Source organism: Cherax quadricarinatus, chromosome 58 (assembly GCF_038502225.1).
Source record: "Cherax quadricarinatus isolate ZL_2023a chromosome 58, ASM3850222v1, whole genome shotgun sequence".
Classification (NCBI taxonomy): Eukaryota; Metazoa; Arthropoda; class Malacostraca; order Decapoda; family Parastacidae; genus Cherax; species Cherax quadricarinatus.
In genome coordinates this window covers 26,998,195-27,225,694 of record NC_091349.1, presented here as the reverse complement: position 1 = coordinate 27,225,694, position 227,500 = coordinate 26,998,195, and the positions used below count along the sequence as shown (strand labels likewise).

The window sequence follows — 227,500 nt, the reverse complement described above, 5'->3', positions numbered from 1 at the left end:
TCATTCTACTCTCCGTTTGCTGTACTAGCCTCCAGAAGCAGTATTTTACATTATATTTCATATTATTGTTGGTACTGATCAATATCAACACTGCGACTAGCCGCGAATTATTATTACTGTTATAATTATAATTGCTATAATTACTATTATTAATATTGTTATAAATATTGCTGTGATTATTATCATTATCTGTATTATCTTTACTAATTTTTTATACTTATGATTAGTATTTAATATTCATCTTACAATTAGACATGTTGAGTAATCAGAGATGACGTTACTTGTCATCACCGGCTGACTGCATCAACCAACTTCTTCATGACTGCTGCTTTACTCCCTCAAGGATGCATGCAGTGACACGTCATCTTTAAGTCACTCACCCACTCACTCTCTCCCTCTCTCTCACACATCATTATATATATATATATATATATATATATATATATATATATATATATATATATATATATATATATATATATATACATATGCAAGGAATTCGCAAGAGCAGGCGAAATATACACAAACACTGATCTCTAGCTGAAGGAGATTCTAGTAAGGCTGATGCATGCAGGGGATGAGATGAAATGCTGTAAGCCTTCTCCCTGAAAGCTGGCTGCCTTGGATCAAAGTCCAGCGCAAGCTGGACGCCAAGAGATATATATATATATATATATATATATATATATATATATATATATATATATATATATATATATATATATATATATATATATATATATATATATGCACTCTGAAGGAGGGGTGTTAATGTTGCAGTTTAAAAACTGTAGTGTAAAGCACCCTTCTGGCAAGACAGTGATGGAGTGAATGATGGTGAAAGTTTTTCTTTTTCGGGCCACCCTGCCTTGGTGGGAATCGGCCGGTGTGATAATAAAAAAAAAAATATATATTATATATATATATATATATATATATATATATATATATATATATGGCCGGTGTGTGTGTTGAAAGAAAGATATATATATATGTATATATATATATATATATATATATATATATATACATATATACATATGGAAAAGGCGTATGACAGGGTGGATAGGGGGGCAATGTGGCAGATGTTGCAAGTGTATGGTGTAGGAGGTAGGTTACTGAAAGCAGTGAAGAGTTTTTACGAGGATAGTGAGGCTCAAGTTAGAGTATGTAGGAAAGAGGGAATTTTTTTCCCAGTAAAAGTAGGCCTTAGACAAGGATGTGTGATGTCACCGTGGTTGTTTAATATATTTATAGATGGGGTTGTAAGAGAAGTAAATGCGAGGGTCTTGGCAAGAGGCGTGGAGTTAAAAGATAAAGAATCACACACAAAGTGGGAGTTGTCACAGCTGCTCTTTGCTGATGACACTGTGCTCTTGGGAGATTCTGAAGAGAAGTTGCAGAGATTGGTGGATGAATTTGGTAGGGTGTGCAAAAGAAGAAAATTAAAGGTGAATACAGGAAAGAGTAAGGTTATGAGGATAACAAAAAGATTAGGTGATGAAAGATTGAATATCAGATTGGAGGGAGAGAGTATGGAGGAGGTGAACGTATTCAGATATTTGGGAGTGGACGTGTCAGCGGATGGGTCTATGAAAGATGAGGTGAATCATAGAATTGATGAGGGAAAAAGAGTGAGTGGTGCACTTAGGAGTCTGTGGAGACAAAGAACTTTGTCCTTGGAGGCAAAGAGGGGAATGTATGAGAGTATAGTTTTACCAACGCTCTTATATGGGTGTGAAGCGTGGGTGATGAATGTTGCAGCGAGGAGAAGGCTGGAGGCAGTGGAGATGTCATGTCTGAGGGCAATGTGTGGTGTGAATATAATGCAGAGAATTCGTAGTTTGGAAGTTAGGAGGAGGTGCGGGATTACCAAAACTGTTGTCCAGAGGGCTGAGGAAGGGTTGTTGAGGTGGTTCGGACATGTAGAGAGAATGGAGCGAAACAGAATGACTTCAAGAGTGTATCAGTCTGTAGTGGAAGGAAGGCGGGGTAGGGGTCGGCCTAGGAAGGGTTGGAGGGAGGGGGTAAAGGAGGTTTTGTGTGCGAGGGGCTTGGACTTCCAGCAGGCATGCGTGAGCGTGTTTGATAGGAGTGAATGGAGACAAATGGTTTTTAATACTTGACGTGCTGTTGGAGTGTGAGCAAAGTAACATTTATGAAGGGATTCAGGGAAACCGGCAGGCCGGACTTGAGTCCTGGAGATGGGAAGTACAGTGCCTGCACTCTGAAGGAGGGGTGTTAATGTTGCAGTTTAAAAACTGTAGTGTAAAGCACCCTTCTGGCAAGACAGTGATGGAGTGAATGATGGTGAAAGTTTTTCTTTTTCGGGCCACCCTGCCTTGGTGGGAATCGGCCGGTGTGATAATAAAAAAAAAAATAAAAATATATATACCCCTCTTGGTTTTCTTTTTTCTAACTGGTTTTTCTTATTTTCTATCTCCATGAGGAAGTGAAAGAGAATTCTTCCTCCGTAAGTCATGCTGTCGTAAGAAGCGACTATAATGCCGGGAGCAACAGGCTACTAACTCCTTCTCCTGTATACATTATTAAATTTATAGAGAAACTTTCGTTTTTCGTTCACTACAGTGAACGCGGTCCTCAGCGAACGTATTCGCATGGAAACCCTCCTCTTTTCTGCAATTCTGCAAGATCCTGATGATGTGCTGATTGCAACACGAAATGCCTAGAGCTATCCTTCTACTGCCCGCGTGGTTGTTTTACATTATTATATATATATATATATATATATATATATATATATATATATATATATATATATATATATATATATATATATATGTGTGTGTGTGTGTGTGTGTATGTCGTGCCGAATAGGCAGAACTTGCGATCTTGGCTTAAATAGCAACGCTCATCTTGCCATACAGGACAAGCGAAAATTTGTGTATGCAATAATTTCGCCAAAATCATTCTGAACCTAACGAAAAAAATATGTTTCACTGTGTTTGTTTAGTATTAAATTATTGTAAACAAATCTAAAATATATTTGGTTGAGTTAGGCTAAAATAAATTGTTCTTGTTATAATAAGGTTAGGTAAGTTTTCTAAGATTCTTTTGGAGCAAAATTAAAAAATTTTCCATTAACAATAATGAAAAATATATATCTTTAAACCTATAAGAGAAAATTTTAGAAAGGACTTAATTATAAATGAGTTCTTGCTAACTGACCAGTTTTACATGTTCGGCACGACATATTATATATATATATATATATATATATATATATATATATATATATATATATATATATATTATATATATATATATATATATATATATATATATATATATATATATATATATATATATATATATATATATATATATATATATATATATATATATATATATATATATATATATATATATATATATATATATATATATATATATATATATATATATATATATATATATATATATATATATATATATATATATATATATATATATATATATATATATATATATATATATATATATTATATATATATATATATATATATATATATATATATATATATATATATATATATATATATATATATATATATATATATATATATATATATATATATATATATATATATATGAGTTAAGCACAAATTGCATTAAATCTGCGAAAATCAATCTGAATATAGCGAAAAATTATTTTATCATTTATTTTAAGTATTACTAAATAAAATTAAATTGATCTATTATAAAATTAGTATAATGTAACTAGAAACAATGGCAGTAACCAGGACTCAACCGCAGTGGTTACTCTCTGGAGCTGGTTAAGTATTGTCTTCCCTATCAATATATCAATAAACCACGGGACGGGTGGGGATTAAAAATATGCTGAGTCCTAATACTCACAGGCCAGTGCGTTAACCACTTGATCAGCTAGTTCTAATAAGAGTCATCCTACTAAGTATATTTCTATATTCCATAGGGAGGTTAGCATGAGCCACGACTGTAACCACAAATGCAGGTTTTTACATATGAATCCCACACCAGAGTGGCTGTGTCGAGCTCTGGCCACATGATGACGGCTTTGAGGGGACTCATGCTAGAGCACCATGAATCCCACAGATGAATCCCACGCTGGTGTGGGATTCATCTGTGAAAACCTGCATTTGTGGTCACATAATTGTATCTAACTGTATGAATATAATTAGAGCCAGTTGGTCGAGTGGTTAACGCACCGGCCAACTACCATTTTCAAGACTCACTTATCTTGGGTTCATGTCTCACCAGTTCTGTGATCTGTAATCGTGTTATTACGATTTAGTAAGTCATGTCTAAAATAATTTTTAATTCCTTTTAAAAATGCATTGGGAATACATGTTTTTTTTTCTTTAATTTATTTGTAGCTAAGGTCAGTCACCAGTGTTGAGGGTAGCACACAAGCCAGCTGGTAACTTAGGTTTATAGCAGTGTGAGGGTAACACATAAGCCAGCTGGTAACTTAGGTTCATAGTGTGTGGGTAGCACACAAGCCAGCTGGTAACTTAGGTTCACACCAGTGTGAGGGTAGCGCACAAGCCAGCTGGTAACTTAGGTTAATCGCCGGTATAGTGATGGTGGTTCACTAGCCAGCTGGAAACATTCTCGCTGATGCAGATCAATTAGGGGAAATAATGTTCCGGGACGCAGGTAAAATTGGCAGTATCCCCGGGTAACAACGTGTGATGGAATGCTATTCTCTGAATGCTTCAGCGTCGTCCTCGCGAAATTCTATTAATTTTGAGTCTGCCCAAACACACGCAGCTGAGAGAGATATCCCAGTTACCACCATTATCACAAATGATATTCATATCTCCATCACCGTACCATCCAGGGCTGCAATCAATGAGTGGAGAACTGAACCTAGAACATTACTACAATTAAATAACACTAAATGAGCCACACAGTCGTAGTGCTACATGTAATATTCAGCAATATGATGATAATATTTCACTAAACGATAAATCCTGGATTGGTCACTGAGCACGAGATATACGAGAAGCTCGATCCTTCGTTTTTATACACTAACAAGGGTAGTGATGATTTATTGCAATAAGAAAGATGCGTATAGCAGAAAGTTTACGTTGTAGTTAATTTTAATTCATTCTTTTTACACTACACAATCAACAACAATAATAATAATAATAATAATAATAATAATAACAGAAATAGTAGTAGTAGTAGTAGTAGTAGTAGTAGCAGTGATGGGAAAGGATGTATATACAAAGGTCTATGTACGTACACTGGTGGGATTACTTTAATTACTTATCTAGGTTTAAAGACTTCTCTACTGGTGGTAAACAGGTTACGTGAAGTCTTAATTACCCTCATGTTGTTTATAAACTTGAAACGCCATTAATCATGTAACTAGTAATAGGAGTAGTAGGAGTAATGATAGTAGTAGTAATAGTGATGATAGTAGCAGTAATAGTAGCAGTAGTAGTAATGTTAATAGTTCTAAAATTACACTTAAGAAGGTACAGATGTTATTAGAGACATGAAACTGCAAAGTTGATATTGTTAAAATTATACCAATGTGAAGCACTATGAAATAACAAATAAATATCTTAATTTATCATTTCAAATAACAGAATGAATAATATTTGTAGTAAACTAAGAAATAAAATATGTTGGTACAACCATCACTCTGGAATCTTTGTTAAATGTTTTAAATCACGTGATTTAAAAGATTTATCCTAAAATTATGGAAAAAATATAGTACATGGTAACAATATAGAGTACATGGTAACACTAGACAGTACATGGTAACAATATAGAGTACATGGTAACACTAGAGAGTACATGGTAACACTGAAGAGTGTTTTTGTGGGACCGTAAGAAAATGCGTATTGTTGACGATAAGTGGGAAGACCATATTAAATAATCCAGACCGGAAGTCAATATCTTCACAACCCGCAAAATTACCTGTGGGACGTCGATGAAGGCATGGATGCATGGGGGAGGTGTGAGTATGTGTGGGAGAGAAGTGCTCATGTCGGAGAGGCAAAGGAGTATGGGGAAAGGCGTAGGAAAACTAAAATTACATGGATATGTCGAAGAAAAAAATAATCTTAAGAAACAATGATGAGAAATAAAAAAGAGAGACAGAAATGACGAGAGGTGTAGTGCGAACCAGTGAGCGTCGTCAAGGGCCGAGATTTAGCCGGAGCTGAGGCAATCAGAGGAATCTGAGCAGCATCCATTCCAGGTGGCTGTAGCATCCAGCCGCCTCCCTCACCTTCCACCTGTCGCAGTGGGGCGAAAATATTAAAAAAACTGCCGCTCTGCAAGTACACGTAGAGACCATATCATGTTCCTCTTGTATTTCTTAATACAGTAGTTATTAGGTGTTATTATAGTAGGTTATTACTTATTCCTATATTTTATTGTTCTTTATAATACTGTAGTTGTAATAGTTACTAGCCTCCACGAGCAGTATAGTATTGTAACCACGAACAAGTGGTATTTAGTCAATAACAACACTGCAACTAGCCGGGGGATCGAACCCTTGTCGTTTTAGCACGCCTCATGGTGAGCGAAAATTCCTCGACGCTCTAACCCGTGGGTTAGAGCGTCAGATGCTCGGGTGTTAGCAAGAGGTGTGGGGTTAAAATATAAAGAATCTAACACAAAGTGGGAGTTGTCACAGATGTTCTTTGCTGATGACACTGTGCTTTTGTGAGATTCTGAAGAGAAGTTGCGAAGGTTGGTGGATGAGTTTGGTAGGGTATGTAAAAGAAGAAAATTAGAAGTGACTATAGGAAAGAGTAAGGTGATGAGGATAAAAAAATATGTAACATAAGATTGGATATCAGATAGGAGGGAGAGAGTAGGAAGGAACTGAATGTAGTCAGATATTTAGGAGTGGGTGCGTCAGGAGATGAGTCTATGAAGGATGAGGTGAATCACAGAACTGATGAGGGTAAAAAGGTGAGTGGTGCACTTAGAAGTCTTTGGAGACAAAGGACTTTGTCCTTTGTCTCCAAAGACATGGGTGGTGAATGTTGCAAGAAGAAAGCTGGAGGCAGAGGAGATGTCATGCCTGAGGGCAATGTGTGGTGTGAATATAATGCAGAGAATTCGTAGTTTGGAAATTACAAGGTGTGGGATTACTAAAGCTATTATCCAGAGCACTGTGGAGGGGTTGTTGAGGTGGTTCGGATATGTAGAGAGCATGGAAAAAAATAAAATGACCTCGAGTGTATAAATCTCTAGTGGAGGGAAGGCGGGATAGGGGTCGGCCTAGTAAAGGTTGGAGGGAGGGGTTAAGGGAAGTTTTGTGTGAGAGGGGCTTGGACTTCCAGCAAGCATGCGTGAGCGTGTTAGGAGTAAATGGAGGCAAATGGTTTCTAGGACTTGACGTGCTGTTGGAGTGTGAGCAAGGTAACAATTATGAAGGGATTCAGGGCAACAGGCAGGCCGGACTTGATTCTTGGAGATGGGTCTGCACTCTGAAGGAGGGATGTTAATATTGCAGTTTTATAACTGTAGTGTAAACTCGCCTCTGGCAAGACAATGTTGGAGTGAATATACATGAACATCAGTCATTTCCCACCAAGGCAGGATGACCTGAAAAAGAAAGAAACTTTCATGATTCACTCCATCACTGTCTTGCCAGAGGAGAGCTGATAATACAGTTCAGAACTGCACCACATCTCCACCTGGCCTACGTGGTCAGGCTCACTGTTATTTAGTTTATAAATTAATATTTGCTATCTCAAATGCAAAAATCATTGTAGGCATTTTTAACTCGCTCTTGGTGCAACATGGCAGGTTTTCTACAGGTGGATTATCAAGGTAACGATTGCAAGTATCATTGACACCGTTAACAAGTGAAAGGAGACTAACAATCCACAGGTACAAAAACGAAGTTATTGGCTGAATATGAGTTAGAAATACAAGGGAAAAACTACGAAAATACTGCCAAACAAATGCAAAGGCTCCAATAAAATTCTTTCTACCTGTATAATACCCCAATATCTCAATATCATATGCAACAGGCAAACACCACTGAAGTAAAAGATTAGGAAAAGAATTCAAGGGAAGAATTTTACCATCATTCTTGGTCTCACCAGACTTATTCCAACTTTCACAGCAGCAACTCAGAAACTTACCTAACAAGAACACACTCTCATTTCACGAACATTACTACATCTTTGTGTTAACAGCAACATCCAGTAACGATGCCACAAACACCACTCAGTAGGAATGTTAAGTCAAACAATAACAACTTGGCTGAAACATTTTTAACCTTTTACAAATAGTATTATATACACTTTGTTCAGTGCACACGTGTTTAACAGAATCCAGAGTAACAAAATGGCAGGAAATACCAAAGAACCAGGTCTCAGAGGTAGGAAACAAGTAGTGGTTGAAGCGCTGTTTGTGTAGCTGAAGCCATTACCAAAGGAGTATGGCAACATGGCAAGCTTTGGCATGTTTGGCACCTGGTATGGCAATTTTTTGTAGCTCGTTCATTACCAACTTTCGTTTACTGTTTAAATATATTTGTGGATCTGACTATGCTTTAGTAAGCTTCTATGTCTGCCTGGGAATCTATTTAACTATTTTCCTGTCTGTGTACCTGCCTTTGAGTCTGCCGTGGTAGTTAAATAAGCTCTCTGATATGGCTATCTAATATTAGCTATCCTGATATTAGATAGCAGCATTCACTGAATGGCCAAGATAGTGCCTACGCTGCTGCTGGTAAATACCTGCAGGCTTCATGGATGGTATTGTCATTTGTATGTACTAATCGCTATTTTCTCATCATACGCTAATCTTAATATGCCAACAGAACATGCATTATTTATTTCTTGTGTTTTAATGTTAGTATTCATAACTACGAGTGCCCAGGCTGCTAGACGTCTCTTTCACTTAAAGTATCCTTTAATCCCGGGTCACCACATGGAGTAGACGTGGACCATGGCCCGTCCTGCCAAGACTATCTTAACCTCGACCTTAACCCTCGCAAGAACATGTATTAACGAGAGCACTAGTTTTTTGCTTTTCGTGTTTGCCAAATGTTTAATGATAGTGTGTATGGTCACTACACATTTAAGCTTGTATTGTGACAGTGCGCTGTTTACATAGCTGCAGCCTCTTTCCTGGGAAGAATGATGAACCTTTTTGAAGCATTGTTGTGTCTGGCGGAGTTTATAATACAAAGAGTACGCCTTTTGAATTTACTGATCAAATAGAGAGAAAAGTCAAGTTTGGTGAATACCGGGCACATTTATGTCCATTCTTTTACCATTACTCTACAAATTACTCCCTGTATTAAACAGTTACGAAACGGGTAGGGCTTGAACCCAAGGAGAGTCCTTAAACTCATAGGCCAGTGCGCTAAGCACTCTGAAAGGCACTCTTAGTCTTAATATCGAAGTTTGAGTAGGATTACATTAATTCATCTACATCGGTGGGTCTGCAGTAGTATTTTATGGGATGAGAGAGTAGGAACTCTACGTCTTTCTTCATATGGTTTGTTTCTGATTGATGGTACGAATCTGGTAGCTCTTTGCGCCCTCTCTAATATAACGTCCATAACTGACGACACAAGTGCATTGTAGGGAATCAATACGGTGTCTGGTCTTTTGTATTTGAAGTTTCAAGCTACGAAATCTAGCATGATGTTAGATTTCCTGCTAGCAGTGAGAGAGAGAGAGAGAGAGAGAGAGAGAGAGAGAGAGAGAGAGAGAGAGAGAGAGAGAGAGAGAGAGAGAGAGAGGGGGGGGGGGGGGGGGAAGAGGAGAGATTAATTGTAGTACTAGATTGATTTTGTTCGTGGCAGTAAACCAATGTTTGCCAGCGTATCGTATTGGGGTTGTAATCTGTTTTCAGATCTCCATTAAAGGTGAGCTGTGTGTTGGTTGGTCGCTTTGAACTAATTGTTCTGCCTTAACCAAACCACGACCACCTTTCACAAAACCCAACTTGTTCATTAAGTCTCATATTGGTTACAAAATTGTCTTATTCCCCCACCAAGGTACTGTAACCGATAGAAGTAAACTCGTCCACTATTGCCCATTCACACTGCCTTGCCAGAGGAGCAGATAACCAACATTCAAATGAGATTCCGCTTTGCGACATTTTTTAACCTCCTTCAGAGTGAAAGTATTGCACCTCCCACCTCCAGAACTCAGGTCCTGCTAACCAATTTAATAGTAATAATATAATCCTAGCTGACATCAATGACATACTGTATAGAAAGCCCCTGATTATGCGGAACATTTCGGGCAAATTTGATTAATTTTGTCCTCAGAATGCGACCCACACCAGTCGACTAACACCCAGGTACCTACTTACTGCTAGGTGAACAGGAACAGCAGGTATCTTGAGGAAACACGTCCATGCGCTTCCACCCGTACCGGGTATCACTGAATAATTATTATAGTTATTATTATTATTGTTATTAATACGAACACAAGAAGTCTGTCATCCTCCAGGTCTTGTACTGTGTCGGGTGTGGACGACACTATCTTTATGGAATTAACACACTGGAAAGTGAAGTCATTTTTTTAAGACGCATCAGAATTTGCTTACTAAGTTTGCGGAGTAACTTAGAAGGTAAACACATTTGAGAATCAAAATGCTTCTTTATTTGAATTATTCAAATATTAAGGGGATCAGTCCCTCAATCTAGAGCAGGAGTATGCGGTCAGATCTAACGCACTGAAGCAGTAGTTAGGTGCAGTATGACCTATTTACACTAGTAGGGAACGCTTACCGGTGGTGTCACCTCCAGCAAATACACCTCACTTTAAGGCCCGTATATAAGGCTTGTGTCATGCCTCTGCAGTAGACACACAGACTAATTACCTCAAAACTAACTTTGCTTCCACCACTTCTGTGGTATACTAATGTTCTTATATGTGCGAAAGGTTGAATTTGTTAAGGACTTCCCTATCATGAGCCATTTTACCTACCAGTGGGCCCTGCTTCTTGTGGCATCATCTCCAACCGCCGCATCTCACTTTTGGTTCGATATTTATTGCTGCATCAGTGTGTCACAGAGTGATCAACTCTGTGGAACTGAACATCAACTTCTGTCAAAGCTGAGAGTGAACACCTCAAATCTCATCCACAACGGTTTCCAGTATACAAGTCACTCCTGTATTCGACTGAAGACGCTCGTTGTGCGAGCCAGACGCTTCGGAAACAAAGGTACCATAGTGCTGCACATGTCTTCTTTATCTCCTTGTTGGTACAGGAGTGTCCCGCTTATGCAGCAGGTTAAGTTTGGGGCAACTGCTGTAAAGCGAAAATCGCTTTACAGCATATAAAAGTGCAGTAACATGTTTATAGTAACATGTATTAAGTTAGCAATAGAGCTAGGCATAAAAAAATACATATACAATACACATACATTACTTACCTTAAAATGTTTTCTTTCTTAGCTTAAAGTGAGTGGTGAATATATTTATTTTAGGAAGTCTGAGTAAATGAAGAATTGTATAATTGAAAACCGTTTAATTAGCGAGACGCTTAAAGCGAAGTGCTGTAAAGCGGAGCCTGTTTGTACTGCATACCATCAGTAATGTAATTCCTGCCTGACACAGCAGTACCATGGTATCTCGGAACAGAACAAGTTTTCTGAATGTAATTTACTAAACATCAGTTTAGGATGTCCTTCTAATATTGGGCCACGGTCACCTGTGACGCAATCTCCAGCTTCTACATCTCACTTCTGTTTCAGTATATAAGATCTGTTTGCATGCCCTTGCATTAGGAAGACCTCCTATCAAACCTGAGGGACTGTTCACCTCAAAACTTTTTTTCTGCTGTGTTTAGTTTTACAATCGCCAGTGTTTAACTTGAAGAAGTCTGTGTGGAAGAACCTTCTAGACAACAAGGAAATTCAGTGGTAGACAGAAAGGGGACTCGGTCCCCTTTCTGTCTACCACTACTGCTTCCACTACCAGCATTACCTCTGTCACTACTTTTTCACTTCATTCTGTCTTCCTCTTTCTGTCCCGTCCCTGTCCTCCTCTCTTGTATATCCTGGCTCCCTCACCCTCGTGTGTTACTGTTTCGGTCCAAGTCGGACTGAAACGTCATTATACGTTTCACTCTCCTATGTGCGGGTTATCTGTGTGTTGTTCCAGTCACGGTATTGTGCCTTATTGTTCTTTATTCATCAACTTGTCGGTAATGTATTGTATACCATCAGTAATAAGGTAAACAGAATCACTGATCTCCCAGTAGCCAGGATTAAGCTTGGAAGATTAGCATACACAGAGGCGAGGATCTGAGTATGCAATGCATAGTATACAGTCAGCCTTGATGGCACGTTTATGGAACACTTTGTATTTTGGTGAGTAAAGGAGTCACACTGCCGTGACTGGAACAATTCGCCAAAAACTGGCACTTAAGAGAGGGATATCATGACGACGTCTCAGTGGGTCCTAGATCATTGTCAAGTCACAACTGGGCATAAAGTCAATACGGTGGGTGGCAGGGCAGGAAAGGAGAGGTAATTGTAGTAGAAATAGTGACAGGAGTAGAAGGGGAGGGTTTGCGTAGAATTAGCTGCAGTAATAGTACTAGAAGTAGCAAGGGTAACAATGGTGTTACCACCATAGTAATGAGGTGGTTGCAGTAGTTGTAGTGAGAAACGTAATGTAATATGTAGACGTACTTAAAGAATTTATGGTAATAGTAGTTGTAGTAGTAGCAACAGTATTAGTATTAATAGTAGTAGTTGTAGCTACAGTAAAAGCAATAGTAGGTGTTGTTGTTGTAGTAGTAGTAGTAGCAGCAACAGCAGTGGTAGTAGTAGTAGTAGTGGTGGTAGCAGCAGTAATAGAAGCAGCATTAGTAGTAATAGTGCAGTAGTGGTAATAGCACTGCAGGTGACCCACTGGCCCTCGCTGGGCAGCTCCAGTGATAGAATATTGACAAAGAATTACATTTCATAGCGGTGGAGACTGCAGTATCTCATCACTAACACCTGTCCACAAGGACACACACAACTGCACTTGATCAACTGGTCTAAGTTACATGAATAAGATTATTGTGCAACACTTGGATATTTCTACTGTGGAAACGTTTCCTCAGTAAGTGACTTCGTCAGTCCAATACGAAGAAAAACCTGGGAAAGATGCGAAGGAGTCTGAGGTAACAGTCAGTCCCTCAGCCTGGAAATAGTGTGCTCAGTCCATCAGTCTTCATAAAAGGGCTTCATATACTGAAGACAGGTGAGGCGAAGCAGCTAAAATCTGCATTTCAGGATGGACAAAATTCACTAGTGGAAGTAGTCAAACGATGGAGATTTAGAGGAATTCTCTCTATCAAGATTTCAAAATGTTTCTTTATCAGACAATTATTAAATGTCTTAGAGAAATCGACAAGAGAATTAATGAGACACAGGTTCAGCACTGGGGAATCTTTATTGATCACAAGTGTTGCACAAGTGTTTCAATAATCTGCTTGTCGATTTTCTGAAAATGAAAGTCAGAAGAAAATTCAAGAGGTCGAGAGGAAAGGAGAGGAGGCAAAGGACATGTAAAGTCACGTGTGTACCGAGAAAGGTAAATATGTACAGAAGCAAAGCCATGACTAAGCTTCATGTTAGGAGAGATGTGTATAAAACTGACTCGACGAGACAACGACTGTGTTGAAAATGGTATAAAATACCGACAAACTGATGAGTAAGACACATGAGGAAGATACCCAACTGTTGCACGTGTCTTACTCACTCATCAAGACAGCGTTCTCTGAAGGCAAGAAGGACTGATGGTTTTACCAGAGGACCAGATTGTGGCTCACTGTGATCTCTGAACTGGCAGATAGAACATTGTTGATGTCGGCGAGATGAGCACATATTTATGTGCTTTTTAAATTTGTCTGGTTCGGAGATGCCAGTTTCACCAGGGTATTGGAGAAGATAAGTGGAGAGGGAAGTGGAGAATGAAGTGGAGTAGACACTGAGAGTCTCATAATATCAATTGTACAAGTACAACAGTTGGGTATCTTTATTATGTAGACGTTTCGCCAACCAGTGGCTTTATTAAGCCACTGGTTGGCGAAACGTCTTGAAATACGACGTAGACAAACTTCAATTTCTACCCCAGGTCCTGCCGGGTTTGACGGGGTAAGTAGATCTGTAGTGCTTCACTCTTCCTTCACTATTATACTACCACTACTACTACAACTAATACTACAACTACAACTGCTACTACTACAACTACTACAATTGTTACTACTACAACCACAGCTGCTGCTGCTACCTGTACCCTGAACCTGACTGGTATGGTGCATACAATAAACTAATCATTATTGTTCACGAGATAGATAAGGACTACACAATAAGTTAGCTTTATGGATATGGAGTTCAAATTACAATAACTATTACTGTCCACAGGAAGGACATGAGGAGCACAATAAACTAGCCACTTTTGGCCACAAGATGGTATGAAGTGCACTAGCCACTACCCGCCCGCAGGATAGCTATGAAGTGCACGATAAACTAGCCTCTACCCGCCCGCAGGACGGATATTGCCTGCACAATAAACTATCCGCTTCACTGACAGACTTAAATATTCTCCGGTTTCTTGCACATAAGTTTAAAATTACCATATATTGCGCTGAACTAAAAGTGTTGGTCAAAACTGTGTTTGCTTTATTTTAGTGACGCTGTTGCAGGAACTGTCAACACAAATCATGAGATAATGTTGTCATGTCACTGGCGCTCTGCCAGACAACAATGTACTAAGTAAAATATTATTTTGAGCCTTATAACCATAATAACAATTATGATAAATGAAATAAAGTTCTTAATAAACACTGAACACTGTATCATAGTGTATTACAGTGTATTATAGTGGGCTACAGTGTATCATAGTGTGTTACAGTGTCACACAGTAAGTTCTACACTATCACACTGTTAGTACTACGCTGTATTACACTAAGTGCTCACTGTATCATACAGTGTTACACTGTACCATACTGTTAGTGCTACACTGTACTCACCTACATGTATTAGCAGAGGGTCGATTCAAAGCTCCTGGCCCCGTTTCTTTGCTTGTCGCTGCCTGGTTCACTCCAGGCTTCAAGAGCCTTATCATACCTGTTCTTAAAGCTGTGTATGGATTCTGTCTTTACAATTTCACTCTCCAGTTTGTTCCACTCCCTGTGCATTTTTAGGCTGAATACCTTCTAACATCTCTACGACTCATCTGGGTTTTCAACTTCCAGCTGTTCTTTCGTATTCCTGTTCCCCATCTCTCAAACAATCTGTCCCTATTCACTATGTCAATTCCTTTCAGTATTTTGAACGTTATCATCATATCCCACCATAGTTCTCCTGACCTCCAGTATCATGAAGATGAGTTCCTTTCATTTTCATGAAATGCTGACCAGGTGTGAGTTTCATATTTGTGTTATATACTCCATTATGAGCCTGATGTACAAGGTGCACAGTGTCGTCAATCGTACTTTACTTATATGTCGAGAAAAATATTGTTATATTTGCCAGATGAGCATTTGCTGCAACAGATATCTGGTCGATGTGCACCTCAGGGGATGTGCTCTATATGGTGCTCACCCAGAGATCCTTTTCCTTAAGTGAGATTTCCAGCCTTTGACCCCCTAGCATTGTACTCCACCTTCGATCTTCTTTGCCCCCCTCCCAAACTTACTAACTTTGCACTTGCCGAAGCTAAACTCCAGGAGTCATTTGTCAGACAAGTCCTGCAGCCCGTCTAGATCCATTTGCAGCTCTTCCTGGTCCACCTGTGCCTTTTACTCATCTCATTTTTTTCACGTCATCTGGGAAGAGGGACACCTCTGACTACATCCCCACAGTCATATCATTAACATATTCAAGAAACAGTACTCACACTCTCTAGTACTGTTCCCTGTCGAATCCCACTCGTCACATTCACCCATTTCGACACTTCTTCACAGACCATAACTCCTTGTTTCCTTCCTGGCAGGTAAGCCTCGATCCATTGTAGTACTTTTCCTGTTATTCCAGCCTGCATCTCTAGCTTTTGTACCAGTCCAAGGAGATGCTGTCTATCCGTCCGTCCTTCCCTCTCCTGTCTTACTTTTGTTACCGTGTCGCAAAACTCCAAAAGCTTAGTGACACAGGATCTTCCATCCATGAAGCCGTGCTGGTTGTCATGAATAAGCCCACTCCTTTCTATACATGTCAGTGACAATGGTCTGTAGTTTAATGCTGCCTGTCTGCCCCCGTCTTAAAAACTGGGGCTACATTTGCTGTCTTTCACATCTCCTACAGTTGCCCAGTTTCGCTAGACTTGCTGAAGATTGTTAGCGGCACACACAGTGCCTCTGCTTCCTCTCTCATAACCCACGGAGAGAGATTAGTTAGTTCCACCGCCTTCCAGTTTTCTAGCTTATACAGCAACTTCCTCATCTCCTCCCTAGTTGTGTGTATTGTGCCCAGCTCTCTCTGATGCACTCTATCGCTTCAGTTTATTGTAGCCTTCATGTCTTTTCTGAGAAATCCTCCCTAAATCTCTTGCTGAACCCCCTCATAGATTTCATGGTCATTCCTTCTGATCTCCCTTCCTGTTCAGCCAGATTACTGTTGTATTCCTCCTGATGTTGCTATATAGCAACTTTGGGTTGGGTTTGGCTAACGAAGCGATGTTATTCTCAAACTGCAGTTTAGCCTCTCTTCTGGCTCTTTGGCTCAACTCCCTGTTTTACAGAAATTTTTACCTTCTACAGTTTTTTTTCCATGTTCTAGCACACTTGACTTTGGCCTCTCTACACCTCTGGGCTCACTCTAATCTTCCCATTATTTCTATTGTTCATGAGCGCGGCCAGCAGTAACAGCCTGGGTGATCAGGCCCTGATCCACCACGAGGCCTGGTCATAGACCGGGCCACAGGAGTGATGACCCCCCGAAGCATCCTCCAGACATACTCCAGGTATAAGTACGAACAACTTCGCCTCCCTGCAGTTTCTAGCCAATTACTATATCTCATTCAATGTTTTCCCCTCTGGTTATCTCTCTCACTGTATCACAGACAGGAACTACCTCATACCTGTGTAGTTCTCTATGGCTTCTCACATCCTTCCCGTGATGCTTCTCTCTCCATCGCTAGTACTGAAGGACCTTTCATATGTAATATTCCCTATGTCAGAACCACTCAAGGTGAATATATGGCTTAGCCTTGCTAGTCCTCTTCCCCCTCTCCGGTTGTGTCCCTAAAATGTTCATGCATGAGGTACTGCATTACCACCTCCACCATCTTAGCCCTCCATGTCTTGGTACCTGTGTGGCTCTTGGTTCTCCCAGTCAGTCTTGTCATTAAAGTATCTTGTGACCAATAGCTTTGCCTTCCTCATGATGGCTCTTCTGGCCACCTCAGCTAGTGTGTCCACAGTTGCACTGTTGCTTTCATTATGTTTTTATCTGTGCCTCTTGCGATCACCACCCTGGGGCCCCCGGTGTTCAGTGTGCCTACTATAAAGTCATTTGCTTTCCCCTTCGCTCATTCCTACCATCTCATCAAATCTCCACTGGTTTATCACGAGCAGTGCTACTTCTCCTCCTCTGTTCCCTCAGTCTTTCCTCAAAATCTGATATCCAGCCAGAAAGGATGGAGTGGAATTTTTGCTTTGAAAGGGTTCAGAACCCTGAATGTAGACTGGGATGAATGAGAAGGTTGGGGTGAGGGGAGGATATAGTGTCTGGGAGTTGATGTGAGGGCAGCTGAGGGGAAGGGGCATGTGCTGGGAGGAATGAGGACTGGGTGTGGGGAAGAGAGGGAAGATAGGACTGGAAGAGGACCGTGTGGGTGCGCCTTTTATCCCTCCGGAGGCTGAGCTTCCATGCCCTCTCTCTCCATCCTGCTTCTGGCGTCTTTGTACCCTATCTCGCAGATGCTCCCCTGTTCCTTCCTTGTCCTCTCCCGCTCGACGTGCACCCGGTGGTATTTTTTTCTGTCCCTTAGCCCTGGCTTCCACTGTATGATCCTGTCTCCTGCCATTACTGTTCTAAGGCTCAATTTGACTGGATGTCTTTTTCCTCTTGAGTATTTTCAAAGTCTTTGAAAATTTGTCACCTGGGACACTTCAGCCTTCCCACCACCAGTTAGTCTGATGGTATCTTTAATCTCCTGCTCCTCCAACTGCTGTATTTCATGACAAGTCCTCCCTTCAGTCTCCTGAAGCCCGTGCATAATCAGCCCCCAACCTCCCTCCCCCCCCTCTCTCTCTCTCTCTCTCTCTATGTATCTTCCCACTTCCTTTCTTTCCCTATATTCTTCCCCCAGTGTGTCACACTGACTCGCATTATAAGCGCTGCACTACCTTGTAAATGCTACGCTGTATCACACTGTAAGTACTATACTGTAGCACAAAGTGTGACTAGCGAAGAGGCGGGACCAAGAGCTATGAAGCGACCCCAGCAACCACAAGTAGATGAGTACAAATAGGTGAGTAATGTACTCACCTAACTGTATTCACTTAATTGTGGCTACAGGAATTGAGTCTCAGCTCCTGGCCCTGCCACTCTGCTAGCTGGAATTAGTTTCACTCTCCTGGCTGCGTGAACCCTATCATACCTATTTTTAAAGCTATGTATGGATTCTGTTTCCGACATTTTGCTTTCTATGTCGTTCCACTTTGTGACCATCTAAGGCTAAAGAAGTATTCCTTAAGATCCCTGAAAATCATGTGTGTTCTTAACTTCTGTCTCTGCCAGGTATACCTGAGACCCGCCTCTCGGACTTCCTATCTACCCTGTCAATTCCTCTGAGTATTTTGCACGTTGCAGTCATGTCACTTCTAGCCCTTAAATTATCTAGTGTCGTAAGGTTTAGCTCCTCTAGCTTCTCCTCATAGGTCACTACCCTCAGCTCTGGTAACCTCAGCTCTGGTAACCTCAGCTCTGGTAACCTCAGCCCTGGTAACCTCAGCCCTGGTAACCTCAGCCCTGGTAACCTCAGCCCTGGTAACCTCAGCCCTGGGACTCTGAGCTCTGGGACTCTCAGCTCTGAGACCACTTTCGTTGCAAACGTTTGCACTTTTTTCTTGTTTCTTTACATGCTTAACCTAATGTAAATTCCATACTGGCTACATACTCCAAGATGAATCTGACATATGCTGTTTATAAAGTCGTGAATGATTCCTTGTTGATATTCCTGAAAGCTGCCATTAAACTTGACAATCTCGAAATTACTGCAGCCTGTATTGTGCTGACGTGTGCCTCTGGTGAGGTGCTGGAAACTATGCTCACCCCGAGGTCCTCTTTCAGGGAGGTTTGCAGCTATTATTCGTGAACCAGTACACTGTTTCAGTACGTATTTTCCCTTCTCTTATTTTCATAAAGTTGTATTTGCTGGGGTTAAATTTCAGTAGCAACTTGTCAGACCACCGTGCTGCTTCTTCAGGTCTTTTTGTAGCCTTTTCTGATCTTCTGCTTTTGTCTTATTAGTGTCACGTGATATAAAGACAGGGACACACCAGACTCTATTTCCTCTGCTATGTTGTTCACATTCACATGAAACAGTACTGATTCAAGAACTGACCCTTGTGGAACCTCATTCGTCACACTCACCTATTCCGACACTTTCTCTCTTATAGTAACTCGTTGCTTATTTCCTGGTAATTATTTATTGATTCACTGTAGTGATTTCCCTGTAATTCGTGCCTGTTCTTCTAGTTCTTGTGCCAGTGTTTTGCAGGGTACTGTATCGAATACCTTCTTGTAATCCAAAAATATGTAGTCCACCCATTCCCTCTCTCTCTCTCTCTCTCTCTCTCTCTCTCTCTCTCTCTCTCTCTCTCTCTCTCTCTCTCTCTCTCTCTCTTTCCCTCCTGCCTAACCTTCGTTATCTTAATATAAAACTATAGCAGATCTGGGAGACAAATCTTGGTAGTCCACCACTCTTCTTCTGGTAATCTCTGTAACCTTAGTACCATACATTTTAGTGACACTCACCTGTAATTCGGTACCATCTGCCTGTCCCCTTTTTATTAAATATTGTGAGTACATTCACTGTTTTCCAGACCTTTTGGCAATTTTCCTTCTATCACCTGATGCGCTGAAGATCGCCGCTAGTGCTAGTGTTTGCAATGTGTCCCGTGCTGGTGCATTTTCATTTATGGACCTTCCCGAAACTACAGCCGAGTGTAGAGAACGTGACCATGTGACCTTACCCGTCCATGTTGACACCTGACGTCCCTAAAGCCGCCACTAGCAGGCCACCTTACAACCTTGTCTAGTACAGATTGCAGTCTTAATCTCCTTCAAGGTAGGTAGAGATCAAACTTAGAGAGTGGAATAAGGCTCAGAATCAGGAGTCGGTACCTGGATTAATCATGGTGTCGACCACATGGCACATGCAAGAGGCCTGTGTTTCACTGCACCAAAAACTGAGTACACTGGATAATTACGGCCTGGATAATGAACCTGGCGTCAGGTGTCATCAGAGACATCAGACCGGTCAGTAACCAGTTTGATTAGAATCTAAGTGAGTTGGACTGACTTGTGATTAGTGTCATTCAAAGTAGAACTCCCTAATTAACGACAACGGGACTGTAGTATATTCGAACAACCTATCATTGAGAATCACCTCTACATAACCATCGTCACGTGAACACAAAGTCACGTACTTTCTTCTGGGTCAGACCTGTCTACACCATCCACCTCAGTGTTTCTCTAGGCTTTAAATTTGTGTATTATATATCATCAATTTTTCGTTCTCTTTATTTTACCTCAAATTGATTATATTACTTTTAGTTTTGTTTTCCTCATTAGTAATTTTCATACCCTGAGCCAGGTTCCTGGCCAGGAAGATAAGCCATGAACTCTTCACACATAATTATCGAGTTTTCTCTTTGCATACTTGTTTAACTCACTTTTGTTCTTAAGGGTACATTGCTTCCACTAGTGGGTCCCACTGACGTGCATCCTTGTCTTCAACAGCTTCATCTCACCACTACCTCCACTGGCTTCAGTATAAAAAAAATCTCCATTCATGTGCCTCTGTATTACAATGACAAAGGCTGCAACGTAGGAAAAACATCTTTAGAAAGATATTGAGGAGTTAAACATGGGTTTTAGCCAACTTGTTGGTATTGTATCCTCTGTGACATGACTGCACCCTCTTCCGAGTGTACTTTTTTTACCTCCTCTTCCCATTAAAGGTTCTCTGCACCGAATATTGAACCTTCAGCTCTTGTAAGCAGTATTTTCAGCGTACAGATATGGAACTAATGCCTCCAGAAATGCTCAAGGCTACATTATAATCAATATTCTTCACTTGCACTCCAGCAAAGACAATTGGGTAGATTTTAAACATTCACGAGAGGAAGTCTTCTTCTCTCTCCACAGTTATGTGACACACTGAAAAAAATACACAGTCAATAAGAAAAGAAAACGAAAAAAAAACTATGTTTAAACACCGTACGACCTCCAGCACCCGTGACCAAACTTACCAAACAGAACGAAACAAAAACTTTCAGCGGGAATGAGTTGCACAGCTTTCCAGGGAAAAGTTTTTGGGGAAAAAGTCTCCCCAACGAAGTATTGTGGACGTTTAGTAACGACACGGCTGATGACGTTCCGTCTCCTAACATAAATACCGCAAACGTTAATAGAAACGCCATGAATCGCACTTTTTTTTTTCATATCAACACTGCAGATGTTAAATGAAATTCCGTAAACCACTTTTGGAGATCATTAACACCGTAGATGTTTAACGAAATACAGTAGACTATGTGATTATTTCTATTAACACTGCTCAGCTGCCCAGCTCCACTAAACACCAGCAGCTTCGTTTTAAAGCAAAAAAGACCACCGGTCTTTACCAGTCCATGGTCCCAGACCAAGCAGCCGAGTTAATTAACATTCACTAGAGTCCACCACATGACAAACAACTGCCTTCTGACCTCCATCCATCACCAAAATTATATTGTTAATCGGGGTAACATCAAACATAGGGATCTAACACTGCCGGAGAAGTAATAACGCATGACCCAAAGAGCATCAGTCACAGGGTAACGTCTTTCAAAATATAGCAGAAACACACATACATATATGGCTTACTGTGTTCACTCTATTTTTTGAAACACGTATGAACGCAAGTTCAAATATCATTATAAACCCGAGGTTAGCCACTCAGAATTCAGAACCCAGAACAGTTCAGTTACGCACGATCAAGGTCATTAGTGGCAAGGTTCTCAGAAATAGAAAGATTAAAACCATTCAAATCCCCGGGCCATAAGGTGTTCTCAATTACTATAGATGAATTTAAGGAGAAACTTCGCAAACCATTGTCCAGTCTTTTTAAAATATAACTACTACTTGCATTATGCAGGATAAGTGGAAAGTGGTAACTGTGATACCTGTCTACAAAGCAAGAGACAAGTCGTTAGCTTCGAATTATAGACCAGTTAGCCTAGCTTCTATTGTAGGAAAATTGATGTAATAAAAAATTAAAGAGGCTATTTGACGCCACCTTGAAAAACATAAATCGGTCAATAAATATCAACATGGTTTTACAGAGGGGCGTCCCCGCCTTACGAATTTACTAACTTTTTTTTTCACTAGGGTATTTGAGGAGGTAGATCGTGGTAATGTATTAGATATTGTGTATATGGACTTCAGTAAGGCTTTTGACAGAGATCCACACACAGAATGAGAGGAAAATAAGAGAGAAATGTTTACCTGGATTGAGGCGTGATTGACAGATAAGCAACAGAGTGTGCATAAATGAGGAGAAATCTCAGTGAGGACGGGTCACAAGCGGTGTTCCGCAGGGGTCAGTGTTGGGTCCTTTGTAATTCACAGGAATAGGAACATAAGCAGATTTGTCGATGACTCTAAAATAGGCCGTCAGATTAATTGCGACGAGGACTCTAGAGCGCTACAGGAAGATCTGCATAGGTTGATGCAGTCGTCAGAGTAGTAGCAGATGCAATTTAATGCAGACAAATTTAAGCCTCGGAAAAGAGAATAACTATGGCACTTATAATCAAAATAATGTAGATCTCAATCACTCTGCATGCGAAAAAAGATTCAGAAGTTCAGGTCAGCAGTAATCTAAAAACAAGACAACAGTACATAAGTGTTCGCAATATCAAGGAGAATAAATAACAGAAATTCTCAGGTTATACTTCAGTTTCATATGTAGTAAGTTAAGCTTCATGTTGATTATCCTGCACAGTTCTGGTCACCCCATTACAAAATGGACATAAATGCTTCGGGAAACATAATGAGAAAGATGAAAAAAAAATGATCCCATTTATCAGAGTGAAAGCACTGAAAGTGCACTTTCTGAAAAAGCGTAAAATTAAGAGATGATATGACTGAGATGAATAAATGGAAGACAGGAATAAATAAAGGTAATGTAAAGAACGGGCTAAAAATGTCTAACCAAGATAGGACTCTCAACAATGGGTTTAAGATGGTAAAGTTTAGATTTAGAAAATCTATACTGGAACAAATTATCAAGTAGCGACACTGAGGCAAAACCTATGTGTAATTTATAACAATAGGTTAGACAAGTTCATGAGTGGATGTGGGTGGGTATGAGACGGACTTGAATAGCACGGGCCAGTAGAGCTGCAGCAGTGCTTCTCATTATTCTTAAAACAGAGATGGTCATTAAAAACCAGAGTAACTCTAAACCCAAAACTGGTTACATAGGAATATATGAATGGAGGAACACTACAGAAGACATATTGGCTCATACAATGCAGGTCTTTATCAAAACCACCACTACTCAGATTTCAGAGATGGTTGCCTTGAAAAGTACCAAGAATCTCTCCATGATGCTCAACTATCAATTGATAATATTGCAGACAGAACTGAAGTTAGTTTTCACCCATCAACCAAAATGCATTCCCACACCACCAGTTATTATCCAGCACGTTCCAACACCAAGAGTTATTATCCCACACATTCCCACACCACCAGTTATTATCAAACACATTCCCACACCACCAGTTATTACTCAACACATTCTCACGCCACCAGTTATTATCCTACACATTCCCACATCACCAGTTATTATGCAGCACATTCCAACACCACCAGTTATTATCCTACACATTCCCACACCACCAGTTATTATCCAACACATTCCAACACCAGCAGTTATTATCCTACAGATTCCCACACCACGAGTTATTATCAAACATATTCCCACACCACCAGTTACTTTCCAGCACATTCCCACACCACCAGTTATTATGCAGCACATTCAAACACCACCAGTTATTATCCAGCACATTCCCACACCACCAGTTACTTTCCAGACGTTATTTGGACACCCTTCTCCGTGCTCACAGCTATCGCAACAGACACAACTTCCTACAAGACTGCCTGGCCGAGAAGGTGATCCTTAAGTCTACTCCTGCACAACTCTCCAACTCCAAACGCCCTTTCTCTCCATCTACCCAAGCTTACTTAACTGAATGTGCCGAAAAACTTTCTAACATCGCTAAGGAAACCTTTGAAACTGCAAGGAATATGATGGCCAATCTTCAGATTGACCAACACACTGCTGAGCATATTCTCAGCACAGTCACCACAGTCAACCTCCAACAGAAGATCAAACTCAATCGCAAACTTCAGTACCTCTGCACTAACAGTCGATGGAAGGAAATGGGACGGGAATCCCTAATAAACAACCTATCGTCACGCACCTTAACTGACTACGAGAAACAGGCACTGAGTCTGGGACTCAAATTTACCACCAACATACACAAACCTAACTATGAGCTCAACCTAGTTACCAGGCACCATAGACACAGTGACAGCAACTTCCAGAAGGGTTATATACAGGGCATCCTCACTGCAGCTTTATGTGAAGCTTCTTCTTCTAATCTTCCTACACGATATATCATTGCCCTTAAGGACCTCGCCAACGACCCCAACATTATCGTCACCACCGCCGACAAAGGAGGTGGAGTCGTCATACTCAACACCAGTGACTACAACACCAAAATGTTGGACCTCTTGAATGATCAGTCTACATACGAACCCATCAGCACTCAACAGTGGGAGACACTCACCAAAGATTTTCTATATAAAACCAGACAAATACTCAAACGCACTAGAGAAGGGAAGAAAGTTCTGTACTTGTTACCCAGCAACCCTAAACCAGCACACATGTATGGTTTACCCAAGACCCATAATCATAATATTCCTCTCAGACCAATCACGTCAGGTATAGGCAGTGCTCCACACAAACTAGCCGGAGTTCTTGCCAAACATCTTTCCTGCCTTCTGGGGACCATCAGCCCCGCTCATCTTAAACACTCAGGCGACCTTCTCAACCGCATCTGAAACCTCTCCATCCGTAACAAGAAACTAAGCAGTTTGGACGTGACTTCCCTCTTCACAAAAGTACCTACCACAAAAGCCATCGAGGTTCTACGACGTAAAGTCAATCAGGACCTTAATCTTCCTCTACCTCCCGGAGATTTTGTTGACTTGATTGAACTCTGTGTTAATTTCAACTGTTTTTCTTTCAATAACAGGCTCTACAAACAAACCTACGGCATGGGAATGGGGTCCCCTATCAGTTCCGTCCTAGCCAACTTGTACATGGAATACCTAGAGTCCGAACACTTCGCCAACATCATCCCTTCAAGCGTCACTTGGTTACGTTACTTGGACGACGTCGTCGTAATAACGCCCAAACGTTTTGATGTACGGAATTTACAGGCAAGGCTCAACGCAGTTGAACCGGCGATCCAGTTTACACTAGAAGAAGAGTACAATGACAAGCTACCTTTCCTCGACGTCCTCATTCACAAAGTAGACAACAGCCTAAGATTTCAAGTTTATCGGAAACCTACCAATAAAAACGATCTCACACACTTCTATTCCAGTCAAGATACTAAGACCACAAGAGGCATCATCATCGGGTTTTTACTAAGAGCATAATACCGAATTTGTAGTCCTGAGTTTCTTGACGAGGAATGTACATACATTCACCAAACCTTCACTGAGTTACATTTTCCTTCCTTTTTCATCAAAGATTGCAAGAAAAGAGCTCTTCAGATCATTAATTCTCCACGCACCAACACCACTCCCAACAAAGTTATAATTCTTCCCAACAGCCAAGTTGCACTGAACGTTTCTAAAGTACTTTCACAAGCTAACACCAGAGTCGCCATCGCTTCCAGCACTCGATAAAGGATCTAACCAGAACAAAATCCAAGCACCACGAACCAGTCAACGCAGGGGTTTACACTATACCCTGTTGAGGCTGCGACAAGATTTATGTAGGTGAAACAGCAAGAAACCTCGACACCCGCCTCAATGAACACATTTATGCATGTAGGAACGATAACTTGAACAACGCCTGTGTACAACACCGAAATTCCACCAATCATCTCATGAAGTTCAGGGACGCCCAACTAGTGATCAAAGAAACTAATTTCCGCAGACGCAAGTGCCTTGAATCTTCACTAATCGCTGTTTCTAATACAATTAAACAAAACAAAGGCAGCGTCACCATCTCTGAAGTCTTAGCAAGAATCCTCCTGAAAACAGTAAATCCTGCCATCACACAGTCTCTCCTGTTAATACTACACACGCACATTACAGAGAATGAACATTGAAACAGGCTGCCTCTATACAGCCTCCAATAGAAATATTTGTCTAACCTATTTTTATGTTTCCCAAGTAATAGCCTTTATATCGTTTACTCATGTGTAATTTAATTGTTCTACATATTGTATTACTACTACTACTACTACTACTACTACTACTAGTATTGCACCTCACTCTGAGCCTATATATACCCTCTGTGTCCATGTACTGTTTGTAGCGGCTTGATAAAGCTCCTGGAGAGCGAAACGTTGCCACAATAAAATGTCACATTAGTTGCACTTGTGTCCTTTTACTTTACATACTTTCCAGCACATTCCCACACCACCAGTTATTATTCAGCACATTCCCACACAACCAGTTATTATTCAGCACATTCCCACACCACCAGTTATTATTCAGAACATTCCCACACCAACAGTTATTATTCAGCACATTCCCACACCACCAGTTATTATTCAGCACATTCCCACACCAACAGTTATTATTCAGCACATTCCCACACCACCAGTTATTATTCAGCACATTCCCACACCAACAGTTATTATTCAGCACATTCCCACACCACCAGTTATTATTCAGAACATTCCCACACCACCAGTTATTATTCAGCACATTCCCACACCACCAGTTATTATTCAGAACATTCCCACACCACCAGTTATTATTCAGCACATTCCCACACCACCAGTTATTATTCAACACATTCCCACACCACCAGTTATTATTCAGCACATTCCCACACCACCAGTTATTATTCAACACATTTCCACACCACCAGCACACATTTCCACACCACCAGTTATTATTCAGAACATTCCCACACCACCAGTTATTATTCAACACATTCCCACACCACCAGTTATTATTCAGAACATTCCCACACCACCAGTTATTATTCAGAACATTCCCACACCACCAGTTATTATTCAGAACATTCCCACACCACCAGTTATTCAGAACATTCCCACACCACCAGTTATTATTCAGAACATTCCCACACCACCAGTTATTATTCAGCACATTCCCACACCACCAGTTATTATTCAGAACATTCCCACACCACCAGTTATTATTCAGAACATTCCCACACCACCAGTTATTATTCAGAACATTCCCACACCACCAGTTATTATTCAGAACATTCCCACACCACCAGTTATTATTCAGCACATTCCCACACCACCAGTTATTATTCAGAACATTCCCACACCACCAGTTATTATTCAGCACATTCCCACACCACCAGTTATTATTCAGCACATTCCCACACCACCAGTTATTATTCAGCACATTCCCACACCACCAGTTATTATTCAGAACATTCCCACACCACCAGTTATTATTCAGAACATTCCCACACCACCAGTTATTATTCAGCACATTCCCACACCACCAGTTATTATTCAGAACATTCCCACACCACCAGTTATTATTCAGCACATTCCCACACCACCAGTTATTATTCAGAACATTCCCACATCACCAGTTATTATTCAGCACATTCCCACACCACCAGTTATTATTCAGAACATTCCCACAGCACATTCCCACACCACCAGTTATTATTCAGAACATTCACAGAACATTCCCACACCACCAGTTATTATTCAGAACATTCCCACACCACCAGTTATTATTCAGCACATTCCCACACCACCAGTTATTATTCAGAACATTCCCACACCACCAGTTATTATTCAGCACATTCCCACACCACCAGTTATTATTCAGCACATTCCCACACCACCAGTTATTATTCAGAACATTCCCACACCACCAGTTATTATTCAGAACATTCCCACACCACCAGTTATTATTCAGAACATTCCCACACCACCAGTTATTATTCAGAACATTCCCACACCACCAGTTCAGCACACACCACCAGTTATTATTCAGAACATTCCCACACCACAAGTTATTATTCAGAACATTCCCACACCACCAGTTATTATTCAACACATTCCCACACCACCAGTTATTATTCAGAACATTCCCACACCACCAGTTATTATTCAGAACACACCACCAGTTATTATTCAGCATTCATTCCCACACCACCAGTTATTATTCAGAACATTCCCACACCACCAGTTATTATTCAGTTATTACATTCCCACACCACCAGTTATTATTCAGAACATTCCCACACCACCAGTTATTATTCAGCTCATTCCCACACCACCAGTTATTATTCAGAACATTCCCACACCACCAGTTATTATTCAGAACATTCCCACACCACCAGTTATTATTCAGAACATTCCCACACCACCAGTTATTATTCAGAACATTCCCACACCACCAGTTATTATTCAGCACATTCCCACACCACCAGTTATTATTCAGAACATTCCCACACCACCAGTTATTATTCAGCACATTCCCACACCACCAGTTATTATTCAGCACATTCCCACACCACCAGTTATTATTCAGAACATTCCCACACCACCAGTTATTATTCAGAACATTCCCACACCACCAGTTATTATTCAGCACATTCCCACACCACCAGTTATTATTCAGAACATTCCCACACCACCAGTTATTATTCAGCACATTCCCACACCACCAGTTATTATTCAGAACATTCCCACACCACCAGTTATTATTCAGAACATTCCCACACCACCAGTTATTATTCAGAACATTCCCACACCACCAGTTATTATTCAGAACATTCCCACACCACCAGTTATTATTCAGAACATTCCCACACCACCAGTTATTATTCAGAACATTCCCACACCACCAGTTATTATTCAGCACATTCCCACACCACCAGTTATTATTCAGAACATTCCCACACCACCAGTTATTATTCAGAACATTCCCACACCACCAGTTATTATTCAGCACATTCCCACACCACCAGTTATTATTCAGAACATTCCCACACCACCAGTTATTATTCAGAACATTCCCACACCACCAGTTATTATTCAGAACATTCCCACACCACCAGTTATTATTCAGAACATTCCCACACCACCAGTTATTATTCAGAACACATTCCCACACCACCATTTATTATTCAGCACATTCCCACACCACCAGTTATTATTCAGAACATTCCCACACCACCAGTTATTATTCAGCACATTCCCACACCACCAGTTATTATTCAGAACATTCCCACACCACCAGTTATTATTCAGCACATTACCACACCACCAGTTATTATTCAACACATTCCCACACCACCAGTTATTATTCACCACATTCCCACACCACCAGTTATTATTCAACACATTTCCACACCACCAGTTATTATTCAACACATTTCCACACCACCAGTTATTATTCAGAACATTCCCACACCACCAGTTATTATTCAACACATTCCCACACCACCAGTTATTATTCAGAACATTCCCACACCACCAGTTATTATTCAGAACATTCCCACACCACCAGTTATTATTCAGAACATTCCCACACCACCAGTTATTATTCAGAACATTCCCACACCACCAGTTATTATTCAGAACATTCCCACACCACCAGTTATTATTCAGAACATTCCCACACCACCAGTTATTATTCAGCACATTCCCACACCACCAGTTATTATTCAGCACATTCCCACACCACCAGTTATTATTCAGAACATTCCCACACCACCAGTTATTATTCAGAACATTCCCACACCACCAGTTATTATTCAGAACATTCCCACACCACCAGTTATTATTCAGCACATTCCCACACCACCAGTTATTATTCAGAACATTCCCACACCACCAGTTATTATTCAGAACATTCCCACACCACCAGTTATTATTCAGCACATTCCCACACCACCAGTTATTATTCAGAACATTCCCACACCACCAGTTATTATTCAGCACATTCCCACAAGACCAGTTATTATTCAGAACATTCACACACCACCAGTTATTATTCAGAACATTCCCACACCACCAGTTATTATTCAGCACATTCCCACACCACCAGTTATTATTCAGCACATTCCCACACCACCAGTTATTATTCAGAACATTCCCACACCACCAGTTATTATTCAGCACATTCCCACACCACCAGTTATTATTCAGAACATTCCCACACCACCAGTTATTATTCAGCACATTCCCACACCACCAGTTATTATTCAGCACATTCCCACACCACCAGTTATTATTCAGAACATTCCCACACCACCAGTTATTATTCAGAACATTCCCACACCACCAGTTATTATTCAGCACATTCCCACACCACCAGTTATTATTCAGCACATTCCCACACCACCAGTTATTATTCAGAACATTCCCACACCACCAGTTATTATTCAGCACATTCCCACACCACCAGTTATTATTCAGAACATTCCCACACCACCAGTTATTATTCAGCACATTCCCACACCACCAGTTATTATTCAGCACATTCCCACACCACCAGTTATTATTCAGAACATTCCCACACCACCAGTTATTATTCAGAACATTCCCACACCACCAGTTATTATTCAGAACATTTCCACACCACCAGTTATTATTCAGCACATTCCCACACCACCAGTTATTATTCAGCACATTCCCACACCACCAGTTATTATTCAGAACATTCCCACACCACCAGTTATTATTCAGCACATTCCCACACCACCAGTTATTATTCAGAACATTCCCACACCACCAGTTATTATTCAGCACATTCCCACACCACCAGTTATTATTCAGAACATTCCCACACCACCACTTATTATTCAGCACATTCCCACACCACCAGTTATTATTCAGAACATTCCCACACCACCAGTTATTATTCAGAACATTCCCACACCACCAGTTATTATTCAGAACATTCCCACACCACCAGTTATTATTCAGCACATTCCCACACCACCAGTTATTATTCTGAACATTCCCACACCACCAGTTATTATTCAGAACATTCCCACACCACCAGTTATTATTCAGCACATTCCCACACCACCAGTTATTATTCAGAACATTCCCACACCACCAGTTATTATTCAGCACATTCCCACACCACCAGTTATTATTCAGAACATTCCCACACAACCAGTTATTATTCAGCACATTCCCACACCACCAGTTATTATTCAGAACATTCCCACACCACCAGTTATTATTCAGAACATTCCCACACCACCAGTTATTATTCAGCACATTCCCACACCACCAGTTATTATTCAGCACATTCCCACACCACCAATTATTATTCAGAACATTCCCACACCACCAGTTATTATTCAGCACATTCCCACACCACCAGTTATTATTCAGAACATTCCCACACCACCAGTTATTATTCAGCTGATTCCCACACCACCAGTTATTATTCAGAACATTCCCACACCACCAGTTATTATTCAGAACATTCCCACACCACCAGTTATTATTCAGAACATTCCCACACCACCAGTTATTATTCAGAACATTCCCACACCACCAGTTATTATTCAGAACATTCCCACACCACCAGTTATTATTCAGCACATTCCCACACCACCAGTTATTATTCAGAACATTCCCACACCACCAGTTATTATTCAGCACATTCCCACACAACCAGTTATTATTCAGCACATTCCCACACCACCAGTTATTACTCAGAACATTCCCACACCACCAGTTATTATTCAGAACATTCCCACACCACCAGTTATTATTCAGCACATTCCCACACCACCAGTTATTATTCAGAACATTCCCACACCACCAGTTATTATTCAGCACATTCCCACACCACCAGTTATTATTCAGCACATTCCCACACCACCAGTTATTATTCAGAACATTCCCACACCAATAGTTATTATTCAGAACATTCCCACACCACCAGTTATTATTCAGAACATTCCCACACCACCAGTTATTATTCAGAACATTCCCACACCACCAGTTATTATTCAGAACATTCCCACACCACCAGTTATTATTCAGCACATTCCCACACCACCAGTTATTATTCAGAACATTCCCACACCACCAGTTATTATTCAGAACATTCCCACACCACCAGTTATTGTTCAGCACATTCCCACACCACCAGTTATTATTCAAAACATTCCCACACCACCAGTTATTATTCAGAACATTCCCACACCACCAGTTATTATTCAGCACATTCCCACACCACCAGTTATTATTCAGAACATTCCCACACCACCAGTTATTATTCAGAACATTCCCACACCACCAGTTATTATTCAGCACATTCCCACACCACCAGTTATTATTCAGCACATTCCCACACCACCAGTTATTATTCATAACATTCCCACACCACCAGTTATTATTCAGCACATTCCCACACCACCAGTTATTATTCAGCACATTCCCACACCACCACTTATTATTCAGAACATTCCCACACCACCAGTTATTATTCAGAACATTTCCACACCACCAGTTATTATTCAGCACATTCCCACACCACCAGTTATTATTCAGAACATTCCTACACCACCAGTTATTATTCAGAACATTCCCACACCACCAGTTATTATTCAGAACATTCCCACACCACCAGTTATTATTCAGAACATTCCCACACCACCAGTTATTATTCAGAACATTCCCACACCACCAGTTATTATTCAGAACATTCCCACACCACCAGTTATTATTCAGAACATTCCCACACCACCAGTTATTATTCAGAACATTCCCACACCACCAGTTATTATTCAGCACATTCCCACACCACCAGTTATTATTCAGCACATTCCCACACCACCAGTTATTATTCAGAACATTCCCACACCACCAGTTATTATTCAGAACATTCCCACACCACCAGTTATTATTCAGCACATTCCCACACCACCAGTTATTATTCAGCACATTCCCACACCACCAGTTATTATTCAGAACATTCCCACACCACCAGTTATTATTCAGAACATTCCCACACCACCAGTTATTATTCAGCACATTCCCACACCACCAGTTATTATTCAGAACATTCCCACACCATCAGTTATTATTCAGCACATTCCCACACCACCAGTTATTATTCAGAACATTCACACACCACCAGTTATTATTCAGAACATTCCCACACCACCAGTTATTATTCAGCACATTCCCACACCACCAGTTATTATTCAGCACATTCCCACACCACCAGTTATTATTCAGAACATTCCCACACCACCAGTTATTATTGAGCACATTCCCACACCACCAGTTATTATTCAGAACATTCCCACACCACCAGTTATTATTCAGCACATTCCCACACCACCAGTTATTATTCAGCACATTCCCACACCACCAGTTATTATTCAGAACATTCCCACACCACCAGTTATTATTCAGAACATTCCCACACCACCAGTTATTATTCAGCACATTCCCACACCACCAGTTATTATTCAGCACATTCCCACACCACCAGTTATTATTCAGAACATTCCCACACCACCAGTTATTATTCAGCACATTCCCACACCACCAGTTATTATTCAGAACATTCCCACACCACCAGTTATTATTCAGCACATTCCCACACCACCAGTTATTATTCAGCACATTCCCACACCACCAGTTATTATTCAGAACATTCCCACACCACCAGTTATTATTCAGAACATTCCCACACCACCAGTTATTATTCAGAACATTCCCACACCACCAGTTATTATTCAGCACATTCCCACACCACCAGTTATTATTCAGAACATTCCCACACCACCAGTTATTATTCAGCACATTCCCACACCACCAGTTATTATTCAGAACATTCCCACACCACCAGTTATTATTCAGCACATTCCCACACCACCAGTTATTATTCAGAACATTCCCACACCACCAGTTATTATTCAGAACATTCCCACACCACCAGTTATTATTCAGCACATTCCCACACCACCAGTTATTATTCAGCACATTCCCACACCACCAGTTATTATTCAGAACATTCCCACACCACCAGTTATTATTCAGCTCATTCCCACACCACCAGTTATTATTCAGCACATTCCCACACCACCAGTTATTATTCAGCTCATTCCCACACCACCAGTTATTATTCAGAACATTCCCACACCACCAGTTATTATTCAGAACATTCCCACACCACCAGTTATTATTCAGAACATTCCCACACCACCAGTTATTATTCAGAACATTCCCACACCACCAGTTATTATTCAGAACATTCCCACACCACCAGTTATTATTCAGCACATTCCCACACCACCAGTTATTATTCAGAACATTCCCACACCACCAGTTATTATTCAGCACATTCCCACACAACCAGTTATTATTCAGCACATTCCCACACCACCAGTTATTATTCAGAACATTCCCACACCACCAGTTATTATTCAGAACATTCCCACACCACCAGTTATTATTCTGCACATTCCCACACCACCAGTTATTATTCAGAACATTCCCACACCACCAGTTATTATTCAGAACATTCCCACACCACCAGTTATTATTCAGAACATTCCCACACCACCAGTTATTATTCAGAACATTCCCACACCACCAGTTATTATTCAGAACATTCCCACACCACCAGTTATTATTCAGCACATTCCCACACCACCAGTTATTATTCAGAACATTCCCACACCACCAGTTATTATTCAGAACATTCCCACACCACCAGTTATTATTCAGCACATTCCCACACCACCAGTTATTATTCAAAACATTCCCACACCACCAGTTATTATTCAGAACATTCCCACACCACCAGTTATTATTCAGCACATTCCCACACCACCAGTTATTATTCAGAACATTCCCACACCACCAGTTATTATTCAGAACATTCCCACACCACCAGTTATTATTCAGCACATTCCCACACCACCAGTTATTATTCAGCACACTCCCACACCACCAGTTATTATTCATAACATTCCCACACCACCAGTTATTATTCAGCACATTCCCACACCACCAGTTATTATTCAGAACATTCCCACACCACCAATTATTCAGAACATTCCCACACCACCAGTTATTATTCAGAACATTCCCACACCACCAGTTATTATTCAGAACATTCCCACACCACCAGTTATTATTCAGAACATTCCCACACCACCAGTTATTATTCAGAACATTCCCACACCACCAGTTATTATTCAGAACATTCCCACACCACCAGTTATTATTCAGAACATTCCCACACCACCAGTTATTATTCAGAACATTCCCACACCACCAGTTATTATTCAGAACATTCCCACACCACCAGTTATTATTCAGCACATTCCCACACCACCAGTTATTATTCAGCACATTCCCACACCACCAGTTATTATTCAGCACATTCCCACACCACCAGTTATTATTCAGCACATTCCCACACCACCAGTTATTATTCAGAACATTCCCACACCACCAGTTATTATTCAGCTCATTCCCACACCACCAGTTATTATTCAGAACATTCCCACACCACCAGTTATTATTCAGAACATTCCCACACCACCAGTTATTATTCAGCTCATTCCCACACCACCAGTTATTATTCAGAACATTCCCACACCACCAGTTATTATTCAGCACATTCCCACACAACCAGTTATTATTCAGCACATTCCCACACCACCAGTTATTATTCAGAACATTCCCACACCACCAGTTATTATTCAGAACATTCCCACACCACCAGTTATTATTCAGCACATTCCCACACCACCAGTTATTATTCAGAACATTCCCACACCACCAGTTATTATTCAGCACATTCCCACACCACCAGTTATTATTCAGCACATTCCCACACCACCAGTTATTATTCAGAACATTCCCACACCACCAGTTATTATTCAGAACATTCCCACACCACCAGTTATTATTCAGAACATTCCCACACCACCAGTTATTATTCAGAACATTCCCACACCACCAGTTATTATTCAGAACATTCCCACACCACCAGTTATTATTCAGCACATTCCCACACCACCAGTTATTATTCAGAACATTCCCACACCACCAGTTATTATTCAGAACATTCCCACACCACCAGTTATTATTCAGCACATTCCCACACCACCAGTTATTATTCAAAACATTCCCACACCACCAGTTATTATTCAGAACATTCCCACACCACCAGTTATTATTCAGCACATTCCCACACCACCAGTTATTATTCAGAACATTCCCACACCACCAGTTATTATTCAGAGCATTCCCACACCACCAGTTATTATTCAGCACATTCCCACACCACCAGTTATTATTCAGCACATTCCCACACCACCAGTTATTATTCATAACATTCCCACACCACCAGTTATTATTCAGCACATTCCCACACCACCAGTTATTATTCAGAACATTCCCACACCACCAGTTATTATTCAGAACATTCCCACACCACCAGTTATTATTCAGAACATTCCCACACCACCAGTTATTATTCAGCACATTCCCACACCACCAGTTATTATTCAGAACATTCCCACACCACCAGTTATTATTCAGAACATTCCCACACCACCAGTTATTATTCAGAACATTCCCACACCACCAGTTATTATTCAGAACATTCCCACACCACCAGTTATTATTCAGAACATTCCCACACCACCAGTTATTATTCAGAACATTCCCACACCACCAGTTATTATTCAGAACATTCCCACACCACCAGTTATTATTCAGAACATTCCCACACCACCAGTTATTATTCAGCACATTCCCACACCACCAGTTATTATTCAGAACATTCCCACACCACCAGTTATTATTCAGAACATTCCCACACCACCAGTTATTATTCAGAACATTCCCACACCACCAGTTATTATTCAGCACATTCCCACACCACCAGTTATTATTCAGAACATTCCCACACCACCAGTTATTATTCAGCACATTCCCACACCACCAGTTATTATTCAGAACATTCCCACACCACCAGTTATTATTCAGAACATTCCCACACCACCAGTTATTATTCAGAACATTCCCACACCACTAGTTATTATTCAGAACATTCCCACACCACCAGTTATTATTCAGAACATTCCCACACCACCAGTTATTATTCAGCACATTCCCACACCACCAGTTATTATTCAGCACATTCCCACACCACCAGTTATTATTCAGAACATTCCCACACCACCAGTTATTATTCAGAACATTCCAAAACCACCAGTTAAACCCGCACATATTTTAACCTTTCTTAATTATTTTTGACCATCTCGTCAACGTTCACATCACTTGTGGATTTCATTTTAATCAGGTTATCAGTGTTTTCCTCCGCTTCGTTATCACCTTCATCGTCCACACTGCCTTTTTGCTATATTCTCTTTACGAGAGAGAGGCCTTCATGCCGGTAAAGAACTCTTCATCCAATGAAAAGGAGCAACTTTTTGTTTACTCTAGTCAATGTCACAGGGTAAGTGCTGTTATATCGCAGCTTATTTCAAAGTCGTGTCCTATCCAAAAACATGCTACCACCCCCAGGATGCCACCTACAACAGTCAACTAACACCCTGGTACCTGCGTATTGCTAGGTGAAGAGAAATAGCAGGTGAGATGCTCATTGTTTCTACCCGGGACGGGGATTGAACCACGGACACTTAGTGTGTGAGCTGAGTGCGTTGTCAACTGAGCCATGGAACACCCATTCCTTGAACAGAACATAAGTTGTGTTACCCATACACTGTGATGTATAAGTTGTGTTACCCATACACTGTGATGTATAAGTTGTGTTACCCATACACTGTGATGTATAAGTTGTGTTACCCATACACTGTGATGTATAAGTTGTGTTACCCATACACTGTGATGTATAAGTTGTGTTACCCATACACTGTGATGTATAAGTTGTGTTACCGATACACTGTGATGTATAAGTTGTGTTACCCATACACTGTGATGTATAAGTTGTGTTACCCATACACTGTGATGTATAAGTTGTGTTACCCATACACTGTGATGTATAAGTTGTGTTACCCATACACTGTGATGTATAAGAGGTTTATTGCTGCAAATTGACGATAATAGTAATAAGAGTAATTCAAAAAAATAATAATGGTAAACCAATAATAATAGTAATAATAATGCTTGTAATAAAAATAATAATTATAGCTAAACATATAATAATAATAATAGTAATAATAATAATAATAATAATAATTAATACTTGTGAAGTACTTTAAGAGTTTGCGTGATTTTTTTTCCAATAACTCATCGCTTTTATTTTGCTCGTATCTCGAGAACGACTCATCCAATCGGTTTCAACTCTTTTAGACTTGTGCACGGTACCGAGGACCAAAATCTTGAAACAACATGTTCACGTGCCCTGTGACTATTGTTGAACTCATACCCGTCTCCCTTCAGTGACTCGGACAACTTCCAAGATCATCAGTGGCAGAGCTTCAGACGTTAGTCGAGTTTTTAGTCGACTTCGGTGGAGAGTGAAATTCCAGTGTGTGGGGACAGAGCTGTTAATTTTATATACAAAACAGGGTGAAATTTGCATTCCAGTTAAATAATTATCAGTTTACCCAAAAGGAATACCGTGATTAATTAATGGTCCAAGTCGGACCGAAAAGTTGTCTTTAGTAGTGTGTATATATATATATATATATATATATATATATATATATATATATATATATATATATATATATATATATATATATATATATATATATATATATATGTATTATATATATATATATATAATGAGAAATAATAAGCTATATTAAAAACATATTGGAGCGAGAGATATGGGAGGAAATGTAAAACAAACCCCGTTAAAGACAGAAACACCATGGACACAGTAAGAGAACTCTGAAACGATCCTGAAGATATCAGACACACTGCTGAGACAAGTGTAAAAGTCTTTAAGAACAAACTGGACAAAAATCTCCTTCACCAAGTGTCAGTCCAACCAGGCTCTGACGGATATGTGAGGCAGAGGTGCTCGAACAACAAGCTGGTTGACCAAACAAGCACCAGACGAGCCTAGCCGAGGGCCGGGCGTCGGGAGCGGAAAAACTCTCGAAACTAACCATAGGTATATCAAAGGCATGATATAATAAGATATAATAAGATATAATTAGGGCCCCAGACATAAGGGGAAGATCGCATGGTTACCACCAGTTTAATCAAGGTGAATTACTAAATAACAACCTCGGCGGGCTGTTTCATCAAGCCTTCATAAGGGGGGGATGCCTTGATGGATGTGAGGAGCTCTTGATTCAAGGAATTGGAGCTGCCTTCCCCTTTCCTCGAATCAAACCTGATTACCACTAATTCCCAAAGCGTTGTGTGCTCCCCATACAGGTGAGTGTGGAAGTGATGTGAGTTTCAGGCAAGACACACTTTTGGGGGCACAAGGGTGTTAAAAAGAGAAGAAATAATAATAATAATAATAGTATTATGATTATTTAAATTTTTAAAATTTAAATATAATAATAAAATGGTTTATCCTTTCAATTGTAGACTTTTGTTTGCATATTTATTTAATAATAATATTGTTTCTTCTATTATACTGCGTATTATTTTCAATGTTTATGATTTATAAGTAAGATATGTAAACAATTTTAAATTACAGTCATTGTTTCTTCCTACACTATTCTTGACTACTTTTACTGTTCATGACTACAGAGGTCAATATCTTCACCATTAATGATTACAAAGGTCAACACTTTCATTATTCATGCACCACAAAGGTCAACACTCTCACTGCTCATTACTCGACCTCATTGCGTCCCCGAGATGAGATCGGTGATGCTGTCGGTCCTGGGCAATGCATGACCATATGGCAGTATCACATTGTTCACTTTCCTGTAGTCTGTACACATAATAATAATAATAATAATAATAATAATAATAATAATAATAATAATAATAATAATAATAATAATAATAATAATATCTTATTTCTACAAGTACATACACAAGGTATACAGGCCTAGCTGACATCAATGATATATTACTATATAGAAAGCCTCTATTAATGAAACCATCCACTAGTCTAAGAAGGTCTTCATCCAAAGATTGGACAAGTTTTGAAGAATTCTTTGTATCAAGATCCCATGATGATGCGATGGTTGACAGATGTGATGAATGGTTTTGAAAACCGACAAGTTAGACTACTTAGACTAGTGGATGGTTCCACTATGACCTCGCCTTCTTCTGGTTCGTCTCACCTGACTACAGTATATAAGTCACTGCTACAGCCTTGTGCTATACTTTCTACAAGATCGATGGACTGAACACATCGACTCCAGGCTGAGGGATTGATTACCTCAAACTACTCCTCTCCTCATACCTTCCTCCTTTGTATAGGACTGATGAAGCCAATGTGTGGCGAAACGTTTCTTCAATAAAGATTCCCATATGTTGCATAAGTGTCTCAATTTTTCAACTTGTCGGTTTTCAAAAGCAATCATCACACAAGTTTGACGAGTGTAATTAGTACTAATAAATCATATTTTCGTACGACTTGGTTCCAGTACAGACTCGTACACTACACACAAATACAAATTCCAAAGCTGGTAAACTAGGGATGATTCGTAGAACTGTTAAATACAGGTGACCTCTGGTCAATTTTAAAAAGGAAATTACTGATTTTGACTTACGCGTCATGAAGCGAGAAAACCTCTAACTTGCTATAAACTTGAAAAACAATGGTATATCTAACTTATAAGAAGGATCTGATTGTAATTAGTGTTGATGCCAATTTACCTCGCGCGTTACTGAAATAGTTGTGCATGTGTTCGTGTACAAGATGACTCACGAAATCGTAATGTCAAGATAGCAAACAAACAATACGACGGGTGGTATGGTTAGCTTGCAATCTTGTCATTACGATTTCGTAAGTCATGTTAACGGCTTTGAGGGGACTTGAGCTAGAGTTTGTCACGGTCACGCTAGCTGGAGATTCGTCTGTAAAAACTTGCATTTGTGGTCACAGTGGTGCCTATGCTAACCTTCCTATGGTGTAGAAATATACCTAGTTGGACGAATTTTATTGTGGCTAGCTGGTCCAGTGGCAAAAGCATCGGTCTGGAGATTTGTGACTCTGATCCCGGGTTCTAACCCCACAAGTGGTATGTTTTCTTTTTTCGTGTATAATATCTTCAGCATGTTTCGCCTGCACGGTTTATATCTTTAACGAATGTGAAGCATCTTATGAAAAATATTACACTGTTTAACCTGTGCTGCTGCAAATTTGGAAACTTACTTCCATAGTTAATTCACAAGAAATTTTGGAACTTGTGCAATATCACAAAAATGAATCTTCTGGTCGGCTTTTAACATTTAGTAAGCACTTGTGTGCTTCTCACAAACAAACTTTGCTTTGATTTTGCTTTGTGTATGGTTCAATTTTACTTTTATTAATCATGACTCCTCTGATAGGCTTCAAACCTTAAAAATTGGTATTTCATTATAAGATACTTAATTGAAGAGAAATTTATGCTTCACTCTCTATTATTATTTTTTTTTTTTTTTTTTTTTTTGCATTCATTGAGGTAGAAGTGGCTGGGCTTATAGGATGCAGGGACACTTTCTCGCACTGCGTAGAGACCGAAATACGCCAATTTGCGTAAATAAAACAGCAAAAGTGGATCGGTTTTTACAAGCATTTTAATGCAAAATATACTAATCAACAACTGCATCATTGAGAGGATTTTCATTTCCGCCACAACCCGCCAAGAAATTTCGGAGCCATCGGTCACTTCCGGACAACTGGTTCCCACTCACTGGCCGGAAATTTACTTCAAGATGACCTATATTTATGATCTCGGAATCCATATTTATTTCTCGGCGAGATGACGCGGAGAAATAAGTCCGTATCATCTCACACTTGCCTGCATGTGTGAGATGATACGGACGTGCCTGCATATGTGAGACAACTTAGATACAGAACCACAGTTTTATATATATATCTATATATATATATATATTATATATATATATATATATATATATATATATGCAAAACAACCACTCTGAAAGAATAGAGAAATTCCAAGCGCTTTCGTGACTACTCACATTATCAAGGAACTAGTTCCTTGATAATGTGAGTAGTCACGACAGCGCTTGGAATTTCTCTATTCTTTCAGAGTGGTTGTTATTGCATATATATATATATATATATATATATATATATATATATATATATATATATATATATATATATATTCATACATGACGTGAACCTCTGGATTCAGGCAGTCTAACATAAATGTGTTAGCCATGCTGATTGGAGCTTGCCATAATCCTCTTCAAAATTTGAATTTCTCCCAGATAAATCCATTGTCTGACTTCTTTCTTACTTATCTTCATCAATCAATTTTTATCTTCCTTATACCAAACTTCCACTTGCTCTATGTCAATCATGTTTATGTAGCTGAAGTATAATTCTTCACAATTCATAACATGACTCCACAACTCGTGAAGTGACTTAATATTTCACGATAATGACTCCACAGTTGATGAAATGGCTATGTCTCATGACATGACTTCATGGTCCTCCACAGTTGATGAAATGGCTATGTCTCATGACATGACTTCATGGTCCTTCGTCAGTTCTTTAAGTAAGTCTCCCTTTTTAAATGCTTCCTTAATTCTAAGCATGATTCTATACGATTATAACATGACTCCTCAGAATTATGAAATGACTCAAATATTGCGTTATTAGTTGTGAAGATGTTACCTCCGATTCACTTCTAAGCATTTTACATTCTTCCAGGTTACTTAGACAGATTCACTAAATATCAAAAGAATCAACATAATATTTCGATTTTATTTTAATTCAGTTGACGAGCAAAATACGACCATCGCTGTCAATACCCACTACATGACTTTGTCCATAATCTCATTTTCCTAATCACAGCCCCAAAATATATTAAAATTCGAAATAATGTGCAGAGCAAAATGCGGTTTGGGAACGATTCATCCTGAAAATGGAAGACAAAAAAAATAGAAACCCAAATTCAAAGAATTCGTGAAGAGTGAATTACCACGATTTGGAACCCGGGGAAAGGATTCTTGACGGTAATTTTTCCCACTGGGTGAAAGGGGGTCTTAACACCCGCTGCTTAATACTCTTCAATATGTTTTTGGATGATTCACTTTATCAGGACCGCAAACTCAAGCCCTTATTTTTAATGATGGTTTCTTTCTGCTGTTTGCTATTACTACTACTGCTGTAATTTATACTACGACTACTGCAACTATTGCTACTCAAAATGCACCAGCTATAACAGCTACTGAAGCTACTGTTAATATTAATTCTATAACTACTGTTCCTGCTACTCCTGCTACGAATACTATAACTACCACATTACTGCTGCTAATACTATAATTACCACAATTACTACTGCTGCTAATGCTATAACTACCACAACTACTACTGCTACTAGTAACTACGACAACTACTACTGCTGTTAATAACTATAACTACAGCAATTACTGCTTCTACTACTAGTAAGACTACAGCTACTGTAATAGCTGCAACCACCACTATTTATGCTGTAAATAATGCTGCTGTGAGAAAGACACACATACAAGACATTTACTGAGGCTGTTTCGCTTACCAGAGGCTTCCTCAGAACAAGAAAAATAGTCAATTTTTATAATGGCAGATGACAGGTGAGACTGACTGCCACTAAATAAACTCATTGTCTCTTGTTGTTGGTACTGGACTCAAGTAGTCAATGCTGGACGAACGTATCCTCGGTAAATGTCTTGATAAATACGTGCGTGTCTAACTCTTAGTTTTGTCGATGATAATCACCAAGTCTGACGAGCAAATGCTACTATTAATTCCACACTTACTGCAACCATTGCTACTATTATAACTACAACAATTGCACTTCTAACATTTCAAGTACAAATATTGCTAATGCAAATATTACATCTACTTCAACTATTGCTACTACTAGCTTAACAACGACTACAACTACATTTTTGAGAAAGCATCGTAAATATCCACTTGTGAAGCAACTGTCATATTGCTTTACATTCATGTATATTTTATTTATTTTTTTTTATAAGCTTGGTGTTTTAAATTTACAGTACGAAATATTTTTTATATTACTCTTCCAGTTGTAAAAGAGGGATATAATGTTTTATGCCTTTTATACCATCAAAGAAATGGTGAACACTTCCTCCACAGCAGGATGTCAAAACTTTGAGTTACACTTACTGGTATGATGTCCTTGTTAATACCTGGTTCCTAGTTAATTAACAGACTGGACGGTCCAGTTTTGCTGGTTGCTGAATGAAGCTTGGACAGACGTGAGGATAAAGACACAATGAATTGAGGTGATACTTGGCAAGTTGTGGAACCGACTGCCACTAGCCTCTTACCAACACCACTAAACTTCAAATAAAGTCCCTACCTAACTTGCAGACGATTACCTATTGCACCCTACAGGAGCAACAGGTGGAGAAAATTGGACTTGCATGCTCCCCTGGTCTTTGTTTACGTGGAGACTTGGTGTCTCAGACTTGTGATGTCAGATATTCAGCTTACATAATGATGAGTTTTTTTTTTTTACAGTATTCATATATCATGAAATCATTGTAGCTGACACTCGCTTAGTCCTCGAAATTAAGCCCACTTCTAAGAATATGTATTTCAGCTTAAGTTCAGGAAATCCACTGACTTAAATCCCCCTCCCCTCCCCCAGTACTCTCTCGCACGCCACTGAACTGATGTTTGAGGTGCATGTCATGTTAGAAGCACCAGTGACCACTGATCCAGTTCCCTGGTGCTCACGTCAAGTAAGACACACATTATGATCTGTATAATTTGGTGTGAAACCGGAGACTGATGCCACCAGACCTACAAAAACACACCCTGGCTTAAACTTAGGCGAGATCTGGGGTAATGTTGCAGAATGATTGGCAGAGGAGAGCGTTAATCACTCGAGATATTTCAGAATGTGTCACCATGGCGTTCGTAAAACTAATGGAAGTCACGAGATGTTGTTATAACAAATTGGTCTCATTTTCTCGTATTTTCACTGACACATGGTACGCTACTGGAGCGAAGCTCACTTCTCGAGGTAAGAAAAATAAGTCGTTAACCCTCCTCCTCCTCCTACTTGGCATCGAGGGGAATAACGGTCCGGTAAATATTCTATACAAGGGAAGACGGTTACTACCCTATCTCTAAAATATTCTAACATACTAGGACTCAAATACTCCCCCACATCTTGATCAAGTTCTACCCAGAGAGAAACAATGATAATAAAATCTTGCTCTACACACTGTGTCTTTACCCCAGTATCTGCCTGGCATTATACCTTCATTGTCCGGTGTTGTAACCATCGATACCAGTGTACAGTTTGGGGAATGTATCCGCTTTACTGGTACAACTGTTTAATCATTCCTTTTGTAAAACGATTCTGGCAGAGGGAGAGGGAAGAATGAGACACAGAAACGAGGTGTACTAGAGGGTAGCCTCCATTTCCCTAGCCCTTCGTCTCATATACGTTATAATTCTGACCATTTCCGTGAGAGCTGTATCCATTTCCCTACTCCGGTCCCCTCATTTTCTAATCAGTACCTCCTAGGTGGAAGGAATAGGAATCTGTTTGCTATATCTGTTATTCAGAGAAACAGAATACGACATAAAAACGTAACATGAATGCAATTTTCTTGGATTTGCAAGATAATATCGAAGATGTGAGTGGATATCCAGGATAACGGATATTGCTATCACGTACAAAAACACATACACAAGTTGCTGAAGAAGCTCTCAGCGAGACAGTAGTTGGAGCCATCTAGAACTATACATAGATTGAATTGTCTTAGTAAACACAAGTGCAGCAAGTTGTCTTCTAATTAAAAGTCAATGGTCCAAGTCGGACCGAAACGTCGTCGTAAGCTTCTGTCTTTTATGTGCGGGTTATTTGTGTATCGTTCCAGTCACGGTATTGTGCCTTTTTGTTATTTATTAATTTTGTATTAATGAGCAAGAATGGGAAGTCTGCTCACTGGATATTTCCACAGTAGTGGAGGAGTTGTGTGGGAGACATGAGTGTGGTGGGATATTTCCACAGTAGTGGAGGAGTTGTGTGGGAGACATGAGTGTGGTGGGATATTTCCACAGTAGTGGAGGAGTTGTGTGGGAGACATGAGTGTGGTGGGATATTTCCACAGTAGTGGAGGAGTTGTGTGGGAGACATGAGTGTGGTGGGATATTTCCACAGTAGTGGAGGAGTTGTGAGGGAGACATGAGTGTGGTGGGATATTTCCACAGTAGTGGAGGAGTTGTGTGGGAGACATGAGTGTGGTGGGATATTTCCACAGTAGTGGAGGAGTTGTGTGGGAGACATGAGTGTGGTGGGATATTTCCACAGTAGTGGAGGAGTTGTGTGGGAGACATGAGTGTGGTGGGATATTTCCACAGTAGTGGAGGAGTTGTGAGGGAGACATGAGTGTGGTGGGATATTTCCACAGTAGTGGAGGAGTTGTGTGGGAGACATGAGTGTGTCGGGGAAAATAAATTTTTCTCTATTTTCTCTATTTTTACCCTGCTAACACACATTCAAGAACGTAAGTTAAACTTTTTAACCTTCAACGGGAACTCAAGAAAATATTTGAATTTCACAATATTTTCTCGTTTACATTATTTTTTTTTTATTTTTTGACCAGATGTGTATCGCTTATTAGTGAATTATGGTTAAGGATGTTAGGGATGTAAATGAACAGGATGTCTGAATTGATGTCTTCTGTGATGTTTGTTGGTGAGCGATGGTTGTATGTGCTCTGGATGGTGGTAGTGAGTGGTGCTGGTGAGAGGTGGTGCTTGTATATATGCTTGTTAATGAAGGTGAGTGGTGCTGGTATATATGCTGGTGAATGTTGGTGGTGGCGAGTGGTGGTGCTGGTGAATGGTGGTGGTGAGTGGTGGTGCTGGTGAGTGGTGGTGCTGGTGAGTGGTGGTGCTGGTGAGTGGTGGTGCTGCTGAGTGGTCCTGGTGAGTGGTGTTTGTGGTGAAGGGTGCCGGTGAGTGGTGCGTGTGAGTAGTGGTGCTGGTGAGTAGCGGTGCTGGTGAGTGGTGTTGGTGAGTGGTGATGCTGGTGAGTGGTGGTGCTGGTGAGTGGTGGTGCTGGTGAGTGGTGGTGCTCGTGAGTGGTGGTGCTGGTGAGTGGTAGTGCTAGTGAGTGGTGATGCTGGTGAGTGGTGGTGCTGGTGAGTGGTGGTGCTGGTGAGTGGTGGTGCTAGTGAGTGGTGGTGCCAGTGAGTGGTGGTGCCAGTGAGTGGTGGTGCCAGTGAGTGGTGGTGCTGGTGAGTGATGGCACTGGTGAGTGGTGGCGCTGGTGAGTGGTGGTGCTGGTGAGTGGTGGTGCTGGTGAGTGGTGGTGCTGTTGAGTGGTGGTGCTGGTGAGTGGTGGTGCTGGTGAGTGGTGGTGCTGGTGAGTGGTGGTGCTGGTGAGTGGTAGTGCTAGTGAGTGGTGGTGCTGGTGAGTGGTGGTGCTGGTGAGTGGTGGTGCTGGTGAGTGGTGGTGCTGGTGAGTGGTGGTGCCGGTGAGTGGTGGTGCTGGTGAGTGGTGGTGGTGCCAGTGAGTGGTGGTGCCAGTGAGTGGTGGTGCCAGTGAGTGGTGGTGCCAGTGAGTGGTGGTGCTAGTGAGTGGTGGTGCTAGTGAGTGGTGGTGCCGGTGAGTGGTGGTGCTGGTGAGTGGTGGTACTGGTGAGTGGTAGTGCTAGTGAGTGGTGGTGCTAGTGAGTGGTGGTGCTGGTGAGTGGTGGTGCTAGTGAGTGGTTGTGCTGGTGAGTGGTGCTGGTGAGTGGTGGTGCTGGTGAGTGGTGGTGCTGGTGAGTGGTGGTGCTGGTGAGTGGTGGTGCTGGTGAGTGGCGGTGCTGGTGAGTGGCGGTGCTGGTGAGTGGCGGTGCTGGTGAGTGGCGGTGCTGGTGAGTGGCGGTGCTGGTGAGTGGTGGTGCTGGTGAGTGGTGGTGCTGGTGAGTGGTGGTGCTGGTGAGTGGTGGTGCTGGTGAGTGGTGGTGCTGGTGAGTGGTGGTGCTGGTGAGTGGTGACGATCTTGTTAAACATCTTACCTAAGACCAACCACTGAAAATTTAAGTTATTAACCAAGCACTTCTTGTGTGTCAGGTCCAACACGGGAGGTGTGGGCGGGGATGGACGGCTCTGCCAACCTACCCTGCAACATGACATCTCCTCTGCCGGCTGACCCTGCACTCCTGGTACTCTGGTACAAGAACGGTATCGACAAACCTATTTACAGGTGAGTGAAACTATTATCACCACCGTTTTTTGACTAATATTTTTCCTAAAAAATCCAATATTTTCTTCAATTACAGTTTGGTTAGCAACGCTCGTCTAGCTTAAATAACACAGCATAAAGTAACGTTGACCAAGTTAGGTTAAGTTAGTCTTAGTTATGATACTCCTTATTTTTAAACACACAAATTAGTTTTACATATAACTATCAAATTAATGGAAGTTGACATATTTTTATTACAATGATGCAGTAAAACGCCTTGAAATCTGTACGTTTATCATTTATGGTACAATACTAGGTTTTATGCTAACAAGTAATATGATGTACGCTTTCATATTTCAAGAGTATTCTATGAACTCATACCAAGAATATGTTATGCAGACTCACAAGCGAAGAATGTCTTCTGCACTCTCTCATTCCTTAAATGGGCTGTACATTCTTACGGCAAGAATGTGTAGTTCACTCTTTCGTGCGAGGAATGTGTTGCGCACTGCAAGAATATGTTAGGTACTCTCATATACTAAGATTAGTGTGTAATATTTAGAATGGGTTGCACTCATACAAAGAAACAGTTTAAAAGCATCGAGAAGACAAGATCCAAACAGGCGTCAACGACTCCACTAATGATACGTTCCTTACCAAGGACCAAATCTTACAGCGAAGCAGACTAAACTGATTACAAAGAATTTATTTCACTGTTGTTTCACGGTCGCTGCGGAACCACTATCCCGTGTCTTATCAGGATCTGGGGCCGGCAACATTTCACTACAAAAAAGAGAACATGTTTGCAAATCATAAGCATCACTGCTGTCAAAGTCTACCTGAAGGTATAATTCACTGTTCCGATATTTGCTGTCACTTCAGCCCAGGACCATCGCCACTTGACGTCTATAAGCTCCCACCCGAAACAGAAGATAGGAAAAGTGGCGAGTCAGCCGCTGGCAGGACACCCATGATACCTCTCTGAAGAAATGTTTGGCTTTCTTCGATGCTGATGTTCCAGCTACAATAAAATATATGATAACAGACTTACACGAGAAACAAAGTCGAGAGCAAATTACAAATTCTATCAACCTCTTGTTCTACTTTGGAGAACCATGTGATGAGCAATTCCAGAAGGATTTATGAACGACTGCAATTATCTGCAGGTTTCTTGAGCAAACATTTACATTAATGACCGAAAATGAGTTGGCTCAGGAAGTTATTTTGTAATAATAAGAGTAATAATAATAATCTTTATTTCTACAAGTACAAGGTAAACAGACCTACCCGATATCAATAACATACTACTATACAGAAAGCCGCTTGTTATGCAGAACATTTCGGGCAAGTTAGGTCAGTTTTGTCCCCAGGATGCGACCCACACCAGTCGGCTAGCACCCAGGTATCTATTTCACTGACAGGTGAACATGGACAGCAGGAATCTTCAGGAAACACGTCCTAATGTTTCAAACCCGTACCGGGAATCTTAGGGTGGTGAATATCTTAGCTAAGGAGCTGCGACCCAGGTACAACAGAACAACGGCAGCCTGTCTAGAGACGAGGAGCAACAACAGTGTTTGCTGAAAGTTGAGTCGAAGCATTTCTGAAATTTTACCGACAGAGAACGTTCACTGACTGTGCTACAGTGAGTGGCTGTCAACCATGACACCTGTGACGTAGAACACACAGTATTCATCCATTACCACCTAGATGGAGGGAGATCCAGTAGAGTGAAAACTGCAGTGCGCACGAAACTGATGTATATAACAGTGACAGAAGAAAGACTTAAGAAATTCTTGATCGACCCTAAATATGAAATGTCGAAGCTAAAATATAACTAAAACTTTTTCTAGCAAAGCGTCACAGCTTCAAGGGCCGGGAGCTAGGAAATAATAAACAAAAAAATCTCAAATGCAGTAATGGATATTCATGAACTGTACCACATGAACAACTTTTACCAGAGTTTCACATGACTGATACCTCAATAATCTTTCATACTAAATTAAATTCATCAGCCATAAAATATAAGAATATTATTAACAGCATGATACACACACACACACACACATATATATATATATATATATATATATATATATATATATATATATATATATATATATATATATATATATATATATATATATATGTATATTTTCAACAAGTCGGCCGTCTCCCACCGAGGCAGGGTGACCCAAAAAAGAAAGAAAATCCCCAAAAAGAAAATACTTTCATCATCATTCAACACTTTCACCACACTCGCACATTATCACTGTTTTTGCAGAGGTGCTCAGAATACAACAGTCTAGAAGCATACACATATAAAGACACACAACATATCCCTCCAAACTGCCAATATCCCAAACCCCTCCTTTAAAGTGCAGGCATTGTACTTCCCATTTCCAGGACTCAAGTCCGACAATATGAAAATAACCGGTTTCCCTGAATTCCTTCACTAAATATTACCCTGCTCACACTCCAACAGATCGTCAGGTCCCAAGTACCATTCGTCTCCATTCACTCCTATCTAACACGCTCACGCACGCTTGCTGGAAGTCCAAGCCCCTTGCCCACAAAACCTCCTTTACCCCCTCTCTCCAACCCTTTCGAGGACGAACCCTACCCCGCCTTCCTTCCCCTATAGATTTATATGCTTTCCATGTCATTCTACTTTGATCCATTCTCTCTAAATGACCAAACCACCTCAACAACCCCTCTTCTGCCCTCTGACTAATACTTTTATTAACTCCACACCTTTTCCTAATTTCCACACTCCGAATTTTCTGCATAATATTTACACCACACATTGCCCTTAAACAGGACATCTCCACTGCCTCCAACCGTCTCCTCGCTGCTGCATTTACCACCCAAGCTTCACACCCATATAAGAGTGTTGGTACTACTATACTTTCATACATTCCCTTCTTTGCCTCCATAGATAACGTTTTTTTGACTCCACATATACCTCAACGCACCACTCACCTTTCTTCCCTCATCAATTCTATGATTAACCTCATCCTTCATAAACCCATCCGCCGACACGTCAACTCCCAAGTATCTGAAAACATTCACTTCTTCCATACTCCTCCTCCCCAATTTGATATCCAATTTTTCTTTATCTAAATCATTTGACACCCTCATCACCTTACTCTTTTCTATTTTCACTTTCAACTTTCTACCTTTACACACATTCCCAAACTCATCCACTAACCTTTGCAATTTTTCTTTAGAGTCTCCCATAAGCACAGTATCATCAGCAAAAAGTAACTGTGTCAATTCCCATTTTGAATTTGATTCCCCATAATTTAATCCCACCCCTCTCCCGAACACCCTAGAATTTACTTCCTTTACAACCCCATCTATAAATATATTAAACAACCATCGTGACATTACACATCCCTGTCTAAGACCTACTTTTTCCGGGAAGTAGTCTCCCTCTCTTCTACACACCCTAACCTGAGCCTCACTATCCTCATAAAAACTCTTTACAGCATTTAATAACTTACCACCTATTCCATATACTTGCAACATCTGCCACATTGCTCCTCTATCCACTCTATCATATGCCTTTTCTAAATCCATAAATGCAATAAAAACTTCCCTACTTTTATCTAAATACTGTTCACATATATGCTTCAATGTAAACACTTGATCTACACATCCCCTACCCACTCTGAAACCTCCGTGCTCATCCGCAATCCTACATTCTGTCTTACCTCTAATTCTTTCAGTTATAACCCTACCATACACCTTTCCTGGTATACTCAGTAAACTTATTCCTCTATAATTTTTACAGTCTCTTTTGTCCCCTTTCCCTTTATATAAAGGGACTATTCATGCTCTCCGCCAATCCCTAGGTACCTTCCCCTCTTTCATACATTTATTAAACAAAAGTACCAACCACTCCAACACTATATCCCCCCCTGCTTTTAACATTTCTGTCATGATCCCATCAGTTCCAGCTGTTTACCCCCTTTCATTTTACGTAATGCCTCACGTACCTCCCCCACACTTACATTCTGCTCTTCTTCACTCCTAAAAGATGATATACCTCCCTGACCAGTGCATGAAATTACTGCCTCTGTTTCTTCCTTAACATTTACACACACACACACACACACACACACACACACACACACACACACACACACACACACACACACACACACATATATATATATATATATATATATATACATATATATATATATATATATATATATATATATATATACATATATATATATATATACATATATATATATATATATATAATATATATATATATATACATATATATATATATCTAGGTTGTAGGTTGGTAGACAGCAACCGCCCAGGGAGGTACTACCGTCCTGCCAAGTGAGTGAAAAACGAAAGCCTGTAATTGTTTTACATGATGGTAGGATTGTTAATGTCTTTTGTCTGTTTCATGAACATGCAAGATTTCAGGTATGTCTTGCTACTTCTACTTACACTTAGGTCACACTACACATACATGTACAAGCATATATATGTATATATACACACACCCCTCTGGGTTTTCTTTTATTTTCTTTCTAGTTCTTGTTCTTGTTTATTTCCTCTTATCTCCATGGGGAAGTGGAACAGAATTCTTCCTCCGTATGCCATGTGTGTTGTAAGAGGCGACTAAAATGCCGGGAGCAAGGGGCTAGTAATTCCTTTTCCTGTATATATTACTAAATGTAAAAGGAGATATATATATATGTATATATATATATATATATATATATATATATATATATATATATATATATATATAATTTCGTTCCGAATAGGTAAAATATAAAGCAAACACTAATCCTCCCTTACTCTTCTACTAATATAACCCCAGAGAGACAAGTACCAGCGGATGAGGTTCATATATATATACACTTGGGATATATGTATCCCTGATAACACCTCCGGAACCCCTAAAGGGGTCATGTATCCCCTGAAGAGGTTTCAAGTACCCTCCGAGGACTCATTATTCCTCGTTCATAACCACTGTCATAATGTATCGTAATTTCTGGGGCGCTTAATATGCTGTTTAATCTTCGGGATGAATGTTCCATATTAATGAATAATTTCTAATCATAATCTCACTGCAGTTGCTACACATTTACGTTAGTAATGAACACTATACTGAAGCGTGAAATTTGTAGTCTCCTGGGGGAAATATGCCAACTACAAATTGGTTAGTTAAGTGGGTTTGTCGCCTGTTTACTCAACATAGGACCGTTAAGCATTCCTCGTTTGGAAATGTTTGGATTTTAGACTCCAAGAGTATAAATACTGTTATATACACCCCACAAAGAGTTCATGCAATCTTGCTCTTTGTTCACTCAAGTCAAGAATGATATATTCATCAATATATGAAAGTTTAACACAATGGATGTTTAATTGGGTTGAAAGTATAATCTGTTAAACGAGTTATTATTGCTTAAATATTCTGATTATTATTTCAGTATCTGTATTTAAATGCGACAATTAATATTTATAATTTTAAATTATATTATTTTTATTATTACTTTAATTATTTAAGTCATAGGGTGCGTAGATTGAGGCACATGCATTACTAGTCACGGCATTATGCCGGTGAGCGCCCCGGCATAATGCCGTGACTAGCACTGCATATCTCAACGTGTATACATTGAAAGGTAGTTTATTTTGAAATGCATTTAAATATTCTTGATTACTGAAGTACAAGGGAACTGCCTTAAGACCTTAACAGAATCGTAAAGTCGGAAGCATTTTAACCTAACAAACTAACCTTTTTCATAATAATCGTTTATTGTTGTGATAACACAAGCGTTGCAGCACTGTTACGTCTTACTGACCAGTGCTAGGCAGGTCCTTCTCTGTCATTCTTCTATCAATGCTGTTTTTAAATGCTATGTTGTATCTACTGCAGTTTTGACGTGAGGAGAGGTCCAGCCTCCCACTGGAAGAATCCCAGCCACTTGGGTCAACGAGCTACCTTCCATCCCACCACAGCCAGCCTTACATTACAGAGGGTCGAGGAAGACGATGAGGGAACCTATCGTTGTAGGGTTGACTTCAGAGTCAACCCTACTCTTACCTTCACTACCAATCTCAGTATTATTGGTGAGTCTTGATACCCTACTGGGCTCCATCTGAATAAAATATAATTTCGTTTTGGCCCGCCTCATGGTGAGCGAAAAATCACACATGACACTCTAACCCAATGGACAACGCAATCCTACAGCAACCAAGCACTCAGCAGAGCTAGGTGTTCTACCTTGATCCGAGGACATACGGTGGTGTGGATGCCTTTGAGTTAATTTCTTTCTACTCCCCGTTTGGTGTACCTATACCACTGTATGTCTTCGGATCAAGGTAAAACACCTAGCTCTGCTGGGTGCTTGGTTCTTGTAGGATTGCGTTGTCCATTGGGTTAGAGTGTCATGTGTGATATTCGCTCTCCACGAGGCGGGCCAAAACTACACGGGTTCGAATCCTTGGCTAGTTGCAGTGTTGTTATTGATTCAGTACTACTGTGCGCGCGATTTTGGCTTAAGCAACGCTCTTCTTGCCTAGTAAAGCAAACGAAAATTTGTGCTTGCAATAATTTCGCAAAAATCATTCTGAACCTAACAAAAATAAATATATTTCATTGTGTTTGGTTATTATTAAATTGTAAACTTATTCAAAATATATTTAGTTAGATTAGGCTAAATTTAATTCCGATTGTTATAATAAGGTTAAGTTTCCTAAGGTTCTCTTGGTACCAAATTATTAATTTTTACATCAACATAAATAAAAAAATATATATCTTTAAACGTATAAGAGAAAAATTTTAAAAGGACTTAATTGACAAGTTTTACCTATTACATATATATATATATATATATATATATATATATATATATATATATATATATATATATATATATATATGTATATATATATATATATATAATGTCGTGCCGAATATGTAAAACTGGTCAATTAGCAAGAACTCATTTAAAATTAAGTCCTTTCTAAAATTTTCTTTTATACGTTTAAAGATATATTTTTTCATTAATGTTATGTTAAAAATTTTAATTTTGCTCCAAACGAATCTTAGAAAACTTACCTAACCTTATTATAACAAGAACTATTTATTTTAGCCTAACCCAACTAAATATATTTTAGATTTGTTTACAATAATTTAAGTTCAGAATGATTTTGGCGAAATTATTGCATACACAAATTTTCACTTGTCCTATATGGCAAGATGAGCGTTGCTATTTAAGCCAAGATCGCAAATTCTGCCTATTCGGCACGACATAAATATACATTATATATATATATATATATATATATATATATATATATATATATATATATATATATATATATATATATATATATATATATATATATATATATATATATATATATATATATATATATATATATATATATATATATATATAATGTAACGAATAAACGATGTGTACGCAAAGAAATAATTAATATAAGATTATAACTCACCACTGTTTTAATCGTTCACAGTAATAATAATATTGCAACTACAAGATCATATAGGAACATTAATGTCCTCATAGAATTATATTGAGGGAATTACTGCTAAATTACATTTTTCATAAACACCAGTAATAATTAGTGATAGATAATGGGCACAAAGTCAGCTTAAGAGAGATTAATATAATTATAATTTATATGCAGAGATCCATTGATCGATAAATCTCCGCAAGGTGATTTATCTCTTCAGGGAGATTTATCCGCAAGGAGATTTATGTAGAAAACTTGCCTTGGACAATGGAAATGCAGTTGGAGGGGCAGTGGGACAGTGCCTGGCTCAGTGTCAGTACACTCGTACTGGCACTGAGCCAAGCAGTGTACAGCAGTTTGTACACTCGTACTGACACTGAGCCAAGCAGTGTACAGCAGTTTGTACACTCGTACTGACACTGAGCCAAGCAGTGTACAGCAGTTTGTACACTCGTACTGACACTGAGCCAAGCAGTGTACAGCAGTTTGTACACTCGTACTGACACTGAGCCAAGCAGTGTACAGCAGTTTGTACACTCGTACTGACACTGAGCCAAGCAGTGTACAGCAGTTTGTACACTCGTACTGACACTGAGCCAAGCAGTGTACAGCAGTTTGTACACTCGTACTGACACTGAGCCAAGCAGTGTACAGCAGTTTGTACACTCGTACTGACACTGAGCCAAGCAGTGTACAGCAGTTTGTACACTCGTACTGACACTGAGCCAAGCAGTGTACAGCAGTTTGTACACTCGTACTGACACTGAGCCAAGCAGTGTACAGCAGTTTGTACACTCGTACTGACACTGAGCCAAGCAGTGTACAGCAGTTTGTACACTCGTACTGACACTGAGCCAAGCAGTGTACAGCAGTTTGTACACTCGTACTGACACTGAGCCAAGCAGTGTACAGCAGTTTGTACACTCGTACTGACACTGAGCCAAGCAGTGTACAGCAGTTTGTACACTCGTACTGACACTGAGCCAAGCAGTGTACAGCAGTTTGTACACTCGTACTGACACTGAGCCAAGCAGTGTACAGCAGTTTGTACACTCGTACTGACACTGAGCCAAGCAGTGTACAGCAGTTTGTACACTCGTACTGACACTGAGCCAAGCAGTGTACAGCAGTTTGTACACTCGTACTGACACTGAGCCAAGCAGTGTACAGCAGTTTGTACACTCGTACTGACACTGAGCCAAGCAGTGTACAGCAGTTTGTACACTCGTACTGACACTGAGCCAAGCAGTGTACAGCAGTTTGTACACTCGTACTGACACTGAGCCAAGCAGTGTACAGCAGTTTGTACACTCGTACTGACACTGAGCCAAGCAGTGTACAGCAGTTTGTACACTCGTACTGACACTGAGCCAAGCAGTGTACAGCAGTTTGTACACTCGTACTGACACTGAGCCAAGCAGTGTACAGCAGTTTGTACACTCGTACTGACACTGAGCCAAGCAGTGTACAGCAGTTTGTACACTCGTACTGACACTGAGCCAAGCAGTGTACAGCAGTTTGTACACTCGTACTGACACTGAGCCAAGCAGTGTACAGCAGTTTGTACACTCGTACTGACACTGAGCCAAGCAGTGTACAGCAGTTTGTACACTCGTACTGACACTGAGCCAAGCAGTGTACAGCAGTTTGTACACTCGTACTGACACTGAGCCAAGCAGTGTACAGCAGTTTGTACACTCGTACTGACACTGAGCCAAGCAGTGTACAGCAGTTTGTACACTCGTACTGACACTGAGCCAAGCAGTGTACAGCAGTTTGTACACTCGTACTGACACTGAGCCAAGCAGTGTACAGCAGTTTGTACACTCGTACTGACACTGAGCCAAGCAGTGTACAGCAGTTTGTACACTCGTACTGACACTGAGCCAAGCAGTGTACAGCAGTTTGTACACTCGTACTGACACTGAGCCAAGCAGTGTACAGCAGTTTGTACACTCGTACTGACACTGAGCCAAGCAGTGTACAGCAGTTTGTACACTCGTACTGACACTGAGCCAAGCAGTGTACAGCAGTTTGTACACTCGTACTGACACTGAGCCAAGCAGTGTACAGCAGTTTGTACACTCGTACTGACACTGAGCCAAGCAGTGTACAGCAGTTTGTACACTCGTACTGACACTGAGCCAAGCAGTGTACAGCAGTTTGTACACTCGTACTGACACTGAGCCAAGCAGTGTACAGCAGTTTGTACACTCGTACTGACACTGAGCCAAGCAGTGTACAGCAGTTTGTACACTCGTACTGACACTGAGCCAAGCAGTGTACAGCAGTTTGTACACTCGTACTGACACTGAGCCAAGCAGTGTACAGCAGTTTGTACACTCGTACTGACACTGAGCCAAGCAGTGTACAGCAGTTTGTACACTCGTACTGACACTGAGCCAAGCAGTGTACAGCAGTTTGTACACTCGTACTGACACTGAGCCAAGCAGTGTACAGCAGTTTGTACACTCGTACTGACACTGAGCCAAGCAGTGTACAGCAGTTTGTACACTCGTACTGACACTGAGCCAAGCAGTGTACAGCAGTTTGTACACTCGTACTGACACTGAGCCAAGCAGTGTACAGCAGTTTGTACACTCGTACTGACACTGAGCCAAGCAGTGTACAGCAGTTTGTACACTCGTACTGACACTGAGCCAAGCAGTGTACAGCAGTTTGTACACTCGTACTGACACTGAGCCAAGCAGTGTACAGCAGTTTGTACACTCGTACTGACACTGAGCCAAGCAGTGTACAGCAGTTTGTACACTCGTACTGACACTGAGCCAAGCAGTGTACAGCAGTTTGTACACTCGTACTGACACTGAGCCAAGCAGTGTACAGCAGTTTGTACACTCGTACTGACACTGAGCCAAGCAGTGTACAGCAGTTTGTACACTCGTACTGACACTGAGCCAAGCAGTGTACAGCAGTTTGTACACTCGTACTGACACTGAGCCAAGCAGTGTACAGCAGTTTGTACACTCGTACTGACACTGAGCCAAGCAGTGTACAGCAGTTTGTACACTCGTACTGACACTGAGCCAAGCAGTGTACAGCAGTTTGTACACTCGTACTGACACTGAGCCAAGCAGTGTACAGCAGTTTGTACACTCGTACTGACACTGAGCCAAGCAGTGTACAGCAGTTTGTACACTCGTACTGACACTGAGCCAAGCAGTGTACAGCAGTTTGTACACTCGTACTGACACTGAGCCAAGCAGTGTACAGCAGTTTGTACACTCGTACTGACACTGAGCCAAGCAGTGTACAGCAGTTTGTACACTCGTACTGACACTGAGCCAAGCAGTGTACAGCAGTTTGTACACTCGTACTGACACTGAGCCAAGCAGTGTACAGCAGTTTGTACACTCGTACTGACACTGAGCCAAGCAGTGTACAGCAGTTTGTACACTCGTACTGACACTGAGCCAAGCAGTGTACAGCAGTTTGTACACTCGTACTGACACTGAGCCAAGCAGTGTACAGCAGTTTGTACACTCGTACTGACACTGAGCCAAGCAGTGTACAGCAGTTTGTACACTCGTACTGACACTGAGCCAAGCAGTGTACAGCAGTTTGTACACTCGTACTGACACTGAGCCAAGCAGTGTACAGCAGTTTGTACACTCGTACTGACACTGAGCCAAGCAGTGTACAGCAGTTTGTACACTCGTACTGACACTGAGCCAAGCAGTGTACAGCAGTTTGTACACTCGTACTGACACTGAGCCAAGCAGTGTACAGCAGTTTGTACACTCGTACTGACACTGAGCCAAGCAGTGTACAGCAGTTTGTACACTCGTACTGACACTGAGCCAAGCAGTGTACAGCAGTTTGTACACTCGTACTGACACTGAGCCAAGCAGTGTACAGCAGTTTGTACACTCGTACTGACACTGAGCCAAGCAGTGTACAGCAGTTTGTACACTCGTACTGACACTGAGCCAAGCAGTGTACAGCAGTTTGTACACTCGTACTGACACTGAGCCAAGCAGTGTACAGCAGTTTGTACACTCGTACTGACACTGAGCCAAGCAGTGTACAGCAGTTTGTACACTCGTACTGACACTGAGCCAAGCAGTGTACAGCAGTTTGTACACTCGTACTTACACTGAGCCAAGCAGTGTACAGCAGTTTGTACACTCATACTGACACTGAGCCAAGCAGTGTACAGCAGTTTGTACACTCGTACTGACACTGAGCCAAGCAGTGTACAGCAGTTTGTACACTCGTACTGACACTGAGCCAAGCAGTGTACAGCAGTTTGTACACTCGTACTGACACTGAGCCAAGCAGTGTACGGCCACAAAAAATACACCACTACATTATTTGGAATACGTTAATAAGACAAAATAACACAAGGCAATAATAGCAAATGGGAAAGTTACTGAGTCACCCGCGCAGTGTCCAGTGACCCAGGAAAGGTCACACTGGGGACAGTGGCGTTGCTAGGGATGGTGTCACCCGAAGCGACATCTTTGGTGTCATTCCCATGAAATCCAAGGGCGGGGGGATGGGGGGAGTTAACTCCAGTTACGTCAATACTGCATGACCAATGACTAATATTTAGCCATAAACCAAACAGGAGAATACGTCTCAACTTCATAAATGATAAAATAAATAATCGTAGTAATGTTTAGGAAACACAAACTCAAATACCACTTTGAGTATAGCCAACAAATCCTACATTTATCTTCAACAATGCAAAAAAAAAAAAACTTGAAAAAACAAAGAAAAACATTACAATATCAGAGAAACACTAGTTCCGATTTGACCTTGAGTACAGGTAACATCTCAGTGAATCTGATCTTACATTTGACCTTGAGTACAGGTAACATCTCAGTGAATCTGATCTTACATTTGACCTTGAGTACAGGTAACATCTCAGTGAATCTGATCTTACATTTGACCTTGAGTACAGGTAACATCTCAGTGAATCTGATCTTACATTTGACCTTGAGTACAGGTAACATCTCAGTGGATCTGATCTTACATTTCCTTGCCTTCAATTCTGTAAAATCATCTATCACATCATCAAAATCAATGATTTTCCCTATAAAGACCAATTTATACTCAGTAGTCATATAATAGGCTATATGGAAACAAAGGATTATTCTGTTATGTTGCTGCAGGAACATAACAGAATGGTGTCACCCTGGGCTCCCCCCCCCTCCCCCCTCCCCCCAATTAAGACGCCACTGTCTGGGGAATAGATTGAAGCAATGTAAATAACAACAGGTCATCACTGGCTTATAGCTTGCGTGCAACACTGGAAGTCTCACAAACATTCCAATAAAATAGAGCATAACAAAGTATCCACTTAAAGAATGGGACACTTGTGCAACATTTGAGAATTTACACTGAGGAAACGTTTTGCCAGCCAGTGGCTTCTTCAGTCCAATACAGAGAATAACAGTGGAGGATGAGAAGGAATCTGAGGTAATCAATCTCTCATCCTGAGAAATGTACAGACACCAATCTGGACAAGTAAGATCTGGAGTAAACTCTGAAATCGTATGAAAGTGTCTCATGACAGAGAGACAGAATGTCAAAAAAACGCTAATTCTAAATATATATCTTGGATCATAGTTCCACAGAGGACACGCTGTATGCCTTGGATCACCAACGAGAACATACTCTTCCAGAAAGAAATCTTCATAAGATAAAGGGAGAGTCGTGAAGGTGTTGCATCACTTGTTGCTTCTGTTTTGGCTGCAGGACAAGAGAGAGCCTATCGCAGTTGCAGGAGGTGAGATGATGTAGTGAGGGGCTTGACTTATTACTCAACCTACACTAGAACTGGCTCAAGCAACTCAGCAGTATGACAGCCAGTCATTACCCTGGAATCATAGACAGTGTAGTCTGAGAACATCCTACCTACTTAAAAAGCTAAATACAAAACAGATAATATAATAATGCATGATATTTTCGCTTTAGCTGATAATAAATATAACTATTGCACTATAATAATCCATATATATACAGTTTTAAATAAATGCATAACGTATGCACACTAATGCACTGGCTGAGTTACCATTACTACAGCTTGTGTGTACACATAAGAACCTATCTATTCTTGAACTGTTAAGTCTTGATATCTAACAGGAATGTTTTTGATGCTTTCATCACAATTTTGTTGCATTCGTATCTTCATTCTGTATATTTTCCTTCGCAATATCTTAACTGTTCCTCTAGAGTATTCTCATAACTTATATTCCACGTCATAAAAACGTATTCAGCCACTAGACGAGCAGTGATATATGCAAGTCGTTTATTTAAATATAAAATGTCAGAATTTACTGCTGACAGTAATTTTACATCACTGCAACAGTTGGCAACACTTTTTTACCCTCATTTCTTTATCCATTTATTTAAATTACAGAAATAAATTTCAAGCAAACCTGGCCATAGTAACCTACTTCTTTGCCACATTCGCTCTCTGAATACTCTCCTCATCAGGAATCCAATCTTGAACGGCAAGATACTATACATACATTTGTACACAATCCCCTGTTACCTGGGATCTATTTTCAATATAGCTGTTAATTTAATTTATTTCACAGCGGATATATATTTGATGCAAACAACGCCTTCGAGAACAATTACGTATTTAATGGAGATGCTCCACGTAGCATTGTTAACCCCGCAATATTTTAGAGGTTCTTGAACCACTCTAGCGTTACCTGGATGGTATTCTGGGGATCAACACCTGCGGCCCGGTCCACGACCAGGCCTCCCGGTGGATCAGGGTCCGATCAACTAGGCTGCTACTGCTGGCCACACGTAGTCCAACGTACGAACCACAGCCCGGCTGATCCAGCACTAAGTATCTGTCCAGCTCCCTCTTGAAGGCAGCCAGGGGTCTTTTGGTAATTCCCCTTATGCCTGGTGGGAGGCTCTTGAACAGTCTTGGGCCCCACACACTTATAGTGTCTTCTCTTAGTATACTAATGGTGCCCTTATTTTTCATCGGGCGTACGTTGCATCGCCTGCCAAGTCTTTTGCTTTCATAGGGAGTGATTTCTAAGTGCAGATTAGTGACCAGACCCTCTAGGATTTTCCAGATGTAGATTATGATGTATCTCTCTCGCCTGCGCTCCAGTGAGTACAAGCCATGTGCTTCCAAGCGTTCCCAGTAGTTAAGGTGTTTGATGGAACTGATATGCGCAGTAAAGGTTAGTTCTCTATACAATTTCTAGATCAGCGATTTCACCTGCCTTGAATCAAGCTGTTAGCGTACTTGCAGTATTCCAGCCTAGAGAGAACAAGTGATATAAAAAGGATCATCATTGGCTTGATATCTCTTGTCTTGTAATAATGTTGGTAGAATTACCGACAATATGTAAAGTAAAAGGACACAAGTGCAACTAATGTGACATTTTATTGTGGCAACGTTTCGCTCTCTAGGAGCTTTATCAAGCCGACACAAACAGTATATGGACACAGAGGGTATATAAAGGCTCAGAGTGAGGTGCAATACTAGTGGTAGTAGTAGTAGTAGTAGTGACAAAAGTTGTAGTAGTAGTAGTAGTAGTAGTAATAATACAATATGGTGGAGCAATTAATTCGTACATGAGTAAAAGGATATAAAAGCTATTACTTGGGTAACATAAAAATAGGTTGGATAGAGGCAGCCTGTTTCAGTGTTCTCTCTCTGTAATGTGCTTTGTGTAGTATAACAGGAGAGACTATGTGATGGCAGGGTTTACTGTTTTCAGGTGGATTCTTGCTAAGACTTCAGAGATGGTGAAGCTCCCGTTGTTTTGTTTCGAATACAATTAAACAAAACAACGGCAGCTTCACCATTTCTGAAGTCTTAGCAAGAATCCTCCTGAAAACAGTAAACCCTGCCATCACATAGTCTCTCCTGTTATACTACACTAAGCACATTACAGAGAGTGAACACTGAAACATGCTGCCTCTATCCATCCTATTTTTATGTTACCCAAGTAATAGCTTTTATATCCTTTTACTCATGTACGAATTAATTGCTCTACCATATTGTATTACTACTACTACAACTTTTGTCACTACTACTACTACTACTACTAGTACTACTACCACTAGTATTGGACCTCACTCTGAGCCTTTATGTACCCTCTGTGTCCATGTACTGTTTGTATCGGCTAGACAAAGCTCCTAGAGAGCGAAACGTTGCCACAATAAAATGTCACATAAGTTGCACTTTTGTCCTTTTACTTTAAATCTCTTGTCTTTCATGTTCTCATTATCCATCCAATCATTTTCCTCGCATTACGTTATTGATCTAAGGTCCAACATTCACATTCCTCAGTGACACTCATACTCTCCTTGCTCAACCATACGCCTAGTAAACTCTTCATTCTTGTGCATGGCACTCTGGCAAAAATCTTAGTCACTTCATATTCGGGTAGTCATGCGATAGTCGAATAATCATCGAATTCTGCTGTTTTTGGCACAAATAAAGAGACACTGGTGGATTGTAACGTCCCTAAACGCTCTTGCTTCCACATTTCGTGAAACATATTCACCAAAAGGCCCTTCATCACGTCCCAATGGTGCATATAAAATTTGATGGGTACTCCATCATTCCCTGGTGTCTTTCCCTTTGCCAACTTTGTTATGGCCTCACATACTTCGTCTTCAATGATCGCATCTTTCGTCTTTTTCTTTAGTCATCTGCACTCACTCGTTCCCTAAGATGGGACGACACCTGCTGGACGCTATCCTCTTGAGTGTCATCTCTGCTCGTATTTCGTCTATAACAGTTATGTGTATGCATACTAACTGCGTCTGTGTTGTGGTCGTCATTACGTCTTACACATCCACTCACATCGTCATCTACTTAAATCTTCCGTATCCGTCTCTGAGGTTTCGTAAATTTTTGTTTCTCGCATTAAGCATACCTAATTTTCAACTCTTAACAATTTTTTTTTTCCAAAATTTTGCATCTCATTTATTGTGTTGGTTACTTTACCAGTTTCATGCGTCACTTCTCATTATTGCACACAAACGCTTGTCATTTGTCGTATATGCACAATCCATACCTCATAATATACCCATTACACCGGTGTTATGATTCTCTCATACATCTCGTGCCATTCCCTCGTCAGTTTGTTTATACATCGTAGTTGTTTGAGGTTTCCCAACTGTCACCGGGTGATGCAATAACCGTGCTCACGATTCCTGATTCTCTTCTAACTTGTCCAAGTCTTTTTCTTTACCAAATACGACAACAATTAATTGTCGTTTAGATCTTTCTATGCGAACTTCCTCAAGATTCAAATCAATCGTCAGTTCTAACTTCTCTGATTATTATTATTATTAATACTAATTATTAATATTATTACTCACGAAATCGTCATAACAGGATGGTAAACCAGTCACGGAGCGGATGGGATTAAACCTAAGGCAGGCGAGACCAAAAATTCCTAAAATTATACTTCGTTGGATGACTCTTATTAGAGCCAACTGGCCCAGTGGTTAACGCACTGGCCAGTGAGTTTTAAGACTTACCTGCCATGGGTTTAAACCCCTCCTGTTCTGTATTTTATTATTACATTCATGGGGTGCGCTAAACTCGCAGGGGTCATACAGTGCCTGGGGGAAAGGGAGACATTCGGGTTAGATCCAAGGAAGTAGATATCAAGTAGAATTAATTTGGATGAAGAACCCTTCACCGGCATCAAGGAACTCCTTTAAACCACACCACTTACAACCATTACCACCACACCACTTATAACCATACCACCGCACCACTTACAACCATTACCACCGCACCACTTAAACCATACCACTACCACCACACCACTTACAACCATACCACTACCACCGCACCACTTACAACTATTACCACCGCGCCACTTACAACCATACCACTACCACCGCACCACTTACAACCATACCACTACCACCGCACCACTTACAACCATTACCACCGCACCACTTACAACCATACCACTACCACCGCACCACTTACAACCATACTACTACCACCACACCACTTACAACCATACCACTACCACTGCATCACTTACAACCATTACCACCGCACCACTTACAACCGTACCACTTCCACCATACCACTTACAACCATTACCACCGCACCACTTACAACCATACCACTGCCACCGCACCACTTACAACCTACCACCGCACCGCTTACAACCATACCACTACCACCATACCACTACCACCACACCACTTACAACCATACCACTACCACCGCTCCACTTACAACCATACCACTACCACTGCACCACTTACAACCATACCACTACCACCTCACCACTTACAACCATACCACTACCACCTCACCACTTACAACCATACCACTACCACCGCACCACTTACAACCATACCACTATCACCGCACCACTTACAACAATACCACTACCACCTCACCACTTACAGCCATACCACTTTCCACCACACCACTGGCAACCACACCACTACCACCTCACCACTTACAACCATACCACTACCACCTCACCACTTACAACCATACCACTACCACCGCACCACTTACAACCATACCACTACCACCGCACCACTTACAACCATACCACTACCACCTCACCACTTACAACCATACCACTACCACCGCACCACTTACAACCATACCACTACCACCGCACCACTTACAACCATACCACTACCACCTCACCACTTACAACCATACCACTACCACCGCACCACTTACAACCATACCACTACCACCGCACCACTGGCAACCATTACCACCACACCACTTACAACCATACCACTACCACCACACCAGTGGCAACCACACCACTACCACCGCACCACTTACAACCATACTACGCTTCGCTCATTACATTAGATGCAGTTCCAGCTGTGAGTAGCTTGAAGTCTCTCAGTCTTACTATGCACTGTCTCCATTAAACATAATTCAGCAAGACAACGTGAATAAAAAGGCACTGTGTATCTGAAAAAAAAAATCTCACTCTTGTTGGCCGGAGCATACACACACCCGGAGCATACACACACCCGGAGCATTCACTCACCCGGAGCACACACACACACACGGAGCATACACGCACCCGGAGCATACACACGCCCGGAGCATACAGACACCTGGAGCATACAGACACCCGGAGCATACACGCACCCGGAGCATACACACACCCGGAGCATACACGCACTCGGAGCATACACGTACACGGAGCATACACTCACCCGGAGCATGCACAAGTCCAGAGCATACATACACCCGGAGCATACACTCATCCGGAGCATACATATACCCGGAGCATACACTCACCCGGAGCATACACAAATCCAGAGCATACATACACCTGGAACATACACTCACCCGGAGCATACACGCACCCGGAGCATACACGCACCCGGAGCATACACGCACCCGGAGCATACACATACTCGGAGCATACACCCGGAGTATACACTTACCGGGGGCATACACGCTCCCGGAGCATACACGCACCCAGAGTATACACACACCCGAAGCATACCCGTATCCAGAGAGCACACACACATACCCGGAGCATACACGAACCCGGAGTATACACACACCAGGAGCATACACGCACCCGGAGTATACACGCATCCGGAGCATACACGCACCCGGAGCATACACATACCAGCATACACCCGGAGCATACACGCACCCGGAGCATTCACTCACGCGGAGCATACACACACCCGGAGCATACACGCACCCGGAGCATACACACGCCCGGAGCATACAGACACCTGGAGCATACAGACACCCGGAGCATACACACACCCGGAGCATACACGCACCTGGAGCATACACGCACCTGGAGCATACACGCACCCGGAGCACTCACCCGGAGCATGCACAAGTCCATAGCATACATACACCCGGAGCATTCACTCACCCGGAGCATACATATACCCGGAGCATACACTCACCCGGAGCATACACAAATCCAGAGCATACATATACCCGGAGCATACACTCACCCGGAGCATACATATACCCGGAGCATATACTCATCCGGAGCATACACGCACCCGGAGCATACACATACCCGGAACATATACCCGGAGTATACACTTACCGGGGGCATACACGCTCCCGGAGCATACACGCACCCGGAGTATACACACACCCGAAGCATGCCCGTATCCGGAGCACACACACACACATTCCCGGAGCATACACGTACCCGGAGTATACACGCACCCAGAGTATACACACACCCCGAGCATACACGCACCCGGAGCATACACCCGAAGCATACACACACCCGGAGCATACACGTACCCGGAGCACACACACACCCGGAGCATACACTCACTCGGAGCATACACTCGGAGCATGCACACACGAAGCATTCACACACCCGGAGCATACACACACACACGAAGCATACATGTACCCGGAGCGCACACACACCCGGAGCATGCACTCATTCGGAGCATACACTCACCCGGAGTATACACTCGGAGCATGCACACCCGAAGCATACACACAGCCGAAGCATACACGTACCCGGAGCACACACACCCGGAGCATACACTCACTCGGAGCATACACTCGGAGCATGCACACCCGAAGCATTCACACACCCGGAGTATACACTCGGAGCATGCACACCCGAAGCATACACTCACTCGGAGCATACACTCACCCGGAGCATACACTCGGAGCATGCTCACCCGAAGCATTCACACACCCGGAGCATACACACACCCGAAGCATACACGTACCCGGAGCACACACACACCCGGAGCATACACTCGGAGCATGCACACCCGAAGCATTCACACACCCGGAGCATACACACACCCGAAGCATACACGTACCCGGAGCACACACACACCCGGAGCATACACTCACTCGGAGCATACACTCACCCGGAGCATACACTCGGAGCATGCACACCCGAAGCATTCACACACCCGGAGCATACACACACCCGAAGCATACACGTACCCGGAGCACACACACACCCGGAGCATACACTCACTCGGAGCATACACTCACCCGGAGCATACACTCGGAGCATGCTCACCCGGATCATACACGCCCTTAATGCGGGAGTACTGATGACAAACAGTTTAACTGATTCTTTTCAACATTAATGGCTAATGGGTATTTTCTTTTTAAAGGAAATGCACATCAAGTGCAGAAATAAAACCTAGAGACACTCTATACCAACTTCAGTGCTTTATAAAGCTTCGAAACTTTCACACAGACATCCCAGTAAAGAAGTTTTAGGAGCCTCATAGCTCCCAGGCCAGACATCTAATTAAAAACTATGAAGTTTAACTTACATAGACCATTTTGCGAGGCAATGTTATTATGTGAGTCACACGGAAGTTCCTTATATATGACACTCTAACTTTGTGTCTCAAGAACCTGTAAAATGTTGACTTCGTTTCTGGCACTTCTGCTTAACTTCAGAAAATGATGCGTGAAAATAAATGCATGAAAATTCGCTAACATTAGTTAAAAGTTAATAAAAAAAATTGATGCCTAGTGTGGCTAATAATTTGACTCCAAGTTTTTAGGGTGCTGAATCAATGGTATTTAAAGTAGGTCAAAAAAAAAATCTTCAGCTTATGATGTTAGATAAACGAGTTCTAGTTGTGAGAAACACATCTTGCCCAGTATATTGCATCTCACTTTGCGTCATAGTCTATGATAGTCTATACAGTTTAGGGATATACGTACACATATTTGGATTGAACACTACCAAGCATTTATTGTAGAAATTGATCATATATAATAGACTTAGCAATTGGTCATATATGACAGACTTAACAACTGATCATATATGATAGACTTAACAATTGGTTATATATGATAGGGAAACTGGTCTGCCTTCACCATCTTAGAACGTTACTGTGTAGCTACTGTTTACGTAGTGCGTAAAATCTAGCTTTGGAAGGCCAATCTATGTTTAACTGTACGAGTCTTCAGCTGACCAAGAAGTAGACGAATTTTGTAAAGAGAAAAGGCTCAGTTTTGAGCATTTTACTTAAAAAAATCCGTAGCATTTGCACATTATCAGACTCCGAGAAGATTTTCAATTTATTCGATCTAAAAACCCTCGGCCTCACCTGCTGACACAGCAACGCTGACAGTGTTACTGTGTCAGCAAGACGAGGACTATGTGAATTATAGTGCTGCCTTGTAGTTGTAAGACTAATAAAAACACTATAATGCATACATCATACTGAAAGAATATTACATCTTGTGGCCTCTCTGCCGGAAATATTACCACCACACAAACAATAGTGTTATCGTTACACCTGCAAAAATATTACCACCACGCTGAAAGAAATATTAGCCTCACTGCAGTATATAGTCTCAGGGATTATTGCAGGCTTACTTCTGGAAATATTACTGACGCACAGAACAAAATATTACAGGTACAATGCAAGAAACATTATAGCGCCACAAACTGAAATATTATTAACATATTTCAGGAAATATTAGAGTCCCATGAATAACATTCTCGAAGAATTGAGTATTCAGATTACGCCTATAATAGAAAAAATAATATATATAAACATGCCTTTTAAAATAAAAAACTTAATACAAAACACAGAACATCAGAAATAAGTTCCCACTGTTAATGAGGCATAATTACTAGCTAGCACTTTCTCATATCACCTATCGTGTATCTCTGAATGCGATTGATAACCTACTTTCATAGCTGGTCTTCTGAAAATGATCGGCACGTAAATACATCCCAGGATAACACACTTCCAGAGGTTGTTAATATATTCCAGTATAACACATCTCCAGAGGTTGTTAATATATTCCAGTATAACACATCTCCAGAGGTTGTTAATATATCCCAATATAACACACCTCCAGAGGTTGCTAATATATCCCAGTATAGCACACCTCCAGAGGTTGTTAATATATCCCAGTATAGCACACCTCCAGAGGTTGCTAATATATCCCTGTATAACACGAGGTTCTTAATATATCCCAGTACAACACAATACCAGAGGATGTTAATATATCTCAGTATAACACACTTCCAGAGCTTGTTAATATATCCCAGTATAACACACCTCCAAAAGTTAATATATCCCAATATAACACATTTCCAGAGGTTGTTGATATATCCCAGTATAACACACCTCCAGAGGTTGTTAATATATCCCAGTATAACACAATTCCAGAGAATGTTTATATATTCTAGTATAACACCTCCAGAGGACGTTAATATATCCCAGTATAACACACCTCCAGAGGTTAATATATCCCAATATAACACACTTCCAGAGGATGTTAATATATCCCAAGATAACACACCTCCAGAGGTTAATATATCCCAGGAGAACACATTTCCAGAGGATTTTAATATATCCCAGTATAAAACACTTCCAGAGATTAATATATCCCACTAGGACACGCTTCCAGAGGTTAATTTATCCCAGTATAACACACTTCCAGAGGTTAATTTATCTCAGCATAACACACTTTCAGAGGTTGATAATATATCCCAGTATAACACGCTTCCAAAAATTAATATATTCCAGTAGGACACACTTCCAGAGGTTAATTTATCCCTGTATAACACACTTCCAGAGGTTGTTAATTTATTCCAGTATAACACACTTCCAGAGGCTGTTAATTTATCCCAGTAGAACACACTTCCAGAGGCTGTTAATATATCCCAGTATAGCACACTTCCAGAGGTTAATATATCCCAGTAGAACACACTTCCAGAGGCTGTTAATATATCCCAGTATAGCACGCTTCCAGAGGTTAATATATCCCAGTAGAACACACTTCCAGAGGTCCTAACACACACACTTCTCGTATTCTACTAAGATAACTTGTCACTTCTGTTTTAAACTCTGGTATTAAATATCACTGGAAGCATCACAGCGAGAGAACTTTTAAACTATAAAGCAAAAATAAGTTTTTTTTTTATCTCAGTTGTATGTCTACATACTACGTTTGTTACTTATTTTGAAATTAAGATGTTATAAACCATATGTAAAAGGAATTATTGTTGAAAATATATTTCCAACATATTCAACACACACACTGAGAACAGTGGGGTTTGCAAGAAGAACCTGGCCAGTGAAAGTGACTTTCCAGGCAGAATCGACTCGGAACAGGATCCTGCAGGAGAAAGCAAGACTAAGGGACATGCCAGCATACAAGAAGGTGTATCTCGACCGCGACAGAACACAAGAAGAAAGGCAGAAACTTAGAGATGGCACAAAGGCGAAAGGAGGAAAGAGAGGAGATGGAGGAGACAGACAGGAGATCCCAGACCCAGGAAGAAGATCAAATACAGCCTCCCTCACAACTTCCTATAGAAGCCCCCAACCAGGTCAACACCAGTGCAACCAAACATTCTAAACCAAAACACCCATGCCATATCCAATGCCCCCACCCACTGCATTACAAACTCCACCCCCACAGCAACCACCCATAGTTCCTTACCAGGTCTCCCACTTCCCCAACCCCAATGTACCCCCCCCAGACCACAGTCTTAGAAAAGAAGTTGAAGGTGTGGTATACAAATGCAGATGGAATAACAAATAAGTGTGAGGAGTGGCATGAAAGAATCAAGGAGACATCCCCAGACATAATAGCACTCACAGAAATAAAACTCACCAGAATGATAACAGATGCAATCTTTCCACCTGGATATCAAATCCTCAGGAAAGACAGAGGGAGGAGGAGGAGGAGTTGCACTGCTCATTAAAAACCAGTGGGGTTTTGAGAAAATGGAAGGAATGGATGGCACGGGCGAAAGGGACTACTTAGTAGGAACAATCCAGTCTGAGGGACATAAGGTGATAATTGCAGTAATGTACAACCCACCACAGAACTGCAGGAGGCCAAGAGAAGAATACGATGAGAGCAACAGAGCAATGGTCCATACACTAGCCGAGGTGGCCAGAAGAGCTCACATGGGGGGAGCAAATTTACTAGTTATGGGTGATTTCAATCACAAGGAGATTGACTGGGAAAACCTGGAGCCCCATGGGGGTCCCGAAACATGGAGAGCCAAGATGATGCATGTGGTACTGGAAAACTTCATGCATCAACATGTTAGACACACTACCAGAGAGACAGAGGTGAGGATGATCCAGCAAGACTGGACCTTGTATTCACCCTGAGTAGTTCGGACATCGAGGATATCATGTATGAAAGGCCCCTAGGAGCTAGTGATCATATGGTTCTGTGCTTTGACTACATAGTTGAGCTTCAAGTGGAGAGAGTAGCAGGAATAGGATGGGAAAAACCAAACTACAAAAGGGGGAACTACTCAGGCGTGAGGAACTTCCTGCAAGACATTCAGTGGGAGAGAGAACTGACAGGAAAACCTGTACAAGAAATGGACTATATGACAACAAAATGCAAGGAGGCAGATGAGAGGTTTGTTCCCAAGGGAAACAGGAATAATGGGAAGAACAGAACGAGTTCTTGGTTCACCCAAAGGTGTAGGGAGGCAAAAACTAGGTGTACTAGAGAGTGGAAAAGGTACAGAAGACAGAGAACTCAGGGAAATAAAGAGATTAGCCGAAGAGCCAGAAACGAATATGCACAGATAAGAAGGGAGGCTCTGCGACAATATGAAAATGACATAGCGTCGAAAGTAAAGTCTGACCCGAAGCTGTTGTATAGCCACATCAGGAGGAAAACAACAGTCAAAGACCAGGTAGTCAGACTGAGGAAGGGTGATGGAGAGTTCACAAGAAACAATCGAGAGGTATGCGAGGAGCTCAACATGAGATTTAAAGAAGTATTTACAGTAGAAACCAGTAGGACTCCAGGAAATCAGAACAGGGGGGTACACCAACAACTGCTGGATGAGGTGCACATAACCGAGGAGGAGGTGAAGAAGCTATGTGAACTTGACACCTCAAAGGCGGTGGGACCAGACATCTCTCCGTGGGTCCTTAGAAAGGGAGCAGAGATGCTGTGTGTGCCATTAACAAAGATCTTCAACACATACATTGAAACTGGGCAACTCACTGAGGAATGGAAGATGGCAAATGTAGTCCCAATTTTTAAAAAGGGAGACAGACATGAGGCATTAAACTACAGACCTCTGTCACTAACGTGTATAGTATGCAAAGTCATGGAGAAGATCATCAGGAGGAGAGTGGTGGAGCACCTGGAAAGAAACAAGTGTATAATCGACAACCAGCACTGTTTCAGGGAAGGAAAATCCTCTGTCACAAATCTACTGGAGTTTTATGACAAGGTGACAGAAGTAAGACAAGAGAGAGGGGTGGATCGACTGCATTTTCTTGGACTGCAAGAAGGCCTTCGACACAGTTCCTCACAAGAGGTTACTGCAAAAGCTAGAGGATCAGCCACACATAACAGGAAAGGCACTGCAATGGATCAGAGAATAACTGAGAGGGAGGCAACAACGAGTCATGGTACGTGACGAGGTGTCAGAGTGGGCGAATGTGACAAGCGGGGTTTCACAGGGGTCAGTCCTAGGACCTGTGCTGTTTTTGGTATATGTGAATTACATAACGGAAGGGATAGACTCAGAAGTGTCCTTGTTTGCAGATGATGTGAAGTTAATGAGAAGAATCAAATCGGACGAGGATCAGGCAGGACTACAAAGAGACCTGGACAGGCTACAAGCCTGGTCCAGCACCTGGCTCCTTGAGTTTAACCCTGCCAAATGCAAAGTCATGAAGATTGGGAAAGGGCTAAGAAGACCGCAGACACATTATAGTCTAGATGGCCAAAGACTGCAAACCTCACTCAAGGAAAAAGATCTGGGGGTGAGTATAACACCGAGCACATCTCCTGAGGCGCCCATCAATCAGATAACTGCTGCAGCATACGGGCGTCTGCCAAACCTACGGATAGCGTTCCGATACCTCAGTAAGGAATCGTTCAAGACTCTGTATACCATTTACGTCTGGCCCATACTGGAGTATGCAGCACCAGTTTGGAATCCACACCTGGGCAAACATGTCAAGAAATTAGAGAAAGTGCAAAGGTTTGCAACAAGAATAGTCCCAGAGCTAAGGGGATTGTCCTACGAAGAAAGGTTGAGGGAAATCGGCCTGACGACACTGGAGGACAGGAGGGTCAGGGGAGACATGATAACAACATATAAAATACTGCGCGGAATAGACAAGGTGGACAAAGACGGGATGTTCCAGAGATGGGACACAGAAACAAGAGGTCAAAATTGGAAGTTGAAGACTCAGATGAATCAAAGGGATGTTAGGAAGTATTTCTTCAGTCATAGAGTAGTCAGGCCGTGGAATAGCCTAGAAAGTAGTGGAGGCGGGAACCATACATAGTTTTAAGGCGAGGTTTGATAAAGCTCATGGAGCAGGGAGAGAGAGGACCTCGACCTCTGCAACCTCAAATAGGTGAGTACACACACACACACACACTTGGGGTGAGTATAACACCAGGTACATCTCCTGAAGCGCACATCAACCAAATAACTGCTGCAGCATATGGGCGCCTGGCAAACCTCAGAACAGCATTCCGACATCTTAATAAGGAATCGTTCAGGACCCTGTACACCGTGTACGTTAGGCCCATATTGGAGTATGCGGCACCAGTTTGGAACCCACACCTAGCCAAGCACGTAAAGAAACTAGAGAAAGTGCAAAGGTTTGCAACAAGACTAGTCCCAGAGCTAAGAGGTATGTCCTACGAGGAGAGGTTAAGGGAAATCAACCTGACGACACTGAGGACAGGAGAGATAGGGGGGACATGATAACGACATACAAAATACTGAGAGGAATTGACAAGGTGGACAAAGACAGGATGTTCGAGAGATTGGACACAGTAACAAGGGGACACAGTTGGAAGTTGAAGACACAGATGAATCACAGGGATGTTAGGAAGTATTTCTTCAGCCACAGAGTAGTCAAGTGGAATAGTTTGGGAAGCGATGTAGTGGAGGCAGGATCCATACATAGCTTTAAGGAGAGGTATGATAAAGCTCACGGTTCAGGGAGAGTGACCTAGTAGCGATCAGTGAAGAGGCGGGGGCCAGGAGCTCGGACTCGAACCCCGCAACCTCAACTAGGTGAGTACAACTAGGTGAGTACACAGGAGGTTAAGGGATATCAACCGGACGACACTTGAAGACAGAAGAAAATCTACAAAGTGGACAGAGGCAGGATGTTCCAAAGATGGGACACAGCAACAAGGGAAGTTGAAGACTCACATGAACCACAGGGACGTTGTCAGGAAGTGGAATAATCTGGGAAATGTAGTGGAAGCAGGATCCATGCAAAGCTTTAAGAAGAGGTATGATAAAGTTCATGGAGCAGGAAGAGTGCCCTAGTAGAGGCCAGTGAAGACGTGGGGCCAGGAGCTATGAATCGACCACTGCAACCACAACCAGGCGAGTGCACAAACACACAAGTTCTCACAAGGATAAATGATATCTGTTTTTAATACATCACTGACAAGGACCATCACTGTCAAGGACCATCACTGTCAAGGACCATCACTGTCAAGGGGCCATCACTGTCAAGGGCCATCACTGTCAAGGACCATCACCGCCAAGGACCGTCACTGACAAGCACCACCACTGACAAGCATCATCACTGACAAGGACCATCACTGCCAAGGACCATCACTGTCAAGGACCATCACTGTCAAGGACCATCACTGTCAAGGACCATCACTGCCAAGGACCATCACTGCCAAGGACCATCACTGCCAAGGACCATCACTGCCAAGGACTATCCATGTCAAGGACAGTCACTGCCATGGATGATGGTGTCTATGATGGTGAGAGTGATGGTTTGAGTGACAGTGCTGGTGACAGTGATGTTGACTATGATGGTGAGAGTGATGGTGACAGTGATGGTCGTCAATAAATCAACACATTATAGTGTATTTGTGTATGTTTCCATTCTGTTGTGTATACCATTTTTCCACAGTGTTCAGCTGGCCAGTCCAGTGTGCCAACCACAGTGTTCAGCTGGCCAGTCCAGTGTGCCTACCACAGTGTTCAGCTGGCCAGTCCAGTGTGCCAACCACAGTGTTCAGCTGGCCAGTCCAGTGTGCCTACCACAGTGTTCAGCTGGCCAGTCCAGTGTGCCAACCACAGTGTTCAGCTGGCCAGTCCAGTGTGCCTACCACAGTGTTCAGCTGGCCAGTCCAGTGTGCCAACCACAGTGTTCAGCTGGCCAGTCCAGTGTGCCTACCACAGTGTTCAGCTGGCCAGTCCAGTGTGCCAACCACAGTGTTCAGCTGGCCAGTCCAGTGTGCCAACCACAGTGTTCACCTGGCCAGTCCAGTGTGCCAACCACAGTGTTCACCTGGCCAGTCCAGTGTGCCAACCACAGTGTTCACCTGGCCAGTCCAGTGTGCCAACCACTGTGTTCAGCTGGCCAGTCCAGTGTGCCAACCACAGTGTTCACCTGGCCAGTCCAGTGTGCCTACCACAGTGTTCAGCTGGCCAGTCCAGTGTGCCAACCACAGTGTTCACCTGGCCAGTCCAGTGTGCCTACCACAGTGTTCAGCTGGCCAGTCCAATGTGCCTACCACAGTGTTCAGCTGGCCAGTCCAGTGTGCCTACCACAGTGTTCAGCTGGCCAGTCCAGTGTGCCAACCACAGTGTTCAGCTGGCCAGTCCATTGTGCCAACCACAGTGTTCAGCTGGCCAGTCCAGTGTGCCAACCACAGTGTTCAGCTGGCCAGTCCAGTGTGCCAACCACAGTATTCAGCTGGCCAGTCCAGTGTGCCAACCACAGTGTTCAGCTGGCCAGTCCAGTGTGCCAACCACAGTGTTCAGCTGGCCAGTCCAGTGTGCCAACCACAGTGTTCAGCTGGCCAGTCCAGTGTGCCAACCACAGTGTTCAGCTGGCCAGTCCAGTGTGCCAACCACAGTGTTCAGCTGGCCAGTCCAGTGTGCCAACCACAGTGTTCAGCTGGCCAGTCCAGTGTGCCAACCAGTGTTCATCTGGCCAGTCCAGTGTGCCAACCACAGTGTTCAGCTGGCCAGTCCAGTGTGCCAACCAGTGTTCATCTGGCCAGTCCAGTGTGCCAACCACAGTGTTCAGCTGGCCAGTCCAGTGTGCCAACCAGTGTTCAGCTGGCCAGTCCAGTGTGCCTACCACAGTGTTCAGCTGGCCAGTCCAGTGTGCCAACCAGTGTTCAGCTGGCCAGTCCAGTGTGCCTACCACAGTGTTCAGCTGGCCAGTCCAGTGTGCCTACCACAGTGTTCAGCTGGCCAGTCCAGTGTGCCAACCACAGTGTTCAGCTGGCCAGTCCAGTGTGCCAACCACAGTGTTCAGCTGGCCAGTCCAGTGTGCCTACCACAGTTTTCAGCTGGCCAGTCCAGTGTGCCTACCACAGTGTTCAGCTGGCCAGTCCAGTGTGCCTACCACAGTGTTCAGCTGGCCAGTCCAGTGTGCCTACCACAGTGTTCAGCTGGCCAGTCCAGTGTGCCTACCACAGTGTTCAGCTGGCCAGTCCAGTGTGCCTACCACAGTGTTCAGCTGGCCAGTCCAGTGTGCCAACCACAGTGTTCAGCTGGCCAGTCCAGTGTGCCTACCACAGTGTTCAGCTGGCCAGTCCAGTGTGCCTACCACAGTGTTCAGCTGGCCAGTCCAGTGTGCCTACCACAGTGTTCAGCTGGCCAGTCCAGTGTGCCAACCACAGTGTTCAGCTGGCCAGTCCAGTGTGCCTACCACAGTGTTCAGCTGGCCAGTCCAGTGTGCCTACCACAGTTTTCAGCTGGCCAGTCCAGTGTGCCTACCACAGTTTTCAGCTGGCCAGTCCAGTGTGCCTACCACAGTTTTCAGCTGGCCAGTCCAGTGTGTCTACCACAGTGTTCAGCTGGCCAGTCCAGTGTGCCTACCACAGTTTTCAGCTGGCCAGTCCAGTGTGCCTACCACAGTTTTCAGCTGGCCAGTCCAGTGTGTCTACCACAGTTTTCAGCTGGCCAGTCCAGTGTGCCTACCACAGTTTTCAGCTGGCCAGTCCAGTGTGCCTACCACAGTTTTCAGCTGGCCAGTCCAGTGTGCCTACCACAGTTTTCAGCTGGCCAGTCCAGTGTGCCTACCACAGTTTTCAGCTGGCCAGTCCAGTGTGCCTACCACAGTGTTCAGCTGGCCAGTCCAGTGTGCCTACCACAGTTTTCAGCTGGCCAGTCCAGTGTGCCTACCACAGTGTTCAGCTGGCCAGTCCAGTGTGCCTACCACAGTTTTCAGCTGGCCAGTCCAGTGTGCCTACCACAGTGTTCAGCTGGCCAGTCCAGTGTGCCTACCACAGTGTTCAGCTGGCCAGTCCAGTGTGCCTACCACAGTTTTCAGCTGGCCAGTCCAGTGTGCCTACCACAGTGTTCAGCTGGCCAGTCCAGTGTGCCTACCACAGTGTTCAGCTGGCCAGTCCAGTGTGCCTACCACAGTGTTCAGCTGGCCAGGGATAATCATTTCAGGATTTAATTTTATATTATATTCTTATATTTCATTAGCATGATATGGTTGAGAGAGAAGACTTACTTTAAGCCACTCCATTCTGAGCAGCAGTGATTATAGACTTGATCACAGTTGTGTCTGAGAACTGTACGTTGATGGGCTTGTCTTCACTGATGTTGATGGGCTTGTCTTCACTGATGTTGATGGGCTTGTCTTCACTGATGTTGATGGGCATGTCTTCACTGATGTTGATGGGCTTGTCTTCACTGATGCTGATGGGCTTGTCTTCACTGATGTTGATGGGCTTGTCTTCACTGATGCTGATGGGCTTGTCTTCACTGATGTTGATGGGCTTGTCTTCACTCATGCTGATGGGCTTGTCTTCACTGATGTTGATGGGCTTGTCTTCACTGATGTTGATGGGCTTGTCTTCACTGATGTTGATGGGCTTGTCTTCACTGATGTTGATGGGCTTGTCTTCACTGATGTTGATGGGCTTGTCTTCACTCATGCTGATGGGCTTGTCTTCACTGATGTTGATGGGCTTGTCTTCACTGATGTTGATGGGCTTGTCTTCACTGATGTTGATGGGCTTGTCTTCACTGATGTTGATGGGCTTGTCTTCACTGATGTTGATGGGCTTGTCTTCACTGATGTTGATGGGCTTGTCTTCACTGATGATGATGGGCTTGTCTTCACTGATGTTGATGGGCTTGTCTTCACTGATGATGATGGGCTTGTCTTCACTGATGATGTATCCAGTACTTCGGATACGAAAAGTGTATATTATGCTACACAAGAGTTTCTTTCATTGCTGTTATGGCAGACATACTCGTGTTCACTAGTCATCAAGTTATTCACTGTTTTCCCTGTGTACTATTAAAATTACCTACGGTATTAAGAATACAAGATCACAAAATACCGCAGCTGATTGACGTCCTCCCAAACCTGTCGTTATCTACGTCATGACATTACTGTTATTTTCCAAAGTAACACTCCTGTTAATTTTAACACGCCGTGAACTGCAAGATTTTCATTAAAATGTACCGTTAGTTAATTGCTAATTTATAAAAATTAGCGAAAATGAATCACTTGTTTTAAAATTGGAATAATATCAGAGTTTTTTAATCAACTTCAACACCAGTGAAGTGAAAATATCGTTGTCGATAGATGTTTTCTTTAAGGTTATTAATATAAAAGTTGGGTTGTGTAGGTTAGTGTGTTACAGTGATAACAATGATGTTACAGTGATAACAATGATGTTACAGTGATAACAATGATGTTACAGTGATAACAATGATGTTACAGTGATAACTGTGTTACAATGAAAACAGTGTTACAGTGATAATAGATGGGTTTTCCACAATATTGTGAAGCAATGATAACACAATGATGTTACAGTGATAACAATGTGTTTTAATGATAACAATGTTGTTACAGTGATAAAGTGGTTGGGTCGTCTACGTTAGTTTATAAAGCTGATAAAATACATTTATAGACGCATCTAGACAGACATCACAGTAGACAGACATGTTTATGGAGTCTCCACAATATACTAAATATCCATGGAGTCACCATAATAGACAGTCATGTCGACACAGACGCCAAAACAGAAATACGTAGCTACATAATTTTACAGTAGTTTAGTATGCAAATTATTAATTCTAATTCTTGTATATTTTATTCACGTTCAGCGATATACCCATTTGTATGTAATATATATTAATTACATTTACCTTAGTTATCCAAGGATTTTAATGGTATTTTTTTACACATCTTTACAAAGTTGCTCCACACCCTGTGATCTGAGTGCTTACATGCAACACAATATCCAGACTGTTTTAAAAGTCAGCATTGTGATTGTGTGTTACAGTTACAAATAGCATTGTTGTATTAAGAGTTTATACTTTGTTCATTGTGTTGCAGTAATGGTTATCACTGTGTTTGTGTTACTGCATCATGATAATGGTGCAGTAACAGCAGAATGTCTGTGTTGCAGTTCCCCCGCGACGTGTTGCAGTGTACACAGAGTTGGGTGTTGAAGTTCGCAACATTGTTGGTCCCTACAGCGAGGGGGACACCTTGCGTCTCACCTGTCGGGCCACGGGGGGATCGCCGCCCCCTACACTCACCTGGTGGGAGGGCCCGCTCCTTCTAGATATGACTCCGGAGGTGGAGACATTGAAACAGGTGTCCAACACACTGGTGGTGCCTGTGCTGACCCGACGTGACCTACATCGAAGGTTCACCTGTCAAGCTGCCAACTCCAACCTCACAGCTCCGCTCACAACCACCGTCACCCTGGATATGAACTGTGAGTCCTCATCCACACACGTCAATTTCAATAGCCTAGTGATTCACCACTTGGGGGGGGATTAAGTTGAATTTTTCTGAACATCTCCTACAGGACGACTTTTCCATAGACTGATTCTGATTGTCTCTAGCATGACTGTTTTCCGAGCCATACAATGAATAAGTTTCCAGTAATGTCTTTTAATGGTCAGTGTTTTCTGTATGCATGAACCTTAATTCCGGACTCAAATCTGCACATTTTTTTACCAGAAATTCATCCTAATGTTTGCACAATCTACATTTTTCAGGCAGTAATTAAGTTCCACCAACCTTCATTTCCCCTATTTTTATTTATTAATCTCAAGTTATTTCTCCGTGAACAGCTGTGCAAATGCTTCGACTGTATCATACCACAGAGATCTCTTTCCTCGCCCAGAAATGCTTCACATTATTTCTGTATTTTTGTGAAGCGATACACCCGTGTGGGTCAGAGCAGTGTGTTGGAGGCTCGAACCTTCATCCGCTAATTACGAGACTGAAACGCATCCTGACTGTACTTAGAGCAACTATTGCAAGCACTGGTTTACAATTCAGTGGACTGATGTGTACAGTTACTGTGACTCACGAAGTCGTAACACGATTTTAAACAAATCAAAAAATAAGTGGGATCTGAGCCCGTGACAAGTGAATCTTAAAACTAACTAGGTATATTTCTATACACCATAGTAAAGATAGCATGAGCCCCAATGTGCCCATAAACGCAGGTTGGACGAATCTTATTAGATCCAGCTGGCCAAGTCGTTAACGCACTGGCCTATGAGCTTTAAGACTCACTTGCCAGGGGTTCAAAACCCCACCCGTTCCATGATTTACTTTACAGTAACCGTGCTGTGAACACAGTGACAAACACTGCCGAGAACACAGCGACAGTGCCGTAAACACAGTGCCACACAGTGGCATGAACACAGTAATACACATTGTCGTGCACAAATATAACCTTTAATTCATGTTAGCATGATATTAGTTCTCCACATGTCACCTGTCACTTGCTCCGCCTCCCTCACTGACGCTCCTCAATATATTATGATAATCTTCAGTTCCAGCACAACTTCCAGAGTGTGTACACATATATACGTCCATCACTAGCAGTGGCAGGAGAAGCATTAGTTAGCTGGAAAACACAGCAGTCATGCTCTAACAGCAGTCATGCTCTAACACAGCAGTCATGCTCTAACACAGCAGTCATGCTCTAACAGCAGTCATGCTCTAACACAGCAGTCATGCTCTATCACAGCAGTCATGCTCTAACAGCAGTCATGCTCTAGCACAGCAGTCATGCTCTAACGTATCTCACTTGTTCCTTCAACCCAACCTAAGACCCCTTAACATCTATTTTTTGGTCATTCCTCTGTGAACATAACATTTAATGAAAGGATTTCTGTGGCATGCAAAGAGTACGTAACCTTTATTCGGCGCATGTACACACCCTCATTGAAAGGCTATCTTCACCAACCAGCGAACCAGGTACTAGGGTTGATGATGGGGCCCCGTCGTTCAATCAGTACCCAGGTTCCAGCCAATGAGAAGATGGTTTTGGCAATCGCAGAGGTGTTGTGGGTACCACTCACCTGTCTGCCCTTGTCATTCCCGTTCTAGAGCTAATTGAAGCACGGTCTACTCTCTAGTGGCTTCTATTCTGCCTCGCTTACCGTGGAGTGCACTAATACCTGTTGTTGTATATAGTGTACATACTTCTGTTCTAAACTGGTGAAGGATAATACAAGTCAAAAGTTTTTCTGTGTTTATTTTCAAAGTATTCAAAGTTAGCTGGATACATTGTTGCTGAGGACGGAGACTTGGAACATCAGTTCCAATGTTGACAAGAGCAAAGTAATGCATTTTGGATATAAAAATCTCAATGATCAAAATGTCTATCAGAGATTAGCTTAAACGCGAGAGGAAAACACATTGATTTTTTTCTAAGAGTGGCAAAGAGTCTCTCTCTAAGAACACAAGAGTATTTCTCTAAGTACTAAGACTCTCTAAGAGCACCAAAAGTAGTACAGTTTTAGCTTTTGCGGTTTTGACTTCTAAATTACACAAAAAATGAAGCTAGGAGAGGATACAGAGAAGTTCCCTTAAGCTCGTACCGTCATTAATGCGCTACCAGCTTCAAGTCCGGCAGTGAAACTGGATTTTTGGCATTTAGGCAGAAAGTGGAGTACATATAACACTTATTGCTAAAGTCAAAACAACCAACAGAGATATTTGTTTCTTTATAAACAACTAAGTATTATTCTTATTACTTAGTTATTTTCAGAGATTATGCTGGTTTTAAACCACGAAACGGGTAGGGTCTGAACCCATGGGAAGCGAATCCAAAAGCTCACAGGCCAGTGCGTTAACCACTGGACCAGCTGCTTCTAATAAGATTCATCCAACAAAGTATATTTCTATACACAATAGGGAAGTTAGCATGGACCACCAATGTGACCACGAATGCAGTTTTTACAGATATATCCCGCACCAACGTGGCTGTGTCGAGCTCTACCTCAAGTGTTATTACAATTTCGTGAGTCATGCTGGTTTTTGAAAGCATGAAGATAAAAAATATAGTTACCAATAATCTACCCTTCGTCCCAGTATATTTCCTAAGGTCGACAGAGACGTTCATGAAGATTCTGTTTTTCTTGCTGGATGTTAACAAGGACTTCTGTTCGTGCTTGGCAGTCGTACAACTTTCAAAGGCTCGGGAGAGAGAATGTATCGGCGACTTCCCACTCAATATATCCAGTCTTTATGGATTCTGCTCCCAGTTTTAAGACAGCGTCTGCTGTAGGTCGACCACGCCAGCAGCGAAAGCTGGCTATATATATAAAAAAAACTGGTTACCATATAGTTACATATAATACAAAGGCAAGGGTGGTATTATTTTACCACAAAAACCCTAAGAATAATGTTCTGGTAGATTATATTAGCTGATCGGTAGAGAAGCGGAGGTGAAGTGACTACCTTAACTCCAGAGAAAACCCAGGTAAGAATAATACTACCAGCACTGAAAACCAACCACCCCAGACCGTGAGGTATCTGTATCTTTGAATCAGCCCAATAGATGGCAGGACTGGCGGCGAATCTTTGCAGCAGGCTGCTATTAATCTGATATACCTTTAATAATCGAATTTACAAGCTTTTTTCCTCACGACCTAATTAAGGTTGGTCTTTCCTTAGATTACATGGTCAATTAACAGACCAATATGATATGTTACTGCTAAAGGTACTTGATTTGATTAAGTCTGCAATTACTTTGAAGCTGTTAGGGATACGTCAATGGTCTAATATGAAGAATGGATTTAAAAAAAAAAAAAGTGACAAACTGGCATCAACTCTTAGATCTCTGAACTCTACCATCTTCTTTTAAAAAAATTATAAAACATGTTTTCATAGCTCACTTCAAAACAGTACCATGACCTTCCATTATGGAAGCTGAGACGCTGCAGTAGATGTAACACTTTATAGTTGGACTGCTGAGAGTGACTACATGGCTGTTCCTCTGCACTTACTACCAAGTCTCTCTCCTAAATCAAGTTGTAAATAAATGGTATATAATACCGACAAGATGAAGAATTAGATACATATGCAACATCAGGGCATCTTTATTTGTAGACAAATGCGAAGAAACACTATATACAAAAAACGAGGTAGTTAGTCCCTAAGCCTTAGAGTTGGTAATGAACACCGCAGTCTTGAAGAATCTTCAGATTCCCCAAGACTACTTCTAAAGCTGAGGAACTTATTACCTCATCTTTTGTGCATAGTTCTACATTCACATTATATCTTTGTATTGTACTGATAAAGCCACTGGATGGTGAAACGTTTACAGAAAAAAGATACTCAGATGTTGCACATGTTTTTTCCTCCTGAATCACGTCAAGTATTGAAAATGATTCAGTGCATTTCAACGGCATTTTTACTAACAAATGCAGTTGCTCCTCTGCCTGATTCTCTTGCTCGATATTTTGTGGCTGTCATTGGAACGTTGACTTCAATAATCCTCTGATGAAATTTGTTGCAGTTGGTGAATCTGAGGATGTCACTGACTTCCTTCACTCAACAAAAAATGATGTTCCACTGATTACTTGCACTCAACACATTTCTCATAGACTTTGAAGGACGAGTCACAGCAATACGAGTTCTCAGTTGATAATTTAAATTACGAAAAATTAACTTCATTTCGTTATTATTTTGTACAACTCATCTGGCACATTAAGAGGCAGATGACTCTGTATAGCAGACGACTCTGTATGGCAGACAGTTCTGTAGAGCAGAGGCTCTGTATAACAGAAGTTCTGTACAGCAGACATGTTCATACAAATTATACAAGGATCATACTTTTGTTAGTTTGAGTATTTGTTTTAGTTGGACGTTGTAAGACTTCTGGCAACAAAATATTTATTTCAATATTAATTTCCACAGCTTGTCCCCCCCCAAAAAAATATATGAATCAATTATTTTATGTATGAAATATAGATACATAATTAAACATGAATGGTAACGTAGATGAATAGTACACAGAACCGACAAGTTGATAAATTAGACACATTTGCAACACTTGGGTAATTTTGAGGAAACGTTTCACCACACAGTGGCTTCATCAGTCCATACAAAGGAGAATGGTGAAGAACAGGAGTAGTTTGAGGTAATCAGTCCCTCAGCCTTGAGACGATGTGATCAGTCCATCAAATTTGAAAAGAATACAGTATATGTGCGAAGAAGTGGCTTATATACTGTGGTGCAGAAGAGGTGCAGCAGTCGTAGGTCGTACCACAGTTGTCCAATGTGGAAGTAGGTCGTGCCAAAGGGTTAGGAAAATAAAGAATACCCTGTATTAAGATCCCAAGATCTTAATACAGGTATATAAGCCACTTCTTCGCACATATGCTGTATTTTTTTCAAGATTGATGGACTGATCACATCGACTCAAGGCTGAGGGACTGATTACCTCAAACTCCTCCTGTTCTTCACCATTCTCCTTTGTATGGACTGATGAAGCCACTGTGTGGTGAAACGTTTCCTCATTAAAGATACCCAAGTGTTGCACATGTGTCTAATGAATGGTAATAATTCATCATGTTATCAGGATTTTCTTTTTTAATCTTCTGATAGGTTTCTTTTTTTGATTAGTGCCACTAATATACAAATTACTATAATGTTATCTTGAAACATTGTTCACCTATTGTGAAAAACCCACTTTTTTTTTTTTTTTTTTTTGCTGGTCAACTTGTTTTTTTTTAATTATAAACAATAAACTTCAACACGGTTTCGTTTTTAAGGTTCAGTTAAGAATTAACAATAATATTACTGTTTTTTTTAACAAAAAAATAATTATATATTTATTAAATAATATTCTGAGGAAAAAAAAGCTTGGTTTTATTACAGCTATATTGAAATTAGCAAATTAAAAAAAAATCCCAAACGATGCCTGTGATACGGCTGATCTGTGATATGGCTGATCTGTGATACGGCTAATCTGTGATACGGCTAATCTGTGATATGGCTGTTCTGTGATATGGCTAATCTGAGATACGGCTGTTCTGCGATACAGCTAATCTGTGATACGGCTAATCTGTGATACGGCTGATCTGTGATGCGGCTGATCTGTGATATGGCTGTTCTTTGATATGGCTAATCTGTGATACGGCTGCTCTGTGATACGGCTGCTCTGTGATACGGCTGATCTGTGATACGGCTGATCTGTGATACGGCTGATCTGATCTTCCAGAATCAGTCATTAAGATTTATATGTACTTTTCTTCCCGCAAAAGCGGCAAGAAGAGTACATAAATTAACATATATTAACTTAACAGTACATATATTAACTTACATTACCTTACGTTACATATATTAACTTATGCTACATTTATTAACTTATGCTACATATATTAACTTAGTATATGTACTTATCCTTATGTAATATCCTGGCTTCAGACAACTTGATAGTAGTACATAGTCCTTAGTCAAAATAGAGGAAGGTAGTCCTCAGTAAATAGCCTCAGTGTGGACACTAAGACGTTGTCTTAGTGTCTTCCCCATGTAATGTTACGTGTTCCTTCCACTCATCATCAATTTCTTCTTAGTTAACATAGTTGAAGGGATGTGATATCTCTTACGTCTTGCTGCCACCAAACACCCGTCACTTCACGACAGCAAAACTCTCGACGTCTAACATCTCTCACTACATCATGACTCTTGTCTTGACAATTATCCAATCAGCTGTTGTTCTATATTATTGTAGATTTATGCTAATATTTAGGGATGTATTGTAGAGGGGGCAAAGTTATTTAGAAATGTTGTATGCATTTCGTGATGTGACACTTTATACAGCGTGACTCGTCGATCTTATGGTTGTTTACATGTTGCGTCAACCAAACACCTGCTGTCCCAGAGCGACTACGAACCTAGGTGACAATATTTCTTAAAACTACTTATATTTCTTTTATTTTCCAGTGTACAGTAGAAGTATTAATTAATGTGACTCGCTTCTGCGAGGAAGATGATCCTGGAAGCCAGTAACAGACAACAGTGAAGGTTACCTCTTGCCACTAACGGTGTCTGCTTATTGTCAACAGTTCCACCGTTGTGGGTTCGTTTGTTGACGAGTCGAGATCCCGTAAGCGTCGGCAGACAGTATATTGTTGTGTGTCAGGCTTCTGGCTCCAGGCCTCCTGCAACCATTACGTGGCGTCTGGGCAACACAAGACTCACCACTCATAGCGATAAGGTGAGTTACTCACCTTTACTCACACAATTTAAGTACTCAACAATATTCTCAAACTCATCACTCACCACGATAAGGGTGGATCCTCACCCTCCTCTGCCATCCTTACAGTCGTGGATCCTCTTACTCTTGGTTAATTCTAAATCCACGTACTCTAAGTGCTTCACCACTAACTGAAACCATAAGTGTCATCACAGTAAACATCACCAGTAGGAAGCTACTGCCCTGTGGGCTCGTTATCTTTGATTACAGTATGAATATTATTATTATAATGTCATCAGAATAAGTATTCAACTTCAAGGAGTTATTTAAAAGCAACTGAGTCAAGGAATCAAGAAAAATTATATAATTATTTTAAGGAAAGTTATAATTATTATAAGTTATGCTCGAATGAAAACTTTCAAAAACTTGCCTGAATTTATTTTTCTTCCTCCAACTCATTGTTTTTATTTTGTTCATAATTCACAGCCGTTGAGCTTCAAAATTTCAACTTTTATGTACGGTAACTAGGGCTAAATTCTTCCAAAACACTGATTTTTTTCATTAACGTTAAATCACTTTAAGTAAATGCCAGATGAGCTCTTCTGATGGGCTTCCGAACTTAATGGAAAATGTTTGTTACCGCTAGCGAAGTTTCTTCTATTGTTTGTGTCCTGGCAAATTCCTCAATATATTATAAGAATTAAAAAAAGCACTCGAAAACGTTGGAATGCTTGACATAACTGAAAAATGACTCGACTAATTGGCATAAAATTTTCGCCAGTGGTGTGGATGCTAGCTGATGGTTGTGGTGGTGGCAAGTGATGGTGGTAGTGGTGGCAAGTGATGGTGGTAGTGGTGGCAGGTGGTAGTGGTGGCAGGTGATGGTAGTAGTGGTGGCAAGTGATGGTGGTAGTGGTGGCAAGTGATGGTGGTAGTGGTGGCAAGTGATGGTGGTAGTGGTGGCAAGTGATGGTGGTAGTGGTGGCAGGTGATGGTGGCAGTGGTGGCAGGTGATGGTGGTAGTGGTGGCAGGTGATGGTGGTAGTGGTGGCAGGTGGTAGTAGTAGGTGACTGTCACATATCTGAAAAGGTATTGTATAGGCCACATCAACCATTTGTTCCTGTTCTATAAGATGATAAAAGGAGAGAGGATCGCTGCAGGAATACTTCTAGGATATTCTTGGCAGATCTTTCCCAAAATCAACTTATTTTTAAAGCAACGCAAGTTGGTAGCTATAAAACTAAGTCTGACATTTACGTGAGATGTACACAAATAACCTGTACATAGGAGAGCGAAACTTACAGCGACGTCTCGGTCAGACTCGGACCATTAACTAGTCCAGTCGAAAACCGTCAATACAAATAACCCGCTCATTACTCCATGAGCGGAGATATATATATATGTCGTGCCGAATATGTAAAACTGGTCAATTAGCAAGAACTCATTTAAAATTAAGTCCTTTCTAAAATTTTCTCTTATACGTTTAAAGATATATTTTTTTCATTAATGTTAATGTAAAAATTTATAATTTTGTACCAAAAGGAACTTAGAAAACTTACCTAACCTTATTATAACAAGCGCAATTTATTTTAGCCTAACCCAACTAAATATATTTTAGATTTGTTTATAATAATTTAATACTAAACAAACACAGTGAAATATATTTTTTTCGTTAGGTTAAGAATGATTTTGGCGAAATTATTCCATACACAAATTTTCGCTTGTCCTATATGGCAAGATGAGCGTTGCTATTTAAGCCAAGATCGCAAGTTCTGCCTATTCGGCACGACATATATATATATATATATATATATATATATATATATATATATACATATATATGATGCCGAATCGACCAGTTTGGCCCATTCTGCCAAATTAACAGAAAATTTGTTTTGATCATGATCGGGAATCGATGTAAACATAGCGAGCAAAATATATATCATTGATTTTAAGTAATATTAAACAAACTGAAACTGACCTGTGCTGAATTTTGCTAAAAAAAAAATTCTACTTTAAGTGACGTTAGGTGAGGTTTCTAAGTCAGTTTTAGTCTAAAAGTAAAAATCTTTATATCATTGTGGATAAAAAAAAATATTAGCTATCAATCTGTAAAATAAATTTTTGGAAAAATTAATTTTAAGGGGAACTTGGCCTATTCAGTAAGTTTAGCATATTATGTACAATATAAATGGTAATGAAACTTCAGTATGTTTATACTTTTGTGTCAGCTGAGTGATGAGGGTAACGTAACAACGAGTGAGCTGAAGTTTACACCTGAAGTTGGTGATGGTGGTGATGTGTTGTCGTGTCTGGCTCACTGCCCGGCACTCACTACACTGCCTCTCATAGACGAGTGGCTCCTCCAGGTTTATTGTGAGTATAAACCACTGCTCTCACCTACTAACTCACACTCTTGCAACTTTATATTATTGTTAATATTAATATTAGTATTGTAATTAAAAAAATATTTTATAATTATAATAAATATTCTTGTTCTTATTATAATAAATTTTACTGTAAGAATAATTATATAATAAATTTTATATTATTATTATTAATAGTAGTAGTAGCAGTAGTAGTAGTAGTAGTAATGCAGTGTTAGTAACGAAGGTATTAACTTGTCTTCCCATAAACCTCACCTACACAAAACGCGACAATTTTCTTAAAGTTTGGTTTAATAAAATTTCAAAAGAACCTTAACTACCATTCAATTCCTTTTATTGGAGAATCGATGTTTATTTCTGAGTGTTTCTGTGTTAGGATCGTTCACCGTTAATTTTATTCCCTTCTAAATTTTGTATTTTCTTAGTTAACTTTCACTGCCAGAAAATATGATGTAGTAGAGTTATGTAACTTGATGCTGACGATGGGTTCTCCATCCAAGGAACTGGAGTTGCATTCCTTTGATCAAACCGTTTTACTTATCCCCCGACAGGTTTAGCTCTCCCACAGTAAATGTTTAGACAATTAGCAAGCAATTGCTTGTGGTAGAGGTTGAGTCATAGCACCTGGTACAGCCTATTAGCTTTATTTTCGAAGGCTTTGCTAATATATGATGGTCTCCAGGATCCGGCTATACCTGCTCTTAAAGCTGTGTATTGTGTTTGCCTTTAATTTACTACCTTACGTTTAGGTTCTTGTTTAGCAGATATTTGTCCCGTGGATCCCATTCACTGCAATTTAAACATATTGTTCCTGTTAAAACTATCTGCTGTCTTGAGTATTCTGTATGTCATGATCATCTCTCTCATGGTCCTCTTCTTATTCTTGAGATGTTAAGTTAAATTTTTTTGTCTCATGATAAAACCTCCAGTTAGTGGGTTTCAGTCACTGGTGTCAGGAAATATTTGTCTGGCTTCGTGGCCATTAAATTACCACCCCAAGTTTTTCCTCAGTCCCACAACTAAGCTCATAGCTTGATTAAGTTGGGCTCCACACTGGCGCTACTTACTCAAAGATGGTCCAAAAGTAAGTTGTTCATAATATTCAAAATGAATCTTTAGGTTAATAAAGTTGTGGCCACTTTTGCAAAGGTTGCTAATTGTTGTGTAACGTTGAACCCGTGTAGAACCTGTGTTGAACCTGTGTAGAACCTGTGTTGACCCTGTGTAGAACCTGTGTTGACCCTGTGTAGAACCTGTGTAGAACCTATGCTGAACTTGTGTAGAAACTGCGCTGAGCTTGTACAGAACCTGTGCTGAACCTGTATAGAACCTGTATTGAACCTGTATTAAGCCTGTGTAGAACATCATGGTTATACTACAGGTTTACACATCATTAATAAAGCCTCACCTAGATTACGCAGCTCAGTTCTGGTCTCCATATTACAGAATGGATATTAATTCGTTAGAAAACATTTAGCGACGAATGACAAAATTAATTCATAGCATTAGAAATCTTCCTTATGAAGAAAGATTGAAGACCCTTAAACTACATTCACTTGTAAGACGAAGAATGAAGGGAGACTTGATCGAAGTGTATAAGTGGAAGATGGGTATTAATAAAGGGGATATAAATAAGGTTTTGAGGATGGAAATATAATGAGGATATCCCTCCAAGAGAGAACCCGCAATAATGGGTTCAAATTAGATAAGTTTAGATTTAAAAAGTATATAGGAAAGTATTGGTTTGGAAATAGGGTAGTTGATGAGTGGAACAGTCTGCCTAGTAGGGTTATTGAAGCTAAAACGTTGGGGAGTTTTAAATTTAGGTTGGATAAATACATGAGCGAAAGGGGTTGGATTTGAGTGGGACTTGCATGTGAGTTAGTGGATTTATCAGAGCATATTGTTAGGGTAGAACTATAGTGGGTTAGGCAAATATTCTGTTAATGAGTTGGATTTGTGAAAGACCCGCCCAGTATGGGCCAACAGGCCTATTGCAGTGTTCCTTCGTTCTTATGTTCTTATGTTTTATCGAGATCCTATATGGAGAAGTGAATGTTGAATGTTCCATCTTCGAACGATCTGCGTGATTCCTATTGCCTTCGATATTTTGTCCGCTTTCATGGCCTTCATCATCCTTCTACATACAGGATGGTGACGGACAGTAGAGGTCCATTATTTGATCGTCGCCCTCGTTTACACCAACCTTTTTACCTTCGTATTCGCTCACTATTGATTTATCTTCAATTGCCTCTTTTATATGTACATCTAGCAACTAATATTTCTCTTTATCCTTGGAAGGTTTCCACAGTACAAGTCTGTTCTTCGTCACCGCCGAACGCAGAAGCTCAAATACTTACAGCTGCTTCTCTCTCTTTTTTTCTTAATCACTTCCGGTCTCATTCTCATGACGTTGCAGTGTCGAGCTTGCAGCAGTGTTGCTGAGGTAATTTATTACTCAGCTGGCATTTTCACAGCTGAATTGTATGAAATTCTCATAGCGATTATACGTACTGTGTCTAGGCCTACCTCAACATCTGAGGTAGTCTCAGACTCCTCTAGTGCTTCGCAAGCTATCAAAAAATTTAATTCGCCTCATCTCCTAATGCTTCATATACAACTTTGGTTGCGCTTCATTTCTAGCAAAAACAATAAAATAATTTTCTTCTGGGTCCCTGAGCATGTGGATAGTTCAGAGCAGAGAGCAGGCGGACTCTGCTGTGTGGTCAGCAATATATGACTTTAAATTTTGAGAATATTTTGCTGTAGTCTCTAGCCACCTTCGCAACCGTTGGTAACAACGTTTGTCTAAGGTAATTCATAACAAATTATATTCTGTCAAGCCGTGTTTAGGATTCTGGTCTTATCATCGATATCGTGGTTGGGAGACTACGCTCTCCCGTCTTCACATCGGGCACACACGTCACATGGATATCTCATGGAGAGGCGCCCAGTGCCACTCTACCAGAATTGTCAGGTTCCAGCTTCAGTTTGCCATATTCTATTAGACTGTCCTGTCTACCAGCGGGCATTTAGAATTTACCTCCGACGTCGTCACCGCTCTAATACACTCACTTTATCTTCCCTCCTCGCTGACGGTCCCACCTCTGACACAGACTCCCTCTTGCACTTTTTGACAGCAACAGATTTATTACACCAACTTTGATTATACTTCCTTTAGCACTTCTCACCGGCCTGACAAACTACCTCTGTTATTCTCTCCATCCTCGTTAGTCTCTAATCAAGCATATTAAATCTTTAGTACACACTACCCGACAGCGCTGTGTGACCCTTGTGGGTTTAGCACTTAGCTATGATTATAATGTGGATTTACCTGAGGCCGTGGACTGTCTTCTTGCACTTGACTCACTCTTATATTTATTGTTTTAACTCTGGGAATTTGTCATAAAACTCCAAAAAGTTCGTAAGACAAGATTTTTATTTCTTAAATGCTTATAACCTCATCAGAATTTTTGAAAAAATGTGTATATCCTTGTGTGTGTGTGTGTGTGTGTGTGTGTGTGTGTGTGTGTGTGTGTGTGTGTGTGTGTGTGTACTCACCTAGTTGTGATTGCAGGGGTCGAATCACAGCTCCTAGTCACTACTCGGTCACTCTTCCTGCTCTATGAGCTTTATCATACCTCTTCTTAAAGCTATGTATGGATCCTGCCTCCACATCATCACTTCCCAGACTATTCCACTTCCTGGCAACTCTGACTGAAGAGATACTTCCAAACATCCCAATGATTCATCTGAGTCTTCAGCTTCAAACTGTGACCCCTTGTTGCTGTGTCCCATCTCTGAAACATCCTGTCTCTGTCCACCTTGTCGATTCCTCTCAGTATTTTATATGCCGTTACCATATCTCTTCTATCTCTCCTGTCCTCCAGTGTTATCAGGTCGATTTCCCTTAGTCTCTTCTTGTAGGACATGCCTCTTAGCTCCGGGACAAGTTTTGTTGCCAACCTTTGCACTTTCTCTAATTTCTTTACGTGCTTAACCAGGTGTGGATTCCAAACTGGTGTTGCACACTCCAATATAGGCCTAATGTGCACGGTGTACAGTTTCCTGAACGATTCCTTATAGAGACGTCTGAATGCTGTTCTTACGTTTGCTAGGCGCTCGTATGCTGCAACAGTTATTTGGTTGATGTGTGCCTCAGGAGATGTGCTTGGTGTTATACTCACTCCGAGATCTTTTTCCTTGAGTGAGGTTTGTAGTCTCGGGCCCACTAGACTGCACTCCGTCTACGGTCTTCTTTGCTCTTCCCCAATCTTCACGACTTTGTACTTGGTGGAGTTGAACTCCAGGAGCCAGTTGCTGGGCCAGGCCTGCAGCCTGTCCAGATCCCTTTGTATTTCTGCCTGGTCCTCGTCCGATTTGATTCTTCTCATCAACTTCACATCTGCAGACAGGGGCACTTCTGAGTCTATTCCTTCTGTCGTGTCGTTCACAAACACCAGAAACAACACCGGTCATAAGACTGACCCCAGTGGAACCAGCTCGTCCCAGACACCCACTCCGATACCTCTTCACGTACCACGTGTGTGTATGTGTGTATATGTGTGTGTGTGTGTGTGTGTGTGTGTGTGTGTGTGTGTGTGTGTGTGTGTGTGTGTGTGTGTGTGTGTGTGTGTCATAGTGAACGCGTACTCATCATCAAAAACTACTGACAGCTTCCAACAAGTTCCCTCAGAAGTTACTCAGTAATGAACTATACACAAAGTTCAACTTCCTCTCTAATTAAGTCTCTGCTAAAGTCTTTTTTATCAGATTTGTCATAAAAGTGTTATTAAGTTAGACAATGAAGGCAGAAGGTACGTTGATGCCGACAAATATGGAAAGACACAAGTACCTTCATACATTTAAGACTTCTTAATGATTCCCAAATAATTCTCACATAGAAGAATGAATATTATGACGATATTTCGGTCCGACTTGGATCACTAACTAGTCACCCACTAAGTTAATGGTCCAAGTCTGATCGAAATGTCGTCATAGTTTATTTCTCCTATGTGCGGGTTATTTGTGTATTGTTACATCTTGTGATATCTTCACTGATTCACCAAAGTCTTCCAACTCAGTTGATTGTACAGCTCCTTGCAGAATAAAGCAAGTCCAAGAGGGAAAAATATCAGCTTCTTCAGATGCTTCCTGGGCATCAATAGTCTTGAAGGTTTGTAGATGAATGGTTTAAAGAACCGACATGTTGTTAAATTATAATTTAACAGCATGTCGGTTCTTTGAACCATTCATCTATAGTCTTGAAGGTGGTGGCTGGTTGTGAAGGAAGAGCGATTTGAGAAAGCTAAGAGTCATGGGTTGGTTGGACAGGCGCAGTGGAAAGAGGAAATGGGTGGGCGGCTGGTGTGTAAGAACGGTGATATTGGAGTCTTAAGAGAAGGTGGATAGTAGCACAGGTGTGGTGGTTTAAGTAGCCTGAGAAATGTCATCTATTTTAGTAGGAGCAGTGGCTGGTTGAGTAGTAGATGTCAGATCGGCTGGAGCAGTGAAACTGACTATTTTAGGAGTCTGAAAAGTTAGTTAATTATGGTGCTGAAGGAACCATTTGGTTTTGATATTCGATGGTTGTCTTTAAGACGCTGGTTGATTACTTGGTGGTGAGCCTGTCTAACCACTTAAGAAAGACAGATTTTTAGCCTTAAGTGCTAGTGTGAGAGTATGACTTGAATACCGCGGCCCTGGAGAGTCTTCATGTCATTGGAGGTAACTATCTTGTCCCTCTTATCGTCGCTGATACAGAAGGCGATGAAAGCGTCCTTAGTTACAAGTATGCCGGTAATCTTAACTCGGAGACTGTTCTTCAGAGAGGCTGCCAGGGTGAATCTTGAAGAATCTTAGACGGTACCGCTGAGTGGTTTTATCTTAACACGATGCTCTGGCATCCTGGAAGAGCACGACAAGACGATCCTGCGTTAATGGGTAAAGTTTTCTTTTCCAAAGGGGATCGCAAAGAGGCTGGTGTTAGAGAGAGCTTCTCCTATCTGCTTGTGGTGAGGACAGCAGGTGAGTGAGGAGGTGCAGAGAATGGGAGATGAGCAAGCGAGTGCTGGGAGATGAGCAAGCGAGTGCTGACAAGGGAAGTCAAATATTGAGAAACTATAAACAGTAAAGGGATGGAACCTCCCACACATAATAAAAAAGATGAGGCAGGGTACAAAAATAATACAACAGACGGTGAAGGAAGTTGATATAAATGAACAGACACAAAATACAGTGAATCGTATAACATAAATGGAGAATTCTTTGATTTTTGAGTTTCCAGGGCATCAAGCAGAGACAATAAATGAAGGAATGAGAGATGATAGGAGAATTGTTAACAGTCATAACATCTGGGTTGGCAAAAAAAATTAGATAAATTATTTCATAGAACGACGTCACCAAAATCAAAAAGAAAAATAGGGTACTTAACAGGAAATCAAACTTCAGGAAGTGGAAAAGGTAAGAGAGAGTAATTATGCGGAGAGATTGAACAAAATATAAGCAGAGGAAAGCTGCAAACAGAGGAAATCGCAAAGAGAGGCAATTAGAGAAGAAAGAGTGGTGGTGCTATATCAAACAGCAACCCCCCTCCAACCTCTCTAGTCGAAATACCACTAATAATCCAGCTACTTTCCCAGTTCCTTTGCTTACCCTAATTTCTCACATCCATTCCCTCATTTCCTCATTTCTCTCTTCATAACAGCTCTAGTGATAACACTTATCCCTCTCCCTCTCATGCTTCTTTTACTAATCCTCACTCTCCCACTCCAACTCTCTCCAGAAGCCGGTCCCAATACCAGAAGTCCCAGCATAAACTGACGGATAAGAGTGTGGTATGCAAAAGTAGATGGTATTATAAACCAAAGATGTGAATTATAGGATAGAGTAGCAGATGAGCATCCAGATACTGTAGCTATACCAGAGACAAACTTTTCTGGAATGCTAATCAATACATGTGAGAAAAAAGAAAGCGGTGTGGTGGCACTATTAATGAAGAATAAATGGAGTATTAAAGATTACATTGTAGGAGAAAGAACGGCTGGAGGGCCCTAAGTAACAGAAGCAGTTGTTTATGAACCTCCACCGAGAAACAGAAAACCATGAACAGCAAACTCACAGTGCAAAGTCTAGAGACAGCAAGTAAAACCAAAGCAAAACTCCCGATTATAGGTGATTTAAATCACAAGGAAATAGAGTGAAAAAACTGGGATCCTCATAAATGGCCAGAAAAATGAAGAGCAAAATTTATTGAGACAACAATGAAAAATTTCTCGACCCAACATATCCAAGAAGCCACAAGAATGAGAGCAGGAACGAACCAGCTTGACTACACCTGGTTTACATTTTAAATGAATATAACGTAGACGAATTTGAAAATGGGTTATCACAACTAGTGATTACATGATGCTCACCTTTGAATACTGGATAATAGTGGGAGTGGAGAAAAATACAAATATTAAACCGATTTACAGAAGAGATTATGCAGGAATGAAAGATTTTCTTAATTCATCACAGCGGTTCAGAGAAATGACTGGACAAACAACCAAAAAGATAATGAAGGATCATGTCAGGAAGTGCCTGGAGGCAACTGTAAGACTGGTAGTAAACAGGAGGCCTGAGAAGTCATTATACAGAAAGCAACTGCAAGACTGGTACTAAACAGGAGGCCTGAGAAGTCATTGTACAGAAAGCAACTGCAAGACTGGTACTGTTAGGTAAGACACATATGCAACAGTTAGGTATCTTTATTTCGAAACGTTTCGCCTACACAGTAGGCTTCTTCAGTCGAGTACAGAAAAGTTGATAGAAACAGAAGATACTTGAAGACGATGTAATCAGTCCATCACCCTTAAAGTTTTGAGGTGGTCAGTCCCTCAGTCTGGAGAAGAGCATTGTTCCGTTGTCTGAAACAATATTGTTTCAGACAACGGAACAATGCTCTTCTCCAGACTGAGGGACTGACCACCTCAAAACTTTAAGGGTGATGGACTGATTACATCGTCTTCAAGTATCTTCTGCTTCTATCAACTTTTCTGTACTCGACTGAAGAAGCCTACTGTGTAGGCGAAACGTTTCGAAATAAAGATACCTAACTGTTGCATATGTGTCTTACCTAACAATCTGTCGGTATTTTATACCATTTTAATGTTCAAGACTGGTACTAAACAGGAGGCCTGAGAAGTCATTGTAGAGAAAGGTACTGCAAGACTGGTACTAAACAGGAGGTCTGAGAAGTCATTATACAGAAAGCAACTGCAAGACTGGTACTAAACAGGAGGCCTGAGAAGTCATTGTACAGAAAGCAACTGCAAGACTGGTACTAAACAGGAGGTCTGAGAAGTCATTATACAGAGATAAAGAGTCCTTCATTTAATTCGAGGCCAAGGGAAGATGCAAAATAACCAGCAAAAAATAAAGAATACGGATGAAGGCAGAGAATAGGAAGGCTAGCAGAATAGTGAGAATAGTGAGGCTAGCAGAATAGTGAGAATAGGGAGGCTAGCAGAATAGTGAGAATAGGAAGGCTAGCAGAATAGTGAGAATAGGGAGGCTAGCAGAATAGTGAGAATAGTGAGGCTAGCAGAATAGTGAGAATAGTGAGGCTAGCACAATAGTGAGAATACGGAGGCTAGCAGAATAGTGAGAATAGTGAGGCTAGCAGAATAGTGAGAATAGGGAGGCTAGCAGAATAGTGAGAATAGGGAGGCTAGAAGAATAGAGAATAGGGAGGATAGGAGAATAGTGAGAATAGGGAGTCTAGCGGAATAGTGAGAATAGGGAGGCTAGCGGAATAGTGAGAATACGGAGGCTAGCAGAATAGTGAGAATAGGGAGGCTAGCAGAATAGTGAGAATAGGGAGGCTAGCAGAATAGTGAGAATAGGGAGGCTAGCAGAATAGTGAGAATAGGGAGGCTAGCAGAATAGTGAGAATAGGGAGGCTAGCAGAATAGTGAGAATAGGGAGACTAGCAGAATAGTGAGAATAGGAAGTCTAGCAGAATAGTGAGAATAGGGAGGCTAGCAGAATATTGAGAATAGGAAGGCTAGTTGAATATTGAGAATAGGAAGGCTAGCAGAATATTGAGAACAGGGAGGCTAGCAGAATAGTGAGAATAGGAAGGCTAGCAGAATATTGAGAATAGGGAGGCTAGGAGAATAGTGAGAATAGGAAGGCTAGCAGAATAGTGAGAATAGGGTGGTTAGCAGAATATTGAGAATAGGAAAGGTAGCAGAATATTGAGAATAGGAAGGCTAGCAGAATAGTGAGAATAGGAAGGCTAGCAGAATAGTGAGAATAGGAAGTCTAGCAGAATAGTGAGAATAGGGAGGCTAGCAGAATAGTGAGAATAGGAAGGCTAGCAGAATATTGAGAATGGGGAGGCTAGCAGAATAGTGAGAATCTGAAGGCTAGCAGAATATTGAGAATAGGGAGACAAGCAGAATAGTGATAATAGGGAGGCTAGCAGAATGGAATAGAAAGGCTAGCAGAATATTGAGAATAGGGAGGTTAGCAGAATAGTGAGAAAAGGGAGTTAGCAGAATATTGAGAATAGTGAGACTAGGAGAATAGGGAGGCTAGCAGAATATAAGAGTAGGGAGGCTCGCAGAATATTGAGAATAGGAAGGCTAGCAGAGTAGTGAGAATAGGGAGGCTAGCAGAATATTGAGAATAGGGAGGCTAGCAGAATATTGAGAATAGGGAGGCTAGCAGAATATTAAGAATAGGGAGGCTAGCAGAATATTGAGAATAGGGAGGCTAGCAGAATATTGAGAATAAGGAGGTTAGCAGAATAGTGAGAATAGGGAGGCTAGCAGAATATTGAGAATAGGGAGGCTAGCAGAATATTGAAAATAGGGAGGCTAGTAGAATAGCGAGAAGAGATGCGCTAGCAGAATATTTATAATAGGGAGGCTAGCAGAATAGTGAGAATAGGAAGGTTAGTAGAATAGTGAAAATAGGGAGGCTAACAGAATAGTGAGAATAGGAAGGCTTGCAGAATAGTGAGAAAAGGGAGGATAGCAGAATAGTGAGAATAGGGAGACTAGCAGAATAGTGAGAATAGGAAGTCTAGCAGAATAGTGAGAATAGGGAGGCTAGCAGAATATTGAGAATAGGAAGGCTAGTTGAATATTGAGAATAGGAAGGCTAGTTGAATATTGAGAATAGGAAGGCTAGCAGAATATTGAGAACAGGGAGGCTAGGAGAATAGTGAGAATAGGAAGGCTAGCAGAATAGTGAGAATAGGGAGGTTAGCAGAATATTGAGAATAGGAAAGGTAGCAGAATATTGAGAATAGGGAGGCTAGCAGAATAGTGAGAATAGGAAGGCTAGCAGAATATTGAGAATGGGGAGGCTAGCAGAATAGTGAGAATCTGAAGGCTAGCAGAATATTGAGAATATGGAGACAAGCAGAATAGTGATAATAGGGAGGCTAGCAGAATAGAATAGAAAGGCTAGCAGAATATTGAGAACAGGGAGGTTAGCAGAATAGTGAGAATAGGGAGTTAGCAGAATATTGAGAATAGTGAGACTAGGAGAATAGGGAGGCTAGCAGAATATAAGAGTAGGGAGGCTCGCAGAATATTGAGAATAGGAAGGCTAGCAGAGTAGTGAGAATAGGGAGGCTAGCAGAATAGTGAGAATAGGGAGGCTAGCAGAATAGTGAGAATATGGAAGCTAGCAGAATAGTGAGAATAGGTAGGTTAGCAGAATATTGAAAATAGGAAGGCTAACAGAATAGTGAGAATAGGGAGGCTAGCAGAATATTGAGAATAGGGAGGCTAGCAGAATATTGAAAATAGGAAGGCTAACAGAATAGTGAGAATAGGAAGGCTAGCAGAATAGAGAAAATATGGAGACTAGCAGAATTATGAGAATAGAGAGGCTAGGTTAATAGTAAAACTGACTATGGAAGGATAAATAGAGGCAGTGAATATCAATTTATGAATGACTTAGCAGCAAAGGCTAAACCAGACATATGAGGAGGAAGATAACTGTGAGAGATTTAGTAATAAAGCTGATGAGAGAGAAGGAACATAATTCACAGAAGACGATGAAAAAATTTGCGATGAATTAAACAGAATATTTACGGAAGTATTGAGTAAAGAAACAAGGTTGGTGCCAGAGTGCAAAGTTGAAAAGGTAATCAGCGGATATTGGAGAGAACTCAAGTAGGAAGTAATGACTACACAATCCATGGGACCTGACGGCACATCGCCATGGATGGGACCTGACGGCACATCGCCATGGATGGGACCTGTCGGCACATCGCCATGGATGGGACCTGACGGCACATCGCCATGGATGGGGCCTGACGGCACATCGCCATGGATGGGACCTGTCGGCACATCGCCATGGATGGGACCTGACTGCACATCGCCATGGATGGGACCTGACGGCACATCGCCATGGATGGGACCTGTCGGCACATCGCCATGGATGGGACCTGACGGCACATCGCCATGGATGGGGGCCTGACGGCACATCGCCATGGATGGGGGCCTGACGGCACATCGCCATGGATGGGACCTGACTGCACATCGCCATGGATACCGAAGATAAGGAAAACTTCGTGAACCTGGAGCTATAACACACATGTCCCTGGAGAAAGGAAACATCACACAACTGGGAAATTGCAAACATGATCCTAGTATACAAGTCGAGATGACAGACAAAGGGCACTGAATTATAGACCTGTAACATTGACATGTATACTGCCCAAAGAATTATAAAAAAAAAGATAATCAGGAAAAGAGTGGTTGCACATCTAGAGAGATGTTTTATTTTTACGGAAAACTAACATGGGTTTAGGGAGGGTAAGTCTTGCCTCACTAACTTACTCCAGTTCTACGACAGAATAACGAAGATCAGAGACGAAAAACTATACTGGGTTGACTGACTCACGAAATCGTAATGACACGATTGCAAAGAAACCATTCCACGGGTGGGGATAGAACCCACGATAAGAAAGTATCAAAACTCCAGACCGTCGCGTTAGTCACTGGACCAGCTGTGGCTAACTGGTCCAGTGACTAACGTGACGGTCTGGAGTTTTGAGACTCTCTGATCGCGGGTTCTATCCCCACCCGTGGTATGGTTTGGGATGAGTGTTTTTTCTTGGACTGGATAAAAGCATTTGAAACTGTACTCCACCGGAGACTAATTCACAAATTAGAGCATGAAGGGATACGAGGTAAAGTCCTTCGCCGGGTCAAGAAATACTCGAGGAAGAGAAGTTAGAGGGTGATGACATATATTAGGTCAATCATAGAGAATACAGTACCAGAATGTAGCCTTCATCTGCTCAAACCATATAAAAAACTAAAAGAGATTCGAAGGTTTGTAGCAAGACTAGTCAGAGAGCTGAGGGGATTGAGTTAAGAGAGACACTAAAGAAACTTTATCTGACTGCTTTAGAAGAAAGAAGGACTAGGAGAGACTTGATTACGACATGCAAGATACTCAGAGGCTTTGACAAAGCAGGCAATAAGAGGCGTAGAAGCAAGAGGTCATAGATGAACCACAGGGACGACAGGAAACACTTTACAATTTGAAGGTGGTAAATAAATGGAATGAGGTACACGTTGAAGTTGTAAACTCAATACGAAGTTTCAACAGTAGGTATGATGTAGCCCATGGGGCCAAGAACCAACACTGCCAACGATTGTGGTTTAAGAGCTGAGACTCAACCCCCTTCTTAAACACAATTTGCTAAGTACACATATACATTCACTCTCTCTCCCTCCCTACTTCGTCTTCTATGTTATGGTCTCAACGTAGGTTCTTCTACTCGATAAGTTTTTCAGTATCTCTGTTAACATGTGTTAAGACATACATTGTGTTAGCAGACGTTCCTGTGGCATCCCTGCACCCAGGACGGTCACTCAACCTCAGCAACATAGAAGAGGGTGACGATGTGTACTTCGAGTGTTCTATCAAGGCCAATCCCTGGGTCTACAAGATTGTCTGGCTTCACGAGGTAAGGCTCACTAGACGACAATAGTAGGGTCATTGAATTTAAAACTTCGGGTAGCTTCTAATTTAGGTTAGATAAATACATGAGAGGAGTTGGATCTGAGTGGGACTTGTCATGAATTATTAGGCTTATCATCTTCAATGATAAGCCCGTGGGATAGATCGCGGGTTCTATCCCCACCCGTGGTATGGTTTGATAAGCCCGTAGCTTGGCACGTGAGTTAATTAATAATCCAAAGATAATCATCTTTTTCATAGGCTGTGTACCGCTGCGGTCCACATGATTGACTCTGCTTGTCATGGCAACACACACACTAATGAATTTACTGTACCGTATTGTCCATTATCTTGTCTTGTCACGCTCTAGCATTTTAACAAATCAATTGTTAGGAAATTGCAATGTGCTGATAGTAGAGGACATTGCCTCTCACACTTCCAAAGTAATAGAAACAACATTATGCATTGACGATCACACCTCTACAGCATCAGGAGGTACGAGGTTAATTCTCATAGCTCTACAGGGCCTGGAGCTACAATATTAACTCTCATACCTGTACAGCACCTGGAATAACATCAACATTCATACATGTACAGGACCAGAAACTGTAATATCAATTCTCGAATCTCTACTGGCCAGACGTTATACCACGCATTAACTTTCACTCTTCTACAGCACCAGAAGCAACATCACTAACTCTCATTCATCTATAGGGCCAGGAGCTACAACACAACGTGACTGCTGGAGTCATCATAAGCAACCAGAGCCTGGTGTTGCAGCGGGTGGGCAAGTCAGCCTCTGGCCGCTACTACTGCGTAGCTTCCAATATTGAGGGTGATGGTCAGTCCAACCACATCAAACTCAAGGTCAAATGTGAGTTAAAATGTTCCTAGTAATACCTCATATTTTAACACATCTCCTATTTTCCACCTCGGTAGTGACACAGAGAGGGAACCAGTCACCCTCACTCACTCCCCCGCTGCCTTGACTCAGTTTGTAAATATAACCTGATCATACGCTAAATTGCTGGTGACATCACACTTCTGGTAACATCACACTGCTGGTAACATCACACTTCTGGTAACATCACACTGCTGGTAACATCACACTTCTGGTAATATCACACTGCTGGTAACATCACAAGACAAGACAGTTTAGGCAAGACCCCATGTGGGGTGAGCTGGGAAGATTGGACAGGCGAAGAATAGCGTTGGAGAGGAGTGTCCACAGTCGAGGATAAAGTGCCAGGGCTTAACCCAGCAGGTAGGAACTCGTAGGACTCACTGGAGAAATCAGGAAGAGTAGGCTCAGTTGCTACGGTTTTGTGGAGGCTGGAGGTCTACCTTCTTAATAATATCGTTTTTTTTTTTTTTGTACAACAAGTACAGGCCTAGCTGACATTAAAGACATACTATTGTATAGAAAGCTGCTTGTATGCAGAGCATTTTGGGCAAATTAGGTCAGTTTTGTCCCGGGATGCGACCCACACTAGTCGACTAACTCCCAGGTACCTATTTTACTGGTATGTGAACATACACAGTTGGTGTAAAGGAACATGCCCAATGTTTCTACCCTCGCTGGAAATCGAACCCAGACCTCGTCGTGTGAAGCAAGATCTCTTGCCACCAGGCCACGGGGCACCGTGGCCTGATGCCACGTTAGGCAGCAGGTTAGGTTGCAGGACAGAGCAGGCAGGTAGGAATATCAGAGCGCAGCATACTGGTGGTGTTATTTGATGTGATTAAGGTGGCAGGTTTGTAGAAGAGCCATTTTCAAATTTCTTGAAGCTGCTCCTATAGAGGTGGTAAAGTTTTCTCTTGTTTCCAAAGATGAATCGTAGAGGCTTGAGGAATTCTCGAACTTGGGTAAGTGTAAAGTGATGAGCTTGTTCGCGGGAAAACTTGACAGTTTCTGCACCGAGGCCTTTGTAGAGTCCAGTGCAGGTCATGGTGTCAGCTTTTGATGGAGCAGTGTAGAAGGTAATGCTCTCTCATGTTGTTGTGCTACAATCCTCAATATCATCTTATTCTGACGTGGATTCAGTAGACGAGTCTACCATGGTGCTAGCAGGTGACCAAGGGTGGACAGGAACAGAGGAAAAGTGTACTGGTGGCGTAACATCAGGTTGGGGGGCGGTGGTGGCGGTGGGTAAGGCAGCATGAGCGGTGGTGTCGGAGGTTGTGAAAGGTGCAGGAACAGTTGCTTGGGCAGTAGGAGGCAGGTCAGCAGGTATATTGAAGTGAAGACGTTAAGAAGAATCCTGAGGATGTCAGATGAAGGTGTGGAGTCAGGGGATAACGAAGGCAGGCAAGTTGTTACGTTAGAATATTTCATTGGTGGTGGTGTTGAATGAGCCTGGGTTGGCTGCATTAACAATGTGCGCATACACCATACAATGCAGCACCTTGGAGGGAGCCGTGTCCGGAAGTGGAGAGAGAATTTTCTTGGTATCAGACTGTAGTTTTGTTTTGGCGATATATGTTGGAGATTTGGGGATGCTTTTCTAAACTTCTTTGATTTTTCTTTGACAGCAATTCCTTCCGTAGTGAGCACTTAGCTGCAAGGGTATGATGAGTGCCCTTGCAGATGAGGCAGGTTGGAGTGGCATTGGTAGTGGAACAGGCTTTTGAAATCGTGATCTTTTTTGCAGTTGGAACAGAATTTCTTGTATTTAATGAGACAGTCGGTCGTTGAGTGATGGTAAGAATAACAGTTCCAGCAGGGTGAGACATGAGCGAAACGTTCTGTGTCTGTGTGTCGTACATGAATATGGTATAAGATGGCTAGGCGGCTAGGCCACCAGAAAGCGCTTTGGTAGCCATATCGATGTTGGAAAAGGTGAGTTTGATCATTGAAAAAGCTTTTGGAATTTTGGTGATGCTGTCAATCGAGTCCCAAGTGTTTTGTTCCTCGATAGAGGTCTTCAGGTCAGCAGTTGATAGGGATGTGATGTTCTTGTCCAACCGTCTGGCAAAAACAGAACGATTCGCCAACAGGAAAGGTGAAGGAGATACGCTGAATTGTTGGTCACCGACTGTCTTCACTGCGGTGTCGTCCGTGAGTTTTGATGCTCCATTGTTGTCAGTACAGACGACAATAGAGGAGTCCTTCAGATAGTAGATTGCTGCGAATTTGACCTGCAAGCAGGTCCTTACAGCGGAAGCAAGGAATAGTTTGGTGTCATTTATGACTCCACTGGCTGGTTTAATCTTTACACGATACAAAAGCATCGTGAAGGAGTAAAGGCGATGGTGTGTAGGTTACAAATTCCCCTCCCCGACGGGGATCGAAAGGATACTTCTTGAGGTAGAGCGACTGTGACTTGTCAGTATCAAGGTCCGCAGTGCAATCTGCTGGTAACATCATGCTGGTGGTAACGTCACACTGGTGATAACGTCACACTGGTGATAACGTCACACTGGTGATAACGTCACACTGGTGGTAACGTCACACTGGTGGTAACGCCACACTAGTGATAACGTCACACTGGTGGTAACATCACACTGGTGGTAACATCACACTGGTGGTAACATCACACTGGTGGTAACGTCACACTGGTGGTAACGTCACACTGGTGGTAACATCACACTAGTGGTAACATCACACTTGTGGTAATGTCACACTGGTGGTAACATCACACTGGTGGTAACATCACACTGGTGGTAACATCACACTGGTGGTAACATCACACTGGTGGTAACATCACGCTGGTGGTAACGTCACACTGGTGGTAACGTCACACTGGTGGTAACGTCACACTGGTGGTAACATCACACTGGTGGTAACATCACACTGGTGGTAACATCACACTGGTGGTAACGTCACACTGGTGGTAACATCACACTGGTGGTAACGTCACACTGGTGGTAACGTCACAACATTACTAACAATCACTTCAACTTTACATTGAAAAGGAAAATCCAGCTTTATATTTCATTATTGTTTTTGGCTACATTTAGCTTTAGTAAGAGACCAAAATTTCGCATTATTCTGGCCACTGCAGAAACCGTAATTTTTCACATTCTGATGAAATATTATTTCTGTTATTTACAGATCTAACTGATATAATAATTAATTTTTTTTTTTGCTTCCAATCAAAACAAATACATCTGGTTATACATGAGAGGTCTTTTTCAGAACCAAATTTTGAGGCAACAGATGGTTTCCATATAATAATATGATTTACATAACTTAGTCTTGCTAGCTGTGTTATAAGCACATCACTCTTACTAAACACGCGGGAATTTCTTGACAATATCCTTATCGTCTTTTGAAGTCTAGGAGTGACATTTTTACTCCTGCGAGGATCCTACTGTGTGTGATGGAATATGGCTAGGAAATATAGCTAGCATTTGTTCCCACAATGTAACCATCGTATATAATACATTAGCTGCACAGTGTCGGTGCAGTAAGCTCACTCCCTGCTCCATCAGATTTATCATACCTCTTCTTAAAACTATGCATCCTCCACTATTTCACTTTCCAGAATATTACACTTCCTCACAACTCTGTGACTGATGAAATACTTTCTGACATCCCTGTGACTCATCTGAGTGTTCGACTTCCAATTGTTACCCCTTTTTACTGTGTCCCATCTCTGGAACATCTTGTCTCTGTCCACCTTGTCGACTCCTCTCAGTATTTTATACGTCGTTATCATGTCTTGTCTATCCCTCCTGTCCTCCATTGTTGTCAGGTTGATTTCCCTTAACCTTTATCGTAGGACATGCCCCTTAGCTCCGGGACTAGTCTCGTTGCAAACCTTTGCACTTTCTCTAATTGAAGTGCCTGGCTGGGTGTGGATTCTAAAGTCGTGCTGCATACTCCAATACGGGCCTGACGTGCACTGTGTACAAAGTCCTTAACGATTCCTTACTGAGATGTCGGAATGCTATTCTAAGGTTTGCTAGGCGTCCATATGCTGCAGCAGTTATATGGTTGATGTGCGCTTCAAGAGGTGTGCTCGATATTATTCTCACCTCAAGATCCTTCTCTTTGAGTGAGGTTTATAGCCTTTGGTCCCCTAGACTGTACTCTGTGGTCTTCTTTACCTTTCCTTTGTACTTGGTGGCGTTGAACTCCATGAGCTAATTGCTGGACCAGACTTTCAGCCTGTCCAGATCCCTTCGTAGTCCTGCCTGGTCCTCATGCGATTGAATTCTCCACATTGTCTGAAAACAGGGATATTTCTGAACCTATTTCTTCCAGCATGTCATTCACATACACCAGAACAGCACCATTCCTAGGACTGACCCCTGGGGAATCCCTCTAGTCACACGCGCCCACTCTGACACCTCGTCACGTACCACAACTCGCTGATACCTTCCCGTCAGATGTTCACTGATCCATTGCAGTGCTTTCCCCTGTTATACCTGCCTTGTCCTCCAGCGTTTGCACTCATCTCTTGTGTGGGACTGTGTCAAAAGCCTTCTTACAGTCCAAGAAAACACAATGTACCTAATTCTCTCTCTTGTCTTATTGCTGTCATCTTGTCATAGAACTCCAGTAGGTTTGTCATGCAGCATTTCCCGTCCCTGACTGCTTGCTGGTTGTCGTTGATGAAATAATTTATTTCTAAGTGCTCCATCACTCTTTTCCATGAATCTGCATTACTACACTGATCTGTAGTTCAGTGCTGCGTATCTGGGACTACATTTGCTGTCTTTCATACCTCAGATAGTCACCCTGGTTCGATAGATGTGTTGAAGATTGTTATTAGTATACAGAGCATTCTGGTCCCTCCTTCAGGACTCACAGAGAGATGTTATCCGACCCCATCGCCTTTGAGGTATCTAGTTCACTTAATAGCCTCATCACCACCTTCTCGGTTGTGTGTATTGTGTCCAGCAATTGATGGTGTACCCCATCACTCCGTCCTTCTGTAGACCTTTCTGTCTCCACTGTCAATACTTCTTTAAATCACATGCTGAGCTCCTCAAATACTTCTCGGTCGTTTCTTGTGATCTCCCCTCCTTCCTTCCTCAGCCTGATTATCTGGTCCTTGACTGTTATTTTCCTCCTGATGTGACTGTACAACAGCTTCGGGTAGGACTTGGCTTTTGCTGCTATGTAATTTTCATATTGTAGTGGGGCATCCCTTGGGCCTCCCTTCTTACCTGCTCATATTCATTTCTGGCTCTTCGGCAACTCTCCTTATTCTCCTGGGTCCTTTGCCTTCTATACTTCTTTCATTCTAGGCACACTTGGTTTTGGCCTCTCTACACCTTTGAATGAACCAAGGGCTCGTCCTGGCCTCTCATTGTTTCTGTTACCCTTTGGTACAAACCTTTTCTCTGCTTATTTGCATATTGTTGTCACATAATCCATCATCTCATTTGCTGATCTCCCTCCCAGTTCTCTGTCCCACTGAACCTCGTGCAGGAAATTCCTCATGCATGTGTGGTCACCTCTCCTGTAGTTTGGTTACATTCGTCCTGCCCTTCCTGCTTCCCTCTCCACTTGTAACGTGTTGATACACGAGGTGTGTATGTGTACTCACCTAATTGTGGTTACAGGGGTCGAGTTATAACTCCTGGCCCCACCTCTTCACTATTTGCTACCAGGTCCTCTACCTGCTCTTTGAGCTTTATCATACCTCTTGTTTAAGCTATGTATGGATCCTGCCTCCACTACATCACTTTCCAGAATATTCCCCTTGCTGACAACTCTATGGCTGAAGAAATACTTTCTAACATCTCTCTGACTCATCTGAGTCTTTAACTTCCAATTGTGACCCCTTGTTGCTGTGTCCCATCTCTGGAACATCCTGTCTCTGTCCACCTTGTCATTTCCTCAGTATTTTATATGTCGTTATCATGTCCCCCCTATCTCCCCTCTCTTCGAGAATCGTCAGGTCGATGTCCCTTAACCTTACTTCGTAGGACATCCACTTAGCTCTGGGACTAGTCTTGTTGCCAAACTTGGCACTTTCTCTAATTTCTTGACGTGCTTGACCAGGTGTTGCCAATATATAATAGTCATATTGCTTAGGGTAGCAACGCAATATGTGTCCTCTAGCTTTGTATTTACAATATAAATTAGGGAAGTTGCACATTGTGTGTTTGTTATGACTATGTGACAGTCATACAGAACAGGGCAACCGTACACTGTTTTCATCACATAATTCTCCCATAGAATAAGGTAGCAGCACGATGTGAGTATTCCCACTGTGTAACTATCAAACAGAATAAGGTATCAGCGCACTGCTAGTGCTCCCAGATTTTTAATTAAAAAAGATTGTAAGTCAAGCCTCGTATATGATAACACCGTTAATAATCACTCTTTCTTCCCCTCCCCGCGTATACATAAATAACGTTTACGATACTTACTTCCATCACCCCCTACCAGCGTGATAAGGGACCCCTCCCTATATATTTTAATAGCTCTAACAGCGCTTTCTTTCCCTACCCCGTACCAGCACTTCTTTCCCTACCCCGTACCAGCACTTCTTTCCCTACCCCTACCAGCCCTCGTAAAGCCTCCACTGTTCAACGCTGCCGAACCTCGGCCACTACAACAAACATTATAGCCACTAAAAACTTTATGGACACTTCAACAAACATTATAGGCTCTATATTACGTGGCCAGAGTTACTAGGAAGAAAATTTTCGCCTCCTTCCTAATAACCAGTGTGTACGCTGGACGTAATGTACGTTAACAAGCATTCCTCTTGAAAATAAGTATTATCATCAAGATTATTTATCGTTCTGGTATATATAAAGAGAACACAGTAAATGTGCAGCTAACGAGAATAGAAAATGCTTATATAAAGTTTTTTTTTTTTACTGTTTTAAAGGGTCTAGATGAACGTAATTATAACAATTCCAGTGAGTCCGCACTTAGTGGAATTTTATTGCTGAATGTAAATCAAATTCATAAGACTTTCCGCATTTTAAAACAAATAAATCATAAATGATATCGTGTGCAGCATTTATGAGGTTTGGCCCAGGTACAACTTGAAGAGATTCACAACATTGAGGTAGTTATTTATCCAGTATATTGTTAAAAAGAGACAGACCAAAGTTGACACTTCAGAGTCGCAGTATAGCATAGAGAGAACAGCGTTAAGAAGGCAGCACCAAACATGTTCACAGCAGTGTTGCTAACACTAATACTGGCCACACAGCAGTGTTGCTAAGATAACACTAATACTGGCCACACAGCAGTGTTGCTAAGATAACACTAATGCTGGCCACACAGCAGTGTTGCTAAGATAACACTAATGCTGGCCACACAGCAGTGTTGCTAAGATAACACTAATGCTGGCCACACAGCAGTGTTGCTAAGATAACACTAATGCTGGCCACACAGCAGTGTTGCTAGGATAACACTAATGCTGGCCACACAGCAGTGTTGCTAACACTAATGCTGGCCACACAGCAGTGTTGCTAAGATAACACTAATGCTGGCCACACAGCAGTGTTGCTAAGATAACACTAATGCTGGCCACACAGCAGTGTTGCTAACACTAATGCTGGCCACACAGCAGTGTTGCTAAGATAACACTAATGCTGGCCACACAGCAGTGTTGCTAAGATAACACTAATGCTGGCCACACAGCAGTGTTGCTAAGATAACACTAATGCTGGCCACACAGCAGTGTTGCTAAGATAACACTAATGCTGGCCACACAGCAGTGTTGCTAAGATAACACTAATGCTGGCCACGCAACAGTGTTGGTAAGATAACACTAATGCTGGCCACACAGCAGTGTTGCTAAGATAACACTAATGCTGGCCACGCAAAAGTGTTGCTAAGATAACACTAATGCTGGCCACGCAACAGTGTTACTAACGCTGATACAAGCCACACAACAGTGTTGCTAAGATAACACTAATGCTGGCCACGCAACAGTGTTGCTAAGATAACACTAATGCTGGCCACACAGCAGTGTTGCTAAGATAACACTAATGCTGGCCACGCAACAGTGTTGCTAAGATAACACTAATGCTAGCCACGCAACAGTGTTGCTAACACTAATGCTGGCCATGCAACAGTGTTGCTAACACTAATGCTGGCCACGCAACAGTGTTGCTAACACTAATGCTGGCCACGCAACAGTGTTGCTAAGATAACACTAATGCTGGCCACGCAACAGTGTTGCTAACACTAATGCTGGCCACGCAACAGTGTTGCTAACACTAATGCTGGCCACGCAACAGTGTTACTAACACTGATACTGGCCACACAGCAGTGTTGCTAAGATAACACTAATGCTGGCCACGCAACAGTGTTACTAACACTGATACTGGCCACACAGCAGTGTTGCTAAGATAACACTTATGCTGGCCACGCAACAGTGTTACTAACACTGATACTAGCCACACAGCAGTGTTGCTAAGATAACACTAATGCTGGCCACGCAACAGTGTTACTAACACTGATACTGGCCACACAGCAGTGTTACTAACACTAATACTGGCCACACAGCAATGTTTCTAAGATAACACTAATACTGGCCACACGACAGTGTTTCTAACACTTATGCTTGCCACACAGCAGTGTTCCTGTTGTAGCACCAACACTGGTCACACAGCAGTGTTCCTATTGTAGCACCAACACTGTTCACACAGCAGTGTTCCTGTTGTAGCACCAACACTGTTCACACAGCAGTGTTCCTATTGTAGCACCAACACTGTTCACACAGCAGTGTTCCTGTTGTAGCACCAACACTGTTCACACAGCAGTGTTCCTGTTGTAGCACCAACACTGGTCACACAGCAGTGTTCCTGTTGTAGCACCAACACTGTTCACACAGCAGTGTTCCTATTGTAGCACCAACACTGTTCACACAGCAGTGTTCCTGTTGTAGCACCAACACTGTTCACACAGCAGTGTTCCTATTGTAGCACCAACACTGTTCACACAGCAGTGTTCCTGTTGTAGCACCAACACTGGTCACACAGCAGTGTTCCTGTTGTAGCACCAACACTGTTCACACAGCAGTGTTCCTGTTGTAGCACCAACACTGGTCACACAGCAGTGTTCCTGTTGTAGCACCAACACTGGTCACACAGCAGTGTTCCTGTTGTAGCACCAACACTGTTCACACAGCAGTGTTCCTGTTGTAGCACCAACACTGGTCACACAGCAGTGTTCCTGTTCTAGCATCAACACTGGTCACACACCAGTGTTCCTGTTCTAGCTCCAACACTGGTCGCACACAAGTGTTTTTGTTGTAACACCAACATTGGTCGCACACCAGTGTTCCTGTTGTAGCACCAACACTGGTCACAGAGCAGTGTTCCTTTGGTAGCACCAGCACAGGTTACACAGCGGTGTTCCTGTGGGTGGACCAACACTGGTCACACAGCACCAACACTAGTTACACAGCAGTGCTCCTGTGGGTGCACCAACACTTGTCATACACCACCACCACTGGTTATACAGCAGTGTTCCTGTAGGTGCACCAACACAGGTTACACAGCAACAACAGCTGGTTATTTTGTATATATTTTACGTAGCTGTAGCAACTGTCCCCTCCAGACCATTGTTGAATATTGATATATTATTCTCACTTCAAAGTTATTTACTAAATTTCTGTCATTATTTGAATTCTTAAAAGCTGGTCAGTTTTCCCTTAGGAAAAAGTTAGGATTGATTTTGACTCGTGTAGATCCCAAGTCATAATTTCTGAGTGTCGCATCTGATAAGCTACAACCCTTCCAGACTGATAATTTAATAATGCAACTTTTGAACGGCTTGAAGCTTAATGTGCTTGTGTATTTTAGGGTATTTGTCTGTTTGGTCTCTTTCAATGATTTCAGTTAGAAAAAAGCACGGAACGGGTGGGGTTTAGACCCATGGCGAGTGAGTCGTAAAACTCCAGGTCATGGGTTCAAACCCCACCCGTTCCATGGTTTGTTTGTAATCGTGTTAATACGGCTTCAATTAGATTTGGGCTGTGTATGTCCTAAATTACAGTTTTGATTGAACTCTGTATACATACTATTTTCCATATGATGGTTTGTGAATGCCTCTCATAAATCCCTTCAAATTTCAATGCTAATATTTTACTGCATTATCAACGTACGCTACAATACACACGATCTGAATAATCGTGTGCATTGCTGCGCTGGGAACCAAGGTTATGGAATACTGGGGAGGCTTTTTTTTAGTATCGAGCAGCTACCGAGGCACACAGTTTGTTGTTTTATGGCCGTCCTCTCTATTGTATATATTTTGGTAGAATTACCGACAATATGTAAAGTAAAAGGACACAAGTGCAACTAATGAGACATTTTGTGGCAACGTTTCGCTCTCCAGGAGCTTTCTCAAGCCGCAAAGCTTCTGGAGAGCGAAACGTTGCCACAATAAAATGTCACATTAGTTGCACCTGTCATTTTACTTTACGAGGTTCTGCTGAAGGTCCCCGTCTTCGTGTCGCTTGAGTATGACTGCCATTTGAAGCCTGTGAGGAGCAACACTTCTGCGCTCGATGATATATCACCAATAAATCAATGAAAAAAAATGACAATAAAACATTTCTCGTGGCCGAATTTATTTTTTTTAGTTAGCAAAATATGATACATACACAGCGTGCTGCTACCGTCTTCGATGCGATAGTTACATAGTGGGAACAAATGCTAACAATGAATCCATGTTATTTTCCATCATGCAGGATGAGACTCAGAAAGTGTTTGAAATCTGTCGTCCTGAGCTGGGAGATTAGTGGGGCAATGAGGATATCGTCAAGTATTCCATTAAGTACTCATCAACTCCGGGAACTTCAAAGATTTTCTTCCAGCATTGCTGGAGTTACTATCACTTGGGAATGGTCTCAGGATAGTTCATTCCATCACAGGAGAAATGGAACTCTTATGAAGAATTCTCCATCATACTAGAACGGGGTCTAGAGAACTTATACATAAGAAACAGAGGAAAATAAAAAGGAAGGGAAAGGAATGTAGATGTAATGTATCTACCTGGTGGCCTGGTGAGGGCTCTGGTGGCCTGGTGGTTAACGCTCTCGCTTCACACGGTGAGGGCCTGGGTTCGAAACATTGGACGTGTTTCTTTCCACCTGTTGTCTATGTTCCCCATCAGTAAAATGGGTACCTGGGTGTTAGTCGACTGGTGTGGGTCGCATCCTGGGACACTGACCTAAGGAGGCCTGGTCACAGACCGGGCCGCGGGGGCGTTGACCCCCGGAACTCTCTCCAGGTAAACTCCAGGTAAACCTTCAACATGTTTATTTTAATTAAATTTTTGTTACCAACGGGACGATGATTTGTTGCTTGTTCACGCTCTGTTCACGCTCTGTTCACGCTCTGTTCAACGAATTGCAGAGTCTGGTTTCAATCAGCTTCAGTGATTTGCTGTTTGATTTTACTTCAAACAATAGAAGAGCTGGAGTCCAGCTCGAGTGACTCTTGAGTGCGTGACAATGACTTTGTTAATAGGAAGCCAGAAAGGTTCATCAACTCACTGACTGTGACTTGGGGTTGTCTACACGTGGCGTCAATAAGACAGAAACTCCAGTTATGTCTCTGTGATTACCTGGACCAAAACAATTACAGACGCAATAATGGTAGAATTACCAACACAATGTAGGGTAAATGGACGCAGATGCAACTAATATGACATATAATTGTGGCAACATTTCGCTCTCCAAGAGCTTTGTCAAACCGTAACTGCTAAACAAAGCTCCTAGAAAGAGAAACGTTGCCATAAACTGCATCTGTGTCCATTTAGCTAACAGTCACAGAGCCATAGATTCCCGATGACTGTCAGAGAGCAAGTGTGACTGCTGTTACTCGGGGACTCGCTGCTGGCAGATGAAGGTTACACCAAACAGTTAAGCAGTGCCAGGCACTCGACATGCAAGCCCAGCTTTTATTTTCCAGGCAATAACTTGGATTAAGCAACACATCATTGACTAGCTGATCCCTGGCCCTCCTGGCTCTCCTGGCCCTCTTGGCCCTCCTGGCTCTCCAGTCATCGTCTTCATAACAATAATTTCAACACAAAAATGTGCATTAATTTTCAGTTCGTTCACGAGTATTAATTACCTTGGCTTTATATTATTAATATTAACATAAGAAAAACATACCACGGGCGGGGCTTGAACCCGCGGTAGCCACTGGTTAATGCGTCGGTCTGGAGTTTTACGACACACTACTGCGGGTTCAAGCCCCGTCCATGGTATGGTTTGTTTGCAATCGTGTCATTGCGATTTCGTGAATCATAACATTAACACAAGGAGAAACACTGCAGCAGGCCTACTGGCCCATACTTGGTAAGTTTACAAACCCACCCAAAAATATTCATCCCAACCCATTATCAATGTTATCCAAGAAATAAGCTTTGATAACCTTATTAATTAAAGTTAATAGGTCTAATAGGGAGTACCAAATTTAAAAGGGTCATAAAGAGCCTGAAGAAGAGAAAATTTGATCCAAGGCGAGGGACTGAGAAGTTGTGTTTCAGAAAACAATATATATCTCCATCAATACCTTCGACGGGGATGCCTTGATTCCGGGGAAGAGCTCTTGATCCAAAGAATCAGAGCTACCCTTTCCCTCCTCGGATCAAATTTCATTGCTTTCCATTCCTCGGTCGCTGCATGACTCTTATGGGTTTAGCGCTTCTCATGAATATAATTTGTCATCAGTAACACCAGTAATCAGTTTTGATCCAAGGAAGGGAAGATAGCTTTAATTCCTTGGATCAAAAGGCCTCCTCAAGCCACGAAATAGCCTGTTAGCATCATTACAGGATTTAAAATCCCTCCAGATTAATGGAATATAACAGGAAGAAATACCAGAATTTGTTTCTGTAATCACATTTATGTATAATAAAGTAGCAATACTCTTAGTGTTGCCACAATGTAACTCTCATACAGAGAAGTGCAGCAACACTGTTAGTGTTGCTACAATGTAACTCTCATACAGAGAAGTGCAGCAACACACTGTTAGTGTTGCTACAATGCAACTCTCACACAGTAGTGTAGCAACACACTGTTAGTTGCCACAATCTAACACACAGTAGTGTAGCAACACACTGTTAGTTGCCACAATCTAACACACAGTAGTGTAGCAACACACTGTTAGTTGCCACAGTGTAACTCTCACACAGTAGTGTAGCAACACACTGTTAGTTGCCACAGTGCAACTCTCACACAGTAGTGTAGCAACACACTGTTAGTTGCCACAGTGCAACTCTCACACAGTAGTGTAGCAACACACTGTTAGTTGCCACAGTGTAACTCTCACACAGTAGTGTAGCAACACACTGTTAGTTGCCACAGTGCAACTCTCACACAGTAGTGTAGCAACACACTGTTAGTTGCCACAGTGCAACTCTCACACAGTAGTGTAGCAACACACTGTTAGTTGCCACAGTGCAACTCTCACACAGTAGTGTAGCAACACACTGTTAGTTGCCACAGTGCAACTCTCACACAGTAGTGTAGCAACACACTGTTAGTTGCCACAGTGCAACTCTCACACAGTAGTGTAGCAATACACTGTTAGTTGCCACAATGAAACTCTCACACAGTGTAGCAACACACTGTTAGTGTTCCATCACGTAATTCTGTCGACACTTCTAGCTGATGATATGGAAGAAATTTGCCCTGATGTTCGGTGCGTCGTGACGCAGAAAATAATGCTAAAATTACAGTTACTCTCAAACGACAAAGTCTCTTTTGTTATAGCAAATTGAATCAATTATCCCGTCTCATGCAAATAATCAACATACATTATCAGAATCTCTGGCCTGAAAATTTGCAGCTTTTTCATGCCCTAGAAATGTACAATTCTGAAGTCCGGAGGAGACTGTAGCGTCCTCCAACCTTCCCGTATATGTCATGTCATAGGCGGTTGCTAAATTACCAGCAGTGTGTTACTGCTAATGCAGCAGCACACTGCAGCTCTCCCACTAAGTGACAAGCGTAGTTAGTACAAGTGTTCCCACCATGTTAGTGTCAGACAGAGTAGACTCGTCGCACACTGGTGTTCCTACCATGTAACTGGACAGCAGTATAGGATAGCAGCACACAGCGAATGTTTCCACTGTATGTACTAGGTTATCCCATGTGCATACATACACCTTGCACTCACTGAAGCCATCTTAATTAATTCTGGTTACTCCAGCGGGCCTAGTCCGTGGCTAGTCTAGCAGTCCTATCCCCTGCAAGTGCAACCAACGTCAAGTGCATTTGACAGCTAGTAGCTATTAATACGAGCTTCTCCAACAATATTTAACTCCTAACTCTGCCGCCATCAACATTATGCGTCCTGACGAGCGCGCACACACACACACGCACGCACGCACGCGCACACACACGCACACACACACACACACACACACACACACACACACACACACACACACACACACACACACACACACACACACACACACACACCTCACACTACGAACTTCACTAAAGGAAAAAGATCTTGGGGTGAGTATAATACCGAGCACATCTGAGGAGTGCATCAATCAAATAACTGCTGCAGCATATGGGCGTCTGACAAACCTAAGAAGAGCGTTCCTATACCTCATTAAGGAGGTATCCACACCTGGTGAAGCACGTCAAAAAATAGAGAAATTGCAAAGTTTTGAAACAAGACTAGTCCCAGAGCTAAGGGGATTGTCATATGAAGAAAGCTTAAGGGAAATCGGCCTGACGACACTGGAGGACAGAAAGGTCAGGGGAGACATGATAACGGCATATAAAATACTGCGAGGAATTGACGAGGTCGACAAAGACGGGATGTTCCAAAGATGGGACACAGAAACAAGGGGTCACAATTGGAAGCTGAAGATTCCTACAAGTCAAAGGGATGTTAGGGAGTATTTATTCAGTCATAGAGTTGTCAGGAAGTGCAATAGACTAGAAAGTGACGTAGTGGAGGTTTGATAAAGCTCATGGTGCAGGGAGAGATAGGACCTTGTAGCAATCAGTGAAAAGGCTGGGCCAGGAGCTATGACTCGGCCCCTGCAACCACAAATAGTTGAGTACAAATATGCGAGTACACACACACACACACACACACACACACACACACACACACACACACACACACACACACACACACACACACACACACACAACGTATTTTCGCGATGCCAGGCGCCTTTTACATTCAGGCTAACCTGGTGAGAAAATGAGGCTACGAGTCGAAAATGAGTCCTTACTCGTACTCTACTTGTTTATGTACCTACTCGTACTCTACTTGTTTATGTACCTACTCGTACTCTACTTGTTTATGTACCTACTCGTACTCTACTTGTTTATGTACCTACTCGTACTCTACTTGTTTATGTACCTACTCGTACTCTACTTGTTTATGTACCTACTCGTATTCCGTTTTGTTTAGATAAAAATAAACATACGATAAAACTAAGCACATCATAATTACATTAGGTAAAGGAACACCTCTGCAACCAATGCAACAAAGCTCCTGCAGAGCGAAACGTTGCCACAGTGAAACATCACACTAGTTGCATCTGTGTTCATTTACCTGACATGTTGCTGGTAATTCTATCATAAATAATTACCTTTATATAACTACTCTGAGGATTATTCCAGGAAATAGTTATATAGAAACATTTAAAAATAGCGTTAAACAGTAGTCTACAACACAGCAACTCACTATGCAAATTGCAAAAGAAATCAGAAGGAAAAGTGAGTTAGGTTAGGTTAAGTTAGGTTATGTAAGGTTTGTCAGGAAACAGATTAAGTGTTTTCTGATGTGGGTTTTAGTCAAATAATCCGCAGCTGGAGCTTCTGGTTATTTGGCTGAGGCCTTCTACTGGCTTACCCGTCCACCCCTTTAAAAATTAAGATTATAATCGTAATCATTAACATGTGCGTTGTCCCTGCAGATGCACCTGTGTGTAGGACCCCTCAGATGTCCTACCATGGAGCTGCCAGGTATGAGCAAGTTAACATTCCATGCTACCTGGACGCTTATCCACCACCTGTCTCCTTTAAATGGACTTTCAACAACAGTGGGGAGAGCGCTGACATCCCCAAGGTGAGCCAGTCCTCTCCAACACTTTAACTAATCAGGGACAGAGGTGTGATTAGCTAACAGACGTTCGAGCCTACACTCCTTTCTCTGAATGACCCACGTAGGATTACCATATCATGAAATGTACTAAAATAAAATTACCTCAATTGAGCTTGCACTAGTTAATGACTAAGCAGTGAAAGATGTGTTGAAGACTCGATCTTCCGAGAGACTTAGTCTGTCTGTCGCTCTCTCTCTCTCTCTCTCTCTCTCTCTCTCTCTCTCTCTCTCTCACATACACACATACACACTTAGAAGAGGTATGATAAAGCTCATGGAGCAGGAAGAGTGATCTAGTAGTTACCAGTGAAGAGGCGGGGCCAGAAGCTGTGACTCGACCCCTCCAGCCACAACTAAGTGAGTAACTAGGTGAGTAAACACACCTACACAGAGATAAAGTACCAAGAATTCTCTCTCTCTCTCTCTCTCTCTCTCTCTCTCTCTCTCTCTCTCTCTCTCTCTCTCTCTCTCCCTCTCTCTCTCAGACTAAAGAACCAAGTGTTCTCTCTCTCAGGAGCACGTCCAGGCACTGGAGTCAGGATCAACAGTCAGCTACACTCCTAACAATGAGCTGGATTATGGCACTCTCCTGTGTTGGGCCACCAACGCTGTGGGACAACAACGACGACCTTGTGTCTTCCATGTCTTCCCTGCTGGTGAGTACTTTAATGTTTTGTTCAGTGTCTTACCATCTTACTGAGAATCTTACCGATTGTCTTAAGGTTTCCTGTACCTCGGTTGGTAGCGCACTGAACTCACGCAGTGAGTGTCGATGGTTCGATCTCCGGTACGGGTGGGAACACTGGGAGTGTTTCCTTAAGCCACCTGCTGTCCATATTCACCTAGCGATAAGTAGGTACCTGGGTGTTAGCCACCTCACACCTGCTGCCTCAGTTCAACTAATAGTAAGCAGGTGCCTGGGTATTAGTCACCTTACATATTTCTCCCCCCTTCATCTAGTAGTAAGTAGGTACCTTGTTGTCAGTCACCGTACATCTACTGCCCTTGTTGACCTAGCAGTAAGTAGGTACCTGGGTGTTAACCGACTGGTGTGGGTCGCATCATGGGGACAAAATTAACCTAAGTTGCCCGAAGTGCTCTGAATAACAAGTGGCTTTCTATATAGTAGTATGTTATTGATCTTAGCTACTGTGTGTATATGTTATGTCATGCACATGTAGATATAAATATTATTATTATTATTATTATTATTATTATTATTATTATTATTATTATTGTATTTCTGAGTGCCTTAATGTCTTACTATCTTGCTGACTCTCTTACTATTTTGCCGAGTGTCTTACTATCTTGTCGAGTGTCTTACTATCTTGTCGAGTGTCTTACTATCTTGCCGAGTGTCTATCTTGCTGAATGTCTTACTATCTTGCTGAGTGTCTTACTATTTTTCTGAGTGTCTTACTATCTTGTCGAGTGTCTTACTATCTTGCTGAGTGTCTTACTATCTTGTCGAGTGTCTTACTATCTTGCTGAGTGTCTTACTATCTTGCTGAGTGTCTTACTATCTTGTCGAGTGTCTTACTATCTTGTCGAGTATCTTACTATCTTGCTGAATGCCTTACTATCTCGCTGAGTGTCTTACTATCTTGCTGAGTGTCTTACTATCTTGCCGAGTGTCTTACTATCTTGCTGAGTGTCTTACTATCTTGTCGAGTGTCTTACTATTTTGTTGAGTGTCTTACTATATTGCTGAATGTCTTACTATCTTGCTGAGTGTCTTACTATCTTGCTGAGTGTCTTACTATCTTGCTGAGTGTCTTACTATCTTGCTGAGTGTCTTACTATCTTGTTGAGTGTCTTACTATCTTGTTGAGTGTCTTACTATCTTGTCGAGTGTCTTACTATCTTGCTGAGTGTCTTACTATCTTGAGTGTCTTACTATCTTGTCGAGTGTCTTACTATCTTGCTGAGTGTCTTACTATCTTGTTGAGTGTCTTACTATCTTGCTGAGTGTCTTATTATCTTTCTGAGTGTCTTACTATCTTGCTGAGTGTCTTACTATCTTGCTGAGTGTCTTACTATCTTGTTGAGTGTCTTACTATCTTGTCGAGTGTCTTACTATCTTGCTGAGTGTCTTACTATCTTGTTGAGTGTCTTACTATCTTGTTGAGTGTCTTACTATCTTGTCGAGTGTCTTACTATCTTGCTGAATGTCTTATTATCTTGCTGAGTGTCTTACTATCTTGCTGAATGTCTTACTATCTTGTCGAGTGTCTTACTATCTTGCTGAGTGTCTTACTATCTTGCTGAGTGTCTTACTATCTTGCTGAGTGTCTTACTATCTTGTTGAGTGTCTTACTATCTTGTCGAGTGTCTTACTATCTTGTCGAGTGTCTTACTATCTTGTTGAGTGTCTTACTATCTTGTCGAGTGTCTTACTATCTTGCTGAATGTCTTACTATCTTGCTGAGTGTCTTACTATCTTGCTGAATGTCTTACTATCTTGTCGAGTGTCTTACTATCTTGCCGAGTGTCTTACTATCTTGCTGAGTGTCTTACTATCTTGTCGAGTGTCTTACTATCTTGCTGAATGTCTTACTATCTTGCTGAGTGTCTTACTATCTTGCTGAATGTCTTACTATCTTGTCGAGTGTCTTACTATCTTGCCGAGTGTCTTACTATCTTGCTGAGTGTCTTACTATCTTGCTGAGTGTCTTACTATCTTGCTGAGTGTCTTACTATCTTGCTGACTGTCTTACTGTGCAACACTTGGGTATCTTCAGCCTCTAAATGTTCATTATGTCCAGTAATTATTCATTTCTCTCATAATTATCCGGAAAAATATCCATTTTGCTTTCTTCTCTCTAATAATTAATTGTTCAATTTATCTTCTAATTTTTCTTTCGACATCTAATTATCTATCAACACTAAATTTTCTACTGTTTTCCTAATTATTCATCCTGCTAATTATTCATCCTACTCATTATTCATCTTGCTAATTATTCATCCTGCTAATATTTGTGTGATAAGCAGATTCATTGATTCAATTAAAACTTCTCCAGTAAATATAACTTTGATTTCGCTGACTATAAATTATTTACGAGAGTGACGTAAGTATTCCTATAAATTTACAACAGTAAGTATTCCTATAAATTATTTACAACAGTGACGTAAGTATTCCTTTAAATCATTTATAACATTGATGTTACCTGCATTTTTTATTAAAAACATTGATGTCTGTTGTTGCATATTTCATTATAACCTTGATTTTAGTTGATCTATATTTCGTTCAAGTTAAATTATCGTGAAACTCAAATTTTTCGATAATTTGTTAACATATATGAAGAATTTTTGTCTATGTGCTGGACAAGACAAATATCTCGAGTGTCACGGGGAAAATTTGAAAGATTTCCAATACATTTTTGAGTTAGAGAAGCAGCGTCTTGGAAATGTAAATGACACATCTTGGTAAACTATCGTCAGCCTGGCTGGTCAGCCATCATGGAGGAGTTGCTTTCTTGAGCAATTGTGTGAGTGGCAGCAGTGCTGGAGGCTCGATCTTCAGTCTGATATCACAGGATTCTAGCAACTAGCTCGTCAGTTACCTTTATTTTTCTCTAGTATCATAGATGATTTTGTTGCAGCAGGGGTTCCCCTCCTAGGCCTGCTCCAGTACCAGGCCTACTGGTTGGTAGAGAGATGTTTTAGGCAATTGTTGCTTGTAGCTCGGCTGGTTTTTATGAGATCAGCTGATAAACAGCTGTCTTGGGAAGACTCTCAAGTTCCCTCTTGAAGACAGGAATCTATTAAAAATCTCTCTTATAAGGTGCCCCGTAGCTCGGTTGGTAGCGCACTCAGCTCACACATTAAGTGTCGGGGTTCAGTACCCGGTACAGGTGGATTCTTTGAGGGAGGGGTTCCTTAAGACATCTGTCCCTGTTCACCTAGCAGTAAGTAGGTACCTGGGTGCTAGCCAACTGGTATGGGTCGCACCCTGGAGACAAAATTAACCCTGGTTACCTGATATGACTTGCATAAGTATGGGCTTCTATGTAGTATTATTTATGTTGACTAGGTCTGTGTAAGTTGTATCAAGTACTTGTTAAAGTAATAATAATTATTAGTATTATTATTATATGAAGAGATGATGCTGAAGTCGTGTATTTATATTAATAGTTAGACTCTTGTGAGTCACTCAGCATAGAAATGTCTGAGCTTCAGTTATTTGACTGTTCACTCTGATACATAATCTACCTACCTTTTTCCTGAGGCGAACCATAGCGTAAATATTTCATAACCTGAAGTATCTGTTCACGACGTGGCAAGAAGAAATCGAAGCTTACGTAGTGTGTATTGACCATTTCTTGGTTCCTTTCCAGTTGTTTGTCTTGTGTGTTTGTTCGTGCGAGTTGGTTACTCTTAGTTCTCTCTTGAATGTCATTACTTTTATTTGAGGAGATTGCTGAGTGATCTTTCAAGTCTGAATGCTCTTTAAATCTCTCATTGCTGTTCCTCCTCCTTCCCACTTAACTCTATTGTACATGAGATCACGTAGGAAAGACAAATGAGAGTCCATACTGAAGCTCTCTGCTTTGGTGAATCATCTGCATCTATCTTGATTAATGTCTAACGTGTATTATTTAGGTATTTGAGGCAAGAATAGTTAAATAAAAGGTGTCTCCCCATTCTTCAGTGCCTCGTTCCGTTTCAAACCACACTGAAAAAAGGCACACAAACACATACACGCTCGCATATACAACAGGCCTTGTGTCTAATGGACATGTGCCTAGGACAAAATGATAACTAACACACACATTCCATTGAGTTCTGCAACACAGTGGAGACGATATCTACAGAGATTAAGAAGTAGGAGTTATGAGCTATTGCTGCTGAAGCAAAAGTGCAGAGCCTGGCAGATGAACCGGAAGTACTGAAGCAGAATACAGAGGCGAGGACTGATAGCAGAAAGATGCTGGGTGCAGGAAAATTAGTGGACAGTGAAGGGACTGAAGGAGAGGCAAGAGGAAAGAAGAACGTTGAAGAATTGATACCAGGCCACCGGGACGTTTGAGAGATAAGGGAAACAACCAAGGAGATACTTAAATCAGACCCAGAGATGTGGAGGGAAATGAAATAGGAAGAAGAGAGGGAGAGATCACTTATTATTCATGGTCTCCATGAGGCAGAAGATAAAACCTACGAGGAAAGAGTAAAGGAGGCGGTAAGAGAGACTGAGAGCGTAATCACAGTAACAGAAGACAAGGCCCAACTGACAAGTTTTCAGAGACTTGGATGGTACTAGAGGGAAAAAGAACCTCTAAATATAATTCACAGTCAAGACAGAAATGGTGCGAAACAATATCCTGCAGAGGAATTCACAGTTAAAGGATTTCCCAAAATATCAATGAGTGTACCTCAACCATGACAGAAAACAAAAAGAATGTGAGGAACTAAGAAACAGAGTAACAAAATGAGACAGAGCAGGTACCAACAGAAACGGGAGTGCAGCCTCAGGGGAAACAGCAAAAACAACTGCTCAAAGAATCACACACAGCATATATAAATAACAAAATAGGAACAATACCGTGACTGGAACGATACACAAATAACCCGCACATTAAAGAGAAAAGCTTACGACGACGTTTCGGTCCGACTTAGACCATTTACAAAGTGACTTTGTAAATGGTCCAAGTCGGACCGAAACATCGTCGTAAGCTTCTCTCTTTTATGTGCGGGTTATTTGTGTAACACACTCAGCATCCCCTCAATTCCTACCAACCCTCACCAACCAAACAAAAACCAGAAATAAACCATACTACACACCCACAGTCGCCCTCCCCAGCACTAATACAACTGCAACACCATCCTGCCATAATATCCAGCCCTGTCTACCACACCCTCAGCCTGTACCAACCCCTACCACCCCCCTGATTACAAACCTGGAAAGAAAGCTGAAAGTATGGTATACCAACTCGCATGGAATAACAAATAAGAGTGACAAGTGGCGGGAAAGAATCACTGAGGCATCCTCGGACATCATAGCACTCACAGAGACAAAGCTCATAAGGGTGATAACGGATGTAATTTTCCCATCTGGATATCAGATCCTGATTAAAGACAGGAGGAAGAGATGGGGAGGAAGAGTTGCACTCCTCATCAATGACCAATGGAGTTTTGAGGAGCTGGTAGGGCTAGTTGAAGGTGAAGTTGATAATTTCTAAATGGGGTTCCAAAAGTGATAATAGCAGAGATGTACAACCTGCTACTGAACAGCAGGAGACCAAGATACCTCGGCAACAGCTGAGGCAGCCAGAAGGGCCCCTAATAAGCAGGGCAAAGCTACTCATCATTGGGGATTTCAATCACAAGGAAATAAACAAGGAAAATCTGGAGCCACATGGGAGACTGGAGACGTAGAAAGCCAAGATGCTGGAGGTGGCACTCGAAACCTTCATGTACCAACATGTTAGGGACACATCCAAAAAGAGAGATGATGATGAACCAGCAAGGTTGGGCCTCATATTCACCTTAAACAGTTCAGACATAGGGGAAATCACAAAAGAAACGCTCTTCAGACGTAGAGTTAATAAAGAGTGAAGCAGCTAGAGGGGGAAGACTGTAAGCGAAATAATGAAACAAGTGACTGCAAAATGCAGGAAGGAAGAGAAGAAGTTCGTGCCAAGGGGAAACAGAAACAATGGGAAGACCAGAGTGAGTCCATGGTTTACCCGGAGGTGTGGAGAGGCTAAAACCAAGTGTGCTAGAGCATGGAAAAAGTATAGAAGTCAATGGACTTGGGAAACCAGGGACTTGAGCAAAAGAGCCAGAAGCAGATAAGGAGGGAGGCCCAGTGGCAATACATGAATGACAGAATCAAAAGCCCAAAAAGTTGTTATACAGCCACATCAGGAGGAAAACAACAGTCAAGGACCAGGTGAACAGGCTGAGGAAGAAGAGGGAGCTCACAGGGCGCGACCAGAAAGTATGTGTAGAACTCATCTCAAGATTCAGAAAGGTATTCACGGAGAAAACAAATAGGCTTCCAGCAAACTAAGAGAGTAGGGTGCATCTTAATTATGGGGGAGCGCTAATCCCGTAGACTGGACACATTGAACATAACTGAGAAGAAACCGCTGGAGGACCTAGATATCTCGAAGGCGGTGGACCCAGACAACATCTCTCCATGGGTTTTGAGAAAGGGAGCAGATTCACTGTGTTCTACTAACAATAAACAGGGCAACTGCCTAAGGTGTGGAAGACAGCAAACATAGTCCCAATTTTTAAGAAATGTGACAGACAGGCTGCACTAAACTAGACATGTGTCGCTAACATGTATAATATGTAAAGTTATGTAGAAGATTATCAGAAGAAGAGTGGTGGAGCAACTAGAAAGGAACGGGCTCATAAATGGCAACCAGAACGGCTTCAGGGAAGGGAAATCCTGCATCACGATAAGGTAACAGAAGACAGGAGAGAGAGGGATGGGTAGACTGCATCTACTTTGACCGTAAAAAGGCTTTCGATACAATACCACACAAGAGACTGCTTGAAAAGCTAGAGGAGCAGGCAGGAATAGCAGGGAAAGTACTGCAATGGATCAGGGATTAACTGACAGGAAGGAAACAAAGGGGTTTGGTACATGACGAGGTGTCATTCATTGTGAATGTGTCGAGTGGGGTTCTAGAAGAGTCTAGGTCCTGTGCTGTTTCCAGTGTACGTGAAGGACATGACAGAAGGGATAGAATCAGAGGTGTCCGTGTCCGCAAACGACATGAAGCTAATGTGAAGAATACAAGTGAGAGAGGACAGGCTGCAAGCCTGGTTTGACAAATGGCTCCTGGGGTTTAATCCCAGGAAATGCAAAATTTTGAAGCTTGAGGGAAGTACAAAAAAGACCGCAGATGGATTACAGCCTAGGAGGTCGAAGACTCTATAACTCAAGGGGTTGAGCATCATACCGAGCAAAACTCCTGAGGCGCACATCAACCAAATAACTGCTGCAGTATATGGGCGCCTGGCAAACCTAAGAACAACGTTTCGTCAACTAAATAAGAAGTCATTCAAGACACTGTACACGTGTACGTCAGGACCATATTGAAGTATGCAGCAACAGTACGAAAACCGCCCCTCGTCAAGCACATCAAGATATTACAGAAAGTGCAAAGGTTTGCAACTCCGCAGCTAAGGGGCATGCCCTTCGAGGAGAGTTTAAGGGAAATTAACCTGACGGCACTGGAGAACAAGAGGTATAGGGTTGGACATGATAACTACATACAATATACTGAGAGGATTTATCAAGAATTTCATCATTCATAGAATTGTCAGGAAGTGGAACAATCTGGAGAGTAATGATATGGAGATAGGATCCATACATACCTCTAAGAAGAGGTTCGATAAAGCTCATGGAGAAAGGAGAGCGAGACCAGCGAAGAGGTGGGGCCAAGCTCTATGAATCGACCCCTTCAACCTTAACCAGGTGAGTACAGCTAGGTAAGTACAGACATTTTTATTATATATAAAAACATCTCTCTGCATTATATATACATGTAGACATTTTATCTGAACCAGTTTTCATATGTTCTAAGTCAAGCAAATTTCTACAAGAATCTTGCCATTAATATTAGTAGCTTCATTAATCATAAAAAAATATTTAACAATGTTTTCAAATTATATTTTTAGCCATTGTGTTTCTCACTGTGTTTCACGTCAGTCAAGTGTTACATCTGTACCTAACTTACGAGAATGTCGAGTACTCACTTAGAAGACCATTTCTTTCTTCTAGTTTTGTCTCATATGTCGCACTTGTGTATTGCCTGGCTTTATGCTCAAAAGTTGGTAAAACAATTCTGAAAATTCAGAATCTGTTTCAATTTCCTCATTTTCTCAATGTCTCATTCTCTGCAATTTTGATTTTTTTTTCGTGTTTATTTTTTTTCATACACTCACGACTACACCGTTTTAGTACTGAATAATTGTAAGTTCCTAAAACTTTAATCAAAAGTTTATAAAATCTGTTAAGTTAGCAGTGAATTATAATTTAGCCTTTAATACTGTTTATACACTCGTATACCCAAGTTTACAGTAATGTACAGATTCATATATCGAAACTCAATACACGGTCCATGGCCTTCAAAGTCAATATATAGATCACAAAAGTATAGCTTCTTCAATTATCGATGGAGACGCAAGTCAGAGGCCTCACATTCTCTGGCCGGGTAACCCACCATCTTTTAACATATGTCGTGAATATGATCTTTATATACAAGATGATAATTAAGACACATGTACAACAGTTAGGTATCTTAATACCGAAACGTTTCACATCTCGGCTGTTTCTGTTGCCTCTGTATTCAACTGTACAAGCGAAACATTTCGGAATGAAGGTACTTACCTGTCGTACACCTGTCTTAAATATCATTTAATATATCCAACAGATTTATGATATATCAATATGAAATATAGACTTGTCGATGTTTACTAGACAGTAAACATTACCTCAGAGGATTGTTGGCAACATAACGACTGGCCAATAATGTCTTCGTTACCACAAATAAACATTAAATAATTTTAAAATTACGCACCAACGAGTCTCTCTCCTAACTTTAATCATTATCTCTCTTTTTGGTTCCTCATAATTCGTGACGGTCATGTATAAAAAAATTCTAGGAGGTTCACAACTGGTTCTAGATCTTCTAGTTAGTTCTGTTTTGTTTTAGTTCGCTCTAATTATTTTTAATTGGTTCTAGTCAGTTTTAGTTGGGTCTAGTTAATTCTATTTGGTTCTAGTTCATTCTAGGTGTTTCTAGTTAGTTCCAGTTGGCTCTAGTTCATTCTAGTTAGATCTATCTAGTTCTGGTTGATTCTAATTTCTAATTGGTCCTAGTCAGTTCTAGTTGGTTATATACAATTCTTGCTGGTTCTATCTCAGAGTTAGTTCTACTCCGTTCTAGTTATTTCCTACTTGTTCTAATCAGCACTGGTTCGTTCTAGTTAATTCTAGTTGGTTCTACTTAGTTGTAGTTGGTTCTACTTAGTTGTAGTTGGTTCTACTTAGTTGTAGTTGGTTCTACTTAGTTGTAGTTGGTTCTACTTAGTTGTAGTTGGTTCTACTTAGTTGTAGTTGGTTCTATTCAATTCTAGCTGCTTCGAGTTAGTTCTAATTTGTTCTGGTTCGGTCTAGCTCATTAAATATATATTTTTAGTTCGTTCTAGCTAGCTCTGGTTAGTTCTGGTTGATACTAGTTAGTTCTAGGTGGTATCAGTTGTAGTTGGTTCCAGTTAGTTTTAGCTGGTTCTAGTTAGTTCTAATGCTGCCAACTTATCCAGTGATTTACACGCTGGTCTCAAGTTTTACGACTCACTTACCGCGAGTTCAATCACCACCCGTACAGTGGTAGGTTAATTATGGTTGGTACTAGTTATTTCTAGTTAGTAATAAATAGTTTTAATTGGTTTTAGTTGGTTCTAGATGATTCTAGCTAGTTGTAATTGGTTCTAGTTAGTTCTAGTTAATTCACAACAAGCTCCCTGGTTTGGGTGTTGGGTTACTGGCTTCTAGTTACGATGTCCGGTACACTGCTGTAGTCTAAAATCTTCTATAAATAATCTGTCTCCCGCAGTTAAGTTTGTTCCAGTGCCAGCGGTTCCAAGTACAATCTGTGCCTCCCAGTACACAACTTTTCCATGTACAACCTATGTTTTCCACAAGTGAGCCTGACCTAGTAACCAACTGTTCCCTGTATGTATCCTACCGGGAAACCTGACCCAGTACTCAACTGTTCCATATACCACCTCCCTCTCTCACAGGCCAGCCTGACCAAATTAACAAATGTTCCATGTACAACCTGTGTTTCCTACAGGCAAACCTGACCCAGTACACAACTGTTCCATGTACAACTTGTCAGTGGAGGTGGTTAACGTGCGGTGTGTTGCTGGCTTTGACGGAGGCCTCCCACAGACCTTCATACTGGAGCTGTATCAACCTCACACCAGCACTCTCCTGGCTAACACAACAAACACGGTGAGTGTGTGTGTGTGTGTGTGTGTGTGTGTGTGTGTGTGTGTGTGTGTGTGTGTGTGTGTGTGTGTGTGTGTGTGTGTGTGTGTGTGTGTGGTGTGTGTGTGTGTGTGGTGTGTGTGTGTGTGAACTCGCCTAACTGTGGTTGCATGGATCGAGTCATAGCTTCTGGCCCCGATTCTTCATTGGTAGCTACCAGGTCTACTCTCTGCTCCATGAACTTTATCATACTTCTTCTTAATTAAAGCTATGTATAGATCCTGCCTCCACTACATCACTCTCTAGAATATTCCACTTCCTGACAGCTCTATAACTGAAGAAATACCTCCCAACTTCATGGACCTGAAGGAGGCACTTAACAAGTTTTGGATCAATATGGACGCCTCCTCCTTTTCCACCCTCGCCACTTCGATGCCCATGCGACTTCAGATAGTGATAAAAAACAAGGGTAACATGACCAAGTACTAGTTGCAATTTTTTTCGTTTTATTGTCCAAAAATCTATACATTAGGAGGGGTCCATGTTGATCTATAGCTTCTTCAGTGTCTCCTTCAGGTCTGTGATGTTGGTGGGTCGAGCTTCCGCAATCTCGTTTTTCATCACACGCCAGGCATTCTCGATAGGATTTATGACCACTTGGAGCGGAGATATAGCAAAGTTCGTGGTCGAGTGAAAAAGGGGCACTGAGGAACAACCTAACAAACCTTCTTCCTCACCGAGCTCTAGCAGAACACTGAAGCGTGGCATAGTGGGGAACGATGGAACAAGACGGGCACAAGTGAAATGTATGCACCAAAATCTTGTGCATAGACTTTTTGCATTGGAAATGTATATATTTTCTTGCGGGCACTGTAATTTAGTCAATCTGGTTTTCAGAATAATTACAGTAATAATTATTATTATAATTTCTACAAGCACATGTACAACATATGCAAACCAATCTGACATCACTGACATACTATATAGAAAGCCCCTTGTTATTCAGAGCATTTCAGGAAAATTAAGTTAATTTTGTCCACAGAATGCGACCCACACTAGTCGGCTCACACCCAGGTACTTATATACAACTAACTGAACAGGCACAGCAGTTGTCTTAGGGAAACACGCTCCAACGTTTCCACCCGTGCTAAGTGCGCTATCATCAGTGCTAGGGGCCACCTATCAAACTAGGATACCTTGTAAATAATCTAGAGGTCACTGAAGAGCTTGGTGCAAGTTATCACAATTCTATTACGTTTAATATTATCTGGGAATGTAGGAAAAAAGATAATACGAGTCACCGATTATCGTTCCACTAATTATGACGGACTTAGGGAACACCTGTCTAGTCTCGACTGGAGTAATTTAGCTAATGATTCTGTTGATAAAGATCATATTTATAATAATGAGGGGATCTGCTATTGTGAATTTTTCTCAATAATGTACAATGTGCTTAAAGTTATATATTCCCAAGAAAGAAATTAGGTCAAATAAAAATGATTCCCAAATGGATAAATAGGAGACTAAAGTATATATTAAGAGAGAAGAGAGGAAGTTACAGGTGCATCAAGGAGACAGATAACCTTGTTGACCAATACATTCATATTAACAGATAAAGAGGATTTGTATATATATATATATATATACAAATAGGGAAGCTGTGATTTCGTGTATAGGGCAAGGAGGAATAACATCTTGTAGGAGTGAGGAAGAGCCAGTTGTGAGTGTGGGGGAAGTTCGTGAGGCAGTAGGTAGAATGAAAGGGGGTAAGGTAGCCGGGATTGATGGGATAAAGATAGAAATGTTAAAAGCAGGTGGGGATATAGTTTTGGAGTGGTTGGTGCAATTATTTAATAAATGTATGGAAGAGGGTAAGGTACCTAGGGATTGGCAGAGAGCATGCATAGTTCCTTTGTATAAAGGCAAAGGGGATAAAAGAGAGTGCAAAAATTATAGGGGGATAAGTCTGTTGAGTGTACCTGGTAAAGTGTATGGTAGAGTTATAATTGAAAGAATTAAGAGTAAGACGGAGAATAGGATAGCAGATGAACAAGGAGGCTTTAGGAAAGGTAGGGGGTGTGTGGACCAGGTGTTTACAGTGAAACATATAAGTGAACAGTATTTAGATAAGGCTAAAGAGGTCTTTGTGGCATTTATGGATTTGGAAAAGGCGTATGACAGGGTGGATAGGGGGGCAATGTGGCAGATGTTGCAAGTGTATGGTGTAGGAGGTAGGTTACTGAAAGCAGTGAAGAGTTTTTACGAGGATAGTGAGGCTCAAGTTAGAGTATGTAGGAAAGAAGGAAATTTTTTCCCAGTAAAAGTAGGCCTTAGACAAGGATGTGTGATGTCACCGTGGTTGTTTAATATATTTATAGATGGGGTTGTAAGAGAAGTAAATGCGAGGGTCTTGGCAAGAGGCGTGGAGTTAAAAGATAAAGAATCACACACAAAGTGGGAGTTGTCACAGCTGCTCTTTGCTGATGACACTGTGCTCTTGGGAGATTCTGAAGAGAAGTTGCAGAGATTGGTGGATGAATTTGGTAGGGTGTGCAAAAGAAGAAAATTAAAGGTGAATACAGGAAAGAGTAAGGTTATGAGGATAACAAAAAGATTAGGTGATGAAAGATTGAATATCAGATTGGAGGGAGAGAGTATGGAGGAGGTGAACGTATTCAGATATTTGGGAGTGGACGTGTCAGCGGATGGGTCTATGAAAGATGAGGTGAATCATAGAATTGATGAGGGAAAAAGAGTGAGTGGTGCACTTAGGAGTCTGTGGAGACAAAGAACTTTGTCCTTGGAGGCAAAGAGGGGAATGTATGAGAGTATAGTTTTACCAACGCTCTTATATGGGTGTGAAGCGTGGGTGATGAATGTTGCAGCGAGGAGAAGGCTGGAGGCAGTGGAGATGTCATGTCTGAGGGCAATGTGTGGTGTGAATATAATGCAGAGAATTCGTAGTTTGGAAGTTAGGAGGAGGTGCGGGATTACCAAAACTGTTGTCCAGAGGGCTGAGGAAGGGTTGTTGAGGTGGTTCGGACATGTAGAGAGAATGGAGCGAAACAGAATGACTTCAAGAGTGTATCAGTCTGTAGTGGAAGGAAGGCGGGGTAGGGGTCGGCCTAGGAAGGGTTGGAGGGAGGGGGTAAAGGAGGTTTTGTGTGCGAGGGGCTTGGACTTCCAGCAGGCATGCGTGAGCGTGTTTGATAGGAGTGAATGGAGACAAATGGTTTTTAATACTTGACGTGCTGTTGGAGTGTGAGCAAAGTAACATTTATGAAGGGATTCAGGGAAACCGGCAGGCCGGACTTGAGTCCTGGAGATGGGAAGTACAGTGCCTGCACTCTGAAGGAGGGGTGTTAATGTTGCAGTTTAAAAACTGTAGTGTAAAGCACCCTTCTGGCAAGACAGTGATGGAGTGAATGATGGTGAAAGTTTTTCTTTTTCGGGCCACCCTGCCTTGGTGGGAATCGGCCGGTGTGATAATAAATAAATAAAAATATATATATATATATATATATATATATATATATATATATATATGTATATATATATATATATATATATATATATATATATATATAAATATATATATAAATATATATATATATATATATATATATATATATATATATATATATATATATATATATATATATATATATATATATAAATCCCATGCCCCTAAATAACAAAAAAAGGAACAATACCGTGACTGGAACGATACACAAATAACCCGCACATAAAAGAGAGAAGCTTACGACGACGTTTCGGTCCGATTTGGACCATTTACAAAGTCACACTAACCAGAAATGGAGCAGGACGGCTATATATAGGCAGGAAGAGGTGGTGGTAGTAGTAGTAGTACCATGTGTAATCGAACCGAAATCGGCGGCTCTCCACGAGCGTACCTAGCTGCTGACCTGACGCCTTAAACTAATTAGCTAGAGATGCCTCATAAGATTAGGTAGCCCCCTTGACTGCAAGCTATGTTTCACCTAACGCCGGTCACACAAGTGAACCTCAAGCATAATCTCCAGCTGAACATGTAGAGGTGACAATTAACCAAGATATTTATTCACATCAGACTGACCTTATCTTTAGTTTGAGTGGCAAACTGTTCCTTCATTGTTGTCATTCATCACTCTGCATCTCCTCCAACATTCTCACTCCTTCCAAACTCTCCCAACACCCAGTACCTCTTTTTTAACATTTCCCTACACTATCTTCCACTATTCTTCATTCCACTATTCTTCATTCCACTATTCTTCATTCCACTATTCTTCATTCCACTATTCTTCATTCCACTATTCTTCATTCCAGTATTCTTCATTCTACTATACTTCATTCTACTATACTTCATTCCACTATACTTCATTCCACTATTCTTCATTCCACTATTCATTCCACTATTCTTCATTCCACTATTCTTCATTCTACTATACTTCATTCTACTATACTTCATTCCACTATTCTTCATTCCACTATACTTCATTCCACTATTCTTCATTCCACTATTCATTCCACTATTCTTCATTCCACTATTCTTCATTCCACTATACTTCATTCCCCTACACCACTGCATCTCTCCAAGGTCTTCTCTACACCTTCCAACTTTTCCTTACGTCTTTCTAAAGCCTCACTGCACCTTCAACCTAGCCCGCTCCCTCCACCCTACACCTTCATAACAACCTACTATACCTACAAACTTACCACTAAACTTTCCTGTTGTCGTACTACACCTTTTCTTAACACCTTTTAAATGCCCCTCAGCACCTTGCTTCAAATATCACAATAAACCTCTCCTAACCTACCGCCTCCCCCATCAAACCAGCCATCCCTTTAAACTTATTTCCAACCTTCTCTCCATAAACACACACGCACGCACGCACACACGCAAACCTATTAATATATGTATATAAATATTTATCAGGTAAAACTTTTGATTTTAGCTTAAATAACAACTCTATTCTTGCCGAATAATGCAAGCGAACATTTGTGTATGCAAAAATTATTCTTAACCTAAAGAAAAAAATATATTTCAGTGTGTTTATTATTTAATAACTGTAAACTTATCTAAAATATATTTACTTGGATTAGGCTAAATTAAACTGCGCTTGTTATAATAAGGTTAGGTAAGTTGTCTAAGGTTCTTTTGGTACAAAATTATTAATTTTTACAGTAATATAAATGAAAAATATATCTTTAAAATCATAATTTTTTTTTTAGAAACGGCTTAATTTTAAATGAGTTCTTGCTAATTGACTAGTTTTACCTATTCGGCACGACTTGTATATCGTTTCTCTATGACCAGTTCATCTTAATAATCCCTTCGCTTTACTGGGCCACAAGACTGAAAAGGAGCTAAAGGTTCCCATTAACTTGCGCTACAAACTGCACATTAAATGGTAATCGGTTAATTACATTTAATGCTTATTAACTACTTAACAGGTCATTAAGGATGTCTGTCACTTGTACAACACCAGGCAAGAATGTTTTAATCCCTAAAATAAGGATTCAAGAAAATTCTACGGTAATATATATGTATGATACATATACCTCTCAGTGCATATATTCTGTGCACTGAGAAGTGCTTTCGCTTCACACGCCGAGGGTCCGGGTTCGATTTCCGGAAAGAGGTAGAAACATTGCGCGTGTTTCTTTACGCTGGTTGTCTATGTTCTCCATCAGTAAAATGGGTACCCGGGTGTTAGTGGACTGGTGTGGGCGGCATCCTGGGACAAAACTGACCTAACTTGCAGCATGTTATGCATGTTACCTAGGCCTCTATACCTTGTACATGTAGTTGTAGAAATTGAGATATGTATATTATATTAATCATACGAAGGCCCCACTTAGAGGTCTTCCTCTGACATACTCCTTCATCCCGCGAAAAATATATATATTACATCGTAAGATGTAATGGCGGGTCCCAGGCCACATATATATAACAACGGCTCACCATAGAGTAATATCTCAGGATTTAATCTTTCCTCCAGCAGCCTCAGTGAGGCGCTGGATCACAAACCTGGAACCTCATATCTCTTTAAGTTACTTTCATGAGCCTGACAGCAACGCAAATGAGAAAACTTTTGCCAAATTTTCCCCTGGGACTCGAGGGACTTCGATCCTATCAGGACAAAGTGCAGGAAGCTTTAGCAGGTCTTGAGTAGCAAAAAATATATATATATATATAAGCGTATAGTTACGCTATTATCACCTCGTATGGTAACCGAGTCTGCCACAGAAATTTTGCGTCTATTTTTACCGTTCTCGGAAGTCAAAAAAAAAAAAAATTAATTTTTCCGAGTGTTTCTTTTTCATTTATAAAATTTTTACACATCGCGCATTTTTCACTTCACTGAAATAAAAAAATATGATTAAGAACTTAATTTATATTGTTAGTTGTAGCATTCTTTTAATGGTCTTTAATGCACTCCATCCTGTGGACTGAATTAGTTTATCAGGAACCCCGTATAAATGCTCTGGATATTAATTGCAAATTTATGATACACATGGTATCAGTCTGAAGACTGATGAACTGAGCACCTGGACTCCAGGCTGAAGGACTGATTACCTCAAATTTCTCGTCTTAAACCGTTCTTCTTTCTATTGGACCGAAGAAACCACTGCATCATTTAGTGATCAGAGACACATTCGAGTATTTATCTGCTTCAAACTTTTAAAACCGGTGCATCTAACTATAAGGAAAGTTTTATGATTTTTTTTAGCCTGTGTAGGTGCTAATTTTGAGGAAATTGTGAAAAATTAGGATTTTTGTGCAGTTAAATGCAAATGCCCTTACGGACTTGTTTCTAACCTTCAATGTTTATGTATCGTCTATACAAAAAAAGCAAGTGTGTATAGATTTCGGACTGTGTAGGAGCCAATTACCTGAATTCATTTCAAATTCTGAGATTTGCAAGTAAGATATCTCTGTAAAACATACTGTTGCTACTTCCCTTTAAAAAAAAATAAAAAAAAAATCTTTGCATTTACAAAAATTAAAGTAGAATATAAATGTGTAAATGAACTTGAAAAAAAAAACGAAAATTAATTAGGTTTTGAAATTAAAAATTGCAAATGGAAAAGAAATTATGTAGATATACCATAAAACTTTATTCTGTTTATTTCTTCTAGAGTCAAGGAAATGGTCGGTTATAAGGAAGATAAAACATTGAAAGAACAATAACCACAAGATAATGAAATAAAACAGTGCAACACTTGGGGACCTTTTTACCTCTATGTTATTTTGAAACAATCTGATGTGCAACACCAGGGGATCACATATGTCTGATTCACTGGTGTTATACATGTGACTGATTTCCTAGTGTTACACATATGTCTGATTCCATGTTGCGCATGTGTCAAATTCCCTGGTGTTGCACGTATGTCTGGTCCCATGGTGTTGCACATGTGTGATTCCCTGGTGTTACACATGTGGCTAATTCCCTGGTGTTGCACATGTGGCTAATTCCCTGGTGTTGCACATGTGTCTTATTCCCTGGTGCTGCACATGTGTCTTATTCCCTGGTGCTGCACATGTGTCTGATTCCATGGTGATGTACATGTGTCTTATTCCCTGGTGCTACACATGTGTCTGATTCCATGGTGTTGCACATGTGTGATTCCCTGGTGTTACACATGTGGCTAATTCCCTGGTGTTGCACATGTGTCTTATTCCCTGGTGCTGCACATGTGTCTTATTCCCTGGTGCTGCACATGTGTCTTATTCCCTGGTGCTGCACATGTGTCTGATTCCATGGTGATGTACATGTGTCTGATTCCATGGTGTTACACACGTCTCTGATACCCTGGTGTCACACATGTGACTGATTCCCTGGTGCCACACGTGTCTGATTCCCTGGTGTCACACATGTGTCTGATTCCCTGGTGTCACATGTGTCTGATTCCCTGGCGTCACACGTGTCTGATTCCCTTGTGTCACACGTGTCTGATTCCCTTGTGTCACACGTGTCTGATTCCCTGGTGTTACACATGTGTCTGATTCGTTAATGTGTCGGTATTATATCACTGATGGAGTGATAATTAACTGACGCAGTATCAGAGAATCTTTTCTTGCAATACCTTACTAATATCTGGCCCACCTTACTAACCACAACCACCTCCACTTCTAACGCTCTCTTCAACTGCTGCACCTCCCTACTTCTTCCACTGGCTCCAGTATAAAAGTCACCTTCCTCATGCCACTGTATAGGACTGAAAAGGTTAAGGACTAGGCGATAATTCACCGAATAAAGATCTTCAGATGTTGCACGCTTGTCTTGCTCATCAAAAGCAATATCTCTCTCCGTGAATATTTATGAGAGAGTAATTTAAGCCTTATTTTAGTAATTATTATCGATTGCTGGTGAAAAGTAATATTCACGTATAATGATCTTCGTGTAGTCGATCAGCTTTAAGTCTATTAAGCAACCAAGACAGATGCTCTATCAGACAAAACTCAGTCAATGGATGCATCTGATTTCTTGTGGTGTGTGGTAATGATTGTTTTATCTGTTGTGCAGTGGTGATAGTTTTGCCTAGTGTATAGTGGTAATAATTTCGCCTAATGTGTGTAGTGTTGATAGTTTTGTTTGGCGTGTAGTATTGAAATTTTTGTCTAATATGTTCTGGTAACATTTTTCTATAGTTTCTTTTATTTTTGGCTGTAAATAAACAATTTGCTGTATCTTTTCCGTTCACTGAGGTACAGGCGTCGTGGGTCATAGAATCTTCAGGATACCTTTCTCGGGTCGCCAGGCTACTGAGACAGTTCAAGATTACTTTGCCAGATCCGTCGTATGGGCAGTAATGTCTAGTCTACTTTGCTCTTCATAGATATCCTGTGAACTGAAGCAGCAGGTCTATTGTGTACAATATTTACTGTATATCCAGTGGACGGTATTAGCTAGTTGACAGAGCTCCTTATGTCTCTCGTATAGACAACAGTGGCTAGTATATTTTGCTCCTTATAATTATCCTGAGAACGACAGAGGCTAGTATATTATGCATCCTCTATCTCGATAACATTACTAACTAGTTCACTATGCACCCATCATTCATCCTGTTAGCTGTAATAACTGATTTATTGATAAGCTGTATTGTCTACAAATCTGCTGTAATAAAGCTGTTATAAATACCAAAAAGAATAAGAATTGAGCTGCATTATGAGATTTTTCTGTCTTAGGAATTTCCAAACTTTCCTCTATAATTAAGATATTTTTGGTTAAAAAGACCTTGCAAAGAGAAACGAGGCCTAAGATTTCACTGTCTGCCATCCTTCAGGTTAACTATCATCAGTATAGTACATTGCTTTGTACCATACTGTTTATGTAGAATTGTGGCAAATTATTATGTACCATTCTGTACACATTCAGCACATTGCTATACACTATGCTGCACACAAATCAATACGCACTGTGATGCACACAACTGTACATTGCTGTGTATTATCTTGTATACAGGTAACACATAGTTATGTACCATAAAAAAATAAAACACTTGTCTTGCCCGTGTTGGCAGGTGCCGACGTTTTCAGTGGGAGGTGTCCCAGCGGACGAGGCTCTCCTGGGAGTCGTTTTCTCCACTAATGATAAAGGCAGCAGCGAAAAGATCAGTCTTCAGGTATACACACTCAAAGATATCACTGAGAGACGCACCGGTAAGTTACTCTCCTCGTCAGCTTTTAGCCCTAATCACCATCTTCACAATCGGCTATAAAACTGAGAGTGGCACATTAGATTCCTTTCATGTCCCTTTCTAATCGCTCTCTTACACTTGCCTTTTTATTGGTTGGAAACCTGCTTGCTAATCGCCTGAAAGGAAAGAAACCGAGTTTTGTAGCTTCGTATCAACAGTTAAAATGTTTGAGAGGGTTTTAACAAGAAGACATTTGTTAAAGGTGTGTGTGCTGACAACGTTGAACAAACAGTCTCTGACACACACACACACACACGTGTGTGTGTGTGTGTGTGTGTGTGTGTGTGTGTGTGTGTGTGTGTGTGTGTGTGTGTGTGTGTGTGTGTGTGTGTCGCGCCAAATAGGTAAAAACTTGCGATTTTTGTTTAAATAACAAAGCGCTCTCTGCCGAATAAGGCAAGCGAAAATTTGTGTATGCAGTAATTTCTCAAAAATCATTCTGAACCTAACGAATAATATATATTTCATTACGTTTGTTTATTATAAAATTGTAAAATTATCTAAAATATATTTAGTTGAATTAGGCTAAATTAAATTGCACTTGTTGTAATAAGGTTAGGTAAGTTTTCTAAGTCTCTTTTGGTACAAAATAATTATTTTTTTATATAAACATAAATGAAAAAAAAGATATCTTTAAAGGCACAAAAGAAACCTTTAGAAAAGACTTAATTTTAAATGAGTTCTGAGGACACCTCAGACCTCTGCAACACGAAAGGAGACAAAGCAAACGCGATAGTAATTATAAACAAGCTAGATTATAGTGGAAAAATGAGCATGCTATTAGAAGACGGAAGAACTTACGTGCCTCTTAAGACTTGAGATCTTGATAATTGGTAGTTATAAAGCTTTGAAATATTTGATGTATTTGTTGAGTATACTTATGACATACAGAAAGTCAAAAAATGTGTTGAGTGTGTGAGTAAAGTCAAAGGATGAGCGTTCATTGCTCATGTATGTCGGTGTCCTTGACAGCTGCGGTCAAGCCATCGCCTACTCATGGAAAGTCATCAGCACATCTCAGCTTGACGCCCATCATAGCGCTGGTGCTTGGGGCGGTGGGCGGCGTGTTGCTGGTGATTATCATTATCTGTGCCGTACTAAGGCTGCGCTCCTGCAGCAGGAGAAACAGAGGACTGTGCAGGCGAGGAATGCTGCAGGAGGTTGTTCTTGCCAGTAAAGATGACATTTCCACCACTGCCTGCCACTCCAAGGTCCCAGCAGACACCCTCACTGACACCATACAGATACCTGCCATCACTGACACCGTCCCACCACCACCAGCGTCTTCAAGACGCGCTGACGAGAACAACCCAGATGTTATTCCACAGTCTGGTGAGTACTTTTAACATATTTATATTGTAGCACTAAACCCGCAAGGGTTACACATTATTATCATTAGAATCCTTATGGACTAAAATTGTAAGTCATACATTATTATTATTATTATTATTATTAGTATTATTATTATTATTATTATTATAACAATGATCTAAACCCTTAAGAGTCATACATATTTTGTATTACATTCAAAACAGTATCAGTATTAAGAGTGTTACTGTACTCTTATTGTCTGTTGCCGGGAGACTTAATTAATGCTTCTCATTTTGTGTGCATCTAAACTGTTTGTATAATAATATTAATAATAATAATTTGGAGACAAAGAACTTTGTCCTTGGAGGCAAAGAGGGGAATGTATGAGAGTATAGTTTTACCAACGCTCTTATATGGGTGTGAAGCATGGGTGATGAATGTTGCAGCGAGGAGAAGGCTGGAGGCAGTGGAGATGTCATTTCTGAGGGCAATGTGTGGTGTGAATATAATGCAGAGAATTCGTAGTTTGGAAGTTAGGAGGAGGTACGGGATTACCAAAACTGTTGTCCAGAGGGCTGAGGAAGGGTTGTTGAGGTGGTTCGGACATGTAGAGAGAATGAAGCGAAACAGAATGAATTCAAGAGTGTATCAGTCTGTTGTGGAAGGAAGACGGGGTAGGGGTCGGCCTAGGAAAGGTTGGAGGAAGGGGGGTAAAAGAGGTTTTGTGTGCGAGGGGCTTGGACTTCCAGCAGGCATGCCTGAGCGTGTTTGATAGGAGTGAATGGAGACAAATGGTTTTTAATATTTGACGTGCTGTTGGAGTGTGAAGAAAAGTAACATTTATGAAGGGGTTCAGGGAAACCGGCAGGCCGGACTTGAGTCCTGGAGATGGGAAGTACAGTGCCTGCACTCTGAAGGAGGGGTGTTAATGTTGCAGTTTAAAAACCTGTAGTGTAAAGCACCCTTCTGGCAAGACAGTGATGGAGTGAATGATGGTGAAAGTTTTTCTTTTTCGGGCCACCCTGCCTTGGTGGGAATCGGCCAGTGTGATTATTATTATTATTATTATTATAATAATAATTATTTCTACAAGTATATGTACAAGGTATACAGGCCTAGCTGACATCAATGACATACTACTATATACGTAGAAAGCCGCTTGTTATGCAGAGCATTTCGGGCAAATTAGGTCAGTTTTGTCCCAGGATGCGATTCACCAGTCGACTAACACCCAGGTACCCATTTCACTGATGGCTGAATATAGATAACCGGTGTAAGGAAACATGCCCATTGTTTCTGCCCTCGCCGGGAATCGATCCCGGACGCTCGCCGTGTGAAGCGTGAGCTTTAGCCACCAGGCTGCCTCCTTACTAGTTCACTATCTAAAAACACACTGAGCTTCAAGAAAACCTTTACTACTGCTACAGCTATTCGTTCTGGGCTGGACTGAATCAAGTGTACACAGAAATATACAGATTCACTGGCTTATAAAGTGAGCAAGAATTTTGAAATCAAGCTGGAGAGAGAGAGCTCACAGAAGCTGAGGGTGGAGTAAGTAAAAGATTTAGAGGTGAAGCAAGAGGTGAAGTCAGGCATGTGAGGTGAAGCAAGAGGTGAGGTCAGGCATGTGAGGTGAAGCAAGAGGTGAGGTCAGGCAGGTGAGGGGAAGCAAGAGGTGAGGTCAGGCAGGGGAGGTGAAGTATGTATTAAGAATTGCACGAGCAATGGGTACTGTCATCATGTTCATTCTGTTGTCCTGCTCAATCTGTCTTCAGGATCCTCCGTCAGAGTTTGTACTGACTTCAGTAACCAGTGTCTGCTTTGTGTTTTTCTTCAAAAAGACTTCAGGCTCATAATTACAGTAAGGAAGTCAAGGACCCCCGTGAAAATAAAACACTTCGCCTGACCTGACCTGACCTGACCTGACCTGACCTGTCACTGTGGAGACAGGAAGGACTCTGGGAAGACAGGACAGAGGGGTACACCAACAGGGAGTACACCAACAAGTGCTGGATGACATACACACAACTGAGGAGGAGGTGAAGAAGCTGCTTAGTGACCTTGATATCTCAAAGGCAATGGGACCGGACATCTCCCCATGGGTCCTTAGAGAGGGAGCAGAAATGCTGTGTGTCCCATTAACCACAATCTTCAACACATCCCTTGAAACTGGACAACTACCTGAGGTATGGAAGACGGCAAATGTAGTTCCCACTTTTAAAAAAGGAGACAGAAAAGAGGTGCTAAACTACAGACCAGTATCACTGACGTTTATAGTATGCAAAGTCATTGAAAAGATTATCAGGAGGAGAGTGGTAAAGCACCTGGAACGGAGCAAAAGTATAAATGACAACCAGCACGGTTTCATAGAAGGCAAATCCTGTGTCACAAACTTTCTGGAGTTTTATGACATAGTAACAGAAGTAAGAGACGAGAGAGAGGGAGGGGTGGGTTGATTCCATCTTCATGGACTGCAGGAAGGCCTTTGACACAGTTCCTCACAAGAGATTAGTGCAGGAACTAGAGGATCAGGCGCGCATAACGGGAAGGGGACTTCATTGGATCAGAGAATACCTGACAGAGAGGCAACAACGAGTCATGGTGCGTGATGAGGTATCACAGTGGGCACCTGTGACGAGCGGGGTAACACAGGGGTCGGTCCTAGGACCAGTGCTATTTTTGGTATACGTGAACGACATGATGGAAGGGATAGACTCAGAAGTGTCCCTGTTCATACATGATATGAAGTTAATGAGGAGAATTAAATCAGATGAGGATCAGGCAGACCTTCAAAGAGACCTGGACAGGCTGGACACCTGGTCCAGCAACTGACTTCTCGAATTCAACCCTGCCAAATGCAAAGTCATGAAGATTGGAGGAGGGCAAAGAAGACTGCAGACGGAGTATAGGCTAGGTGGCCAACGACTGCAAACCTCGCTCAAGGAGAAAGATCTTGGCGTGATGATAACACCGAACACGTCTCCGGAAACACACATCAACCAGATAACTGCTGCAGCATATGGGCGCCTGGCAAACCTGAGATTAGCTTTCCGATACCTAAGTAAGGAATCTTTCAAGACACTACACCGTGTACGTCAGGCCCATACTGGAGTATGCAGCACCAGTTTGGAACCAGCACCGGGTCAATCACGTTAAGAAATTAGAGAAAGTGCAAAGGTTTTCGACAAGGTTAGTTCCAGAGCTAAGGGGAATGTCCTACGAAGGAAGGTTGAGGGAAATCGGCCTGATGGCACTGGAGGACGGGAGAGATAGTGGAGACATAACGACATACAAAATACTGCATGGAATAGACAAAGGTGGACAGAGACAAAATGTTCCAGAGAGGGGACACAGAAACAAGGGGTCACTCTTGGAGGCTGAAGACTCAGATGAGTCACAACAGGGATGTTAGGAAGCAGTTCTTCAGTTACAGAGTGGTCAGGAAGTGGAACAGTCTGGCGAGCGATGTAGTAGAGGCAGGTACCATATGTGAAAATTTGTGTGGACTGCCTCCAAGTGAGTCGCCTACCCTGGCAAACTCTGTTGACACCGAGCTCTGAGGTGGGTACCTCAGCCTCACAAGTGGCTTATAGGACAGATTTTCACAAATGATTGATGTTGCAAGAAACTCGCCTGCATGCACGTATAAAGGACTAACTTACTTGGTGTTGCAGTATATATCCTGATCTTCAACTTCCCTAAGCTTAGCCATAGCCCCTTTGGACTTCTCATCAGAAACCATGTGCAACTGGGAGCCTGAATTCCTGCAATATTCAATTGTTATTAGTGACCTGCCTGCACCTCAGAAATTCCTATATCCAAGAGGGTGTGTATCCGCTAGTACAACTATGCAGACACGGACACTAGCTTCCAGACTGACAAGAGACACTGGTACTTACTGGGCATGCACTGCCAGCTGCACAAAGGGCCTACAGATCAACTCACTCACAATCTCCCCAGACACTGGCCAGAAATCTACGAGATAAAGTGGAGGTCTTGTCTTACTGTATGGGCCTGACTGAGGAGGTTATCTACAGTACATCGAGGTGCCTCTACCAGATTTCTCCAGGTCTCGAATGTGAAGACACGTGGGGGGCGCCGTCTGCTGATCACGACACATCTTGTCCAGTTGGTGTCTGGTCTTAAGAAGGACGCTATTGTGTCTTTGAGACCCGCACCTCGTCATTCAAGCTAGGGCTGCCAGTTCTCCCTAGCTAACTTAACCTAGTGTTTGCCTACATTATCGGCCTATTACTACCTATGTTAAGGTCTTAGGTCTACATTATTATTATCTACAGTTGCCTTAGTAAACCTAATATTAATATACTAACAGTAAAACTACCTACTCCTTCCCTGAAGGGTAAATCTATAAATTAAATAGTATCTTCATCCACGCCAACTCGGGGTGAGAAATGTGTTTATGTTCGGGGAGAACGCTTTTTGTTTGGGTGGGTTTAAGGGCCACCCAGCTCAGCCATTCCATTACGGCCATGCTGGAACCCCCTTTGTATGCTGGGTCTGTCCTGTGGAACTTTAGGGACCAAATAAATTTCCACATCCTCCCGCCGGTGAAGGTAGGTTCTAAATCAAGTTCACCTTCCGTGAGCCCCAACGGCGGACCCTGGACACGAGTGCCGTCCGGCCACTCTCGTCGAGCAGACTCCAGTCTAACTTCAACCATCCAGTTTCCCCTGCGTGGACCTCTGAGGGTGTAAACTTGTTGGTTCCGGTGGTCTTAGCACCCTTTCCTTTAACTTTAACAGCTTTCGTATGTCTAGCCTTGACTGAGTGGCTCCGTGCTTTCCCACCCAGTGGCCCACATACCCTGGTAGCCTTTTCTTCCACTGTTACGAGGTTCCCTGGATTTAATGGCAATCTATCTCCCTCTTTACGTACCCTGTAAAAGTGTTTTCCCAAGGTGGCCGAGTGTTCGTCACTCCCTACCTGGTTCAGCTTCCCTGGCGGTTCATAGTGTATACTGGTATTCATTATCACTACTCCCCCAGGTATCATGGGGACAGCTTCTCCTCTATCTGGCGTGGCAGGGAATTCAGGTGGAATCCTGCCGCCTATGATGTATCCTACTGGGGATCTGTATAACCCGATTCCTTCCCTAAACGTCCGTCGTGTAGACAGGAAGTCATCTATATGATTGGCTCCCACCAGGATACCTACATTTCTGACCGTGTCAGTGGTAATTCCCTGGTCTGCCAGCTTCATGTCAAGGTCTTTCAATCGCTTAGCTGCTGCAGCAAGACCCCTTGCTGTAATTGCCCTGGGTAACGTCTCTGCCACCAAGGCTGTAATGTCTCTGCGATGTCCACCTAATTTGACTGTGACATCCACCACATCATAAGATTTGGGTGGGACCTGATTTATAGCCCCTCCCAACATCATACTAACTTTCTTCGTGGCCTTCAACTTTAATTTAGCCACCAACTTTTTTGTTATAAAGGATACTTGTGCTCCTTGGTCAAAGAATAATCGGGTTGTTTCGGACCTGTGCCCACTCACAACCTTTGCCATGACTGTAGGTAGGGCAGCACCTCCGTGATTTTCACTCGGATTAGAGACTTCACTCCCACTAATCACGCTGGCTACCATTTCAGGCTCGGACTCACTTTCTATCTCTACCTGAGAGATATCCCTACTAGCCTGGGGTTCCCTTAAATCATTGGGACATAGTGCAGTATGGTGCTTACCTTTGCAACAGACTCGACACTCACTGAGCTGGGTGCCACAGTCTCTCGCAAAGTGTTCCCCACAACACTTGAAGCAGAGTCAACTCTCTTAGTCTCTGTTGCCTACTGCTCAGTGTTGTATACTCTGGGCAACTCGTGCTAGCGTGTTTGCCTTCGCAGAACACACACATTCTGGCATGAGTGCCTCTAAGGTTCTGCTTAGAGGTTCTTACCTTAGACACTTCTTTACCATAGTACACTCCAACGTTAGTCGTATGAGCTTTAGACTGATCTCTCGAGATCTTTGAGTGACTGTCTGGGCTTTTATGTTGTGATGGTGGTGACTCTTCTCTCACACCTATACTCAAATGAGAAACGAGATCTCCCAACCCCTCAACAATTTGTTTTATCATGAACCTATTCGTCCGATATTTTAAGTGCAACTCATGCACTGTAGTGCCAGCCAGTTTCCTCTGAATCACCTGACTGATGAACCATTCCGACTTACTCCAATCATGTAAATCTTTAAGACTATTCGTCAAACTCATAACTTCTATTTGGAACTTCTCTAGGCTCTGACGGTCATGGAGACAAGCCTCTAGATCCAACAACCGATAAAGTATAGCTACTTTTATCTCCTCAGTGTTGCCAAACGTGTCCTTTAATTGGTCTTTGGCATGTTGGTAATTGATGTCAGTGGTTTGGTAATGCTGGACCAAGTCCAAGGCTTTACCCTTGAGCTGTGAACGTAAATATTGTAATTTGACGGCATCTGACAAATCGTCTCTGTCATCTATCTGAGCTTTAAACTGATCCCAGAAAGCAATGTACTCTGTTAAGGTTCCGTCGAACGTTGGTAAATTCAACTGGGGCAATCTGGGCAACACATTAACAGGCGTGCTGTTGTTCGTGTTCCTTGAAACATTTGCTCTCCCATGCTGTAGCGGCCTTCAAAGTCTTTATTAACTTCCTGCAGAGTCTCATCTCTGCTTTACCCTCTGCCCTTCGTTCGTCATAGTCCGTCCGTGCTACTTCGACTGTATATTCAGACTCACCTGTAGTATAGGCGTCTGTCTCATAAAGGATAAATGATCTCTCAAAGGCCTCCAGTCTTTGCTCCAAAGGTTTCAGGCAACTCTCTAGTTCCTCCCAGTCTACGTCCTGATCTTGCCTGACCGTACGACACTCCTCACATGCTTTGCTCAGGCGCCTCTTATAGGCTCCCATAGACTGCTTTAATTGACTTAGAGCTGGGACAGCTGGTACTACATCTTCACCTACCATAGTTGCGGTTTAGTTAAGATCACAGTACTAATTTGTACTTCAATTAGCCCACCCCACAGCACGAACGGTATTAGGCAAGAATGAATGAGTCTCAAGGCTTCTCAACAAGCTTGAAAACTCCCTTTGTTATATTGACTACTCTGACTTAAAATGTACACTGTTAGCTCTCAAATCCCAATCAAAATGTGTATCAGTGTGAAAGCTTAACCTAGCAATTTCCTGTACAATGCCAGCAAATAATTACAGGACTTAACCTAGTCTCAGGTACAATTCACAAATCCCACATTAAAATGAATCAAAGACAGTGAAAATCACACAAAAAGTGCAGTATACAATTTAAAATCACTTAATTAGCCCAAATAAATTCAACAATTCAACTTGTTAAACAGTAAATGAATAATGTATGTAAACAGCTTTGCCTAGCTTACTCAGTTTACTCTGTCTAGCGTGGATGGTTGGATAAGGTAAATCCTAACCTAACTAGTGTGCTATAACTAAACCTGGCTTTTAGAACTCCCTGTAAATAATAACTAGGTTAAATCTGTCCTAGCTACTATAACTGTTGTAAATATTGCACAAGCCTAGCCTAACTGTGGCTACCTTGCAAATCCACTGTAAGTAATCAACACACAAGTCTCCTGCTTTGGATTGTAATCACTGTAAATAATTAAATTCACAAGCTTCTCTAGCCTACTTGGCCTGCCTTTAAATTACTGCAAATAACAACTTCTGTGTATAGTCAGCTTGGCCTAGCCTCTGTGTAACTCTGGGCCTAGGTGTGCTAACTTAACCTGTTAAACTGGTTCCTAACTGTGGCCTAGCTATGATAGCTTAACCTAGCTATTCCACATCACGGTTTCGAAGGACCACTTTTGTGAAAATTTGTGTGGACTGCCTCCAAGTGAGTCGCCTACCCTGGCAAACTCTGTTGACACCGAGCTCTGAGGTGGGTACCTCAGCCTCACAAGTGGCCTATAGGACAGATTTTCACAAATGATTGATGTTGCAAGAAACTCGCCTGCATGCACGTATAAAGGACTAACTTACTTGGTGTTGCAGCATATATCCTGATCTTCAACTTCCCTAAGCTTAGCCTTAGCCCCTTTGGACTTTCCCTCAGAAACCACTTGCAACCGGGAGCCTGAATTCCTGCAATATTCAGTCGCTATTAGTGACCTGCCTGCACCTCAGAAATTCCTATATCCAAGAGGGTGTGTATCCCCTAGTACAACTATGCAGACACGGACACTAGCTTCCAGACTGACAAGAGACACTGGTGCTTACTGGGCATGCACTGCCAGCTGCACAAAGGGCCTACAGATCAACTCACTCACAATCTCCCCAGACACTGGCCAGAAATCTATGAGATAAAGTGGAGGCCTTGTCTTACTGTATGGGCCTGACAGAGGTCATCTACGGTCCATCGAGGTGCCTCTACCAGATTTCCCCAGGTCTCGAATGTGAAAACACATGGGGGGTGCCGTCTGCTGATCACGGCATGTCTTGTCCAGTTGGTGTCTGTCTTAAGAAGGACGCTATTGTGTCTTTGAGACCCACGCCTCGTCATTCAAGCTAGGGCTGCCAGTTCTCCCTAGCTAACTTAACCTAGTGTTTGCCTACATTATCGGCCTATTACTACCTATGTTAAGGTCTTAGGTCTACATTATCTACAGTTGCCTTAGTAAACCTAATATTAATATAATAACAGTAAAACTACCTACTCCTTCCCTGAAGGGTAAATCTATAAATTAAATAGTACCTTCATCCACGCCAATCTTGGGGAGAGAAATGTGTTTATGTTCGGGGAGAACGCTTTTTGTTTGGGTGGGTTTAAGGGCCACCCAGCTCAGCCGTTCCATTACAGCCATGCTGGAACCCCCTTTGTATGCCGGATCTGTCCTGTGGAACTTTAGGGACCAAATAAATTTCCACATCATACATAGCTTTAAGACGAGGTATGATAAAGCTCATGGAGCAGGGAGAGAGAGGGCCTAGTAACGTTCAGTGAAGAGGCGGGGCCAGGAGCTGAGTCTAGACACCTGCAACTACAATTAGGTGAGTACATATTACAAAGTTGTAACAAGGTATTCTGTAGCTCTGTTGGTATCGCACTTAGCTCACACATTGAGGTCCGTGGTTCAGTCACCGGTACGGGTGGAAATAGGGTGTTTTTCCTTAAGATAGCTCCTGTCCCTGTTCACCTAGCAGTAAATTGGTACCTGGGTGTTAGTCGACTGGTGTGGGTCGCATCCTGGGACAAAATTAACCTATTTCGCCGGAAATGCTGTGCGTAACCAGGGGCTTTCTATACTGCATGTCACTGATGTCATCTGTGTTCTGTATAAGTTGTATCAATTACCTGTATAAATAGTTTAGTTTAATATGTTTATTATGCACCCCATACCCATCCTGTGGGCGGTAGTCAAAAGATTACAGAGGTACATAATTGGTCCAGGGACTGGACTCCAAAGTTTTGATAACTGAGCAAGTTACAGAGGTAATGAACTCTCAATTTACAAAGGTAATGAACTCACAATTTACAAAGGTAATGAACTCCAGGTAGGTCTGGTCACAATCATGACAAGTTACAAAGGTATTTACAGATTACAGAGGTACATGTAGATTATTATTTTCATAATTGTATTTATATGTACCTGTACCTAAATAAACTTACTCAATCTGAGGGTTACGGGGCGTCTCTTATCAGCAAACTTTCACGTTTAAAACTTAAAGCTTAACTCGCATCGGTTAGGCATTAATTACCGAGATTCATTTTGAGTTTATTTTTTTCTCTCTCTATAGTCACCCCTTCTGTTTTCTCTGTTATTCTGCGCGTTGACTTTCATTTTCTGTGTTTGCAATGTTATTTGTGAAGCTTGGACTCTCTTATTTTCTCTCTCTAATTAAAACACTTTCCTGTGAGATAAGATTTCGTTCGGATTTTTAACCCCGAAGGGTTAGCCATCCAGGATAACCCAGGGCAGTGCGTCATCGAAGACTGTGTCTTATTTCCATTGGGGCCTTCAAGCTTGTCCCCCAGGATGCGACCCACACCAGTCGACTAACACAGGTACCTACTTGCTGCTAGGTGAATAGGACAATAAGTGTAAGGAAACGCGTCGAAATGTTTCTACCCCTCCGGGAATCGAACCCGGGACCTCCGTGTGTAAAGCGAGAGCTTTGCCAGCCACGCAGGAAAACACAAAGCCAGCGCATCATCAGGAACCGCTGTATTTTCACTAGAGTCCTTTAAACTTATCCCCCAAAATGCGACCTATAACAGTTGACTGACAGCCACATACCTACTTACTGCTAGGTGAACAGGGGCGGCAGGTCTTAGGAAACATGACCTTTGTTCCACCTGTGCCAGGATCGACAGCCAATCCATAACAGTCTACAATTAGGCTTAATTAAGCTTGCCTGAAATGCTCTGCATAACTACGTACTTTATTAATGCACAACAAAATGTGACCTATCTCTGTATAAACATTATATCATGGCGAAATATACATTATTATTACTATTATTATTACATTATGACTATTGTCACACCTTGCGTCATTATGTACTGGAGTGTGATCAGATTAATGAATTTAGAGACAACTCACTCAGAAATGTTCAAGAAATGGCAAAGTATATTATCCACAGCGGTATATTCAGACCATTCAGGAGAAATACCCTGACTTTGCTATGATGAATGGTTTGAAAAACCGACAAGTTGAAGATTGAGACACTTATGCAGCATATGGGAATCTTTATTCAGGAAACGTTTCGCCACACAGTGGCTTCATAAGTCCAATACAAAGAGGAAGGCGTAAGGAAAGGAGGAGTATGAGGTAATCAGTCCCTCAGCCTGGAGTCGATGTGATCAGTCCATCAATCTTGTAGAATGTACAGCATAGGGCCGTAGACGTGGCTTATATACTGTAGTGAGGTGACTTGAAGCAGACGGAGGCGGGATCATAGTGGTATCATCCACTAGTCGAAGTAGGTCTTTGTCCAAAGGTTGAACAAGCGTTGAAGAATTCTTTGTAAGAAGATCCCATGATGCTGCAGTGTCTGACAGTTGTGATGAATGGTTTGAAAAACCGACAAGTTGAAGATTGAGACACTTATGCAGCATATGGGAATCTTTATTCAGGAAACGTTTCGCCACACAGTGGCTTCATCAGTCCAATACAAAGAGGAAGGCGTAAGGAAAGGAGGAGTATGAGGTAATCAGTCCCTCAGCCTGGAGTCGATGTGATCAGTCCATCAATCTTGTAGAATGTACAGCATAGGGCCGTAGACGTGGCTTATATACTGTAGTGAGGTGACTTGAAGCAGACGGAGGCGGGATCATAGTGGTATCATCCACTAGTCGAAGTAGGTCTTTGTCCAAAGGTTGAACAAGCGTTGAAGAATTCTTTGTAAGAAGATCCCATGATGCTGCAGTGTCTGACAGTTGTGATGAATGGTTTGAAAAACCGACAAGTTGAAGATTGAGACACTTATGCAGCATATGGGAATCTTTATTCAGGAAACGTTTCGCCACACAGTGGCTTCATCAGTCCAATACAAAGAGGAAGGCGTAAGGAAAGGAGGAGTATGAGGTAATCAGTCCCTCAGCCTGGAGTCGATGTGATCAGTCCATCAATCTTGTAGAATGTACAGCATAGGGCCGTAGACGTGGCTTATATACTGTAGTGAGGTGACTTGAAGCAGACGGAGGCGGGATCATAGTGGTATCATCCACTAGTCGAAGTAGGTCTTTGTCCAAAGGTTGAACAAGCGTTGAAGAATTCTTTGTAAGAAGATCCCATGATGCTGCAGTGTCTGACAGTTGTGATGAATGGTTTGAAAAACCGACAAGTTGAAGATTGAGACACTTATGCAGCATATGGGACTGATTACCTCATACTCCTCCTTTCCTTACGCCTTCCTCTTTGTATTGGACTGATGAAGCCACTGTGTGGCGAAACGTTTCCTGAATAAAGATTCCCATATGCTGCATAAGTGTCTCAATCTTCTGACTTTGCTAGCTGTAAATAATGTATTACCATGTGTGTGTGTACTCACCTATTTGTACTCACCTATTTGTGGTTGCAGGGGTCGAGTCTTAGCTCCTGGCCCCGCCTCTTCACCGGTTGCTACTGGGCCCTCTCTCTCCCCGCTCCATGAGCTTTATCAAACCTCGTCTTAAAACTGTGTATGGTTCCTGCCTCCACTACGTCATTTTCTAGGCTATTCCACTGCCTTACAACTCTATGACTGAAGAAATACTTCCTAATATCTCTCTGACTCATTTGTGTCTTCAACTTCCAATTGTGGCCTCTTGTTTCTGTGTCCCCTCCCTGGAACATCCTGTCTTTGTCCACCTTGTCTATTCCACGCAGTATTTTATATGTCGTTATCATGTCTCCCCTGACCCTTCTGTCCTCCAGTGTCGTCAGGCCGATTTCCCTTAATCTTTCTTCATAGGACATTCCCCTTAGCTCTGGAACTAACCTTGTCGCAAACCTTTGTACTTTCTCTAGTTTCTTGACGTGCTTTATCAAGTGCGGGTTCCAAACAGGTGCTGCATACTCCAGTATGGGCCTGACATACACGGTGTACAGTGTCTTGAACGATTCCTTACTAAGGTATCGGAATGCTGTTCTCAGGTTTGCCAGGCGCCCATATGCTGCACCAGTTATCTGGTTGATGTGTGCTTCCGGAGACATGCTCGGTGTTATACTCACCCCAAGATCTTTCTCCTTGAGTGAGGTTTGCAGTCTTTGGCCACCTAGCCTATACTCGGTCTGTGGTCTTCTGTGCCCTTCCCCTATCTTCATGACTTTGCATTTGGCAGGATTAAATTCGAGAAGCCATTTGCTGGACCAGGTGTCCAGTCTGTCCAGGTCTCTTTGAAGTCCTGCCTGGTCCTCATCAGATTTAATTCTCCTCATTAACTTCACATCATCTGCAAACAGGGACACTTCTGAGTCTAACCCTTCCATCATGTCGTTCACATATACCAAAAATAGCACTGGTCCTAGGACCGACCCCTTTGGAACCCCGCTCGTCACAGGTGCCCACTGTGACACATCATTACGTACCATGACTCGTTGTTGTCTCCCTGTCAGGTATTCTCTGATCCATTGCAGTGCCCTTCCTGTTATATGCACCTGATGCTCTAGCTTCTGCACTAATCTCTTGTGAGGAACTGTGTCAAAGGCCTTCTTGCAGTCCAAGAAGATGCAATCAACCCACCCCTCTCTCTCGTGTCTTACTTCTGTTATTTTATCATAAAACTCCAGAAGGTTTGTGACACAGGATTTGCCTTCCATGAATCCGTGCTGGTTGGCATTTATACTCTTGTTCCGTTCCAGGTGCTCCACCACTCTCCTCCTGATAATCTTCTCCATAATTTTGCATACTATACACGTCAATGACACAGGTCTATAGTTTAGTGCCTCTTTTCTGTCCCCTTTTTTAAAAATGGGAACTACATTTGCCGTCTTCCATACCTCAGGTAGTTGCCCAGTTTCCAGGGACGTGTTGAAGATTGTGGTAAGTGGCACGCACAACATATCTGCTCCCTCTCTAAGGACCCACGGGGAGATGTCCGGTCCCATTGCCTTTGAGGTATCGATGTCCCTTAGCAGTTTCTTCACCTCCTCATCTGTATGTATGTTGTCCAACACTTGTTGGTGTATTCCTTGCTGGTGTCCCCATCTGGTCTGTCCCCCCAGAGTCCTTCCTGACTCTACTGTAAATACTTCCTTAAATCTCGTGTTGAGCTCCTCACATACCTCTTGATCGTTTCTTGTGAGTTCTCCACCTTCTTTCCTCAGCCTTATCACCTGGTCCTTGACTGTTGTCTTCCTCCTAATGTGGCTATACAGCAGTTTCGGGTCAGATTTGACTTTCGATGCTATGTAGTTTTCATACTGTCGTGTGTGTGTGTGTGTGTGTGTGTGTGTGTGTGGTGTGTGTGGTGTGTGTGGTGTGTGGTGTGTGTGGTGTGTGTGTGTGGTGTGGTGTGTGTGGTGTGTGGTGTGTGTGTGTGTGTGGTGTGTGTGGTGTGTGTGGTGTGTGTGGTGTTTGTGTGTGTGTGTGTGTGTGGTGTATGTGTGTGTGTGTGTGTGTGGTGTATGTGTGTGTGTGTGTGTGTGTGGTGTATGTGTGTGTGTGTGTGTGTGTGTGTGTGTGTGTGTGTGTGTGTGTGTGTGTGTGAATGAGTGTGTGTGTGTGTGTGGTGTGTGTGTGTGGTGTGTGTGTGTGGTGTGTGTGTGGTGTGTGTGTGTATGTGGTGTGTGTGTGTGGTGTGTGTGTGTATGTGTGTGTGGTGTGTGTGTGTGTGTGTGTGTGTGTGTGTATGTACTCACCTAATTGTGGTGGCAGGGGTCGAGACTCAGCTCCTGGCCCCGCCTCTTCACTGATCGCTACTGGATCCTCTCTCTCTCTGCTTCCTGAGCTTTGTCATACCTCTTCTTAAAACTATGTATGGTTCCTGCCTCCACTACTTCACTTGCTAGGCTATTCCACTTGCTGACAACTCTATGACTGAAGAAATACTTCCTAACGTCCCTGTGACTCGTCTGAGTCTTCAGCTTCCAGTTGTGACCCCTTGTCCCTGTGTCCCCTCTCTGGAACATCATATCTCTGTCCACCTTGTCTATTCCCCGCAGTATCTTGTATGTCGTTATCATGTCTCCCCTGACCCTTCTGTCCTCCAGTGTCGTCAGTCCGATTTCCCTTAACCTTTCCTCGTACGACATTCCCTTGAGCTCTGGGACTAGCCTTGTTGCAAACCATTGTACTTTCTCTAACTTCTTGACGTGCTTGACCAGGTGTGGGTTCCAGACTGGTGCTGCATACTCCAGTATGGGCCTAACATACACAGTGTACAGTGTCTTGAACGATTCCTTATTAAGGTATCGGAACGCTATTCTCAGGTTTGCCAGGCGCCCGTATGCTGCAGCGGTTATTTGGTTGATGTGTGCCTCCGGTGATGTGCTCGGTGTTATGGTCACCCCAAGGTCTTTCTCCCTGAGTGAGGTCTGTAGTCTTTCTCCACCTAGCCTATACTCTGTCTGCGGTCTTCTTTGCCCCTCCCTAATCTTCATGACTTTGCATTTGGCTGGATTGAATTCGAGAAGCCAGTTACTGGACCACATGTCCAGCCTCTCCAGGTCTCTTTGCAGTCCTGCCTCATCCTCGTCCGATTTAATTCTTCTCATCAACTTCACGTCATCTGCGAACAGGGACACTTCAGAGTCTATTCCTTCCATCATGTCGTTCACATATATCAAAAATAGCACTGGTCCTAGAACTGACCCCTGTGGGACCCCGCTCGTAACAGGCGCCCACTGTGATACCTCTTCACGTACCATGACTCGTTGCTGCCTCCCTGTCAGGTATTCCCTTATCCATTGCAGTGCCCTTCCTTTTACGTGTGTCTGATCCTCCAGCTTCTGCACTAATCTCTTGTGGGGAACTGTCAAAGGCCTTCCTGCAGTCTAGGAAAACGCAATCTACCCAACCCTCTCTCTCGTGTCTTCTGTTACCTTGTCATAAAACTCCAGGAGGTTTGTGATACAAGATTTGCCTTCCATGAACCCATGCTGGTTTTCATTTATAATCTTGTTCCTTTCCAGGTGTTCGACCACTCTCCTCCTGATAATCTTCTCCATGACTTTGCACACGATACATGTCAGAGACACAGGTCTGTAGTTTAGTGCCTCGTTTCTGTTTCCTTTCTTAAATATGGGGACTACATTAGCTGTCTTCCATTTCTCAGGTAGTTGCCCAGTTTCAAGGGATGTGTTGAAGATTGTGGTTAGAGGCACACACAGCATCTCTGCTCCTTCTCTAAGGACCCATGGGGAGATGTTGTCCGGTCCCATCGCCTTTGAGGTGTCAAGGTCACTTAAGAGCTTCTTCACCTCCTCCTCAGTTGTTCGTATGTCATCCAACACTTGTTGGTATATTCCCTCTTGATGTTCCCTTCTGTTCTGTCTTCCCACAGCCCTTCCTGTCTCTACTGTAAAAACTTCCTTAAATCTCCTGTTCAGCTCCTCACATACCTCCTGATCATTTCTTGTGAGTTCTCCACCTTCTGTCCTTAATCTGATCACCTGGTCTTTGACTGTTGTCTTCCTCCTGATGTGGCTATACAACAGTTTCGGGTCAGTCTTGATTCTCGATGCTATGTCATTTTCATACTGTAGCTGGGCCTCCCTCCTTACCTGTGCGTACTCATTCCTGGCTCTGCGACTGATCTCCCTATTTTCGTGTGTTCTCTGCCTTCTGTACTTTTTCCATTCTCTATTGCACTTTGTTTTTGCCTCCTTACACCGTCGGGTGAACCAGGGGCTTGTTCTGGTCTTCCCGTTGTTACTGTTGCCCTTGGGAATGAACCTTTCCACTGCCTCCTTGCATTTTGTTGCTACATATTCCATTATTTCATTTAGTGGCTTTCCTGCCAGTTCTCTGTCCCACTGGACCTCCCGCAGGAAGTTCTTCAACCCTATGTAGTCCCCTCTTTTATAGTCAGGTTTTTCCCAATCTACTCCTGTTATTCTCTCCACTTGCAGCTCTACTATGTATTCAAAGCACAGAACCACGTGGTCGCTAGCTCCTAGGGGACTCTCATACTTGATGTCCTCAATGTCTGAGCTGCCCAGGGTGAACACAAGGTCCAATCTTGCTGGTTCATCCTCCCCTCTCACTCTGGTAGTGTCCTTAACATGTTGGTGCATGAGGTTTTCCAGCACCACGTCCAACATCCTGGCTCTCCATGTTTCGGGACCCCCATGTGGCTCCAGGTTTTCCCAGTCAATCTCCCTGTGGTTGAAATCCCCCATAACAAGCAACTTTGCTCTGCTGGAGTGAGCTCTTCTTGCCACCTCAGCAAGTGTGTCCACCATTGCTCTGTTGCTCTCTTCATATTCCTCTCTTGGCCTCCTGCAGTTCTGTGGTGGATTATACATCACTGCAATGACCACTTTGTGTTCCCCCGACTGAAGTGTACCTGCTATGTAGTCTCTTTCTCCCGTCTCATCTATTCCTTCCATTTTCTCGAATTTCCATCTGTTTTTTACGAGCAGAGCAACCCCACCTCCCCCCTGCCCCTTCTATCTTTCCTCATGATCTGGTATCCTGGTGGGAAGATTGCATCTGTTATTGTCTCCATGAGTTTTGTTTCTGTAACTGCTATGATGTCTGGGGACTTCTCATTGATTCTTTCTTGCCATTCCTCATGTTTATTCGTTAATCCATCTGCATTTGTGTACCAAACCTTCAACTTCTGTTCTAATACTGTAACTGTGGTGCGGGGGGTGGAAACAGAGGGATCGGTGTGTGATGGTTGGTTTGGATTGTTCAGTTGCCTTGGGGGTGTCGTGGCTGGAGTCCTTCTGCAGGTGTTTCTGGGGGGTGCGCTTGTCCTTCCATTTGATCCTGGGTTATTCTGCTCTCCTTTTTCATTTCCTCCCATTTCTCCTTTCGTTTTTGAACTCTCTCTTTCATTGTCTTCCTTTCGTCCTGTGTTCTGTCTCGGTCGAGGTACACACTCCGGAACTCCTGCTTGCCTCTCAGCCGTGCTTTCTCCTGCAGGATCATGGTTCGGGTTGATTCTGCCTTGAAAATTACTTTGAGAGGCCGATTCCTTTTCTTTGTGAGCCACCCAATTCTCCGAAAATTTGCCACCTGGGTCATGTCTCCCTCGCCTATCACCTTCATGATGTCTTCAATCGCTTTTTTCTCCTCCTGCTTTCTTTCATCATAAGTTTCCCCTTTAGCTTCGTCTAGCCCATAGACAAACACGGATCTCTCCCTTTCCACCTCCCACTGTGACTCCCATTGCATCCTCTGATGTGTTTTAGTTCCTTCCCGTGGAGTGTTCCTTCCTTCAGTCCCTTCCCTCGTTATGGCCCCTATGCTTCTTGGTTTATCCTTCCTGCTCACCTGCTCCTGGCCCCCACAGGTATCTGGTAAGGTCCTTGCACATGTCCTAGTTCCTTCGATGTCTTCCAACCTCTCTTTCTGTCCTAGAGTGCTCCCTGTCTTTGTTTTGGCCCCATGTGGGTTTGACAGGACCTCTGCGTACAGTTTAGTTTCCATGCTTCCTTCGGACCTGTTGTCTGTGTTCGATGTAGCCATTGCCGATGCTACTTCTGTAATATCTTTTTCTCTGTGCTGTTTCAGATGTCTCAGCTCCTCTTCTAATCTCTCTATCTTGATTTCTGCTTCTGTGGCCTGTTGCTTCCACCTTCTGCATTCTGCTGCTAACCTCTCTTCCATCTTCCTTTCCAGCTCATCTAGTCTCCTTCCCCAGTCTTCCTCCCTTTTTTTGAGCTCTATCTCCCATTCCTCCCTCTCAGATTCGTCCTTGGAACGAATGTGTGTGTGTGTGTGTGTGTGTGTGTGTGTGTGTGTGTGGTGTATGTGTGTGTGTGTGTGTGTGTGTGTGTGGTGTGTGTGTGGTGTGTGTGTGTGTGTGTGTGTACTCACCTATTTGTACTCACCTATTTGTGGTTGCAGGGGTCGAGTCACAGCTCCTGGCCCCGCCTCTTCGCTGATTGCTACTAGGTCCTCTCTCTCCCTGCCCCATGAGCTCTATCATACCTCGCCTTAAAACTATGTATGGTTCCTGCCTCCACCACATCACTTTCTAGGCTATTCCATGGCCTGACTACTCTATGACTGAAGAAATACTTCCTAACATCCCTTTGATTCATCTGAGTCTTCAACTTCCAGTTGTGACCTCTTGTGTCTGTGTCCCATCTCTGGAACATCCCGTCTTTGTCCACCTCGTCTATTCCGCGCAGTATTTTATATGTCGTTATCATGTCTCCCCTGACCCTCCTGACCTCCAGTGTCGTCAGGCCGATTTCCCTCAACCTTTCTTCATAGGACAATCCCCGTAGCTCTGGGACTAGTCTTGTTGCAAACCTTTGCACTTTCTCTAATTTCTTGACGTGCTTGACTAGGTGTGGATTCCAAACTGGTGCTGCATACTCCAGTATGGGCCTGACGTAGATGGTGTACAGAGTCTTAAACGAATCCTTACTGAGGTATCGGAACGCTATCCGTAGGTTTGCCAGGCGCCCGTATGCTGCAGCAGTTATCTGATTGATGTGCGCCTCAGGAGATATGCTCGGTGTTATACTCACCCCCAGATCTTTTTCCTTGAGTGAGGTTTGCAGTCTTTGGCCATCTAAACTATATTGTGTCTGCGGTCTTCTTTGCCCTTCCCCAATCTTCATGACTTTGCATTTGGCAGGGTTAAATTCAAGGAGCCAGTTGCTGGACCAGGCTTGTAGCCTGTCCAGATCTCTTTGTAGTCCTGCCTGATCCTCGTCCGATTCGATTCTTCTCATTAACTTCACATCGTCTGCAATCAAGGACACTTCTGAGTCTATCCCTTCCGTTATGTCGTTCACGTGTGTGTGTGTGTGTGTGTGTGTGTGTGTGTGGTGTATGTATGTGTGTGTGTGGTGTATGTATGTGTGTGTGGTGTACTCACCTAATTGTACTCACCTAATTGTGGTTGCAGGGGTCGAGACTCAGCTCCTGGCCCCGCCTCTTCACTGATCGCTACTGGATCCTCTCTCTCTCTGCTTCCTGAGCTTTGTCATACCTCTTCTTAAAACTATGTATGGTTCCTGCCTCCACTACTTCACTTGCTAGGCTATTCCACTTGCTGACAACTCTATGACTGAAGAAATACTTCCTAACGTCCCTGTGACTCGTCTGAGTCTTCAGCTTCCAGTTGTGACCCCTTGTCCCAGTGTCCCCTCTCTGGAACATCCTATCTCTGTCCACCTTGTCTATTCCCCGCAATATCTTTTATGTCGTTATCATGTCTCCCCTGACCCTTCTGTCCTCCAATGTCGTCAGTCCGATTTCCCTTAACCTTTCCTCGTACGACATTCCCTTGAGCTCTGGGACTAGCCTTGTTGCAAACCTTTGTACTTTCTCTAACTTCTTGACGTGCTTGACCAGGTGTGGGTTCCAGACTGGTGCTGCATACTCCAGTATGGGCCTAACATACACAGTGTACAGTGTCTTGAACGATTCCCTCGTGTGTGTATGTGTGCACGCGCGCGCTCGTGTGGGTGAATGACCCACTAAATATTTGTATTTAAACTCGTTACAATTGTGACCAGGTGTGGACGTATCAGTGGTTCATTACTTTGTAATTTGTTCATGACTGTAACCATGTATAGGAGTGAGGCTGATTCATTACCTCTGTAACTTGCCATGATTGTGACCAGATCTACCTGGAGTACATTACCTTTGTAACTTGTCATGATTGTGACCAGATCTACCTGGAGTTCATTACCTTTGTAACTTGCCATGATTGTGACCAGATCTACCTGGAGTTCATTACCGTTGTAACTTGTCATGATTGTGACCAGATCTACCTGGAGTACATTACCTTTGTAACTAGTTCAGGTATCATAACTTTGGGGTCCAGTCCCTGGACCCATTATATACCTTTCTAATCTTTTGACTACCGCCCACAGGATGGGTACGGGGTGCATAATAAAGATATTAAACTATTTATCATTATTATTATAATTTTTATTATAATTATTTTTATTATTTTTTTATTAACACATCAGCCGTTTCTCACCAAGGCAAGGTGGCCCGAAAAAGGAATGCTTTCACCATCATTCCCTCCATCGCTGTCTTGCCAGAGGCTCGCTTACACTACAGTTATAAAACTGAAACATTAACATGCCGCCTTCAGAGTGCCGGCACTGTACTCCCCAATTCCAGGAATCAAGTCCGGCCTGCCAGTTTTCCTGAATCCCTTCATAATTACCTTGCTCACACTCCAGCACGTCAAGTCCTAAATACCATTTGTCTCCATTTGCTTCTGACATGCTCATGCACGCTTGCTGGAAGTCCAAGCCCCATGCACACAAAACCTCCTTTACCCCCTCTCTAACCTTTCCTAGGCCGACCTCTACCCCGCCTTCCCTCCACTACTGATTTATACACTCTCAAAGTCATTCTATTTTGTTCCATCCTCTCTACACGTGCGATCCATCTCAACCCATCCTCAGCCCTCTAGATAATAGTTTTGTTAGTCCCGCACCTCCTCCTAATTTGAAAACTACGAATAATCTGCATTATATTCACACCACACATTGCCCTCAGACATGACATCTCCACTGCCTCCAGCCTTCTCCTTGTTGCAACATTCACCACCCATGCTTCACACCCATATAAGAGCATTGGCATAACTATACTCTCATACATTCCCCTTAATTTTTCCATGGATAAAGTTCTTTGTCTCCACAGACTCCTAAGTGTGCCACTAACCTTTTCTTTCCTCGTCATTTCTATTATTCATCTCATCTTTCACAGACCCATCCGCTGACACGTCCACTCCTAAATATCTGAATACATTCACCTCCCCCATACTCTCTCCCTCCAATCTGATATCCAATCATCTTTCGTTACATAATTTTATCCTCGTCACCTTACTCTTTCCTAGATTCACTTTTAATTTCCTTCTTTTACATACCCTACCAAACTCATCCACCAAACTATGCAATTTCTCTTCAGAATCTCCCAAAAGCACAGTGTCATCAGCAAAGAGCATCTGTGAAAACTCCCACTTTGATCTTCTAATCCCACACCTCTTGCCAACACCCGAGCATTCACTTCTCTTACAACCACATCTATAAATATAATGAACAACCATGTTGACATCTGCTTCAAAGATTTAAAAAAAATCATCGATTCCAAAAATTGCTCAATTCACTGGGTTTGTTTTTCATATTTATACGCAAACAAATGCGGAATTAGTTGGCCACAATCATCAGAAATTATTACAACTAGATGTAGAACTGGATGATTTCTCATTATTGTTGCCTTTCAGTATCAGTCTTGATTTGCAGTTTTGGATGATTTCTGACAGACTTGGCTTCGTTTTACATGCAGTTCTATATGATTTCTGACAGACGTGGTCTCGTTTACTTGCAGTTCTGGATGATTTATAACAGACGAGGCCTCGTTTAACTGCAGTTCTGGATGATTTATGACAGACGAGGCTTCACAGGAGAAACATTTAACTGCATCAGTAACAACAGTAGATTATATCCTCATACTTCGTAATTTTGTTTATTAAATCGCCTAGAGTATTGCAATTTTATGCTTGCGGTAAATTGAATAGTAAAGTGAGATACTAAGAAGAGATTTATAGCACTTTAACCAACACTTGTGCAACATACGGGACATAGCTAATATGAACCACATGCAGCATACTCCCAAAAGTGTCCCATACCTAAAGAAATCATCATGAATGCCACAAACATAATATAGCCACATATTTATTGCTGATGAATCAAAATCATGAATGTGTCTTACGCATTATAACCCTAACATATGTTGAATAACTATTACATATTCGCAGCATCCGTAGAGCAGTCATCATTATGTACCACCATAATGTAACCTCCCACAAATGACCCACATATTAACAGCATCATATAAACAGTAACATCATCGTGGGTGGTTGAAGGAGTGAAGACTATCAGCTCAGCCTCGCTGTCCACATCTTATTCAACATTACCCAGGACCCAACACCTCTGCTCCCTGGCTAGCTACCAGGTATGTAGTCAGAGAGAGAGAGAGAGAGAGAGAGAGAGAGAGAGAGAGAGAGAGAAAGAGAGAGAGAGAGAGAGAGGGGGGGGGGAGTGTGTGTGTATGTGCGTATGTATAGATGTATACGTGTATATGAATATATGTTTAAGTGTATGTGTGGCCCTAAAACTGATTTTCAGTTTCAATAATAAGGTAACTATTGGAACTGATCCCTTCAGTCGTGATTGTTGGCCCCAATCATTGATTTAGGGGTCTGAATAGTTGGACTGAAATTCTCTTGGCACAAATGAATGCCGTGCCCTTAAACTCTAGGATGGAAGGACGTTACAGCCGTCATCCTGGGTTTTCAGAATCAACTATGATCATTTTGGAAATGACCCAGTTTTAATTTCCCTTCCAATGGCCAGATTTCGGTGTTTTTTGTTCACTCCCAGTAGAGCCAAAACCGTTAACAAATCCTTAATTATTTTTAGGGGGGGTCTGATAATATATTGGGCTGAGGGTGCTAGAGAGAATACGCCAGAATTCTCTGGCATCTACTTAGAATTCATCCTGATTGATGGACTGAAAACTTTCTAGCAAAGGTGAGAGACTCATCACTGAGACTACTTCATGTCTTACACCGTCTCCAGGTAGCAGAACTAAAGAATAAAAAGGCACAATACCGTGACTGGAACAATACACAAATAAACCGCACATAGAAAATCAAACTTATAACGATGTTTCGGTCCGTCTTGGATCATTAACTAGTTACACGTCGTCTTAAGTCTCATTCTCCAATGTCCGGTTTATTTGTTTATTGCTGAACTAGTTCGCGAAACATCTCCAGGTGATCCACATATCCACCTGAATATTAAATCCAAGATAAATTTATTATTAACTGTTATTACAGAGATTACAGCGATATTTTCTAGAGAAGGTACAACATTTAATACTCAAGAATTATGTTGATTTTAATATAAGCTGGATGTGAGAAGTGGGTTATAATAAATCTTTGTGAGCCTAGAGGTTGAGAGAAATGTAACTGAATGATTTTGGGAAATGGTAAGTGAATATTTCGAGATTTTTTTAATACAGTGAGAGAATAAATCTTTAACGAGACCTTAATACCATATCGTTTAGGGCATCGTAGGAAAATTTCGAGTGATTGGGGTATGTGATAACGTGGTTTATTTTATTAAACTGTTTTAATAAAAGTAAAGTAAGAGGAAATACATTGTTTTGGGAAATAGAGGATAAATACACAAGGTATGATTAAGTATAGAGTAATAATACTTTACTACACTTTGTGTTGGTGGATACAACCTTAATGGGTAATCTTCTGAACGTATATGTTTTTAAAGAAGCTACGAATATGTCAGTTCATTGGTTAGTGGCAGGTATAGTAACGGCAAACTGGAACATGAGAAGAATGATGACTTTGGGTAAAAAAAGAAGTGAAAGCAAATGGAAACATAAAATGTGATAGCTAGAGGTGTGTTCACGAGAGATTGTTGAGGACGTGGAGATTGAAGAGGCATAATGTGAATGTAAGAACACAAGAGTGCACAGCAGAAGGTTGTAATTATTGAGTGCAAGAAGGAAGCGAAATACTAAGTAGAATTATAATAAGAATAAATAAGATAAGGAGAAAATGTAAATATGATGTATAAATGGTAAAACATTGGTTGTAACAGAGGTTCATAAAAAAAACTTGATGCAGTGCCAAAGGTTCACATTACATACATTAGACAGGATTTGCATTAATTTATTCTGGTTTTGTAAAACTGAAAATTAATATTTTCAGCAGCAGCAGCAGCAGCAGCAGCAGCAGTGTTCCGCCAACGACGTGCAGTATGCAGAACTAGTGTTAGGAGGCGCAACCTGTAGCCCTCACCATCTCGACCTGCACAGAGGTCCAATTACCCCTCATCACGATCCACAGAGAACAGCACCCATGTCACAACACACTCTCCAGAGAACTATATCAAACCCACAGCTCAATGATCCGCAGAGAGTCATATACGCTACCCTCGATCACAAGCACAGACAAACTCACTTCCCACCTTTGACACTTGCAGCTTACTCCCAGCCTGTGGTGATCACTAACACTCCCACACACAGTGGGCTCCATCAAGCCCTCCACCATTCTACCTCCACACATAGTGGACTTCAAGGGAACCTCCACGCCACCACCTCTACCCAAAATGCTCCTACGCAGGCATTACCGAGACCTCACTGGACATCCTCCTCTGCGTCTGTAGGGCATCGACAATCTTTAAAGCAAGACCTATGCTCAAGGGACCCAGAAGCTTCACTCCTACCTGTCCCCAGCCAAAAGGAGAGCTCAGTATAGGAATGTCACACTGATGACCATTGTTGTCAAATACTTGTGAGAGCTTTATTTTGAACTGGAAATGGGCATCAATACCAACATTATCCAGACAATAACACTTAAATATAGTAGGTACCTTTACTCACGACAAAGTTTTGCCAAATCAGTCATCAAATCAGTATAGAACACGTCATGAATATACGAAGGAGACATTCTGGGGGCACAAGAATACTGCAGGATGTAAACTGAAGGTCAGAGTTGAAATTTCCTCTGAGTGTTTGTGAGTCCATTCATAATACCATTAATAATAATTCTCTTGTGAAAACAGTGATTACGTTTGCTCTATAATTTAATTACCGACCAATAGTTTTCTTCTGCAAGAATTTCCTGCACTTTTCCTATATATTGTGAGTCATGCAATATTACAGCGCCCTGGCAGTTAATTGTTCTTATAATTACAGTAATATTTGACTTCAAAGTCTTTAATACCTCGTATTATTCTTTCTCACTGGCTGGAAATGAGTAACAAAATGTTTAAAACTGTAAAATGAAAGGTTTGCTATTTATACAGAACCTTCACTACAATTATAACAAGACTTATAAACACCTTTTCTAATGGAACAATTGCGGTATATACACACAGGTGTTCAAAGGCTGGCTGAGATTTTTTTCTACAATGTAGTAAATAAGAAAATCTCAAGGATAAAACAACTTATTTCAACTTCTGTAAGATTCCCGCTGGAAAGATTAGTAAGAACTTCACTGCTGTCATTATTAAAAGATTATGTTATGTCTAGCTTTCTAACATTTTTTTCAATATAATTTTTACTTTGACAATCTTTTATCGTTTTACCTGAGAAATTTACAGAAAAGTCAAGGGTAATCGATACCATATACCAGATTCTTCTGCTGATCAGTAAAAAAAATCTCGTTATTTAAATACTTTAGAAAAAATTTGTCTAATGTATCTTAAAATTCTTCCCAAATTTTTATTAAATATAAATGAATCCAATTTGTATAACCCAAGACTAATATTCATATTATTTACAAAAGTATCTTGTATGAAACTTAATTCTATTCCTCTCGCCTTTTTTTTTTTTTTTTTTTTTTTGCGCTCTTGTATCATTTTGAGAGACAACAGAGAACAAGATATCATTAAGCTCATCGGAGAGCAATACATAATTCTGGGAGTTAGTAGGAAACGAGATATCTTACTATATGCACAGTTTTCATTTCGTATTTTATGAGCAATAAATTATTTAGTTACCTTGGGGTGCCCAAGGAACACAATCAATTATTTAGTAACCTTGGGGTGCCCAAGGAACACAATCAATTATTTAGTAACCTTGGGGTGCCCAAGGAACACAATAAATTATTTAGTAACCTCGGGATGCCCAAGGAACACAAATTATTTAGTTACCTTGGGGTGCCCAAGGAACACAATAAATTATTTAGTTACCTTGGGGTGCCCAAGGAACACAATAAATTATTTAGTTACCTTGGGGTGCCCAAGGAACACAATAAATTATTTAGTAACCTTGGGGTGCCCAAGGAACACAATAAATTATTTAGTTACCTTGGGATGCCCAAGGGTGACAATATTTTTTTAGTTACAAATAAAATTATTTTCTCTTCAATTTACAGCTTCAAAGCTTATAAAGTACTCGAGGGTCGTTACAGCTTCATGTAACCTCATCTCCATCAGTCATGAAAATTGGAATCCCTTAAATAAGCATTATAGTAAATCTCGGTATATACACTTAAAGACATACACTTGCCAGGGTATAAATACTTGACTCTTGACTGCCAGAAAATATTAATGAATATTTTTACATTTGTGTAAGTTTATTGCCTGAGAGAGTATATTTGACGTTTTAATTTTTTGGCTAACATTTTATTAGGAATAATTTGAATGATAATTACAATAATATTATTATTATTATTATTATTATTATTATTATTATTATTATTATTAGTGATCGTTGATTAATTAATTAGTTGAGAAATGTCTTTCACTTAAAAAGCATTAATAATTTCTAACTAATTCTCTGGCATTATTACGGGATGTATTTTGAAAATATAAAATTGAATTATACGAACACCAGCGAATAAGTAACTAATATTTAGTTTAATACTGTGCTGACACATCAATTTTGGAAGGTTTTAAATTGAATTCTGTTAAGGAAGATAGGAATGTGACCCACAAAATTTCATCAGGGAACAATATTTTGCAATTTATAGTAGAGGGTGTCCAAAAAAGTCTCCATACATAGTGTGTTATGCAGGTTTGCGCATTTATGTGAAGACAGGCTGCATATAATGTAAAATGCTGGTATTGTAAAAATGCTCCCACAATCTTATAAAAAAATGGTCATCAATTTGTAGGGCACTTTTTTTTACACTATCAACACCTTATATACAACTTATCTTCATATTACTGCACAAACCTGCATAAGGAAAATTTACAAGTGTAGCAATATGTAACTATTTTCAGGAAATTCTCTACGCGATTATCTTTGTAAACAGACGCTGAAGGACCTCTCCCACTCAAGCTCACTCGTAGAAACACATCTGATCCATAACACTTCCAGTCGTGTTATATTTTGCAGTAATTTGTCCAACAGTGTGCTGGGTGATGTGCTTGCCATGTGTCCTGTAAAAGTTCAATGAAACCTGACAACAGCTTCCTGATCCAGTCATGACAACGATTACGTTCTTCCTTTGACAGAGGCATTTTAAAGGGCATCTTAAAGAAAATGGCTATATGAAGACTTTAGGGACACCTTGTAGATATCAAGTAAAGGTTTGGTGCCTTTACAAACAGTTTTCTATCTTAAAAATCTTATATAAAAAAACATTTATGGTATTTTATTGATAGCTGTTGTATTTATAGAAGTTGTATTTTACGAATTATGTATATAAAGGTAATGTATTTATAGGATAAACATATTTTAATGATATGAAGAAAAAATCTCTTAATTTGTGTCCATATCTAATAATTCTCAAGTAATTTTACTAACATGCAGCAAGAGTTTTAATACAAAAACTAATTTTCAAACTATGAATAAAAACAATGATTTTTCTCGTGCTTTCTATTGATAGTTACCTGGTTTATCATTAATTTTCAGGGGAGAATTGAAAAATTTAAAATATGCTACGTATTTACTAAGGTAATTATTAAACTCCACTCCTGTCATATACGGGAGAAAATTCCTGATATCATAAAATCATTAATTATTTTCAGTAATTAGTAAATTTTTAAAACATTAAAAGGTTTTATTTTCAATTGAAGCAATTAAATTTTTTACAATGTATTTAGCCAATTTGATTTCAAATCCTTATGAAGTGTAAATCTATGAGATGAGCAGAGCTCATCTCATAGATTTACACTATATTCTCTGTACTTTCACATAACAGAAGCTCAGACTTTATTTCAGGTAGCAATGGCACTGCACAGACCCTCTCACAGGTATAGTATTTTATTATCAAAACCATAATAAAGCACCAGTTAAAAATGAGACGTAATGAGAAAGTTTTACCAGTTTGAGTAAGTAACAAAAAAAGGCACAAAACTGTGACTGGAACACTACACAACCCACAAATGGGAGAGAGGAGGTTACGACGACGTTTCGGTCCGACTTGGAGCATTTGTGACTTTGTAAATGGTCCAAGTCGTACCGAAACGTCGTCGTAAGCATGTGCGGGTTATTTGTGTACAGTTTGACTAAGGTTTTTGCTGCTTTCTCTGCAACAGCGAGAGAGATGCGAGCTGACAGATATTTAATAGGGAAATCACGCTTTCCATCCTCCTGTATGGGCGTTGATGCAAGCATGCCTGGAGCAGTGCATGCAGCAGCCTGCGTGTTGATGCAAGCATGCCTGGAGCAGTGCATGCAGCAGCCTGCGTGTTGATGCAAGCATGCCTGGAGCAGCACATGCAGCAGCCTGCGTGTTGATGCAAGCATGCCTGGAGCAGTGCATGCAGCAGCCTGCGTGTTGATGCAAGCATGCCTGGAGCAGTGCATGCAGCAGCCTGCGTGTTGATGCAAGCATGCCTGGAGCAGTGCATGCAGCAGCCTGCGTGTTGATGCAAGCATGCCTGGAGCAGTGCATGCAGCAGCCTGCATGATGATGCAAGCATGCCTGGAGCAGCACATGCAGCAGCCTGCGTGTTGATGCAAGCATGCCTGGAGCAGCACATGCAGCAGCCTGCGTGTTGATGCAAGCATGCCTGGAGCAGCACATGCAGCAGCCTGCGTGTTGATGCAAGCATGCCTGGAGCAGCAGCCTGCGTGTTGATGCAAGCATGCCTGGAGCAGCACATGCAGCAGCCTGCGTGTTGATGCAAGCATGCCTGGAGCAGTGCATGCAGCAGCCTGCGTGTTGATGCAAGCATGCCTGGAGCAGCACATGCAGCAGCCTGCGTGTTGATGCAAGCATGCCTGGAGCAGTGCATGCAGCAGCCTGCGTGATGATGCAAGCATGCCTGGAGCAGCACATGCAGCAGCCTGCGTGTTGATGCAAGCATGCCTGGAGCAGCACATGCAGCAGCCTGCGTGTTGATTACGATGATCATTCAGTCAACAAATAAATAACTTCATGACAATACAAGAGTTCAAATTGTAACCATAAAACACCCTCCGTTACTTGTTGAAACATCATTTAAAAATATTGTCGTTCACTCACGTATTAGTTATCACAGACATGAGGGATCACATTGTGCAAGTTATTGTTGTCAGTGAGTATACAAGATAAGGCATTTTCACAATATATTAATTATCAGTGAACTGCTCTTCCCTTACCTCTTTCCAGAGCGCTAATTCATTACTTAATAATACATTAATAAATAACAAAAAGGCACAATACCGTGACTGGAACGATACACAAATAACCCGCACATAAAAGAGAGAAGCTTACGACGACGTTTCGGTCCGACTTGGACCATTGACAAAGTCACACTAACAGAGGTATAGCAGGACAGCTATATATAGGCAGGAAGAGGTGGAGGTAGTAGTAGTAGTAGTAGTAGTAGTAGTAGTACAAGAATTGTATATAATACCGACAGGATGAAATGACACATGCACAACACCCGGGCATCCCCACCGTAGACGTTTCGCCATCCAGCCAGCCACTGGATGGCGAAACGTCCACAACAAAGACAACCAGACGCCGCACATGTGTCTTAATTTCATCAGTAGTTGTAGTAGAAGAAGAAGAGGTAGTAGTAGTGGTAGTGGTAGAAGTGGGAAATAAGGAAGACGAGCCAGTCAAATACAAAGGAAGGGGAACACTGCAAGAGAGCTAGAAACCTACAGAGGGAGAGCAAGCGCACCGAGGTGCGTGAAAGGGGAAGTGGTGAAATAAAAAAAAAAAAAAATAATAAATATTGGAAGGAGCATCCTACAGTTTACCTATTATCGTATTTTTCGGCATAGTGAGACAATATTTTACCGATACTTAATGCATCCTAAAAATGTGTCCAAGAATGTGAAACATTAAACATTAACACACATGTGGAAATTTGTCTGGACTGCCGCCGTGAGAGTTGTCTACCCTAGCAAACTCTGTTGACACCGAGCACTGAGGATGGTACCTCAGTCTCACAAGTGGCTTATATGACACATTTCCATAAATGACTGATGTTGCAATAAACCTCGCCTTCATGCACGAATAAAGGACAAACTTTCTTGGTGTGGGAGAATATATCCCAGTCTTCAACCTCCCTAAGCCTTAGCCCCTCTGGGCTTCCCCTTCAAGACCATGTGCAGCCGGGAACCTTATTCCTGCAATATTCAGTTGGTATTAGTGACCTGCCTGCATGTCAGTATAACTATGCAGGAAGTGACACTAGTTTCTAAGCGCAACAAGAGGGGACACCGGTACGTACTGGTCTTCGGGCGTCCGGCTGCACGAAGACCCAAATTCAACTCACTCGCAATTTTCCCCAGAACCTGGCCAGAATACTGAGAAAGAAAGGGAGGCCTTGTCTTACTGTATGGGCCTGACGGAGGAGGGCATCTACGGTACTTAGAGGTGCCTCCACCAGATTCCCCAGGTCTCGTATGTGAAGACACGTGGGGGCGCTGCCCTGCTGTTCACGGCGGTGTGCCAAGCTTGCCATTTCGTTGTAGAAGGAAGCTCTGGCGTCTTTATGACCCGCGCTTCGTCGTTCAAGCATGGGCTGCCAGTTCTCCCCAGCTAACATAACCTAGTGTTTGCCTATATTAACAGCCTATTCCTATCTACATTATTTTCTACAGTTGCCTCAATAATCCTAATAGTATTAGTTCACTAACAGTATAAACTACCTACCTCTTCCTTGAAGGGTAAATATCTCAATTAAAATGTACCTTCCAACCACCTTCGCCAACCTGGGTGTGTGTGTGTGTTTGGGTAGATGTGAGGCTCCACAAAACTCAGAGGGTCCGTCCAGGAAATATTAGGGCCTTCATACGACCTTTTAACATTGTGGAACTTTAGGACCGAATAAGTTCCAACAACATAGCTTAATTATGGTTTATTACGCTAGTGGATACGTGCATCAAAATTAAGAATGTATATTTACAAGTTTGAAAGGGTGAATATTTATGTAATATTCAGTTCTGATAATCCAAACACTCACGATAGTCTAAATTTCCTACCCAAGAAAAATATAACATTGTGAAATGGTAGTCAACGACTTTACAAAGGATAGCAAACATGGAACATCAGAGACCATCAAACCATCTAAGGATCAGGTGATACTAAGCGGCGCACAGATAAAAAAAAAATAAATAAATCGAAAAATATGGAAAATGAGTTTTGTTTATATAAATATAGTTTAAGAATCTGGCAACATTTTGGTGAAAATCCTATTGTAATACTATGTTCGATAGCAAATTATAGCTATTTGAACATGTGTGGTGACGACCCGCCTGCTAAATGTATGTGAACGTGAGGTGAATTTTTAGAATTTTATCTATTTTTCTTTCTAATATACTAAATTTACCACTGAACATCATTACAGTGTGGGAGGAGCTTATGTTGGGAGGAGCTTATAGCATAGTGGGAGGAGCTTATAGCATAGTGGGAGGAGCTTATAGCATAGTGGGAGTAGTTTATAACATAGTGGGAGAAGCTTATAGCAAAGTGGGAGGAGCTTATAACAGTGGGAGGAGCTTATAGCATAGTGGGAGGAGCTTATAGCAAAGTGGGAGGAGCTTATAGCATAGTGGGAGCAGCTTATAGCATAGTGGGAGGAGCTTATAGCATAGTGGGAGCAGCTTATAGCATAGTGGGAGGAGCTTATAGCATTGTGGGAGGGGTCAAGAGGAGAGGCAGGGACTAGCATTTGCTTCATCAGCAGTCTGGTCCTCGGCTACAATATGACTTATACTGACACTATTATTACTAATGAATTTTATCTGTTTATACCATTTATTCAGAAATGATAGCAGACATAAGATAAAAGCATAATAAAGATGGACAAAATAATAATATTTGGCATATTATATCTAAGGACCCCAATTGAAATAAGTCACTGACTTTTTTGGGTTATCCTAGGTTCTCTACGCATATGCTGCTATGTATGATTATCTAACTGTGTTTGTGTTTACCTGAATTAACTTACTTACTGAGGGGTGGTGGCCGCTCGGTCAAATGATTTACCCAAGTACCTGACTATAAGAGAAAGGTTCTCTCTCTTACCCCTGGTCTCTTACTAAAGAAAACGGTGTAATATACAGGGGAAAAATACGAAATCACACATATTCCATAGAAAAAGACAAAAATACAGCGATTTTAGAAATTTTTTTTAGCGTAAACAGGTATGCAAGGGTTTACTCCAATATCTTGAAAGTATGATTTTGGCCTATTGATCATCTGCCTATTTCCCCTCCATTATTATTGATTAGATTGATTGTAATGATTTTCACAGGTAACATTAAAACTGTGTTAGAATTTCAAATGTCAAGCCACTTGGAATATCTCAAATATTTTTGATTTTGTGGGGGTGGGTAAAAGGCAGATATTTTAGTCAATGTCAAAAAGCGTACCAAATGTATTTTTTTCGGCATGAAAACAAGGTATATTACATTATTTCCCGACATTGCAAATTCAAGTAAGGCTTGTTCTATTAGTGAGGAGTGTGAACCGAGTCATTCGCAGTGCCACTACGGAGGCGCTTGCTGTCATGTGCTATACTCAGTAAATATTTTTTTTCTCATTTGTTTGTTGGCCGATCTTATTGAAACTTTGTCAAAAATTAATGAAAAAAATGCTTCTAAACGTACACCAAATAGAAACAAAATCGGAAGATAAATAAAAAATTAAAATTGAAAGACCCTGTCACTAAGGCAGACAGACGCACAGAGGTCCAGAAACTAAGCAAAGTTTCAGTCAGCATAATTCACGATCCCCAGCTACTACAATACACAAATAGCTAATAACTTAGATTATCTAAAGCCAAGCTATAGATATAAAGATATGACAGGAGCATCCTACAACCACCCAAAAGAGAGACATGTGTACCCCATGTATGATCCTTGCCAGATAAAACACATAGAACACAAACACACTCTCTCCCTCATCACTAGAGATGTGTTAAATTGTACAAAGCCATATAAGATCTTTTAGAAGTGAAGGGAAGAAGCATGGAGTCAGCAGCGGCAGCTCCACACTGAACCAGTGGCAAGCTTTAACAGACTCAGAGACAGGTAGCTATCTGCAGATTAATGTTGATTACATTGAATATAAATAAAATTGTTAGACATTTTCTTACAATATGTTTTAATGAGGAAGGTTAATAACCCAGGAAAATCACAATATTCATTTTAAATATGAATGATGCAACATTTCCTGTATTTATTATTATTAAAGATTCGCCGGTAGTCTCCCGGCCCGGGCCTTTTCCAAGTGGTGGCCCGGGCCTTGGCTCCCTGTCGAGGGAGTGTCTGATACCTAAGTCTCCCATGGGAGGAGGCACAAGTGTCCCCCCTCCTCATCTGTGGGGCCAACTGTCCCCAGGCCTAGCCACATTCCCCTCCCTCACGGGGCTCGTAGGGAGAAGCTAGGCCTCTCTGGTCTGCCATTCCCGCCCCAAGGGGGCTAATGGGAATGATAGTCTTGTGAGCTGAAAACTCTGGGTCAGACACCTACCTTACCCTAGAAGGGCTGGACATGGTGTCGATTCATTACCTACATGATCATGTGTACTGTACACCTTATGTTTTTTTATTTTTTTTTTACCGAGGAAAAAATAAAGATTAAGTAATTAAGTTTGTTTCGTTGACTACATTTACTAATGTTATAATAATAATAATAAATCTTTATTTCTACAAGTACATATACAAGGTCTACAGACCATAGCTGACATCAGTAACATACTACTATATAGAAAGCCGCTTGTTATGTAGAGCATTTCGGATAAATGGGGTCAGTTTTGAATACCAGTGAATCTTTAATATTAATAATAAGTCCCAGGATGCGACCCACACCAGTCGACTAACACCTAGGTACTCATTTTAATGATGGGTGAACTTAGACAACTGGTGTAAAGAAACACGCCCAATGTTTTTACCTTCGCTGGGAATCGAACGTAGACCTTCACCGTGTGAAGCGAGAACTTTAGCCACCAGGCCACGGGGCTCCATTTTAACGAACATGAATAAAAATTACCACTCGAAACTTACCTTGGTCTAATGAGGGACATCTTATCAAATAAAAAAATTGTGAATATTTACTTTATTGACCATTTTTCTCTTGCCTTGACTTTATTCTTTGAGAGAGAAACAGACAACTATGGAACTTTTCTCGTCATAAGGAAAGAAACTACCAATTTCTTGTGCATTTTCCTTGAACAGTGAACGACATAAGTCTACAAATCATTACCACCTTCTTAAGTACAATAACTATCATTATTCTAAATATGAATAAATATGATTAACTTTTGCTGGGCCTACGACTTAACTCCTTCACTCGTTTTAAATAGCGAATTTCTCTTTCAAAAGAACTACATAAAGATATGTGTATTTTATTCTTTGTTAAATAAAACTTATCACTTATCTCGGATAAGATCATGAAATGTTAATAGAAATATTGTAACGAGTAACAAAGAATTAGAATCAAAAGGGATTCGTCAGACTGATTCAACTAAATATTATGCTGTAACTTAAAGTTGTTGATTACCAATGATTAAATACGTTAAAACTAACTAATAATTGAACAAGAACTATACACCTGCAAAAATGTTTAACCGCCTGTCCACTCCTCCGCTTAACTGTCAGTCTAGTAACTATACAGCCAACCCCACCTAACAACCCGACTGGAAGGAACACCGGAAGTACTGGGGGCATGGGATGTGGCATCAGAGACCTTGGGATCATCAGGAAAAAATGGCGCATGTTTCCTTAAAGAACTGAGTTCCAGGCTCATAGAGACCACAAGGGACCCAGGGGCAGCCACTTTCATGTTCCAGCGTGGCCATCCAGAGGGAAAACACTTGCTGCATACTTGGCTCGCGTCCGGCTTCGGACGTATTTGTGTTTTCTGTCAATGTATTCTGTTTATTAATAAAATTTGATATAAAATATAAAATATAGGGGGTGGTAGAAGAAAATATTCTAACATTCCCGGGGAGAAATTTGAGTTTTCCCTGAGGTACATTTATTGTCGTATAATATATATATATATATATATATATATATATATATATATATATATATATATATATATATATATAATGTGTGTGTGTGTGTGTGGGGTAGAAAGTTTTCGAACAGCTTCAGGGAAACCCTTGAGTTTTCCTTGAAGCAAGTTTATTCTTTTCTCTGAGGATGAGGGTCACCAGGACAGTTCCTTTATATATATATATATATATATATATATATATATATATATATATATATATATATATATATATATATATATATATATATATATATATATAGCGTGCCTAATAGGTAAAACTGTAAGCAGGTAATATCACAATATACAAAACAACCATGTGAAAGAATAGCGAAGTTACAAGCGCTTTCGCGATTTCTAACATTATTTAGGAACTATATATAGTTCCTAGATAAAGTGAGAGGTCAGGAAAGCACTCTCAACCTTCCGCCTGCGCCGTCAAACCAGCCATCCCTTTTAACTTAATTCCACCCCTCTCTCCATAAACACACACACACACACACACACACCGAGGCAGGGTGACCCAAAAAGAAAATCTCCAAAAAGAAAATACTTTCATCATTCAACACTTTCACCACACTCGCACATAATGACTGTTTTTGCAGAGGTGCTCAGAACACAACAGTTTAGAAGCATATACGTATAAAGATACACAACATATCCCTCCAAACTGCCAATATCCCAAACCCCTCCTTTAAAGTGCAGGCATTGTACTTCCCATTTCCAGGACTCAAGTCCGGCTATATGAAAATAACCGGTTTCTCTGAATCCCTTCACTAAATATTACCCTGCTCACACTCCAACAGATCGTCAGGTCCCAGGTATCATTCGTCTCCATTCACTCCTATCGAACACGCTCATGCACGCCTGCTGGAAGTCCAAGCTCCTCGCTCTCAAAACCTCCCTTACCCCTTCCTTCTAACCTTTTCGAGGACGACCCCTAGACCGCCTTCCTTCCCCTACAGATTTAAAAGCTCTCTATGTCATTCTACTTTGATCCATTCTCTCTAAATGACCAAAACACCTCAGCAACACCTCTTCTGCCCTCTGACTAATACTTTTATTAACTCCACACTTTTCCTAATTTCCACACTCCGAATTTTCTGCATAATATTTACACCACACATTGCCCTTAGACAGGACATCTCCACTGCCTACAACCGCCTCCTCGCTGCTGCATTCACAACCCAAGCTTCACACCCATATAAAAGTGTTGGTACTACTATACTTTCATACATTCCCTTCTTTGCCTCCATAGATAACGTTTTTTGTCTCCACATATACCTCAATGAACCCCTCACCTTTTTTCCTCATCAATTCTATGATTAACCTCATCCTTCATAAATCCATCCTCCGACACGTCAACTCCCAAGCATCTGGAAACATTCACTTCTTCCATACTCCTCCCCAATTTGATATCCAATTTTTCTTTATCTAAATCATTTGATACCCTCATCACCTTACTCTTTTCTATGTACACTTTCAACTTTCTACCTTTACACACACTCCCAAACTCATCCACTAACCTTCGCAATTTTTCTTTAGAATCTCCCATCACCAAAAAACAACTCTGTCAATTCCCATTTTGTATTTGATTCTCCATAATTTATTCCCACTCCTCTCCCGAACACCCTAGCATTTACTTCTTTTACAACCCCATCTATAAATATATTAAACCACCATTGTGACATTACACATCCCTGTCTAAGACCTATTTTTACCGGGAAGTAGTCTCCCTCTCTTCTACACACCTTAACCTGAGCCTCACTATCCTCATAAAAGCTCTTTACAGCATTTAGTAACTTACCACCTATTCCATATACTCGCAACATCTGCCACATTGCTCCCCTATCCACTATCATATGCCTTATTTAAATCCATAAATGCAATAAAAACTTTCCTACCTTTATCTAAATACTATTCACATATATGCTTCAATGTAAACACTTGATCTACACATCCCCTACCCACTCTAAAACCTCCTTGCTCATCCGCAATCCTACATTCTGTCTTGCCCTAAATTCTTTCAATAACCCTACCATACACTTTTCATGGTATACTCAGTAAACTTATTCCTCTATAATTTTTACTATCTCTTTTGTCCCCTTCCCTTTATATAAAGGGACTATACATGCTCTCTGCCAATCCCTAGGTACCTTCCCCTCTTTCATACATTTATTAAACAAAAGTACCAATCACTCCAACACTATATCCCCCCCTGCTTTAGCATTTCTGTCATGATCCCGTCAGTTCCAGCTGCTTTACCCCCTTTTATTCTACGTAATGCCTGACGCACCTCCCCCACACTCACATCCTGTTCTTCCTCACTTCTAAAAGATGGTATACCTCCCTGACCAGTGTGTGAAATTACCGCTTCCCTTTCTTCGTTGACATTTAAAAGTTCCTCAAAATATTCTCGCCATCTACCCAAAACCTCCATCTTCCCATCTACTTACTCCCCTACTCAGTTTTTAACTGACAAATCCATACTTTCCCTAGGCTTTCTTAACTTGTTTTACTCACTCCAAAATTTTTTCTTATTTTCATTAAAATTTCTTGACAGTGCATCTCCCACTCTATCATCTGCTCTCCTTTTGCACTCTCTCGCCACTCTCTTTACTTTTCTTTTACTCTCCATACACTCTACTCTTCTTATAACACTTCTGCTTTGTAAAAACCTCTCATAAGTTAACGTTTTCTCTTTTATCACACCCTTTACTTCATCATTCCACCAATCACTCCTCTTTCCTCCTGCACACACCCTCCTATAACCACAAATTTCTGACGCACATTCTAATACTGCATTTTTAAAACTATTCCAACCCTCTTCAACCCCTTCCCCTACTCATACTTGCACCAGCCCACCTTTCTGCAAATAGTTGCTTATACCTCACCCGAACTTCCTCTTCCCTTAGTTTATACACTTTTACCTCCCTCTTGCTTCTTGTTGCCATTTTCCTCTTTTCCCATCTACCTCTTATTCTAACTGTAGCTACAACTAAATAATGGTCTGATATATCAGTTGCCCCTCTAAAAGCGTGTACATCCAATATAAAATCTAACAAACTACTTTCATTACGTGCTATATCATATCTTGCATATTTATTTATCCTCTTCTTCATAAAATATGTATTACTTATTACCAAACCTCTTTCTACACAGCTCAATTAAAGGCTCCCCATTTTCATTTACCCCTAGCTCCCCAAATTTACCTACTACTCCATCCACAACATTTTTGCCCACTTTAGCATTGAAATCCCCAACCACCATTACTCTCACACTTGGTTCAAAACTCCCCACACATTCACTCAACATTTCCCAAAATCTCTCTCTCACTCTCCTCTACACTTCTCTCTTCTCCAGGTGCATATACGCTTATTATAACCTACTTTTCACATCCAACCTTTATTTTACTCCACATAATCCTTGAATTAATACATTTATAGTCCCTCTTTTCCTGCCATAACTTATCCTTCAACAATATTGCTACTCCTTCTTTAGCTCTAACTATTTGAAACCCCTGACCTAATCCCATTTATTCCTCTCTACTGAAACTCTCCCACCCCCTTCAGCTTTGTTTCACTTAAAGCCAGGACATCCAGCTTCTCATTCATAACATCCACAATCATCTCTTTCTTATCATTTGCACAACATCCACGCACATTCAGACTTCCCACTTTGACAATTTTCTTATTCATTTTAGTAATTTATTTCAGGAAAAGGGGTTACTAGCCCATTGTTCCCGGCATTTTTGTTGACTTTTACAACACGCATGGCTTACAGAGGAAAGATTCTTATTCCACTTCCCCATGGATATAAAAGGAAAAGTAATAAGACCAAGAACTATTAAGATAAAATCAAAGAAAATTCAGATGAGTGTACATAATTAAACATGTACATGTATGTGTAGTGTGACCTAAGTGTAAGCATAAGTAGCAAGACGTACCTGTAATCTTGCATATTTATGAGACAGAGAAGACACCAGCAATCCTACCATCATGTAAAACAATTACAGGCTTTTGTTTCACACTCACTTGGAAGGCCGGTAGTACTCCCCTTGGTGGTTGCTGTCTACCAACCTACTATATATATATATGATAATATAGGGAGGTACCACCTCTAGAACTGTTATGGGGACCCTCATTCTCAGAGAAAAGAATAAACTTGCTTCAGGGAAAACTAAATATTCTCCCTGAAGCTGTTTGAGAATTTACTCCTACCACCCCCTATATTATATATATATATATATATATATATATATATATATATATATATATATATATTATTTAAAGACAAAATACATTGACAGAACATTCACAAAAGTACGATACAAAGTAAAACAACATAGGTAACTCAGAGCTACATCTCGAATACTTCGTCCAGCTCCCCGGCGGTGGGCCGCGTGCCCAGAATGCTGCAGGCATTTCCTCTCTGGATCGCAACACTGAGTCTCTGTAAGAGGAAGCTGGTCGCCCTGTGGTTCTTTGTTTCTATGATGAGCTTTTCACCCAGCTCTATTAGGAACTTTAGAGCACACTTGCCCCATGCTCCAAGGGTCTCTGACCCTATTGGGATGAAGTTATAGCAAGGGGGAAGGTCTTCATATTTGCAGATCTTCTGAGTCTCCCTGTGGCTGGCAGCTCCACCCCCTTCCACTACGGAGTATGGCAAGTAGGTGTCTGCCAATGTGGCGGCACATGTGTAGTCCCAGGCAATCTGCTTTCCATCCTTCCAAGGTAGCATAGTGGCTCCATCAGGACGCTTTAGACTTCCGTCAGACCTCTGCACTTGGGGTTCCCGTTGAGCTGGGCAACGGGCTGTGGCAAGGCTTCTCTTTATGATATCGTTGACCTCCTCATGCCTGGCATACTTCCCTTCTGCTGTGTGACACACGAGACCATGAAGTCCGAATTGATCAGCTGTCGCCCTGCCGCAAATACACCCATGTTCGGTGAGGATGGAGGCGGCTAGGCGAAGAGCAACACCAATCCGAATGGCCTGTGGGTCTAGTCGAGTGCCCAAGGAGGAATTGGGAACAGCAAACAGGAAATCTCCTGAGTGTGGTGCCTTCACTGCCAGGAGACGAGCTTTGTCCTTTCCTGAGGCGTTGGAGAGCATTGTGTTGGCGATTTTTTTCATGATCGGTTTGTCCCAGTGGGACTGTTTGTGTTCTTTGGGAGGAGCTGGTCTACTGGAGGAATCTGTAAGGGTGTCCCACCGAATCGCTGCTTCAGTAAACCTGGGGTCTTGAGCTCCTACCATGTCTCTCAAGCGTTCGGGAACAATCTTCTTGACTAAAGCACTGGAAGCCAAACATGAAGACAGAAAAGCAGGTAAAGCAACATGCGTTGCTTTGCGCACCCCTATATCTCCCAGTCGTACTGGGAGGGTTGCCTGATCCCATTGCTGATCTTCTAGTGACAGGTTCAGTGCCTTCTTTAGGGTTGACCTCAGGTGTGCGTCATATTCGTCGAGTGTCATATTCATATTCGTCGAGTGCAAACCAACCACTGTGAAAGAATATAGAAATTCCCAGTGCTTTCGTGACTATTCACATTATTATTTGTTCCTTGATAATGTGAATAGTCACGAAAGCTCTTGGAATTTCTATATTCTTTCACAGTGGTTGTTTTGCATATTCTGAAATCACCTGCTTACTGTGATCTTATTGCATATTATATAATAATATATATATAAATATATATATATATATATATATATATATATATATATATATATATATATATATATATATATATATATAAATATATATATTATATATATATATATATATATATATATATATATATATATATATATATATATATATATATATATATATATATATATATATATATATATATATATATATATATATATATATATATATATATATATATATATATATATATATATATATATATATATATATATATATATATATATATATATATATATATATAGATATATATATATATATATATATATATATATATATATATATATATATATATATATATATATAAATATATATATATATATATATAAATATATATATATAAATATATAAATATATATATTATATATATATATATATATATATATATATATATATATATATATATATATATATATATATATAAATATATATATATAATGTACCAGGAGGACTTGAGACTGCCAGCCACACCTCGGCCTACGTTCTCCTCCACCACTCTCCACCCCCACCATGAACAACCCTTGGTAAGAGCCTCCACCAACGAGTGCCATTTTCCCTGCAGCCCAAATTTACCACATAGATTGTGGTATGGCAGATGATACAGCTAGCCAGCCACACAGCCAGGAAAACAGTTCACCCAACAATGAAAGAAGAGGCACAAGTCAGGTGTGTGGAGGGCATAGGGCACTCAACAGGAATGGCCACTCAATGGGTGTACTGGAACACATGGTTAGTGTAGAGTGCAGCCCACAGCCTCCATAGGAAAATGAAAATTCCAATGGTAACCTCAGTTGCGAAGATCTTCTAATGGCATTCAGATGAACTGCTAGCAGTACCCTATCTCACATTCCTAGCTGTTCATCTACATGTGGCAGGGAAATTCAGGAACCTTCTTAAGCAGGTGAATGGAAGTTCCACCAACTTTGAAGCCTGAGGCACCATTAAGACTTGGCATAACCTACTCCTGTTCAGAAATGTCTGTCTTGCAGTTCCTGCAAGACCCTGCAAATCGCTAACCACATCAGTCGTGAAAGCAGTGCGCAACTACCCAAGAACGGGTAACTGAGTCCGTCTGCCCCATCACTGCAAGAATCACTGAGGCAGACCCTATAAAAATTCCACTAAAAAAGAGGAAATTTGTACACACGTTAGCAAAAAAATCAAAGAAGGTAACACAGTGGGAGCAATCAGAATAATCACAAGTGACCTCACTGATGCTAAGAAAGATGAGGCCAGAGTACAAGCACTAAGAGACAAGCGCCCAACAAGGGACACCAGAGTCGTTAACAACAACCCTGAAGATTTCGCTGGACAATTAATTTTGCCAGAATCAAAATTCTATAAAGCGATAGTATCATTTCCAGCAGGATCTGTCGGAGGTTACACTGGAATTCGATCACAACACACCAAAGAGATGGTAAATCCAGTACTCGGCACATCTGCATCAATTCTTCTCTCCGAGTTAACCTTCATCAACAACTGTCTAGCTGGGCGGATTCCAGAAGAAATTAAACCCTTCTTTTTCCGAGCCTCATTATGTGCTTTGAAGTAGAATCAGACCCATTGCTGTTGGCAACACTCTTCGCCGTCTCGTTGAAAAACCGGCAGTAAGAAACGTTCGTATAGAAGCCGCCAGTTTACTCCAGCCAAACCAACTGGGCTTCAGGGTCTCTCAAAGCAGTGAAGAGGCAGATCATGCAGTAAGAGCCTACATCAGGGACCTACCAGAAGACAAGGCCGTTCACAAACTAGACTTTAGAAATGCCTTTAATAAGGTGAAAAGAGATGTGGTCTTGCCAGCTGTTCAGAATCAGTTCCCTAGCCTTTTTCCCTTCATTTCAGCTAGCTACAGAAAACCCTTAATTCTTTGGTTTGGCGAACATGAAATTCCCTCATCACAGGGTGTTCAGCAGGGTGAACCACTCGCTTCATTTCTCTTCTGCTTGGCGGTAAGAGCACAAACTAACTTTGAGCTTGTGTAGCGAGTTCAACATTCAGTACCTGGACGATGGCTCTCTGGCAGGTACAGAAGTCTCTCTGCTAGAGGACCTACAACTGGTGAAGACACAAGTAGTCCTGGGACTCATCCTCAATCCCTCCAAGTGTGAAATCCTCACAACCAACCAGGAAATATTCAGAGCTGTGTGAGCAATCCTTCCTGAAGCCTCTACTACCACTCCATCCAAGAGCACCCTCTTGGGAGCACCGCTGGTTCATCAGGCCATCGACATAATCCTTAAGGACAAACTGAATGACCTGAAGAGAATGGAGGAGAGAATAAGGGATCTTGATGCCCATGACACCCTGTATCTCCCCACAAGGCGTCTTACTCTGCCAAGATTTGCCTCCTGAGGTGCGCACCCTCTTTTGACAACCCAACACTCAACGAATATGACTCACTCCTGAGATCAATCTTTAAGAAGGCCCTAAATCAGTAACTGGAAGACCAGCAATGGGATCAGGCAACTCTTTCAGTGCGACTGGGAGGTGTAGGGGTGTGCAATGCAACGCAGGTAGCTTTGCCTTCATATCTTTTCTCTTGACTCAAGAAATCGTAATGACACGATTGCAAACAAACCATACCCCCGGCCGGGATTGAACCCGCGGTCATAGAGTCTCAAAACTCCAGCCCGTCGCGTTAGCCACTAGACCAGCTAGCCACAATAAGATTCATCCAACTAGGTATATTTCTACACCATAGGAAGGTTAGCACAGGCACCACTGTGACCACAAATGCAAGTTTTTACAGATGAATCTCCAGCTAGCGTGGCCGTGACGAACTCTAGCTCAAGTCCCTTCACTGCCGTCAACATGACTCAAGAAATCGTAATGACACGATTGCAAACAAACCATACCCCCGGCCGGGACTGAACCCGCGGCTAACGCGACGGGCTGGGGTTTTGAGACTCTATGACCGCGGGTTCAATCCCGGCCAGGGGTATGGTTTGTTTGCAATCGTGTCATTACGATTTCTTGAGTCATGTTGACTGCAGTGAAGGGACTTGAGCTAGAGTTCGTCACGGCCACGCTAGCTGGAGATTCGTCTGTAAAAACTTGCATGTGTGGTCACAGTGGTGCCTGTGCTAACCTTCCTATGGTGTAGAAATATACCTAGTTGGATGAATCTTATTGTGGTTAGCTGGTCTAGTGGCTAACGTGACGGGCTGGAGTTTTGAGAGACTATGACCGCAGGTTCAATCCCGGCTGGGGGTATGGTCTTTTCTCTTGTTTGGCTTTCAATGGACTCATCAAGGAGATTGTCCCCAAAGGGTTGAGAGGTGCAGTAGAAGCTCAAGGCCAGAGATTCATTGAAGCAGCCATTTTGTGGGACAGCCTTTTAGACCCCTCAAGCAGACCAGCTCCTCCCAAATTGCACAGTCCCACTGGGACAAACCGATAATGGAAATAACTTCCAACACAATGCTCGCCAACGATTCAGGAAAGGATTAAGCTCGTCTCCTAGTGGTGAAGGCACCACATTCCTTTCAGCTGTTCTCAGTTCCTCCCTGGGCACTCGACTCGACCCACAGGCCATTCGGATTGGTGTTTCTCGTCGCCTACCTGCCCCCATACTCGCCGAACATAAGGGTATTTGGGGGAAGGCATCGGCTTCTTACTTCTACTAGTGAATCCCGTCCCCTTCAGCGTCGTGATCTTCCACATTAACTTCGAGAGTATTTAATTCTCCATTCTCATGCTTCAGTTTCCTGTCGTTCCAGACTGTGTAGCTGAACTCTCTTCTCCAGGCTGAGGGACTGACCACGTCAAATGCTATTTCTCCAGGGTTGATGGACTGATTACATCTTGATTTCATTATTATACCTGCTGCCTCTGTATTTGACTGAAGAATCCTACTGTATAGGCAAAACGTTTTAACAGTAAAGATATCCAACTGTTGTACATGTGTCAATTTTCAGCTTGTCAGTACATGTTTTATACCATTTTTCAACAATACAATAGTTACTGATTGCTAGGTTCTATTTTCTATAATGTTAACGAATAATAGAAAACAAATTTAACGGGGTAACTTCTATAACTAGTCTTCCAACATTAACACAGAATGACCCTAAAAAACATGCAAGTTTATTTTAGGTATAGTTACGCTCAAGTATAATTACGCATGTTTTAGGTGATTACATTTGTCTTACACAGTAACATATGAGTAAATCGTCTAGGATACAGTAGAAATTAGTCATGATTATAACCACAAAGCAACTCAACTGCATGAAAATCAGTTTCAATTAAAAAGTACAATAGGAACAAATGAAATGTTTATAATCATAGCCATATTTTTTTAAAGCAGACTGGTAAGCCAGCAGAATGCCTCTGTCAGATGCCCAAAAGCTCCAGCTGTGGGTAATCATATGACTAAGATCTGCATCAAGAAACACTTAACTTGTTTCCTCACGAATATACCTAACAAAGTAATCTGAGTAGTTTATGTGAACATTAATTAAGTATAGAGAATTACCTTACAGTAATAGGTACATGAAACATTTCATAAGTAACCAGCACTTAGGAGACAAACTTATGACGACGTTTCGGTCAGACTTGGACCATTAACTAGTGACACACAGAAGCATAAAAGGAATGTGTCAAGGACCCCAATGGAAATAATCAGTAACCCCAGAGGAAATGTCACTGACTTTTATGCATTATCTAAGGTAATCTACACATATACTTCTATGAATGATAATTTAAGAACATTAGAAAGAACATCTTTGGATCTTAATACAGGAAATTCTTGTCTTGCCTAACCTTTATGCATGACCTACTTCCACATTGGTCAAATGTGACGCCACCTACTACTGTTGCACCTCACCTGCCTACAATATACAAGCCACTTCTTCGCACATATGCTGTATTCTTCTCAAGATTGATGGACTGATCACATCGACTCCAGGCTGAGGGACTGATTACCTCAAACTCCTCCTGTTCTTCACCATTCTTTTTTGTATGGACTGATGAAGCCACTGTGTGGCGAAACGTTTCCTCATTAAAGATACCCAAGTGTTGTATATGTGTCTAATTTATCAACTTGTCGATTCTCTGAACCATTCATCTACATAAGAAAGAAGATCCACTGCAGCAGGTCTCCTGGCCCATGTGAGGCAGTTTCAAGTCTCCTACCAGCTTAAGCTGTTGATGCACTTAATTAGGTCAGGTCACATTCACTTAAGGAAGGAGCAAGGCATCTGACCTAGTAGCACAAGCTAGTCAGGTCCAACTCACATCCACCCACACTCACTCATGTATTTATCCAACCTATTTTTAAAACTACACAACACCTTAGCTTCTACGACGGTACTCGGGAGTTTGTTCCACTCATCCACAACTCTATTACCCAACCAGTTCGTTCTTATATCCTTCTTGCATCTTAATTTTTCCAACTTAAATCCATTGCTCTGAATCCTGTCTTGACTAGATATTTTTAGCACGCTATTCACATCCCTTTTATTTATTCCTGTTTTGCATTTATACACCTCAATCATATCCCCCCTAATTCTACGCCTTTCTAGAAAGTGCTGATTCAGGGCCCTCAGTCTATCCTCATAGGGAAGATTTCTGATACACGAGATCAACTTTGTCAAATATGTAACTATATTTGTGTAAATGTATTTTGTTTATTAATAAATGTTCACATAGAATAATAAACATATAGGGGGTGGTAGGAGAAGAAAATATTCAAACAGCTCCGGGGAGAACCTTGAGTTTTCTCTGAGGTACGTTTATTGTCTTCTCTGAGGATGAGGGTCCCCATTCCAGCCATAGAGGTGGTACTTCCCTTTGTGTATCTGTACCTGAATGTACTTACTGTATATACAAGAGAGAAACAGTGGATGGTAACAGTATACGAATGTTAGCTAGACAATAAAGCACCTACTTCCTGAACTGGTTCATAATAAGTCTGGATTAACATATTCAAGAAATTCCTTCCATTCATATATTGTTGTTTAATAAAAGGTGTCCGAGACCTGACCACCTAATGTAAATAGTACGAAACTGTGTTCAGTTTCCCTGCTACCAAACTCGGTTTGGATCCTAACCTTGAAAAACATTGCTGCAAGAAATTCTGGACACAACTTGTGAGCAATATTATAACCACAATTTAACTTCAACTTCTTCGCTCTGTCCTAACCATTAAGATAATTTTTTTTCACATTTTTAACCCAGAGGGTTAGCTGCCTAGGATAATTACAAAGGAGTCAATGCTTCAACGAGGACTGTCTGTCTTATTTCCAGTGGGGTTATTTTATCTTGTTCCCCAGAATAAGACCCACACCAGTCGACAGAGATCCAGGTACCTACTTACTGCTAGAAGAACAGGGACAGCAGGTGTAAGGAAACATACCCAAAGCTTTTCTCTGTGCCGGGGATTAAACCACAATCAGTGTGTGAGGGAAGGGCGTTGCCAATCGAGCCACGCAGCACAGCCAGCATATCCAGTCGTTGCAGATCATCCTGGCCTTCATTCTTTCTCAGACCCAGATCCAGGTTTCCACTGCTTTATTCTGGATAATGTGTAGTCTTTGTTTTTCTGTTAGAGTACCATGAACTGCAAGAATAATCTTCATGACATTGTATAGGAGCTAGACATAAAATCTTGTGAGCCTTCAGACGAATACAGAGGCAGCAGAAGCAGTAGAGATATAAACACAATGTAATTAGTCCATCCTCGAATACGTAGTTTTGAAGTGGTCAGTCCCTCAGTCTAGTGAAGACTTGTGCTCCATAACCTTTGTGAAGCTAAAGCAACAAAATGAGGGCATACACCATTGTGTTGCAGTGTCTGTCCTGTCAGTGTTGTGTCACTGGAAATACAAGGACCCCAATGGAAATAAGACACTTTCTCTGACTTTTTGGGGAAGAATCCTAGGTAACTTACACACAGGTTAAACTATGTATGATAATTGTACTTGTATCTGTACTTTAACTTTATTATTCTATACTAATAATAATAATAATATTACTTACTTACCTAAATAAACTTACTTTTTATGGGCCTGTAACATGTGTACTCTCAAGAACAATGGAAATTTTATGTTAAATATGAAAGCTTAAAAAAAATTGCTTTCTTACTTTCTTGCTTACTTAGGCCCTTTCTTACTTACTAACATATTTTTCTTATTTATTGTTGCTACTTCTGCTACATTAGTGCCTCATAAAGTATGCCATTTTCTATTTTGACAATACTTCATTTAAAGAAAATAATTCGAGTGGATGACTATGGTAGATATGTTTAACTCAAACTCCAAGCTGAGGTGTTTAACAATACTAATAATAATATCTTTATTTCTACAAGTACATGTACAAGGTATACAGACCATAGCTGACATCAATGACATACTACTGTATAGAACGCCCCTTGTTATGCTGAGCATTTCCCATAAATTAGGTCAGTTTTGTTCGAAGATGCGACCCACACCAGTCGATTAACACCCAGATACCCATTTTATTGATAGAGAACAGACAACCGGTGTAAAGAAACACGCCCAATGTTTATACCCTCGCCGGGAATCGAACACAGACCCTCGCTTTAGCAACCAGGCCACTGGGCACCGTATTTCAGACAAGACAATGTACGTCTATATCCGGTTTACTTGGTGGCGAGCCGAAGGCTCTATTTTTTTTTTAATAATGAGCCACAAATTGTCGAACAGAATTAGTGCATATAATTGTTTACAATTGTTTTATATTTCAGAAAATTACTTGGGATAACCCAGAAAAGTCAATAAAAGTCGCTTATTTCCATTGGTGTCTTTGTATTATCTACTTATTTCAAGCCAATTTGTTACAGTAAAACTCAGACATGATTATAACTTTGAAAAGTAAAACAACTCAACTGTTTGAAAATCAGTTACAGTGGAAGATGCAACACGAATAAAGTAAATTGAGTTATTTCCCATGAACGTTAGCTATACATGAAATCACTCTCCTCCCTTCCTCCAGCTTCATTCATTAGGTATCCGTTCCACTTTTATTGCTGTGTAACAAAAGATGTTCGTGGCATTTCCACCTACTGTAGGTATTACAAAATTGTGTTCACGTCGCCTAGTATAATACCGGTTTCGATTCCTAATGTTTATCAACTAGTCAGCATGATATTCTGGACACTGCTTGTCAGCAATTTTATAAACATAATTAACCAGAGGTTTCACTCCGTTTTCATTATTTATAATATCCAGTTGCTGTACGATCATTCTGGCCAACATGTTCATTTGGACTTAGGTCTAATATATTTATACTCTCTCTCCCCTATCTCTCTCTCTCTCTCTCTCTCTCTCTCTCTCTCTCTCTCTCTCTCTCTCTCTCTCTCTCTCTTAGCAAGATTATGAGTGAGCTACTCAAGTCCCAATATGACTCGGTTTTTAGCGAGCCGCTAACCAGACAGAGTCGAAGACCTAAATGATTTTTTTATGGAAGAGACAGAATTTGGTAGAAGCAAACCTATCTGATATTATCCTGACGCCAAATGACTTCGAAAAGGCGATAAACGACATGCCCATGCACTCTGCCCCAGGCCCAGACTCATGGAACTCCGAGTTCATCAAGAACTGCAAGAAGACTATCATGTTCTTTTAACATCCTATGGACAGGGAGCATGGACACGGGGTCATCCCACAGTTTCTAAAAACAACAGACATAGCCCCACTCCACAAAGGGGGCAGTAACGCAATAAAGCAGACCTATATAATAAAAATCTTTGAAAGAGTTCTAAGAAGCAAGATCGCCACTCATCTAGATACCCATCAGTTACACAATCCAGGGTAGCATGGGTTTAGAGCAGGACGCTCCTGCCTGTCCCAACTACTGGACTACTACGACCAGGTCTTGAATGCTCTAGAAGACAAACAAAATGCATATGTAATATACACAGACTTTGCAAAAGCCTTTGACAAGTGTGACCATTGTGTAATAGTGCACAAAATGCGTGATAAAGCAATAACAGGAAAAGTTGGTAGATGGATCTATAATTTCCTAACAAATAGAACACAAAGAGTAGTATTAAACAGAATAAAGTCGGAGGCGGCTATGGTGAAAAGCTCTGTTCCACAAGGCACAGTACTGGCTCCCATCCTGTTCCTCATCCTCATATCTGACAGACAGGGATGTAAGCCACAGCGCCGTGTCTTCCTTTACAGATGACACCCGAATTTGCATGACAGTGTCCTCCATTGAAGACACTGCAAGACTCCAGGCTGACATCAACCAAATCTTTAAATTTGCTGCAGAAAAAAATATGAAGATCAATGATGAGAAATTTCACTTAATCCGAAATGAAAACATAAGGAAATTAAAACTACATCAGAGTATAAAAAATTCCAACCTCATAATAGAGTATAAACCTGATGTAAAGAACCTGGGTGTGATCATGTCAGAGGATCTCACCTTCAAAGACCATAACATTGTATCAATCGCATCTGAGAGAAAAATGACAGGATGGATAAAGAGAACCTTCAAAACTAGGGATGCCAAGCCCATGATGACACTCTTCACGTTGCTTGTTCTATCTAGGCTGGAATGTTGCTGCACACTAATAGCACCTTTCAAGGCAGGTGAAACTGCTGACCTAGAAAGTGTACAGAGAACCTTCACAGCATGCATAACTGTGATAAAACATCTCAGTTACTGGGAACGCTGCAAGTTCCTAAATTTGTACTCCTGTCAATCCTAATACTTACCTACTTTCTGAGATGCTCCCCGGCCTTCAGCAGTCCAAAACTCAAGGAATATGACTCTCTCCTTAAGACCATGCTAGAGAGTGTATTGAATCTTTCCCTTGAAGATGGACAGTGGTTGCAAGCCTCACTTCCTGTCAGGCTTTGGGGGCTGGGACTACACAGATCCTCCCAGATTGTTCTACCAGCTTTCCTATCCTCTTCCATAGCATCAAACGAGTTAAGACAAATTCTTCCTGATAACCTCAGTGACTCAGCAAGAATACAGGACCCAAGCTATGCCAGTGCCATCACTGAATGGGAGACTTACTGCTCCAGCACCAAAACCTAGTGCAGCACTGGCTCACAAACAGTCAAGCTGGGATGGCCCGATAGCTGAAAAGGTGCTTGCCAACATGCTCAGGGCTGCATCATCAGATAGGGAGACTGCCCGTCTCTAGGCTGTGCGCTCACCTCACTCTGGGGAGTTCCTCCAAACAGTTCCCATAACTGCAATGGCAACGCGACTCGGCTCTAAGACCCTCCGTATTGCAGTGGCTCTGCACCTTGTTGCCCCAATTCACATAGAATATACGTGTATTTGCAGCGAAGCGCAAGCAGACCAATACGGTCTACATGGTCTTAACTTTTCCAAAACCAAGGGCTGGCATGCAAGACACAATGAAGTCAACGGCATCATAAAGAGAACCCTTGCTACAGCTGGATGCCCAGCCGAGAGGGAGCCCCGATCACTAGCAGCCAACAATACCCACAACCCAGCAAATCGCCCTGACGGGATCACCCTCTATCCCTGGAAGAATAGCAAGCTCATAGCATGGGACTATACCTGTGTGTCCACACTGGTTGACACCTATATCCATCACAGTGTGGGGCGACAGGGAGGTGCTTCTGACCACAGGGAGGAGTACAACATCAGCAAGTACAGGGACATAAGCCAACAGTATCAATGTATCCCAGTGGGATCAGAAACCTTGGGATCATGGGGAAAAAATGCCTTAAAGAATTGGGTTCTAGACTCATCGACACCACCAGGGACACAAGGGCAGCCACTTTCATGTTCCAGCACCTCAGCATGGCCATCCAGAGGGGAAATGCTTGCTGCATACTTGGCTTGCGTCCGGCTTCGGAGGAGCTGGAGGAAATTCATGGTCTTTAATACATTGTACCATTGTACTCATGTTTGTGTTTTCTATAAATGTATTCTGTTCATTAATAAATGTTCACATAGAATATAAAATATACGGGGTGGTAGGAGAAGAAAATATTCAAACAGCTCCGGGGAGAACCTTGAGTTTTCCCTAAGGTACGTTTATTATCTTCTCTGAGGATGAGCGTCTCCAGTCCAGCCATAGAGGTGGTACTTAAGAGTTAATATATATATATATATATATATATATATATATATATATATATATATATATATAATTCCCTGGCGCATTCGTTCAGGGAAACGAATCTCTCCAGGATAATAGAACTGGGCGATAAGTAGTGTCAAATGCCAGAAAATGCAGACAGTATATTACAGCATATAAACAAAGTATATGAAGCCAATAAACATTGAATATTTAATAATGACCTAACGACCACAACATTAGTGACATGTCAGTTAGCACAAACATACCCTCAGTCTCCAGCTCGTTTTGCTATAAAACATTTTAAATTTTAATTGTAAAAGTATATTACACATGTTTTTAGAATATTTCGTATTGTCGTATTAAAGAAAATGGGTCTAGAGCCAACACTCGCAAATAAAAGGGAGACAATCCTATTTTAAAATGACTCACCCCAACTCTCTAGTAAACGCTGGTTGGACACAAACCCTCAGTACCACACAATTCGTCAGTGTGGGGTGACATTTACCACATTTCAAAGAATTCGTAGAGGAATTCAGCTTAAGGTTATGTTCAATGGTCATTTTTATATACTAAAAAGTCAATTTTAAACAATCTAAAGTTATTATGATATAACTCTCGAAATAATAACCATTAATTTTTGAAGAAGTGGACGAGTAAGCCATCGGAACTCCTCGTTTAGATGACCAGAATTTCCAGTGGCCAATCATATAACTAAGACCCGCATCAGGAAACACTTGTCTTGTTTCCTGACAAACCTTACCTAACCGAAATTGAAATGACACAGTTGCTAACAAGCCACGGTATGGGTTAGGTTTGAACTCTAGGCAAATAAGTCGTAAAGCTCCAGGTCAGCACGTGAGCCACTGGGCCAGCTGGCTACAATAAGATTCATCGAACTAGTTATTTTTATACACCATAAGGAGGTCAGCAGGGGTTATGGACTAGCGTGGAGTTTTACGATTCACTTGCCGCGAGCTCAAGCCCCGCCCGTACCACCGGTGGCCCGGTGGTCTGGTGGCTAAAGCTCCCGCTTCACACACGGAGGGCCCGGGTTCGATTCCCGGCGGGTGGAAACATTTGACACGTTTCCTTACACCTGTTGTCCTGTTCACCTAGCAGCAAATAGGTACCTGGGTGTTAGTCGACTGGTGTGGGTCGCATCCTGGGGGACAAGATTAAGGACCCCAATGGAAATAAGTTAGACAGTCCTCGATGACGCACTGACTTTCTTGGGTTATCCTGGGTGGCTAACCCTCCGGGGTTAAAAATCCGAACGAAATCTTATCTTATCTTATCTTATCTTAACTCGTGTCATTACTATTCCATGAGCCATGATGACAGCTTCTTCGATTGGATTTGAGCTAGAGTTAGTCACGGCCACGCTCGCGGAAGTATTTTAGAACCGTTAATTATGTTACATTATAAAAGCTGATTATACAATTATATTTTTGGATTGTTCAAACTTGTCTCTTTTGTAATTAAGACTTTTGTACATAACCTTATGCTGGTTTTCTATACGAATTGTTTAGACTATCGTAAATATAGTTCCACATTGACAAACTGAGAGGTACTTAGGGTCTGCTTTTCCTTCCCTCTCTCCTGTCTGACCAGACAGCATCTGCTAAAGAAGAGGAAACGCTTTACCAGCCAGGCTGAGGGACTGATTACTTCAAACTCATCTTCCATCGTTTTTCTCTGTATTGGACCGACGAAGTCACTGGATGGCGAAACGTTTCCTCAATGTTACACAAGTGTATCATTCTTCAAATTGTCTTTTTTTTTTTAAATAATTTACCTCACACCCTCTAACAACATCTATTATTGAAATGGATCAAATTCTTATATATCAAAACAATGTGTATTGAGCATTTATGTAGATGCTTCCTAAGCAAGTGGAAATCGACACTATAAACAACTTTAGACTAATAAATAGCATACATAAATGCTGCAAATATTAAAACAAGATATGCAAATATATATTTCCCAAACACATGAGACTGAATCACATTCAGATGCAAACAAACAGCAAAATATTTAATATGTCAAGTAGCATAAGGGAAACTAAAATGCACTCGTATGTAAGTTTAAGTACCAGTTTGGCCAAGACGCTTCCTCGCCGCTACACCAACCGTCCACACACTCTAAAACATTACATTTTAATATTTATAAGTGCAACAATCTACAGAATTTTCTCTAGTATTCCTTTTGGTTTCAGGATTACGTAGCCCAAATGTCATTCAAGGAAGAAGCCGAGTGGCAAATGTAGTTCTGAACCTGGAATAATTCCCTAGCTTTGGACGTTAGTGTTGAGTGCCCCGTGCCGCTGGGACGTGGAGATCCACGGACAGGGGCGAAGAGAAGAGAAAATGGGAGAGTAGAAAGTTATGATTCATAAGAAAAATGTAATAATGCATAGAATGAAGGGAGAAGAAAAAAAAGAGAGAAGGGGGAAGGAGGAGGAAAGATTCTCAAAGGAAAGAGAGCAAAAATGTTGAATAAAAATGAGCTTAAATACAGTAGAAGATCCCAAGGGAAGCATGAGCTGGAAGACCATAACCTGAAGACTCTCACCACCAGTGACTGTGTCGTTGTTGCTTCACCTGTGTTGTTGCTTTACCTGGCTGCTTTGTTGTTGTTGCTTCACATGGCTGTTTTGTTGTTGCTTCACCTGGTTGTTTTGTTGTTGCTTCACCTGGCTGCTTTGTTGTTGCTTCACCTGGTTGTTTTGTTGTTGCTTCACCTGGTTGTTTTGTTGTTTCACCTGGCTGTTTTGTTGTTGCTTCACCTGGTTTTGTTGTTGCTTCACCTGTCTGTTTTGTTGTTGTTGCTTCACCTGTCTGTTTTGTTGTTGCCTCACCTGGCTGTTTTGTTGTTGTTGCTTCACCTGGCTGTTTTGTTGTTGTTGCTTCACCTGGCTGTTTTGTTGTTGTTGCTTCACCTGGCTGTTTTGTTGTTGTTGCTTCACCTGTCTGTTTTGTTGTTGTTGCTTCACCTGGCTGTTGTGTTGTTGCTTCACCTGGCAGTTTTGTTGTTGCTTCACCTGGCTGTTTTGTTGTTGTTGCTTTACCAGGCTGCTTTGTTGTTGTTGCTTTACCTGGCTGTTTTATTGTTGTTGCTTTACCTGGCTGCTTTGTTGTTGTTGCTTTACCTGGCTGTTTTATTGTTGTTGCTTTACCTGGCTGCTTTGTTGTTGTTGCTTTACCTGGCTGTTTTGTTGTTGTTGCTTTACCTGGCTGTTTTGTTGTTGTTGCTTTACCAGGCTGTTTTGTTGTTGTTGCTTTACCAGGCTGTTTTGTTGTTGTTGCTTTACCAGGCTGCTTTGTTGTTGTTGCTTTACCTGGCTGTTTTGTTGTTGCTTTACCTGGCTGTTTTGTTGTTGCTTTACCAGGCTGCTTTGTTGTTGTTGCTTTACCTGGCTGTTTTGTTGTTGTTGCTTTACCAGGCTGCTTTGTTGTTGTTGCTTTACCTAGCTGTTTTGTTGTTGCTTTACCTGGCTGTTTTGTTGTTGTTGCTTTACCTGGCTGTTTTGTTGTTGTTGCTTTACCAGGCTGTTTTGTTGTTGTTGCTTTACCTAGCTGTTTTGTTGTTGTTGCTTTACCTGGCTGTTTTGTTGTTGTTGCTTTACCTGGCTGTTTTGTTGTTGTTGCTTTACCTGGCTGTTTTGTTGTTGTTGCTTTACCTGGCTGTTTTGTTGTTGTTGCTTTACCTGGCTGTTTTGTTGTTGTTGCTTTACCAGGCTGTTTTGTTGTTGTTGCTTTACCTAGCTGTTTTGTTGTTGCTTTACCTGGCTGTTTTGTTGTTGCTTTACCTGGCTGTTTTGTTGTTGTTGCTTTACCTGGCTGTTTTGTTGTTGTTGCTTTACCTAGCTGTTTTGTTGTTGTTGCTTTACCTGGCTGTTTTGTTGTTGTTGCTTTACCTGGCTGTTTTGTTGTTGTTGCTTTAACTGGCTGTTTTGTTGTTGTTGCTTTACCTGGCTGTTTTGTTGTTGTTGCTTTACCAGGCTGTTTTGTTGTTGTTGCTTTACCAGGCTGTTTTGTTGTTGTTGCTTTACCTAGCTGTTTTGTTGTTGTTGCTTTACCTGGCTGTTTTGTTGTTGCTTTACCTGGCTGTTTTGTTGTTGTTGCTTTACCTGGCTGTTTTGTTGTTGTTGCTTTACCTGGCTGTTTTGTTGTTGCTTTACCTGGCTGTTTTGTTGTTGCTTTACCAGGCTGTTTTGTTGTTGCTTTACCTGGCTGTTTTGTTGTTGCTTTACCTGGCTGTTTTGTTGTTGTTGCTTTACCTGGCTGTTTTGTTGTTGTTTTACCTGGCTGTTTTGTTGTTGTTGCTTTAAATGGCTGTTTTGTTGTTGTTGCTTTACCTGGCTGTTTTGTTGTTGCTTTACCAGGCTGCTTTGTTGTTGTTGCTTTACCTAGCTGTTTTGTTGTTGCTTCACCTGGCTGTTTTGTTGTTGCTTCACCTGGCTGTTTTGTTGTTGCTTCACCTGGCTGTTTTGTTGTTGCTTCACCTGGCTGTTTTGTTGTTGTTGCTTCACCTGGCTGTTTTGTTGTTGCTTCACCTGGTTTTGTTGTTGCTTCACCTGGCTGTTTTGTTGTTGCTTCACCTGGTTTTGTTGTTGCTTCACCTGGCTGTTTTGTTGTTGCTTCACCTGGTTTTGTTGTTGCTTCACCTGGCTGTTTTGTTGTTGCTTCACCTGGCTGTTTTGTTGTTGCTTCACCTGGCTGTTTTGTTGTTGCTTCACCTGGCTGTTTTGTTGTTGTTGCTTCACCTGGCTGTTTTGTTGTTGCTTCACCTGATTGTTTTGTTGTTGCTTCACCTGGCTGTTTTGTTGTTGCTTCACCTGGCTGTTTTGTTGTTGCTTCACCTGATTGTTTTGTTGTTGCTTCATCTGGCTGTTTTGTTGTTGCTTCACCAGGCTGTTTTGTTGTTGCTTCACCTGGCTGTTTTGTTGTTGCTTCACCTGGCTGTTTTGTTGTTGCTTCACCTGGTTTTGTTGTTGTTGCTTCACCTGGCTGTTCTGTTGTTGCTTCACCTGGCTGTTTTGTTGTTGCTTCACCTGGCTGTTTTGTTGTTGCTTCACCTGGTTTTGTTGTTGTTGCTTCACCTGGCTGTTTTGTTGTTGCTTCACCTGGCTGTTTTGTTGTTGCTTCACCTGGCTGTTTTGTTGTTGCTTCACCTGGTTGTTTTGTTGTTGCTTCACCTGGCTGTTTTGTTGTTGTTGCTTCACCTGGCTGTTTTGTTGTTGCTTTACCTGGCTGTTTTGTTGTTGCTTCACCTGGCTGTTTTGTTGTTGCTTCACCTGGCTGTTTTGTTGTTGCTTCACCTGGTTGTGATGATTTTGTTATTGCTACCTTGCTGTGTTGCTGTTGCTATTGTTGCTTCACACAGCTGTGTTGTTGCTTCACCTGGCTGTTTTGTTATTGCTTCACCTGGCTGCTTTGTTGCTTCACCTGGTTGTTTTGTTGTTGCTTCACCTGGCTGTTTTGTTGTTGCTTCACCTGGCTGTTTTGTTGTTGCTTCACATGGCTGTTTTGTTGTTGCTTCACATGGCTGTTTTGTTGTTGCTTCACCAGGTTGTTTCGTTGTTGCTTCACCTGGTTGTGATGATTTTGTTATTGCTACCTTGCTGTGTTGTTGTTGCTATTGTTGCTTCACACAGCTGTGTTGTTGCTTCACCTGGCTGTTTTGTTGTTGTTGCTTTACCTGGCTGATTTGTTGTTGTTGCTTTACCTGGCTGCTTTGTTGTTGTTGCTTCACCTGGCTGCTTTGTTGTTGTTGCTTTACCAGGCTGTTTTGTTGTTGCTTTACCTGGCTGTTTTGTTGTTGTTGCTATACCTGGCTGTTTTGTTGTTGTTGCTTTACCAGGCTGTTTTGTTGTTGTTGCTTTACCTGGCTGTTTTGTTGTTGCTTTACCTGGCTGTTTTGTTGTTGCTTTACCTGGCTGTTTTGTTGTTGTTGCTTTACCTGGCTGTTTTGTTGTTGTTGCTTTACCTGGCTGTTTTGTTGTTGCTTTACCTGGCTGTTTTGTTGTTGTTGCTTTACCTGGCTGTTTTGTTGTTGTTGCTTTACCAGGCTGCTTTGTTGTTGTTGCTTTACCTGGCTGTTTTGTTGTTGTTGCTTTACCTGGCTGCTTTGTTGTTGTTGCTTTACCTGGCTGTTTTGTTGTTGTTGCTTTACCAGGGTGTTTTGTTGTTGTTGCTTTACCAGGCTGTTTTGTTGTTGTTGCTTTACCAGGCTGTTTTGTTGTTGTTGCTTTACCAGGCTGCTTTGTTGTTGTTGCTTTACCTGGCTGTTTTGTTGTTGTTGCTTTACCTGGCTGTTTTGTTGTTGTTGCTTTACCTGGCTGTTTTGCTGTTGCTTTACCTGGCTGTTTTGTTGTTGTTGCTTTACCTGGCTGTTTTGTTGTTGCTTTACCAGGCTGCTTTGTTGTTGTTGCTTTACCTGGCTGTTTTGTTGTTGTTGCTTTACCAGGCTGCTTTGTTGTTGTTGCTTTACCTAGCTGTTTTGTTGTTGCTTTACCTGGCTGTTTTGTTGTTGTTGCTTTACCTGGCTGTTTTGTTGTTGCTTTACCAGGCTGTTTTGTTGTTGTTGCTTTACCTAGCAGTTTTGTTGTTGCTTTACCTGGCTGTTTTGTTGTTGCTTTACCTGGCTGTTTTGTTGTTGTTGCTTTACCTGGTTGTTTTGTTGTTGTTGCTTTACCTGGCTGTTTTGTTGTTGTTGCTTTACCTGGCTGTTTTGTTGTTGTTGCTTTACCTGGCTGTTTTGTTGTTGTTGCTTTACCAGGCTGTTTTGTTGTTGTTGCTTTACCTAGCTGTTTTGTTGTTGCTTTACCTGGCTGTTTTGTTGTTGCTTTACCTGGCTGTTTTGTTGTTGTTGCTTTACCTGGCTGTTTTGTTGTTGCTTTACCTGGCTGTTTTGTTGTTGCTTTACCTGGCTGTTTTGTTGTTGTTGCTTTACCTGGCAGTTTTGTTGTTGTTGCTTTACCTGGCTGTTTTGTTGTTGTTGCTTTACCTGGCTGTTTTGTTGTTGTTGCTTTACCTGGCTGTTTTGTTGTTGTTGCTTTACCTGGCTGTTTTGTTGTTGTTGCTTTACCTGGCTGTTTTGTTGTTGTTGCTTTACCAGGCTGTTTTGTTGTTGTTGCTTTACCAGGCTGTTTTGTTGTTGTTGCTTTACCAGGCTGTTTTGTTGTTGTTGCTTTACCAGGCTGCTTTGTTGTTGTTGCTTTACCAGGCTGCTTTGTTGTTGTTGCTTTACCAGGCTGTTTTGTTGTTGTTGCTTTACCTGGCTGTTTTGTTGTTGTTGCTTTACCTGGCTGTTTTGTTGTTGTTGCTTTACCTGGCTGTTTTGTTGTTGTTGCTTTACCTGGCTGTTTTGTTGTTGTTGCTTTACCTGGCTGTTTTGTTGTTGTTGCTTTACCAGGCTGTTTTGTTGTTGTTGCTTTACCAGGCTGCTTTGTTGTTGTTGCTTTACCTGGCTGTTTTGTTGTTGCTTTACCTGGCTGTTTTGTTGTTGTTGCTTTACCTGGCTGTTTTGTTGTTGTTACTTTACCAGGCTGTTTTGTTGTTGTTGCTTTACCTGGCTGTTTTGTTGTTGTTGCTTTACCTGGCTGTTTTGTTGTTGTTGCTTTACCTGGCTGTTTTGTTGTTGTTGCTTTACCTGGCTGTTTTGTTGTTGTTGCTTTACCTGGCTGTTTTGTTGTTGCTTTACCAGGCTGTTTTGTTGTTGTTGCTTTACCAGGCTGTTTTGTTGTTGTTGCTTTACCAGGCTGCTTTGTTGTTGTTGCTTTACCAGGCTGTTTTGTTGTTGTTGCTTTACCTGGCTGTTTTGTTGTTGTTGCTTTACCTGGCTGTTTTGTTGTTGTTGCTTTACCTGGCTGTTTTGTTGTTGTTGCTTTACCTGGCTGTTTTGTTGTTGTTGCTTTACCTGGCTGTTTTGTTGTTGTTGCTTTACCAGGCTGCTTTGTTGTTGTTGCTTTACCTGGCTGTTTTGTTGTTGCTTTACCTGGCTGTTTTGTTGTTGTTGCTTTACCTGGCTGTTTTGTTGTTGCTTTACCAGGCTGCTTTGTTGTTGTTGCTTTACCAGGGTGTTTTGTTGTTGTTGCTTTACCAGGCTGCTTTGTTGTTGTTGCTTTACGTGGCTGTTTTGTTGTTGCTTTACCTGGCTGTTTTGTTGTTGTTGCTTTACCTGGCTGTTTTGTTGTTGTTGCTTTACCTGGCTGTTTTGTTATTGTTGCTTTACCTGGCTGCTTTGTTGTTGTTGCTTTACCTGGCTGTTTTGTTGTTGTTGCTTTACCTGGCTGTTTTGTTGTTGTTGCTTTACCTGGCTGTTTTGTTGTTGTTGCTTTACCTGGCTGTTTTGTTATTGTTGCTTTACCTGGCTGCTTTGTTGTTGTTGCTTTACCTGGCTGTTTTGTTGTTGTTGCTTTACCTGGCTGTTTTGTTGTTGTTGCTTTACCTGGCTGCTTTGTTGTTGTTGTTTTACCTGGCTGTTTTGTTCTTGTTGCTTTACCTGGCTGTTTTGTTGTTGTTGCTTTACCTGGCTGTTTTGTTGTTGCTTTACCTGGCTGTTTTGTTGTTGCTTCACATGGCTGTTTTGTTGTTGCTTCACATGGCTGTTTTGTTGTTGCTTCACCAGGTTGTTTCGTTGTTGCTTCACCTGGTTGTGATGATTTTGTTATTGCTACCTTGCTGTGTTGTTGTTGCTATTGTTGCTTCACACAGCTGTGTTGTTGCTTCACCTGGCTGTTTTGTTGTTGTTGCTTTACCTGGCTGATTTGTTGTTGTTGCTTTACCTGGCTGCTTTGTTGTTGTTGCTTCACCTGGCTGCTTTGTTGTTGTTGCTTTACCAGGCTGTTTTGTTGTTGCTTTACCTGGCTGTTTTGTTGTTGTTGCTTTACCTGGCTGTTTTGTTGTTGTTGCTTTACCAGGCTGTTTTGTTGTTGTTGCTTTACCTGGCTGTTTTGTTGTTGCTTTACCTGGCTGTTTTGTTGTTGTTGCTTTACCTGGCTGTTTTGTTGTTGTTGCTTTACCTGGCTGTTTTGTTGTTGCTTTACCTGGCTGTTTTGTTGTTGTTGCTTTACCTGGCTGTTTTGTTGTTGTTGCTTTACCAGGCTGCTTTGTTGTTGTTGCTTTACCTGGCTGTTTTGTTGTTGTTGCTTTACCTGGCTGCTTTGTTGTTGTTGCTTTACCTGGCTGTTTTGTTGTTGTTGCTTTACCAGGCTGTTTTGTTGTTGTTGCTGCTTTACCAGGCTGTTTTGTTGTTGTTGCTTTACCAGGCTGCTTTGTTGTTGTTGCTTTACCTGGCTGTTTTGTTGTTGTTGCTTTACCTGGCTGTTTTGCTGTTGCTTTACCTGGCTGTTTTGTTGTTGTTGCTTTACCTGGCTGTTTTGTTGTTGCTTTACCAGGCTGCTTTGTTGTTGTTGCTTTACCTGGCTGTTTTGTTGTTGTTGCTTTACCAGGCTGCTTTGTTGTTGTTGCTTTACCTAGCTGTTTTGTTGTTGCTTTACCTGGCTGTTATGTTGTTGTTGCTTTACCTGGCTGTTTTGTTGTTGCTTTACCAGGCTGTTTTGTTGTTGTTGCTTTACCTAGCTGTTTTGTTGTTGCTTTACCTGGCTGTTTTGTTGTTGCTTTACCTGGCTGTTTTGTTGTTGTTGCTTTACCTGGTTGTTTTGTTGTTGTTGCTTTACCTGGCTGTTTTGTTGTTGTTGCTTTACCTGGCTGTTTTGTTGTTGTTGCTTTACCTGGCTGTTTTGTTGTTGTTGCTTTACCAGGCTGTTTTGTTGTTGTTGCTTTACCTAGCTGTTTTGTTGTTGCTTTACCTGGCTGTTTTGTTGTTGCTTTACCTGGCTGTTTTGTTGTTGTTGCTTTACCTGGCTGTTTTGTTGTTGCTTTACCTGGCTGTTTTGTTGTTGCTTTACCTGGCTGTTTTGTTGTTGTTGCTTTACCTGGCAGTTTTGTTGTTGTTGCTTTACCTGGCAGTTTTGTTGTTGTTGCTTTACCTGGCTGTTTTGTTGTTGTTGCTTTACCTAGCTGTTTTGTTGTTGTTGCTTTACCTGGCTGTTTTGTTGTTGTTGCTTTACCTGGCTGTTTTGTTGTTGTTGCTTTACCAGGCTGTTTTGTTGTTGTTGCTTTACCAGGCTGTTTTGTTGTTGTTGCTTTACCAGGCTGTTTTGTTGTTGTTGCTTTACCAGGCTGTTTTGTTGTTGTTGCTTTACCAGGCTGCTTTGTTGTTGTTGCTTTACCAGGCTGTTTTGTTGTTGTTGCTTTACCTGGCTGTTTTGTTGTTGTTGCTTTACCTGGCTGTTTTGTTGTTGCTTTACCTGGCTGTTTTGTTGTTGTTGCTTTACCTGGCTGTTTTGTTGTTGCTTTACCAGGCTGTTTTGTTGTTGTTGCTTTACCAGGCTGCTTTGTTGTTGTTGCTTTACCTGGCTGTTTTGTTGTTGCTTTACCTGGCTGTTTTGTTGTTGTTGCTTTACCTGGCTGTTTTGTTGTTGTTGCTTTACCAGGCTGTTTTGTTGTTGTTGCTTTACCTGGCTGTTTTGTTGTTGTTGCTTTACCTGGCTGTTTTGTTGTTGTTGCTTTACCTGGCTGTTTTGTTGTTGTTGCTTTACCTGGCTGTTTTGTTGTTGTTGCTTTACCTGGCTGTTTTGTTGTTGTTGCTTTACCTGGCTGTTTTGTTGTTGTTGCTTTACCAGGCTGCTTTGTTGTTGTTGCTTTACCAGGCTGTTTTGTTGTTGTTGCTTTACCTGGCTGTTTTGTTGTTGTTGCTTTACCTGGCTGTTTTGTTGTTGTTGCTTTACCAGGCTGTTTTGTTGTTGTTGCTTTACCAGGCTGCTTTGTTGTTGTTGCTTTACCTGGCTGTTTTGTTGTTGCTTTACCTGGCTGTTTTGTTGTTGTTGCTTTACCTGGCTGTTTTGTTGTTGCTTTACCAGGCTGCTTTGTTGTTGTTGCTTTACCAGGCTGTTTTGTTGTTGTTGCTTTACCAGGCTGCTTTGTTGTTGTTGCTTTACCTGGCTGTTTTGTTGTTGTTGCTTTACCTGGCTGTTTTGTTGTTGTTGCTTTACCTGGCTGTTTTGTTGTTGTTGCTTTACCTGGCTGTTTTGTTGTTGTTGCTTTACCTGGCTGTTTTGTTATTGTTGCTTTACCTGGCTGCTTTGTTGTTGTTGCTTTACCTGGCTGTTTTGTTGTTGTTGCTTTACCTGGCTGTTTTGTTGTTGTTGCTTTACCTGGCTGTTTTGTTGTTGTTGCTTTACCTGGCTGTTTTGTTATTGTTGCTTTACCTGGCTGCTTTGTTGTTGTTGCTTTACCTGGCTGTTTTGTTGTTGTTGCTTTACCTGGCTGTTTTGTTGTTGTTGCTTTACCTGGCTGTTTTGTTGTTGTTGTTTTACCTGGCTGTTTTGTTCTTGTTGCTTTACCTGGCTGTTTTGTTGTTGTTGCTTTACCTGGCTGTTTTGTTGTTGCTTTACCTGGCTGTTTTGTTGTTTTACCTGGCTGTTTTGTTGTTGTTGCTTTACCTGGCTGTTTTGTTGTTGTTGCTTTACCTGGCTGTTTTGTTGTTGTTGCTTTACCTGGCTGTTTTGTTGTTGTTGCTTTACCTGGCTGTTTTGTTGTTGTTGCTTTACCTGGCTGTTTTGTTGTTGTTGCTTTACCAGGCTGTTTTGTTGTTGCTTTACCAGGCTGCTTTGTTGTTGTTGCTTTACCTGGCTGTTTTGTTGTTGTTTTACCTGGCTGTTTTGTTGTTGTTGCTTTACCTGGCTGTTTTGTTGTTGTTGCTTTACCTGGCTGTTTTGTTGTTGTTGTTTTACCTGGCTGTTTTGTTGTTGTTGCTTTACCTGGCTGTTTTGTTGTTGTTGCTTTACCTGGCTGTTTTGTTGTTGTTGCTTTACCTGGCTGTTTTGTTGTTGTTGCTTTACCTGGCTGTTTTGTTGTTGTTGCTTTACCAGGCTGCTTTGTTGTTGCTTTACCTGGCTGTTTTGTTGTTGTTGCTTTACCTGGCTGTTTTGTTGTTGTTTTACCTGGCTGTTTTGTTGTTGTTGCTTTACCTGGCTGTTTTGTTGTTGTTGCTTTACCAGGCTGTTTTGTTGTTGTTGCTTTACCAGGCTGTTTTGTTGTTGCTTTACCTGGCTGTTTTGTTGTTGCTTTACCTGGCTGTTTTGTTGTTGTTGCTTTACCTGGCTGTTTTGTTGTTGTTGCTTTACCTGGCTGTTTTGTTGTTGTTGCTTTACCTGGCTGTTTTGTTGTTGTTGCTTTACCTGGCTGTTTTGTTGTTGTTGCTTTACCAGGCTGCTTTGTTGTTGTTGCTTTACCTAGCTGTTTTGTTGTTGCTTTACCTGGCTGTTTTGTTGTTGCTTTACCTGGCTGTTTTGTTGTTGCTTTACCTGGCTGTTTTGTTGTTGCTTTACCTGGCTGTTTTGTTGTTGTTGCTTTACCTGGCTGTTTTGTTGTTGTTGCTTTACCAGGCTGTTTTGTTGTTGTTTTACCTGGCTGTTTTGTTGTTGCTTTACCTGGCTCTTTTGTTGTTGTTGCTTTACCTAGCTGTTTTGTTGTTGTTGCTTTACCTGGCTGTTTTGTTGTTGTTGCTTTACCTGGCTGTTTTGTTGTTGTTTTACCTGGCTGTTTTGTTGTTGCTTTACCTGGCTGTTTTGTTGTTGTTGCTTTACCTGGCTGTTTTGTTGTTGTTGCTTCACCTGGCTGTTTTGTTGTTGTTGCTTTACCTGGCTGTTTTGTTGTTGTTGCTTTACCTGGCTGTTTTGTTGTTGTTGCTTTACCTGGCTGTTTTGTTGTTTTACCTGGCTGTTTTGTTGTTGTTGCTTTACCTGGCTGTTTTGTTGTTGTTGCTTTACCTGGCTGTTTTGTTGTTGTTGCTTTACCTGGCTGTTTTGTTGTTGTTTTACCTGGCTGTTTTGTTGTTGTTGCTTTACCTAGCTGTTTTGTTGTTGTTGCTTTACCTGGCTGTTTTGTTGTTGTTGCTTTACCTAGCTGTTTTGTTGTTGCTTTACCTGGCTGTTTTGTTGTTGCTTTACCTGGCTGTTTTGTTGTTGTTGCTTTACCTGGCTGTTTTCTTGTTGCTTTACCTGGCTGTTTTGTTGTTGTTGCTTTACCAGGCTGTTTTGTTGTTGTTGCTTTACCTGGCTGTTTTGTTGTTGTTGCTTTACCTGGCTGTTTTGTTGTTGTTGCTTTACCAGGCTGTTTTGTTGTTGTTGCTTTACCAGGCTGTTTTGTTGTTGTTGCTTTACCAGGCTGCTTTGTTGTTGTTGCTTTACCTGGCTGTTTTGTTGTTGCTTTACCAGGCTGCTTTGTTGTTGTTGCTTTACCAGGCTGTTTTGTTGTTGTTGCTTTACCAGGCTGCTTTGTTGTTGCTGCTTTACCAGGCTGTTTTGTTGTTGTTGCTTTACCTGGCTGTTTTGTTGTTGTTGCTTTACCTAGCTGTTTCGTTGTTGTTGCTTTACCTGGCTGTTTTGTTGTTGCTTTACCTGGCTGTTTTGTTGTTGTTGCTTTACCTGGCTGTTTCGTTGTTGTTGCTTTACCTGGCTGTTTTGTTGTTGCTTTACCTGGCTGTTTTGTTGTTGCTTTACCTGGCTGTTTTGTTGTTGTTGCTTTACCTGGCTGTTTTGTTGTTGTTGCTTTACCTGGCTGTTTTGTTGTTGCTTTACCTGGCTGTTTTGTTGTTGTTGCTTCACCTGGCTGTTTTGTTGTTGCTTTTCCTGGCTGTTTTGTTGTTGTTGCTTTACCAGGCTGTTTTGTTGTTGCTTTACCTGGCTGTTTTGTTGTTGTTGCTTTACCTGGCTGTTTCGTTGTTGTTGCTTTACCTGGCTGTTTTGTTGTTGTTGCTTTACCTGGCTGTTTCGTTGTTGTTGCTTTACCTGGCTGTTTTGTTGTTGTTGCTTTACCTGGCTGTTTTGTTGTTGCTTTACCTGGCTGTTTCGTTGTTGTTGCTTTACCAGGCTGTTTCGTTGTTGTTGCTTTACCTGGCTGTTTTGTTGTTGTTGCTTTACCTGGCTGTTTCGTTGTTGTTGCTTTACCTGGCTGTTTTGTTGTTGTTGCTTTACCTGGCTGTTTTGTTGTTGCTTTACCTGGCTGTTTCGTTGTTGTTGCTTTACCTGGCTGTTTCGTTGTTGCTTTACCTGGCTGTTTCGTTGTTGTTGCTTTACCTGGCTGTTTTGTTGTTGTTGCTTTACCTGGCTGTTTTGTTGTTGCTTTACCTGGCTGTTTCGTTGTTGTTGCTTTACCTGGCTGTTTCGTTGTTGTTGCTTTACCTGGCTGTTTCGTTGTTGCTTTTCCTGGCTGTTTTGTTGTTGTTGCTTTACCTGGCTGTTTCGTTGTTGCTTTAACTGGCTGTTTTGTTGTTGCTTTACCTGGCTGTTTCGTTGTTGTTGCTTTACCTGGCTGTTTTGTTGTTGCTTTACCTGGCTGTTTCGTTGTTGTTGCTTTACCTGGCTGTTTTGCTGTTGCTTTACCTGGCTGTTTCGTTGTTGTTGCTTTACCTGGCTGTTTTGTTGTTGCTGCTTTACCTGGCTGTTTTGTTGTTGTTTCACCTGGTTGTTTTGTTGTTACTTTACCTGGCTGTTTCGTTGTTGCTTTAACTGGCTGTTTTGTTGTTGCTTTACCTGGCTGTTTCGTTGTTGTTGTTTCACGTGGCTGTTTTGTTGTTGCTTCACCTGGCTGTTTTGTTGTTGCTTTACCTGGCTGTTTTGTTGTTGCTTCACCTGGATGTTTTGTTGTTGCTTCACCTGGCTGTTTTGTTGTTGCTTCACCTGGCTGTTTTGTTGCTTCTCCTGGTTGTTTTGTTGTTGCTTCACCTGGTTGTTTTGTTGTTGCTTCACCTGGTTGTTTTGTTGTTGCTTCACCTGGCTGCTTTGTTGTTGCTTCACCTGGTTGTTTTGTTGTTGCTTCACCTGGCTGTTTTGTTGTTGCTTCACCTGGTTTTATTGTTGCTTCACCTGGTTTTGTTGTTGCTTCACCTGGTTGTTTTGTTGCTTCACCTGGCTTTGTTCTTGCTTCACCTGGCTGTTTTGTTGTTGCTTCACCTGGTTTTGTTGTTGCTTCACCTGGCTGTTTTGTTGTTGCTTCACCTGGTTTTGTTGTTGCTTCACCTGGCTGTTTTGTTGTTGCTTCACCTGGTTGTTTTGTTGTTGCTTCACCTGGCTGTTTTGTTGTTGCTTCACCTGGCTGTTTTGTTGTTGCTTCACCTGGCTGTTTTGTTATTGCTTCACCTGGCTGTTTTGTTGTTGTTGCTTCACCTGGCTGTTTTGTTGTTGCTTCACCTGCCTGTTTTGTTGTTGCTTCACCTGATTGTTTTGTTGTTGCTTCACCTGGCTGTTTTGTTGTTGTTGCTTCACCTGGCTGTTTTGTTGTTGCTTCACCTGATTGTTTTGTTGTTGCTTCATCTGGCTGTTTTGTTGTTGCTTCACCTGGCTGTTCTGTTGTTGCTTCACCTGGTTTTGTTGTTGTTGCTTCACCTGGCTGTTTTGTTGTTGCTTCACCTGGCAGTTTTGTTGTTGCTTCACCTGGCTGTTTTGTTGTTGCTTCACCTGGTTGTTTTGTTGTTGCTTCACCTGGCTGTTTTGTTGTTGTTGCTTCACCTGGCTGTTTTGTTGTTGCTTTACCTGGCTGTTTTGTTGTTGCTTCACCTGGCTGTTTTGTTGTTGCTTCACCTGGCTGTTTTGTTGTTGCTTCACCTGGTTGTGATGATTTTGTTATTGCTACCTTGCTGTGTTGCTGTTGCTATTGTTGCTTCACACAGCTGTGTTGTTGCTTCACCTAGCTGTTTTGTTGTTGCTTCACCTGGCTGTTTTGTTGCTTCACCTGGTTGTTTTGTTGTTGCTTCACCTGGCTGTTTTGTTGTTGCTTCACCTGGCTGTTTTGTTGTTGCTTCACCTGGCAGTTTTGTTGTTGCTTCACCTGGCAGTTTTGTTGTTGCTTCACCTGGCAGTTTTGTTGTTGCTTCACCTGGCTGTTTTGTTGTTTCACCTGGTTGTGATGATTTTGTGTTGCTCCCTTGCTGTGTTGTTGTTGCTATTGTTGCTTCACACAGCTGTGTTGTTGCTTCACCTGTGTTGTTGTTGTTGCTTCACCTTGCTGTGCTGTTGTTGCTGTTGTTGTTGCTTCACCCGGCAGTGTGGTTGTTGTTGCTTCACCTTGCTGTGATGCTGTTGCTTCCCTTGCTATAATGTTGCCTCATCTTGCTCTGTTGTTGTTGTTGATACACCTTGATGTTGTTGCTTCACCTGGCTGTGTTGTTTCACCAGGGTGTGTTATTATTGTTACTTCCCCTGGCTGTGTTATTGTTGTTGCTTCACCTTGCTTCAGGTTGCTGTGCTATTGTTGCTTCACCCAGTTGTGATGTTGCATCCTTTGCTGTGTTGTTGTTGCTTCATTTGCCTGTCTTATTTTTGTTTGAAAAATAACACCTGGCTATGTTGCTTCACGTGGCTGTGTTATTGTTGTTGTTGCTTCACGTGGCTGTGTTATTGTTGTTGTTGCTTCAGGTGGCTGTGTTGTTGTTGTGTCACCTTGCTGTGTTGTTGCGTCACCTTGCTGTACTGTTGCGTCACGTGGCTGTTGTTTCACCTGTGTTGTTGCTTCACCTGGCTGTGTTGTTGCGTCACCTGGCTGTGTTGTTGCGTCACCTGGCTGTTGTTTTGTTTCACCTGTGTTGTTGCTTCACCTGGCTGTGTTGTTGCGTCACCTGGCTGTTGTTTTGTTTCACCTGTGTTGTTGCTTCACATGGCTGTGCTGTTGCGTCACCTGGCTATGTTGTTGCTTCACCTGGCTGTGTTGTTGCGTCACCTGGCTATGTTGTTGCTTCACCTGGCTGCTGTTGTTGCGTCACCTGGCTGCTGTTGTTGCGTCACCTGGCTGCTGCTGTTGTTGCTTCACCCGGTTGTATTGTATATCTTATACCTGGTTGTGTTGCTGCAGTTGTTGTGACGTTTTACATTTCTTCGACCTTGCTGTGAACTTGATCCAGCTGTTCCACCTTGCTGCGAGCTTGATCCAGCTCTTCCACCTTGCTGTGAGCTTGATCCAGCTGTTCCACCTCGCTGTGAGCTTGATCCAGCTGTTCCACCTTGCTGTGAGCTTGATCCAGCTGTTCCACCTTGCTGTGAGATTGATCCAGCTGTTCCACCTTGCTGTGAGCTTGATCCAGATGTTCCACCTTGCTGTGAGCTTGATCCAGCTGTTCCACCTTGCTGTGAGCTTGATCCAGCTGTTCCACCTTGCTGTGAGCTTGATCCAGCTGTTCCACCTCGCTGTGAGCTTGATCCAGCTGTTCCACCTCGCTGTGAGCTTGATCCAGCTGTTCCACCTCGCTGTGAGCTTGATCCAGCTGTTCCACCTCGCTGTGAGCATGATCCAGCTGTTCCACCTCGCAGTGAGCTTGATCCAGCTGTTCCACCTTGCTGCGAGCTTGATCCAGCTGTTCCACCTCGCTGTGAGCTTGATCCAGCTGTTCCACCTTGCTGTGAGCTTGATCCAGCTGTTCCACCTCGCTGTGAGCTTGATCCAGCTGTTCCACCTTGCTGTGAGCTTGATCCAGCTGTTCCACCTTGCTGTGAGCTTGATCCAGCTGTTCCACCTTGCTGTGAGCTTGATCCAGCTGTTCCACCTCGCTGTGAGCTTGATCCAGCTGTTCCACCTCGCTGTGAGCTTGATCCAGCTGTTCCACCTTGCTGCGAGCTTGATCCAGCTGTTCCACCTCGCTGTGAGCTTGATCCAGCTGTTCCACCTCGCTGTGAGCTTGATCCAGCTGTTCCACCTTGCTGTGAGCTTGATCCAGCTGTTCCACCTTGCTTTGAGCTTGATCCAGCTGTTCCACCTCGCTGTGAGCTTGATCCAGCTGTTCCACCTTGCTGTGAACTTGATCCAGCTGTTCCACCTTGCTGCGAGCTTGATCCAGCTGTTCCACCTTGCTGTGAGCTTGATCCAGCTGTTCCACCTTGCTGCGAGCTTGATACAGCTGTTCCACCTTGCTGTGAGCTTGATCCAGCTGTTCCACCTTGCTGTGAGCTTGATCCAGCTGTTCCACCTTGCTGTGAGCTTGATCCAGCTGTTTCACCTTGCTGTGAGCTTGATCCAGCTGTTCCACCTTGCTGTGAGCTTGGTCCAGCTGTTCCACCTTGCTGTGAGCTTGGTCCAGCTGTTCCACCTTGCTGTGAGCTTGATCCAGCTGTTCCACCTTGCTGTGAGCTTGATCCAGCTGTTCCACCTCGCTCTGAGCTTGATCCAGCTGTTCCACCTCGCTCTGAGCTTGATCCAGCTGTTCCACCTCGCTGTGAGCTTGATCCAGCTGTTCCACCTCGCTGTGAGCTTGATCCAGCTGTTCCACCTCGCTGTGAGCTTGATCCAGCTGTTCCACCTTGCTGTGAGCTTGATTCAGCTGTTCCACCTTGCTGTGAGCTTGATCCAGCTGTTCCACCTTGCTGAGAGCTTGGTCCAGCTGTTCCACCTTGCTGTGAGCTTGATCCAGCTGTTCCACCTCGCTCTGAGCTTGATCCAGCTGTTCCACCTTGCTGTGAGCTTGATCCAGCTGTTCCACCTCGCTCTGAGCTTGATCCAGCTGTTCCACCTCGCTGTGAGCTTGATCCAGCTGTTCCACCTCGCTGTGAGCTTGATCCAGCTGTTCCACCTCGCTGTGAGCTTGATCCTGCTGTTCCACCTCGCTGTGAGCTTGATCCAGCTGTTCCACCTCGCTGTGAGCTTGATCCAGCTGTTCCACCTCGCTGTGAGCTTGATCGTGCTGTTCCACCTCGCTGTGAGCTTGATCCAGCTGTTCCACCTCGCTGTGAGCTTGATCCAGCTGTTCCACCTCGCTGTGAGCTTGAAGACACAGCGACCATAGCTTGACCAAGCTGTTTGTGTCAGGTTGTGTCAGATGTAAACATTGCAACAATTATTTGTCTCAGGTTGTGTCAGATGTAAACATTGCAACAATTATTTGTCTCAGGTTGTGTCAGATGTAAACATTGCAACAATTATTTGTCTCAGGTTGTGTCAGATGTAAACATTGCAACAATTATTTGTCTCTGGTTGTGTCAGATGTAAGCACTGAAACAATTGTTCGCGTCAGGTTGTGTCAGATAAAGATAGGATAACCATAGCACGTGTCAGGTAAATTTAACATTCTCTGTTTTACTGAAACTGTTGATATCATTATTGGGAAGGATGCATCTGATAAGCGTCTAAAAGGGACACTATTATTTGGTAGGAGATTGGCGAGTTTCCTTTCCTTTCCATGGTTCTGGAGATATTGTATAATGCCTTTAGTCCTCCTTTGTCAACAATGGCAGATGCTTTAAAAATGTCTTTAAATTTGCTCGATTTTTAATCTTTTCTTTCATTGCCTTAAAATAATCAAGGTCTTTATTTTTCTTATCGGAGTGAACCCTTTCATTGTGGTCTTTCATCTCTGAAGTTTCATGGCATCATTACTGAAAGTTTTTTCACATAATAGGCCCAAGACATATTTTCATTGGTAAACAAAATAATGAATCCAAATTTTAAATATTCTTGTAAATACTGTCGGCATTTCTGATCAGCAGCAGCTATCATGGGTGCTACAATGATCAGCAGCAGCTATCATGGGTGCTACAATGATCAGCAGCAGCTATCATGGGTGCTACAATGATCAGCAGCAGCTATCATGGGTGTTACAATGATCAGCAGCAGCTATCATGGGTGTTACAATGATCAGCAGCAGCTATCATGGGTGTTACAATGATCAGCAGCAGCTATCATGGGTGTTACAATGATCAGCAGCAGCTATCATGGGTGTTACAATGATCAGCAGCAGCTATCATGGGTGTTACAATGATCAGCAGCAGCTATCATGGGTGTTACAATGATCAGCAGCAGCTATCATGGGTGTTACAATGATCAGCAGCAGCTATCATGGGTGTTACAATGATCAGCAGCAGCTATCATGGGTGTTACAATGATCAGCAGCAGCTTTCATGGGTGTTACAATGATCAGCAGCAGCTATCATGGGTGTTACAATGATCAGCAGCAGCTATCATGGGTGTTACAATGATCAGCAGCAGCTTTCATGGGTGTTACAATGATCAGCAGCAGCTATCATGGGTGTTACAATGATCAGCAGCAGCTATCATGGGTGTTACAATGATCAGCAGCAGCTATCATGGGTGTTACAATGCTGAATTTGTAGTAAATGCAGAGCTATCACTTCTTTTGGACCAGTTTTATCACCATGGGTGGTGAGAATATACTGGTTCTCCAACACAGTTTCTGGTAAGGGGGGGCGGTGGAGAGTATGCTCAGTACGGGAAGTGATCTTGGGATAGGAGAGATGAGATAAAGAAGAGAGTGGGTGGAAGATCACAGATACACAATGCAAAGCCCATCTCCAGACATTTACTAACCTCCCTTTTTACTTCCAGCAATTTATCAACCCAGACGATAGTCCCTTCCACCCTTTGGGGGTTGATATTGCCCACTCTGAAAAACCCTGGGTCACTATACCACCCATTACCTACTAAGCAGTCGTCGTCGGTATACCTCCAGTATCACACATAACACGCAAAAATAAACTTTTCACATGTAACTAACATAGGAGAGCAAACTTGAGTTATTACAGCAAAGTTCTTCACACAGGCTCAGCTCTCACAAAATAACACTTATTCTCTTTTATATTGTAGTAATTCTAACTCAGCCTTATTAAGTACTCGATAAATTAACATATCACCTCATAAAATACATGTTAAGTCGTTACAAAGGATATTTATCACACACAGTACCATCAATATACTTTACTCACTATAAACAGTACCTATCATATACGGAACCCATCATATTCAGAACCCATCATATACGAAACCCATCATATTCAGAACCCATCATATACGGAACCCATCATATTCAGAACCCATCATATACGAAACCCATCATATTCAGAACCCATCATATACGAAACCCATCATATTCAGAACCCATCATATACGGAACCCATCATATTCAGAACCCATCATATACAGAACCCATCATATTCAGAACCCATCATATACGGAACCCATCATATTCAGAACCCATCATATACGGAACCCATCATATTCAGAACCCATCATATTCAGAACTCATCATATTCAGAACCCATCATATTCAGAACTCATCATATTCAGAACTCATCATATTCAGAACCCATCATATTCAGAACTCATCATATTCAGAACCCATCATATTCAGAACTCATCATATTCAGAACTCATCATATTCAGAACTCATCATATATGGAAACCGATGAAAATAAATGGTATAAAATACCGACACAATGGAAATATAAACACATAAGCAGTATAATGTGATCCTTTACTGACAACGTTTCGTGCACACAGTGGCCTTTACCAAGTCACAAACAGATCAGACATGATAAAGCCCACTGTGTGGGAGAAACGTTGTCCATAAAGATCACATTATACTGCTTATGTGTTTATTTTTCCACATACGAAACCCATCACGAAGAGCAATTATCATTAATTAAAAAGCTTAGTGACCAACATGTTAGTCAATATGTTGATAAGCTTAGTGACCAACATGTTGGTTAATATATTGATAAGCTTAGTGACCAACATGTTAGTCAGCATATTGATAAGCTTAGTGACCAATATGTTGGTCAGTATGTTGATAAGCTTAGTGACCAACATGTTGGTCAGTATGTTGATAAGCTTAGTGACCAACATGTTGGTTAGTATGTTGATAAGCTTAGTGACCAACATGTTGGTCAGTATGTTGATAAGCTTAGTGACCAACATGTTGGTCAGTATGTTGGTAAGCTAAGTGACCAACATGTTGGTCAGTATGTTGATAAGTTTAGTGACCAACATGTTAGTCAATATGTTGATAAGCTTAGTGACCAACATGGTCAGTATATTGATAAGATTAGTGACCAACATGTTGGTCAGTATGTTGATAAGCTTAGTGACCAACATGTTAGTAAGTTGTCTTGCATATCGGTAAATATGTTCAATAACTTGATGACAACTGTCTCTTCATTCTGTCAACTTCAACGCTGTTATTCATCACTTTACAGCAGCGTTCCTGTACTTCCTTCTCCTCTCACTGACAGTTTTCTTGTGTAATTCCCTGCGTTGTGTCCTGGAATGACTTTGATGTACTCTTGATGTTGCTCATTCCATTAGTTCCATCTTCATATTGTGAAGTTGAGCTTTCATCTGGTAAATGCATTCCCCCATCTAGAATATTGCTTCAGCTCATCTACCTCTCCCGGTTCTACGTAACACAACCGTCGCTTCCACTCTCTGTTGACTGTCTCGTCTCCCAGTCAAGTTATTCCTTATTTTTAACACATGGTCTTTTTACTTGATATCTTTATTTAATATTTAGGTAAATGGACAAATACGCATTTTAATGAGACATTTATTGAGAAGTGTTTCATCACTAGAGACCTGAACACCCACATACATTAACTTGATGTATTTACCTGGAGTCCAAGTGCATCTTAATAAATATCCCGGCAAGTTGCATATATTTCCAGTTTTCTTGGTATAATCAGTATTAGTACCAATTATTACACAAGTTTTATGTAAATTTTAATATATAATTTAGTTCAGCCTACCACAAGTGACCAGCAAACTTCCAGGAACTCTTTATAGGATAATTTCTCTAAATGGCTCACATATAAATTCTTTAGTACTAAAATAACTCAAAGTAACTCCATTTACTTAGGTTTAAATAATCTTGTGAATGTTATACTTCAAACAATGAACGATGATTGGCAGGCCAACAAAAGTTATAAAAATAAAAAAGTTTACTTAATAGATTATTTTTTAAATTCATGTAAAATTCCACAATACTACAGTGCAATTAAATTGGTTATTCTAAAATCAAAATATAAAATCTCCTGTGTAAAAATTAATGACCTACATTTTTTCCTATCTTGTTAAAAAACTTGAAATACAAAATTTATTTTAACTTGCGGAACAGCAGAATAAATCCAGGCAAAATGTCTTCCAAAGAATTTACCTTTGGGAAATCCAGGACAATATTACAGGTGCAAGTAACTACTCCAGGAACAGTCACTGACTGATACTTGCTCATACATCAGCTCGAGTGGGTCATGGGTAATATATACGTCACACAAGCTGATTGGTTTATTCTCAACAGATATTCATAACTATTGTGTTATAGTGAGCTGGGTAGGTTGTATTTTCTTGGACTGCAAGAAAGCCGTCGACACAGTTCCTCACAAGAGATTAGTGCAAAAGCTAGAGGATCAGGCACATATAACAGGAAAGGCACTCCAATAGATCAGAGAATACCTGACAGGGAGGCAACAACGAGTTATGGTACGTGACGAGGTGTCAGAGTGGGCGCCTGTGACGAGCTGGGTTCCACAGGGGTCAGTCCTAGGACCAGTACTGTTTTTGGTACAAGTGAATGACATGACGGATGGGTTATACTCAGAAGTGTCCCTGTTTGTAGGTGATGTGAAGTTAATGAGGAGAATTAAATAAGTGAAATAAATGGTTTTCAAAACTGACAAGTTGAAGATTGAGACACACATGCAAAATATTGGAATCTTTAAGGAAGCGCTTCGTCACACAGTGGCTTCATCAGTCCAATACAAAGTAGAGGGGTTAGGAGACGAGGAGTTTGAGGTAATCAGTCCCTCAGTTTGGAATCGATGTGTTCAATCCATTAATCTTGTAAAAAGATTGAAGGTCTGAGCATATCGATTCCAGGCCGAGGGACTGATTACCTCGAACTCCTCCTCTCCTAACCCCTCTCTGCCTTGTACTTGGCTGATGAAGCTACTGTGTGACGAAACGTTTCCTTAATAAAGATTCCTATATGTTTCATACGTGTCTTAATCTTAAATACGACGAGGATCAGGCAGGACTACAAACAGACCTGGACAGGCTACAAGACTGGTCCGGCAAATGGCTTCTGGAATTTAGCCCCACCAAATGCAAAGTCATGAAGATCGGGGAAGGACATATAACACCGCAGACAGAGTATAGACTAGGTAGCCAAAGACTACATATCTCACTCAAGGAAAACAAACTTGGGGTGAGTATAATACCGAGCATATCTCCTGAGGCGCACATTAACCAGATAACTGCTGCAGCATATGAGCGCCAGGCAAACCTAAGAACAGCGTTCCGACACAAAAGTAAGGAGTCGTTCAAGATTCTGTACACTGTGTACGTCACGCCCTTACTAGAGTATGCATCACCAATTTGGAACCCACACCTGGTCAAGCACGTCAAAAAACTAGAGAAAGTGCAAAGGTTTGCAACAAGACTAGTCCCGGAGCTAAGGGGAATATCCAACGAAGAAAAGTTAAAGGAAATCAGCCTGACGACACTGGAGGACAGGAGGGTCAGGGAAGATGATAACTACACATAAAATACTGCGATGAATTGACAAAAGGACAAAGACAGGAAGTTCCAGAGATGGGACACAGAAACAAGGGGTCACAAATGGAAGCTGAAGACTCCGATGAGTCAAAGGGATGTTAGGAAGTATTTTTTCAGTCATAAGAATTGTAAGGAAATGGAATAATCTGGAAAGCTCATGGAGCAGAGAGAGGGAGGACCTAGTAGCGATCAATGAAGAGGGGGTCAGGAGCCATGAATCGACCCCTGCAGAGGAATTTGATGAGAGCAACAGAGCAATGATTGATACACTAGCCGAGGTGGCCAGGAGAGCACACACGGGGGGAGCAAAGTTACTAGTTATGGGTGATTTCAATCACAAGGAGATTGACTGGGAAAACCTGGAGCCCCATGGGGGTCCCGAAACATGGAGAGCCAAGATGATGGATGTGGTACTGGAAAACCTCATGCATCAACATGTTAGAGACACTACCAGAGAGAGAAGAGAGGATGAACCAGCAAGATTGGACCTTGTATTCACCTTGAGTAGTTCGGACATCGAGGGTATCTTGTATGAAAGGCCCCTGGGAGCTAGTGATCATGTGGTTCTGTGCTTTGACTACATAGTTGAGCTCCATGTGGAGAGAGTAGCAGGAATAGGCTGGGAAAAACCAAACTACAAAAGGGGGAACTACTCAGGCATGAGGAACTTCCTTCAAGACATTCAGTGGGAGAGGGAACTGACAGGAAAACCAGTACAAGAAATGATGGACTATGTGGCAACAAAATGTAAGGAGGCAGAGGAGAGGTTTGTTCCCAAGGGAAATAGAAATAATGGGAAGAACAGAACGAGTTCTTGGTTCACCCAAAGGTGTAGGGAGGCAAAAACTAGGTGTACTAGAGAACGGAATAGGTACAGAACACAGAGAACTCAGGAAAATAAAGAGATTAGCCGAAGAGCCAGAAACGAATATGCACAGATAAGAAGGGAGGCTCAGAGACAATATGAAAATGACATGGCATCAAAAGTAAAGACTGACCCGAAGCTGTTGTACAGCCACATAAGGAGGAAAACAACAGTCAAGACCAGGTAATCAGACTGAGGAAGGGTGATGGGGAATTCACAAGAAACGACCGAGAGGTATGTCGGGAGCTCAACACAAGATTTAAAGAGGTATTTACAGTGGAAACCAGTAGGACTCCAGGAAATCAGAACAGGGGGGCACACCAGCAAGTGCTGGATGAGGTACATATAACCAAGGAGGAGGTGAAGAAGCTGCTATGCGAACTTGACACCTCAAAGGCGGTGGGACCAGACAACATCTCTCCATGGGTCCTTAAAGAGGGAGCAGAGATATTGTGTGAGCCATTAACAAAGATCTTCAACACATCATTTGAAACTGGGCAACTCCCTGAGGTATGGAAAATGGCAAATGTAGTCCCAATTTTTAAAAAGGGAGAGACTTGAGGCACTAAACTACAGACCTGTATCACTAACGTGTATAGTATGCAAGGTCATGGAGAAGATCATCAGGTGAAGAGTGGTGGAGCACCTGGAAAGAAACAAGCGTATAATTGACAACCAGCACGGTTTCAGGGAAGGAAAATCCTGTGTCACAAACCTACTAGAGTTTTATTATAAGGTGACAGAAGTAAGACAAGAGAGGGGTGGATCGACTGCATATTTTTGGACTGCAAGAAGGCCTTCGACACAGTTCCTCACAAGAAGTTACTGCGAAAGCTAGAGGATCAGGCACACATAACAGGAAAGGCACTGCAATGGATCAGAGAATACCTGACAGGGAGGTAACAACGAGTCATGGTACGCGACGAGGTGTCAGAGTGGGCGTCTGTGACAAGCGGGGTTCCACAGGGGTCAGTCCTAGGACCTGTGCTGTTCTTGGTATATGTGAACGACATAACGGAAGGGATAGACTCAGAAGTGTCCTTGTTTGCAGATGATGCGAAGTTAATGAGAATAATCAAATCGGATGAGGATCAGGCAGGACTACAGAGAGACCTGGACAGGCTACAAGCCTGGTCCAGCAACTGGCTCCTTGAATTTAACCCTGCCAAATACAAAGTCATGAAGATTGGGGAAGGGCAAAGAAGACCGCAGACACAATATAGTTTAGATGGCCAAAGACTGCAAATCTCACTCAAGGAAAAAGATCTGGGGGTGAGTATAACACCGAGCATATCTCCTGAGGCGCACATCAATCAGATAACTGCTGCAGCATACGGGCGCCTGGCAAACCTACGGATAGCGTTCCGATACCTCAGTAAGGATTCGTTCAAGACTCTGTATACCATTTACGTCAGGCCCATACTGGAGTATGCAGCGCCAGTTTGGAACCCACTCCTAGTCAAGCACGTCAAGAAATTAGAGAAAGTGCAAACGTTTGCAACAAGACTAGTCCCAGAGCTACGGGGACTGTCCTACGAAGAAAGGTTGAGGGAAATCGGCCTGACGACACTGGAGGACAGGAGGGTCAGGGGAGACATGATAACGACATATAAAATACTGCGCAGAATAGACAAGGTGGACAAAGACCGGATGTTCCAGAGAAGGGACACAGACACAAGAGGTCACAATTGGAAGTTGAAGACTCAGATGAATCAAAGGGATGTTAGGAAGTATTTCTTCAGTCATAGAGTAGTCAGGCCATGGAATAGCCTAGAAAGTGACGTAGTGGAGGCGGGAACCATACATAGTTTTAAGGCGAGGTATGATAGAGCTCATGGGGCAGGGAGAGAGAGATCCTAGTAGCAATCAGCGAAGAGGCGGGGCCAGGAGCTGTGACTCGACCCCTGCAACCACAAATAGGTGAGTACAAATAGATGAGTACACACACACACGCGCGCGCGCGCACACACATACACACACACACACACACACACACACGACTTACATCTCTTGCCAGAAGGACGAATACCACATTTATTTAAATATAAAAGGAGAGTGTGTGCTGCAGGTGTCGTAGCTACAAAGATTGTATTGAATAAAATACAGTTGGCGATGACATCAACATGATGGGAAATGTGTTGGAGTAAGCCAATGCTCTTGTGTTGTTCCCTCACAATAAAGATACATAACTAATGCATAATAATGAGGAGAATGATAAAGTTGATTTCTGTCAGAAGACTAAACGTCTCGCAACTTGAAAGATGGATCAAAACAAGCTTTAGTATGGAAATATTATTTAATTACAATAATGTCTTTGGAATATATATATATATATATATATATATATATATATTATATATACATATATATATATATATATATATATATACACATATATATATATATATTTTTTTTTATTTTATTATCACACTGGCCGATTCCCACCAAGGCAGGGTGGCCCGAAAAAGAAAAACTTTCACCATCATTCACTCCATCACTGTCTTGCCAGAAGGGTGCTTTACACTACAGTTTTTAAACTGCAACATTAACACCCCTCCTTCAGAGTGCAGGCACTGTACTTCCCATCTCCAGGACTCAAGTCCGGCCTGCCGGTTTCCCTGAACCCCTTCATAAATGTTACTTTGCTCACACTCCAACAGCACGTCAAGTATTAAAAACCATTTGTCTCCATTCACTCCTATCAAACACGCTCACGCATGCCTGCTGGAAGTCCAAGCCCCTCGCACACAAAACCTCCTTTACCCTCTCCCTCCAACCTTTCCTAGGCCGACCCCTACCCCGCCTTCCTTCCACTACAGACTGATACACTCTTGAAGTCATTCTGTTTCGCTCCATTCTCTCTACATGTCCGAACCACCTCAACAACCCTTCCTCAGCCCTCTGGACAACAGTTTTGGTAATCCCGCACCTCCTCCTAACTTCCAAACTACGAATTCTCTGCATTATATTCACACCACACATTGCCCTCAGACATGACATCTCCACTGCCTCCAGCCTTCTCCTCGCTGCAACATTCATCACCCACGCTTCACACCCATATAAGAGCGTTGGTAAAACTATACTCTCATACATTCCCCTCTTTGCCTCCAAGGACAAAGTTCTTTGTCTCCACAGACTCCTAAGTGCACCACTCACTCTTTTTCCCTCATCAATTCTATGATTCACCTCATCTTTCATAGACCCATCCGCTGACACGTCCACTCCCAAATATCTGAATACGTTCACCTCCTCCATACTCTCTCCCTCCAATCTGATATTCAATCTTTCATCACCTAATCTTTTTATCCTCATAACCTTACTCTTTCCAGTATTCACCTTTAATTTTCTTCTTTTGCACACCCTACCAAATTCATCCACCAATCTCTGCAACTTCTCTTCAGAATCTCCCAAGAGCACAGTGTCATCAGCAAAGAGCAGCTGTGACAACTCCCACTTTGTGTGTGATTCTTTATCTTTTAACTCCACGCCTCTTGCCAAAACCCTCGCATTTACTTCTCTTACAACCCCATCTATAAATATATTAAACAACCACGGTGACATCACACATCCTTGTCTAAGGCCTACTTTTACTGGGAAAAAATTTCCCTCTTTCCTACATACTCTAACTTGAGCCTCACTATCCTCATAAAAACTCTTCACTGCTTTCAGTAACCTACCTCCTACACCATACACTTGCAACATCTGCCACATTGCCCCCCTATCCACCCTGTCATACGCCTTTTCCAAATCCATAAATGCCACAAAGACCTCTTTAGCCTTATCTAAATACTGTTCACTTATATGTTTCACTGTAAACACCTGGTCCACACACCCCCTACCTTTCCTAAAGCCTCCTTGTTCATCTGCTATTCTATTCTCCGTCTTACTCTTAATTCTTTCAATTATAACTCTACCATACACTTTACCAGGTACACTCAACAGACTTATCCCCCTATAATTTTTGCACTCTCTTTTATCCCCTTTGCCTTTATACAAAGGAACTATGCATGCTCTCTGCCAATCCCTAGGTACCTTACCCTCTTCCATACATTTATTAAATAATTGCACCAACCACTCCAAAACTATATCCCCACCTGCTTTTAACATTTCTATCTTTATCCCATCAATCCCGCTGCCTTACCCCCTTTCATTTTACCTACTGCCTCACGAACTTAACCCACACTCACAACTGGCTCTTCCTCACTCCTACAAGATGTTATTCCTCCTTGCCCTATACACGAAATCACAGCTTCCTTATCTTCATCAACATTCAAAAATTCCTCAAAATATTCCCTCCATCTTCCCAATACCTCTAACTCTCCATTTAATAACTCTCCTCTCCTATTTTTAACTGACAAATCCATTTGTTCTCTAGGCTTTCTTAACTTGTTAATCTCACTCCAAAACTTTTTCTTATTTTCAACAAAATTTGTTGATAACATCTCACCCACTCTCTCATTTGCTCTCTTTTTACATTGCTTCACCACTCTCTTAACCTCTCTCTTTTTCTCCATATACTCTTCCCTCCTTGCATATACATATATACATATATATATATATATATATATATATATATATATATATATATATATATATATATATATATATATTTATTATATATATTTATTATCCCCCATGCATCCATGCTGCCCTTCACCCGTCACCCCACAGCTGGCGCCCTCCCACCCCCACGATATCCGCAATGTCACAAGTAGTCGCGGGTTCCCAGGAATCTTCACGACAGAGCCAAAGCTGTCGTTCACGAGGCATCTGCCGGGTGTGCCACAGGGAATGTGCACTCAATCCCACATCTGGCAACATCCGTGCACACAATAGATGTCTAGGCTCCAGGAGAGCTCCAAATGAGAACAACCAACAGCCTCCCCCAGCAGACAGGGCTGACAGCTACCGTGACTTCACCTCTACAGAGGACCTCAAATCTGCAATCAAATTAACATCCACCAGGACTCTGACACACATCCCCAAAGCAGCTCGCCCTCAAGCTGCAAGCAAATTCACTGACCTTCTGAAGAAAGTCAACGATGCTCCTTCAAACAACAGATCCTGGCACAACTTGCTGCTTTTTGGCAATGCCTGTTTGGCTGTCCCACCAAGGAGGGACAAGTCACTAGCAACACATGTTATTAGGGCAATAAATGCATTCCCAAGGGATGACAACCTCGTCCGTCTCCCCCCTAGGGCGACAAACACCCGCCGGGCAAATGCCAACAACAAGACACCCGACACCTCAAAAATCAGAGCCCAAATTAGCAAAAAAAATAGAAGAGGGTAATACTATTGGAGCTTTGAGACTTATAACCAGTGAGGATACCATCGCTCCCAAGGACGTCAGCACGGCGCAAGCTCTGAAGGACAAACATCCACCCAGGGCTCCCAGTACCAACATTGACCTCCCTGACATTGCAGCAGGCGAAGAACATCTAACCTTACAGGATGCTGATGTGTATAAAGCTGCTATGTCATTTCCACAGGGTTCAGCAGGAGGTTTCACCGGTTTAAGGCCTCAACACTTAAAACAAATACTCAATCCAGCACTTGGTGAGGTTTCAGAGAGGCTGCTGTCTGAACTCACCAAATTTTCCAACCTGTGCCTGGCTGGCGGTGTCCCAGAGGCCATCAGACCCTTTTTCTTTGGTGCCTCATTGTGTGCCCTCCGGAAAAAGGATGGCGGAATCAGGCCCATTGCAGTGGGTAACACCCTTCGGCGCCTAGTCGCCAAGGCTGCAGTAAGAAGGGCGAGTCAAGAGGCTGCTGAATGCTGAAACCAACTCAGCTCGGTTTCGGCGTTCAACAGGGCTGTGAAGCAGCTGCCCACGCAGCACGAGTATATATCAAAAACATGTCCTATGAAAAAGCCTTGGTCAAATTGGACTTTGCCAATGCTTTCAACTCAGTCAGAAGGGATGCTGCTCTCCAAGCAGTTTACAGAAACTTCCCTTCCCTTTATCCCTTCATAGAATCGTGTTATAGTGTGACTTCCAAACTATTGTTTGGGGACCATGAAATTGACTCGTGTGAGGGCGTGCAACAGGGGGACCCTCTCGCCCCCTTTCTATTTTGTTTGGTCATCAAGGAAGTCACGGAGGCACTCTCCAGCGAGCTCAATATCTGGTTCCTGGACGACGGTACCCTAGCTGGCACAGCAGAATCTCTCCTGGAGGACATCAGTAAAATTAAAGACATGGGAGAAAGCCTGGGCCTTTCTTTAAACCCCACCAAATGTGAAATAGTTTCTACCAATAAACAGTTGCTCCTCTTGGGTCCAATGCCATCGATCTGGTCCTAGGAAAAAAAGTCTCAGACCTCCGGACGATGGAAAGCAGGATGAAAGACATTGACACACACGATGCCTTCTACCTACTCACCAGGTGCCTGTCAACCCAAAACTTACCTATTTTCTGAGATGCTCCCCAGCCTTCAGCAGTCCAAAACTCAAGGAATATGACTCTCTCCTGAAGGCCATGCTTGAGAGTGTATTGAATCTTTCCCTTGACGATGGACAGTGGTTGCAAGCCTCACTTCCGGTCAGGCTTGGAGGGCTAGGAGTACGCAGATCCTCCCAGATTGCTCTACCAGCTTTCCTATCCTCTTCCATTGCATCAAACGAGTTGATAAGACAAATTCTTCCTGACACCCTCAGTGACTCAGCAGGAATAGAAGACCCTAGCTATGTCAGTGCCATCACCGAATGGGAGACACTTGCTGCTCCAGCACCAAACCCTAGTGCAGCACTGGCTCACAAACAGTCAAGCTGGGATAGCCCAATTGCTGAAAAGGTGCTTGCCAACATGCTCAGGGCTGCAACATCAAATAGGGAGATTGCCCGTCTCCAGGCTGTGAGTGCACCTCACTCTGGGGACTTCCTCCAAACAGTTCCCATATCGGCAATGGGAACGCGACTCGACCCTAAGACCCTCCGTATTGCAGT

The 227,500-nt window shown here is 41.8% G+C and overlaps 1 protein-coding gene across 1 annotated transcript; it reads left to right on the top strand.

Moving 5' to 3' along the window:
- The first annotated feature begins 48,628 nt into the window (after positions 1 to 48,628).
- On the top strand, positions 48,629 to 169,030 carry LOC128698121 (protein turtle homolog B-like). The gene is made up of 14 exons (XM_070097655.1): positions 48,629 to 48,755; positions 54,649 to 54,842; positions 81,607 to 81,921; positions 88,526 to 88,677; positions 90,889 to 91,033; positions 103,896 to 104,026; positions 104,734 to 104,893; positions 120,857 to 121,008; positions 121,559 to 121,700; positions 131,862 to 132,022; positions 141,527 to 141,665; positions 142,676 to 143,035; positions 165,461 to 165,573; positions 167,372 to 169,030. Exons 1-14 carry the CDS (start codon positions 48,649 to 48,651, stop codon positions 167,900 to 167,902), a joined length of 2,802 nt encoding a protein of 933 aa, XP_069953756.1. The 5' UTR covers positions 48,629 to 48,648; the 3' UTR covers positions 167,903 to 169,030.
- Positions 169,031 to 227,500: the final 58,470 nt, after the last annotated feature.

Excerpts from the sequence above, each read along its gene's own strand:
- LOC128698121 (XM_070097655.1), top strand. The coding sequence starts at position 48,649 with ATGGACGGCTCTGCCAACCTACCCTGCAACATGACATCTCCTCTGCCG. Across the intron at positions 48,756-54,648 it reads ATCGACAAACCTATTTACAG|TTTTGACGTGAGGAGAGGTC; the intron begins GTGAGTGAAACT and ends TATCTACTGCAG. Across the intron at positions 121,701-131,861 it reads CTTCCATGTCTTCCCTGCTG|GCAAACCTGACCCAGTACAC; the intron begins GTGAGTACTTTA and ends TGTTTCCTACAG.